The sequence below is a fragment of the Trichoderma aggressivum genome, assembly GCF_033847375.1.
Source record: "Trichoderma aggressivum f. europaeum strain CBS 100526 chromosome Unknown scaffold_034, whole genome shotgun sequence".
NCBI classification, from domain to species: domain Eukaryota; kingdom Fungi; phylum Ascomycota; class Sordariomycetes; order Hypocreales; family Hypocreaceae; genus Trichoderma; species Trichoderma aggressivum.
This window is the reverse complement of record NW_026946400.1, coordinates 38,770-309,769: the sequence shown is the minus strand read 5'-3', so window position 1 is coordinate 309,769 and position 271,000 is coordinate 38,770. Positions and strand designations below refer to the sequence as shown.

At 51.2% G+C, this 271,000-nt stretch overlaps 76 protein-coding genes across 76 annotated transcripts; 37 read left to right on the top strand and 39 right to left on the bottom strand.

Moving 5' to 3' along the window:
- Nucleotides 1-10,053: 10,053 nt before the first annotated feature.
- Triagg1_7639 (uncharacterized protein) lies at nt 10,054-11,064 on the bottom strand (the record flags this gene model as incomplete). The annotated part of the gene is made up of 3 exons (XM_062902397.1): nt 10,054-10,523; nt 10,621-10,740; nt 10,815-11,064. The coding sequence occupies 3 exons, from the start codon at nt 11,062-11,064 to the stop codon at nt 10,054-10,056; spliced, it is 840 nt and encodes a 279-aa protein (XP_062753464.1).
- Nucleotides 11,065-12,689: 1,625 nt separating this feature from the next.
- Nucleotides 12,690-14,378, top strand: Triagg1_7638 (uncharacterized protein; the record flags this gene model as incomplete). Its single annotated transcript, XM_062902396.1, has 2 exons — nt 12,690-12,789; nt 12,856-14,378. The coding sequence occupies 2 exons, from the start codon at nt 12,690-12,692 to the stop codon at nt 14,376-14,378; spliced, it is 1,623 nt and encodes a 540-aa protein (XP_062753463.1).
- A 13,349-nt stretch (nt 14,379-27,727) lies between these two features.
- On the bottom strand, nt 27,728-30,761 carry Triagg1_7637 (uncharacterized protein; the record flags this gene model as incomplete). The annotated part of the gene is made up of 2 exons (XM_062902394.1): nt 27,728-30,672; nt 30,737-30,761. 2 exons carry the CDS (start codon nt 30,759-30,761, stop codon nt 27,728-27,730), a joined length of 2,970 nt encoding a protein of 989 aa, XP_062753462.1.
- A 3,977-nt stretch (nt 30,762-34,738) lies between these two features.
- Nucleotides 34,739-36,204, top strand: Triagg1_7636 (uncharacterized protein; the record flags this gene model as incomplete). Its single annotated transcript, XM_062902393.1, has 6 exons — nt 34,739-34,863; nt 34,926-34,992; nt 35,074-35,173; nt 35,238-35,383; nt 35,441-35,565; nt 35,622-36,204. The coding sequence occupies 6 exons, from the start codon at nt 34,739-34,741 to the stop codon at nt 36,202-36,204; spliced, it is 1,146 nt and encodes a 381-aa protein (XP_062753461.1).
- Nucleotides 36,205-36,743: 539 nt separating this feature from the next.
- Nucleotides 36,744-37,927, bottom strand: Triagg1_7635 (uncharacterized protein; the record flags this gene model as incomplete). Its single annotated transcript, XM_062902392.1, has 3 exons — nt 36,744-37,533; nt 37,600-37,846; nt 37,918-37,927. 3 exons carry the CDS (start codon nt 37,925-37,927, stop codon nt 36,744-36,746), a joined length of 1,047 nt encoding a protein of 348 aa, XP_062753460.1.
- Nucleotides 37,928-38,408: 481 nt separating this feature from the next.
- On the top strand, nt 38,409-39,551 carry Triagg1_7634 (uncharacterized protein; the record flags this gene model as incomplete). Its single annotated transcript, XM_062902391.1, has 4 exons — nt 38,409-38,486; nt 38,573-38,735; nt 38,796-39,003; nt 39,068-39,551. 4 exons carry the CDS (start codon nt 38,409-38,411, stop codon nt 39,549-39,551), a joined length of 933 nt encoding a protein of 310 aa, XP_062753459.1.
- Nucleotides 39,552-40,193: 642 nt separating this feature from the next.
- Triagg1_7633 (uncharacterized protein) lies at nt 40,194-40,859 on the top strand (the record flags this gene model as incomplete). The annotated part of the gene is made up of 2 exons (XM_062902390.1): nt 40,194-40,474; nt 40,580-40,859. 2 exons carry the CDS (start codon nt 40,194-40,196, stop codon nt 40,857-40,859), a joined length of 561 nt encoding a protein of 186 aa, XP_062753458.1.
- A 642-nt stretch (nt 40,860-41,501) lies between these two features.
- On the top strand, nt 41,502-42,928 carry Triagg1_7632 (uncharacterized protein; the record flags this gene model as incomplete). The annotated part of the gene is made up of 3 exons (XM_062902389.1): nt 41,502-41,732; nt 41,857-42,154; nt 42,225-42,928. The coding sequence occupies 3 exons, from the start codon at nt 41,502-41,504 to the stop codon at nt 42,926-42,928; spliced, it is 1,233 nt and encodes a 410-aa protein (XP_062753457.1).
- A 705-nt stretch (nt 42,929-43,633) lies between these two features.
- Nucleotides 43,634-45,120, bottom strand: Triagg1_7631 (uncharacterized protein; the record flags this gene model as incomplete). Its single annotated transcript, XM_062902388.1, has 2 exons — nt 43,634-44,580; nt 44,652-45,120. The coding sequence occupies 2 exons, from the start codon at nt 45,118-45,120 to the stop codon at nt 43,634-43,636; spliced, it is 1,416 nt and encodes a 471-aa protein (XP_062753456.1).
- A 791-nt stretch (nt 45,121-45,911) lies between these two features.
- Triagg1_7630 (uncharacterized protein) lies at nt 45,912-46,791 on the bottom strand (the record flags this gene model as incomplete). Its single annotated transcript, XM_062902387.1, has 2 exons — nt 45,912-46,476; nt 46,619-46,791. The coding sequence occupies 2 exons, from the start codon at nt 46,789-46,791 to the stop codon at nt 45,912-45,914; spliced, it is 738 nt and encodes a 245-aa protein (XP_062753455.1).
- A 625-nt stretch (nt 46,792-47,416) lies between these two features.
- Triagg1_7629 (uncharacterized protein) lies at nt 47,417-48,098 on the top strand (the record flags this gene model as incomplete). The annotated part of the gene is made up of 2 exons (XM_062902386.1): nt 47,417-47,487; nt 47,555-48,098. 2 exons carry the CDS (start codon nt 47,417-47,419, stop codon nt 48,096-48,098), a joined length of 615 nt encoding a protein of 204 aa, XP_062753454.1.
- A 276-nt stretch (nt 48,099-48,374) lies between these two features.
- Triagg1_7628 (uncharacterized protein) lies at nt 48,375-49,463 on the bottom strand (the record flags this gene model as incomplete). Its single annotated transcript, XM_062902385.1, has 1 exon — nt 48,375-49,463. One exon carries the CDS (start codon nt 49,461-49,463, stop codon nt 48,375-48,377), a length of 1,089 nt encoding a protein of 362 aa, XP_062753453.1.
- A 573-nt stretch (nt 49,464-50,036) lies between these two features.
- On the bottom strand, nt 50,037-51,339 carry Triagg1_7627 (uncharacterized protein; the record flags this gene model as incomplete). The annotated part of the gene is made up of 2 exons (XM_062902383.1): nt 50,037-50,681; nt 50,758-51,339. The coding sequence occupies 2 exons, from the start codon at nt 51,337-51,339 to the stop codon at nt 50,037-50,039; spliced, it is 1,227 nt and encodes a 408-aa protein (XP_062753452.1).
- Nucleotides 51,340-52,166: 827 nt separating this feature from the next.
- Triagg1_7626 (uncharacterized protein) lies at nt 52,167-53,435 on the bottom strand (the record flags this gene model as incomplete). The annotated part of the gene is made up of 2 exons (XM_062902382.1): nt 52,167-53,132; nt 53,208-53,435. The coding sequence occupies 2 exons, from the start codon at nt 53,433-53,435 to the stop codon at nt 52,167-52,169; spliced, it is 1,194 nt and encodes a 397-aa protein (XP_062753451.1).
- Nucleotides 53,436-58,352: 4,917 nt separating this feature from the next.
- On the bottom strand, nt 58,353-58,907 carry Triagg1_7625 (uncharacterized protein; the record flags this gene model as incomplete). Its single annotated transcript, XM_062902381.1, has 1 exon — nt 58,353-58,907. The coding sequence occupies one exon, from the start codon at nt 58,905-58,907 to the stop codon at nt 58,353-58,355; it is 555 nt and encodes a 184-aa protein (XP_062753450.1).
- Nucleotides 58,908-69,927: 11,020 nt separating this feature from the next.
- Triagg1_7624 (uncharacterized protein) lies at nt 69,928-72,324 on the top strand (the record flags this gene model as incomplete). The annotated part of the gene is made up of 3 exons (XM_062902380.1): nt 69,928-70,545; nt 70,809-72,146; nt 72,208-72,324. The coding sequence occupies 3 exons, from the start codon at nt 69,928-69,930 to the stop codon at nt 72,322-72,324; spliced, it is 2,073 nt and encodes a 690-aa protein (XP_062753449.1).
- A 1,751-nt stretch (nt 72,325-74,075) lies between these two features.
- Triagg1_7623 (uncharacterized protein) lies at nt 74,076-75,271 on the top strand (the record flags this gene model as incomplete). The annotated part of the gene is made up of 2 exons (XM_062902379.1): nt 74,076-74,840; nt 74,921-75,271. 2 exons carry the CDS (start codon nt 74,076-74,078, stop codon nt 75,269-75,271), a joined length of 1,116 nt encoding a protein of 371 aa, XP_062753448.1.
- Nucleotides 75,272-76,058: 787 nt separating this feature from the next.
- Triagg1_7622 (uncharacterized protein) lies at nt 76,059-76,895 on the bottom strand (the record flags this gene model as incomplete). The annotated part of the gene is made up of 1 exon (XM_062902378.1): nt 76,059-76,895. The coding sequence occupies one exon, from the start codon at nt 76,893-76,895 to the stop codon at nt 76,059-76,061; it is 837 nt and encodes a 278-aa protein (XP_062753447.1).
- Nucleotides 76,896-80,106: 3,211 nt separating this feature from the next.
- On the bottom strand, nt 80,107-82,873 carry Triagg1_7621 (uncharacterized protein; the record flags this gene model as incomplete). The annotated part of the gene is made up of 4 exons (XM_062902377.1): nt 80,107-80,685; nt 80,758-81,186; nt 81,244-81,405; nt 81,518-82,873. 4 exons carry the CDS (start codon nt 82,871-82,873, stop codon nt 80,107-80,109), a joined length of 2,526 nt encoding a protein of 841 aa, XP_062753446.1.
- Nucleotides 82,874-83,385: 512 nt separating this feature from the next.
- On the bottom strand, nt 83,386-85,232 carry Triagg1_7620 (uncharacterized protein; the record flags this gene model as incomplete). Its single annotated transcript, XM_062902376.1, has 5 exons — nt 83,386-83,826; nt 83,895-83,932; nt 83,994-84,833; nt 84,879-85,105; nt 85,168-85,232. The coding sequence occupies 5 exons, from the start codon at nt 85,230-85,232 to the stop codon at nt 83,386-83,388; spliced, it is 1,611 nt and encodes a 536-aa protein (XP_062753445.1).
- A 585-nt stretch (nt 85,233-85,817) lies between these two features.
- Triagg1_7619 (uncharacterized protein) lies at nt 85,818-87,338 on the bottom strand (the record flags this gene model as incomplete). The annotated part of the gene is made up of 2 exons (XM_062902375.1): nt 85,818-86,688; nt 86,752-87,338. 2 exons carry the CDS (start codon nt 87,336-87,338, stop codon nt 85,818-85,820), a joined length of 1,458 nt encoding a protein of 485 aa, XP_062753444.1.
- A 776-nt stretch (nt 87,339-88,114) lies between these two features.
- On the top strand, nt 88,115-89,423 carry Triagg1_7618 (uncharacterized protein; the record flags this gene model as incomplete). The annotated part of the gene is made up of 4 exons (XM_062902374.1): nt 88,115-88,135; nt 88,202-88,351; nt 88,441-88,554; nt 88,623-89,423. The coding sequence occupies 4 exons, from the start codon at nt 88,115-88,117 to the stop codon at nt 89,421-89,423; spliced, it is 1,086 nt and encodes a 361-aa protein (XP_062753443.1).
- Nucleotides 89,424-89,700: 277 nt separating this feature from the next.
- Triagg1_7617 (uncharacterized protein) lies at nt 89,701-91,946 on the bottom strand (the record flags this gene model as incomplete). Its single annotated transcript, XM_062902372.1, has 3 exons — nt 89,701-90,167; nt 90,236-91,238; nt 91,299-91,946. The coding sequence occupies 3 exons, from the start codon at nt 91,944-91,946 to the stop codon at nt 89,701-89,703; spliced, it is 2,118 nt and encodes a 705-aa protein (XP_062753442.1).
- Nucleotides 91,947-95,844: 3,898 nt separating this feature from the next.
- Nucleotides 95,845-97,997, top strand: Triagg1_7616 (uncharacterized protein; the record flags this gene model as incomplete). Its single annotated transcript, XM_062902371.1, has 2 exons — nt 95,845-95,940; nt 96,003-97,997. The coding sequence occupies 2 exons, from the start codon at nt 95,845-95,847 to the stop codon at nt 97,995-97,997; spliced, it is 2,091 nt and encodes a 696-aa protein (XP_062753441.1).
- A 746-nt stretch (nt 97,998-98,743) lies between these two features.
- Nucleotides 98,744-101,472, bottom strand: Triagg1_7615 (transcriptional regulator family: Fungal Specific TF; the record flags this gene model as incomplete). The annotated part of the gene is made up of 4 exons (XM_062902370.1): nt 98,744-100,031; nt 100,166-100,907; nt 100,970-101,357; nt 101,428-101,472. 4 exons carry the CDS (start codon nt 101,470-101,472, stop codon nt 98,744-98,746), a joined length of 2,463 nt encoding a protein of 820 aa, XP_062753440.1.
- Nucleotides 101,473-101,551: 79 nt separating this feature from the next.
- Nucleotides 101,552-102,057, top strand: Triagg1_7614 (uncharacterized protein; the record flags this gene model as incomplete). Its single annotated transcript, XM_062902369.1, has 2 exons — nt 101,552-101,586; nt 101,628-102,057. 2 exons carry the CDS (start codon nt 101,552-101,554, stop codon nt 102,055-102,057), a joined length of 465 nt encoding a protein of 154 aa, XP_062753439.1.
- A 3,040-nt stretch (nt 102,058-105,097) lies between these two features.
- Triagg1_7613 (transcriptional regulator family: Fungal Specific TF) lies at nt 105,098-107,846 on the top strand (the record flags this gene model as incomplete). Its single annotated transcript, XM_062902368.1, has 7 exons — nt 105,098-105,135; nt 105,192-105,553; nt 105,629-105,648; nt 105,742-105,842; nt 105,891-106,115; nt 106,191-106,799; nt 106,874-107,846. 7 exons carry the CDS (start codon nt 105,098-105,100, stop codon nt 107,844-107,846), a joined length of 2,328 nt encoding a protein of 775 aa, XP_062753438.1.
- A 708-nt stretch (nt 107,847-108,554) lies between these two features.
- Nucleotides 108,555-110,798, bottom strand: Triagg1_7612 (uncharacterized protein; the record flags this gene model as incomplete). Its single annotated transcript, XM_062902367.1, has 2 exons — nt 108,555-108,932; nt 109,098-110,798. The coding sequence occupies 2 exons, from the start codon at nt 110,796-110,798 to the stop codon at nt 108,555-108,557; spliced, it is 2,079 nt and encodes a 692-aa protein (XP_062753437.1).
- A 677-nt stretch (nt 110,799-111,475) lies between these two features.
- On the bottom strand, nt 111,476-112,108 carry Triagg1_7611 (uncharacterized protein; the record flags this gene model as incomplete). Its single annotated transcript, XM_062902366.1, has 3 exons — nt 111,476-111,497; nt 111,557-111,665; nt 111,727-112,108. The coding sequence occupies 3 exons, from the start codon at nt 112,106-112,108 to the stop codon at nt 111,476-111,478; spliced, it is 513 nt and encodes a 170-aa protein (XP_062753436.1).
- An 871-nt stretch (nt 112,109-112,979) lies between these two features.
- Nucleotides 112,980-113,519, top strand: Triagg1_7610 (uncharacterized protein; the record flags this gene model as incomplete). Its single annotated transcript, XM_062902365.1, has 1 exon — nt 112,980-113,519. One exon carries the CDS (start codon nt 112,980-112,982, stop codon nt 113,517-113,519), a length of 540 nt encoding a protein of 179 aa, XP_062753435.1.
- Nucleotides 113,520-113,904: 385 nt separating this feature from the next.
- Triagg1_7609 (uncharacterized protein) lies at nt 113,905-121,869 on the bottom strand (the record flags this gene model as incomplete). Its single annotated transcript, XM_062902364.1, has 2 exons — nt 113,905-120,436; nt 120,491-121,869. The coding sequence occupies 2 exons, from the start codon at nt 121,867-121,869 to the stop codon at nt 113,905-113,907; spliced, it is 7,911 nt and encodes a 2,636-aa protein (XP_062753434.1).
- Nucleotides 121,870-122,246: 377 nt separating this feature from the next.
- Triagg1_7608 (uncharacterized protein) lies at nt 122,247-123,933 on the top strand (the record flags this gene model as incomplete). The annotated part of the gene is made up of 2 exons (XM_062902363.1): nt 122,247-122,263; nt 122,325-123,933. 2 exons carry the CDS (start codon nt 122,247-122,249, stop codon nt 123,931-123,933), a joined length of 1,626 nt encoding a protein of 541 aa, XP_062753433.1.
- A 1,474-nt stretch (nt 123,934-125,407) lies between these two features.
- Triagg1_7607 (uncharacterized protein) lies at nt 125,408-127,329 on the bottom strand (the record flags this gene model as incomplete). The annotated part of the gene is made up of 3 exons (XM_062902361.1): nt 125,408-126,906; nt 126,969-127,036; nt 127,091-127,329. The coding sequence occupies 3 exons, from the start codon at nt 127,327-127,329 to the stop codon at nt 125,408-125,410; spliced, it is 1,806 nt and encodes a 601-aa protein (XP_062753432.1).
- A 4,594-nt stretch (nt 127,330-131,923) lies between these two features.
- Nucleotides 131,924-135,093, top strand: Triagg1_7606 (uncharacterized protein; the record flags this gene model as incomplete). Its single annotated transcript, XM_062902360.1, has 2 exons — nt 131,924-132,953; nt 133,007-135,093. 2 exons carry the CDS (start codon nt 131,924-131,926, stop codon nt 135,091-135,093), a joined length of 3,117 nt encoding a protein of 1,038 aa, XP_062753431.1.
- Nucleotides 135,094-135,335: 242 nt separating this feature from the next.
- On the bottom strand, nt 135,336-136,370 carry Triagg1_7605 (uncharacterized protein; the record flags this gene model as incomplete). The annotated part of the gene is made up of 3 exons (XM_062902359.1): nt 135,336-135,986; nt 136,055-136,279; nt 136,368-136,370. The coding sequence occupies 3 exons, from the start codon at nt 136,368-136,370 to the stop codon at nt 135,336-135,338; spliced, it is 879 nt and encodes a 292-aa protein (XP_062753430.1).
- A 2,592-nt stretch (nt 136,371-138,962) lies between these two features.
- Triagg1_7604 (uncharacterized protein) lies at nt 138,963-139,775 on the top strand (the record flags this gene model as incomplete). The annotated part of the gene is made up of 1 exon (XM_062902358.1): nt 138,963-139,775. One exon carries the CDS (start codon nt 138,963-138,965, stop codon nt 139,773-139,775), a length of 813 nt encoding a protein of 270 aa, XP_062753429.1.
- An 891-nt stretch (nt 139,776-140,666) lies between these two features.
- Nucleotides 140,667-142,001, bottom strand: Triagg1_7603 (uncharacterized protein; the record flags this gene model as incomplete). Its single annotated transcript, XM_062902357.1, has 2 exons — nt 140,667-141,731; nt 141,810-142,001. 2 exons carry the CDS (start codon nt 141,999-142,001, stop codon nt 140,667-140,669), a joined length of 1,257 nt encoding a protein of 418 aa, XP_062753428.1.
- Nucleotides 142,002-142,646: 645 nt separating this feature from the next.
- On the top strand, nt 142,647-143,999 carry Triagg1_7602 (uncharacterized protein; the record flags this gene model as incomplete). Its single annotated transcript, XM_062902356.1, has 4 exons — nt 142,647-142,721; nt 142,906-143,051; nt 143,180-143,242; nt 143,327-143,999. 4 exons carry the CDS (start codon nt 142,647-142,649, stop codon nt 143,997-143,999), a joined length of 957 nt encoding a protein of 318 aa, XP_062753427.1.
- A 953-nt stretch (nt 144,000-144,952) lies between these two features.
- Triagg1_7601 (uncharacterized protein) lies at nt 144,953-145,630 on the top strand (the record flags this gene model as incomplete). Its single annotated transcript, XM_062902355.1, has 1 exon — nt 144,953-145,630. The coding sequence occupies one exon, from the start codon at nt 144,953-144,955 to the stop codon at nt 145,628-145,630; it is 678 nt and encodes a 225-aa protein (XP_062753426.1).
- A 1,265-nt stretch (nt 145,631-146,895) lies between these two features.
- Triagg1_7600 (uncharacterized protein) lies at nt 146,896-147,451 on the bottom strand (the record flags this gene model as incomplete). The annotated part of the gene is made up of 2 exons (XM_062902354.1): nt 146,896-147,118; nt 147,261-147,451. 2 exons carry the CDS (start codon nt 147,449-147,451, stop codon nt 146,896-146,898), a joined length of 414 nt encoding a protein of 137 aa, XP_062753425.1.
- A 686-nt stretch (nt 147,452-148,137) lies between these two features.
- Triagg1_7599 (uncharacterized protein) lies at nt 148,138-149,633 on the bottom strand (the record flags this gene model as incomplete). Its single annotated transcript, XM_062902353.1, has 4 exons — nt 148,138-149,250; nt 149,305-149,419; nt 149,482-149,573; nt 149,631-149,633. 4 exons carry the CDS (start codon nt 149,631-149,633, stop codon nt 148,138-148,140), a joined length of 1,323 nt encoding a protein of 440 aa, XP_062753424.1.
- A 493-nt stretch (nt 149,634-150,126) lies between these two features.
- Triagg1_7598 (uncharacterized protein) lies at nt 150,127-152,857 on the top strand (the record flags this gene model as incomplete). The annotated part of the gene is made up of 6 exons (XM_062902352.1): nt 150,127-150,177; nt 150,252-150,303; nt 150,357-151,012; nt 151,073-151,870; nt 152,481-152,593; nt 152,644-152,857. 6 exons carry the CDS (start codon nt 150,127-150,129, stop codon nt 152,855-152,857), a joined length of 1,884 nt encoding a protein of 627 aa, XP_062753423.1.
- A 178-nt stretch (nt 152,858-153,035) lies between these two features.
- On the bottom strand, nt 153,036-153,416 carry Triagg1_7597 (uncharacterized protein; the record flags this gene model as incomplete). Its single annotated transcript, XM_062902349.1, has 3 exons — nt 153,036-153,176; nt 153,252-153,310; nt 153,392-153,416. 3 exons carry the CDS (start codon nt 153,414-153,416, stop codon nt 153,036-153,038), a joined length of 225 nt encoding a protein of 74 aa, XP_062753422.1.
- An 886-nt stretch (nt 153,417-154,302) lies between these two features.
- Nucleotides 154,303-155,527, top strand: Triagg1_7596 (uncharacterized protein; the record flags this gene model as incomplete). Its single annotated transcript, XM_062902348.1, has 4 exons — nt 154,303-154,359; nt 154,443-154,835; nt 154,912-155,179; nt 155,247-155,527. 4 exons carry the CDS (start codon nt 154,303-154,305, stop codon nt 155,525-155,527), a joined length of 999 nt encoding a protein of 332 aa, XP_062753421.1.
- Nucleotides 155,528-155,807: 280 nt separating this feature from the next.
- Nucleotides 155,808-156,392, bottom strand: Triagg1_7595 (uncharacterized protein; the record flags this gene model as incomplete). The annotated part of the gene is made up of 1 exon (XM_062902347.1): nt 155,808-156,392. One exon carries the CDS (start codon nt 156,390-156,392, stop codon nt 155,808-155,810), a length of 585 nt encoding a protein of 194 aa, XP_062753420.1.
- Nucleotides 156,393-157,827: 1,435 nt separating this feature from the next.
- On the top strand, nt 157,828-158,964 carry Triagg1_7594 (uncharacterized protein; the record flags this gene model as incomplete). The annotated part of the gene is made up of 1 exon (XM_062902346.1): nt 157,828-158,964. The coding sequence occupies one exon, from the start codon at nt 157,828-157,830 to the stop codon at nt 158,962-158,964; it is 1,137 nt and encodes a 378-aa protein (XP_062753419.1).
- A 1,011-nt stretch (nt 158,965-159,975) lies between these two features.
- Nucleotides 159,976-161,553, bottom strand: Triagg1_7593 (uncharacterized protein; the record flags this gene model as incomplete). Its single annotated transcript, XM_062902345.1, has 1 exon — nt 159,976-161,553. The coding sequence occupies one exon, from the start codon at nt 161,551-161,553 to the stop codon at nt 159,976-159,978; it is 1,578 nt and encodes a 525-aa protein (XP_062753418.1).
- A 4,577-nt stretch (nt 161,554-166,130) lies between these two features.
- Triagg1_7592 (uncharacterized protein) lies at nt 166,131-169,478 on the top strand (the record flags this gene model as incomplete). The annotated part of the gene is made up of 1 exon (XM_062902344.1): nt 166,131-169,478. One exon carries the CDS (start codon nt 166,131-166,133, stop codon nt 169,476-169,478), a length of 3,348 nt encoding a protein of 1,115 aa, XP_062753417.1.
- A 1,366-nt stretch (nt 169,479-170,844) lies between these two features.
- On the bottom strand, nt 170,845-175,900 carry Triagg1_7591 (uncharacterized protein; the record flags this gene model as incomplete). The annotated part of the gene is made up of 2 exons (XM_062902343.1): nt 170,845-175,430; nt 175,483-175,900. The coding sequence occupies 2 exons, from the start codon at nt 175,898-175,900 to the stop codon at nt 170,845-170,847; spliced, it is 5,004 nt and encodes a 1,667-aa protein (XP_062753416.1).
- Nucleotides 175,901-177,805: 1,905 nt separating this feature from the next.
- Nucleotides 177,806-178,714, top strand: Triagg1_7590 (uncharacterized protein; the record flags this gene model as incomplete). Its single annotated transcript, XM_062902342.1, has 2 exons — nt 177,806-178,010; nt 178,080-178,714. 2 exons carry the CDS (start codon nt 177,806-177,808, stop codon nt 178,712-178,714), a joined length of 840 nt encoding a protein of 279 aa, XP_062753415.1.
- A 1,382-nt stretch (nt 178,715-180,096) lies between these two features.
- Triagg1_7589 (uncharacterized protein) lies at nt 180,097-185,935 on the top strand (the record flags this gene model as incomplete). Its single annotated transcript, XM_062902341.1, has 6 exons — nt 180,097-180,774; nt 180,839-182,293; nt 182,365-183,485; nt 183,545-184,309; nt 184,364-184,611; nt 184,677-185,935. The coding sequence occupies 6 exons, from the start codon at nt 180,097-180,099 to the stop codon at nt 185,933-185,935; spliced, it is 5,526 nt and encodes a 1,841-aa protein (XP_062753414.1).
- Nucleotides 185,936-186,601: 666 nt separating this feature from the next.
- Triagg1_7588 (uncharacterized protein) lies at nt 186,602-187,451 on the bottom strand (the record flags this gene model as incomplete). The annotated part of the gene is made up of 2 exons (XM_062902340.1): nt 186,602-187,132; nt 187,245-187,451. 2 exons carry the CDS (start codon nt 187,449-187,451, stop codon nt 186,602-186,604), a joined length of 738 nt encoding a protein of 245 aa, XP_062753413.1.
- A 1,336-nt stretch (nt 187,452-188,787) lies between these two features.
- Triagg1_7587 (uncharacterized protein) lies at nt 188,788-192,084 on the bottom strand (the record flags this gene model as incomplete). Its single annotated transcript, XM_062902338.1, has 1 exon — nt 188,788-192,084. One exon carries the CDS (start codon nt 192,082-192,084, stop codon nt 188,788-188,790), a length of 3,297 nt encoding a protein of 1,098 aa, XP_062753412.1.
- A 507-nt stretch (nt 192,085-192,591) lies between these two features.
- Triagg1_7586 (uncharacterized protein) lies at nt 192,592-195,490 on the top strand (the record flags this gene model as incomplete). The annotated part of the gene is made up of 5 exons (XM_062902337.1): nt 192,592-192,612; nt 192,762-193,528; nt 193,591-193,768; nt 193,947-195,389; nt 195,452-195,490. 5 exons carry the CDS (start codon nt 192,592-192,594, stop codon nt 195,488-195,490), a joined length of 2,448 nt encoding a protein of 815 aa, XP_062753411.1.
- A 3,288-nt stretch (nt 195,491-198,778) lies between these two features.
- On the bottom strand, nt 198,779-199,114 carry Triagg1_7585 (uncharacterized protein; the record flags this gene model as incomplete). Its single annotated transcript, XM_062902336.1, has 1 exon — nt 198,779-199,114. One exon carries the CDS (start codon nt 199,112-199,114, stop codon nt 198,779-198,781), a length of 336 nt encoding a protein of 111 aa, XP_062753410.1.
- Nucleotides 199,115-200,117: 1,003 nt separating this feature from the next.
- On the top strand, nt 200,118-202,385 carry Triagg1_7584 (uncharacterized protein; the record flags this gene model as incomplete). The annotated part of the gene is made up of 1 exon (XM_062902335.1): nt 200,118-202,385. One exon carries the CDS (start codon nt 200,118-200,120, stop codon nt 202,383-202,385), a length of 2,268 nt encoding a protein of 755 aa, XP_062753409.1.
- A 3,771-nt stretch (nt 202,386-206,156) lies between these two features.
- On the top strand, nt 206,157-208,390 carry Triagg1_7583 (transcriptional regulator family: Helix-loop-helix; the record flags this gene model as incomplete). The annotated part of the gene is made up of 2 exons (XM_062902334.1): nt 206,157-206,699; nt 206,810-208,390. 2 exons carry the CDS (start codon nt 206,157-206,159, stop codon nt 208,388-208,390), a joined length of 2,124 nt encoding a protein of 707 aa, XP_062753408.1.
- A 615-nt stretch (nt 208,391-209,005) lies between these two features.
- On the bottom strand, nt 209,006-209,467 carry Triagg1_7582 (uncharacterized protein; the record flags this gene model as incomplete). The annotated part of the gene is made up of 1 exon (XM_062902333.1): nt 209,006-209,467. One exon carries the CDS (start codon nt 209,465-209,467, stop codon nt 209,006-209,008), a length of 462 nt encoding a protein of 153 aa, XP_062753407.1.
- Nucleotides 209,468-210,870: 1,403 nt separating this feature from the next.
- Nucleotides 210,871-212,930, top strand: Triagg1_7581 (uncharacterized protein; the record flags this gene model as incomplete). The annotated part of the gene is made up of 3 exons (XM_062902332.1): nt 210,871-210,928; nt 211,018-211,326; nt 211,396-212,930. 3 exons carry the CDS (start codon nt 210,871-210,873, stop codon nt 212,928-212,930), a joined length of 1,902 nt encoding a protein of 633 aa, XP_062753406.1.
- Nucleotides 212,931-214,966: 2,036 nt separating this feature from the next.
- On the top strand, nt 214,967-216,760 carry Triagg1_7580 (uncharacterized protein; the record flags this gene model as incomplete). The annotated part of the gene is made up of 1 exon (XM_062902331.1): nt 214,967-216,760. One exon carries the CDS (start codon nt 214,967-214,969, stop codon nt 216,758-216,760), a length of 1,794 nt encoding a protein of 597 aa, XP_062753405.1.
- A 382-nt stretch (nt 216,761-217,142) lies between these two features.
- Nucleotides 217,143-222,074, top strand: Triagg1_7579 (uncharacterized protein; the record flags this gene model as incomplete). Its single annotated transcript, XM_062902330.1, has 4 exons — nt 217,143-217,733; nt 218,072-218,372; nt 218,446-219,073; nt 219,140-222,074. 4 exons carry the CDS (start codon nt 217,143-217,145, stop codon nt 222,072-222,074), a joined length of 4,455 nt encoding a protein of 1,484 aa, XP_062753404.1.
- A 398-nt stretch (nt 222,075-222,472) lies between these two features.
- Triagg1_7578 (uncharacterized protein) lies at nt 222,473-223,015 on the bottom strand (the record flags this gene model as incomplete). Its single annotated transcript, XM_062902329.1, has 1 exon — nt 222,473-223,015. The coding sequence occupies one exon, from the start codon at nt 223,013-223,015 to the stop codon at nt 222,473-222,475; it is 543 nt and encodes a 180-aa protein (XP_062753403.1).
- A 1,354-nt stretch (nt 223,016-224,369) lies between these two features.
- Nucleotides 224,370-226,047, bottom strand: Triagg1_7577 (uncharacterized protein; the record flags this gene model as incomplete). Its single annotated transcript, XM_062902327.1, has 5 exons — nt 224,370-224,701; nt 224,755-225,252; nt 225,300-225,564; nt 225,621-225,736; nt 225,795-226,047. The coding sequence occupies 5 exons, from the start codon at nt 226,045-226,047 to the stop codon at nt 224,370-224,372; spliced, it is 1,464 nt and encodes a 487-aa protein (XP_062753402.1).
- A 1,392-nt stretch (nt 226,048-227,439) lies between these two features.
- On the bottom strand, nt 227,440-229,848 carry Triagg1_7576 (uncharacterized protein; the record flags this gene model as incomplete). Its single annotated transcript, XM_062902326.1, has 13 exons — nt 227,440-227,865; nt 228,168-228,443; nt 228,652-228,658; nt 228,739-228,816; nt 228,868-228,921; nt 228,971-229,016; nt 229,115-229,138; nt 229,188-229,243; nt 229,307-229,356; nt 229,415-229,489; nt 229,551-229,616; nt 229,678-229,744; nt 229,826-229,848. 13 exons carry the CDS (start codon nt 229,846-229,848, stop codon nt 227,440-227,442), a joined length of 1,248 nt encoding a protein of 415 aa, XP_062753401.1.
- A 1,679-nt stretch (nt 229,849-231,527) lies between these two features.
- On the top strand, nt 231,528-233,343 carry Triagg1_7575 (uncharacterized protein; the record flags this gene model as incomplete). The annotated part of the gene is made up of 3 exons (XM_062902325.1): nt 231,528-232,020; nt 232,098-232,136; nt 232,202-233,343. 3 exons carry the CDS (start codon nt 231,528-231,530, stop codon nt 233,341-233,343), a joined length of 1,674 nt encoding a protein of 557 aa, XP_062753400.1.
- An 881-nt stretch (nt 233,344-234,224) lies between these two features.
- Nucleotides 234,225-235,070, top strand: Triagg1_7574 (uncharacterized protein; the record flags this gene model as incomplete). Its single annotated transcript, XM_062902324.1, has 2 exons — nt 234,225-234,255; nt 234,805-235,070. 2 exons carry the CDS (start codon nt 234,225-234,227, stop codon nt 235,068-235,070), a joined length of 297 nt encoding a protein of 98 aa, XP_062753399.1.
- A 1,617-nt stretch (nt 235,071-236,687) lies between these two features.
- On the top strand, nt 236,688-238,031 carry Triagg1_7573 (uncharacterized protein; the record flags this gene model as incomplete). The annotated part of the gene is made up of 1 exon (XM_062902323.1): nt 236,688-238,031. One exon carries the CDS (start codon nt 236,688-236,690, stop codon nt 238,029-238,031), a length of 1,344 nt encoding a protein of 447 aa, XP_062753398.1.
- Nucleotides 238,032-240,012: 1,981 nt separating this feature from the next.
- On the bottom strand, nt 240,013-241,494 carry Triagg1_7572 (uncharacterized protein; the record flags this gene model as incomplete). The annotated part of the gene is made up of 2 exons (XM_062902322.1): nt 240,013-241,427; nt 241,488-241,494. 2 exons carry the CDS (start codon nt 241,492-241,494, stop codon nt 240,013-240,015), a joined length of 1,422 nt encoding a protein of 473 aa, XP_062753397.1.
- Nucleotides 241,495-242,069: 575 nt separating this feature from the next.
- Triagg1_7571 (uncharacterized protein) lies at nt 242,070-242,786 on the bottom strand (the record flags this gene model as incomplete). Its single annotated transcript, XM_062902321.1, has 2 exons — nt 242,070-242,333; nt 242,406-242,786. The coding sequence occupies 2 exons, from the start codon at nt 242,784-242,786 to the stop codon at nt 242,070-242,072; spliced, it is 645 nt and encodes a 214-aa protein (XP_062753396.1).
- Nucleotides 242,787-244,190: 1,404 nt separating this feature from the next.
- Triagg1_7570 (uncharacterized protein) lies at nt 244,191-245,062 on the top strand (the record flags this gene model as incomplete). The annotated part of the gene is made up of 2 exons (XM_062902320.1): nt 244,191-244,436; nt 244,871-245,062. 2 exons carry the CDS (start codon nt 244,191-244,193, stop codon nt 245,060-245,062), a joined length of 438 nt encoding a protein of 145 aa, XP_062753395.1.
- Nucleotides 245,063-249,065: 4,003 nt separating this feature from the next.
- Nucleotides 249,066-250,770, top strand: Triagg1_7569 (uncharacterized protein; the record flags this gene model as incomplete). The annotated part of the gene is made up of 2 exons (XM_062902319.1): nt 249,066-249,589; nt 249,681-250,770. 2 exons carry the CDS (start codon nt 249,066-249,068, stop codon nt 250,768-250,770), a joined length of 1,614 nt encoding a protein of 537 aa, XP_062753394.1.
- Nucleotides 250,771-251,316: 546 nt separating this feature from the next.
- Nucleotides 251,317-252,467, bottom strand: Triagg1_7568 (uncharacterized protein; the record flags this gene model as incomplete). Its single annotated transcript, XM_062902318.1, has 4 exons — nt 251,317-251,454; nt 251,522-252,015; nt 252,095-252,207; nt 252,292-252,467. The coding sequence occupies 4 exons, from the start codon at nt 252,465-252,467 to the stop codon at nt 251,317-251,319; spliced, it is 921 nt and encodes a 306-aa protein (XP_062753393.1).
- Nucleotides 252,468-254,721: 2,254 nt separating this feature from the next.
- Nucleotides 254,722-256,290, bottom strand: Triagg1_7567 (uncharacterized protein; the record flags this gene model as incomplete). The annotated part of the gene is made up of 1 exon (XM_062902316.1): nt 254,722-256,290. The coding sequence occupies one exon, from the start codon at nt 256,288-256,290 to the stop codon at nt 254,722-254,724; it is 1,569 nt and encodes a 522-aa protein (XP_062753392.1).
- A 1,508-nt stretch (nt 256,291-257,798) lies between these two features.
- Nucleotides 257,799-258,756, top strand: Triagg1_7566 (uncharacterized protein; the record flags this gene model as incomplete). The annotated part of the gene is made up of 5 exons (XM_062902315.1): nt 257,799-257,839; nt 257,993-258,016; nt 258,086-258,142; nt 258,228-258,355; nt 258,554-258,756. The coding sequence occupies 5 exons, from the start codon at nt 257,799-257,801 to the stop codon at nt 258,754-258,756; spliced, it is 453 nt and encodes a 150-aa protein (XP_062753391.1).
- A 2,659-nt stretch (nt 258,757-261,415) lies between these two features.
- Nucleotides 261,416-262,831, top strand: Triagg1_7565 (uncharacterized protein; the record flags this gene model as incomplete). The annotated part of the gene is made up of 1 exon (XM_062902314.1): nt 261,416-262,831. The coding sequence occupies one exon, from the start codon at nt 261,416-261,418 to the stop codon at nt 262,829-262,831; it is 1,416 nt and encodes a 471-aa protein (XP_062753390.1).
- Nucleotides 262,832-263,364: 533 nt separating this feature from the next.
- On the bottom strand, nt 263,365-265,095 carry Triagg1_7564 (uncharacterized protein; the record flags this gene model as incomplete). Its single annotated transcript, XM_062902313.1, has 1 exon — nt 263,365-265,095. The coding sequence occupies one exon, from the start codon at nt 265,093-265,095 to the stop codon at nt 263,365-263,367; it is 1,731 nt and encodes a 576-aa protein (XP_062753389.1).
- Between the last annotated feature and the right edge of the window lie 5,905 nt (nt 265,096-271,000).

The window sequence follows — 271,000 nt, the reverse complement described above, 5'->3', positions numbered from 1 at the left end:
AGCTCTCTCTACCCGTTGGATTGAAGGCGGCCAGCCACCCAAAGACAAGGCAAAAAAACAAGGTGCATTTCAACAAGTTGGCCATTCGTCCAACACGGTCGGCTCCCTCAACGGCGTTTGTCCGGAGCTACTTGGGCACAAAGGCCCGAAGTGGGCGGGCCAGTCTCCGTTCCAACCTGTGGAACAAAGGGGAAGAGAGATTCCGGTGTTGGGGGAGCCAGTCAGCCAGCCCGGGTTTGAGCTTTGATTGTGTGATTTTCCATGTGCCTGGGACGTTGAACTGTATCTGGCAAAAAGAAAAATAAATTCCTTAGTCGGTGAAGGAATTCTTTTTTATTTTATTGTATTTTGTTTTTTCGCAAGTCATGTCAAAAAAACAATCAAAATTTTATTCCTCGTTAGCTTCATTACGGAGTCGAGGAAAAATTGCACCATTTTGCACTCCATGCTCTCCACCAGCGCCTTGTTAGCGCGGGGCCCTCTTCGTATACCTATCCTTTCCAGCCAATGCCTTTTTCTCGATACAAAGCCGCGGGTGGGCATCGGGGATCCGCTCCAGCGCGATGGAGAAAGAAGAAGCAAAAAGTGACCTCTGTCAAAGTCACTCAGAAATAACCAAGGTCCAGATGGAGACCCGGATTCGTCCACCGACGAGTGGATGAAGCGAGAGAAAAGGTCTTTGCTTGATATAGCTTGCGGAGCCGGTCCCCCGTTTGTGGGTAATACGAAGGTGCATGTACTCACTCGCACACGTACTGTCTCTATCAAGAGCCGGCGGTGGCAGAAACTTGGCATAATGCGGCAGTTCCCCGAGGTTGGCGATGGGCTCCAAGCCAAGAAACAAGACACCAAGAATTGAGTGAGAAAAGCCAAAATACAGTACAAACCAAAAAAACCACTTTTACCGGTTCTCCATTGTTACCTACTGCTACAGCCCTCCAAGCGATGGGCTCCACGTCCAGTTCGTGAAGCCTCGTCCCGGAATTCCCTCCCGGGCCCCATTTCCCCGTAGCCAGACACATGCGAAATTGTAATTGTCCGTTATGCTGGCTGGGACCCAGTCCCCGTCTCCATTTCAGCCTTTTTTTCTCTTTCTTTGCAGGCTCTTGTTTTACGCATCGTGCCCACATGACGGGGGGCGGTTCATTGGGACGATGGGAAAATACAAGAAAATGCTCTATACATGCAAAGAACGCACAGTGAGGCTATCCACAAGCTGGGCTTCTCCTCTTATTGCGTCGTCGGATCCAGTCGGACTATCGGGATGACACGGGTGGCGGCGTTGACATGCCCCGTGTGGCGCAGAACATGTGGGCTTCAATTTTGCTTCCCCCATCCCAAGAACTCGGACAGAGGACCGGCAGCGCATGAAAAACGAGTCGAGACGGGGGGGGGTGAGCATGCAAACGGTGAGCAGCACGGATACAATACTTGTACATGCAGCAAGTAACAACATATTGGATGTACCTTTCAACCTCCTCTCCGCCAGTTTGACCGTATTTCCCTCCGTCCAGCAACGGCAAAACGTGCCCATGCAATGAATCGCGGCTTCGGTTTTCACTCGGTTGATTGCTCGGGCCTGGTCATTGTCTAGCACCGCAGGGGGGGTCCCCTGCATGTCCATCGAAAAGAACCACAAGGCTTGGATCCAAGGGCCAATAAACGGCGCGCGTGAAGCTCAGTAGCCTCACTCCAACTTGTTGATGCGCTACTCCGGCTGCGGGGCCGAAGAGAAGAAAAAAAATACCCTCAAACGCGAGACCCCTCTCTGTTAGGCAGACACAATTCTTGACACAGTCAAGGGGATCGTCGGCCAACTAGTGCGGGCTTCTAGAAGGAAATTATGCCCAGCTTTGACTTTTTTGATGAAGAGCTGTTTCGAACCTCGAGTCATGGGGTTGCGGCCGAGCTAAGATTGGACGTTCCCAAGAAACCGGCGTGTCATTCGCACGCATATGCGAGTGAGTGAGTGAGTGAATGTACGAGTACTCGTACTAACACACACGCAGGTGCAAGAATGGGAGAAAAAGGCGGTCCGATGCATTCCCCCCCTTGGCCAGGCTGAAGAAACCGCCCTGCATGTTCCATGTTCCAGAAGAACGTTGAAGAAGTTCCTGGCGAACCTCCCCGCTTTTCGCTCAATTCCCTTGAGGCACTTCTGCTTGCGCTTAAGGGCCCTGTTCAAAGCAAGCCACCGGCCGTAAGAATCATGTTTGCAGTAATTCGCCCGCTCGTTCTCATGTCCTTCTGTGTTGCACATGCGAAATGGGCTGGATAGATAGCAGCTCGCCGGTACTGTAGCAAAGACGCAGCGGTGGCTGGACGAAGCGTGCACGGCTGCTGTACAGCTACTTGCCCTCCCCCACCCAGGCTCTGCTAAATGCTCACGATCAACCGATAGTCTGGTGGACGGGCATATCAAAGTCCAGTCCTTTGTCTTTTCGGTCAATACCGGCCAAGCGCTTAGATTGCCCTTTTGGGCAGCTAAACCCCTTCCAAGGAGTTCGCCGCCACGCGCTGCCCCTCCAGGGAGGCCAATTCCGCTAACAAAGAGGAAAAATAATTAATAAATCCATAATAATTGGATATAATGCTGTAGGTTAGTGCCTTAGGTAATACAATCTCGTGTGTCCTCGTACGAGTACACAGACCAAGTACCGTATGGAGTAACGTACCCGCCAAATGGTACCTGCCAGAACTTGACAGCTTCAACCAAGTTGTTGCCTTAGTAAGGCATTCCGCGCATGTCATGTGCCTGCTCCATTCAACCGCAGAATACGGTGCTCGCCTCCTTAGTCAGCCGTCACTTGACTTCATGCCGTGTCCGCGTTCCACTTGGAGCCTTGAGTCATCACCAATCCGCAGCAGAGAAAAGGCTTTCTCCATCAGAACATGACATGTGCCTGAATAAGGCAATCCGGGTCAGAGGAATAGACCTCTAGCCTAGGCGGGCGAAAGAAATCTGGCGTGTCAGGAGCGTGCCTAAATGGAAAATAGGTCTCGTTTGACCCCGCGGGGGCGGCGGTAGTTCGATTGCACGAGATGGGGAATGGGGGATGGCAAAAGCCAGATAGTCTGCTGATTCCGACCTTCGTCTTATCGGATGGCATGTGTCGTTGGCAAAACTATCGTGAGCGCGCCATGCCGGAAACGAGCCTCGGCTCTCCCTCTCTCCTCTCTCCAGGATGACCCCGGCCCGACATCGAGACAGCACTTGATTATGCGAATACGGAGTAACCTGCCATTCTGCTAGATTCAGTGGCAACAAATGACCTTCCTAATGCCCAGCAAGTGAATCAAAGAGCAAGGGATCGTGCTCCATATCGCCACCAGCTTCCCCGCCAATTGATCTGCGATGCTTGAGCCGCAGCTCCAGAACTGGCTGTTTACAGGGCAACGCTGGAGTTCTCGACCGCCGATCAGCTTACGGTTTACCCTGGATTGGCCCAACTGCAACTGCGCTAGACAGGCGTCAAGTGCGGCTTTGATGGACCATTGTCAGCGCTCCTTTTTTTCCGTCTTGGCCAGCGTATAGGTGCGAAATAGTTGTCACGGCGGCTTCACGTGAGTTGTCGATGCATTACTCGGCGGCAACTTCAATGCAGTTGATCAATGGAGGGGACCACGTTCTAGACAATTGATTTTCCGAGAACGGGATATCCACTGCGTCCAGTTGCGGGAGTCATGTGACAGCTAGCTGTTCCAAATACCCAGTGTTATTTGACATCTAAGCCTCGTGATCTTCAGGGACTGGTGCGGTGAAATACAAATACAATACATTGATAAAAAATTGAAATAATAAATCAACCCAATTTAAATAAAAATCATATTTGTCAAGATCTAGAAGTAAAAAGGACCGAGTCTCCAAAAGTCAATGCGCCTTGTCGCCGTAATTGCCTTTTTGATAGTTCGCCGCATGCTATTATCAGTGGACGCTTTCATCAATGCACACGCAAGCACTGCCCCTAACGAAAAGAAACCCCATCAACAAAATGGAAATGATAAATTAAAATAAAATAAATAAATCACTTTTGACAAAGTCAGTGTATTCTCCTTTTCCATCTCCCCCACACATCCTCTCAATTATTGCTCCATGCTGTTTCAATTCCCCTCAAGCCTGTGTCACTTAGCAAGTCATCGCCACCCCTAGGATACATGCATGCGCCCCGCCATACGATCTGGAGGTCGTCTCTCGCTTATCGGCACTCAGGCACTCGATAGGTATCAATCAGGGGTGGCTGGGTTGCCCATCCTGCTTTGCTTCACCACGGAAAAATTACTTTCCATTTCGAATTATGTCGTGACTGTGCTAGAATACATCCGTATATAGCATCATGCCATATCCGTCTTTACACCACGTACGCGTACGCCTTTGGCATGGCTTTTTCAGCTCATCACAAAGGAGCTCCCTGCCAGCGAGGAACACGGGAATAACGCACCCCAGGCTTGGCGATCCGAATGCATTGTTTCCCCCCAGGCACAAGGGCAGGAATGTGCCTAAACAGGAGCGTGGCCTCTCATCGGCCAAATAGCCACTGCGTCAGTGCGCGCGTTGCTTTTTCACCCAAAATCTGAGTCAAATGTCCTCGTTCGGCTGGTTTCTCGAGGGCGGAAGATGTGCCCCAAAGCCATTGACTGCCCTTCAGCCTCATCGCACGTAGCGTGATTAGATGCGGTAGAGACAACGATATCAGATATGACAGGGCATTCAAAAGCAGGTTTTGTGTTTTCCCTAGTATAGAATACTGGGGACGTCAGCGTCCTCTTGTTTGGGGTTGGCTTAATGACTGGTCAATGGCGATCCACCGCCCTCGCATTGTGGTGTAAGTTGGTGGCTGCGACGGACCAACAGCACGATCGCAGCATATGCAGGATCCCAACAACACGACGGTTTGCAATGGGCTATTTTAGGCATTATGCACGCTTTCAGTTGCTATTCGTCGATACGCAGCGGCATCAGCTTTCCTTGGCATCGGGGGAAAGAATCTTGTTTCATGGAGCCCAATCGTTTGGATACATGCAATAGCGCGCATGTAATCCACGTCAGCATCAGCGCTGCAAGCATTTCAAACGTGGTTGGGAGCTGGCGCACTGGAGTCAAGGGAGCAGAATAGCGCCACAAACCACTGAGTCATATTACCAGATAAAATAAAAAACAACAAAACAAAATCATACTTTCAAGTATAGTACAAAGGGATGTCTTGCCCGCCGTGTACAAATTACCTATTTGGTTGTTCAGGTCTAGGGTGTGTCGACCAACACACGCTCGGTTGTGATGCTCCGGCCCGGCAAGCTCTCCGTTCTCCGCCAACACATGCCGGATCGCCATCTAAACCATCCTCCACGTCAAGCCCAACAAGCAAAAGGGGCTCGCTGTAAATCACATGACGCCTGCAAGAATTCAACCAATTGTCTCAGTTGCCATTATACTTTTTTTTTTCTCTTGACGAGAGACCCTGCGGCGATGAGACTGTTTGGTATGAAAATCCCGAGACCAATTCGCTAGCGCAATGCCTGTGCCAGACGGGCTCAGGGCCCGCGGGACTGAGAATCGCAGCCGCGGGACAAAGTGGTAACAAGACGAGACAAAAGCAATATACATCACGGGACCAATCTGTGCAAAACAGATTGAGGCGAAAAAGAGTTTTTTCTTCTTTTTTTTCCCCCAGGAGCTCCGTCCTGCAACCCCCTTTTTTTCTCTTTTCTTTTTCTTGATTTTGCTACGCTGATATGTGATATCGTTTCTGAGATACAAGACTCCCTTGCTTTCGAGGGGGAGCCTGAGAAAAGAAACAAACATACTTCCAAAAGAGGAAAGGCCATCTTCTCTCGAGGAAACAATCAACTTTCTCAACTCATACCTAGCAGTAAGGTGACGAAGCACACATGTGCACTTCGGGCTTGCATATACGGCGTAGAAGCGGCATTGACTAGCCCAATCCTTCGAATATATTGCATGACATGCAACAAGCTCCCTTTGCATCACCGCCTGATTCAGCCTCACGCGCCTAAGCTGTGCCGGGAGATGATTCCGGCGGCCACATGCATTCCCTTTCTTTCCTTCCTTCCTTCTTTTTTTTTTTTTGCTTATTCCCTTATACGCCTTTTGTTTCTGCACACGCAAGGAGGAAACACGCCATCCGCCGGGGCTGTGGTGGTAGTGTGCCCTTGGTAAATTGGGTGTATCATCTCGCCCGCTCTATCATATATGACAGACCCAGGTTGGGCCGCCCGCGATCGTGCCCAGCTCACGGGGGGAATCTGGCGGGTCGCAGTAAAAGTGATTGAGGCTTTCGGCTGATCGGTGCGGACGCCTAGTTTTTAGCATAATTTAGCTGACCGGAGCTGGTGTCAGTTGTTCAGTCAAGGTTCAAGGGGCATGGACCAAACTTGTCTTGGAAGGGCAACCATTCTACGACTTATTATTCATCGCCGCGGATAGCCCTTTGACATGCTTCCAAGTACACGCATGGCACATGAGACGGAGGATTTCCCGCATTACATTGCCGAAAAAACACCAAATTATACGCCGACTTAGAAAACAAAAAAACGGTCCCGAGGAGGATTTCACATGTAAACAGAGCAGCAGAGGGTCCGCAGCCCCGCTCACGGGTTGCCAACATTCATCATGCCTTGCATCAGTATTCTCCATATGCAATATGTGATGGCCGCCTTCATTCGCTCGCATCTGTAAGGAGCTGTGCCTGCTGGTGCACTTGAGCCGTCACCACCACCTCCTCCCATCGCGAAACTAGCCCGCTTGGGGGTTTGCACTTGGCATCGCATCACACTCCTCGGGACTCTTCTCTCTCTCTCTCTCTCACACACACACACACACACACCCAAATTCCTCCTGCTGATTCACATTGATCTCATGGCCCCAACGGGAAGAAGCGCTAGGGCGCGACAGCAGGACCACGCTAGGGGTCTCCGGACCGGCTGCCGGGTTGCGCATTTTCGCAGAGCGTGTGTGGGCACTGGTTTGTTGTCTGCCCCGATTCGGCTGCCCGCCGGAATCAAGCGAATCAGGAGGGTCTCTTGTCACAAGTGAAGCTCAAGGCAGGGGGGTGTGGGGAGGGAACGGCGTCGTTTCCTCTCATGGGCCGAGTGAAGTTGTGTGTGTGCGGAGGTTATTGGTTTGACAGCTGGATCAGAAGAAAGCAGGGCCGCGGTTGGTTGAGTTTTTTTTTTTTTCTTTTTACAACACATGACGCGGGAAAAAGCAGAGTGCCCCCTTTGGAAATGAAGCCGTTTGAATAGACGGGAAAGAAGCCAAAAAAAAAAAAAAATGGCGAGTAAACAATTTCCGCTCAAGTACTATAGGTAGGCGGTGCCTTTGGCTATTAAAACCTGCTGCGGCCGCTTCTACAGCTACTCATTGGCTGCAATATACGAAAGCCCGGAAAGATCGAGCTGGCTTTGGGAATTTTCCCCGAGCTGAAATGGAAATTTGCTTTGTCAGGATTGCCAGAACGGCGGTAATTGGTTGATTTACCAATTCACGATGGGCTGACAAGGCAGGGCCGCCAGTCACGGGAGCTTCAAGTGGCTGAACAAGGGCCTTGCAAGCTCCTCTGCCTTCTGCAAGCCCTACAGTAATATCGCCTCTGGCCTTTGAGACACGCATATCCCGATCCGCTACCGTGGGCGCCGTTTGTTTTGCTAAAAAAGGCTGCGAGTTGTTTGGAGACAAGAATAAACCCCCTTCCCGGATGGCGCCCCTCCCTGCATCGCGCAATATTTGGGATAGAATAGACGACCCAATGGCATCCGTTGCCGTTGCATTTCGCAGCTATAACAAGTACCTAACGAGATAAAAGCGTAGACTAGCAACAAAAGCTGCCAGGTTCTCCGTAACGTCCCGGGCTCCCCGTTGCATATTCTCGAGGCGAGCGTGCGTTATCCCCAGACGCGGGGGAAAGCTGAGGATCAAGGAATCAAAGGAGGAAAAAAGAAGGAAAGAAACGAAATCAATGCCACCGGAGCTGAAACATCGTGCCGCATCAACATGCCATCGTGGCCCCCGGCTTTCCAGTGCCGTGTCTTTGGGCTCGCAGCTGGGCTTGCCGGGGGTCTTTTTCTTGCATGGTTGTTATTATTCATGCGCCGTTTTTACGTACTCGCGGCGTTCAATGCTACTTGGGACAATAGAAAAACGAAGACAAAAAAAAGGAAAAAAAGAAAAAGAAATGAGGCGTCGACTTAAAACAGGTTAATTCAGCTATTGTTTGCGACAAGTCAACTTTTGCGCCTCTTTACAGGTGCAGGTAATTACTTGCCGCTTGAATTTATTTCATCATGTTTTATTTGCCTTGTTTTCATTTACATCCCAGTTATTTCGATCAACCGTTTTGCAGCAGTTTAATTTTCAAGCAAAGGAGAGACAGCATGAACCGTTTTGCCGCCCCCCCCCGCTCCCCACCCCGGGCCACTCCGACGGGGATGAACAACAACTTACCTGGGCGGTCGAATCGAGAGATGGAACACAAGCAATCTTGTCGTTAGGTAATGAACCGGCGATAACAAAAGCTCCAGGTTTCTTCCAAAGCGGGCCTCGAGCTCTGTGAAAGAAATGGAACTGATAGGCACGTTTCCGGCCTTGTCGATAAGGCGGCCTTGACCGTTTCGCTAGACCCCAGACGCCGGACACGTTACATTCAACTCTCTTCTTCATGGGAAATTCTTCCCACGTCGGAAGATAATCTAGCGGCATCCTGCCCCAAATGGCCCTCAGTGACCCCCGTTCAGGGCAATCGTGTCGCCATTGCTCGCTGCCGCTAACAACAAAACGCTTACTGCAATGCCGGCACTCGTTTGGGAACCAGCATTAAACAAGGTTAACGCATCAACGGTCGGGAAAAGCCCGAGCGGTGAGACGTGTAAAACGGGGGGGGGGGAGAGACGCGGCGTTACATCTGGGCGTGTTGTGGCTCTGGCTCTGGCTCAGCTTGCCTGCATTTTCCGCTGACAAGGTCCGCAAGTGTGCAGGAAACGGAGCCTCGCAGGGCCAAAACAGGGAACAAGAGGAAAGGAAGAAGAAGGAAAAAAAAAGAAAAGAAAAAAAGCACGGGCTTCATCGCGCATAATGCAGACGAGGGCTCCGTAGGCGGGGAGGGCGGAGGAAGAAAAGAGAGAGGAAAAGCCGGAGGAAATTTGCTGCTTGATTTGCATTGCCCGCCCCTCCCCCGTGTAAAAGGCAAAGAGATTTGAATTTTTGACAGGCGGCGATTGATTGATTTCTTTTGTTTAATTGCAATATCTCGATCCGGGTTGCCGGTCCTGTCCAATTTCCACACGCCCGGATTCTCGCGACCTTGACCTGAGGAGCTAAATCGTTGCTCGTAGGTCGGGGAGCTTCCGCGGGCCCGAATATTTGGGAGCAATGCTGGTACCGCTAGTTCTCGCAGTTCTAGGCCTTAGCAGGGAAGTCTAGTAATGCTACAGGCAAAATAGCGACCAAGGCATGGGCGCTTTTCAGCCAGGGCTAATTTCCAGCCAATGTTACAAAGCGGCCTAGCATCGTGACTTGAGGGCCGAGAAGCCTCTTTGAATGGTACGAGTGTTACTCTTACTTCTTACTCTCTTGCCACTAATACTCCGCATTCTTGAGAGAGCAAGACCGAAAAAAAGTCTCACTACGAGACCCTACTATAATAACCCCGTGGGGAAAAAAAAAAGGAGAAGAATAATGCTGCTGCCTGCCTGCCTTTGGACTCCTGATGTCCGGTTCAATTGAAGAGGGAACGCTTGGACGTTGTGGCGATGCCATCTTGGGCGGCGTTGATTGGCCTGCGTGGTTTTCGTCCCCTCTGCTCCTCTGCTCTCCCCTTCGTCCATGCACCTACTACGAGACGAGCAGGTACACACGTACAGGCAGTTTTCGTGGCGTAACATCAACATCATAAATAGCACAGAACAAAAGAAAAGAAAGCAAAAGCAAATCATCAGTACGGAGTACGAGCCTGCGACACAGCCAACATGGGCGGTTGCGGCAAGTCATTGGCCACAAAAGCCACAAAGGATGCTGCACCCGTGAGCATTCGTTGGTCTGTTTCATGAATGGGAAGCAGCAAAAACAAAAAAAAGCAATAGCCCGTGGACCAAGGAAAAGTCTTTGAGGTCATGCGGCGGAGAGCTATGCGTTGGCAAGCTCTGGGTGCTTGCAGCTTGTTTCTGCTCTGGACGGGTGTCCTGGTGACCCAATGGGGGCGGGTCGGGAGGACCCTGCAGAGCATTGGCTTTGGCTCTCTCCCTCTCCCACTCCCACTCCCCCCCGAGGGGAGAGGACTGATACGATACCAGTACTCCGTACCAGTGCAATGATCCGGTCCATGTCCATATCAAACCCCCTCCAGAAGGCGAGGGACAGGTGACCCGACTGTCGCAGACACTCGCTGGTGCGCTGGCGCCGAGGGACTGGGCGAGCAAGGCCTCAATGTCACCCCTCCGGGCCTCGAGGTTTGCAGCCTGCGAGGCTCTGCGTCGTCCGGCCGCCTTTACCCCATGATCGTCGAGCAATTGCGCTGGTCAGGCGCAGCAGATGAAGGGCAGCGGCAAGCCTCAGCCGCCGTCAATCAGCACCAAGCGCCTCCATCCGGGCCGTTTCTTATTTTTCCTCACCAAGAGGCGAGGGAAGGGCAGGGAACAGGCAAAGGCCTTGTCTGGCGGCCTGCCCTCGATGTTTGTGATCACCAAAGACAGCAGCGATTCGGTACAGGGCTGGGTCACCTGGCCAGTGTGCTGGACCAGTGTCAGAGCCCCCGGCCCCCCAGTCAGGGCACGTCACATCCACGGCGGCTCAGCAGCTCACTCACTCACTCTCATTTCACGCTGCTCAGTGCCTGCACTACTCGTAGGCTGTACGTACTTGCACTCGTAGCACCTCTTCAATTCGCCGAGCGGCTGCGAAGAGGGGGGGACCCTTTGAATAGCCGTCGGTCCAATTGCGCGACCGTGGATTGGCCCTTGATTGATGCCATCTCCATGGCCTAGCTTGGGGCCCTTCTGAGAGAAGATGCGCACAGCACAAGTAATGGCGGTTAAGCCGTGAATTGAGCTCAGCATTGGACAATCTCGCCTCTGTCCATCTCAATTGTCCGTCACACGCCTGTGCAAGCGAACGTGCCATGACTCTTTGAGCCTGAAGCCGCCCGAATGCCGAATGCGCATCTCGCGGAAGCCAGCCACCAACCCGAAAGCCGCCAGGGCAGAAGAGCAAAAGTGAAATCTGCCCTGTTCAACTGAACTGCAACTGTTCTGTGGTGTTTGTACGGATTCGGCATCCGTCAATTAGGGAGGCCAAACGGAGGCTCTAGAACCGTTTCTCGGGGCCGCATGGCGAACGCAGCGCAGCGCAGCGCTTGGACCGTTTGCGGGGGCGAGAAAAATCGCTGAGAGGCAGCGAGAGGAGGAAAAAAGAAGAAAAGTGCACCGCGTGACGGGAATTGCAATTTCCAGACTCCCTCTTTGGCCGATAGCTACCTGTTGAAGCACAGCGCTGTCGGACCGGGCTTTGTCTAGTATGAAAAGGGGAATATCCAGACGCTTTGGGGCAAAGCATCTTTCCTCTGCTAAAACGGATCTCTCGAAGGGGGACCGTCACATGATTGTCTCCGTCGCGACAGGGCCGAACGTCGTGCTGGGATGGCAGGGCTTCAGAGCTGAGAACGGCGCAGATGGACAGTTCCTGAATTGTACTAGAAGTAAAGGTAAACGCTAATCTTGTCTGGGCACCTTTTAAATACCACTGGGCGCGAGTGATGCCTCTTTGGGGAAAGGCCAGTATGACTGGTCGTGCGCGCTAATCTCTCCGGGGAGGCGGCGGCACCTCTCCGAACCAGCGCACAGGTTTTCCCTCGTCCCCCTTCTGGCATCTCTGGTGCTGAGACCCCTGCCGCCAGCGCTTTTTGCCCTGGAATCAGTCCTTTTCCTCTTCGTCTGGCGAGGGCCCCCACAGCGACGCCCACCCTTAGCGCCAAATTCATCCCAATTGCCCACCTGGCGGCACCTCCGTGCTCCCAACCGGGGTCGCGGTACGTACCTCCGTACCTCCGTACCTGTACTGTACAACGGCCAAGGTACCGTCCCCCTCCCCTCCATTGCTCCTCCCACCCCCCACTTCCACACCCCCGGGGGGGGGGGGGGGGGGGGCGTGGTGCCTGCCCTTGCGTGAAGGCGGTACGTCGTCTTCACTCCCCCCAATCCACCTCTTCTTAAAACCTGTCATGGCCCAAAGCAAAGATACACCCTACTTGTTAATAACTAGATCTTGTTCCCCAGCTTCTCGACGACCTCTTGGTTCTATTCTCCATTCTCCGCATACCCATACAACGACATCAACATACTTCAAGGGCCTCATTCTCTACTCCATCACCTTTCCCTTCTCTCGAGCCCAAATCACCTCTCCGAATCCGACGCCGCTCGACTCACCCGCACCGCCCCCTCATCGACGACCCCATATAATCCATACGCATTCGGCCTTTGCTCTCACCACGGGTCGATTCCTCAACGTCGATTGACTGCACTACACTTCCGGAGACGATTGGATATTTGGTAATTGCCAGAGTCCAGACTTGATCACCGGGCAATTTGACCAGCGACACCTGTTTTGCACCACCCGCAACAACCCAACCTCACCCATCATCGTGGATCCAACGCTCGACACTCTCGAGCATCTTCACCCGGCAGCGATGCCCTACCGCCTAGATACACACGTGTTAACAGTGGATGCCAACGTCATCCACAAGGTCGACACCGGAAACCCTGCCAACCTGTATTCTATGTGGACAGGTAAGGACTTGGCGATCAGAATGGGAAGAGGCAGCCGTGAACCAACACTAACACTCTGTGGTTTAGTCTTCTCTCGCTGCGCAGATTCAGTTGAACAAGGCCGCAGATTGGAGAACCTGAGCTGGAGACTCTGGCAACGGGAACAGCTCATCGACAACGCCCACAGATCATCAACAGTCCAGTCTACCAAGACTGCCCCCAGAGCCATCCCCTCAGAGGCCCGGCTTCCCGAGCTTCCTCAGCTCTCTGGCAGTGTCGACTCCCTCGCGGACGAGGACACTCCCGAATTCACTTCCGTCTCAGCTCCCCTCGAGATCCGCCCCAGGATACGACGACTGGACTCTTCCGCTAGCCGCCGGGATCGCCACATCAGCTCCGACGACTTTGAGAAGATGGTCGTCTCCATTGTCAAGGACAAGGCTCCCCTTTCCGCTCCCACACAAACCTCTCCCCTAAGCAAGCCAGTCGAGTCCATCACCCGATCTGGATCCACCACGACCGAGTCCCGCTTCTCCGAACAGCCCTCTGAGGTCTCACTAGCATCTGCCGAGATGGAATCCTCTTCTCCCAAGGACATCTCCGGCATTCCCGTCTTCCAAGCTCCCCCCATGCCTACCGCCTCCATCGACGACTGCATCCCCGAGCCCAGCTCATCACCAGCCCACAAGCCCGTCCAGTCAAAGAAGCAACCTGCCAGGTTTGCCCTCGGAGCTTCATGCTCCTCAAGTGACGCCGGCCAGAGCGTTGAGACTCGAAAGTCAGTCTTGGCTTCCAAGAAGCCCATGTTCCAGATTGGCGACTCCTCCTCCCAGGAGAGCTCACTCGCCAGTGGTCCTGCGGCCAAGCAGACTTCCTTCAGCACCAACAACATCACTCACCACCTCGATGCCGAGTCTGCCATTGACTCCGACACCGAGGGTGAGTACATTGATGAGAGTGCCATTGATGACGATGACGACTCCTCCGACTGGGAGGACTCCATCGACGAGAGCGGAAAGCCCAGCGTCGATGAGAAGTTCTTCCAGCGTGTCGAGTCCAAGGTCAACCTGACCTCCCGACCATCGCTCATCACCTTGATGCTTGCCCAGAACGACCGCGCCGTGAGCCTTGGCAACCAGGCCTCTCAATCCACCTCTGCTCTCTCCAGGTCGCGGTCTCTCATGAACGGATCGTCACTGGCTGCCTCGCCCAACGACTCCGACGATGGCCCTCTTATGATGAAGGGCATGCGCCAGTCGACAACATTGAAGCCTATCAATGAGATTCCTCGATCCAGCGCCCAGCCCATTGCCGCCACCGCCAACCACGTACATGCCCAAGCTGCTCTCTCTCCACGAACAACCCGCCGCAACATGCTCGCCACTGAGCTCACCGAGTCTCTCCGACGCCACCTTCTCTGGGAGCGACAGCAGAAGTCGTCAACGGCCAATGCTGTCCTCAAGCGTCGACACACATCACACGATGTCGCCAACCTGAAGCAGTACCCAGAGAGGCCGTGCCTGAAGCAGGCCGAGGATGTCAACGCGAGCAGCTGGAACCAGTACTTCACCAAGGAGGCATTCAATGGCTACCACTCCAAGGGCTGGTAGACGAACATGACGACCTTTAGGCAAGGCTTAATCATTTTATATATGCCTTTGGCCGTGTACATCACATTTATATGGCGTTTGGGGTTTCGATTTCACATCATCATGGCAGCAACATGGGCTGCACAGGCGAAACGGAACTACGTCATGACTAAAGCGACATAACCTTACTTTTCCTTTACATTCTTCTTCTCTTGTTACATCTTTGGTCTCATAATGTCTGGTTGAGACACTTCAAAACAAAAACTCATTCGCACTTTACGTGGCGTTGCTTTTCATATGATACCATGGCCTGAGCTTTCGATTTGTTCTCAGTGGCTCTCAAGGGGCTCACGAATTTTTTTTTTTTGCTGTTTCAACCGAGTGTATTCTAGTGGGTCGGGAAGATGCGTTGTCTCCAGGGGCGACCTTGGTCAGGGAAAAATTTTTTTTTTTTACTCTTATTTCCAGCGAAGACATGAAGCGGGGACAAAAAAAGAAGTCCCATGCGCGGGTCTACAGAAGACCGAAAAAAAAGAAGGCAGCAAAAAGATGAAAAAGCTTAGTGGAGGCCAAAAAGAGGAGCTCCCGTGGGTCTTTTTTTCTCTAAAACAATGTGTTGTTTTCTACGAGATATGTCACAAAAGGTTATTACCAAACAAAAGGTGTCTTTTAGACGGACAGCCTGGCTAAAAAACATTAATAAATTCTTGATGAAAATTTTTTCTTGCTCATTTGCCTATGCCGCGTGAAGGATTGTGTGCCAATGACATGCCAATGTGTGATGGAATGGCGGAATAACTGCAGCATGGGGGTTTTTTTCTCCATGTGAAGCTCTGCGATTAATTGATTCTTTGACTAACGATTAAATCTGCAGTACACAGTACTCTGCGGCCGAGCTGAGGATTGCGTCTGGCAGCAAGTACCGAGTACGGCACCTCTGCTCGCATAACATACCCTTGGCCAGCACAGCGGCTTTTTGCTTCTCTACTCGGTGCTACTTACGAAACTAGGTCGATAACATGCAATCCATCTTTTTTCCCGCGACCTGCATGCGCGTAAGATGCTTTGGGGCAATGAGAAAATTTTTGCAAAGTACATACAGTAGGGCCGTTCGTTGGCACTGACCCCATATTGACTCATTCCCGTCTGTTCCCCCCATGGCGGTGAAGGGGGCGGACGGACAAAAGAAGAGAATGACTGATTTTTGAGCCGCCCAAGACGCCGGGCGGCATTTGGGAAAGTCGACTGCGACTCCACAGAAACCGAATGAGCCGGTAGCAAGCAAGAACGTGAGGGGAGGGGGAGGACTAGAGAGAAGGAGATGGAAATGGAAAGGAAATGGGCGGTTATTCCGGATTTTCGCGGCTACGGATCGGTTACGGGGGTTTCGGAATCGGGTGGTTTGATTTCGGGGTGAGATGCGCTTGGGCTCGTTTGAATTGTAGCTGGAGGGGGGAAGCTTTAGCACGAAGCTGTGCTGTTTCTGGAGCTAGAGAGGTTGAGGCTGAGGAACCAAGGGAATCGGCAATTGAGGGATGGCCAATAGGGAGGATTGGGGACATGACGGCAATTAGATTTTGAACAGCAGTTTCGTGTTGGAGGGGGGATCTTGAATCTACGGGCACCAAGTTTGTAGTATTGCGAGATGGTTTTGGAGGGGGAGTTTTCTTTTTGCCGATGGAGTCTACGAGATCCGAGGATCCGTTGGTAAGTGAACAATTGACAGGTTGGTTGTGGTGGGGGAAGAAGCTGCCATTGACATTTATTCTGGGGTGGGTAGACAGAATTGATTTCAAACAAAGAAATAAAGAATTAATTTAAAAAAAAAAAAGAGAGGTAATTTAGTAGTTGTTGTGGCTTTTCTCCCCGATTTTGGGGGTGGATTTTGTTGAACCCCCATCCATCATGTTTGTGGCTTATTGCTTTTGAACTTGTCAATTCGTTTCCGGGCGCGGCAATCGTTTTGACAGCTGTCAACGAAAGGAGCTTGAGTTTCGGCGATTTCTTTTGCCGCGGAAAGAGTTGGTTGGTTGCAATAGTTGCAAGAACAATGGAACGTTCCGATCGGGCCTCGGAATGAGGGCAGAAACAAAAAGATGTTGGGTTGAGCTATTGATTTTCGAGTTGTCTAGTATAAGCCGACGAGAGACGAGGCGGCTTTCGGCAATTCTTTCCGCCTATGAACTTCTGCCGCTTTCCTGCTAAAGAAACGAAATGGTGTTCGGATCGATGCGGAAGGGCGTTTTCTTCTTCTTGTTGGGCCCAAGTATTCATACATGAAATGGGATGCTTGAACTAGGACCAGGCGCGAGCTTTTGGTAGATGCCTGGAATTATGCGGGTTTTTTTTCTTAGGGGGGATGGGGCGGTTGCTCGCATTCAGTACAAGAGGCTAAACGGCTGGAGGGACGGATCTCGCGCGGTTAAGGGTTCAAAAGAGGCGTTCTCGAGGGGTGCTCAGGACGAGTCGGGGACATGATTCAGGTTTGAGTGCTGCCTGGGGGTTTTCTGTTGCGCCATTAGGATGTGCAGCTTATTTAGAGCATCATGTTTATTTCAATCTACAAGGCACTACATGTTGTATAACCGAAATGTGTTCCATAGTACTCGCATGTCAACTTGTCTGGAGGAGGAGGGAAGCCAAATGCGTAAAGATCCTTTCGGAGATCGTGATTCAGGTACGCACGCAGGGCACATGCAGCAATAAGCATGCCAAGCGGCCAGGAAACGCGGCTTGGCTCCATCCCTCCATCAACTTGCACGTTACGAGCACGAGGCAGCAACAAGTGTCAAAGATCAGATGGCTTTGCTTGCTCTTCTTTTGCCCATCCCCCCATAGACAAACCAGGCGCTCCGCTTCCCCGGCAAAAGTACGTTTGGCTAGAAACACACAGCATGGTATTGCGGCTGGATTCAGCTAGCCGCGAACGCCTCTTCACGTTTGCTGGCTACAGAGTTTTGTTGTTTTTTCCCTGCCCTGCTCCGTAATTTCCTCTTCCTTTCCCCGGACGCTAGGGAATCTGGGGGGGGGGGGGGGGGGGGAGCGGCGTTCGGAGCTGAGCTGGAGCTGAGCTGAGCTGGCCATTGGCGGCTTCGTTTTCCCATTTGCTTGCGTTTGCGGATCTGGGGAAAAGAACGCCGGACGGAGAATGTCAGAGTGACAACTTTGTGGTCTGGGTGGGCTATGATGCCCGAAAATACTGCCGATGGGTGATTTTGACCGGGCGAAATTTGGCCGGCCCGTGATTTGCGCCGGTCATGATGCCATGCCCGGCGACGAGAACGAGATGGACGGTCTCGATGGATGATGAAAGTGAAGTCATAGCCTTGGGAGGGGGGAGTGATGAGCATCGAGCCTTGCGAGCATCACGGCAGAGCGATCGATGGGGAATATTGGGGGCCCCCGTGATGCTCACTCCACGCTCATCGACGGGCTCTGGCTTGAGCGATAGACGAGTCCCGACAGACGATCGCCATCACCTGCCCCAGTGATATAGGGCTGCTCCTCCAGCACGAAGACCTACATACACAAGACATACATACATACAACCTTGGTATTGGCTAAATGTGCCCCCGTACACACACCCAGACACACTCACTTATATGGACAAATGGAACACATGGAGCAGCCCAGGTGTAGAACCGACGTGGTGGGAAGCGATTCGCCTCCTGTGTAGGAGGGTGTTGCTCCCGTTGCTCCTCACGGACACTGATCGTCATCGACGAGATCACACACGCTGCTACCCCAGTATTACGCTTTGAGCAAATGAAGATCCCGATTAAGCCATTCCCCAGACCCCATCCGTGCTCAACCAACCCCCCCACACTTACGCTTCTTTTTACACTACTAGGTACCGTATGTACCAGCAAATTAGAATCATGACTTGATAGTTCGGGCAATGGGATGAATCTTATTGCCTGTTTGCTTCCCTCGTTCCCCTACTCTTTCCGTTTCCCGTCTTCCGTTTCCGTTGGCGTCGATTCATAGAAGGGGGAAATCAAATGTCATCACGCGCCAAAAGCGGCCTTTGCTTGGGGACGGAAATTGGAGGGCGGCCAGGGGTTTTTTTTGGGGGTGATTTTCCCTTTCCGAGTGGCCCCCCCATGGGGAAATGATGGGCCTTGAAGCTTTTTGACTTAGCTGGGCGAGCTTTGTTCTTCTCTTGCAGTTTTGGGCGATGTTGCGAGAAGCCGGCTTTTTTTCTGGGGGGGCGTGGGATAGAGGAGTGTTGTTGTCATTGCAATCCTCTCAGCCTTGTCATTTTGTGTATTGTCTGACACCTCCCTCCCTATCCTTCGCCCAGCTGCTCCCCTCCCTATTTTTGTGTGTTCTCGGCTGGGAAGCCTTGTCTTGGCAGCTATGCATGCATGCGTGACGATGCTACTACCATGTACGACAGCTACGGCGAGTCACGAGCGATCAAGTGCTGCAGCGCCCGGCTTACAAGACAAGCCGTGACGGTCCTTACGTCAGGACCGGCGTCTCAACATAGGGGTCCAAATGACTCGGACGACGATCCGTCTAGACGACAGAATACGTTGTAAGCCCACCAATCCAGAGCCAGCCATTCGTTCTTCTTCAGCATTGCATTTACCGTTACAGTAGTTCGTTCTCACCGGAAGCTAAGCACAGCGCCCCCGGAGAAAGAAAAAGAGAGAGGAACTGCACGTCGGCGATGGCGTACCGAGCGCCGATGGAGGATTTCCCAACCTAGAACGTGTTTCCCTGCGACTTTTTGGATTGTTTAGTTTGGCTTCTTTTTTTTTTCGGGGTTTATTTTTCCTCTCCCCCCATTGCGGGTTAAGGGATGTTTTGTTCTTTTCTGGATGGTGCATCGGGGCTTGGGGGTGGTCGGTTTTTCGTGCGCAATAGGCGTGGCGGTGAAGGGCGAGACGATGTTGGCTGCAGAGAGACGTTTCAGATTATTCTATTTTAATTTATTTCATATTATTGATGAGCTAGTTATGCCATGAATTTATTTCTTTGTCGTGGTTTATCTATTTTTGAAGGTGGATGGTCATTGTGCGGTGGAGGATGGGTCAGCCTTGAGTGCGTGATGATTTTGTGAATGGAGGCAGCCTGTGAGGTGCGGTCAGACAGGAACAAAATCACACAGTTTTGATCGATCTCGCTTTCCCCAGATCTCAAACGTTGAAATAATAAAATAGAGAATTAATCAAATAATCAAATAGATGAATTAAACAATTATCATTGTTATTCTTCTTACTCCAATTCAGGTATACGGTATTACCAAGCCAAAAACCGAAAAGGAAAAAATAAGACGTTCGGCATTGAAACCCGGGAATTTTCCTTGTGCTTCTTTGCTGGGCGCACGCCTCCCGAGAGAGAAGAAGAATCCCACGAATAGGGCCGCAACAGAAGAAGGGAAAAGATTGAATGGACGGCTTACCCCCCCTCCAAGTCCGGCTGTACGTAACTGTACTTGAGCGGCTGTAGATGATGTATTTAATGCGCTGCGGGACTAGTTTGGATTTGATGATGATGGGCTTGCGCTTTTGCTTTCACCGAATGGGCTTTTGCGTTACGGTCCGAAGAAAGAAAAAAAGAGGGGCGCCGCGGTGGGAAGGGAAAAGAAATAAAAGAATAAAATAGAATAAAAACTAAAATGAACGGAAAATACCGAAATCAGAGAATGAATGACTGAGTTAGTTTGTGCGCCTCTTCGGGGATGTTAGTCAGTGGTTTTTCTTGAATCGGTCATATTGTTGCGAAAAGGGGGGGGGGAGGAGACAAGCCTCGGGATCTCGATCGCAAATTGAATCACTAGGAGTTTGTGTGGCTACGTCATTGCTTGTTTGATTGACAGGTCTGTATTTCGGTTGTTTGTTCGAGTCTCTTTTTCCTTGTTTGTAAGTATGCGCCTGACAAATGCCCTGCAGAGAGGAAATAAAGCTGAGACAGAAATAAAATGATGAAATGATTAATTGAATATTTCATTTTACCTTTTTTTTTTCTTCTGAAATTGATTTATTCTATTTGACATCTTTCCCGGAAGTGTCTGGAAAACACCTTGAGCGCCTTTTCTGACTGACAAAGCACCTTTGAAGCCTTTTCGCGCACCCGGATTTCCTTGCTCAAACGGGCAATTGGTACCAGTGGCAACAGGAACAACAGCCACAGCTACAATCTGTCAAAGAACACAAGTAGACGCGATATAGTGAACACGCCGAGTATCGCACCAGCCACTGACATCTGGCCTGTCACAGCGGCAGCACTCCCAAGTCCTTTGTGGCGCGTCGGTGACTTCTCGGCCGCGCTTCGTCTTGCCCATCTTGTGCGGTACTCCGCGATTTCTATGGAGATGGATCGGGGTTTATTTCTTTTTTTTTTTCTTTTCTCCCCTTTAGTGAACAAGAGTCGGTGGCTGGATGGGAAGATGACATCTCGCCTCGTGGCATTCATGTGGCAGGCAAAAAAAAAAAAAAGGATTTGTTTGCTTTTTCATTTGTTTGCCATCGTCGGTTGCAAGACCAGCCGAGGGGAAAAAAAATGTGGCTGCAGGTGGCACGGCGGTGATTCGGGCGTCTACCGGACGGGAATGAAGTCTCGTGGCTACCAAGCTTTTGGGATTCATTTCCTATTGACTGCTGATACGAAGCTTGGAGGGGGGCTGTACCGTTAGCAAAAACTGTCACCGCATGAAGCGAGGGAAGAAAACGATGCCGCCTCCCCTTGCCAGGCTCTCAACTTGTCCTCCTCGATATGATATGATACGATACGGGCACATGCGAAAACAAGCAAGCATTTTTTTCCCTTATCTCGCCAGAGGTTACATTTGACAGGGATCCCAGCAAAATGGAGGTTGCGACGTGCCGCAACGTGTCTCAACACAAGAACCGCTCCGATATTAAAGTTGCCTGTTTTGGCTAGTTTGACCCCAAGATGCTTGTTGTTGTGTGTTACATCCCTAAGAGGAAGAAACCTCCTTCTTGGCTTTTGGGGGGAGAGGGACTTTGGAAACGGTGACATGTTCTTTGGGTTGTCTTTTCCTCTTCCGGCGGGCCTTTGGGGCATTTTCATTATTCATTGCTTCTGCCAGCCAACGGCCTAGCATAGTCATGTCCCCTTCCACATGACACATCCCAAGGCGTGCTGGAATGTCGGAGATGGCGTTAAACTCAAACGTGGGAAACCGCAGAAATCACAGAACGAAAAGGAACGACAAAGAGGGTGTCGAGACCCCGCTTTAGCCATTCTTCTAGAATGCTTCTGCGACACGTGGGAAACCCGTCGCCACTGGGGTATTTTGGTCAAATGGGTGTGGAGTGGTTTGTGGACATGCATGTTCAAGTTCAGTTCAGCTATGGGCTTAACCCCGAATACGGGGGCCAAACATTGTCCGTCATTAGCCTAATGGCGGTCCCATCGGAATGTCATTCTCCGGTAGGTACGGTCAGCACTCCGACGGAAAACTCGCTGGGCTTTTTGAAGGGCGGTCTAGAGGGACAGTCGAGGAGAGTTGGCACGTTCCACTCCTTCGGTGGGGGGACTGTGAATATGTATCTCGTTGCCTGAAGCTTGAAGTCTTTTGACTAAGAATGGGGGTGGGTTGTGTAAGTCAGACAGCTGACAAGCTTGTTGTTGACTGAATCAGAAAAGCGGCCCTTGAATTCTATTCTACCTTGATTCACAGCATTGTTTTTTGCTTTAGCTGTTGGATGTTCACGTGAGGCTACTATATTGGCTATACTTGCGGCTGTGCCGCAACTTCAGTTGCATCTGCTGGAGGGAGCCAGCTTCAACCTCTGCGGTGCGGCCTCTTTCACATTGAAACTGTCTTCCAGCAAACGCCGCTACACGTGGCCGCGCACCGCAGCCTTGCCGCATGCCGGTGTCCCCTTGCGGCATTCAAGTAGGTGAAGCTGAACTCGCGCGAAATCCGCAAAACGCCGCGTTTATGTGGCTTCCAGCCAGGTGGCTTTGCGCTTTGGGCGGTTTGCACCACGTTGTGAATCTCGACCATGCGCCTGCAATCTACAGCTGCGCGGGAAGAGCGGATAACGCGCCGTTTGGCACACAATCGCACATAGTTGCCTCGTGGCGCTGTTGTTTAGGAATCGGTAAGACATGTCGAGGGAGGCTTTTCAGCCACGAAGAGGACACGGGGGATGTAATTGGACCTGTTGCGGATGAATTCTTCCAACGTTTGGTCGAACCAGCTCCCCATTCAGTTATCGCCGGGGCGCGGTCGGTTGCATTACTAAAGCCTCTTGGTTCTTCCTTTTGCCCATGTTTCGAGCCTCTTGTTTTGGGCGTTGCTTATGATTAAGCGAGCATGACTACGCCTTGCTTCTTTCTGCGAAAAAGGCAAATATACAGTCTCACCCAAGATGACATCAGTTGCAGGCGATACTCTGTTTGTTTAACACAAGACGTTTACAGATGAATCAAAACCAAGAATTCCAAGATACACCCTCCCTCTATCATCGTGTTTTCTCACCAACCGCCGTCGAAACCATTCCATTAGTCCGATTTGATGACATTCAGAAGCATGCATTGGCTGAAGCGTGGCGCGAATTCACGGCTCCATGTCCGGGTTGCGGATCTGTTTCCCGGTCGCCCTCGGCAAGCAAGATGGAGCCCGGCGCCGGATCTCAACCCGCCTTCGGTTCGCTTGTCTCAGCGAAATCTGGCTTTACACGTGCGCATTCAAATGACTTGTCGCTGACCCCAAAACTTGCTTTGCTGCGGACGCGCGTGACGCAGCTTTTCATATGATGTAAGCTGTGCAAGCTTTGCCCAGTAAGCAGAGTTAATCAATTATATTATTCGACGAGTAGCATCTCCGAAAGCTTGCTGTCATCCAATGCGAATCTCTAAATTGCCCGTTCATCTGTTTAATGTTGTACGCGTGACGCATCCTAAAGACCCCTGGGCCTGGAGAGCTCGCCGCAGCACATGGGGAAGACGCGGGAACAACGCAACGAAAGTAAAGCTTATTGCGAAAGTGAGGCTTTCGAAATCCAGGGCCTAAATGAATTGCTGAGAAAGGCCGTTGCGGCATCTTGTTGCCGAGTTGAAGCGAGATTCTCAGCGGCGTTTGCTGTGGCGCGTATCGAGGCGTCTGATGGGATTAACTAACAAAACATTGATTCCAACAATTCAAGGTGCCTCTTTTTTCTTTCTTTTTTCGCCTCGTCCGGAAGCCACCCGATAGCTACACCGAGGACAAAAGAGGCTGAGGTCTTTTTGCTCGGAGTTGCTACCGAAGCTGGCTCACAAAGAAATTGTGGTGTTGCTTTATCTCCCCGACTCCCTTGGCTTATTCCCGCCAATAAGACCAGCGGAAAAGGTTTCGTAAACCTAACACGATTGTTGTCGGCTGGATTCAGCAATTCGGAACGGCTTCAATTTCTGTTCTGGTCTTTTGCCCATGAGTTGAAAGCACATGAAAAGTAATCCATCTGTTGTCATTTCAGGGGAAGCGGAATAGATGGCAGACCAGACGCGGCATGGCCCTCGGCGCTGTGCATGCATCAGCATGTGCTCATCACTTAATCGGCCCAGTCACAGGCACAGACTCGCATCCCTGTCCCGTAACTTGGTATTTTACTTGTTTCTGCTGGCTGTGTGTACAGTAGGATTCTGCAATGCGCTGGCCCTATCGCGTCGAACCCGCAGTTGATTAACTACCAGCCCTACGAGTTCGCCTGCAGCCGTTCGATGACGGAGTGACATTCGACATCCAAGAACCCATGCTGATTAATCTATTATACATTCATCCCGCTGCGGCCCTTGGGCGCGTGCGCTGTCACTTGATTTACGATGTTTGTTTTTGAATTTGCATTTGCATGGGATGAACGTGTTTTCTTGTCGCTGACACATGTCGATGGGAAAATAGCCTTTTGAACAAGCAGAAGCTTGTGTCGGGATGAATTGCGCAAAGTGGTAAGGCGTCGATCAGCCAGGCGATTTAAATATAAATAAATAAATCGCGGGAATAAAAAATAATACTAATAGCTAAAAGCTGAAAATAAAAACAAAAGAAAAAAAAGAAAAAAAGGGCGACCGAGACCTTTGACGGCTAGCAGCCAAATTAACCACCAATACGCGCCATCCTCCAACCTTGTGGCTAAGACGAATATCCTCCAGTAAGAAGAGCGACGAGTCCTGAAAATCTCTACCCTCTCATGTGATTGTCTTTTTCATCGCCCCCCCAGAGCGGGGGAAGCGCGAACGAAGCGACAACTGGCTGCAAGGGGGACAAGCAGATTCTTTCTTGGTGCGAGGAGGGGGCTCAGCACTTCGTATTACTGCTACCAGTAACCAGCCATCGATACGCTGGGAGATTTCGCCCTCATCATATTCCTTGTGCCTCATCGTTGCTGCTCACCTGACGCGTAGTTTTCGAGGGAAGCAAAACCTTGTTCACCCGCTGCTTCAGCTGCGCTCTACAAGGCTTTCGGTTGGAGCGGTTCTCTTCGGCTAGAGACGATATACAGTAGAGGCCGGCTGCCTGTGCCGCAGTGGCAAACCACATGAACCTGTACCTATTGGCCCTGCCGGCTGGGGGAGGACCAGCACAAATGTCATCAGTTGATGCAGGCCTCAACCACCTTTCGGGCCTATGCGATGGTGCAGAAGCTGTTTCGGGCCAAGAGCAGACAGGAAAAGATGACAATGCATTGTCGATATGCACTTCTCAGGGGGTGGGAGGGCCGTTGACGTGCTTTTTGCCGTTTTGCTGATCCGGGCTGCCTCTGCCATCGTGAACCATGACATCATGGTGTTGTTTCTCGGCTTGTCTGCCCCCCTCCTCCGCAGTAGGTACATGTAAAGCTTCGTTTTGCTTTTGTTTGTGTAAACGGCGGGAACTGTCTCCCCCAGGGCTTTGCCTCAATTGGTAAAATTGAGGGGGGGAGAATGCGGCAATTGAAAATAGTAAAGCAGATCAAATTCCATCCAGAACCAACAGCATCAAATTGCGATGGGATATTCCAGCCACCGCAGTAAGAATAACAACAACAGACAGGCGAGGGGGTGAAAGTTTTGCCTGGCGCGTTGAGAGCCAATTTAGGAGGCTTTCCTATTTAGGCAACCCCCCTCTGATCCTGATGATCGTTTTACCGCAGCCTGACGCCATGGACTCTGTAAATCTACGCGCAACGAGCCAGCTGATCGCTGTTGTATCGAGATTCGTGACGGTTGATGGCTGCAGGGTATTTTTGCCGTAAAAAATCATCTTGTCGCCGGGGAAATGGGGGAAATGGAGGCTGGCGTGCATTCTGTTGTCGTGCCGAGGAGCTTTACCGAAGGACGACGCCCGCTGAGCGACTTGATATCAGATTGCTAGGTCAGGACCTGCATTGGCCCTGACATGAATTACGACGAGATTAAATAACTAGATAAATTCAAAATAATAAATAATAAATATGAATTCAATAATTCTCCTCCGCAAAATGCCAGAGCTGTGCTGCCCAGCCCAAGCCATTGCGCCCCAGTTCTCGTATTCTTACCGTTCCCGCCTCCATATTTATATCTTCACAAACACATCGCAAGCTATTAGGCTACCGAACCACCTCAGCACGGCTCCTCTTCCCGCTTTCCCCAGGGGAGCCATTGAAAGGCTGTTTTTCTTTTGCCGTTGAACATGGCCGCTCAGGACCACTCCCCAGACTCGTAGCATATAAGCGCCAGTTGAGCGTTTTCTTGCAAAGCGTGTTGACTGCGAATCAAGGCACGCGTCGTCGTGGCGCCGCAATCATTAGACTTTTGGCCGAAGCTACTTGGCGGATCGCCGGAGGAGGCTAGAAGGGCACACAATACACTGAATGAGATGGGGGATGCGGAAAACAAAAGCAAGTAGAAACAGGGACCGTTGAAGATTGCGGCTCTGCACTTCATGCAGCCTCGGGGGACTATTGAATGAGATAAATGAAGATGGCGTTCTTGGACGATTCAATCTTGGCGGATCATGGTCTGGCGTTACCATTCAATTGGTACAAACTAGTTGTTTCTTCTAATGTTGACTTTGAAACTAATGGTCGACTTGCATACGCCTTATTCGGCACTTGCGGTGCGAAGGAGTATTACTACCTTTTGTTTTTGTTTTTATAAGTTGCCTTTTCTGTCCTCTTACTGGCCAACTTAGTTCTGGTTCATAGAACTTTGGGCGAGAGTATAATATTCATTCACATGATACTCTACAATGACGAAGACGAAGTACAACACCGAAAACCACCGAGATTGACTTTGCAAAAAAGATGCCGAACATGATTGACCCCGGATAGCACCATTCCGACGATGCCGAAATACCCTTGCCAAGTTTTGCTATCTGCATATGTAACCCTATCCCTTCGGACACTCAATTCCAATCGAGAATGAGCATCTAAATTACAGGCCCGGGAGAGAGACTGAGATGCGAATTTGTTTCACGGTAGCTAAAAGTAGGAGAAGGATTGTTCCGTCAAAGACTTTGGATCGTCCATCACGAGACCTTTGTTTTGAGAGGGAGTTGGCCGGGCTCAGATTTGATTGCCGATGCGAGGGGATCTTTTGGACGTGTCAAGACTAGGAATTGAGATGGGATGCTGCATGATTAATGTATGTCGGAGAAATGGAAAAGAAATAGAAAAAAGAAACAGAAAAAAACAAAAGAAATAGGAAAAGATGATGAATAAAAGATGAATTAAAAATACAGAAATTATATTTCGGAAATTTTTTGGATGCGGAATAAGGAGGATTATTAACCTTTGTATTAACTTTGTTTGCCTGATTAGAAACTGTATGGCAACCATCAAAAGAGAGTATTAAGCTGAAGGAATGCAATCATTGAACACAATCGTTCATCTTAGAATGACAATGCCCTCTATTTGTGCTGTCACTGAATACAATATAAGATCTTATCATCGTGATGATGCGTGATGTATATGATGTAAAATGTAAAGAGCATTTAATACATCCAAGTTTGTAACATAGACATATTAAATGTGTGTAAACTGCCATGGGTCGTCGTTGTACCCCCAATGACACCGTTTAGAACGTCGCTCTGTCTTTCTTTTGCGATGTCCGTCGGGTATTTCATCTATTTATTGATCCCTGGTGAGACGATGCGTTTAACGTATACTTCTAAGCTGTTACTTGTATATTGTTAAAAGCAGAAGAACCGAGAGTATTCCCTAGTTTGTATTTTCGCCATGTTTGTTCGGATGACGAACGGGGCGTCATGCTGGATAAATTCATGGCGACGACACTATCACATTGCAAGACGCACTTCTCGTTCCGGATTCAACCCATAGTTTGTAGTGCATTTGATTTGCCATGTATGTAGATGATTTTAGTCGACTACATAGTTTTTCGTACGGTTATACTAATATAAATCATGTATATACATGCCATCCCCCTCTTCATCATGCTTCCCCGGCAACTGCTAGTCCTTGACGAGCCACCAGAACCGATCTCTGGAAAGTCTTTGTTTCCGACAGCTCTGGCAGTGACATCTCCGCCGTAGCCAAGTTTGGCTTCCGTGCATCTGCGGGATCCTGTTCCGGTTCGGCTGCCAAAGGTCTAAACACCCGTATGAATGCTTCCGTCACCGCCCTTCGATCATCTTTGGTTGAGCGGCACTTCTTAACATGAATGAGAGCTTCGTCGAGCTTGAAGAGAGCATCCTTGTGATCATTCTTCTCTTTGGGATGTACCACAGCTCGCATCGCCGTTGTCTTCATGGCCAGCTTGATGCTCTCTTTACAGGCCCGGCTGCCACGCCACCACTGGACTTCCGACGTGAAGTTGGACAGGATAGACTTCAAGGCATTGTAGCTAGCGGAGCCGGTGTATGCAAAGACCAGGTTGGAAAAGTTGTACTCGCTGTACAATAGCTCTCCGTTACCGTTTTCTCTGGCAGCTACCTCGCACATGGTGGCAGCGCCTCGCAAATCACCATTGGCCGAGAGGATCTGCGCAGCTTTGTTGTACACACTGTCGTGGATGCGAGCGCCGCGACGCAAAGCCTGCTTGATCAAATCGCCGGCGTCATCCCCCTTCTCAAGCCTTGCTAGTAGAAGAGGCGTCAGAGCCTCCGTCACATCGAGGCCTTTCCCGCGAGCTTCGTCAATAAGCGATGCTGCCTCATCAATGCTTCCATCTTGCCTCTTGATGTGCCCTATGACTGCTAGACGAAGGCAGCGGACGGATGGCTTCAACTCGCTTGATTGTAGTCGGTTATACGCTTCACAGACGCGCTCCCATTCATCCTGAGCAGAGAGCCATTCCATGCACTCGAAAGCGTCAGCCTCAGACAACCAGTGACGTGACTCGAGCAAAGGAAGTGACAAGTCACTCGAGCCCTTTCCATCAGCTTTGCTGGGTGAAAAGTTCGAGATAGCCGGCGACAATCCCTGGAGATTTTGATGTAGATCAGTTATAGTTTTGTCGGAGAAGCTCCAGTATTTGCGGCAGCCGGAATAGAATCGCCGCATAAAAGTGTCGTCCATCTGAAATCCGGCATCATGACAGAACTGCAGCCACGAAAACATCGACTCAAGATCATGTCGGCCTGCATGCTGGTCCAAGACGAGGTTGACCCATCTGGACCTGAGGGGTATTCTGTAGCTGCGCACAAATCTCCTAAGTAGAGCCTCAAGCCCTTCCGAGGAGCAAGTCTGCACAAACACATCTGTGATTTTGCTAATCATGTATCGTAAGTCGTCTGGCTTGGTATCGTCAGCACTCTCAAGCGCCTCTATGCCATTGCGGACTGATTCCCAGTGGCCAAGAGCAGCTTCCCGCACAATTAGCCTGCTTTGGAGTTTTATATCGCTTTTGACTGCATCTGGATTCGTTTCGTAAAGGCTCTTCATCTCTTCCTGAGCGAAGGCATCGTCTCCTGCTTTCAGAGCCTTGGATACCATAAGACGACGTATTTTGTATTCGATATTGGGAGGCACAACAATTCCCTGGTACAGTCCAGCACTTTGTAGAAGTCGATACAAGTGTTTGATATCCTTGAAGCTCCCCATGACCTCGTCGAGACCAGAAAGCACCCGATAGAGCGTCATGCCATGCATCCAGAACCGTGCTTGTTTGCGGTCAGAGAGGAGTTGTAGAAGTCGCTCTAAGCCTTTCTTATCCTTCTTCTCCCATAGCCACTTTGTTAGAGGTGACAAGATCTGAATAGGGTCTTTGGACTTTGGGAGTAGGGCTGTAAGAACGGTTTCTGTTTTGGTAGGTTCGGATTCAATCGTAATTTTCAGCAGCCGCAATCCGTTTGATTTGACAAGACTGCTTAATGTAGGGGTTGTAGGCCGTGATTCTGATAAACTTTGTAGCTGGACAAGGGCCAAATCCATCATTTCAGACGTCGAAGCGTGTGTTGACTGGCCCATCTCTAAGTCCTGTAGGATTTGCTCGAGCTCTGCAACTTTACCAATATGGCGCGATTGAGTGGTGCTCTCCTGAGCCGGCATGTTTGACAAAGATAGGCGGGCCGGAGCAGAAGAATCTGGCCGGAGAAGCTCATGAAAAGATGCCGAGCCAATCTTCGAGCCCAGAGAGCGTAGGGTAGTTCTATGCAGAGACACCTTCACCCTCGCATCCACATCCTTGTCCAATTTGTGCGAGTCCTCTTCCCTAGAACGCAGCGGAAGACCTGGTATTGCAGAACCTGCTAAAGATTTGAACGACACATCCAACTGCCGGATATCAGCCAATGGGAGAAGAAGCCTGGCCGTATCTAGTCCGAAGTTGGCTTTCTGTCCCTCTTGGACAGCATTCTGTTCCGTGCCGGGAGCCGCAATCCCACTAGCAGTTTCACGATGATCGGATGGGATTCTGTTGACATCGACGCCTCCACCGCTCGGCAGAGCAATGGAAGAGTTGCTCCGACGTCGTCTTCGATAGGGATTCTTGGGGCGTGAAGCAGACGGCAGCGATAAAACCTCATCCCCGAGATCAGCCAGTCTATCCTCCCAGCTTTCGCTCAGCGCAACGGCGCCCCGGTTGCTTTTGACGATATGCAGCTTGCGCGCATTATCAATGGCGGCGCGAGCAATCTTGAGTCGGCGGCGACGCTCTTCGGCGAGGAAGACGACGGAACATGAAGTCGTCAAGAGGACGCCGCGCAGGGCATTGAGCGCCGCTTTAGAGGGCACGGGAGGAGTGGAAGCCATTTCGACGGCCCATAGCTGCAGCTGAGCTTCTGGGATTGGGCGGATTGGGCGATTCTGGGCGCATCCAAGGTGTTGAAGTGCGGTTTGATCTTGTCCGGAGCTATCGTAAGATTTCTGGACATGGCATGATGGAGCAACTATTTCGGCAATACCTCGTAGTGGGAGAATTTCAATGGTTCTGGCAGCTGTGGGGGTACGTACCTCACCCCGCCAAAGTGTGGTGCAGGCTTGGAGCACATCGGTACGTACCCCCGTCGCTCAATAAGTCCGACATTAGAGGCGAAGGGTGATGATGAGATATGAAGAAGCTTGCCAGAGCATAAATAGTGAGAAAAAAAGATGAAGAAGTGTTTAATTAGATTGGACTGGTGAACTACTGGTTTGGTTCAAAGATGACAACTAAAGCCGATTGTTGAGAATGAGGCTACCATACACACAGCGACTATACCAAATCACTGGATTCACTTACACAACCACACAATCTAAAAAGAAGAAAGGAGATTAAATTTGTAATCCTGCTATAAAATAATTCCACCATGTGTTAATTCTCTGCTGCTGTTTCATAAAAGGTGATCTGATATCACAAACGTAATACCATGCAGAATCGTCCGTTCATCCGCAACGTCCAGAGGCAATGCTGTATCTACTCTACCCGTAGAAGTATTTCTACTCTTTACTCATTCCATTTGAGCACTGTTGCACCTAACAAGCCTAAACAAGTCTTTGCTTGGCTCAAGATAGTCCCTAGATGGCGTCGTTGGGAAGACCACTTCTATCCGCACTGTACCCTTCACCTGCACGAGTGCTGTCATCCAAAAGGAGCCCTGTTGGACGGCTTATGTGAATTTTGTCTATACTTCACCACGGAAGAGACGGCGGCACGTGGTTACTATTGGAATGTGAGCTGGGCTCTCCCTACGTTCAAATAGCTGATGCATAATAGGCATAAAACGATAGGTCTAGCTCTCTTCTATTCCTATAATTCGATGACACCAGGCTGTGACAGTCTATGGAATGGTTCTCCTAAGCCATGTTCCAAATCCAAACCTAGGAAACCAATGGTATTTTGAAGGATTTGATAGTGTTACGTTAAATCTGTTCATCTCAAAGTGTACTGCAAGGTTATATGCTCTAGAACATTTCGTATTCTCAGACATTTCAGATCCTAACCGTTGCAACCAATCATGTTGGAAGGAGCATAGGAATGTCACCTTCGGAGTACCATGAGGATTCCCTGGCACCTGTCTTAAAATACTTCAGCTTGGTGATGGATCTACGTACGATAGTGTGATACTTGAATGTATAAATTGAGCGACGACTTCGCTTGTAATTTAGTGACTGGAGCACCTCAGGAAAATCTTCACCTTTACGAATAGACCCTATCAAGCACTTATACTTGCAATTCATCAATACCTTTCCGAAATGGAGCTTTCCAGGCTTGCTATGATTGTGTCCTTTCTCGCTGGAGCAGTGTCAACCACCCCGACGAGTCCTCCAGTGATCATTAGACTATTCCCTTCAGTCCGTGTCTGTAAAGACGCGAACTTTGGCCCCCCTTGTGACACTGTGCCATCTAACTTTAATGAATGTGGTAAGTTTCTCCTTAATGCGCACAGAGCTAATGCCGTAAATCACTAAACAATGATATGGTTGGCTGATCCATCTCAAAGTCAACGTTCCAGATGGCTACAACGACAAGATATCCTCCCTACAACCGAATAAAGAGGCCGGAAACTGTCGCTTCTTTTTGTAAGTCGCAGTCTCTTGTTAATTCAACGGTAAAGAACAATTACTGATGGATATAGGCATTACAATTGTAATGGCCCATCTTTTGACTCTCTTTATCCTGGATATGATGAACTCACCGCTCAACGTCCCGAGTTCAATGATCAGATTAGTTCCTGGCAATGCTATGGTCGGCTACCTGCTCTTTGGCGGCCCACTCCTGACAATTGAACCCAAATGGGCATTGAACTATGTGCCACTCTCTGCACTGAGTCAAATAGCTTAGCTATAATCATTTGTTATGGGGTTCAGTACCTAGTTACAAGTGATTAGACTGCCCGATGGATCTACATATCCAACAAGGCAGCCGTTGAAATAGAGCCTTTTTCTACCCAATGATATGTAACCGACCCGTGAGGCATAAAGCAGCTACAGACATGGAAACAATGAGTGTGGATGGACAAGGTAAACTTGAGGTTGGCAAACCTTTTTGGGCCAATGGAGCCGAGAGAGCAATAGCATATCAAATATATCAGGTTTCGGCTTCTGCATCTGCTTTGGATATGACAAGCTACGGATATCTACAAAAGGGAAGAGTCTCGATGTAATTCGATCTGCGACGCTGACATCACGGTATGTGCCGGAATCGGCCCTCGCGTTCCAAGCGTTGGAGGATATACCACTCGGCCTGAGAATCGGACCTGCTGGAGTGACAATAGCGAGCCAGCTCTGTAAGCTGCCGACGGGAATAGTACTGTGGAGAAACTTGCGACAAGGATGCGAAGCTGGCTGAAGCTACTTACAGAGAAGATAGTCTGTAGTTCTGGCCCAATGAGATATCGAGGTCTCGCTTCACAAAGCCAGTCTTCAAGCTGGATGAGACTCTAGCAGCATCTCAAAACGCAAAGTTTAGGAAGCCGACTAAACTTAATGCTAGCTATAAGGTACTCCGGGGGACATCAGGCTTAAAGCTGGCAGCCTCAACAATTGCAAAGCAAGACTATATGGCGGTAAGAGTGTCCAAGGGAATATTTAAGTCCTCATACAGATTCACCAAAATGAGGTTGTTCAATAGCGAACGAGCTGGGATGATGATGGCCCTATGGCCAACACTTATCGACGTCCCTAACGACAATCGTATCCAGACGAAAGAGATGGCTTGGATATTATCCGAGTGACATACAAACTAGCGACAGAGGCGCATTTGTTCATTATACCTGAAGTATTGTTTGTAAAACCATGGCTTTTCCGCCGGTTGAGTTGCCAGGCACTGTAGCTTTTCCGTTGACGGAGTTCCTGTTGATTCGTCGCTTCAATTGCTCTGTGTGTGTGGATGGCACGACAGTTAGTTTGCATGCAATATTATCCGTTTTGGGCCAGTTTCGATGGCGATAGGCTGAAGTGAGTCCTTGTGTTGCGATTTCGCAGCCACTTGGTTCCCAAACAGATGCAAGCCTCTTTCTGTTTTCCGGAAATAGTATGTTATGTTGGAGAGTGGTGATGTGCGTCTGTATCTGGGAATAGCGACGGGCGACATTGGCCTCGTACTTCGGCATTGAAAAGGTACCGTGGATAGTCTATAGTCCCGGTTTGGGTTGCAGTAGTTCAAGTAGTGACATATAACACCAACATGTCTGAGGGCTCTTACACGGGATGCAGTCCGTCCTATTAGGCAGATTGTACCCATGATCAGTCGATACATACGCCACGTCTGTTCAGCAGCGGAGTTGATGCATCACCGTGCATTTCAGGGGGACCGGACAAAGACTAAAGCCGGGCAACTCGCCGGTTGTGTTTTGTAATGGCAGCATTTTATGGGATTTGTCGAGACAAACATGAGCTTCCGCCACCAACAACCCCGCTCCTCGAGTCCGAAAATATCACCAAGTCCCGGTGTTTGGCGGCCCGAGGTGCTCCATCCGGACGCGCTTTGAGAAACGTCGCATTTCTAATTCGGACTTTAGGACGGAGCTGAGATGCAACCTCTCGCATGGAATTAAGAGATTGACCGAGGGCTGTGCGGACTTGGGATTTTTGAAGGATCGGGAACCTTTGTCTCGGGGTTTGGTACAGGGCACAAGCCGTTGTACATGCAATAGACGTCTGCTTGCGATTGGTTTGTCTGTTGCATGCAAGGAACATTGAACTCATGTACATGTACTTGTTGCTGCTGCAACTGTTGATTGACACCCACAACAGCTGCCCGCTTGGATCGCCTCAATCTCGTTGCAACTCTCGAGTGCGATTGCCCATCTTGCGTGGCTCAAGTCCGCCATGAGCCATTTTGGCCAGAGCACCGTCTTGCACGGGCTTGGCGAGCAGCAGCTGTTGCATCCTGCGTTTGCAGCATTTGCAGCTATAAAGCACCGCAGCTCCTCGCCACTAATTCAACACTCATCTCCAATCCTCAACCGACCTTCTCCTCTGACAGTAAAGCACATTCCCGCAACCTCATCATATCACGTTACTAGGAGATAAAAAGTTTGAAAAGGAAAGAAAAGGAAAGATACACATCATCTCGTCAACATGAGCTACTTCCCTGGTCCTCCTCCTCCCGTGAGCCCGCTCAACCGCTACCGGTTGCTGTCACCAAATGCCTCCGTGAGAGTCAGCCCGCTATGCTTGGGCTCCATGAACTTTGGTTCAAACTGGTGAGTAGTTGACTTAATGCTAAGTATGCGAAAATATACCCGTTGCTGACCATGTAATATAGGAAGGACTTCATGGGAGACTGCGACAAGGCGGCCTCGGAAGCCATCTTGGACTTTTTCTACGAACAGGTGAGAACACTAAGATTGCCGATTTGATCTTTGTCTCTTGCACAAAACGCTTCTTGCTCGAGTGCTGACATCTCGCTAAAGGGGGGCAATTTCATTGATACCTCAAACAACTACCAGTTCGAGGAGTCCGAAGCCATCATTGGCGACTGGATGAAGAAGAGAGGAAACCGCCATGAGATGGGTATGTCTCATTAGAGACCAAGCTGCTCATCGTCCAACATCAACTCACTAAATATATTTCCTAGTTATTGCAACAAAGTACACTACCTGCTACAAATTAGGACCCGTTCGTCCTCATATCGCGGCCAACTTCACCGGAAACGGAACAAAAAGTCTCAACGTATCTGTTGAAGCCAGTCTGAAGAAGCTGCAGACCGATTACATCGATCTGGTGAGGCAATCTACGCTGTATCATTGGTTTCTGGACCATGATGCTAATCCATCATAGCTTTATGTGCATTGGTGGGACTTTGGTACCTCAATTCCGGAGGTGATGCAGTCGTTGAACAACCTTGTTGCGTCTGGCAAGGTTTTGTATCTGGGCATCAGCGACGCTCCCGCCTGGGTGGTGAGGTAAGAATGCACGGAGTTCGTCTTTGCCATCTATTCTTCTGACGTTTTGATAACAGCAAAGCAAACGAATATGCGCGAAACCACGGGCTGCGTCAATTCTCCGTCTACCAGGGACTCTGGTCAGCAGCCAACCGTGATTTCGAGCGCGACATCATCCCCATGTGCAAGGACGAGGGCATGGCTCTCGCCCCCTGGGGATCACTCGGCTCAGGCAAGTTCAAGACGGAAGAGCAGCGCAAGGCCGAAGTCGGACGCAAAGTACAGGCTACTGAAGTCGACATTCAGGTCAGCAAGGTGCTTGAAAAGATTGCTGCGCGTAAGAACACGGTTCTCACGAGCGTCGCTCTGGCATATGTTACTCAAAAGACCCCTTACGTCTTCCCCATTGTTGGCGGAAGGACGATTGAGCACCTCAAGCACAACATTGAGGCCCTCACCCTGCAGTTGACTGAGGAAGATATTGAAGAGATTGAAAGTGCTTACCCCTTCGATTTCGGATTCCCTCACAACATGATGTGGGGTGGTAAAGCACCTGGTCCATCCCAGCAGAAGATTTGGCTTCTTGAATCTGCTGCTCACTATGAATATGTCTCGGAACCCAAGGTCAGTTTTGCCCCCTTCGACACTATCCAGCAATGATGTTTGAGATCTAACAAGCTGTTTGTTTCTGCAGGCTATTGCACCGACAAAAATAGGAGAGTAGAGCGTCCGCTTTAGGTCGTCGTGCTGGAGATGGTTGCCAGGACGCCAGAACACTCAGCAGATCCATTGTGAGCATGGTATTCATACTGGCACCGGCCCTGGCTGGTGAATGAGAGGAAAAGGCGAAATATTTTTGGCCGTTATCCCAGTATTTGGGTAATGAGAAACGAGGGGGTTAGGGATATGCACCCTTGAACTGGGTATAATTTGCTTGAAGCATTTGAGTTAGTTGCATTAGAATAGTAAACAGTAATCCATCGCTTCATCTTTAAGAGCTAATGTGTGACATGGGCACGACGGTGAGGGAGATGACCCGAGTTGAGATTGGTAACCATCTCATTATATTAATGGGTATCTACATTACCTATTTTGGTTTGTGCATAACAGCTGTCACATGGCTATCATCAAATACAAATATCCTATATCCCACCCCAACGCCGACTCGGACTGGCCTCTTGTTCGCGAATCATGGTCGTTCATTTAGCGCCTTTGCCCTTTGCCTCGTTGTCGCCCAGCTCTCGGATGAAAATTGACGTCTGTCCAGCGCCGCTGTAGTCGTTCTGTCCAGTCTCGAATCCAGGGCACACTCCAACAGCTAGATACTTTCCGTCATTCGAGAACGCCAGGGCGGCAACGTTATTGGGGAACTTCTGATACTGTTTTAACCTCCTCTTGGCCTCTGCATCCCACAAAGCCACTGTGCCGTCACCGCCTCCCGACGCAAACGTTCCGTGGACGGAGTGGAACGCAAGAGCGTTGACGGGATAAACGATGTCTCCATCGCCGTCGGGGGCTGCTTGTCTGTGGCACTTGAATGCATATTTCCTGGCCTGCGACTCGGCGGTATCCTCGAACCACTCGACCGCAACACGGCCCTCAATGCTGCTGGTGGCGTATCCGGCATCGTTGGGCATGCAGGACACTGCACGAGTGAGGTATCTGAGAGACGACTCGCGCTGTTGCCAGGGCTTAAGCTCGGTGCTGCCGGTACGGAAGAGCTCGACGATGGAATTGATGTCGTAGATGTTGATGATGCGGCCCGTCATGGCAACGACAACCTTGCTGGGGCTACCAGCTAGGGCTTGGGGTTTGCCCGGAAGGGTAATGGTAATGGGGGTGCTGGAAGGGTCATTGAGGTTGTGCAGGTTGAGAGTGCTGTCCCAAGACGCAGAGACGAGGATACCGTGAGATCTGCTGTATACAACGCGGCGAACGGGGGCGGTGTGCTTGCTCAGGGGAGTTAATTCTCCGGTCTCGAGATTGAGGCTGTCATTCCATGGTCAGCAGGTAGCTCAACTGTCACCGACTTCGTGATCGGGGGCTGGCAAATACCGGTTGACCGTCCAGTCCATGCCCGCGGTGAAGGCCTCATTGTCGTCAGCACCAAAGCAGACGTCTAGAACTGGAGCACGGTGCTCGTATGCGTTGACGAGGCTTGAAGCCTCTGGGCCGTTTGTAATGTCATAGTAGTACACCTTGTTATCCCAGGATGAGACAAGAAGCTTCGTTCCTGAGTCGGGCGCGAATGCGATGGACGATACCGCGTCGCCGGGGGGCGGTGAGAGCTCGTATTGCGTTGCTAACCCTTTGTCAGTTATCCATTTTGAAAAAAAATCAAGCAGCAATTCCTAGACACCGCCGCGGACGTACCTGGAGCCATTGCCAATGCCCATGCTCTGCTATGACGATTCATCAACTCCTTCCAAGATGGAAGCTTTGGATGTTTACTTTGGAGGTCACGTGCAGATAAGCCCGAAGCATGGCTGTGGCGTGGGCATTGGGCGTTATCGACCGAAGCATGAGCCACAACCACCCCGCCACGAAGGTTTGGCTCAAGCGCAAAATACTATCAAAATTGTGACTCCTCATCCCACTTCGAATCTTTTAGAAACGTAGCGTATACAGAAGCTCTGTCCTTCCTACGAGTCGACGTCGAACGAGCCCCGTGGCCCTGGAAGTCTGTCCGACCGCCGTTTTCGAGTAATTCAGCAAATTTCCGAGCGATCACCTTGAACACACGCGTGAGCAGCTACGAGAGAAAGTTTCGGGTCCTATAAAAAAGCCAGCCCCCACTTCCTATTATCCTCTTCTCGCCAACCGACTCCCATTTCCCCAGAGTATCGTCGAACAACACCGCCAAGATGTCTTTAACAAACTGTCGGTTTTACGAGGAGAAGTATCCGGAGATTGACAGCTTCGTGATGGTCAATGTCAAGCAGGTGGGTTTTCACTCCGGATTCCAGAGAGAGAGAGAGGCGGAAAGAAATGCACGGAAAATCTGACAAAAAATCGAAACAATGGATAGATTGCCGAGATGGGTGCCTACGTCAAGCTACTGGAGTACGACAACATAGACGGCATGATTCTGCTTTCTGAGCTGTCCCGAAGACGTATTCGAAGTATCCAGAAGCTGATCCGAGTCGGACGCAACGAAGTTGTGGTGGTTCTCCGTGTGGACAAGGAGAAGGGTGGGTTATCGCCGGTCCCTAGGTCAGATCATGGAAAACGAGGCTCATATTAAATCACAGGATACATCGATCTGTCAAAACGACGTGTTTCGCCCGAGGATATCGTCAAGTGTGAGGAGCGCTACAACAAGAGCAAGATGGTCCACTCCATCATGCGACACGTTGCCGAAAAGACCCAAACTCCCATCGAGTCTCTATACGAGAGCATAGCCTGGCCTCTGAACCGCAAATACGGCCACGCTATTGACGCCTTCAAGCTGTCCATCACGTACGTGGCCAGAGTCAAGCATTCTACACTTTTCTATATGAGTAGCAGACTAACGTGGATGTAGCAACCCCGAGGTGTGGGAGGAGATTCAGTTCCCCAACCAGGTTGTCGACGACGAGCTGAAGCTGTACATCAGCAAGCGACTCACTCCTCAGCCCACCAAGGTCCGTGCCGACGTCGAAGTCACCTGCTTCGGTTATGAGGGTATCGACGCTGTCAAGACTGCCCTGCGAACCGCCGAGGCCAAGAACACAGAATCGATGCAGGTCAAGGTCCGACTTGTTTCGCCGCCACTTTACGTGCTTACTAGCACATGTACCGACAAGGCACAGGGCATCACCCGTCTGGAGGAGGCCATTGTCGATATCCGAACCAGCATCGAAGCAGCTGGCGGCAATCTCACCGTCAAGATGGAGCCCAAGGCCGTTACCGAGAGCGATGATGCCGAGCTACAGGCACTCATGGAGAAGAGAGAGCGCGAGAACGCCGAAGTCAGCGGTGACGAGAGTGTCAGCGACAGCGACGACAACATTCCCGAGACAATCTAAGCGTCTCACAGCTCTATGCCAACAGCGATGAAACTGCGGTTCTACACTTGGGACCGGGGGAAAGCGGATACCATCTTTTACAAACGAAAAAGAGGAAGGAAAAAAGCCGTCAGCGCTCGTATTAAAATGAGAGGCATGAGCCTAGAATTTGGTTTAGGAAGCTTTTGTGGCGGGTAATGGCGTCGTTTTGCGTGACGGACGGTGGAAAAGCCGTGGAGCTCGGCATTTTTGTAAGGGGTAGATTTTGGCAGACTCCGCGACGTCTGATTTACGTGGAGAATCCAAGTATATGAAAAAGAAAAAAAGTCATAAAAACAATCAACAATGTTAAATTGCGCCATGTATTGTGCCCGTAGACATGATGACTGAGGACTGGGTTTGACTCCGAATACATGTTAATCTGGTGTTTAAATGCACTTGTGAAGAGGTCACTGAGGCTCTACTGTGGGATGAGCTAACCCCACCACTAAGCAACTTTTTTCCCAAATCAGTACTGGCAAAGGGCTTAAGCTATTTCTAAGATTGTCAACGCTCTTTATGGATTGATCTACTGAGCTGCTCACTGCTCTGCGACGGCATTTATATAAGCTGTATTGGTCCTCATATTTCTTCTTCACTGCGGTATCCCTCGGGAGCACCTCCATGGCGCTCAATTCGCTATGGGCACGAATAAGAGGTAGCGCAGCCGGAGGCACTCCAAGCTTCTCCCGGACGACGGCGCTGAACCTCATCGGCTTTGCGACGTGGATACCGGTGATTGCGTGGTTCAACCTGCACGTGGCCGAGCTGACGGTTGTGGACGGGTCATCAATGTATCCGTTTATGAATGCGGATAGGGATTCGTCGCTGCGGAGGGACGTCGTGTTGAACTACAAGTGGTCGCCGCAGGAGGATTTGCAGAGAGGGATGATAGTGACTTTGAGGTGAGTTTGTTGTAATCTGTTTTTCAGTGTGAAGATGAATTACGGCCGCTACGATGTATGATGTTTACGAGACTGGAATGTACTGATGCAATCGTCTTATTGCAGGAGCCCTTTTCATCCCGAGGTGATTGCAGTCAAGAGGGTTGTCGCCCTAGAAGGCGATGTCATCAAGACAAAGAAGCCGTATCCCGTTCCAACGGTCAGGATACCGCAGGGACACGTCTGGGTGGAGGGAGATGGTCCGCCGGGCTCGAGTCTGGACAGCAACACGTATGGACCGATTTCAAAGAGGTTGCTGACAGGGAGAGTGACGCATATCGTGTATCCGTTGAAGAAGTTTGGGCCCGTCCAGTGGTGGGAGCATGACAGGCCTTTGGTGGAGTGATCAAGTGCGGGATACCTCAGGGGAGTGTGTACATGTACGAGTATGATGGGGGCTGCTACACATGCATTTGGGCGGCGTCTTTTGGGCAGATGAATGTATCATTAGTTGGAAACAAATACCACTTGTATCAATCAATTATAGCATCTAATTGAATACTATATATATATATGTACGGCACTCAACGTCATGGCTCGCTGACCGAAGCAAAACCCCGTCAATTCACCGGTCACGCCACAGCGGATCAGCACGTGTGGCGCAGCCCAACCACCAAAACCGCCCTATCAGGAGCCTCAGGGCAAAAAGTTCTCAGCGAGCGTTCGGGAGCCCACGCGATCGCCCAAGGCATCGAGACCCTGGAAAGAGGCTTCGCCGTTGAATTCGACCTTTTCGCCATCGCATTTTCGCTCTCCCGCTTGTTTCATTCTCGTCATAAAACAAGGGGAGACGAGTTTTGCTCCCAGTTGCGACTTTGCGCTGTCGTGCGCCGGACTGTTGTTTTTTCTTTTTTTCCCCGAGGACCCTTTTTTTTTCCTTCTTTACTCTTCTTCTTTTTCTTCTTTTGTCATTTCTTCTCTTTTCGCATAGTACCTAGACAAAGCCGAGAGTTCTCTCAATTGGGCGCTCTTTTCCCTCCTTTCTCAAATGTCCGAAGGCCTCTCCAGCTCCTCGCAATTCCCCCTCGCCGGCTTCAACTCTGCGACCGCAAAGCCCGACGGCGCGACATCCAGCGATTCCACTGCGGCGGCAGGCCGTGACACTGCCCTGGAGCCTCGCCATGCCGGCCATTTCTCGATAGCCTCGTCCGACAGCCAATCTGTTCACGCCATGCAGGGCCAAGATGTCGAGGCTGAGGGCCGGCCGCCATATATTCACGTTGGTGCTCCTTCTTTGTTCCTTTGCTGTTCCGGGCTATGACGTTGTGGTTTATTTTGGGCTCTTGCAATGAGGGGTCCTTTTTATATGTGTGTTTTCAGGACTAATGGTTCGATCTTGCAAGGCAATGATTGCGGGAGGCCTTGGAGGCTCAACCGGTGATATGCTGATGCATTCACTGGATACCGTCAAGACGCGACAGCAGGGAGATCCTCATTTCCCTCCGAAATACTCTTCCTTGGGGCGGTCCTACCACACCATCTGGCGGCAGGAGGGCATTGCGAGGGGCTTGTACGGAGGCTGGCTCCCAGCGCTGAGCGGTTCATTTCCAGGCACGCTCATGTTTTTTGGCACATACGAATGGAGCAAGCGGTTCTTGATAGATCACGGCCTTAATCACCATCTCGCTTATCTCTCGGCGGGTGAGTCACAATTGGAACAAACCTGCGGTTCCTCGTTGTTCATGCGAAACTAACCTTGCCCCTTCTCCAGGATTCCTGGGAGACCTGGCGGCTTCCATTGTCTATGTGCCATCCGAAGTCCTCAAAACCCGACTGCAACTGCAGGGACGCTACAACAACCCCCATTTCGTCTCCGGCTACAACTACCGCGGCACCCTCGACGCCGCACGCACAATCATCCGAACAGAGGGTACCTCTGCGCTCTTCCACGGCTACAAGGCCACCTTGTATCGAGACCTACCCTTCTCCGCGCTACAGTTTATGTTCTGGGAGCAGTTCCAGGCTTGGTCAAGAGTGTACAAGCAGAGCCGCGACATCGGCGTGCCCCTGGAGCTCTTAACCGGCGCCGCTGCGGGCGGTCTCGCCGGCGTCATCACATGTCCCCTCGACGTCGTCAAGACTCGCCTGCAGACGCAGGTCAACATACCTTCCGAGCCCGAACATTCACATCGGCCCAAGGACCCCAACCCTCAGAAGCGACTGATATCCACGTCGTCCCCAAGCACGCATAGGCCCAGGCCCGGCGCCATCGCGCTCAAGACGTCATCCGTCTTCACCGGACTGAGAGTCATCTACCATACCGAGGGTATGAGCGGCTGGTTCCGCGGCGTCGGGCCCCGTGGCGTGTGGACTTTTATCCAGAGCGGCTGCATGCTCTTCTTGTACCAGCGGCTGCTTCACAAGCTGGAGGTTTGGATGCCTCTGGAAAATCCCGAGAATGAAGCAGCACTGTAAAAAAAAGAAGAGATATTCCTGCTTGCTCGTTTTCTTTCTTCATTTGCTATTTTTAATTTTCTTTTCATGTACATTGACAGTGAGCATTATGATGCGAAGACATACACCCAGCATTGCGGAGAGGAGAAGCGAATATCGAGAGGCGATATCACCATGTATAAATTCACTAGATGGGAGGAGAAAGGGGGCGATGGAAATAAGAAGAAGACTACTCAAGTTTTACAAAAAAGAACGGCGGAGGACTGATTGGAAGGATTTGGAGCGGACCCGGTCACTTTGTGTGAGGCGTTTTAAGGGGGTTTAGAACTGGGATGATAAGATGGCATTCTTTTGATATATGATATAGATAGAGGGCATGGGAAGGACATACGTGCCAAATCTCCAACATGTTTTATTACTACCATCCGCTCGCCATTCAGTTTGTATTTTGTTGCTTTGTCAAGCATCACTGTATTAGAGGTAGGTTGATGCATTAGAAAGGGGAGCTTTATTTATACATACCACTATCTAACACGGGGGAAACAACATCAACCAAAAGGTATCTCATCTCAAACCAGACCAGACAAAAAAAAAGCAGCAAGATGCAAACAGACGTCGTATCAAAAAAAGATCAATGCCACACGCAGAAATCCCAGGCAGCTACAGCAACAGTATCCTCAACAACCTTCTCTTCTCATGCCTCTACCCCTTTAAAGAAAAGAAAAATCAAGCATCCGGATCACTCTCTTCGACAACTCCCTCCTCCTCAAAGTCCCCCATCCTCTTCATCATGTCGTCTCTCGCAAGACACGTCGCAATCGCCACCGTCAAGGCATTCCACACGCCCAGTCTGCATTCTTGGAAATTCAGGTCTACGTGGTAGTTGATATTCATGTCGGCGTCTTCCTTTGAAGCGTCGGCGGTGAGTAAAATGACAGAGGTAGCAACGATAAAGAAGCCGAACACGACGGGCGGCGGACGAGTGTATGATGTTGGAGGAGCCGACGAGTGGAGCGTTGTTGTCGAAGCCATGGGAATGTCTGCCATTGTGATGTCGTCGTCTGAATCGTCAAACTGTTCCCGTTTGATTGCGATTTCTGCTTCTTCCTCTCGCTTCACGTATACTCTGCCCCTTGCGTGGTCGTTGCCTCGTCTCGTCTTTGGCTCGTCATCTCCGCTGTCAATGACGGATGTTTCTCCGTGGGATTCTGGCTTTATGACGGGCCGCCGCAGTAGTTGGAACAGTTTGTTCATCATCCGTGCGCCAAACGTCCTCCAAGACTTGCTTCTGCCGCCGCCGGGCTGCTGCTCGACGGAGGCTTCTGCTTCAGTCTTGATTTGCGTCTCGACCTCCATGTCTACATCCATGTCAGTTGAATAGCTCCCCTGCTCCGTCTTGATGGCGAGCAAGTCTCGGTGTGCCCGTGCCAACTCTCTCATGCGTGTCTCGACAAAGTCCGCCAACATACGACCTTGGCCGTTCCTATCGACGATCTCGACCGCGACATTGGGGGTGTACTTCAGATGGCTGTAGCCTCCGTCTTCAGCCGCCCAGCTGAGGTACTTATCCAAGGCTGTCTTGATCATTTCGGGCACCTTTCGACGCAGACCCGACTGGCAGTTTGTGCGGACGTTGGCAGTGAGGTCAATGAGTCGTGATAGCGCCCAAGTTGCTACCTCCCGCGTCAGTTTAAAAGCTTCGTCTAGGCAAATAAAGGAGAGGGAACAGAAATTTCTTACTTACCTCGAAATCCGCCTATAGGTCCAGTCGTGTGCGCATACACAATCGGCTTCACCCCCCTCCTGTAACAGAACAAATCCCCCGAAACGGGAACGCCTCGAAAATCAACCTCCCAGTGCAGCGGCAAGAGCGGGATCTCCTGTCGCAGGAACAGAATCTCAAACAGCCGCTCTTCCAGCCCGTTCCACCGCTGGCTGCCCAGATATCGCCTCTTCTCCGTCTCCATGCTGTCCAGGATCGCGCCGTGGACGAGCCGCTCGCCGTCGTCCTCGCCTCCCCATGGCCTCATCGGCGACTGGTGGACTTTCCGGGGCGACTTTGAGCAGCGGTAGGGAGAGCTTCTGGGGGTGGGAGTGCGTTTCTTGGGCGAGGTTTTGTGGTATCGACGGGCTTTTCTGCGTCGAAGGGGGGTGCTGCTGCTGCTACGGCTCTTTTGAGGTGAGGCCGAGATGGTTTGTGTTTTCGTCTCCATGATTGGGTATTTGGGTGTATGATAGAGTCAGAGAGTTCTCGGTACTGCGCATGCTGCTCGAGGACGGTGTTGACGACTGAGTTTGACGTCCCTTTTCAAAGGGTGGACGAAGTGCGTTTGCGGATGGATGACTTGGGGGGGGAGATTCGGTAACTTGGCTAGATGAATGCAATTATAGGGCGTCGTGGGCACTATGAATGTGCTGTGGGAGGTAATTTGGCAGTGCTGGGCAGCTGCGTCGATGCAGTGAGGATGCCAGCAGTCAATTTGCAGCTGTAGGGAGCCGAGCCCTCCAAACAGGCGGAATATATGTAGGTTGCATGAGACTAGAAGCATTTGAACAGCTTCTATCGGAGGTGGATCGATCAATGGCTCTTTCAACCTGAACGATTGCTTTCATGTCGTCGATTTGTTGGTTTCAGTGTATAAAGAGAGAGTCGATTCGGACAAAGGGGGAGCCGGCCGTGCATCTCTCTCTTTGACATCCGTAACAAGACTCGACAAAGTCCTTTCTGAACAAACAACACTGTTTAGCTGTGACTGCACAGCTCGCCATTTTTCATTCATTAACGTTGACAGCTCTAATAATGGCCCGCGGCAGGATGGCAACATGCAGCCAGGGGTCAATGATTGCAGTGAGTCGAGCAGCCATGGAATTGCGTTTGCAGGAAATCAGATTCATAGGTATTCTGCAGAGACCTGAGACTCAATTTATCCATTGCCAAGATTTGCATCGCACTGCCCAGTCAACTCGTCTTCACCCATCGAGTGAATCCATCTACAAAGAGCACTCAGTCCTTCTTCTCCATGTACGGCAAACACGCCTCATAAATGTCCTTGAAGCCAGGGCACTCCACGCTCCTCTGGAACACTCCCTCGTCAATCACCTTGACAGATTGAAGAGATCCCGCAATGAAGAAGTCGCTGTAGCTCGGTCGAGCTCCGAGTATAAACGGCCCAAGCGCCTTGTTTGTCCGCATCAGCTCTCCAACAGCACGCCGATCGGCATCGACCGCCTGCCAGCGCTCCTCTTCGCCCGCGAGCAATTCTTCCAGCGTTTTTCCAAACCGACCCTCGCGAGAGCGTCGGAAGTACTCTTGCGCTCGTGGTGACAAGATGTGAACCTCGCGAGGCATTGCCGACCTGTAAAAGGTTGGGGCTACCAATGAGCGTATCTTGGTCTCGATTTCGGTACCCAGTTCCGAAGTGAGGGCCACCGAAGGCTCTGGGTATGTCGACTCTAGGAATTCCGAAATGGGCTTCGAGTCCATTATGTATTTGTTGGTCGGCAAATGGTGGATGGTGGGCACCGTGTAGTTGAAATTCCCAGAGGCAGGGTCATGGGGAGGCAAGCCGCTGTGTTCCCATGTTATCTGGAGTGCTCAAGTTGCATATTTGTATATTGAGAGTGTAGTAAAAGGGCCAAAAGGGGGCTAAGCAAGAGTCGGTCACAGCATAAAACTTGGTATTCATTGAGAAAGAGACGATGAAGACTTACAGCCCCTTGAGCGTGGGCTCGATATCCGGCATCTCGAGGAAGACTGTCTTGTAGGGAATTTGCTTATAATTGAGCAACAGTCTAATGCGCCAGACGACTGGAGAAAAACAGACGTCTTTGGTGCAAGCTAAATCGTACAAGATAATCTGAGGTCCGGGGTTTGAGACTGCCATGTTGAATGCGATATAGTAAAGACTCAAATTGAAGAGACAAGGTACGAGTGTAGAATCTAGCTCCTGGCTGGTGATTGTGAACAGAGGGAGAACAATTTAAGCCACAGGTTTGGAATGATAGATGTAAGAAATAATGTCCATATGATTTGCGCTTCTATTATACGCAACAATTACACACAACAAAAGTCCCGACAGAAATGAGAGGTTATTTGGCTACATGTCACTTGAATCCTTCGTAGGACGTGGCGATCATGAACGGCTGCTATTGGTGAGGATGGAGGGATATATTGAGCCAACTTTGTGAGCTTTTATTGGCTCATAATATCAACGGCTATATGGCGACGACTAGGACCCTTGTTTAGGAAACGTCCAATCCAATTATCCATCATGCATGCGCTTTGCATGGTTGAGATCCAATGGCAATACACAGCTACAAACAGTACATGGCGGGACGATGGCGATACAGTGTTGATAACACAGTGTCCCATATCGCAACACTGTATCGGCCAATCCTGACCCCACATGGGCAAAACTTTGGACATCGAACTCCGATCTGCAAACTGACTTGATATTGAGATGCCTGTATAGCATCATCTCGACCAGATCCCAATTCAACGCTGCAGCCATGGCCGAGGCAGTGAAAGCCGCCGCGCGCCAATTCCCCGCCTTCAAGCTGGGCCAGAAGCAAGTTTTCTTGTGCGCCAAACCTCCGCAGCCCGTGAAATCCCCTTGCGCAATAACTCACCACCCAGTTCCCCCACAGGCCAAACCATGTCATCACAATGCTCCGAAAAGAACACCTCCCGCCCAACGAGGCCTGCTTCAAGGTGCCCCTGCGATTCACAAAGTTTGACCTGCGAGACTACCTGTGGAACCTCTACGGCGTCGAGGTCGCCGCCGTCCGGTCCTACGTCAAGCAGCAGCCGCTCACCCAGCGCAGCACCAGCTCGCGCTCCTGGTACCGGCCGCAGCCGCAGAAGATGATGACGGTCGAGCTGGCCAGGCCCTTCCAGTGGCCCGAGGTGCCGGCGGACCTGGAGCCCTGGAGCAACGAGCTGTGGAAGATGCGCGAGGACACGATTGAGAAGCGCAACGAGGAGCAGCTCGTGCGGCAGCGGTTCCAGATCCCGCTCAAGAGCCAGGAGCCCGTGCCCAAGGAGCGGGCGGAGCTGGGCAACTTGGCCAAGAAGATGCTGGCGGGAGAGGTCAAGTGGGAGAACAATGTTGTGTTGGATCCTAGGTGGGATCAGATTCTGGGCAAGGACAAGGCTGTGAAATCAGCGGAGAAGACGACGACTACTTCATGAAATGGAATAAAATTGAGAAAAAAAAAGGGAATAATGGAAAACGGAATACCAAATAGAGGGAGCGAGCACTGGGGGTTTTCTTCTTCTATTGGGAACATACAGGAAAAGAGGGGATGATGGCAACTCGGTAGCCAGTGTACGACTTGGACGCATAGCATGTGCATGTATGTATGTATGTACCTTATGTATATTACTCTTGAACTTGAACAAAACAGCCTCAAGGTCAATTCTTTCTACTTTGGACAACGATCTCACGGCATTAACATTACATCAACGTCAAGATTGAACCCAATGCTCCGCTGCTTGAAACCGCAACACTTGATCCCCCCAGCTCCACCACCCACAAGTCAGATTCCGTGCAAACACTTCCAAAGCAGCGTAATCCCTCCCAAGAACATCCTCAAACAAGAACCGAAGGCTCGGCTTCCGCGAGTGTACGTCGGGCACCGCCACAATGACTCGAGGCTTAAGCCTGCTCGGAGCTTTTGCGCCGATCCGCTTTGCTATGAGGAGCGTCTCCCACGGTTTCCTCCATGTCGACTCCATATCGAACATGGGCTCGCCAGATGAAGTGATCTTGAGCCACGTCCATTGTGTTACCAGCTCTAGACCCCAGGACGCAAAGAGCCCTCTGGGAGAGGTGACGAGGTCGAAAACACTAGACTTGTTCGTGATCCAGACAGCTACTAAGCCGTCGGGGGCAAGATGTAAGGGAACAGGGATGCTGAGGAGAAGCTGCTGGATATCCGTGAGATTATAGGCAGTGTTGTAACTACCCGTCTTCTTCCTGCGAACAGATCGATTGGGCCACGGAGGATCAAGTACAACGAGGTTGAACTGCGGTGCCGTGTCGATGAATGTCTGCCGCAAGTCTTGGATCGTTCCGTGGAGATATTCAGCTCCAACCGGAATCCCGATGCGACAAGCCTCAGCCGATTCACCACCGGTAGCATCAGCACCGGCATCAACAGCAGACACCCCTTCTTCCCCTGCAGAATGACAAACCCGGTCCAGCAAAAACGGCCCCGAATACCGACCCCGAAGCTCATCCAACGCGCCCCGAGCAGCCGCCGCAGCCATCAATTCAGCAATTTGAGCTCCCGCAGACGGCGAATGGCTCGCCGACGCCCCATTGCGCGGCTCCGGGGTAGCAAGAGGCTCCAGCGGGGGAGGCCCGGAGACGATGCGAGCCGCGGGCCGGTGGCCGGGGGGAACTTGGGCTTCTTCTAGGGAGCGAGGAATGTCGAGCAGGACGAAGGCAGGAGAGTCATTGTTGTTGTTGTTGTTGTTGTTGCTCGATTGGAAGAGGATTGACGATGGTGGTGAGCTGGGAGGTGCTGTCTCATATGTGCTGCCAGAGGCCATGTCGGCGCATGAGATTATACAAACATTATGCTGTAATCAATGACAAGCATATATTGCGTATCACAAATAAAGAGACAAAGCCATTCGAAAAGTCACTGCAGACATATATGGCAAGCAAAGGCAGATGCTTTTGGTCATGGAAAGTGAACAAAAGATTACACTTACCAGCGTTTTAGCGCTAGTACTGTGTATAAAGGGCCAATAGGATTACATCAATCACACTCGTTAACACAATTGGCTAAAAATGACAATACCGACTCTTTCATTTTCTTTTTCTTTATTATCTTACTTTTACTCGTCCTTTCACTCTTCTCTTCTACCCCTTGTTAGAAAAGAGGAGTGAATGGAAAGAAAAAAAACCAAAACGCCGTCGCTCCAAAACGAAACAAGGAAAAATGTATACGTGCTGATTGTGTTGTACATTCTCTCCCAAACCACCAAATAGCCCTAGCTGTGCCATGGCAAATGCCTCGCGCCTTTGGGGCATCTTTGTTCATCCTTTCCAACCCCTTGATACCACTCACGATTTCCCATCCTTTTTAACCTTGCCAAAAGGACCAACAGGGTTTTGGCTTATATGGACGCTGGGGCAGCGTCTTTCCTCCATCCCTTGCTCCGCATGTTCATCTCAATAGACTTCCAAATATACTCCACAACCTCCTTATCTCTAAACCGCGAGGCAACGTCGTCTTCGCCTCGCCAGCGGTCTACACTGGTGCTCATGACACGATGGCCCCAGCCGCGGATATTATCCGGCGGCAGGTCGCCTCTCCATCCGACGAACACGCCCATGGTGTGCTTGAACAGCTCGTTGGGGCTGCTCCACTTGTAATTCTTGAACTGCCACGTCTGGCCTGTTGTAAACACCGCAACGATGCGGTTCCAGTATTCGGGCTTGAACTGCTCCGACCCCTCGACAAGGATGAAGCGCATAGGTCGGTTGGGGTCGATGCCGGGAATGATGCGCTGGACGTGAAGCATCGAGGCGGTGGACGCTCCGGCATCAGGAGGCACAAACTTGCCGTCCTCGAGGAAGGATCGGGCATTGGACATGCGCAGTAGAGACGAGGCGGATGGAGAAAGCAGGATGATGGGGTCAGGGCGTCGGGAAGGGCCCTTTTGGTTGATGGAGAGCGACTGCGTTGAGCCAATAGCGGAAGAGGACTGTGACTTCTTTTGAATAAAGGGAATGGCGAGTTTTCGGACGTGAGAAAAATCCTAAAGGCAGCGTCAGCCAAGTTCCCACCAGTACACGGCGTACAAGCAGCTCCAAGTAAGGCATCGATTCACTTACCGTGGGTTTGATGCCCCTCAGGACCGTGTTCCGGTCGCCCATCCGGCGCTCGCCATCGTACACGCTCGCCAGCCGCGGGTCAATTGTCCCCTTGCCGGACCTCGCCTGCGCAGCCAAGGCCGCAGCACCAGTCTTTGAGGACGGAGCCGCTCCAGCAGCCGCCGCGCTCGCATCACCGGCCAAGGGCTTGATGTACTCGCTTTCTTCACTGGCACCTTCCAGCCAAGTAATCAGATCTAGCCTCTCGATGAAGCCCAGATTCTGCACCTTGCCGCTCGACCCGTTGGCGGCGAGGTCGTCGTTGAGTGTTGTCGCCGAGGCATTGTATTCCGGAATGGCAAGCTCACGGTTGAGCCAGGCAAAGTAGATACTGCGCAGGTCGACGGGCTTGTCGCTCGAGATGAAGCGCGTGGGCGAGTCTATCGGCAAGGGGAGGGAGAGCCCTGTGAACTGCAGGTGCGTGGCCTTGGAGAGAGGGACTTCGGGCGCCGCTGCATCGGCAGACGCGGTCGGGATGAAGGGCTGGCTGCTCGAGATGGACTGCCGAAGGACAAGGAGGGGATCGTGGTCGGTGGGCGCCATGATGGACGCGAGAGGCGCGAGGGCGGGAAAAGGACTTCAAGCTTTGTAGGAGAGGCGGTCGACTGGGGGAGATGGAAGAGGGCGGTGCTGTCAATGATTGATTGTGGGAGGCCAATTGATGCGCCGCGTAATCGAGAGAAGAGGCCCGCTGGTGATGAGGCTGTAGGGGGACGATACTGTAGTTGGGAGATGTAAGTTGGTGAAGAGAGGTTGTAGCGCAGCAAGGCTGAGGGAGGCTAAAAAGCTGCAGCGCCGTGTCGGCCAATGAGATTGCAGCTTGACCTCTCAGCCAGGATAAGTGAGATGGTGCCCATTGGAGGGACGTTTAAACGCTGCTTTAATGGTGAAACTCGGTGAAATTGAATAAAGGGATTGCTAAAGTTCTATATTTGTTGTATGCATATATAGTGAGTACTATCAACTATTTGCCAGTGCATCATACATATTAGATATGAGCAGCTCAGTTTGGAACGTGAGGCGCCTGGTTCAGCACCACCTCACTTCACACATACCCGATTAGTAAAATGAATGACCACCCAACAAATCACGGCACGGCAGAATGCATTGAATGCAACTCTATTGCATTCTACGAAAACGCTCTGAGCTGTTTTACATGTAACCAATCCCACCATGTCCCGCACTCTAACCGGGCTCAACCTCAACTCCGTCCTTTCGAGGTACCCTTGGAGGCTCAATGATACAAAAAGAGAGCAACAAAGAAGACAAAAAAAAAAAAACAGAAATCTTTACACGTAATGCTTTACAACCCAAAAGACAGAAAAAATTCGCCAACGCCAGTACAGCCGTGCCTTCGTTTTCCTCTTTCTTTATATACCAAAAACAAGCTTCATGCGTTCGTAGGTGTAGAAGCTCACCGCCGCCAAGGGAATCACCTTGACATACCCAATCGTGAGGCCGACGAAGAAGCCACGGAAGCCGCGCTCTCGGAGGATCATAGCCGCCGTCTCGCCGACTCGTAGCCTTCGGCCATCGCCAACAGCGCCGCCAACCTGCATGCGTCGTCGGACAACCTCCAGAGGGTAAGAGCTCGTTTGAGAAATCATGCCGGCTACGCCTCCGGCCGTGAGTTCGGCCCAGGACCGAAGCGGTGCCGCCTTGCCTTCTGGGTGGTTCTTCTTTTTCGGCAGAGTTGTGTGCTCGGCGATGGAAGGATGGCGAAGAAGGTCGGACATGGTGTCGTGAGTGAGGAAGGACACGCCAGCATACGGCAGCATGCCGAGCATGGTGGGAGCAAATCCCCGGTAGAAATTCACAAGGCCGACTCGCGGTGCAACGGATTCGACGACAGAGGCGGCTGAGTCCACGGCGGCAGCGATTCCAGGTGAATTCGGCAGTTTTGGTGTTCGGGTTTTTTCAACGGGGTGTTCATTATAGATTTGGCGACAAATGGATGTCAGGGATGACCGGCCATCTCTCCTGGTCTCAAAGGCGAGACGGACCCGAACAACTTCCAAGGGGTATGTGAAAAAGACAGAGGTCACGCCGGCAAGACTACCACTGATTAGTCGTCGAAATGGCGTCTCGTGGTTTTTGTCGGGAATAATCATGGAGCGAATCTGCTCGTAGGCGAGGAATTTAATGCCGGCATAGGGGAAAATTCTGAGGAGGGTGGCTGAGTGGCCCCTGAAGAGCCCTCTGCCGCCTTCTTGGAGGTATATGTCTTTCATCGCGGAAGCGACTCCAAACGAGGAGCCGGTGTATTTTGCAAATTGCGGATTGCTGGTCTGGAAGAGAATTTTGACGCGATCGAGAGGCGCCACTGTCGTTTTGGCCTGTCCATGAAGCGGTTAGCAAAGACAATTCCTGCACATTTCGACTGATTCAGTCTCCCAGGCAAGAAAACTCACAGCGCATCCTGCGATACCCCCGGCGACACCGGACCTCCAGATATAGTCCCACGAGCGAGTCTTTGCGCGCGAGGCCACGGCGTCGTCGTTTGCAGCGGAAACGGCAGCCTCTTTTCTTCTCGGCACAGGAGCCGAAGCCGCAGTGCCAACCACAGTCGCGCCATGCTGTCGAGCTTTGTCGCGTGCTATGTCGGCCATGGAGCCCGCATCCGCATAGGCGGACGGCATTGCGGCGCAGTGGCGGATAGTTTTGCGATGACCAGACGAGTCTATGGAAACGACATGCCCGCAGAAGTCGTTTCAGATTCTTTGAAGCAAAAGAAGGAGGGCAACAAAAGGAGGATGCGAAGACAAAAGGGAAAATCGCAGCAACGGTTCAACGGTTTAGCGAGGCCAAATGCTAAGGCTAAGGGGCAAATGATTGTAAGGATCAAGGAAAACAAAAAGCTGGTCAAGAATGGATAGCGGATCGAAACTCCGGCTCCGAGAGACGTCATGCGCCTGTGCGCACTTTGGCGATACCTGTGCGGTACCTGCGTCAACGCACGCTGCCTGCCCATGTGACCAAGTCACTCAGGGGTTACTCTGAGGGGAGCTTTCCAGGGCGTGGGGTTCTCCGGACCGCTGGAGAAAAAGCTGGAGTGCTGCCGAGCCGAGAAATACCGAGTCAAGAGCCGTTGTGCCGTGGACAGCCATTGGGGCGAGTGCTGCGACAACGGCTCTTTTGTCACCGGTTACAAATACGGTGACACCCATTAATCACTTTAGAATTGAAGAGGCGAGGCAGATTTGGGATACGGGGTTTAAAGAGTGAATTGGGCAGTAGATGGATTGCCTAATTAGTCGGTAGGTGGACAATCAATAACTTGAACTCAATCACATGCAAAAGACCTCACCATCCATTGCATATTCCTCAGTGATGGACGGACCAGTTTCACCCATTGTCAGAAAGTTTTCTTGCTCCAGGAATTAAAAATCCCCCAAAAAAGAAGAAGAAAGAAATACACTCAACAGCTGCTCGTATGGCTTGTGCCTCGGTCACGTTGCGACCTGGTCGTACGATTAAGCTGGGGTCTAATCACCAGCTAACAACGTGGGCAGATTTCCCGCAAGCACTCGGCCCACTTCCCCAGTCTCCTCCGCAGAGTTAAAGATGCGTGGATCGTCCAGGTTTTGTGCCGAAACAAGCGTCCAGCATGCTGAATGGCATATGTTGAGCTCGCACACTGTGGTAAAGCAGTACCGAGTTCGCCAAAGTCCTTCAAAACGGCATCACTGGGTGGATTCGGCTATATGGCAAAGTGTCGGATAAAGGAGAATACAAGTCAGAATCATGGGTGTTTCTTGCAATTGGGATGTCTCAGATATGTCATCACTCGCAGCAGCAATAATCTCTCACTGCTCTCGCCAATGATCACCAGGGTCCCCAACTTGACCTAGGGCTCTTCTGCCAATATTTCACTAAAACGGAATCACATACGTCAACGCTGGAGAAGTGGCCATCAACTCCCTTTCTCTGAGTTAATGAACCGAATGCTCGAATTAATCTCAATGGGCTTTGTTTAATTCGGCAGTCGAGATCGTCAACGCAACAATAGCCCGCTCCCTTGCACTTCGGCATCCAAATCTATTAAAAATATTGACCTATTACTTTGTGGTAGATCTTCATTGTAAAGCCGCCGGAAGGAAATCAAAGTTCTTCTCAGATTCATTACCCAACATGGCAACATAAAGTGTCAATCTTTTCATCTAACATCCTTCTTTGGCCATCTCAACTACTACGTCTTCTCCTTAACAGCAGCCTATTATTAGTAGCATTGCCCTGTGGAGGCCGCCCCCAGACTTAATAATAAAAATAATGAAAGCCATACTATATAGAGGACGTTGGTTCTTATCAAGGATGCCTTTCCGTTGACACAGTCGGAGGCAGAGATTTGACAGGACTGCCGAAATTCCACAATTTATGGCGAGCTATGCATCCAAGGGCGCACGCAAAGCCCGCAAATACCTCAGTTCAGGCTCGAATATATCTCCTAACCCCAAATGTAGTGATGTTTGCCATGGGGAGTACACCTCTTCTTTTTGGTTGTGGTAGCTGGACGGAGGATGTTGCGTACAGAAAAGGGGTGTTTCACTTCAATTGGAGACTAACATCGACTTCTATATGCATAAATAGGGGGGAGCTCTCTATTCATAAGGCGCCCCCGATACTTCCAAAAACTGGACTCGCTTTGTTCACCTGTAGATGGTCCGCTAGGCAGAATGTTGAAGTCCGCCAAAACCATCTACATCTCTCCCCATACCCTTTAAGAGCACCTCGTACAGTAGCAGAGGTTGGAGATAACCTTGCTGCAGCCGGTCAGCTCTAAATGGCAGTTTAGAGACTCAACAATGCCAAGAGGCATCTACCAGCGACAAGTTCGTCTCGGGGTCATCTTCCAGTAGGAACGAGACAATGACGTCTTGGAAAGTCAAAGAACCAAACAAGATGTAACCGGCGAGATCTTTCAAGTCCCAGTCGCTTATGAATTTTTGAAGCTCCCGAGATGAGACGACTTCGGTCTCAAGCGGTTTTTAACACATGTTGAAGGCAAGTTGAGAAGCGCACATGGAATAATTGCCGCACATACTACTATCTCGACTCTATACGACATCATAGAACAGTTGGTTTCGGTCTGCTTTATGATTGGGCTCCTAAATATTGACAGTGAAACAAGTAACTAGGTATGATATGGGTTTGACATCAAAAAGAAGCCAATGTCGGATGTCGGACGTGTTCTAAGCAGCAGATGGCGATGAACTTCTCCCTAGATATCCAGGCATGTCATGAAGCTTCAAGCGCCTACGACCCTCGGCTGGTAATCAGACATCCATAAAATACAATAACCCCTTTTAATTGATGAAACTCGTGTCTCGCTCTTTAATTCAGTTGTCAGACATTCTTCTCGCTTCCCAGTGTCATTTACTGATAAACCGCCACGCACGACAGAACCTCTGCAATCCTTCAACACAATCAATCTCAGGGGTCTCCAAAAGATCAGGGTGACTTTTCGAAACATCGTCCACGACGCCATCGATCCGCACAGAGATGAAACTCGAAAACCTCTTCATAGCCTGGACACTCTTTCGCCGTCATCTCTGGGATACACTCATCTGCCGCTACCCAGTAGATTAAACATCCACCTCTCTGACGGAAATCTTTCCAAGAGCGATCAACGTTACATAAATGCCATCGTTGATCCCCACTCTAGTAGCGCTTAATCGCCGATTGAGAGGTTAGATAGACTAATAATGCATATAATCAGTCGTGGCTTCTTCATCAGTTCGAATCTGCTTAGAATCTTCAGAGAAGAACATTTCTTTGTCGGCTCCTCTACACAGAGTACCTTAGCTTTGCCAATATTCTTCAAAGAGGCTTTCTGGATGATTCCATTATTGAGAATGAGTAGGCAGTAGAGTTGAATCTAATCCCAAGCCAAGAGTATACTTAAAATTTCATCGCAACACATAATCCGCCTCTAGATCTGTATATAGGATGTATTCTGTTATATATGGAGAAGCTTCATCTCTACTTCATAGCTATACTCTCGTGTAGCTCAACACACTAACCCTGCAAATGCCATATCGAAAGAAATCGCCGCACTCTATTTGAACAACAACCGCAGTCGTCATCATGCAATCAGATGCTCTCCCTTCCACGACGATCCCCATCTTCTAAACTGGTTAAAGTTTGATACAAGCCAAACCGGACAAGCCATCCTTCACAAAGAAACAAAGCCCGCGCTCCTAGACAAATTATTGCTAAAACGCCATGTTCCTAGCCAATGATCCTGACTCGATAAACGGATCCTGTCACGATGCCTATCTTCCGTCCGGCTTGGGACGACCAGGATATCGGACCCATCATGAATCATGCGACCAGATCCTTGATCGCGTTTCATGACGGACCCGCGATTCTCTACGGTATCGCCTTCGGTGTAGCTTCAAGGAGGTCCTTACAAGATACGTAGGCAGTCGTCGATAAACTAACTGTAGTTTTACCAAAGCTATATCCCTCTTACTTCATGTTGTATTCACGAGGATCCCCCGCACAACGCTAACCTGGCAAGGAGCACAAAGAACAAACTCTACATTGTATCCTCATTGGGTAGCTCGCTAGTCCGTGATGAGGTCGTTGTTCGCAAAAGGCCGCCCTTCTCGGTAATTGATGCCTCGTGGCCAGGGCTCTACCGACGGGCTCCTCCTCCTCAATTATCCCTGATTAGGGAAACACGGCACAAACACACCTCTGCAACGAATCGTGCGCATAGGGTATGATCACATAGTGGCTCCGTCGTCTACCGTACGTGTCTCGACCGGAGATGATTCCAGAGAGAGAAAGGCTTCCGGCGTGCCGTGCAAAGTACACAATACCAAGTAATGGATAACGACCGCGGGCGGCAGCGAGTGTCATTGCACAAATCTCGGCCGATGGAGGCTTTACTGCCGATTCCACTGGCGTGCCCAGCCGAACGAGGTGGTATCGCTCCATAGGAAGCCCGCAGACAGACAGGTACGCGTGTCACTCTGTGTATGTTGGTGTATGCTGTGATGCCCTTGTCCATGGGAATCGAAACCGGGATCGTGCAGCAGGAATGCGAGCAAATGCATCTGTCCGTCTTGTAAACGGAAAAGTCTCCTCAATCTCGATAAGCCCGGTCCCGCCCTCTTGTGCGTGCACAGGCAGTCCAGACCGAGGGGGGCATATAAGATGAGATGACCATACGGAGCCTTGCCGTTGCACGTCGTATTGATGCGGCTTACATGTATGTACGAGTATGAGTCTGCTATCAAGGGCTTCGATCGTGCCTGGGCAGACCCCTGTCCGGAATCACAATGAATTCTAGAAGAGAGAATCGACAAGAGGCGAGGTTGATGAGTTAATGACCTACCTATTGCAGGCCACGCACGCACGCACGCACGTTCATGTAGTGATTGTTGCCTGCTCAAAACGTCGTTGACTAGGGGTCTTGGGTTAGGCTTAGGCTACATGTATGTCGACCCTTGCATATGACATGCCATGTAGGTACGGAGAAGAGCGCAAGCTCAATGCGTGCGGCCTCGGCAGATCTGCGTCAGACAGCAGGCCTCGGTCTGAAACATTACCTACTTACCCATAATATAGAGGAGATGCTCGATTGCGAATATGCATAGCGCGCGCGCATGTAAGCCAAACGTCGCAAACGCTTCCTCTGGGGGACGGCCAAGGCCGACTTTCGAAGCAAAAGAGCCGCGGCCTAGCAAAGGCGCAGAGCAGAGAAGCCCAAGCCACGACGTCCGGCCGGCTATCGAGGAGAGCTTGTCGGCGGCAGTCGAACCAGCCACGCAGCGGAGTGGCTTGAAAGATTTCGCCGTTGGAAAGACTGGAGGAATCCTTTGTAGGAACGAAGGCGTTTGAGCCGCGGACCGCTCTGGTTCCTCTGCAATGCCCAAAGCAGAAGCACCCATACCAAGCTCCATGTCTGCATTGGGACAGGCAGATGGCCTCGGAGAATTTTCAACGGCGTGTCCGGCCAAGGTGAAGGACAGCATTTCGGGGGTGTCCGAATAGGCAACACAGATGCTCTGACGGTCTGTTGACGGCGATGCGCCGATATTTCGAGGGCTGTCGGTGTCGGTTATAGAAGCACACGGATCAATGTGTACTCCGTAGGTAGGCATTGCTTTGCGCGCTGAGGAAACGTTGCAGCAAGTGCTCGTACCATGATAGCCCCCGAGTTCCAGGGTGACGACAGGCATCTATATCGCTTGTTTTCTCTCTCTTTCATGCAGGACATTTCAGCAATGCTTGCGCTCGGCCAAGCAACGGCGAATATGGGTGCGGCATGTCCTTGTTCTGGCAAGTGGAAACCTGCATCACAATGGCAGAGCCGCCATGGAGTTGAGCAACATGCATCAGTCCCATATGACGAGATTGGCAACTCCGGCATCACAGCGCCTTGGCCGTCCGGGGATCTGTGTATGAATATGCAGGCTCTGCTGCAGACGCGGCGAACCGGCATGCCTGTACCGAATGCTACCGTACAGTACTCTTGATGCCCAGAGAGCGACATCGACAGTTTCATAGGCGAGAAGATGGCGGGAAGTGGGCGGAGTGTTTTGAGGGGGCTTGAAGTTCGGCGAAGTCCTGACGATCACATCATTTTCCAGCCGGAAAAAAAATAACAGGGAGCCCGAGCCAAGTTTCGAGTTGCTGATATTGAACCAAGGACTGGCGGCAGCTCTGCACGTATGATGCCTACTCCGACGCACCAGCTAGATAGGCAGGCCGGTAGTAGCGTGTGGCGAGTGATGGCGCCGATGTGATGTCTACGAGTACTGTATGTCAACTGGAAATCATACTCGTACCTAGCTGTATTCCGTCTGCGGCAACAGATGCATAACTGCAACTGTGCATGCAGGGCAGGCAAGATTCTGTGTGTACTGATATCGTGACGCCCCCACGTGTGCCATCTCATGAATCTCGCATGGCTGAAAGTTGGGGGCCATGGAAAGACTAGATTCAAGACAAAACCCACATGGCAGCCCCGGGAGGGAAAAAAAAAAAAGAAAGAGGAAAAAAGCTGAGAATTCTCCTAGCGGGCTGGGATCAGGCCCGGTACGTACTCGTACTTGATAGTATCAAATCAAAAGCTGAGGTGCTACTGTAGACCAGTTTGCTGATTGCTTTTGACTCGTGCGGTGGGGGGGCGATGGAGGTTTGTTTGCAAAGATGGAGAGATCACGTTGGACAAAAGGTGGACTTTGGGGGCGGTCTGCACCGTCCGTCCTGTCATGACAAGCCCGTAGCAGGTACTGCGACAAGCGTGTGGAGATGGCGGAGCTTGCTAGTAACTCGTACATGTGCTGGAGTATCCATTGCCTGGCGGTAAAGGTTGAGCTAAGACTCGAGTTGAAGTGAATCAATGGTTACGGAGTACGGAATATAGTATAGGCAATTTGTAGTGCCGTTTGTGAGAATATGGAGCCGGGGAATGGAGCCTTATACAGAGTACTAACGGAGCACGGAGTACGGAGTACAGGCAGCAGAATTGCTTCCAAACTGCCGAACCAAAAGTGCACAGTCGCAGCAACGGCACCGGTGATGCGACCTGCAAACGCCGGCCTCACGGATCAAACTATACCTTAGTACTGACCACTAGGTGGTTCCTCGTACCATATCTGTGGAACTACTGTTTCCTTCATTTGTTGGATGCGGCAGCCATAGACTGACACATGCGTCACGCCCCAACCGCAGCATTGCACCGACGCACTCTTGCTATCGTCGCCTCCCGAAAGCAGCCAATGAGAGGCTTCTGGGTGCCGCAATAGGGAAGTGAGTTGCTTCTTCTCCTAACGGCTCCTGGACACGGGCAGGGTCTTTGGAAATAACAACATGCTAGCCTTCAACTGATTCTGGGCGCGTGCTCTGTTGCGACTGGCTCAGAGAATTGCGAATACTCGGACGCGCTGAAAACTAAGGCACTCTCAACTCCTCACTAGCAGTGCTCCCCCAACCACTTGTTTTGCTTGTGCTCTATTGTACTCGTACGGAGCACTGGGCTGAGTCGAGAGCCGAACAGGGTTCTGCCGTGCGTGAGAAGCCAAGTGCGAGTACTTGTCCCATACGCCTACTGCACAGGCAAGGCAAGGTATCCGACAGGGGGGGCGGGGGTGTACATGTATCGTAAGAGAGAGAGCAGCAGCTTGCAGATCCAATAACGTGTGCTCGGTACTGGGCCAAGCCAAGCTCGTTTCCTGCCCTTTCTTTCTTGGCTCAATCTCCTATTTCTGCTTCTCTCGCGGCAGAATTTTGGCTCTCCACCCTCTTTGGATGCGGAATCTGTCGGCTCCTGGCACGGGAAGCCCTTTAGAAGGCATTAGAATGGCAAAAAGAAGGCCGAGTGGTTCGTTGCGGGGGGGCGTGCGTGTGTCTGCGAGACAGGGTTGCCAGGGGTTGGTTGGCTCTTCTGCGATTTGGGGAGTTGGTGGGCGTGCATGCGCAACACATGGCAAAGTATTCGCGACCTGGGCTGCACACGAGCGGATCTTGGTCTGCCCTCGAACTGCCATTTGGGCGGCTGGACGAAGCTAGCAGCCCATTACTAAGTGCTAACGAGTCTCGTGTGCTGGGGGACATGGATATGGCTGGAATAAGGCGGCTTTGGGAGCAGAGCCGGATACGATTTGGCCCTCAAGTGCTGGCATCGCCGTTTCAGATGAGATGCGTCAGATGGATCCTGATACATGAGCGCACCATAAATAGAACCATTGGCAATCTTTGGTCCCGAATCCATCGAGCTGCTAACGGGCGACTACTGCTCGCAAGCGCCTCGTCGACACTTACACAGCTCACCGCCGAAATGCGCCAGGGCATGGATGGGACGTAGGGATGGGCTCAAGACTGTCATGCCGTACCAGCGCAGTTAGCGCTTGTGTGTAGAATCGAATCCAGTGAATTGCAACTGATGCGGTGTGCTACCGGAACCAATAATTGAAACCATCGGATGCTCCGGACGGCCTCAACGCCTAGACAAACGCGTGTCGATGCCATCGATGTTGCATTGATTATTTCCTCGCAGCCGGCAGTTCGAGTGAAACCCGACTCGTGGATTGCCCTCTTCCTGTTTTTTTCGTTTGCAAACCCGATCCACCGAGCAGAAACTCGGCCATCACGAACATCAGGCCACTCTTTTATTACCGACCGTTGCAACTGATTCACGATCCATGGACAGTTGGAGTTGGGGGAAAAAAAAGCAAAAAACTGGCCCGTGGCCCACAATAAGCCCAAAAGTCTATTTATCGACACGCCATTTCGCCCGCGTGCAAGGCGAAAAGCATTGGATGTCACATTTGCGGATTACTGCGAATTGGGAACGCTGTAGAGATATTCCTGTAACCGGCACTGTCGACGGGCGGTGGTTAATATATGGTGCATGCCGTAGGATTTGACAAGTGACCGTCAGCGACGTGATGGAATCATGCTAGCGGTATCAGGCATTTGTGTGCTCTGTGCTCTGGATAGACAAGCAGGTACTTTGTACATGTAGCTGGCGATTTGTGCCACTCCTACGTCCATGCATTCTTTGTGTCTTGTATCACGGCCGGTAGCCTGTACATACTGTACTTGTTGGATGGCGCACATAATCCACATCGCACGGCTGTTGGATGTACGTGCGACGAAGATCGCACGTGTCACGGCAAATGCCATGTGGCCATCTTCGGATAATAACGAGAGGGAGCGAAGGCGAGATTCGGCCGGCATACCTGAGCCACGAACAGCTCGTATGTCGGGAACAGGATAGCCCGGCCACTACTAAGATTAAAGATGCGAAAGAAAAAAAAAACATGGTGCACTCCGTACGCTTGCATGAAGAGTTGCAAGGTACCGCTGCCAATCTGCCAGTAAGGTTAATAAACTTGTGACTAACAAGAACGATTTCCAAGTGTTTCTAAGTCGTTGTGCTCACAAATCCTTTTATTGGGCTGAGGAGAGAGGGAGAAAGAGAAAGAGAAAGAGAGCGACAGAGCGCCTTTCAACGATGCCACCCTGACTCCGTCCATTCAGGCAGTTTCTGGCAATCGACTACCCAACTGCAAGCAAGCAAGCATTCCATTGTCAAGGGACAAGCCGAAGCCCGGCAGTTCAGGAGCAGCCTACTTACAAGCTTTGCAGAAGCGAGCAACCCTCCTTTTCATGCCGTGCAACCACCTCGCGTGTCTATTGGCGCTGCGGCTGCCCTTTTTCGGCTGTGTGAGCCCTTTTGCTCGCCTCGGCAGGCAAATCGTCAAGTCGACTTGTTGAGATAAACGTCATGAGCCGATGCAACTGCGGCATCTTAGTACAGAGCACACGTACGAGTACGAAGACGCGATATGGGTAATACTACCCCCATCCTTCCACCCGAGGCGCAAACAACTGCACACGTACGAGCTACAGCGAAGGGCTGAGATCCAATCGAAGCTCCCTGGCATCCCGTCTCGCACACGCCCCTCCTTCTCCTCTTTTCCCTAGTCCGACAGGGAATACCTCGCTTTTGGGGCTGGCTCGCTTTGCCGGACACCCCGTCATGGCGCCTCGTGGTGCATCTTCACAAAACACGTGGCAAAATGCGATATCCACCAGTTCAAGGTGCCTCCTTTTTCTTTCGTTCTGCCGGCCTCCACCGCCCGTTGGCGGGTCGGACACAGATACCTATTCTCTTACATGCATAGCGGGGCCCGAAGGAGACGAGATGACTGGCTGCAACCACGGCAAACCCTGTCGAGCACAGCCCCCGTTACTGAGTTTCTCCCCTTTGGCACAAAGCAGGTACTTGCCAAGCACCCGCCGTTGACGATTTTTGTCGGGGTTGGCAGCAGCAGATGTTAGCGCCCTTCTTTCCCGCCACGGCCTTGCGTCATGGGATGACATATCCCGCCTAGGTTCAGGCTCGTCAGTGGCATCGACAACTGGAAGCTCCCAATCGAGACACTGTTGATTTGGCTTTTACTTTCCATGGCTTTTCCGTTTCTGAGCGGAGGTTGTAAGATGTTTTCGCCTCTCTACCTATTTCGTATTTTGTTTTTTCGCCATTGCTGTTTGCGAAAGGTGGCGTTCAATAGCTGAGCGAGCAAGCTCTTTACCGATGACGGTTTTTATCGCAGCGCAGAGCAGGGTGGCCCTGGAATTCCAACACCCATCGCGAGAAGAATCTGATTCATTCGCAGCCCACAGCAGCTTACAGCTTGGACCACCGGCCGCCCTGCTCCTCTTTTTGCTTGCTGCAGATGATAACAAATTGAAAATGGCCGTCGTGGAACCACAAACGCCTGTACCCAGGGGAGGTACGAGTACACGCGCTGTCGCGCCTCGGAATTCCAGAATCGAGGCTATCGTTCAAGGTTCTACGGAAAGTGGCAGGATTGTTAGATCTGCCACGTGGAATGCACACATGAAGCCAGGTTTTGCATCTAACGGGAACCCGTGGAAGCCCTTGCAAGGTGCAGAATCATTGTGGCGCCCGTCCACAGCCCACAACAGGCGCATCTTGGAGCCATTGAGAGTCGGTGAGGAGTGTCCATCACGCCCAAACCTTGGCCCGCGCCAGAGCCATTGTCTCAGCGTCAGGATTTCTAGCTCTGCGCCGCCCTCGCCTTTGCCTAGAGCCTCGGTTCGGCTGCCGGGGCATGGCTTTCTTCAATGACAGCGCCCAACGAATCCTACTTGGGCTGGTCGCGAAAGACGGAGAGAATAAGCTCATGGTCAGCTGCTTGGCATATGGCTAAGCAAGCAGTTGGCCATGGATGGATGGCGGCTTACTGCATATTCAACTACCAGCTACTTGTAATGAGAGCGGAGGTCGAGCCAAGGAAATCCATCCATATCCACCGCTGTGCTCGGCCGCAAACGGGCTTTTGGCACGTCACAGCATCGGCCGCTCACTCATACGGCCGATACCCGCCCGGACCCGGCGGAGGCAGGGGTTACACTCGACGCATGACTTCTCGTTCTGGCGATTGAAATCATGCCAGATACCAGCATGCAGGTGTGTGCATACGGGCTTACAAAAGTATTGGGGGATGGCACAGTCACTCTGTGGGGAAACACTGCCGGGGGCGGAGGATTCGCATGCGGAGTTCAGGCCCGAGACACGTTTTTGTTGGCGGCTTCGCTGCCTCGCCTCCTCTCCCGAGATGAGCCAAAAGACGCAAAGAGCTCGCGTGGCAGCAGTACAGTAGCACGGCTGGCCAACCTGTTGGCCGCTCTCCCCGCAGTCATATCACACCAGTACCGTCGACAAGCTTTGCCTTGCTTACATATCCGTCGATTGACAGACGACCGATAGGATGATGGCACTCTTCTCCACTGATGCGACATGCCGCATCCATCTTTTCGATTCCCGAGAGGGTTGGTTGACAACGAAAAGGGTTCCCAGTGGCAAGCGAATTGTGACAAGATGGGATAACGCCCGCTCGGGTATGCTCTCCAAGGTGGCAGAATGGTTTCGTTTACTAGCTACGCCAAGTGGCAAGTCGCGAGCCAAAGTTGGGTTTCGAAGCTTGTTCCTGTTGACAATAGCCTCGGCCTCGACATCCGCATTCCTGTGCAAAACGCCCAGCCGTCGGATAAGAACGAATGGCGAATTGATCCATTGCATCCGATTGCCTGCCTCTGGTATCAGTCACACGATGCGTGATTCACCAAGGTGGCAATGTTGTATGCAGCTTCGTCTTCACAAAGCACATTAGGTAAAAGTGACCTACCCTACAACTCTTGCGTTTCCGAGAGAAATCCGACTCCGACTGCGATGTGGTTGATGCGCCGTGCACCCCGAGAAATGCATACATGTATGTAACCAATTCATTACATGCCTTTACCTGACTCTAGCGCGGAAAGAATATCGGGGAGAATCCAAGCCCGACTCTACCAGCCTTGGCATTAGTACTAGCTACCGCATGCCTGTCGCATTTCAACACCCAAATACGAGCTCGGAGCCGCAGGGTCTTTTCAGCCCGTCAATGGGACAATAGGGCGCGAGCTGCAACACGCCATGGCTTCGACGCGAGGACAGAATTGTGCCCATGGGCCAGGCTAGCCCGCGGCATGGGATGCAAACAAGCTGCGCAGGCAGGCTTACCACGCCGTCTGCAACTGAGTCGTACGAACTGGGCAATTATCAGATCCGGGAGGTAGAGTGCTCCGTACTCTGTACACGCGGCAGCAGGAGATGAGCTTAAGATCTTGCGCTCCGGGTTCTTGGCAGATCGGCAAAAAAGAAACGATCTGATACTTAAGGCTTAGCTAGCCTCTGCCTGGCGCGCAACGTGGTAATAAGCCCGCGTCTTCCAAGTAAGCGCAATCTGACATGCCCGAACATACTTTACTGTTATAGTAGAGTGGCAGACAGGCTCCCAACGTGCGCCTCGGATGGCGGTGCTCAATCGCAGTCCGAGCATCCTCCTGAAACATCGCCAAGTACGGGTACTGGCCAAAAGGAGCAATTGCGACTAATAAACTGCGGGAACAGATAGGGCTGGGCTCGTCACACCGCTGCAAGATGATCATCTCATCTATTTAGCAGTAGCACACGCACTCGAGATGGCACGCGTTGATCGTGCTATAGGTATTCTCTGTTGATTAGCAAGTGATTGCCCAGGTGCATGGTGTATAAGTGATCCCGGGGCGCCCCTCTTGTGACATCTTCAGGGGAAAATATGAAGCTGTCCCTGGGTGAACAAGGAACACGGGCAATGATGCCGCTTGCTCCGCGCCTCTCCTGATTTTCTTTCTTCAGTATTCCGGGTGGCCCCCTTTGACTGTCCAAACGACTCCAACAGTTGCCGGGCCCTGTTTCGTTTCAGCTGCCGCTCGCTCCGAAAATCCCTAAATAGCCTCCCTGAGCAGCTGTGATTTTAGGGTTCCGAGTATTTTCTTTCATGAACCAAGCTTGACGCCTTCGGTCATCGCCTCTGCCCTCTACTTGCGCACGTCCACCAAGAAACGGCAACGAATATACGCGAGCTAGTTTCAATTGAAGCTTTTCATTTCATCTTCATTCGCCTTTTTAAAAACCATCCTTGTCTTGCTTACCACCTATTTCGTCCTTGCCGAAAAATAGGGAACAAGAAGAGGAGGAGGAGGAAAAAATAACCTGCCTCTGGTATTTGCTTGAGCCGGAGATATACCGGATTCCGACGACGACATACGGATTACTCGTGGGCTTATGCTGCTATCGATTTTCTGCAGGGAGACGCAGAGAGTGAGACTTATTCCCGGAAAAGGCATACCCCAGATTATCGCAGAAAGCCAAGGCAACGGCTCCCAGCCAACCACGAGAGAGCGTGCATGGTCATAAAGGTGAATAATGTGATTCCCTCTTTGTCCGTTCTTCCTATCATATCACATCACACCCCGGCATATATCATATCGCCATGATCCTCCTTGCCCCTAACAGCGCAAACTTGCGTCCGCTTCTAGAAGAGCCATGGACGGCAGCTGCACACCCTCCTCATTGGCCCGTCCAGATGAAGAATGGGGCGTCTCCCTGTGGCCACATGACAATGTGAAACCCATCCAACTAGCTTCATGGGGCGTCTCTGGCTAATGCGAATATGGCTGATAAGAGGCAAGACCCAGACAATAAACTCTCCAGGCTTGTACAGGAATGTCCCAGCCCATCACGCATAGACAAACCGACGACGACGCCCTCTAGCAAGTCTCAATTGGCAAGTCCAAAACCCGCGGCGAGCTGAAACAAAAAAGGTCAAAGGCCAGGGACAAAGCCGGATAATCATTCGGACATCGCGAAGCTGGTCCAAGTTTGCTTCATCACGGCGTCACCGATTTTGCACCGCTTCTTTTTACCCCGGCTCCCCCTCTCAGCTACCACCACTTGCGCGGTACGAGTACTAGGTAGCTTCGGTAGGTGGCAAATGTTTCTACTCGTACTTGGTCTCTCTCCTCTCTTTTCTTCTTAGTCCGGCGCACCCTCCTCCAGCCCTCTACCCGTTTTTGGAATACCTTGAGAAAAAGGAAGAAAAAGGCTGTGTGATGGGGTGGTCCCCTTGTGGGCACTATCTCCAGTCACTAGCTGGCCCTTTTTTTTTTTTTTTTATGTTTTTTTTCTCCGTTGGCGGTGAAGTCGCCATGACGGGTCGAAACACATATCAAATCACATTTGTCACATTAGGGAAACCTGCTGCTAATTGCTGCTACCCTGGAAAGACGTGCATGAACCTTCAATTTACTAGGAGCACGCCGTTTACTCAATGGCGGAATACGGAGTCGTTCTATGCCCGCCAGAAGAGTAAAGAGTAAAAATCTCCTGCGCCATAGGGCTCAGATGACGACGGTGGTTCGGATAGTCACCGAACGCCTCTTGCGAAAGAGAGAAGAAAGAAGGCAATTGGAAGCATTGCGACAAGGGGGTTTGGGGGGCGGAAGAGGGCAAGAAAAGCTCGTCCCAGGGAAGACCTGGTTAGTGCCTTGGTCGATCATTGGGATCCAGACGCAGTTTTCCCCCTTCTTCGTTCGTCCTGTTCCCTCGCTGGTATGACACAAGTGCAACATGCTAGCCTCTGTGCTCGGGACATTTGTCTCTTTGAAAAGCGCAAGCCCGGCTCTCCACGCCAGGACGTGTACTCGTGCTAGCAGCGTTCTTACCGCTACTGCGCAAGTACCAGGGTCAGCTGGCCCCACGGCAGAGCTGGGCAATGCAAAATGGATGATGCTGGTCGTTGTTCTCGAAAGCAGCCAGCACGCACAGCGGCCCGGCGCTTGGGAAGCCAAGAGTCGCTCCATGGCACGCAAGTGGCGTGTGCTAGTACTGTACGAGTGCCTCATAAGGGTCTTGGGGACGGCATTGGGGGGGCATGAAGTGAAGCATGCGTTTCTCTGATGCTGATGCTGATGCTGATGCTGCTGATACAGTAGAGCTGATAGTGATGATCACGGTGACGATGACGATGCTATCCCGTCAAAGCAAAGCCCTTTGCCGCTTGGAGAAGTTGCTCCTTGCTTGCTGCTCTTGTCACCGGCATTAGCACCGCATCCGGTTCCTCTACTGGTGCTACCTCTGTACAGTACTTGTACGAGTATGAACCGATTGCTGCCTCTCTTCGCCCTTGTCCCCGTACCCTTTACCCTTTACCCTGTACCCTGCAACCCTGCACCCTGCACAAGTATCTGTATGTATGTGCGTGCGTGCCACGAGCACAGCGCCAAAACCAGACACTGGCCTTGCTTTCTTCCCACAAAAACGTGGTTCTTGTGGGACTTGCAGAAGTGCGACGACTCGTCAGTTGTCGCCTCACAGCAAATGTAATAAACGGGTCGTTTTGTGGACCTGTTCCTGCTGGCGCCGCCCCGCTGCATCAATTGCTTGTGTCTGTCCATGTCCATGGGGGGGTTGATGTTCTTTTTTTTTTTTTCTTCACAGTTTCAAGCTCGGTTTAGTGCATACCCACATCCCGCCCTCTTCCCAAGTCCAAGTCCAAGTCCCAAGTCCAAGTCCAAGAGCCAGTTTTGGCGACAAAATCGATACATGTACGCCATTGCCTGCGGCCTTGTACATGTAACTCGTACTTGGATCCTGCATTGCATTGCATTGTCTGTCTGTCTGTCAGTCTTGTCTGTCCACAGAAACGCAGACTCGCACACACATACTCGTACTTGGCAGGAGTTTCCGCGGTCGAAACACAGCCCGTCAGTCCGAGTTCGTTCCTCTCTCTGTCTCCCTCATCTCGCCTGCGCCGTCCCACTGCCTCCTTCTCCTCTCGCCATCTGATCAATCCCAATATCCTCCAAAAGATGAAAGAGACGCATTGAAGCCAAAGCAACGCAGCCTTGACATGACGCTCGGCTTCTCCCGGGCCTTGTTCTCCTTGTCGAAGCTCCCTCAATCTCCCCCATCAGCCCATTTGGTCGCTGCACGGGCTCTCGGAGGGGCCAGCGAAGTACCTGGTACGCCAGCCCGCGCTAGAGACCCCAGGCTCATGCGCTGGAGCCACCCCCCCTCCAGCATAACCCCCCGTTCCACAGCGCGCGAGGGTGCAGCGTCCGTCCCCCTGCACTGCAAAGTACCCTCTACCCGTCCATGTACCTTCTTCTGCCAGGCCTGTTTTCAGCGTACACACCCCCAAAGGAGTTCTAAGGTCACCATTGATCTTTTTTTATTCAAATCTCCCCAAACTTTCTAACTCTTTTCTCTTGTTCCCACAGATGGCCGCCTTTTTGTCGCAACCTCTAAACACAATCGTCGAGCCTCTGCCTCCTTCATCGAGACAGCAACCCGACCGAACTCAGTCTCTCACGAGCGTCTCGCGAGCCCCAGCACCATCACCGTCTCCAGCACCAGCAGAGCGTCGCTTCGAGGCCACCAAATCTCCACCTCCAGTCTCACAGTCACGCCGCCACGCCAGCTCCGTCTCGATAGGCTCATCATCACTGCCACGCCACCAGCGGACCACGAGCAGCATCCTCTCACGTGCGGCTGCCGCCTTGGATAGAACGCAGAGCGTCATTGCCAGCATCTCAGAGCCCGTCATCCGGAACCGCCAGTCCAACCCGACGCTTGCTCGCCTCTCGCTCACTGCGCCCTCGCATCAATTGAGGGACGAGCCCGCAAGCCCTGACCGGCCAACCGCCTTCAACTACCCGAGCAGCCAGTCTTTGCTGTCCAACCCGGGAGACGGCAAGCAGTCGTCCTTTTCATCCGCCCAGCACTCTCCCACCCTGCCTTCTACTGGCCTGTCCTCTGAATCCTCATCTCCAAACAAAATGCATCAGACATCCTCGCGCTTGTTGCGCATGACCGACGATGACCGGCCTTTCACAAGAGTATGTTTCATCTCACTTGACGCTCATCTCACTTACTCTTACCCTCACCCTCACCCTCCCCTCCCCTTCTCTCCCCTGTAGCTACCACTGCTGCTACTACAACTACTACTACTCATTTCAAGACAAGCCGTTTTGCACGCATCACTTTGTAGACAGACTGGGCCGTTGGCGATCTTCTGTCGTCAATATCCCCCCATGTCTTTCCCCTTCATCAATCCTTTTTTCGCAACTCCGTGCTTTTATGCCTCTAACACGAGATACAGGATTTCAAGGATCTCTTCTCCACACTGATTGTCAGCCTTCTGCCTCTTGGTTCCCACAGAGTGCGGTTGACCAAGGTGGACTACACTTTTCTGTCCGAGGATGCTATTAACAACCTGGGATCGCTCAAGTTCTCCCAGTCCAACCGCATGCCTGACCCCAAGGATCCCTCAAGAATCGTCACCACCACAACCACGACCACCTTTTCCATGGCCAAGGACATGGCTCGCTCAATCTGCCAAAGATTTGTCGAGGCCCGCTTCATTGAGTCTGCTGACGGAAAGATGCAGCCAGTCTACAACATGAAGGGCTCAGTGTGGCAGCTAACGGCCAAGGGCGTTGCAATTCTGGATCGATTTTGCTCTAGGAACGGCATTCAGCAGAAGCAAGTCGCCGAGCTAGTCAGCCTCCACTGCTGCTCTCTCGTCATTCTGGAGAGGGAGCAGCACAGCGACAAGATCCTCAGCGACCGAGGCACTGTCGAAGTCATCTTTCGCCGATTTGTCGGTTCCGAGGCCCGCAATGTCAAGCCCAACGTGGCTGCAGCCGACTCGGACTCCCTGCACGATTATGAGGATGGCCTCACGGGTGTCAAGATGGCCAATGAGCGTCGGGTAAACGGAAAGGTGCACAAGGATACCTTTACCGGCAAGGCCACCTCGGATTGGCTGGTGGACTGCTGCACCATTGTGGACAAGCGAGAGGCCATTGAGATTGCGTCCCTCTTCGTCGAGTTTGAGTTGATAGATACTGTGGTCCAGGACAGATCGTTCATGCTGCAGAACCCCGGCTGTCATCTGTTCCAACCGACCAAGTATGCTGTCTACCAAATCTCGCAACGAGGAAAGGACGTGATCAACGGCACCAGCTCGCGCGGCCGCCCATCCGAGAGCGAGGCTGGCACTGGCTCACAGCGCAACGGCGTCGTTCGCGACTCCAACACGCAGCGTCTCGAGAAGATCCTCAACGACCCCGCCCTCCGCCTCCTGTTCCGCGAGAACCTGAGGGAAACGCACTGCGAGGAGAACCTTTCCTTCTACAAGGACGTCAACGACTTTGTCACAAACTGTAAGACGGCCATCCGACAAGCCGAGGCCAACCCCTCCAACAATTCCATGGATATCATCAAGGAGATTATGGCCCAAGCCTACGGCATCTACAACGCCTTCCTGGCTCCGGGCTCGCCTTGCGAACTCAACATTGACCACCAGCTGCGAAATAACTTGGCGACGAGAATGACCAAGGCCGTTGGCCAGGAGAATGGCATGATTGAGACGTTGCAAGAGGTCACTTCGCTATTTGAAAACGCGCAAAACGCCGTCTTCAAGTTGATGGCTAGTGTGAGTACTCCCTGCCTGCAAAATTTTCACCCCTCTTTATTTGCTAACAATGCCATCACAGGACTCCGTACCCAAGTTTCTGCGCAACGCCAAGTATGAGCAGCAGCTGCAAAACTTTAACCTTGACGGCTCTTCACGAGGTGTCGAGCGGAGCCTGAGTCGCTCCAACCGAAAGTAATGGGCCTTCCAAGGCGCATGCTCACGACGGATGATAGGCGTGTTAACCAACACGGCCTTTCACGATTGCGACGATTCACCGGCATATGACTCGATATTTTTTCCGCATATTTTTTTTTCCTCTTGTTAATTTCCCTATTTGTTCCAGGGTTGACTATATTTTGCTTTGTCAAAGGGCGGCACGACTTGATACCTACTAGATTTCTGCTCTCATATCTGCATCGAACCGGTGTTCATAGTGTCATTTGCCACTTTTTTTTTCTGTTTTTGTTTTGCTCTCATTTGTTTTTCCTCCCCTCTTTCCCGCTCTCAACATGTTCGTACACATCTTGTACGTACGACATGCCGCATTTTGTCTCAGCTTTGATTTCACCGCCAGGATGGATTCTTAATGGTTGCTACGACCGGTTGAGTTTTTTTTCTTGATTTTTATTTTTGATTTGGACAAAAGAGAAAAAAAGAAGCAAGAGTGGAAGGCGTTTAAGGAAACCTGGTATAGAAGAGAGGTCGCATGGCAACGAATACGGCACAACATGGCGGCTTGTTTAGTGTGTACTCGTTTTGATCTATTTTGCAGTTGACTTTGCATTTCTGACAAAGGGGTGTATTGGTCGGAATTTGGGGGAGGGTGATTTGCGGCCGTGATGAAAGGATGGCTTCGGGCTGGTCTGCGCGAATCGGTATCGACGCGCTCTACATTACCGAGGCAGGGAGATAATCGTGTCGCCTGTACGGGCCTGTGGTGGAATTCGAGACACTGCGACGGCAACGGCAATGGGCGTCAACGATGGACAATTGCGAGAGCCTGCCGGCACAATGTATGTTTGAGTACCATGTATGTATGCTACACTACGGTCCCCAAGGACTGCGATGAAACGAGAAATAAAGGCAATAAGCCCGAGTCAAAATTCCCATGACTAGGAAATAAAAATGCATCAAACCCGCACGCGTCAAGAGTTCCAAGGATTGCGCCATAGCGTGAAAGTGAATGTTTTTCTTCGTCGTTTGTTTGCCTTGGGAATGTAGGAAAATGAGAGGCTGGGGCGGGCGGTTGCGGCAACTGAGGCAACGTGATGGAAGAACTGGCATGATGGGTAATTTGCTTTCGGCGGGCAGAGGAATGCGGGAAGGAGGACGATCGTCGCATTTGCTGGAGTTGAAGCATTCGCGAGGGGGCTGGACAGCCGACGAAGACGATGGGAAGGGAGAGAAATGTCTGAGGCGCAGAAATGGCGAGTGTTTGTCTGCAGTATGTGGGATATGCCATCTCTTAAGTTGGTTCTTCTTCGTTTGACATGCTGCGAGTACTATTTTTGTTTTTTTTTTTCCCTCTCTGCTTTTGGATTGTTGGCTAGCATGTCTTGGACGCAGACGGGCGAATTTTTTTTGCCTCACATTTCGAGAGAGCTTTGGAATATGTTTTTTGTTTTGTTTCGTTTCTGTTTCTGATGCGGGCACTTTTTTGCGCGTGATGATTCTATGGCTTCGTCCCCTCGCCTCGAGCATTATATAAACCCCCCGTTGAGATGGCTTCGAGTCCTTTCTTTTCTCTCTCTCTCTCTCCATCATTCGCATCAGCTTCACATTCGCTTTTCTCGTTTTCCCTTGAAACATTCGTTTTTTTCTCTCTCTCTCTTCACTCTTTTTGAGACCGAGATTTTTATACCTACTACAACCTTTTTTATTCTTGTAGTGTCACTCGCTTCTCGGCATACAGTTTGAAAAAACAAAAAACCACACAGAAGAATCAAGATGCGTAGCGCCCAGGCTGTCCTCGTGTCCCTTGTGGGCTTTGCCGCCGCAGGCAACATCTACTACCCGTCTGTTTCTGAGAACAGGCCGGCGTACCCTGACCCGAGCCCGTCGTACTATGCTATTGACCCTTCGCACAAGGAGTGGGAGCACAAGGACTACGAGGGCGAGAAGAAGGATGGCGGCGAGAAGAAGGAGTATGACGCCAAGGAGTGGGAGAACAAGGACAAGGACAAGGAGGAGCACAAGGAGTATGACCCCAACGCCAACAAGGAGTGGGAGAACAAGGACGGCGAGAAGAAGGAGTACGATCCCAAGGAGTGGGAGAACAAGGGCAAGGAGAACAAGGAGTATGACCCCAAGGAGAAGGACGGCGAGCACAAGGAGTGGGAGAACAAGGACAAGGACGGCGAGCACAAGGAGTGGGAGAACAAGGACAAGGACGGCGAGCACAAGGAGTGGGAGAACAAGGAGAAGGACGGCGAGCACAAGGAGTGGGAGAACAAGGACAAGGACGGCGAGAAGAAGGAGTGGGACAACAAGGACGGCGACAACAACGACAAGTATGATGGCCACTGGGACGGCCACGAGCAGTGGGAGAACAAGTGGAACAAGACCAAGTCTGCCTACACCACCACCAAGATTGTCTCCCAGTACACCACCTACTGCCCGGAGCCTACCACTCTCACCGTCAACAAGAAGACGTACACTGTCACAAAGGCCACCACCCTCACCATCACCGACTGCCCCTGCACCGTCATTGAGGTAAACTCTTCTCCCCCCCACCCCTTATACAGCTACTACAAACACCATGCTAACTCTCACGTCTTTTTTTTTTTTCACAGCCTTGCCCTACCGAGACCGTCAAGCCCCCTACCAAGTGGGACGGCAACAAGGACTGGGACAACAAGGAATGGGACCCCAAGAAGCCCGAAGACCCCAAGAAGGGCGAGTGGGACAACAAGAAGCCCGAGGACCCCAAGCCCACCGAGGACTCCAAGAAGCCCGAGGACCCCAAGAAGCCCGAGTGGGACGGCAAGAAGCCCGAAGACCCCAAGAAGCCCGAGGACCCCAAGAAGCCCGAGGACCCCAAGCCTCACCCTCCCCCGGTCACCGTCAGCGGCGCGTCCACGAGCTTCGTGCACGTCGGGGCCGCTGTTTTCGGCGCGCTCCTCGTCGGCGTCATGGCATTGTAAACAGATTCCTTCTCAGCATGTTTTTTTTGTGGCAACGAGTGGAGGGAAGGACATGTGGAGGATGATGATGAGCATGAAGAGGATGACACTTTGGGTGGGAGTAACACACACGAGATATTGGGAGGTTTAGAGGACGGGGTGGTTGGGGTCATAAGATAAAATACGGGTGCCCTTCTGCTATTTTTTATTTTTCACTTTTTGGACAGGTGTGTTCTTTTAGGATTCGTTCGTTCTTCTCTGGGGATAGAAATTTTTCTTTTCAACTTGTGAGCTCCTTTTCTTCTTCTTATCAGGGGGTGATTACTTCTTCTTCTTCTTCCTCTTTTTTTAATTCAGCATAGAAGGGCATCGACGTGTAGTGTTGCTTTTGCCGAGTGAAGAGTCTTTTGTTTGTATGTTTCAAATGCAAAATCATTGTTCTTTTTACTCATTTGCTTTGTGTAAATGTGATTCGCAGTGATTGACTTGTTCTCCAAATGCCGACTTCCCTCCTATCCTATATGTGAGATGAGAGAGAGAGAGCTTCTCAACGCTAATAAGCCCTGTTTGAAATATATAAACATTCTCCCTTTTACCGCCAACGCCACGCATTCAACCCAAGGTGAATTCCTAGTTAAAAAAAAGAAAAAAGGAATTGCTGTCGCTTTCTATTGCTTCCGGACCCATCACGTTATCCAGCACATGACATGAGACTCGGGGAACCATGTCCTCACGAATTATTACATCCAACTTCCCAAAAAATCCAAACCAAGACAAATTTGTCAAACCGGGGATGAGCACCAGCCATTTACAGCAGCTCCGGGACGTAGGCATGCGGAGGCGTTCTCATCGAGCGGGGAGCCAATGGCTCTGGCGGGTATGCATAGTCGACGCCTGAAGTATCCAGCTCCTGGTCGCGATACTGAAACGCCTCGGTCGACAGCGATGCCATGGGCGGCGTCGGCGGCGCTTGCCACGAGGTTGGCCGCGGAGGCAGTGGCTTTCTCAGTTCTTCGAGCCTCAGCGACCTGAGCTGCTGCCCCTGCGCGGTTTGTGCGCTTTGGGGATACGGCGTCTGCTTCCGGTACTGCATCTGGGCCTGCGACTCTGCTACTGGCGGAGCACCTGACGAGGCAGCCTTGACAGACAGCGCCTCAATCAGGGTGCCGTGGGCCTTTTTGATCGTCTTCTTGATGAAGCTCGCCATCATGACGTTGCAGGTGATGACGACATCCTCCCGGATGTACAGGCCGGACCGCGGCGCTCCCAGGCCCAGCTCCATGGGTTCCGGGTCTTCCCCCGGCTCGGAGCCCCCCACCGTCCACTTCTCGCGCAGGTCGACGCCCATGGGGGCGTGGCAGTGCGTCTGCAGGCCCAGGGGCAGGTCGTGGAAGGCGGCGGTATATGAGATGGCGCCGGTGACGAGGCTGCCGGGGAGGTACGAGATCTTGTCGGTGATGGAGTACCAGGTGCAGACGTGCTCTTCGGGCAGGGCGTGGGGAGGAGGCGGGATGACGTGGCGGTCGGTGACCAGGGGATTCAAGTCGATCATGTCGCGGTGGTTGTGGAGGAAGTCGATGGCGGTTTGGCGGGAGATGCCGGGGGGGAGGGGAGTGATGGAGGTGAAGACTGTTCGTTTCGACATGTTGGGCTTGCGTGTAAGCTGTGCTGTGTCTGTGTCGTCTTGTACTGTAGCTGATCGACTGAAACCTCCTCTGCGACTTTGTGCTATGTAGCAGCAGATTCGATGGTGGGAAAAACAAGCCAAGAGAAGGAACAGAATAAAAAAAAAAAAGAGGCGCAGGGCGGATGGATTTATTTGTTTCGGCCTTTGTCCAAAGGAGCGGGTGATACAATGGCCTTGTGTCTGATATCACGAGCCCCCCAAGCAAAGGCGCGGGGCGGTTTTTGGTGGCGGGATGGGATGCTACTGTAAGCGGCGTTTCAGAGCTGAAGCAAGGGACACCAACAGACTGACGCTAAAACCAGCGTCAAGCGAACGGAGCCTGTGCTGTGCTGTGCTGTGCTGATCGGGGGGACGAAATAAAGAAGAAGAAGAAGAAGACGAGAAAGAGAAAGAGAGGAAGAAGAAGGGGAGAGAGAGAAGATGAATAGAGTTTAGTACGAGGTTGGTCGATATTGATCCCCAGTCAAACTTGGACTGCTTTGCTTTTGTAATGCGGCCTGTTAATAGCAGCGCTAGTATAACCGCGATTAAATGGGAGAAATCCCGTAAGACTGGGATAGCCGCCGGAAATTGCTGCCCCGAAAAAAAAGAAGATACGAACGAAGAAAGCGCTGGCAATGGCCCTTTTTTTGGTTTCTTGGGCGGGCGAGAAAAAGGCTGGAGCGGCGCTTGTGCTGACAGGCGTCAGCCCGGGGGTGGCTCTGGCTGGGTCCCTGGCGGATGAATGCGGCCAGGGTATCCAATATCTGCGCAGTATTGATCTGTAATAATGGCGTTGTTGTTGGTTGATGCTCGTGTGTAGTTGGTATGTTGGTTGGGCCGCAAGTCGGAAAGTAAGTGGCTTGACTGAATCAACGGCTGTTGGCTGGCAATTGGCACGTTCTGCTCTGGTCCTTGTCGGCTATTCAAAGGACACACAGACAGACTGGGTACCGGTTCCGCAACGCTGCCGAATCGACGAGACGACGCAGATACGCCCCGGGGGGATGATTTGATACGCTGCGGCTGTGACGAAACGGAGATGCAGCTTTCAAACTGATTGATTGGTGGAGAGTGATTGCGGTTTGGCTGCTTCAGGACGGACGACGACGGAGCTCGGGCAATGTGGGGACTGGTCGCACGTGAATCGAATCGAATCCGGCTCGTTGCTTACAAGAACAATTCGATTGAATTAATCAACATTGATTAAACCAACATCAACATATTCTTTGAATATAATTGAATGGTACTGGTTAATACTCGCTACTTGCTCCCTCTCTGACCGCCTGTTTACTCGTCAACTTTGCCTCCCATGTTCAAAGCCAAACAGATAAATCCCCTGGTTTCGCTTTCCGCCCGTCAAACACCTTAGTCATCCGTTTATTCTTAGAATCCTCTGGCGTAAGTGACTTCCGGCCCCGCTTTTATTTTCTCTCGTTGGGGGCTTGGCCCAACCAGACTACACCAGACTAAACCAGAACCAACAAGCTCACAGGGCTGAGCCAAAAAGAGGCTTCCCGAGTTTCTTTTCTTCTTGCTCGTAAAAAAATAGCAGAAAAAAAAAAACCCCTCCACTTACTTACCATTTCGCTATGGAGAAGCTGCATGCAATACTGTACAATCATCATGATTGACATTTGCGGATGTTGCGGTTGCTGCGGTACGGAAGATTTCATGTCATCGATAATTCCACATGCTACATCTTCTTTGCTGCAACACTACAGTGGCATCGTGGGAATTGATGATGTGCCGCTCTAGGCAAATGCTACTCGAACTTCCCGCTAGCTTCAAGGGCTGCCGTGTATACGAAATGCCCCTTCTGGAAGTTCGAGATTGGGCTGCGCCGAGTAAGAGTTCGGGTGGGATATCCGAGGCTGATGGGATGCATTAGCAGCCTTTTCCGATGTGACTGACTGACACCTGCTTTTGCCCGTCTTCTTCTCTCTCTGATTCACCTTCTTTTCAACGTAGTACTCGCAGTATTTACCTACCTAGTATCTAATCATTGTTGACATGTCATTCCCCGGTTACCTGCAGTTCGGTATCTGCAGATACGCAAGGCAAGGCAGAATCGGCGTCTGATTCATCCCGGCCGCCTCACCCCACGGTCTCTTCACCAACAATACATCTCCATCCTACCATCACCAACAGCTGCAAAAGAAGAATAACAATAACACAAAAAAAAAAAGACAAAATAAAGAACAACGCCGGCATCTAAACAATTTGAATCCCCGAATAATAATCACATCTCCCATTCCTCAGCAAAATACACGTATTACTTATCCCCCCCCGGCAAAACTAGCCCGGCTATCGCCCAAACCACAATTCGCACAAGCAACCCAAAAATTCCCATTTGATTTACCCCGACGGCCGCATTAACCAACCCGCGCCTCTCCATACCTTGATTCCGCCCCCAGAAAAACTACTCCACTGATAAACACCAATATGCAAAGGCCGCTCGTATATTCGGCATATTGGCCTCTTGAGTCCAACTGAAATGAACAACTTCTTTCTTGATCCACTTTCTGGCCCCTCCTTCTTTTCGAATAGGCGCCGTTGCGACAAAGTAATCAGATGCTTAATACAACCTTAAAAAGACATGGGAGAGCAGAGGTCGAGATGTCGGTTCTCTTGACCGGCCTATGGACGCATCAATTTGTCCGGCACGGAGCAAATCTTTCAATGGAGACTGCTCTCTCTTCAAGGGAACGAGGAAAAGGAGGAATTCTTGTGAGCTTTTCGGAAATGCCCTATGCTTGGGCCGCGGCAAAAAAAATCAAAATTGACAATCTCTTGTTTGCTCAAAAGATTTGGCATGTGGCATCAAGGGTCTTTTCTTTAGACTATATCACTCGGCCGAGATCAGCAAAGATGATCCGGGCCATTTTGCATCAAATGCTCTGCCGCCACGGCTTCATCAACAACAAGTTACCATAATTAATGTATTTAGTATCGTTTCTTGGAGTCATTGTTCCAGGAACGGCCCGTTCCCTCGTACCCCTTTTGGCTGTCTATCATGTGTATGTCTTATCCTGTTCCGTACATGCTTATGCGTTTCCTCCCTAGTCAGATAGTAAAGAGGAAGAAAGAAAACAATAAAACAATAAACAAACAAATTCCCTTTGGTCATGCCCAGGCCCGCGTGTAAGAAGCAGTCAAGGAAACGGAATCAGGACAAACAATCGTGAAATCATATCTCCTTGCACCACTTGGCCAAAACAGTGCTCAACTTCGTAGCTACCGGAATCTCCTCCAGCGCCACGTCCACTCTCCACATCTTTGCTTCCAGGCCACCATGTCCCTGGCTTCGGCTGCCTGCTCCCACGCCCGCCGGCACCAGCAATCCCAGCGTCACGAGTCGCTCCCATGCCACGGCCGCCACGCCCCGGCTCCAGACCCTCGCGTTGCCGCCCTGCGCGAGCATGCCTGCCGTAGCCGACTGTACGCGCTGCCGCCCTGCCAGCGTGCTGTACTCGTCGTATGCCATGGCAAAGTTGACCGTGTCCGTGTCGGCCACAATGTCGAGCCGGGCGGCGGCAATCAATAGCCCGAGATCCAGCTCCGACAGTGTCGACAACAGGTGCAGCCGCGAATCTGGCGGCGCCAGCGACGTCAACTCTGAGCCGACGGCGGGAATGTTGAGGTTGGGATTGCCCGCCGTCAGCCACGAGAGCGGCAAGATCCATTCGTTGAAGAATGCCGACGGCGACTTGGTTGTGTAGTAGTGGTACTGTAGCAAGTCCTGAAATGCTCGCTGTTTGTAGAGATCCTGCACGCCAAGCCGTCATTAGCACAAGAAGCCGTACGGAAGAGTTTCCGAGCGCGGAGAAACTTTACTGACCTCAATCCTGTGATCCCAATACGCCTGGAATTCGCTGAATCCTTCGACGCTCCGGTCCAGCCCTTCTTCCTCCGGTTCGACATCCCCGAGCATGAGCCCCTGTCGGCACACTTGCCAGAAAGCCGCTAGATTCTTGGGTAAAGACAAATAAATATATCGGTGGCTGAACCGGCTCTTGACTCTCTTCTCCAACATCTCCACCACGTCGAGGCGCGTTGTGCAGCCCAAGACCGCAATGGGCGCCTTTCGGGATTGTGCAATGTCGAACAAGTTGTACAAAAGCGTCTGCCTGGGATGAGTCGCAAACAGATCGAACTCGTCAATGATGAATATCACGGATTGCGACGTGACTCCCTCATCTAACCCCAGGATTTCCGAAGGGTGGGACAGCAGTGCCAACAAGGATGCCATGGTGTCCGCATAGTTGGACTGTGAATAGTTAGCAAGGGATTGGTCGTTGGCGGAGGACATGATGTTGTTACTCACTCGGTTCAGCAAGTCGTCGTCAACCTGCATCTCTTTTCCAAGCTGTCTCCAGATTTCCTTCAGCGCTAGCTTGTCATCTGTATGGATGAATCCGTTGAGCCTAACAATATGGAAATCCTGTCGATGTTCCCGTGACATGTCCTTGACAATGTTGTTGATCATCTGGATGAACCGTTAGCATCAGCTCTGTTAGCAAGCAGCTCCATGTACATGCCGTTGTTTTACCACACCCCCTCGGACCAATGAGGAGCATAGAGTTTCCTTCGCCCGCCACGACAGTCTGCTCAATGAGCTGATGCGCCTTCTCGTATTGATCTTGCTGGCCGAACATGCGAATCGTCCTCCGGCCGTTGCACCGATCCAGGAGAACTCTCTGCAGGGTGCGCAAGTGATGGTCTAGGTTGGGAATCTCCGGCACCTCGACAACAGGGGCCGTCACCCGGTTGGCAGCCGTTTCAGAAGCCTCCTCAGTCGGTTTCTTGGTCAGTCCCAAGACGTCTTCCTGCGCGCACGACTTGCATAGCCAATCGCCCTCTGGAATCTCTCGTACTCCGTAGCACATTTGATGGACAGCAAAGTCGCAGTTATCGCATAGGATAATCTCGTTGGGTGCTTGCGAGTCTGGCCTAGAGCACACGCCGCATACAATCTCATCCGTGGCAGCAACAACAGGCTGAGCCTGCTTGGGCTTTCGACCAGGCTTCTTTTTGGCGCTGGGCCCCTTGGGCAAGTCCTCAAAAAAGACCTCAGTGGTGGCTTCGGCATCGATGCTCTTGTTGAAAGAAACGTTCTTTTGCGGCCGAGGTCCCTCTTTCTTGGTCGGAGATAGGATGCTCTTTGGCGTCGACGCGGCACTCGTTGACTCAGCCAGTCTCTGGTTTAGATTGAGGCTTCTGCTCTTCAGAGGACTGACGGTAGGGAACTCATTCGTCGAAAGCTCGTCCGCTGTAGTGTCAAGCATGCCATTGGAAAGCGGCATCAAGTCGAGACGCCTGATCGAGCGCACCGTTGAAGGCGATTCGTGAGGCACGGCCACGGCTTCTGGTTTGGCCTCGTTTGCAACGGCATCGATGCTGTCCTCCGCCTCGTCCTCTTTCCTGGCCGTGTCTCTGGCTCCGCCTCGTCCTCTCCCTCCTCTGCTGCCTCTCCCGCCTCTGCTACCTCTCCCCCTTCCCCTTCCCCTGCCTCTACCTGAAGGCGCTGCCGATTCTGTTGCTGAGATAGCATCCGGCACGGGGGCCGCTTTCCGCCTCCCTCCTCTCCCCCTTTTCGCCGCCGACGGCTTGATCAAGTCTCCAGTATCCCATTTCGTCCCAATCAGAGCCGCTAGCTTGATAGCTGGCTTACTCCTATTCGGTGATGTTGTAGATAGCGGCAGCAGTGGCTTTGGCAAGAAGACGCCATTCGCCGCGGCATCGGTCGGTGTCTGCGTTTCGGCAGCCTTTTTGCCGTATCCAAAAACGCCCGAGATGGCCGAGGCGATGGTGCTCAAGGCGCCTGGCGTCGTAGAGCCTGCGTTTTCTCCATCAATCCTGCGCTTCTTCGAGGCTGCTGTGGGCGTTGCAGCTGTGTCGGGATCGTGTTCGTCAAGACTTCGTTTTTGGCCTGCAGAAGCTGCATCGAGTTCCATTGTTCGGCCTGTGGCGGAGAAAAACACCAGAGAAATGCACAGCCTCAACAGCAGTGCGTTTATTAAAATGCCTAATGGTGCATTACGTGGTTTGAAGGCGGAAGGGGTCGCGATGTTTTGCCTGCCCTTCGAGAATGGAGGTTGGCGATGGTTAACCTAGACCTAGACCTGTCAATTAATTTGAACGCGTGCAGCGCGTTTTCCAGTTGGTGCACGCGTTAATTTAGCGCCACAGTTCCCCCAATGCCCAATTAGGCAATTGCTGTGGCCACTGTATCAGCCAAGTTGTCACTTTCAACGACTCACAATATATTCATGTGATCTTCACTGGCTCGGAGACAAGAGGCAATGATACACTGAATTTCAGATTCTATGGACGAAATTTGTGCTTTTTATTCTATGCTAATAAAGACAAACATCTAGGTATCGTAGGGGAAATGGTCTCTATCAAGGGGCGTTGGAGCTGAAAAGGCTCGAGTAACAACTGCGTGCCTCTGTGTAAGGTACATGTATCAACCAATATCCGCTGACGAGTGTTCTGGTGCTTCTGCTCTGCTCATTTCCTCTCTCAGGACAGACCTCGTCTTTCTCCGTCCGTGATACACACACACGCCCGTGCCGCCGCTCTTGTGGCGCTTGTTGGCAGGGCACATTGGGCTTGACGGCAAATGCTCTGGGACGTCGAATTCGAATCTGCTGGCTGAAGTGCGAATAGTAACAGGTATGTCGCGGCGAGATCCACGTTGAGGTGCCTGCTCCCACCACTCGCGAGGCTGCGATGCTATGCTGCCACCGTGGATACTGAAACGTTTCACAGAGCGATTCGATGGCGAAGCCGTCTTGGAGTTGGTCTCACCGTCTTGTGTGGGAGGTGTCAATGACGTGAAAAAAGCCCGCGGCCTGCCGTCGGCTGTATCTTCATCCAAGGGAGGTGTGCTGACTCGAATGGCCTCCTACTCGGCGATAAGTTGATGTAACTCACAACACAAAGCATAGAAGCCGAGGAGAGAGATATACTCACCCCTCCGGGAAATGTGCTGTGAGATAGATTGTAGCGACCTGTCAGATCGGAATTAGTTTATACATATGTTTATACTTGACATAAAGTGTGTTGGCGTACTCGTCTGGCTCAACCCGAAAGTGGCAGGACTCGCAGGAGGTGTCTTGCCCTTAAGCACTGCTCTGATGGAGCTGGATACGCTGGTGAACGAGTCCCCAGATTCCTTTCGATGCCATGGGGCTCTTCCAAATAGTTTGCGGCCTATTTTGGAAGTATGAAACTCGTCTTTAAACCATGTTCCCGTCTTGCTGATGTTCTGAGAGGCGAGGAATTTTCTGGCACCTTCAACCGTTGACCGCGTCCGGCAATCCTCATCGTGGGCTAGATGCTTAGCTTCTAACCCGATATCTGTCTGATTGCCGGCATCTGATGTACAATGGATATACGAGTCCTCATGCTGTTTTTGCTTGAGCTTGGATTCGATTTCTTTCTTGGCTTTGAGATACAAGACTCTTGGAGAGAGTAAGGGCGTTGGTAACCCGGCTTTCATGGTTGTTTGAGTATGGCTCTCGGGCGAGGTGATTTTCGGGGTGTCGACTAAGCGGCGGCTCTTTAAACCGGGAGAGACTACAATGCTTTCGCTCGACTGCTGTGACTTTGAAGGCGTCATTGCAGCAGCAGAAGGTGAGAGAGGCTCTGCAGTGGGATGTTGTAGTGAGAACACATGATCAGACTCGGATAGATATGGAGTCCACACTTGATGAATGGCCGGCGGATCAGGTTTTGGGAGGTCGGGTTTCGATTTTGGTCCTGTCGCAGAGGTCACTCGAGAGGCACAACGCCCATTGAGTAGTGCATCTGCCTCACTCGCAGATTTGGCCGACCGTGAACGCCATTTCCAGAAGCGCGCATTTGAACTGGCGTTGCTCTTTCGGGGAGAGGCTGGCGTGACCTGTCTCTCTGCCCAATATCCCTCAGGGAACCAGACCTACTCGTATCCCTCACGAGGTGGCCGTGGCGGATCGACGCCGAATTTTGGGGCAGAAGTGGATAAAGACTCGGCTCTCTTTCTGTCCGGTGAACCTGCCGGAGAGGTTGAGTTTGTAAAAGCACCATCTTGCATAGCCCTCTCCCAAGGAGTCAATCGAGGCGGCTCATGAGAGGGCGGCGCAAGGGTGAGGAGAAGGAACGGCGGCGGGACAGGTAAAGAGCGGACTGTGAGATCAAAGTAACTGTGGAGATATGATTAGCACTATCAAGGTGACTTACAAACACAGAATAGCTGAGGGTGTACCTGTCATCATGAGAATCTGAAGTACTGCTTGCTGTTACTTCTGCTGTGTGTTCGTTATCGGACATGGTGAACAGTTATCGTCACCCGCTGGAAAGCAATGAAGCGGAGGCGACAGCGCTTCAACTGGTCCCTGGCGAATCGGCAAACAGCTGCGAGACGAAATGAAATAGAGCAACAAATAAATAGTTAGAAAAGAAGAGAAAAAGAGAAGAGGAGGAAAGTCGCGACACTCCTCTTAGGATGTAGGTGCTGGACGATGGTAGGATTAAAAGTACTCGAGGTTTGTTTATAGGAAATTGTTTGATGTAAATGGAGAGTTTTGGGAGAGGCGCGCGTATGAGCCAAGACAGGATAAGACAGTAATACCTTAGGTACAGTATAGGTACTATAGGTAGGGGTTGATGGAAGGTCCCATCGGGGGCGTCCATACTATTTCACTCCGTCTCGCTCAACTTTAAGAATTAATCATGACACAAGAGTATACTTTTTTATTCATTTGACTTGAAAAGAAAAGAAAACTGGTATTGTCGCACTTGACATGTCTCATGAGACCTGATCCGTCTGTCCTCATTACTCAAACATCCATTTTAGTGGCTTCCCAATCCAAATACGCCGAAACGCCATACATGTTCCCATCAGTCGCTATGCAATTATGCATCCATTTCCATCGTGTCGTCACCATCCAAAGCCATCCCCTGAGGCTCCAGGGGGATTCCACGGCCTCGTCCGGCCAGCAGCTCTCGCCTGACTTCAGGGCCAATGGCAGAGTGACCGTGCGTTAGCAGAAGATCCAGCAGTGCCTCACGCTGGTCCTCGGTGATGTCGCCCTTGTATCTCTGCGCAAACGCCAGGAGACTCTGGTGCCAGATAACGGGCAGCTTAGCCCTGTAGTCGGATCCGCTCATGACAACGGTCATGTTATCGCCAGCCCTGGCGGTGGCGGGGTCTTCGGCGCGGAATCTCAAGAAGTGGAAGACTAGAGCATCAATAGCCTGGTAAGGGAGAGCGTATTTTTTCTCCAGAAGAGTCTTGATGAAGATGTTGGTCGCTCCACCTCCCTCACTGCCCTGAGAAGCCTCTTGAGCGGCAATGTCGCAAAGACCCTTGATGGCCGCGGCAGAGTGAAGGACTGGGATGGAAACTCGCGCCAAGACAGCTGAAATGATGTGTGCTTCTCGCAGAGTGCAGGTGCCACTGCCGATCAGAGGGAACAAAAAGCCCTTGAAAAAGGCGGCAGGTTTGTAAAGGGCCTTCTTGAGGGAGTTGAACAGGTGGACGTTGAGCTTTTTCGTGTCGTAGATATCTTCGCGGACCTTTTCCAACACCACCATCTCCAGGAACCGTTGGACCACTCCAGGCTTGGCGGAGACGAATATCCTGGTCGCTTGATAGGTGGCATTGGGGGTCCAGTTTTCGGGCTTGGAGACATCGATAATGTCCTCCCAGTGGGGGATAGTTGGGAGAATCTTGAAGGGCTTGGGAAGAGGCCCGGACTTGTAGCGGGAAAGAATTTCGCCAATCCTGGTGGTGCTGTTAGCTCCGGGCCCATAACTACATGCATTTTCGAGAGATGGCATTACTTACTTGGTGTACACTTCCACAACCTTGGGTGGAAGCTCATAGTCGTCGTCGGGGGCTCGGACATTGCCTCCGCTAGCCTGAGCTGCCTCATGCGCAGCAATCTTCTCCAGAATCAGGTCGGCCAAGTTGATGGACTCGCCCTGGGGTTCTGCGGAACCCTTGAGATCCCAGCCGTGCTTCAGCAGATCGTCATCCTCTTCGTCTCCCATGAATTTCCTGTAAGTATCGAGGTCTTCAGGGTCGACCTCGACCTCCTCCACCATGTCATCGTCGTCTCCCCAGGCCTCGTCCCCGTCATAGCCCTTGTGATCTTCCTCTTCCTCGCCGAATCTCGAATCGTACCCAAAGTTGTCCACCGTGGGCTTTGTTACTGGGTTCTCGGCATTCTCCTCCTCCATCAGCTCGCGGCCTATCCGCAGAATGTTCTTGGAGGCCTTGGAATCCACAAACGCATCCTCGGACTCTTCCACGTCCTTGGACTTTCTTTTGGTAGGCTTGTTTCGCAGAATGCCCGTCGCCAAAACGTCATCTTCCAGGGGATTGTGGCGCCGGCCGGGGCGCGCCGCGGTAGGAGTCGTTGCCTTGGGCATCTTGAATTCCAATGCTGTATGTAATCTGTGGTGGATTGATTTCTGTAGACGCAACTGTTGGATATCAGAGTGCGATTTGGGTTCTACTGGGGCCGGACAAACTTGGTGGGCAGAAAATCAAAAATTTGTGTCTTATCGATCTGCCACCCCTCTCAACGGATGAGGCTTAGCGCGCCGCACCAAAAACCCATCTTACAGCTCACCGCCTTTGCATGGCAAAGTACCCATGTCTCTCTCTTTACACCTTGAGCAATGGAATTGATGAAGCGCCTCGTCTTGATGCTTGAGATAGAAGCTATTGATGATACACAGAGTGTATAGTAATCTGATATGGATCAAATATCTTTAAATTTTTGAATAGTACGCCGCTTACCTCAGTTTTAGTTGTGTTGTAGTGCACCACAATTGGTCACCAAGCTTGGCTCTCGATTCTTCTGAATAAAGGATAGATCTGATAATCATCTCTTAAATCAACCATCTATTTACACAACTCCCACCCGACTTCATCTTATTTTACTTATAAGATCATCACGTGCTATCTTGACTTTGCAGAATCTCGAGTCTTCCATCTCTTTCACAATGCTGCCTAAAATGGTTAGTACCGGCCTATGACGCCTCGCATTTTTTCACCCCACTATCATCAAAATCCAAAAAAAGCTGCCCCTCCAAAATATTTCATGCAATAAGACGGTCATTCTCTATACACTCTGCGACACCTTTTATAAACCAGGGATTTTGCTTCAACTCATTTATTCTCATATAGATTACAAGACGTCATGCCTACGGAGCTGGAAGAAGTATGTCTTATATATACTTGGAAATCACATACCCAGACAAAATACAGATGCTAACCTATAACATAGCTCGTGGGCTTCATCGCCCATCCAAACCCCCAGATCAGGGCCGTCGCAATAGAGAACCTGGTCCCCTTTTCAGAAACTGAGCCGTCCATTTTCAAAACCGAGCAGCTTAAGCCAGTGAAGCATCTGAAATTCCTTGTTCGAGACATTGCTGTAAGCGTCCCGTGGAGTAACTTTCATGGCCTCCGCGGGAGAAGCCAAGTTCAATATCAGGACAAAGGTCTGATCCTTTTCATGTATAGAAAATCGCCGAGCATGCCTTGACTATTCTGATCAACTTGACGGGAGACCAGGAGATCCTGGAATTTGTGGCAACAGATGAGAAATTCCTGGAAATGGTATTCTCACATATCGTCGTAAGTCTCACCACCCACCTCACCTCCAAAAAACTCACCCAAAATAACACAAATCATCTCCGCAACAGCACCCAGAAGAGCCAAACGCAGACCTACTAGCCATGCTCCTCGCCAATCTCTCCAAATTCGAAGGCTCAAAGGCCTTCTTCCACAGAAAACAAGAGGCCCCCTCACAGCTCGGCTCCGACGACCGCGTCATCAACCAGCTCATGGACCTCTTCGTCAAGGGCCAAGACGGCGCCTACAACAAAAAGGCAGACTTTGACTACCTCGCCTACGTCTTCGCCGACCTCGCCAAGCACACCGAGATCCGCCAGTACTTCCTCGCCGAGCAGACCTACGACAACGTCATCCCCCTGACCAAGCTCAAGGTCTTCACCGAGCACAAGTCCGACATTCGCAGGAAAGGCGTCGCAAACACCATCAAGAACGCTGCGTTCGAGATCCCCGCCCATCCTTCGTTCTTGTCTGAGTCGGAAATTGATATTCTTCCTTATATTCTTTTGCCCATTACTGGTAATGAAGAGTACGATGACGATGACTCGATGGACATGTTGCCTGACTTGCAACTCCTCCCGCCGGATAAGAAGCGTGACTCGGACACGGCCAATATCCAGACTCACGTCGAGACGTTGACATTGTTGACGAGCACACTGGAAGGCCGTGAGCTGATGAGAAAGGTCAAGGTATACCCAATCATCCGGGAAACACACATGAGAGTCAACGATGAGGGCGTCCAAGAAGCATGCGATAGACTAGTGCAGGTTCTCATGCGAGATGAGGCAGGGGCAGAGACAGAGGGGCGTGTGGAAGAAGAGCGCGTAAAGGAGATTGAAGCAGACGAAGATGATGAGCTTGTCGAAGTCTAAAAAAAGCTGTTCATTTATCGACTTTCTCCTTGGATTTTCTCTGCGTCATGGATCTGGGACGTTTTTAGATTAGGATGCACAATGTACACAGTGGCTTAGCATTGCGCAAAACTGCAGCATATGTCATATTGATAAAATGATGGGTATACAGTCATATATAACAAGATTGGAGCTCGAGATTCATCGTCATCATTACAAAAGAATTATTCGAACAAAAATTGACCACTCGCCACCCAACGCCGATTCTGAGGCCGTCCTACCATTCAGCCTCACCGTACTAATCTTCATGATGTTCCTGGAACACACTTTTTCGAGTAGTCGGGCTATTTGAAGATGACTTCTTTACCGTCAAATAGTCATCCCCGGGGTTCTCCTCCGCCGTTGGAGGAGAAACTACAAACTCGTGGCCCTCTGAAGTCCTGGCCGACTCATCCGATGGCTGTTTGTCCTCTCCTGCAGGGGTGGCTACCGGTTCAGGGGTGGGCAACAACGATTTTTCATCATTTTCACTGGATCCGGGTACTGGAGGAGAAGGAGAGTCGCCCAGCCCAGCAGGTTGTGATATGACGCTGTTTCTGTCCTTTATCGGAGAAATCGTATTCCGCAGAGAAGTGCTCCGAAGAGAGCTTCTCGTTGGGCTGGGCAAGCCATCGTCGGACCTGCCTTGGAACCAGTGAGAATACCGCGCACGGATGTCCATCGGTGATAGCCCTGTATCTTGAAGTTCAACTCGGGTCGTATCATCTGTAACAGAAATCATCTAATTAGTCTATGTATATCTCATGTAGCAGATTGAAAGGGGGGTTACGTACCGAGTTCCACCAATTGCGTATCGGCCACTTCGTGAATCTGAGGAGGAACAGATGCCGAGTTCGACGGCGTAAAACTGCCATGGAAATACTCCCGCATGTCTGGACTCCCTGGCGTGCCCTCGGTAGTCGTTTCCGTCGGGGCCTTGTGGGTGGGAGGTTGTCCTCGGATCCACGAGAGGATCCTCCGACCGGCTTCCTCGCTGGTGTTGGTGCTCGAGCGGTTCTTAAGGTTCTTTCGCCGCCGCCAGAGACAAAACAAGACAATGATGCAGGTGAGGGCAATGAGACCCAGAATGACACCCAGCACTGGCCCTACCCACGATGGCAATCCTCCGGATTTAGACGGTGGTGTTGGCGGCTGTGGCGATTCTGCTGGAGGGTTGGCCGTCTGAGCTGCTGGGTATGGCCAGTAAGTTGAGATTTTCTTTTGGTCATAGGTCGTAGCGAATGCTTTGCCAAGATCCGGTGTTGCCCAGCCAGAGACAACCGGCTGGGTAGCAGTTGCACCGCCGGATGCTTTGCCTCCAATCACAGCTTGAACTTTGTCAGGGACGCCATACTCGCCATATACGGTAGGATCATAAGAGTCCATCCATTTTCCACTGGTCAAGTTGAACATGACAACAGGCCCATCCTCCAAACATGTTATTGATGAGCCTGCGGCGGTTGTCTCTCCACCAATGATCATCATTTGATCCGGGTACGGAGTGAAGCACTGATGCCCTGCTCGCGCGTGGGAATCCTTGCCGTCGTTGATCTGAGTCCACGTGAAAGATGGGAGAGAGAGAACCCAGACGTCATCGTAAAATGGACTTGCAGCGTCAAGGCCTTCGGTACCACCATAGTAATAGATGTTGTAGCTGGAGCTGTCGGATGCTGTGGCCACGACAGCGCATCCACGAGCTCGGGCGCTGGGCCCATTTGTAGTTGGTTGCGTATACCACTTGCCGCTGGCGACGTCATAAACATCAATAACACGCATAAATGCCGGGCTTTGAGATTCCTATACATCCGTTATTAGATCCCTGTATCAGAGGGGGCCAAATCCAACAAGGCGTCTTACACTAGCTGTGGCATTGGTAGTCCTTTGGCTTGCATTGTCATAGTATGGAAAGGTGACACCCCCAAGAGCGACGAGCATGCCTTTCGCGCCAACAGGAACCCAAACCAGCGCAGGATTTGCGCGGCCCTTGGCTGTAGTAGTCTTGTTGCTCCACGTCTCGTCTCCTTGTGTGGTCATATCAACCGTTATCAGGGAGTTTGTAATCCTTGATGGTCTCGTGGTAGCATTGTAATTTTGAAAGATTGACTTGCCAGACGGGGAGGTCTGGCCAGAGAAGTACCAAGCGAGGTTCTCGGATGGAGCATTGGCTGCACCCCCGTAGGTGACAAACTGGCTCACACTGTTGGGCAAGTTGTCCAATCTATGAAGTCCTGCGTCGAAAAGAGGTTTCTTAGCTCCGTACTGGTAGGCCTGATAGACATAGAGGCCATGTGCGGTTGGATCTGCATATTGTATGGTATTTCGAAGCGGTAAGCCGCCATAGAAGAAGAATTCATTGTCATTAGCCAGGAGGGCACCGTCGACGTAGTCTGGTGTTTCGCCGTTGACTCCTTGCCCTCCCAATGCTTTGGATATGTTTTGTTGCAGCAGAAGACCTGTGACGTTGGTGTCTGGGGTAAATGCATAACTCAGATTGTACGTGAGCATATATCCCGGAACGTTTGCTGTGAATAATGAGTAAGTAACTGATTTTCTTTTCTTTTCTTTTCTTTTCTTTTCTTTTGTTTTTTAAAAAAAGAGGAAACTCTGCACACCTTCCAATACTGGGCCTCCGGCTGATCCATCCTTCAAGCCCGGTCGCCATATGATATTGCCTCCATCTATGAAGATTTTATTTCGGATGAGAGCCGCTAGAATTTGCTGTCAGCGGTGGTCTGAGGTGCCACTAGAACGGAGATTATTATGTTACCTCTCGGCTCTCCCCAGGTACATAATGTTGTGTTGATTTGATTATCAGCCCAACCACTGAATTGAGCTTGAGTGGGACGTAGTAAAAGCGCCAGGAGAGCGGCTCTCATGGCATGGTTAGGTGCCATGATTTCCTGGCCAGCGGCGGGAGCCGGTGAGGAGCGAGGTCGAGATCAGCAGTTGTAGTGAATTAACCAGCGAGCATGATATAGTGATGAGTGAATGGAGATGTTCTTCAAGACGAAAATATAGGTATCAGAATTCTACTAAGCCATAGGGGGGGAAAGGAACAAGGTGAGGTGATCTTGAGACGGTGATTTGAGAAGGTGACGAGGTGAGAAATCTGAATTGTCTGGGACTGCAGCCTTGTCTAGGGAGGTTGAAGAGGCGGGCAGCTAATACAATGACAACGCCGGCAGATAGATCGGCTGGGCTGGGGCGTGTGTATAGGGCGATGTTCGAGGCACAGCTACACACAACCTGAGGCTGGTTTAGATACGGTGGCTCCCCGATTCTGTACGATTAACGAGGTGATCGTGGACGAGGGGCACATCAATGCAGGCTTCAGGAAGCTAGAGCGCGAACGACCGGCCAAAGCGTGGTTAAGAGGCCCGGAGACGTGGTACGCAGGGCGGGTCACTAGCTGGAACCCGGCTACAGATGGTTTGAGGCACAGAAGCATCTCATCTCACGTTGGGATGGCAGGCAGCCTGTGGGCCACAGAGGTCGCACATGACGGGAAGAGAAAGCCAGCAGCGTCCCGGGATTCCCAGTGGCAATGCGAATAGTAGCATCTGCTCGTCCTAGCCGTGCCCCAGTCCCGACGGGTCAACAGGCTAAAGACAGGCTCACTGCGCCGACTGGTAGCATTGGCAGGCTTGGCCGGGAGTATCTGTAATCGGGCATAGTCACAAGCAATGGGCATGTATTCTTCTTCAGCATGGTGACAGATACTGTACAGTACTCGTTCGTACTCGTACGGTCGAAGGTCGCCCAGAGCCCCTAGGCTGGGATCAGTAAGGGCATGTTGCGTGATGCTTCCTGATTTGCCTATTATTGTCCAACCCAGCAGACGGGCCTGGCGAAAGAGTCAGTCAGTCTCGTCGGTGACAAATGACGGTGTGGGTAAGATGAGCATAGCACTAGCAGTCCCCGAGAATCTAGCTGCTGACGAGGACCTTTGTTGCTGGCAGGACGGACCTGAGGGAACGAGGTGGGATGCCTCGTTCTCCCAACGGACGAGTAAGCTCGTTGACAAGTCATCGGCAATATGGCTCTTTTTGGAGTGTGGGCGGCCTTGGACGAAGGACGAAAAGCATACATGGACGTGCATAAGGCAGGCCCCGCTCCGGTGGATTTCGAAGGATCGTCTATGTATAGTAGCACCACTCCCGCTTGGCGCTCCATGATAGTGCCCATGGTGTTGGTGTTGTGTGTGGGATGTGGTGATGCCCAAGTACCGGCCAATCGAGGGGTTTCGCCGCGCAGCCTCGTCGGAGGTATAGGCGACAGGCAAAGGAGAGGCACTCGCAAAATAATGACAAGCAGAAGGTATTGTATTGTGTGGCAAACGGAATTGAGGCACAAGTTGCGGCTGATGCTGATGGTGTTGTTGGTTGGGTCAAGTCAGGTTGTCAAAAGGTGCTGGACCTGGGCTCATTCAAGAGCTAAGAAGCTCCAACCGCAACTAGAACAGGGGTCTGTTGAATTCCTTCGGAGCCTTAGCGGGCCTCTCTAGCGCTTCCTTAGCGGGCGAGAACACCTGAGAGCCCCTGGACCAATCGCCGGGCTGCAAAATAGATTGCTGAGGGGTTTGGTGCGCAAAAGCCAGCCGACGTAGCTGCCGGTTCGGGGCAGGCACAGCTCACTAATCGTCGGTACGTATCCTGTTAGCACCAGACTTCACCACTAAGCCTACTATAGGTACTAAAGTTGTTCGAAGCTCTCGCCAGAACCTCCAACCTCTCAATTGCTGACATGCCACGACTCAAAATAACAACAGCTGCCGCAGAGCCTCCATCAGCAGAGTTTTCTCTCTCCAGCGCCCGCAGCTCTCCCATAGCCCAAAGACAGGGCCTTAGCCCGCCCCGCATCCGCCTTCTGGGTGCTCAACTCGGTGTTCAGCGTGGAAGAAGCAGTTGAGCTCTTTCGCCAGACCGTTACACTCGACGCGACTCTCTTCCTATCTCTCGGGCCTTGCCGCCCTACCCGTTTCGAGTACAACTCGATGCAATGCAACGGCGGGGTGGCACAAACTCGGGCAGCTTCCCTCGTGTTGCCGTAGAGCGAGGGCGTTTGCGTTTGCCGGGCTTGAGATCGAAGGATTACTCGCCAGATACCTACAGGCCCCGTCAACGTGGAGAGCCCGGAGAACCCAGCTCCATCTACTTCTGCACCAGTCTGGACCCTTCTTTTGCCCATTGCTTGATGGTGTCCAACTTCAGCTTTTGGCGCTTCCTCGCTCGCCTACCAACCGTTGCTCGTATGTCGTATTATGCCGACCCTCAGTCTGGAAACTCGTCCGCGTAAGGTCGGCCATTGATTCTCCCGGACACAAGGACCTATGCGCAACCCCTGCCAGTGGTGACATCCAGAAAATATCTGGTTCCCCTCCATTCGTTCTCCCAAGGCTTGGAGGCTACATCGCCACTACCTTTGTGTGTCATTGCATCTGCTCCAGCCACTCCAACACTCGAGATCCCTGTCACTCGCATATGCTCTCTGTTTACGGCTAGTGGCAACCAGGGTTTCTCGAGGAGGAAATTTTCTATCAATCAACCATTAGCATGACAGCTTTGTGGGTGGCCGGAGACAGCTCGGGGAGGGGTTCGCGGATTCCTCCAGGCACTTGGTGTTCGGCTTGCCTATCACCGGCTGGATCCCTGCCAGAGTGCGCCACGCAAATCAGCCCAGTTGGGTCTTGCTTCCCGGCCCTTGGCCTTGCGAGGCTTGCCTTACAGAAGAGGACACTGGAGATGCTGTGGCTGCTGATGATCCCTTTGTTGTTGTTCTCGCCCTCACTTATCCGATCTTTCGGCCGGACATGATCCGTCTGCCGGGGGTCGTCCAACTCGGCCTGCATGTGTTGTCGCCTTCCCTGCCAATTGGCCCATGATGAGAAGATGGAAATTGGCTGACTTTTCCGTGGACGAGGCCTATTGGCTTTTCCTTCCCGGGGGTTCGACACATCTGATTAGTCCCCCACGGCGCCAAATCAGCCTTGCTCTCCACGGAGCACAAGCGGTCAAATTTGATCCTAGGTGAGGTGAGGTGAGTCTTACACGCGCACGCCACGCAATGGCCTAGCTTGACTAGTATCCCGTTGACCAGGGGGGATTGCACCAGCTTCGGCTGCATAGCAGGCTGCGGTACAGGTTGTACTAGCAGTATACGCCATATCTTTTCCGTGCCTCCATAAAGAGCCGCCAGTCAGGAACGAGGCTCGTCTTCTTTCTTCATTATCACATCTGTTGTCCCGTCTTTGTGTGTGTTTTCGGCCATTCTTTCGCTCTCCCTCTGTCCTGGCCCATCTGCTGGCCTCGGCTCATCTCCAGCCTTCTGGCTACCTTCCATCGTTTTAACATAACCAAGGGACGCACTCGTTTCCTCTTGTTGTGTTGGAATAAAGCAGCCCAGCATGCGTTTGCTTACGTCCATATCGATTGGAGCCTTTGCGGGCGCAGCCGTTGCTGCAGCCCAGTCCAGCCTCCAAACAGTGTATACCAAAGAAGCGGTTCGTAATATCTAGTTGATAGTTCGGTGTGTCTACATCAAGCTGATAGTAGAGTTGCATAGGCTGAGCACAATGAGAATGCACCAACGCCGACTGCTGCCTTGGAACTGAGGAATGCGGATGCGGCGGTCACAACAATCGTTTCTCCTCCTACGTTCCAAGTCACTCTCTGTCCACAACCAACCGGATTGCCTGCGGCGAGGTTTAAGACAGCGCCCGGCAGCCTGTATGGATGCCATCCTGGATATGTTTGCAACCTCCCCAAGCCAGAGGGATGCAACTTCTGGCCAGGACCTCCCCCAAGCGACTTTATATGCCCGCCTGAGTTTTGTATGGTGGCTCCTCCTTTCAAAGTTCCGGAGTGGAATGGCAAGCCGGGCTACTATCCGCCCCAGTTTGGTTATTTCAACCTGAACCCAGAAGATTTTGGACTGTCCTACGACATCTTCGAGTACAGCGTTGTTCGAAAAGCATCGAGTGGGCGCACATCGACTTACACGACTGGCAACTGGGAGTCCCAATCCACCTTGACAGACGGACCAGTGCAAACGCCCCCGCCCTCATACAGGAGACGTTATAGCCCGACCAAGCCCCAAGATCACCGGAGGGCCATCAACCACTCAAAGCGCGCTGATACCCTACCGTCAGCATGCTTTGCACTGTGCGATAAGCCATATAAGATCGTTCAGGAGGACGGCATGATCCCGGCACTGTGCGATCCCGGATCTGACTTTGAGACTGCGTTAGAGGGCTGTCGTGTGTGCGTTTCCACTGGGTTGGGTATCCCGAAGGATCAAGTGGCACCGCTCCTAAACCAGACGTTACAAGACACCATCGCCTTCTGCGATGGACAGGGAACGACGCCTACGCAGTCGACAACATCGGGGCCCGAGTCACAAGTGACGACGACGCCTACGCTGGGAACTAGCTCGCAAGTCTCTGCAAGCGACACGTCCTTTATTGAATCAACAACTTCGAGCTCCGTGCAATCGACTACTAAGCAGTCCACTACCGCACCTCCTTCTCCTCCTACAAGCTCAAGCAGCCCTCCTCCAACCAGCTCAAGCAGCCCTCCCCCAACCAGCTCGTCTCAGCCACCAAGCTCTACGCCTCCGACATCGTCCTCATCGCCGCCGCCGCCGCCAACTTCTTCGACGTCCAGCTCCTCCACGCCGCCTCCTGCATCTTCTACACCACCTCCTGCATCTTCTACGCCGCCACCTGCATCCTCTACTCCCTCTTCATCGCCGCCATCATCGCCTCCTCCTTCAAGCTCAGCTTCGTCTGCCAGCAGCGCCTCTGGTTCAGCATCATCAAGCGCACCCACATCGGGATCTGCCTCTTCTGAAACAGGTACGGCATCCAATAGTGCTAGCAGTGAAACGGGGTCAACGTCGGCGTCCGCATCGTCATCGGCGTCGGCCTCGAATGGTGCTTCTGCCACCGGTCCATCAGCCTCCTCACCCACCACGGGGGAGACTGGAGCCGGATCCTCCTCGACAGGTACTAATTCCCCAACCGGCGCCGGTTCTTCGACTGGCGTCGGCTCCCCAACTGGTACCGGTTCCCCATCCGGCACCGGCTCCCCCTCGGGAACTGCTGCCGGAACAGGCACCACTGTCGGGACTGGTGCTGGTGGCTCGACTGCTGAGGCTGGTACCGGCTCCCCAACCGGAGGCGCTACCGGGACAGAGCCTCCTTCAGTGACAGGATCTGCTACCGAAACGGGCACTAACGGCTCAACAGGCTCCTCGTCCCCCCCGACGGGATTCTCTTCTCCCGGGCAACTGGAAAGGGCAAGCTCAACCGCTGCTGGAAACAACGGCGGTGGTGCTGGCGGTGCTGGACCAACTGGATCGCCCGGCGGCGGAGGCAACCCCGGCGGCAATCCTGGTGGCAACCCCGGCGGCAGCGGCGGTGGTTCTGGCGGAGCCACGGGAACAGGCCCTATCACTTCACCCACGAGTGGGCTGCCGCCGATCCCGAACGACCTCTCGCGGGCAAGTGAGAACTTTGGTCTCCTAATTGCGGCTCTTATGGGCCTGTTGTTGGTGTAAATGCGAGGTTGTTTTTTTCCCTCGTGTGTGGGCGCGCGCGCATGTGTGTTGGAATGATATGAGAGCATGTGCTTTTGGTTACTTTATGAAACTCTCCTTCACGAATATTTATACCCCTCCTTTTTTTTTCGCTGGTTTTATAGGGTCAATCTTCTTTTCATCAGATTGCATGAAGAAAATTATTTTAGTAATGTATAATCCAGGAAAGCGCTCTATGCAGCCATTTTCCCCCTGGAATTATTACATTGGTTATCAACGGTTGGGTCGGGTTTTTATATTGGAGGGCATGGACATGGGCATGGATGGACATGAAGTCATGAAACGGAGGGGAATTAATTAATGGAATATACCCTGGTCACTCTTTTAACCCAGTTGTTTTGCTCAGACTCTGGAAAAGTAGATATTTAGAAGCATTGTAGGAGAATGGGAGCCCATCAGAAAGAAGTCGAACTGTATCCTATCCTATCCTATCCTTATTTCCATCGTGCGGACCCTCCCCTTTGGATATCCGAAATCTCTCAACATTACTACTCAGCATACATGGTTGGTCAACATGAAACGCAGTACTCCATTGCCAGAAATCCGTCTAAGTAGTTCGTATCCAATTGGTTCCCATAAATGATAGCAATGGCAATGATGGTGCAACGGGGAGAAGCCAAAAAAAAAAAAACAAATAAAAGGGGGGACCAAGTGAGAAAGGAGAGAGAGAGAAAATAAAGAGGTAAAGGAAAGGAAACAAGTCATCTTCAGTACCACCCCCTCCCATTCATCGGGTTGTCCTGCAGGTACGCATCCATGGCACTTACGCCGTCCTTCTCCAAGTCCTCCATGAGCTCCATCTGCTGCGATTGAGACAGGCTGCCTTGCCTGCCGGGCGAATAGCCAAACTGCATGCCACCCGCTTCGAGCTGCGCAGTGATGTTGTGAAGTCCCAATCCAGGTCCTGGGGACCCTCCAAATCCGCTCATGCCCGCCATGGCCTCGTTGAAATAGCCACCGCCCGAGGTGACAAAGTTGTACGGCGACATGAATTGCGACTGAGGGGCGAACCAGTCCGATGCGGATGTCGGTGCAGGCGGCAGCGGTCGCTGGTGATGAACTGGCTGTGCCATGCGTGCGGCGGCGTATGTAGGCTGGGGTTGGGACTGCGGCACCTGTTGTGCCATGATGGGTTTTTGAGGCGGTGACATGTTGCTCTGCGCTGAGAGAGGCGATGGCGTAAGTGGTGCGACGCTTGATGTCTGCTTTATCGCCATTGCCGATGGCGAAAGCCCTGGTCTAGAGGTCGGTATGTTGGCTTGAATGAATGAATCGGGTGGTGACTGCAGTTGATGGGCTATGTGGTCTGGTATAGGGATCCCGTGAGAAGGATCCTCCAGGCCGCCTGATTCTCCCATATGAGTGGCATCAGGGGGAAAGTAAGAGAATCGTCGGTTGCCGTTGTCGGTAGCCGGGTTGCAGAAGATTGAGTTTGAGCGGAAAGTGGGTTGCGGAGGAGGGTAGTTGGGGTTGAATACGTAATTGTTCATAGACTCGGGGGACGAGTCAAAAACGTACCCAAACGTCGGAGGGTTGAGGTAGGGGAGAGGCCGGGGAGTGGTGGCGTTTGACTGGGCGTAGCCTTCGGGAGAGGACTGAGACTCGCTTGATGCCGGGGGGCTGCTAAAAGAAAAGGGCTCTCTTTCAAGTTTCACCTGTGCGTCGTAGCTTTGCAGGCATGCTTTGGAAAATATGGTGTAGAGCTGTGAAGTGGCTGTGGTCCCGGGCCAACGCTCTGCACATCGGTCCAGGCACTCCAATGCCGTGTTGATCAACTCCTCAACCTCTTCCCGAGGGTGATTACGTCGAACTTCGGGATAGGATATCGTCCATAAGAGTGTACTGAGAGCCAGGTTTACCGTCAGAAGGAACACCCAAGTGATGTCCACAGTATCGCTGCCTAGTTGCTTCTGAGCAAGATCGATCGTGGCGGCAGAAGATTCATAGCAGATTTGCGCTGCACGAGGCGACGGCTGCGGGATTTGAGGAGATGGCCTGTATAGCATAGCCCTCATCTGGTGATAAAATCCAGAAATCCTATCGTTCGAGTTAGGAGGCCGGGCTTATAAATTACAAATCACATCAAAAAGGCAAGTATGAACAGGAGGATTAAACAAAAGTCGGCTTACCAAGGCTTGGCCCATGGAGGTTCTTCAGGTGCCGCATCCAACCAATCCCTCAGCGTCTTTTCCATGCTATGGAACCACGGGTGATCATCATTTCTAGGCTCTGGCCTCTTTCTTTCATATAGAGTTCTCTTGATTTCAGCCTGCGGGTTTGTCATTTTGTAGAAATGTATGGTTGCAAGCTTCCGTGCGTTAGGCGGACCAGGCACGATTCCCTGAGGCGTAATGTTTGCATCGTCGACGACAGAAAAGAATTCGACATCCAAGCGGTCGCTGTTGAGGGCAAATGCACTGGGACGGCCCATGTAATAGGAAAGCCCAAACTCCATGGTGGTGATTATCCATGCAAGTCTCCGGCGCATATCGATGATCTGAGGGTCCAAGTTGTAACCCGAGGTGATGGTCTTTTCATCCATCAGTCCCTCTTGCTGGCAAATTCTGGTGGCCAGTCCAATAACATAATAGACGGGCGTTCGTGTCGGGGTGAGCAGCGAGTATTGCCCGATGAGAATGAGACACTGCAGCGTTTTGAGGTCTTTGGGACGAATAATATCTTCAACGTATTTCATTGCCGCCATGTAGTATCCGTCGGCCAACCCAGCATATTGCGTGTCCAGTTTCTGCAAGCTGACGGCGATAACCATGCGAACAGTAAAGTTTTTGTACACGTCTGTATCGCGATTATAGACGGCATCAAAGTCTGCTTGGAATAGCTTCTCGTGAAGCACAGGCCAGTGGATTTGAGCTAGGAAAATCAGTATTGGGCATAAACGACGCGTTGGAAGGGGGTAAATGCTACTTGCATACCCTTTTTGAAGTAAATTTCTACCAGCTTATCGGCCACCGCCCGCGTAGGAAGACCCTCGGCCGGGCATTCGCTAACCATGGGATAGCTCTTCTTCCTACTGCTCCCCGATCCCGTCATATGGATGGATTGCATGCGAGCCTGGCTCCTGGCCCGAACCTCAGGGATGAGGTCAGAAATCTTGTTAGAATCGGTAAACCGCTTGGCCTCGGCCATGAGCAGTCGTGTCATGGCGATACCGCTGGTTGGCCCTAGATAACGAGGTGTCTCGTCGTTGCCGCCTAGACGAATCATGCCGCCCGGACGGACTAGTTCTTCACTTGTTGGAGGATGGTCGCCATCTTCATCGGTGTACTGGCCCAGTTCCGCCTCGAGGGCTCTGACCTTATCCTGGAGCGTAATCACATAGCGGCGATTGATCTTGCGGCCTTTTGCGGTGTCGAGATATTCACACACAGACCCCGACCTCTCGCAGGGCAGGCAGCGAGGCAGCGTAGGGTCGCATCTTGTTTTCCGCTGCCGTGTGATGTTAGTATTCACGCAGTTATTCTCGTTGGCATGTGCAGACAGCCCGCGCAGAACGGATGGAGCAAGCAAAGCTCTCAGCTCAGGGGGCGGGGTAGTTGTTGTATCGTACCTGGCGACAACGACAGCATGCAGTCAGCGTGTGAGCAACACGGTGGCTCGAGGTATCGCCGTCAAAGAAGTCATCGGGACTCTGGACCAAGCTCCGTGGCTGGCCATAGCCGTGGTTCGGACGGGGAGCAACGGCCAGACCCTGCCGGAAAATGTGCGCGGCATCCATGGGATCTACAATCCCCGGCACAGCGCAGCCAAGCTCCGACGCAGTTTAGACGACGAGATTGAAAGACTTGGGCGCTCTGCGAGAACCGACGGCACCCCTACAGCCCGGCACTCTGTATGTTGTGTCGTTGCGACGTTGGATTCGCGCTCTACGACCCCGGAACGGAGGCAGGCCGGGAGTGTGTCGGCACAGACCGCTGGAGACGAGGGCAAGGACGCGATGCTAACCAATTGGCAGCGGCGCAGACTTCATGACGGTGAAGGGCGAAACAAAGACGAAGACTAAGACGAAGACACACAATGAGTGAGCACCCTGTTCCGCCACTATGTTTGGTTTGGTTTGGCCCTGCTTGGCCCTGATCGCGGGGCAGAGGAAGAGCAAGGCCGGGGGTTGTAATAATACATGTAGGTTATGGGTTCTACTTACAGCAGGCAGGACGTCTGAGGTTCGACGGCTTGTCTCAGCGGTTTGAGGTTGAGGCTGGCGCAGGACAGATGCAGATGCGAGATCTGAAACACACGGTCAACTTGTTACGGGACGAAGGGCAGCTTGCGACAGGAAGCGAATGGCGGAGCGCTAGTACCGTTGCAGCGACTCGGGGAGTATCATCAACTCCCGTCACGTTTTAAGCTTTGGGGTGGTTTTGGGGGGATGACGGGGTGACTAAGCATCGACGTGAGAATATGTGAGAATGCGAAAAAGGGATCAAGAGATCGAGGGACTGATTGGATTGGGGTTTGGGGATGGATTTGGGTCAACTTCCCGCCCGCCGGATCGTGACGGGACTGAACCTACATGTACTGACCAAGCAGAGCAGCAGGTGTCTACCTGTATTCCACTGTAGGTACTGCTACAGCCACTGCTACAGCCACTGCTACAGCACTGCTACAAGCACTGCATCGAGTACACGTGAGCCCCGCAAAGTCCCTGCCGGGCCGGCGGAGCTGCTTCCCTGCGGATAACGCTGAGGGAATCAGGAAAGTGGGGGATTTTCTGACCTGACCGGGCTGGGCTGTGACTAATTCCGAGCTCAGCTTTTCAAAGGTAGCCGGCCGAGTACCTTGGCAGTCAGTACCTACAGCGGCCTAGCAAGTGCCTTGGCGGTTACCCGTGCTTCATAGCCGTTCTACCGTCTGAATTGGTGCCGAATGAATCGTGCTAAAGTGTGGCTACTTGGTACTGCAGGTACATGTACTGTACTTGATGGTGGCGGTGGTGGTCAGGTACTCTAGGTAGAGTTGTAACGGATGGATGTTGGCACTCAATGGCAGTTACTGCAAAGCCGGACCCCGAGGGATGGAGACGGAGGCTGTAGCGACAAGTGGGGGGCTTACGGAGCAAGGGTCTCGATTGGTATAGCCCTTTTGGAGTCGGTCTGCGTAGAGCTCTAACTGCCTGGATGCCGCAAGAGGCGGGCTTTGTGCGGTTGCGTCGGTATATCGGCAGATAGCGGGTGACTTGCCGCCCAGCTGCCCAGCCGCGGAACAGAAGCCTCAGCAATCCGTCACTACGACCTTCCTTTGCATGCCAATGTGCATATATGGATCATGTATGGAGTACTCGTATGTATTGTATGCACTGTTAGGATGTTTCAGGTGTCGCGGATAGGTACCTATCCAAGTAGTACTCAAGTAGTATCCAAGTAGTATCCAAATACGGGTTCTGCTCTTGCGGTGTGATATGATGCAGGCACCGGCACGGGAAATCTGATGGCTCGACAATCACACGAAAAAAAAAAAAAGTTGGGGGCCACGGGGCAGCCGGTTCGCGGATGACGTTTGGACTAGCTTTTCTGGAGCTTGCCGGAAATCTAGGCCACGGTAACGGAATACAAAATAATACTTGACTCCTCCAGAGGTCGGGTGGTTTGGTGTCAGCAATCTGTATGATGTATATCACGGCAGCTGGGTAGGCACATGCAGTAGGTGGCTTGGACGGAGCCAAATGCAGTAATTAGATTGTTCCCTCAGTGTCGTCTCGGGTTGGACTTGACATTGAAAGAACAACACGAAAGCATCAAGGGAATAGGTGAGCCATTGACAACTTGCCTGTAGGCATCAATCCATTGTCGGAGTATGCTCCGTATGATCCATGCAATTGGCAGTAGTGGTTGGCACATCAAGGTGCGACGGCTAATTTGTCGTCCAAGGTCGGCTAACGGCATGAGCAAAGCCAGGCGTTGGAACCGGCGGCCCAATGAAGCAATGATGCTCCATCATCCAGCCCGTTTCGTAGATGCATGGTTCTGTCAATTGCCAAGATTGGAGCGCAACATGTGCGCTACCAGGCCTTTGCATGTGAGCTGTCTGCTCGAGTCTCGTACAGTTTGAACGTTGGAACGCCAGAGTAAGCGCAAGGCAGCCAATCACCGCTCAACGAGGTGAGAGTTTGCGAGCATCAGGAGGCATTTCTATGGAGCGCGGTTATGTGGCCATGTCAGCTGGATAAATTAACTTAATTACATGCAGTTGTCGGTATGCAGTCATGCAACAGTTTCTGACGAGGTGCTTGCTGCCTGTGATGTGATGAGAGAGAGAGAGGAACGCGAAATAGACCTCGATTGGGAACTGACGGAGTACGTGTACTTGACTTTGAGATACGAAGGTACCCGGGCATTGGGCGAGAGAAATACCGGGGTCAAAGTCAATTACAAACACATTGATCAGATAAGGCATCAAAGCGGTAGGCCTAGAATCAATGGCCACAGAAATGCGGAAATACAATGCAGCCATTCTTCGTTTCAGCTGTGCTGGTATCAGATTGATTATGTTTGTATCCAGTGTCGATAAGCCTAAAGCCTAATACCGATCGTGCAACGGCACTGATCGATTCGGAATGTAGGGGTCCAGTCTCGTCCCATGTCCGTCCCGTCTTCATTCCTCGCGGGTCCTAGCGCAGCATTAATCCCAAACAGCAGCAGAAGCGTACAGTACAGGTATCTACAGTAGCTCTCACTCTGATCCATGGATACGTGATTGCCTCCAGGTCGGGTCGGAAAGACCCGCAGCAAGGATTTATCAGCATCAATCATCACCTGCTGTACGAGTACCTACTAACTTGCTCGAGTCCCTTGATTGTGCCCAGCTGTTGGTACTCCGTACTAGAGCCAACAACAGTCCGGCCTCGCAAGGCTGCCCGTCTATCGCATTGATCCATCGTATCCTGCCACATGTCAGCGGCTGGCTATCCGGGTCAATGCAATCAATTGATGGATGTTTGACTTGGCCAATAATATACTGAGGCATGTCGGATTAGTGATTCAGCCTAGACACAGTCCATCCATGCAATCAAACTCCTCCACTGTCACGCCCATAGTAGGTACATTATGCAAGCACTGACTCTCTCTCTCTCTCTCTCCGGACGGTTCGAGGTAGCATCGACTTCTCGCCAAAGGATCAACTGTGCTCGTACTTGTACAGGCCCTTTTCCAACGCTGTTCCAGGCGCTGTCACTGCCAGGCCGATAGTGGCTCCTCCACTAAGCGACGCTAAGCCGCCCTCCAAGGCCTGTCGTGTCCCGCCTCCCGCGATTCCCACTCAACTACACCATGCACCTCTTGTCTTGAATCCCTTCGGCCTCGTCAGCCTTCCCGTCGCCAAACCGCCGCCTGTGCCCTCACAAATCCCACGATATCCCGCACCTCGTCCGCGATTCTCTCCAGCTTCGCGGTCTCCGTCTCAACGCTCGCGGCTTGCCAGATCCGCCCTAGCAATGCCCCGCAGTAGCTTCTCACATACCCCCCTCCTGAGAGTCTCGAGGCCGGTCTCAGCCTGTTCAAGATGTGAGTGACGATCCCGCGATGAGGATGACGGATTTGCCGGTTGAGCCCATGCTGATGCTTGTGTCTTGTGCCCAGGTCGAGCTGCCAAAGTCAAGGTGAGTGCGGCCATGACCCCGTGTGGCGGCGCCTTCATCACCGCGGCACGCCTTGTCCTTGACGTCTAACCCTTCTCAATTTCGTCAATCTAGTGCGATGGCAAGCTGCCCGCTTGTACGGCCTGTGAAAAGGCTGGTCGTGAGAATGCCTGTTCGGCGGCAAACGACCAGTTTGCGCGAGGCAAGGAGCGGAGGTGCGTCGTCGCAAGCCGTCCCGGCCCCAGTTGCTGACCGTAACACAGCTATGTCGCCGCTCTGGAGCTTCGCATCGAAAAGCTGGAAAGACGCATAACATACGCAAAGTCCCGCAAGGCTTCTGTGGCTCTGCATGATTCCGAGTCGCTGGCCACGGCCCAAGTTGACCGGCGAGACTCTCTCGCCTCAATCCGGGCAGCTATTCACCGAAAGGCCGCCAGGACTCGTGAGAACTCGGATGTCAACTCCTTGATATCCGATTTTGGTTTTTTGTACGAAGAGGCATCTTTTCCTCTCCCTGCATTCGTAAGCGGAACTCTGTGTATCTGACAACCTCTGCTCATTAGATCAGTCAATGCGACGACTCGGGACTTTGAGCCGTCCATTATCAACATGACTTTTGCGCGACTGGTCCTGGCCGCAGCAACCAAGGATCCTATCCCGGGCATGCCTGAATCCCCATTGCCACAAAAGTCATACGCTACTGAAATCTTTCATCACTTTATGAAGAACATATATCCGCTCTTCCCGTGCTTTTCAGAAACGGCCGCCCTCAACATCCTGAATGACATCTATCACCAGCAAAGTGAGCGTGCCATCAGCGCATCCGATCACTGGCTGCTGTACATGATACTCGCCATTGGATCAACCATGCAGAGCCAAAAGGTCAACGATGACTACTACAATCTCGGTGTCAGCTTTGTTTCTAGGGCGTTGGACTACGCCGACATCGCCTTGGCCCCTGGATACGCCACCCAGATCCAATCGCTCCTCCTCCTTACCCAGTACGCCATTTTGGATCCAAACCATTTTGACAGCTGGCTTCTCATAGGCTTCACAGCTCGTGCTGCCATTGATCTTGGGTTCCACCAAGATCCCCCCATGTCTACAGTTGTCGATCGTGCCGCCTTGGATATGCGTCGGAAGATCTTTTATTGCACATATGCTCTTGATCGGTGGGCTATTTCCATCCTCTTATGCCCCCTTTTTTTTGGCCAATGGCTTTTCTTCTTCTAACTCTTAATCCTAGATCCATCAGTATGGTCCACGCTCGGACATTCTCATTCACCGACGATGCAGTCCACGTTGCGTTCCCAAACGCAGCCGATCTCGATCGCAAAGGCAAAGATGGCGATTCTGGTCCGATTTCGGGTCCGCAGTCCGTCGACCCTGGATTGCTCCTCTTTCAGCTTAGAAGAGCGCAATCATACTGGTACCAGGAACTATACCAGTCCTACGCGACGCCTTTGCAGGACCCAGCGTCGTTTGTTTGGCAGATGTGTCTCGATATGCGAGAATGGGGCGAGTCGCTACCAACCTCTCTTCCCCCTGGAATAAGGCAAATGTTCGAGCAGGAATTGAGGTACAGCTATGTTTACTGCATTGCTCCTTCTGCTAGGGCTCCAGAAATCAACGATTATCATCGCACTCTGATATTCGAGTACTCTCTCGTCTATCTCCTCACCATGCAGGAAATTGCCCATGCGGGGCTCAACGGCGCATTCTACACGTACCACGATGCGTTGAAGGTATACTTTATGGCGAACCAATTTCTCGCAGTGCTGAGAGACTCGGAGGACATGCTCTTGTCTGGCGCACACATACAAATACCGATAGCCCGTCCCGGTGCTCCGCCTGCGCCCCCGATTCCGCGACCCCAATTACGAAACGGGAGAGCCGGCGAAGACAACATCAGAAGGAGTCTGCGCTGCCTCGAGAGCGTCCCTCAGACCTTGGAAGTGTATGGGCGACGGTGGGAAGACGCGGTCATGCTAAAGCAGAGCTTTGAGCAGCTTTCGGCGGACACCGTGGAGCGACTGAGGGAGCGCAGGAAGATTCAAACCATGAAAATGGAGCAGTCCGCCTATCCCGGCAGCTCTCCATCGGCTCCCTCGCCTCGGGTTCCGGCCATCACGCGTAGCCCGCAACAACCGCGAGAGATTCGCTGGGTCGGAGTCGATGTTTCTCAGATGATGCACGGCGGCCGCGGCCATCCGCAGTAGGAGGCCGCCGAGGAACTGTGGGACATGTGTATCATGCGTTGATGGCGCTTATTTGGAAAGCAAAATGGTGGTTAATGTACGGGCATTACCATGGAATGACGGACGTGAACAGGGCAGTGAACATATCTCTGTATCATTATACCCGCCCAAAGGCAAGATTTCTATTTGGACACCAATGATGAGGGTTTTGCTTGGGCATCAATCAATGGCTTAGTGAGATGGATAGACGGGTTTTCGTAAGGCGGCAATTGGATATCTTGGGGGTTTCTCAAAGATGCCATGTCATGCATGTAAATCAATCTTTTTGGACAATGTAGTAACCGAGACTACAATCTACTAAACACCTTCTTCTTCTTATTCATGTCTCTCAACATTCATCATGAAATATCAATAGTTTACATTTCAGAAAAGAGGCATCAAGTCAATTCCTAGTCTTAGCTGAACACGTTGCCTCCTCCATAGAGAAAAAAAAAAGAACATGGCAATAACAAGAAACCCTTGGGGGAAAACCCCCTCCTTTTCCATCTCCCACATTATGTCCGTGACGCCCAAAGAGTCTTGAAAATTAAGATGGTGTAAAAGATTTAAAGAAACAAGAGAAAAAAACCGAAACTCAAGAGGGGAAGAAAGGCACGAGAATTCGACTATCAGTCGTCCTTTTTTTTAGTTCTTTTTATTGCTCTGAGCCATTACAAACCCCCCTCCTCCCTATGCAGCCTGTCCTCGCAAGTTCACTTCCCAGGCATTCCTTGCACGCAGCTTCATCCTCCTTTCGACACCCTGATCAAACCAAGGTCCGAAAGCCAAAGACGGTGTGAGCCGCGGGCACACGGGCAACGCAGGCTGGCCTGCCAAAGGCTGCTGCCGCCAGCGTTGTCGACGAGTATGTCGAGGGGTAGTAGCAGTAGTAGTAGTAGTAATAGTAGCGTGAGTGTCGGAGACGACAAGTTCTCGTTCTTGTTGCTTTTGTTCTTCCTTCTCCTGCGAGGATGGATGCCGAGACACCACTGGGCGTTTGTCTTTCCTTTGTCCTTTTCCTTTGCCTTGCTCGTCTTCCTCATCGTGACGGGGCTCATCAGTGGGTTCCTAGACCGCTCGAATGTCTTGCAGGTGCAGATTTTTGGTCTGGCGAGGTAGCCTGCGATCTCGTTCGTAAAAGTAGCCGCAGTTGGCGCATAGGGACTGTTGCGACACCACGTTAGCCACCACATTAAACACGCAAACAACCAATTACATAGAATATAAACTCACCTTGGGCCCAGCAGGACCGTCTCGAACCGCCCAGACGCTCGTACCCCACGTACGGCAGTGTGAGCAGCGCCACGTCATTCGCTCCATGTCCGTCAAGGCTCCTACTCCTCCGCCGTAACCGCCGACATCTGGCGTGAGTCGTCCAAGAGGAGTTCCGCCACGGGCCAGAGGGCTCAGACTTCGGAAACGCCGCTTCTTCTTGGAACGTTCACCCCTGCCCATCCTCTCTTCCTCAGCATCGACAGCCACGCCCAGGCCAAACGGAGTGCCACCCAGCATGCCAGTCGTCGAGCTGAATCGCGCTGTTTCACGCCGCAGCCGGCGGATCTGTCGCTCACGGTCTCCTTCTCGCTTCTCTATTTCTTCCTTGCTGAGAAACTCGACCTTGGGTTCCCAATCATCGGCCAAGTGGTCAGGGTCATATCTCCAACCAGCTTCCTGGCCATGTGCGGCATCGTTTGGCAGCTCCTGCTGAGCTCCGCCCCAACCTCCAACAAGGCCGCCAGCCTCACAGGCTTCCTTCTTTAGACGAAGGACTGCCTCATAGATGGCGTGTGTCATTGCCGGAACCCATTCGCCCGCCAATCCTAAATCGGCACATGTCGCCTTTGCGAAAGCTTCAGCTGTGCCTGGAGGGTGGAGAAGTGACCACTCGAATTTGTCCGTGTATAGCATGGATGAAAGGTTTAGACTCAGGTTGATAATGCATCGATAGGTATCGTCAGGGTTGTATTCGTCAGAATCAGGCAGGATGGGGGTCGCTTCGGCGGTGACCTCGGGTGCCTGCGATGCCGGGGGCTGCGGTGTTGGCGTCGCCTGGCCTCCCGTCTGCACAGGAGTTTCGGGTCGGGACACGCCTCTCGCAAACGAAGCTGGAGAGTCGTCTCGAGATTTGAATATGCCAGGTCTCGGGGTTCCGGCTGCTGTGATGACACTTCCCCCAGCAACGGTTACCGCCCCTCCTTGAATGGGCGGCGGTGGCGCTGCAGCAGACGGCTCAGAGTGGAAGAGCGGGTGAAGAGCAACGCCGGCATATTCTTCCAATTGCGTCCGAATCTGCTTGCTAATTTCTGCAATGACAGCAGGCCTATTGGGCAGGTCAAGATCCTGAGCCAAGTTCTGCGCAAACTGATCCGTTGTGATGAGCGTCTCGTGTAGGTTCCAGCAGAAAATGTCCCGCAACTTGTAAGGAACAGTCATCTCCTGTGGTCGGTATTGGGGGAGGGAGATGTCGACCGAGTTGGGATTCGGAGCCGGGAACGGCGCAGGCGGGATGAAGGACGGGATGTCCAGGTCGATTCGTATGGGTATCAAGGTCAATGGGAGGTTTGCTTGGGCGGCATTCTGCTGGTCGCTCCTGACAGACCGGCTCTTCCCCATCCAATCCCGCCATATGCCCTGGACGTCGACGGGTTCCTTGATATCCTTTCCCACCTTGTCGGCCATGTCCAGCCTGGTAGCGGAATCTTCCTTGCGCAAGCTTCGCAAGCCCGTCGGCCGGCGTCTGGGATCGTCGCTATCATCATCCAAGTCATCATAACCGTCCTCGGCGTAGTTGATAATGGTAGTTCCTCGCTTTGTTGTTCGCGAAACAGGCCCCGTGGGCGCACTCGGTAGGACGGGAGTCAAGAGAGAGTTGTTGTAGGTGCGCAATCGCGGCGCATACGACGACAGGAAGGCCTGGGGTTTTGATCGTTCCATTGTGAAGGTTCTGGGGATGTTTTCTGGTTATCTCATGGCGCAAGGGAGGAAACGCGAGCGCAAGCCGGTCAAGTCCCCGCGCTTGGTGCAAAAAGTTGCAGCTGACAGAGCTTGCAGCCAGTGCGGCAACCACACGAAGAGGCGAGAGTCTCTCAGGCAATGGCAAAGAGAGAGACAGACAGAGATGGAACGGGTTGATGAGATAAGACGAGGAATAAGAAAAGAAATTCTCAGCAGTGAGGCAGCGCAGGGTTTGGCGGTCACAGCGTTGGCGATTGTCGCGACTCGTGGTTGATTGGTTTTCTCAATCGCGTCGTTTGTCTTGCCCCAAATTTTGGCTGGGCCTTGCAGAGATCGAGGAACTCTGCTGACATAAGGCGGTGGGCCCCTGGCATGCAGCCGGGTAGGTGCGCATCAGCCACTACAAACAAGCCACCTGGTGCTACCCTGTAATAATTTGGAGATGCAAAAAAACAACTTGCACTTCACGTACATGTTAAAGCTATTCCATCACTCAAAGCAAGGAGAGAATTGTCAATTACCAAGGTACTAAACTGGCCTAATCATGCTAATGTCAACTACCAACCCCATTAAAGGGCGCAACACAGCCGTCTCGTCTAAGAAATATGAGACTCTCCACCATCCATCCATCCACGCGTGTCCTCGATAGCTGCCATCTAAAAAGGTCGCTGTCCAACTCTGAAGCGGCACAGATCAGCAGTCCATCCCCAAAGAAGAACCAATAGCTAGCTACTCACATGTTTCCCTCCGGAAAGAAGCGGCACACGTCGTACGTCTTGTACGGCTCCGAGATGCTGTAGGCTCGAGCACAGCCTATCTGTGTCGTGGTCGACCACATACACTGTGCTGCAAAGTCAAGTCAATATCGACTCTTGAATCTTACACAGCATCATCGATAGGTACATACACCAGTGCAGCCAGGGCTCATGTCCGTCCGTGATGGGCATTCCGTTGTAGAGCGAGGCCTGCGCAAGCCAAGTATGGGCGGCTGTCTGCAGAGGGTTGTCGTAGGCGGCATCGCATTGGGTGGACTGGTATTCGAATAGCGTCTCCCCTTGTTGAGGCCGATAAGTACCCTGGGCGTGCGAAAAGGGCTGCTGACCAGCGGCCATTATGTTTGCCCAGTATTGAGCGTAAGAGGCCAAGTTTGCATTCCAGACAAGAGGCTGAATTCCTTGAGCCTGACGAGCTTGGTTGATCAAGGAGAGAGCAAGGGCCCGGTCATCAGCCTGGGCGAGGCAGAGGCCGATGAAGGGAATGAGCCATTGGATGATGAGGAAGAGATGCATTTTCTCTGGCAGTGGTGTCTTACAAGATGGTTGGAGATGAGCAGGACTGAGAATGGCTGTATGTTGGCAATTACAATCAGATAGGAAAAGCAGAATGGAGAGTCTGCGGGAAGAGTTGGCAGTCCAGGGAGTTGTGCGTGACAGAACGAAGGGAACCAAGGAGACACACAGAAGAGAAATGGAGTAGAGAAGAAGCGAAGTAGATGAAAGATCGTGAGATGCAAATTATATATAGTCAGGCAAAATCAGCATATATAAAGCTGGAAAGTACAAGAGACTGCAGATAGCTGATGGTGAAGTTTACGGTAAGCACTGTCCTTCACATTAGGAAGGCGATGCTACAGAACTTGATGAATTGACTTGCTTCAGATATGATCACAGACCTAATGTTTCTATGAAAGCCACAGATGCTCCTGTGTCTTTGTAGGCTATCCCCCCCTCCCCTTATTCACATCGAGGAGCACTCGTTCGTAGTCTGCTGGATAACAGCACGAGCGTCTCTGTCTGGCATCATTGGTGGTGCATTCATAAGACGTCACTTGTTGAGTTTCCCAATCATCTATGGCTAAAGACTTGAATAAGATCAACTGTATCTCTCCAATATTTGTGAATACTTGAAGAGAAAAAATGATAGCCATCAATCATGTCATATCATTCAACAACCATAACCTCGATATTACTCCATTAGGAAATCGCATCCCTCCATCGTTCCCCATGCGCACGGACCACCTTCAAGGCACCGCGGTACGTACCCGCCATACAATGACGTCTAGCGCATTCCACCAACTTTTCCATCGCAAAGTTCCATCAACACCATCACCAATCATCTTTTCTTCACCACCACCCAAACAGAAACATCACACTCTCAGCCATGGCTTCAAAATCAGCACCTCTAACAGCGCCTCTCCTGCGTCTCGCTTTCTCCCCACGAAACGCCCTCCGCCCGTTCTCTCTCCGCAACAGCTCGCATCCCGCCCCATCATCATCGCTCCGTTTCGCCCACGCCATCCCCCGGCCTCCTCGCAAGCTCCCGCAAAAGGAACCCGCCACCACAGATTCTCCCGCAAGCGAAAGCGGCCGACCCGAGCTCAAGGGCCCGGCATTCTACCAGCTCTCCTTCACTTGCGTGCCGTGCGGCCATCGCTCGCACCACAACGTCTCGAAACAGGGATACCATCATGGCTCTACGCTGATTACGTGCCCGAGCTGTCGTAATAGGCATGTGATAAGCGACCACTTGAATATCTTTGGCGATCGGAAAATCACCGTTGAGGACTTGATGAGGGAAAAGGGCCAGCTGGTCAAGAGAGGTTCCTTGGGCGAGGACGGAGATATTGAGTTCTGGCCTGAGGAAGTGGTATTGGAGGACTTGGCTGAGGATGCGAGCAAAAACACAAAGGGATCGGCATAAAAAGGCTGGAATATTGAGCGTGCATATACCAACCATGGTGGTGTTAGAGTGAAGCCACCTTGATCGGATCTTCAAGTCATCTATGAGGCAGGACATTGTATGAGTATGTAAAAGTCATATACACGGCGTTGGGGGCCATTGGCAGGAAAACTCCTACATTTTTCAAAAAGAAGCGACGGCATCAAAGGGGAAGTCTAAAGGAATCTATTTTTGATCCCTACATTTATTTCTAGCAGCATATATACCTATGTATCTATATATTGATTAAGAACCACAAGGTAGTTTTTTCAAAACACGCCCGAAAATGCCCAGTAAACCATACTTAAAAACGCCGCTCGCCATATTTTTCTTCCACATGATAGCATATACCGTGCCATGTACATTTTCACCACGTCTTGTAAGCCTGCCTCATCACCTTCTGCTCCTTTGACCTCGTCTTCTTGCGCTCCTTGTTCTTCTCAAACTTCTTCCTCTTGTCCTTGTTGTACTTCTCAGGCTGCGCTACCGCCTCAATCTTCCTCTTGCTTGATCGCTGCAGTCGGCGCGCCTTGACCTCCTCACGAATGGACATGAGCTGCTTGCTGTACTCGGCGGTGCCAAACTTCTTCTGCAGAGAATCCATCATAATCTGTGCCCTTGTCTTGAGACCTTCGTGCTTCGTCTTGAACACCTCATCCATGCTGAAAGGTGCCGGGATGGAAGGGTCAGTGAGATTATGCAGCGGCGTCAGGATGGTTTTAAGCGAAGGTTGGAGTCGCTCTAGGGAAGAGCGGCGGCAGATTGTCTCCAGCACCTCCATGGCGACAACCTTGGGAATGATGGCAATAGAGTTGGGACGAATCTCCTTGCGCAGAATGTGTGATAGGCGCCAGAACAAGTACTGTAAATCTTTGGGCTTTGCACTAGGCTCCTCCTTGTCTTCAGCATCCAGCTCATCTGCCTCTGATTCGGCATTCGAGGAATCGGGTGAGTCTCCAATAGGGAGACGGGGGCCGAGGAATATGAGGACCTGCCCAAGCTCGTTTGCCAAGCCCTCATTAACCTCAGTACCATTCAAGGCCCTGAGTGCGAGGCGCACGAGCTCCTCCACATTACCAGTCCGGAGCGTAAGGCCATGGGATCCCTCGACATCTTCGCCTGCAGAAGTGCCGGCGCCCCGCTGAGCGAAATCAGCGAGATACAGGCTGATCACCTGAATAGCAGCCAACTTGACTGAGGTCTCGCTGTGCCCAAGACAGTGTGGTAGTTTGGCCCACAGTTCTTCCCTATTGGCAGCCAAGGTCTTATCAGGGAAACTGGTGACGAATATGCGTACAACACCAATAGCTGCACCAACAAGTCCTCCGTCAACATCACGAACATCTTCGGATCCAAGAATTGCCATGACTTTATCGAAGATGAGCTTGAAGTCAGTCTGGTTCTTGACGGCGTCCTCATGACATTCAAAGTAATAGCCAAAGAGTTGCACGGCAAGCTTGACGACCGTGGCATTTCCATCTTTGCCAAGCCATGACCGAAGCAGGTTAAGGAATGAGATAACTCGCTCCTTGTCAGCCTTGCGGAAAATTTCCTTGATCAGCGCTTCAGCCGCGAGGCGACACTTCTCACTGTCATCGTTCGCCAGAACCAAGAAGAGTGGCAGGAAACATGTGGCCGCAATTTCTTGGATGAAGTCGCTGGATGACTTCATGAGTAGCAAGTGTATCACTTCCATGACTGAAATGCGGCCACCTTCGCGATTATACTTGAGGTTAGCGACCACGAAGTTGAGTTGCTTTGTCCAACGAGATCTCATCTGAGGGTAGTCCCGGATAAACTGGAAGAATGCGCCTCGTGCCAGATCGCGTGTGTCCTTGTCATCGTTGGTAATCATGACTGTGCCGACCTGATCCAGAGTGTCGTAGACTGTCGCAGTCTCAATGCGGCGGTCGAGCACAGATCGCAAGAAGTTGAAAGTGATGTGTCGATACAGGGGCTCTGTGAAGTCGTCCTTTAGCTTCCCCAATAGCATATCGATAGCAGCATCTTTGACCTCAATATCTCGTCGATCTCTCAGCACGACAGCAAGCATCTTCAAAGCCGCTTGCGCCAAGTCAGTCGTGGTCGAAGTTGACATTGAGATGCACCTAGTGGCCTCCTTGACGGCAATCTTGTAGATATTTGCCCCATCAGCAGTTCCAAAGGGAACTTTAACGATGACGGCCAAAAGTCGGAACGCTGAGATCTTGACCTCGTCTTCGCCCTCCAGAATGGCATCACCAACGATGGGAATGAAACCAGAGATGTTCTCAGGAATTCGAATGCTATCGTACTTCTTCAATATCGATCTCAGCATCTCAAATGCGAAGCGAGTCAGCTTGTACGTATGCTTGCTGGTCTGGCCTCGGTCGCCACTCTTTTTGGCTCCTCTCTGGACTAGATATCTTCGAGTTTTCCAGTCCAGTTTCGGTTCAGCCACTGGGTTTCGTGCGTTATACACTTCCTGGATAACCTCGTAACAAAATACCAAAGTATCACGGCTTTCAGTGGCTGGATTCTGTAAAAGACCTGCAGTGATACGGGCCAGCAGGGCGTCAATCTTGCGGACAATCTTCAAATCGACTTTCTGCAGCAAAAGGGCTTGTAGCGGCCGTACAAGCTCAATGAGGCGACTTATGGATGCGTTCTTGGCAATTAGCTCCATCGAGTCTTGACTCTTGCTGCTCTTAACTTCCTTCATCTGACTAACATAGCCCTCAGCATCCTTCTCTTGGCCAACAACACCAAATATGTCGTCCATGACAACAGTGACAATGGATGACAGGCAAGGATTAAGGTCACCAGGTGCGAAGTGAGGCACGGTGGCAACCAAGATGGAGTGCACAGTGTATGAGAGGACGTGCAGTTGGTAGCCTTTAGTGAGGGCTCCTCGAAGCTCCTTCAGAATAAATCCGAAAAACGAAGGGCCCAAAAGGACAGCAATTTTGACAAGAGTATCTCGAGTCATCTCCCTTGCCTCCCAAGCTTTGCTGCGCAAGATATGACAAATATCGGTCAAAACACCAGCTAGCTTCTGATCCATTTGCGGGCCAGGCAACAGTTTCAAGAGCTTGACAATGGTGATACCAACGGGAACACGGTAGCTGACCTCGGATTCATCTTTTTGATGCAAATGTTTGGCGAGTGGTGGTATGAAGTAATCCATGATCTGGGTAGCCAATTCAGTGGGCTTTGGAGCCATGAGACGCAACCGTCGTACCGCAGAAGATGAACTTTCTTCTTGGTCTACCTCCATCGTTTCGGCATCCGGGCTTTCAGGCAACGACAGCAAGAGAGCATCAGTAAATTTACCCAAAAGGCGGATGGTATGCTTCTGCTGCTCCTGTCTCGATTCAATGTAACCAATGTACCGATGGAAAGTTGTGCGGAAGTGGTTCCAGTTCAAGGACATGGCCAAGTTGCTGATTGTGCTTGCAGCTTGCGCACCAAGTCCATGATCATCACCGCCGTCAGCCCTTCCAAAAACGAAGTGTTCCAGCAACGGGATGAAGAATTGTGTCAGATTTTGGCTGCCCATTTCTTTGCTTGCATTTGCGGCTTCCAATGTTCGCAGGGCATCCATTTGTTTTGAAGTTGCCGGACTGAGGATGTCAAAGAAGAATGAAGGTTCCGTAGATTCTTCTTGACGCTCATTCAGGAGACCGCTCAAGTCAGCCACTGGAGTCCATTCAGGCATTGTGGTAAGAATAAACCCTAGCACGCGTAGATACTCTCGCCGAACAGTTTCTGACTCTTCTCGAGCACCGCCGTAAATCGATGGCATGAGAATTTGCTTAAAATATTCGTCAAAGACGGCTTTCGTTTCTTGTGATTGGCAGTCCGACGCTTCTTGCACCAGCCGTCGAATGCCATCAGCAGCATTGGATGAGAGCACACCGAATTCTTCGTCCATGCGAATGAAGAAAATCAGGTTGTGAAGAACAGGAAGCCACTGTCTAGGAGACCATGGCTCATCATGACTGCTCGAGATGGAGCTAAATGCGGCAAGGCGTCTGTCATAGTCCGGCTCGTCAATGCGGCCCTCCTTGAACAAGTTCAACTCGTTGCAAAGGTTGGCAACATTGGAAACCTCGGCGTCTTGTTTCGAGATGGCCAAAAGAACCCGACACAGCGAAGAGCGGTTTTCTCGATCCTTAAAGTAGCTGAAAAGGGATGAAACTGTCTTGTAAACCTCTTGGAGCAGTGCCTCATCCTGCGCTGCGTCAGGCAATGAGGCAAAGTTCTCAATCACCAAGAGAATTCGGCCCTTGAGCTTGGGGTTGACTCGGCGTGCGGGTTGTTGCAACAAGAAGCTCGAAATTCGAATGACTGCTTGAACGTTTTCCAGAGTTTGAAAGACTGGAGCCAGGGACAGAATGGTTTCGATACCAGTTTCCAAAAGAGCATTGCTAATATCACCAATCCTCAAGACAGTAGTGATGTTATCCAAAATCGCAGTTGAGTTCGGGTCAAGAAGCTCAGCTTTTATGACCTCATTGAATTCAGATTCACCAGCAGAAGCCAAGGCCAGCCTTGCCAAGCTGCGAAGCATTTCAAGAACATATATCTTGACCGATTCTTTCGACTTTTCAAAGGCGATGCAAGAAATAATCTTTGGCAAGGCACCGTCCGGTAGCGCATTACCGTGAGGGGCAAGGAAGAGCGCGGCCTTGGGCAAATTGGACCATGTCGACAACAACTGCAGCATACCAGATACTCCTTGTGCAGTCTCAGCTGGCAGATTTTCGTGCCTGGGAGCCACCAATTCTTCAATGATGATATCCTGATAAGGCTCCCATTGGAAATCCTGGGCATTCTGGAACAGAGCAATCAAACACTTGATACCCGTTGACCTTGTGGACTTGAGCAGTGAATGGGTGCTAGCCTTTTCCTCTTCTTCAGGGGCATCGGGGTCCACTTCTGTATCTACACCACCCAGTCGCCTGCAGGAGAAGATGAGGCAGTACAAAATCGTGTTGACGAGTGTTTCCATGTAAGGAGACACATTAGTGCCCAACTCCGAAATGAGAGATAGGGCCATGTTGAGGAAACCAAATTGTTTTCGAACCGAAATGATTTCCTCGTCAAAGCGCTTCTTCCGATTGACTGCAGGACCAACCACTCGCACATCTTTGAGCTTTCCTACGGCAATGTCGAGAAAGCCACCGAGGTCCTCGATGGATAGATTTCGGATAATGGCAAGTCGAGTCGTTTGCTGGCCGTGACGACCGCCAACTCCTCCCTTTCTTGAAATCGCACGACCATAAAGGAGGTGAAGGAGAACAGGCATCAAATCGGTTCGATGCTCGGATTTGATGACGCTGTCTCCCTGGAGGAAGACAGTTATTTCGTTCTTAAAGCGAGCTTCATCGAGAAGATACTCCAAATTCTCCTGGTAAGCTTTCACGCCGTCTTGCTTCCATGCTAGAATAGCTTTCAGAGCAAGCTTTTGAACGTCCAAATCACCATTTCCTAACAGCTGTAGCATGATATCGTAAACTTGCTCATGTTGGAACAAGACTCTTGGGTTGATGAATTGCGCAAAGACGCCAACAAGCCCCTTTCTGTCAGCTAGCGACCAGAAGACTGTTTGTAATTGGGCGTCCTCTTCGGCATGAGCATCTTCCTCCTCGCGAGCCCAAGCAAAGAGATGGGGTACCAGTTGACGGGACCTTCTCTCAGCAATAGAAGGCAGAGCTTTGAATACTTTCAGGGCCTGAGCCTTGGCGTTTGTAGAGAAAGGCTCAACCAGTCGCTGGCTGTCGTCAAATGTACGCAACATCACATTCTTCGAATCGCCTGATGTTTCTTGAACATTCTTTCCGGACGCTTGAAGAGCGTTCAATGTAGTGCATTCGAAGTCGGAATAGAAAGCGCGGGAGGAGCCACTTTCGGATTGTGGTGGTGTCCATCGCGGTGATGATACATCCAGCCATCGGAACGCGGTGAGAGAAATAGCATCCTCGCCTTGTTTATTCTCGGCAACCTGCTTCATCGCTTCTATTGAGTCGTCCCATACTGGAGACAGGTTGACTGTCAGCATGCCAAACATGAAATTTGGTATACCTTGTTTCAGCCAAGTTGTATCTGTCAAGGAGCCGTATTCTTGCCCGAGCTTACGCAGATACATAGCGATTGATCTAGTGTGCTCTAGATTCAATGGAGATTGCTCAATCTGAAGCATGATCTCAACACATTGGGATTGCTCAGGCGTGTTGCTCATCTTGTTGAGCAATTCCAAAGACGCCAATCGAATGTCATGAGATGGAGAACTCAAATTTTCGACCAAAGACTGGATCACAGGATCATCCTCGGAGATTGAGGTATCGCCACCAGACGCTTCGTGCTTATCAACTTCGTGTCCATGTGGGAAGGTTTGTTCGTAGGCAAGATAGGTCCGGAGGAAACCCACGGATCGTGCAAATCGCGGCACCGCTGCGCGAAGCAGAGGCGCAAGTTGGGGATCAGTGGAGCCTGCAGTCTTGCTCATCCCTAAATAGGCATGAAATCCTTGGCTGACAATAAAATTAACCTCATCAGACGCAAGTGAGGACGAGGGTCGAAGAGCAAGCTTGAGTTTGCGTAGCAGAAGCTCTGCAATGCGTGCGTTGGTTGAAGGATGGACCGCCGTCAATTCCAAGATTCGGAGAAGGGCAGCATATTTAGGCAGACACCTGTCTCTCCAGACTTGGGGGTCTTTGTTGTATGGTCCTCTTTCAGGGAAAGGAGAAATCTCTAAGCTCTCAAACTTGGAGACAATCTGGTCCTGCCATGCCTGGGGGAGTTTGCAGCAATCCTTCTCGCCAGCAGACGGGAACCCTCGGTTCTCGATGATCTGCGGCAACAAGACACACAACATGTCTTCGTTCTGTCCCTGAGACCAATGGGTTGCGATAAATCTAGACGAAGTCAGTACAGGGCTGGTATCGTAAGAGAAAGCCCATTCAACTTACTTCTGAAAATCACTGCGGAATAGGCTTCCGAATCGACGTGGATCAAGCTCGCTAAAATACGAGCAAAAGGGAATAAATAATCTCATAAACGGCTCTCTCGTCAGTGATTGGAGAAGACGGGAGATGTGAGGGATGAGCGAGTCCATAGGCGCGTGATGACAGGTGATTGCCACATTAACAACGACTAATGCCCATAAAAGCTCGTTTTGCTCAACCGTTTCATCGATCGGTCGTGTCGCTGTTGAAAGGAAAACAGTAAGCTGTTGGACGAGGCGTGTCCAGTCGGTGATTCGATTTCCTTTCCGGACACCTGCGAGAACGCCAAGAACTCTGATGTATGGTACCATCCACCACTGAGAGTCATCTCCATGGGCCTCCTTCAACTTAGCATCGAAGCTATCGAAAATTGCTTCTTCGAATTCTCTGAAAGTTTGTACTTCGGTATGATGTATCACACTGGTTAAGACGCCACAAACCAAGTCGGTCCATGTTGTAATTTCAGCCAGTGTACACTCCTCCTTTGGAATCGCATTCATAAGCTCAATGAATATGGCAGATCCCGTCGAGTGGATGGTTCGATCTGTTCCCTTGATCGCCTCGGCAAACATAGTCATGATACCATCTTTATACAGCATAAACTGTCGATCGTCCACCAGTTTGCATATATCGTCCCGCACGTAGTCCACGAATGACACGAGGGCTGTCTCGCGGAGTGATGGAGCTGCAGCTTTCCTAACAAGAAAGCTCATAGCCTCGGCGCCGAATCGCGCGATGAACGGAGGATGCTTGGACTTTCCAAGGAGTGGTGCCATGACGGCATAGGTCGGTCGAAGATCCGGGACTATGAGTTTGGACAGGTACTTGAACAAAAACGCAAGAGCACCAAAGGTCCACTCAATGACTTCAACGGGCTGAGACCTTCCTGCGATTGCCAGAATGAGGTCCAGACTCTGTGAGAAGTATTTCTCGAATCGAATTCCCAAGTCGTGGGCAAAAGCTGTCAGGAGATCGAGCAGCGGCTCCAGTCCTTCCTTGTCCTGTGTCGAGATGTATTTGGCCAACGAAGCCATTATTCGTTCCTCAAAGTGCAAAATCTGCGGTAAGCTGTCGCACAATGGGAGCACCTCCCTCTTGAAAGAGGAAAAGGGCTGTGAAATGTTGAGCTCCCCCCATTTTTGCAGTCCATTCTGCAGATAGGACGTCGTCGATGACAAGTCTTCCGTTTCGAGGTCATGTCGTCGAACTTTGCGCAGCGGCTGGAGCGAGTTGAACTTTGCGATCTTGGTCGAAAACGACTCCCATCGGTGGTTCCTCTGATGGGGCGTCGAATTCTTATTCTTCCGCACCTTCTCGATGCGTCCGGACGATCGGGCTGGCATCTTGGCAGCGGTGCTGATGAAGCTGTATAAAAGGTTTTCGGCCGCGATATTGAAGCGTCCAAAGTCTGGAGCTGTTCCTCCCCACTAACAAAGTTCCCAAATTTTTTTGGTCGGCAGAGTCTCGGCCAAACCGATAAGAACTAGCGGGGCTCCACTCAGAGCAGAATTGGCCAATCATGTGCGAGGCGCAATTCCTTATCGCAGCACCGAGCTTTTGACGTCGCGTGCGTGTTCGCGCATCTCACTTGCACTGAGCTGCATCTTACATACTTGAGGCCTTGTTGAGAGTCCGGCAACTCAAGTTTCCATCTCTCTTTACACAACACACACACACAGCACACCGAGTCTGTACAAAGATCTTAGTCAGGCCAGACAAAATGGCTGCACCCAAGATGTATGTTGCCGAATATCCTTCAAAGCATTGGCTGTAGCTCATGATCTTGACCTTTTGCTAGCATCGTCCTGGGTAGCCTGAATGGCCAACTTGAGTCAGCAGTCAAGAAGTTGGCGACACTTCATGCCAAGAACCAATTCTCTCTTGCCATTCTTACAGGAGACGTATTCACCACCGATGCCGATGACGAGACGATATCCGCCCTATTGGGGGGGTCCATCGAGTTTCCATTGCCCACCTACTTCACCGTCGGCATGCATCCTCTGCCGCCTCGAATCGCTGCCAAGGTGGAAGCCGACGAAGAAATATGCCCCAATTTTCACTACCTGGGAAAGCGCAGTGTAACAAAGACATCGGAAGGCATCAGAATCGTAACGCTAGGCGGCGTCCTCGACACAAACCTAGTAGCGGGTCAATCACAGGAACAGCACTTGCCCTTTCACACAGCGGGAGATGCAAAAGCTTTACGTGGCGCCAATAGCACCGACATTTTGCTAACCTCCATGTGGCCGGCGAAAGTTTGGACCGGTTCCAAAGTGGTCCTTGAACCTTCCCATCAGGCTGCTCTGAGCAGCTCGGACGAAATTGCGGATCTATGCGCGGCCCTGAAGCCTCGATACCATATCTCAGCCTCACCAGAAGCATTCTTCTACGAACGAGAACCTTTTGTTCAGCAGTCTGATAAAGATCCCAATACCATTATCGCGACTCGCTTCATCTCCATGGCTCCCTATGGAAATGAGAAGAAGTCAAAGGCCATGTATGCCTTCACACTTAATACAACGGACACGGCCGTGCCTCCAGGCGCCACAGCCTCACCATTCGCTAAAACGACCGCCAAGCGCGGAAGACAGGACGAAGGGTACAGCCGCTTTGGTCATCACGATGATGGCCGCCACGGCCGACACAAGCGTCGCCGTGCCTCGCCGCCGCCGGGTCCCGACAGGTGTTACTTTTGTCTGTCAAACCCCAATATTTCTGCACACATGTGCTGCAGCATTGGCGACGAAGCATACATCACGACCGCAAAGGGACCCTTGCCAACATCCTCAACATTTGCAGAACAGGGGCTGAATTTTCCTGGCCACTTCATCATCATACCTTTGCCCCATTCTCCCACTATTGCGAGCATGGGCAGTACGGCAGACCCTTCCAGCGAGGCGGTGAAGGCATATAAAGAAATGTCGCGATTCAAGGAATCTATACAGGCCATGATTGCTTCCAAAAGCTCGCATAAGCTCGGTGTCGTCACATGGGAGATTAGCCGCGACCGCAACGTCCACTTGATCTGGCAACTCGTTGCCGTGCCGGCCGACATCATCCAAAAGGGCCTCGCGGAGGCAGCCTTCCGCGTGGAAGCAGAAAACCTGAAATACCCCGGCTTCTCCACCAAAGACCTGCCCCTCGAGGACCTGGCCTCGTCGGGCGACTTCTTCCGCGTCTGGCTGTGGGCGGATAACGGAGAGGACAAGATTAAGGGAAAGTCCCTCGTCATGCCGCTCGCCTCAGACGCGCGCTTCGATCTCCAATTTGGACGCAGGGTCCTGGCCAAGCTCATGGACCTGGAGAACAGGGTCAGCTGGCAGAATTGCGAGCAGTCCGTGGAGGAGGAGACAAAGGACGTCGAAGCCTTCCGGGAGGCGTTCAAAGAGTGGGATTTTACTCTGTAAATGAGGAAGGAGAGAAGAGAAGAAGAAAAAGGCGTTGCTGTGCTTTTGCATATTGCTTCGGCGTTTTGGGCTACAAGATCATGAGCATGATCTGCTGGGTGCTTACAAGGCATATATCATTTGGAGGGCAGGAGAGCTTAATTTCAAGACATAAAATGTAGGCCATGTTAATAGAGAGCATGCCTTACCTTTACGCCAAGTTCCAAAACTACGTATACTGATTGCTATACTCTTACACTTGTACTAACATACCTGCGCTGTATCCTCCGTTCAGCAAAAGCTGTTCAACTCTGTGCCTCGGGATTTCAACAATAATCAGCGTCAAGTATTAAGCCAAATATGTAAACGGCTCAACTTCCAGACTTTACCTTGCGCCTTCAACCTATAAGAGCTTGCAATGGAAAATATGAAGCATCAATAGATTGTGCTGTCTTGCCCGGCGGATAACGGCGAGAAGCAGGAAGAGGAGCAGTCACGAAAGCCCTGCCACACTTAGAGGAAAGGCTCAATCATTCTGCATGGCAGAGGAATGAACCCAGCACCTTCTGTTAGCATTGCGCAAAGGGCTCGCAGCATCAAATGGCAAGAACATTTCGATCTCTCTACACAGCTCTAGAGAACACACCACCATTATTTGAAATGCGTATATAAGCTAGCTGAGGCATCTATGTTCTTTCATAGCACAATGTACAGCCAAAACTTCCGAGACGACATCTCTCACTGTCCAGCTAAGTTTTACAACATCAAAACAACAAGCGCCTTCCGCGCTGCCGCGCTCTATGCCTCATTACAATGAGCAGAGGGAATCGTTAACCCTCTTGTAGTGAAAGTATGAACAGGAAAAAACAAAGAAAACAGAGCATTCATCCTTGGGGGTATAAACGCAAAATGTGCGCGCGGGGGGTATTCGTCTCTGACAAAAGGATACAGGAAAGACAGGAAAATAGCACGAGCAAGTATCCTGCCATAGCCATGCTCGGTGCTCGATGTGGTTCCTCCATCGGCAGAGATCGTGGCATCGGGGACGGCAACTCTGCAAGTGTGGTATGAGAGCAAACCCCTTGCGACGATCGAGATGTCCCCGAAAGACACATGCAAGGCTTCCAAGATCTTGTCTGCCAGTACGATCATCTGACAAAACATTATCTTTAAAATGGTGGGAAAGAGAGGTAAAATAAAATGAGACTGCGGTCCATAAGCAGCCAAACAAGAATAATGAAAATAAGCAATACCGCCTGAGGCCTTCAGGAGAGCTCAAGGTATGGTGGCTCCAATCATGGAACCCTTGTTAATTTCAGCATTCAAGTTTAATTCATCGCCAGCAGCAAACGTTAACTTTTTATCGTGAAAACATCAAATCCACAGTGGAAGAATCGGCCAGCTATTGTAAGGCAAGTGAGCCGACACAAGCCGCAGGCTTAAGCTGAGCACAAATCGTAGGGCTGACGCCAGTGAACGTTTGTTATGGTATAGCCTAGTAAGATGCCATGCGGCGAGCTGGTGTTCGATCACCGATTATGGGAGAATCCGTCGTAGAAACAGCGGGACTAGAAAGAGCAGGAGGAGATGCATTAAGATCCCGAGACTGAGGGCGGGGAGGGCCAGTGGGAGAGTCGTGAAGACTTGTGTTCCGCTGACCAAATGCAAAGGTCTGCGCACGGCCAAAAGGCTTCCGGGACTTCAAACGGCCCATTTCTCTTTCGCAGGTGCGCTGATGCTTCTCATCCGACATCTCGACATACTCTGGGGGAAAGCACCTTGCTCGGTGCTCAGCAAAGAAGCCGCTGTAGCCACCATCCAGGATATAAATCTCCGGATAGGTCAAGCGGGGGTAGTGCTCAGCGTTGATGGTGCGGTCTTGTGAGCGAATATGACGCGCCATGAGGGGAGCTCTGTGAGCCGAATATTCGCAGTGGAAGATTAGTAAACTCAGGCCCTCTATTGGGGTCTGAAAGAGCTGGTCGGCCAACAGTTCTTTGTTGTTGTGGTTGACAGCGCTATCGATGTGGCCGCCTTCGTACTCATACTCAAATCGGCAGTCAATGACCATTCGCTGAACAAATTTGTCACTGTACTTGCCGTCCAAGATGGCGAGCATCGTCTCTCTTGTGATTCGGGGAATTGTATCTGTAGGGTCGTCGGGGAGGAAGTGGGGGATGATGGGCTCGTGAGCCTCTTCGATTTCAGTCACCGAGACCTTAAGTATCGGGGCAGCGGCAAGCTCTTTCTCAGGCTTCGGCTTCATGACATCTGCAGGGCTCTCGAACATACTCAAAGAGCGACGGAATTGCTTTCGAGTTCTCAGGAAAGGATTTGACTGTCGTCTAGAGTGAAAGTTGCCTGGCGAGCCGTGGCGATTGATGCCTCCGATACTTGCGAGTTGGGATCTTGAACGAAGACCTATAGGGATAGCTGGGCAAGGGCTGTTGGACGACGTAGGCGTGTTGCGGTCCTGTTCAGGGGAATCTGACTCGAAACACTCGTCGAGCGATAGGGTTGACGTAGTGGCTCCAAACTGCAATGATGAGGGTTGAGAGCCAGAGACACCAGTGCCGGCAATGCTCTTGGCTCGGCCAGAGAGTGTCCGCCGGGGAGTTGCCATCCTACGGCTAACCACGCCGTCAGCGTGTCCTCGAATACGTTTGACGAGCGAATTGACCGACTCGGCAACAATGGGCTTCGCTGGCTCCAATGATGCGTGGCGAGAGCGAGACCTTAATGTGTCCAGAGATGACTGGCGAGACATGAGGACTGGAGAGTCTTGCATGACGGCATCCTTGGCTAGACAAGAAATTGGAGTAGGTGAGGCAAGACAAGAGATTGAAGCGGGTGAGGTAAGACAAGAGATTGGAGTGGGTGATGCAATCTCCACTACCTCGCTGAAGGTTACCTTGAGTGGGAGAGGAGACGACTCCAGGATCTCGGTACGCTGACTAGGCGAGGAGGGTGGTAGAGGAGGGGTTGTCACAAAGTCTGCAGCGTGTCAGTCAAACCAAGCCCGCGTCCCGGTGGAGAGTCGCGAGACTCTTTCTTACCTCTGCTGCTGACGCCGCCCACGACATTTGCGGTAAAAAGTGCACGTCGAGGCGTTGTAAACTTGGGACTACGTGTTTTGTTAGCATCAAGACTTACACACGGGGGACAGGACGGCACGAACCTCGCCTCGTTATCAAGCCGGAAGTTCTGGGAAAGATCAGCAGCCAAGCTCCCAGCAGGAGAAGAGCCCCGGACTTTGCCGTCGAGGTATTCCCCTGTGCCCTTGGCAAGCTGCTCCCGAAGACTGAGAGATCCCGAAGCTGAGTTGCCGGCGTAGTGGGAGCGAAATATGTCTCTGCCTCCCCATGTAGGAGCAGGGATTGGGCGGTGGATTGCCGCCAGAGGAGACGATGCTGTCATATTAGCGAGGTACCGGCGAGGAGGACTAGCCGACTGCTAAGCTCTCAGGTCGACAGCTCAAGACAGCAGCGTTGCTACTTGAATATATAGTAGCCCGAGACGCGTAGGAAAGAGTAATGGACTAGAGTAGAGTAACTAAAGGCTTCCACGTTCTAGCTCGGCCCAGAAATGGCTCCTCACTATCACCGCACAAGCCCAAGCAATCTTGCTCCCTTTCTCGCGTTTTTTCTTCTTCTTCTTCCTCTTCCTCTTCTTTGTTCAAAGGCTGCGTATGCAGGAGACTGTTTCGGCAATTGGAATTGGACTTCTTTTCGGTTTTCTTTGTTTGTTCTTGTCCACCTCGTTGCTACTCAGAGGCATGAAGCGAGACTTGCTGTGGGGCGGAAGGGCTTTTTTCGTAAATTGGATTTCGTGATGGTCGTGTATCGTACTAACACCAACGCATGCAAAAGGAACAAAGATTTTTCTCGTAACGTCGTTGCGTCAATGGCGGATTCTTTGTCCTTGAACCAGGTCCGTTTTCGTATCGGACAGCTCGAGGATCAAACAAGGGAATGGCCGTCGTTGGCTGTGCGAGCATCCAGCAACGGGTGCAGTGCAGCTCGAGCCCTGCAACAACCGGAGTCGCTGGTTTAAGCTCCAGAGCTAGCGAGGACGTCGTTTCGCTTGTCCGCGTGCTGGATTCGCGAACGAGGAGCCCTTTTGTCCGGTTGTCGGTACTTTGTGGGTGTGAGGGCAAGAGGAGCGAGGAATGGATGAGGAGACAAGGCCTTTTGAATGGTCGTTGTACCAACGAGCCGGGTTGGGATGGAGGTGGACGTTGTTAGGGGTGATTGGGGGTTTTGGGTCTGCTGTGGTGTACCTCGTCCAGCGCGGAGGTACCTGCTACACCAGCGCCCAGCGCACCAGTTGCAGCGTCAGCACCGCTGCTCAGCTGCCCTGAGCTACGCCGTTGCAGTTAGCCTGCGGTTTAGGGGAGCACGCCCTGGTAACAGTCCGCCGATTCAGCGCCCTTTGTCGCGAGTGGTTGCTCAGTGAGCGGTGGGGCGCTGCGTGCTCAGTGAGCGCTTAGCAGCCTGGAGCTCCATGTAACCGCGGGTACCTGCTACTTGCACCTCCGCTGAGAGCAAGGGCCGGGCGTTTTACCTGGTTCCGTCTGGCAATGCAAGATGTTGATTTGATTTGATTTGATTTGATTCGATACGGTTTGACACGATACAGTATTCGGTGGTACCCAGAACCCTGCTTGTGCTCCAAAGGCATGAGCTACTAAGTATTTACGGTACAGGTACGTCCCGTCCTCTGTGTAAGTCCAAGCGGCGGTGAGGTGCCGTTACGGAGCACCCAACGTGAGCCTCATTAGACCGGACTCCAGGTCATTTTAACAGCCTGCAGGGCTCCCGGATCATTTCAGGTCTTTCGAGCGAGCGAGCTATGGCGGAGGTCCATCCAGGGATAGTCGAATTGTTTTTTGGGCCGTGAGGATTGAGACACGCAGGGCAGAGACGCGAGATTGAACACTGGGCTTCATGTTGCCTGAACCGGCCACCGAGCTGTGCAATTGCGCTGACAGCAGCACCGCGTCGTACAGTACAGCACTCGTAGCAATACTAGGTAGCAGCAGGCATGCAGAAAGGGCAGCTCTGGATAGGAAATGTCATGTGGTTTCGACATTTCCACGGATCCATCATTGTCTCTACTGGGGCCCTGTACAGATGTTTGCTGTCAGAGGTACAGGTACAGGTACATTCATGTATGCTCCGCATCGCTGGTACAACACCAGGCACTCTCGCAGGCAGCCTTGCACAATTTACGGAGAAAACAGGCATTTTGATGGAGCCCAGCTGCAGAACATCAAGCTACCTACCGTATCGTCAAGCTACAGTACAAATCGGTATGGCCTAGACACCGAGATGCAAATGCGCAAGCTGCTCCTTGGCTCTCGTGTTCAGCATCCAATTTCGTGGATCGTCAATGTCTCAGTGTTTTCTTCAATACCGTTCACTCAACAGACGCGGCGCGAACATACCGGCCCTTGCGGCTTTCGGCCAACAGCGCCGACTTCCATACTACTCGGGTACTTTCCATTGGACTGCCATTGGGACATTTGATGCCTTTGTGCTTTTTGTAAGTAGGTGCCTCTACTTTACGTGCCAATGGCCTGTGCGTGTGCTTGCGAGATCAATTGACTTTTACTTGGGCTTTGTTCGTACCATGGCCAACGACAGAATACAGTACAAAGGATTGGCTCAACTGCGGGCGTCGGACGCGATGTGCTGACTGGCTCTCACACATGTCAGAGCCCGAATGTACCGATCCGGCCTTTTCTTTCACGCCGCAAACATCATATCCTAGAAAGGAGAGACATTGGCCCGCCACCGCCCTACAGGTACATTTGCGAGCACAGGGCACGACTGTTTGCACTCGGCCGCTGATCCTGTCTCGCTCTGGTTGAGTCAAGTAATACGCATCGGGTGTTCAGTCTCCCTGGCAATGTACTCTTACTTGCGGGCCAACCCGCTCGTGCGGTGCCTCTTGTGAAGATCGATCCCTGCTTTCCATGCTCATCTGCCTTGACGAGAGACATGCAGATTCTATACGAGGAACGGAGCGTTTCGGGCTAACATGAGCTAGCGAGTCACCCTGAAGAGCCGGGAGTAACCAAGTACGCGATTCTTTCAAGGTTCACCGACCAAGTTTTAGCCCCGGCTTTGTTTTTGCTTCTTCTTTTCAAGCCGACTGACCCATCGAATGAAGTTGAAAGGACAAAGAACTGATGCAATGACCACCCTAGAAGCTGGGTCCTCGCAGGGGCACCCTCATCGGCGATGGCAGGCAGCATGGTGGTTACTTTGTTCGGAGCCCAGTGAGAGCCATTTTATGCCCTCCAAGTTAAGATCTACATGAAATACGACGGCACGACCTCGAAGCTTCATCGTCAATTACGAACCATTCCAGCATCGTCGATTTAGCCGACACCGTCGATTTCGTCACTGAAGCTATCGCCAGCACATAAAATGGCAAACGTCATAGTTTATATCCATAGACGACACTTTGCCTATCAGTTAGCCTGCTGCGGCGATGATTTACAGGCACAAAACACCAAGCTCTTCCTGTGCACAAAAAGTGACAGGGCTCATCTCTCCGCTTAATCCTAGCGTACTGTAGTACAAGTAGCTCAGTGTCTTAGGTAACAGCTTGGCGGCGAGAGCACAAAAGTCATAAACTCGGCTGAGCAGACGCACGCGATCAATGTGCCGCGCAACAACTGGCAAAGGCGGTTCTTCATCAACGTCCCATATAACAACCTTCTTTTCTTCCCATCAGATAACTTAAAACCGCAGCCACAGTGAGCGATGTATACGAGTATGTACGTAAAAGAGAGAGATTGAAAAAGGCAAAAGCTGCATGACAACTGCCCCACTGCCGGCTGTACCGGGGTAGAAGCCCTTGTTTACTTGTAATTTTGCCCTGTCCATGGCGTTTCTGATGACGAGCATCATCGAGTCGTAAGCATTGCCGTCAGTTGCCATTGGAAGCTCCATTGCCCTGCCCAACCATGTCTTTGCCGACGCCTAGAATCTCGCTCTCAGCTGACGGCTATGCTCGCAAATCCCTCGACGATTCCCGAAGAGGGCAAGACCGAGAGACTATGCCTCCGCCTTGCAAGGGAAGAAAAGAGCTATTCGATCCTTGTGAGAGCTTGTCGTCCTGTCGTCTGGTGAAGGAGCATGATGGCGTAGCAGTGGATGCGACGTGATGTTACTTTATGCAAGAAAACTGTTTCAGAATCCGCATTGGCCCGAGGACGACGCCCAAGGCTCCATCACGAAGAGGGGAAGCTGCCAAGGCACATGCAATTGGAGCATGAGAAAAAAACACACGACGTCAGTGCACGCCCGAAAGTAAACAAAGCCAGCGCGTCGGTTGCTCTACCCCGCAATCTGCCCGGCAACCAGGGTGTCTGAGCCGCGAAGTCACGTGTGCACCTTGCTGCTACTATTTCGTGTGTATCCTAGGTTAGGTAAAGGGTTCTCTATAAGTAAAAGCTGTTTGGTTGTTGCTCTCACAATACCAAGCTGTACAGTATGGCAAGTTATTGGTATTGAGTATTTGTATGATGGGTGTCGGTACACGATGTCATGCTTCAACGGGCAGTGTATCCAGCTGCTGCACAATGTATTATTAGGCGCGTCAGATACTATACTACAGTACTACGGCACTAGGTCACTAGCAAAACTCCAAGGAGTAGATTGGGTACGTATACATTGTTCGATACTGGTGATGAGATTCTTTCCGACTCTTTAGCCAACTACCAACTCTCAATTTTCACAATTCTCTTCGCAACGCGACTTCGTTTACATGCAGACATGGATATTTCAAAGTCTGTGAAGCTCGCTCCCAGAATAGGTAGTAACATGTGAATGTGTAATGCGGAGAAAGATGGGGCTAGCCATGTGGGGCGATTGGAGCGGTGAAAAGAGGCAGAATCTTTTTATCGTGGAATTTTCTAATCTACTATGAAGATAATGGTAGCAGTCGCATATAGAACGACCTATTAACATTGTACCTTTTCACTTTATTCTAATTCATCATGGGCAGCAAAAGAAAGCGCGGAGCCAAGGAGGCTCCCATTGCGACCCCAAATGCACAAAAAAAGGCCAAGAATGTCGCCTCCCCCATCGTTCCTGTTGTCGCAGCCGCAAAGCCACCATTGGAAAAAGCTCCCTTTGTCGAAACTCCCACAATCGAAGAAAGGAAACGCGAGGGCCTACTATACGAACACCTTGGCAGCGAGGATGATAACGACCGGATCGAGGCCGCTGATTGTATCATATCCGGCCTTCTTGATGGCGAGGGCGTTGCCGAAGCAGTGCTGCAAAGACACCTCGACCGACGGCTCTTCCGCGGACTTGCCAGTGGCCGCAATGCTTCGCGCATTGGCTTCAGTCTGGTCATTACCGAGATCCTCAGTCAGCTGTTTGGAGATAAGGAGCCGAGCCTGGCAGAGAAATATAGCGGATTGACATTTGATAAGGTGCTGGGTTTCCTGCTGGAAAAGGCCCAGATTGTCGGTAACATTCCCGGCCAGGAAGAACGCGACATCTTCTTCGGCCAATTATTCGGTATCGAATGCTTTGTCAAGTCTCGTACCTTATTTTCGGACCCTTCGAGATGGAACACAATACTGGAGGAGCTGTTGAAGCTGAGCAACAAGAAAGTCTGGCTCAAGTCGCAATGTGGATGGGTTCTCGTCCAGGCATTACAGCAAATGAACCAAGCGCAGGCCAAAGCTACACTTGAGAAACTCTCAAATGCCGGAGTGGCCAAGACTCCCGAAGGAGTTGCCGTCTGGCTGGTTGCGCTCAACCAGTTCCCGGATCTCAAAGTCAAACCTTGGCAGCATCCTCTCTCAAGGAAGACCCTCGGTGACTTGACTGCTATCTTGAAGGAAAGCTTCAATGACTCCAGCAAAGATCCTTCCAGTAACTCTCGAAACAACCAACAAGCCTCTTGGACAGCTCAACTGCATTTTGTTTGGGATCTCATCCTCAACCACTATCTCAAGGCCGGAGACTCTGAAGTGGAAGATTTTGCTCATTTCTGGGGCCGAGTTGTCGACGGTAAGAGGGTACTTACACACGATTTATACACGCGGATGCTAATTAACTGTTAGATGGGTTATTCTCCAAGCAGGCTACTGACGGTCAAAAATTCAAGGGCTTCACTGTTTTCCAAAAATTCCTCGAGGGTTGCGTGGTGCATCACTCGCTACTACAAATTCTCTTCAGCAAGAACCTCATGACCTCACTTATGAACCAAGCCGCAAAGGAAGATCGGTATCTGCATCGGGCAGCTATAAAAACATTAAAGGCCATCGAGGGTGCAGTGTCCTCCTACCCCAGTGCCCTGGTTCCCGTTCTCGAGAGTCTCTTGAGCAGGAATGGAGCGTATAACTTTGATCAACGAACCAGCACAAAAACGGTCGACAAGTTACTGCAGAGTTTTAGCCTGGAAAACGACAAGGGAACTCTGAAGATTATACAAGCTCCCATCGCCAGTCTCTCACAGCAGGAAGTCTTGGAGGCCCAGACCATTCTAAGAGTTCACATCGATTACTTGTCCAAAGTCCTCGGCGCCTGTGCTTCGCTCAACACGAAGGAATCTCAGACCAATAAGCTGGAGGGCACCTCACTTAGTGTTACACTGCAACAGCTATCACGCCTTGCTTATTCTCAGCCAGACGACATTCCAAAGGATGCCTTGACAGAGCAGATCCAAGAGCTTGCTCGGACTCGATTGGAGTCGGCGCTTGCGAAGCTGACCCGCCAGACGTCTGACTTTGTCACCTTCTGTCAAGCAGTCGCATCTATCGACTCAAGCGCAGTGACTATGTCTGAGGAAATCAAGGCAGCCATCGAAGGCGCACTGTCAAGAATGCAGAAGCTCCTAAAGCAGAAGACAAAGACCGACAACGACAAGACGTTGACTCAAGGATTGGCAATGCTTCATGCTATTTCAATTTTCCAGCTGTATAACCAAGATCCTGATGCAATGGAAGTACTGGACGATCTGGCACAGTTCCACGAGAGGCTTCAAGAGGGCAAACTCGGCGACGACGACACCGGTAGCTCAGAGTTTCTGGTGGAGATATTACTGTCCATGGTGGCTCGCCCTTCCTCATTAATGCGACAGGTATCCCAGCAAGTTTTTGAGGCTTTTACTTCACAGATTTCGGCTGGTGGTCTGGAGCTGTTGACTGGACCCCTGGGAACCAACGAGAGCACCAGGGGCCAAAAGGAGCTCTTCAACACGGAAGATGAGGGCATGGACGTCGACGGAGAGGATTCCGACGACGACGAAGATGATGACGTGGAGGAAATCTCAAACGTTGACATTGACTCTGACGTTGAGTTCATTGGTCTCGCCGACGGTGAAGAAGCCGACGGCGACGCAGAAGAAGATGGCGAAGAAGATGAAGAAGAGGACGACGAAGATTCCGACAATGACGATGAGGAAGACGAAGACGACGACGAGGAAGCTGACGAGAAAGAAGGTCCCATAGACCTCGACGAGCTCATGGGCAAGATCCTTAAAAGCCACCGCCTCGACAAGGACGCCGACGCCGAGTCCTCCGAGGACGAGGGCGACATGTCCGACTCGCAAATGTTCGCCCTCGAGGACAAGCTCGCCGAGGTCTTCAAGCAGCGCGCAAAGGCCCGCCCGGACAGCAAGAAGCAGAAAAAGGACGCCAAGCAGTCCGTCGTCAACTTCAAGCACCGCATCCTCGACTTCCTCGACATCTACGTCCGCAACGAGGTCCTCAGCCCCCTCGCCTTTGCCGTCCTCATCCCGCTGCTTGGCCTCATGCGCACCACTTCTACTAAGACGCTTGCGAATCGCGCGTGCGAAATCATCCTGAATTACCAGCGGGGCATGAAGAAGGCAAGGAGCGCGGCGGCGGCGGCGGAGGCTACGACGGCACCAACCTACGATGCCGAGGAGCTGCTCTCCGTGTTAGTCGAGGTCCACGAAGAAGCAGGCAAGGACAACGCGCACGCATACGCAAAGGCCGCCAGCGCCGCCAGTCTGATTGTGGCCTCGGCCATGTTCGCCTCGGACAAAGAGCTGGTGAAGCGGGCGGCGGCCGTGTATGCAAAGACGCAGTCGGACTGGGTTCTGGGCCAGGCCAAGCTGCAAAACTCCTTCTTTGCGGATTGGAACAACTGGTGCCAGAACCACGCGTCTCAGGGGCGGAATTGATACCCATGTAAATTAGACTTGAACCGGGAAAAAAATTTGGGATAGAGCTGCGCATTACGATTGGTTAAAGAGCAAAAATAAAAAGAAATAAAAGAAAGCAAGGCACGTGTGAGTGAGAGAGAGACGATGATTTTGTGTCTCGTTTCGGATATCTCATCCAGAGGAAGCATTACTCTATGAGCCCTCTTGTCGTGAATAATACATTGTGACCCGGACACCCAAAAGAATTAAAACTCCTTTATTTAGTCTTCCATCTTGTCATCATCCTTCTTTTCTTCCTCTTCCTCGTCGTCAGACTCGTCCTCGGCCCGCGCTAACCTCTCTGCCTCCTCTCTCAACTCCTTGGGAACCTCGACATGCCGTCCCTTAGTAGGGCCGTCGACTGTGCTGATCCAGGTCATCTCCAGCTCAAACTCCTTGTCCTTGTTGTCCTTGTGGGCAATGTAGATGATCCTCGCGGCCTGCTTGACGGCCTCGAGCAGGGTAATGTTTCCGGCCGGCAGATCCAGCTTCTCCAGCTCGGCCTTGGCAGCTTGCCTGCCCTTGCCCGTCGCCGCTCCGTAGTATCCCCAGTACAGGCCGCTGGGCTCGATCATGTAGAGGAAAGGACCGCCGTGCTTGCCGGGCACCTTGCCACCGGCACCGACCGCAGGCCCTGAACCGACCTCGCCGTCTACGGGAGTCTCTTCTGAGGTGTCGACGCCGCCAACGATGGCCGTAATGCCGAACGGACGCACGGAGCCGTACATGGTGTATGCCTGGAGGTAGCCGCCCATGCGGGAGGCAAGGTCGGCTGTGGGGATGGGGGTCTTGAAGTTCTGGCGCCAGCTCTGAGCTTCGTCTCGAGCACGGTCGACGAAGTGGCGGCCATCGGGGATCATGCCTGAGTATACCTGGGACTCTTGTGAGCATTGCGGCATCATAGATTGGAACAAGGGGGCCAATCGCGGGGTGTACGTACTGCGCCGACATGGCTGTCAATGCTGGCAATTCGCTTGTTTGCACCCGGCTTCTGCAGCTTCGATGCGACAATCTTCTCCACTGCCAGGACAACGCCGTCCTTGCACCGGATGCCGATTGAGGTGCCGCCGTTTTCTACCGCCTTGACGGCATATTCGACCTGGAAGTTTCGTCCATCGGGAGAGAAGATGGAGTTGAGGAGATCGTAACCCGTGCCGATCGACGTCTATTCAAAAGTGGCATGTCCCCCGTTAGCTTCTCAGAGCTGCAAGTTGCATAGCGCCGCAGCAATGCCCAGCGGTTGGAGACTTTACCATGATTGCCCCGAAGCTCTGCTATACGATGTTGGCCACAAAAAAAAAGATGGAGGATGTCGTCGAGATTCGGAATGGTGGAGGGGTTCAGAGTCGAGATGGTCGGTTTGGCGGGCTTTGGCTTGGAGCTCCAGCCAGGCAGCCTGAGAGCTGCGTAGTTGCAATCGCCCGCACAAGGCTGGACGCGCTGGTGCCTGAGGCGCAAAGAAGCTGAACAAGGCTGAGCCACAGGGGGGGGGAGAGAGAGAGAAAGAGAGTCAAGCCACACCAGATGCTCAAGCCACAGGACGACTGTTTTGCGGTAGCTCGACGTCGGGGTTAGCTTTGCTTAGCTAAGGTGAGCTCGTGGCTATGACGGGAGTGGCTTGATCTCATCCCGCAAATGACACCGCCACACCTGACGTTCCCACCTGGCTGGGACGATCCCTGCATATTGGTATCGATGAGATCAGTTAGTGGTGACCGTGGATGACGCTACCTACAATACCTATTATCAGAGGACGATTCGCAAAGAATGTGTTGATGGGAAAGAGATACTTGATAGAGAAAAGGAAAATAAATCTAGTAGAGAGAAGCAGATATACTAGGTACTATACACATAGATCTATAGTAGTAGATATACGGACAAGTAGATGGAGGAATACTACTAGGGAAATATCCGTTCTTTGCCTACCTGTCCGGTTACGAAGAGGTAATTTGGGACCCGCTTCTTTTTGTCTCCCATTTAGCTCGGAACTTATGCTTTCGATTCTGTGATTACGACGGACGGATGACTTAGTACCTACGTAGTGACGAGCATCAAGAGACTAAACATACAGTGTCAACTTTGTAAAATCCAAGAGATTACGCTCCGGTAATCTCGTCGTCTGGAGTCCAGATTCATGTCCAGCCGGTCGTTTGTCATGGCTCGTATTTTGCATCTCGCAAAGCGCGGGATGAACGTGGGAGCTGACACATGGGGGGACACACTCTGGGGTTGGGAGTGTTGGATGCATGCAACCTTGTTCAACGACGCACATTTGGCTATATCTCTAGTTGGAACCCACGCTGCCCGTCAGGCGAGGTGAGGTGATGAGCGATAAAAGGGGGGTGTTTTGTTTTGCTCCGGCTTTTGCCACCGGTTTTGCATGGTCATTAAACGGGCATTCATCTTACCTTAGTGTTGATATAGCACTCCCTTATTGCTCATAAACTGGCTGGAATTTAGCACGGATGAAACATCAATAAGCCACCGGCGCCAGCACCAGCACCAGCACCAGCGCCAGTGCTCGTCTGTCTATGTACCTGATGGTGATCGCCAACAATACCATCCCGCCCGGTACCCAATACTCGCCTCCCGCAGCGCATGATTGCATTTATTGGGCTCCTGGCAGGTCCTTCCACCTGCCACTCTGGTACCTGGAAGCTCCAGGCCAATGTCCCTCGGCTGGCCAATGCCTAAACGAGGCCCAAAGCGCCTGCGTCACAGCCACTGAACGTGCCCGTCTGGACCTTCCTCATGACCCGGGCCCCTCTCTCCTTCCCGTTGAACGGCGCTATCCACAATCCACACATTTCATCACACAACCTGAAATCAAATCAGTGACACATGGTGACCTTAACCCCAACATTTCATTTCTCACCCGACATACTCGTACATCATGGACATGCCTTCTCCATGCCTCAGGCTGAGTATTTATACTTGACAAACACCAGACGGGCTTCTTCTTGTTCTTCTCTCTTGCATCTTTCAACTCTTCTCTTTGCTGAGCTGCTGCTTCACACTGGCTGCATCTTGTTGTATACCTATCTTCCATCTTGCTTGCTTCTACCCCGCCGGTTCCAGCATCTTCTCGTGCTTCTCGCTTCGGCCTCTTCCTGCACCGGCTTCTGCACCGGCTCGGCTGGCCTCCACTCCTCCAATTTGAAACAATCACCGCCGTTCGCTCGCATCCCGCCGATAGTTTCCGCTAGAGGCGCTGAGTTGTCTCTGACCCGTCGCCTGTTCTTGCGACCCTGCAGCCCAATATCCTGCTAGCACGCTGTAGTATCCGCTTCTAGGCACGAACGAACCTGCAGCCGCCCGGCCAGGAATTGCAAAAAAAAGGAGTCCAAGGAACCTTTCTTGTTCCTCACTTCCTCCTGACCTTTCGCCTTGCTACTTTTAAAAACCCTTTGCGACTTGACACCTCGCCTTGACATTATCCTAGTGTAGTGCAATAGAACAAGCCAAGTTTCTTCCTCTTGCAGCCTCTTGCTTGCCGTCACACCCCGAGCGTGTGTTCGTTCTTGTCTCTTTGATACCCAACCTAAAGCCATCGCTCCCCAATCGGAGGGATTTTACACAACCCGGAGCAATATAACGCTGCAGCATCTCGTTGGACAGTTTAACTGGAACACCAGCAGGTATCTCCAAGTCGCTTTCTTTGTACTGCATCTTTCATTGAAGCATCGTCGAGACAGTCACCAGGTACTCACCCAGTACCAAGTATTGCTGTACTACTATACCTTAGCCGTCACTATCGTGTACTTGAATGCATGCACATACCTACATCCACCCACATACACCCTCTCATCTTCCGGGACCCTGACGCTAACTCTTTCTCTTGCAGCACAATGGTATCACTGCAGGCCAACATGCAGGTCCATGATGACCTTGCAGCGCTCTTCTCACGGAACATGACCTTTAACCCGGAGGCGGTTCCCAAGGAGATGCCCCAGGAAATGGTCGTTTCTGAACAGATGAACCGGCCGATTGTCTATGCTATATCACAGCACTACAACCACTCCGCTCACATCGCCAAACCCCAACTCCAAACCCAAGACTCGCAGAGGCACTCATCGGAGCCACCACAGAGCAACGTCGTTTCATCCGAGACGATATTACGAACTCATGGCGTTGATCCAGTCACGCTGACGCCCTCGCAACTGCAGCTCTTCCGCATAGCCGATGCTGCTCAACGGAGAAGGCTAGTTGAGCTATGGAGCATCTGCCCTCCGAGCAGCGGCGGAGATATACCAGCTCTTGCTTGGAGCAGCACGACGATGGAGCAGGAGGAGCACCTGGCTGAGCTGCGTTATCAGCAACAACAGCACAACCATGTCATGAGCCTGGATGGCACAACCGTCCAGACCTCAAACAGTACGTGGGTTCACCAGGCTAGCCAGGAGAGCGAGCCGTACATGATGTCTGGATATGAGGAGATTATGCGACGAGAGCGGGAGCGTGAGGAGGCCAACTCTCGTCCAAAGGATGCTTATAGCCACTTTGGCACGTCTGTCGGCGGCCCAAGCTATAACCCTTCTACGGACCCCGTCTATCTTGGCGCTGACTATGCTCGACACCAACTACAGATGGCTTTGGCAGAGCAGTATGGCTCTTTTGAACAACACCGGGGGAATCAGGCTGTGGACGTTATGGACATGTAATGTATAACAACATACAATATAGCAAAAACGCCGTCACGGCCCAGCCCGTGGTAACAGGCGCGGTTAGATAGCAGCGCAGGCTAGCTCTGGAGGATTCTTATCGTTTGTCGGATTGGTATGGATGGCTGAGTTTAGGCTTTTAACAAGTTTTGTTCTTTTGTATGAACAAGGGGAGGAGATGTACTTTGGAAGGGCGGCCGGTCTTGGGGTACTTTTCGAGTTTATGTTTCAAACTCTTTCTCTCCTGTTTCCCCCCCAAAACTCTTCTTTGTTTCAACTTCTCTTACCCACTAACCCCCCCTTAATCCCCCCTATATACCCCTTTTCTTGTGATGATCGCAGTGAGGGCTAACGGCTTTTTCTACAGAGGGTCATGGTGAATGTTGTGGCGTGAATCGAGGTATGTATCCTTCCCCCTTATTCCCTCTACTCCCATGTGTAGAAGTCTGGGAACCCAATGATGGCTATGCAAGTCGGACGTAGAACAACCATTCAAGCATATACTGTCAATATACCAATTTTCTAATTTCATGAACTTTTTAATTTTAAAATTGTGAATGTGATTTTTTTTTGTGTAGCACTTCATGGGTACTAGATACCTACGATGGGGCTTGTAATGGGTGTAGAGGACAGATCAAGGGAACTTTCATCTTTGATGGATTACTTTACATATGTATGAGACATGAAAACTACCGAGTTCTAAAAGGGTATCGATTTTTTCATTGAGTAGTGGATAGAGGAAGACGGGTGTGGAAGAGTGGGAAGAGCGGGAGTGTATGTGTGTATGTGTGTAAGTGTAGTGTGTGTGTATGTGAAATGTCTAACAAAACCAACTCGTGAAAAAAAGAAGCAGGAAAAAAAAGAGAGGGGGAGAGGGGAGGAATTTCAACGTTAGAGCTGAGTGTTTTCCAACTTCTTTGCGAGGTCGTCCACATCATCGTCCTGGCGCTGGGCTATGGGCTGCTTCTGGGCCTCCTCGGCGTCCTTGATGAACTTCTCGGCCTTTTCCTTGACTTGCTCCTCCTCCTCCTCCTCTTCGCTTTCCTCCTCCAAGTCAGAGTCCTCCTCGAGGTCGCTCAGGCTGTCAACACCCCACTCATCCTCAATGATGATGTCGCCGGCATATTGCTCCTTCCGCTCCTCTAAGAGCTCCTGCAAGATGGTAATGGCATCCTCGTCTTCGGTGAACTTATTGCCGTTGAGCTCGATTCGTTTCAGAGCCGGGAGCGCAGCCTTGGTAGCGTTGGCCAAAGCCCTGACACCATCAGCCTTGATCTCGTTGTACTGCAGACGCAGAGTCTCCAGCTTCTTGTTCTTGCTCTTTAACAAGGACTCAGCAAGCAGCCGAGCGCCCTCGTCACTCAGCAAAGAGTCGCCAACTCCAAGCTCTCGGATATCCTCCCAGTTCGAAACGACTTTGGCGAGGGCCTCAGCTCCCGTGATGGTGAAAGTGTTGTCCTGCAGGTCCAGGATTCGGAGCTGGCTGGCGGTGTTGAGACCTTCGCTGAGCAGACGGGAGATGCCCTCCTGTCGGATTCCGTTCTGCACCATCTTGATCTCCTGGATCTTGTTATGAAGGCTATAGGCCTTGGCCCAGGCCGCCATGCTGCCGCTTTCGAGTCGATTCCGGCCGCAGATGACAGTCTCGAGGTCGGGCACCTGCTTGCCCTCCTTGCGAGCCGCCTCCTTCTTGGCGTGGAGTTCTGAGAGCGCATCGGCGACAAGGATACCGGCGTGAGGGCCGAGGCCGTTGTTGTTGAGGTAGAGGTGCTGCAGGGGCACGTGGGCGGAGAGGAAAGCAACGAGCGGGGCCTGGGTGTTGAGACCGAAGGCGTTGTCGTTGAGGTTGACGGTGGTGAGGTGGGGATGGTTCAGGATAGCGGTGAGAATGGCAGAGATGCCGGCGGGAATCTCGTTGAGCAATCGGCCGGTGAAGAGGTCGGCGAAGTTTGCGGACTGTGGTTTGTTGCCGTGTTAGCAACTGCCGTCGTTTTTCTCCTGTTCCAAGGAGGGGCATCTCGGGACGCTGCATACCTTGAGGCTCTTCTTGGTGGCCAGGACCTCACCAAGGCGCTCGCACGCACCGACGCCCAGCGTGTTCCCCAGGAATCGGACCTCCTCGACGTCCTCGAGCGCAACCAGCGCAGCAATGTGAGGCTCGATGTCCTGGGCGGTGTCGAGCTTGAGCCCCTTGCCCTCAAGGGAGAAGATCTTGGACGAGGCCATTTTGCAGGCGAGCGGAAATGCGGAAAGCTAATGCGTATGATGATGATGTCTAGCAGATAAAAAAGAAGAGAAACGGCGGGAGGCGCGCGAAGCAAATCAGGAGCGGCTTTGTGGGGAGGCTGCGAGCCCTGTGGGAGATTTTTTTGGGTGAGGGTGAGGCTTCGCTTTTGGGGAAGTGAAATGATTGATGGAACGAATTGTTTTGACTATGGTGGGGGCGGGGCAACGGGCGGTGCCTGGCTTCTGGTTTGCCTGGGCAACCTGCAGCGGACGAGGCTGTGGCTTCTGCGACAGTTGCGGCGGCGGCATGAGGAAATTTCAGAGGTGGTGTTACAGGGGGCTTTAGCGATCTGTGCCAGCTGCGAGACGGCTGTGAGACAGCTGGCCAGAATCTCAGTCCAGTGGGTGGCCAATCACTAACCAAGCAGTTCCAAGCAGCCCGGCGTCCCAGCTTGGGCTCCCCACCTTTTCCGAGCAACATCCCATGCGCACGTGACTTGAACCAATCAGCGTCGGCCCATTTCGGAACGATGGATTTTCTCTATCAACTTCTCCCGCTGAGCCCTTTTGGAACCCGAGATCGAGACCATCGCCCTCACTCTTTGATTGCGGCTCCCCCTGCGGCTTCGCTACAGCTTGCCAATTATGTTGGCAAGGTCGTCTCTGCGCCCGGCGCGCCTCCTCAATGGGCTTCGAAATGGCGCCGTCAACGTCTCCAAGGTGGGTGAAGATGCCACAAGCTCCCCCGAAAAGCCGTTGCCTCGAGGCATTGCCGAGGGCTGAGCAGCTGCCCTGCAACGCAAACCCTGCAGCCATTGCCGCCCGCGACGCTTCAATCGCACCGGCAGCGTGCCCAACCTGTCCGTGGAAGACCTGGAGCTGACCTTTTTTCGTCTCTTTGTAGCGTGCCGCCTCGACGAGCTCGGAAGCTCCCACCGCGCGCATGAACCTCGCCGCTATTGCTTCCACCACCCTCGCCGCCGGCTCCATGGCCTGGTACTACCATCTCTACGGACCCGTCGCTTTTGCTTCGTCCCCTGCTGAGGAGGGGTATGTGATTTTTCCCGCTGCCGAGTGCTTCGCATCAGACGCTGGCCACAAGTGCCTGATGCGGCATAAAAATGCTTCCTCTACCGATTACTGTTCAGGCGGCCAATTGCTAACGGATTTGGCTGTAGTCTCCACGCTACTCAGTACCCTTGGGTTCACCAGCAGTTCTTCAAGACTTTTGACCACCAGGCGTAAGTGAGACCCTTTTTCTTTCCCCACTGGAGAGATGGTAGCTTGAAGGGGAGCTCTACCGCTTACACCCGGGGTTTATACAGTCTCCGACGTGGTTTCCAGGTCTACCGTGAAGTCTGCGCCAGCTGCCACTCCCTGTCCCGAGTCCCCTACCGAACTCTCGTCGGTACCGTCCTGACCGTCGACGAGGCCAAGGCCCTGGCTGAGGAGAACGAATACCCCGATGAGCCCGATGAGCAGGGTGAGATCCCCATGCGACCCGGAAAGCTGGCCGACTACATTCCTCCTCCTTACAAGAACGACGAGGCTGCTCGATTTGCCAACAACGGTGCTCTTCCCCCGGATCTGAGCTTGATCGTCAAGGCCCGCCACGGTGGCTGCGACTACATCTTCAGCTTGTTGACTGGTTACCCCGAGGAGCCCCCGGCTGGTGTCCAGGTCGCCCCCGGCATGAACTTCAACCCTTACTTCCCCGGCACTGGTATTGGTATGGCTCGTGTCCTGTACGACGGCCTCGTCGAGTACGAGGATGGCACTCCCGCCAGCACCTCACAGATGGCCAAGGACGTTGTCGAGTTCCTCAACTGGGCCGCCGAGCCCGAGATGGACGACCGCAAGAAGATGGGCATGAAGGTCTTGGTTGCCACCACCGCTCTGTGGGCCATCAGCGTCTACGTGAAGCGATACAAGTGGGCTTGGCTCAAGTCCAGGAAGATTACCTACGACCCCCCTGCGGAGACCAAGATCCGCCGATAAGGGAGGTGAATTATTCCCTGTGTGTATGTGTATACTACTAGTCTCCTCCTTAGAAAAAAAAGCTCTTTTGTTGGTGGAGGCGGGTAAAACGGATGGGTTGTTTCAGACACGATGTGATGCATGTATGTTGGTGACGGGCGGTGTTGGAGCTTTGAAAGAAGAAAAAAATCAGACGCCGTTTTAATGCTACTTGTCTCTTCTCTGGTGTCTGTGGTGAAAATTGTGGTTGTTGTGAGTTTATTGCAGTATGAATAGGTATGGATATATGCTAGAATTGTGAAGGGAAACCTGACTGTAGGTTAATGAGACTTGTAGAGTAAATGGCTGGACATCTAGTAGATGAATTTATTGTGGAAGGAAGAACACCTCGTTCACTCAGACTAATTCTTTCTAACAAGACCAATACACCATAGAAATAAAGCTCCTCTGAATAATACATCTCACCTCATATGCATATTACGAATATCCATAATACTCCTCAAAATCCTACCCTTGGCTGACTAGAGATGTACTGATATTACCACCCATACCTACTAAGGTACTAAGGTAGCCAAGCGCCAGGGCCGCCGCGCGAACCTCCAATAGAATCGCCCCAACTCGTCACAACGCAGCTGAATCGTAATTCACCCGGTGATTAAGCCGGATCATCAGCTCCATGCCATCCAAAAAAACAGCCCGGGAAAAAATCGCACCTTGTTTCACAACATTCCTTTTCTTCCACCTCGGTTGTCTTTCGTCTTTTCTTCTCCCTTGTCCTCTTCGGCGAGACGGCGATAAATTCGTCACTCTCAATCGTCCAGTCCTTCGTTTTTTCTCTTCGCTTCGCGCTGCTTGCTTCCTTCTCCCACACGTCGAGCTCTGCATCCTTCGTCTCTCATTGCCTAAGCCATCTTTCGCTCCCTTGCGCCCTTGCAAGCCCATCGCCAGCAACAACGCTCAATTCGCATCCGACCATGCCCTATGTCGGCGACGATGTTCATCGTGCGACGAAGCGCAAGTGGGATCACGACGGAACCGAAACCTTTCGATTATCGCATTCTGCCATCCACGTATTGAACCAGCACGCGGTTCCAGAAGGTGCCGATGCCATCTCAACACGCAAGACGCTGCCCCCAACCAAACGATTTAGACCGATCCACGACGATGACAGTGCGCACACTTTCTCTTCGCATCGACGAACCGCTTCACGTGAGCTGGCGCAGGGCGTTCACGGCAAAGCACCTGTCAGGATTAACGGCTTGGTTCTGATGCCGTGCCATGTTTGCCACCGCAGGCCCACCAAGAAATCCGACCTCGATTCTTTTGCCAAGTGCCAATCGTGTCAAGAACAGACGTGCTTTGTCTGCATGCGCGAGTGCTACGGCCGGAAGTTTAATAAAGAGCTAGTTTTGGAAGATGAGGATGTTCTTTCGCGATCCCTTCACATGGACGATATCGACGACGAGATGACACCTCCAATACCAGAAACCAACGCGCGGAAGGATTATATGGATGGCGACTTCAACGGACGACAGGGCGTACCGGACAGCAGCACTCATCATGCCATGATTTGCAGTCGCTGCTGCGTTGAGAAGGGTGCCCATGGCGAAGTTGTCTGCCTAGGATGTCTATCCGACACATACACCGCGTAATGTCTCTATCGAAGAGCAGCAAGCAAGACCATATAAGAGCAAAAACAAGAGGCGGGCATCTTCCGTTTATGACTGATGACGATTTCGATTACTACATAGCGCACTGTTTCTTTGCAATCGGGAGTAGGGAATGGGAAGGTAACTACCTAGTTACCAGGGTATATCTGTATGGACAGGGAAGGCATCACATGGGCTGGGCTTTCATAATTAATTCTTCTCCTTCTTCTTTTTTCTTTTATATAATGAGCATTTGCTTTTATTTTATACCATTTTTGGCCGTGGATGGGTCATCAAGTACGCGATTGCGTATAGGACTGTCATTGAAGAATGGCGAGATGGGGCATGGACTTTGTTGAAATTCTCTACTAAGAAATAAATACAAGAGGATGAATTAGGTGCTACTAGATTGATTGGATAATATTTATATGCATAGCGTTCTTCAGGGACTCCTACCGAGATTTCTCATCACTACATGGATTCTTACATCCGCTTCTGCTTTCCCTCTCAATACGAGACTGCCAAGAGGGGGACAGAAAAACCGAGACCGAGAAGATTTCAAACACTCGTACGATAAATTAAATACTACCTAGTTCCAAAGGCTGGGGCGTAGCCTTCCTCTGACCTAGCTGTTGCAGCTTTACTGAACCTCTTGATAATAAATATAACCTCCTCCATACTACCTAGTTCTTCAAGTATCTACTATTGTATTTATTTTTCTCTAGTAACTACTACTATAATTATATATTTATAAAAACTGTTACTATAGTTACCCATTTAAATTGCTGGCTGAACAGGTACTCCCTTATAAAAGCACCACCGAATGAGCTGACTGAGTGTTGATATCGCTGAATATGCCTATGCACTTATTCATGTTGCGGTCTCGCTTTTTCTGACCTTCTCTTGGCTGCATACATTTCATGGTTACTTGACACATCTATGACCTCGTCTTACTTCCATACATAAATCTTAACATAATAGACATCCTAATCGAAGTCTTCTTTAGTCCAATACTCAGCATCGTTATCTTCACCGGTAGTCCTGGAATCATACAAGTCATCCTCTCGAGACTGCGAAAGGTAGCTCCTCCTTGGATTCACCTCAGTCCACGAATCAAGTATCCTATGTTCCTCCGCAGTCCAAGGGCTCGCTCCCTACTCAGGCTGCACCCCCATCCCCTGCGATTCAACAATCCGCTTCTGTGACGCCTCAAACACGAAGTTCCGCCGTCGACTCCTTTTAGAGGCGTATTTCTTGTACATGGCAGGTTAATATGCCACATCGCCAGCACAGTACCGCAGTATCTCGGCTGGTAACGGTCTCTTGTTGAAAGCGCTGTGCGAACCGCCCTTGTCCAGGTTCCATACACGGTCTCCTTGGTTCTTGCAAAGAGTCCATTCGGCTTTCTGCGTGTTGGTCAGGGGGATGAACTGCATGCCCTTGGCCAACCCGGAAAGCTTCCTCCGTTGCTCTGTTCTCGGCCGAGCAGCGCTGTCCATGAGTTGCAAGTCCCAGACACCGCGGAGACTCACCCCTTAATGAGCGAACAGTGCCTCCGAATCCCTCCTGACATCAAAGAAAGACCTTTGATATCTCTAGTGCTTCGAGTAAATTCTTTAGGCTCTTGCCGCACTCCCTGATGGCGCCAAAAGCGGCGCCGCCCAGTGTATAAATGTCGATGACGAAGATACGCTCAAGGCCTTCGCCGGGATAGACGAGCACTTTCATGAGAGAGACGCTCCCGTTTCGACCAAGCCGTTCTCCTCCGAGGTCGATGTAAACCAGGGGCTCAAAGTCTCTTATATCGACCCTTGATCCGGCCATGCAGAGGACAGGAAAACCGAGACTGAGAAGATAACGAACACTGACATTATACGCCTCTGCTTTTAAATATTTGATACTGTATCTATATTCTCTAGTAATTACTACTCTAGTTATATTTCTTTAGTAATTGCTAATACAGCCATATAGTAAAATTCATGTACTAACTAAGCAGGCGGTTCCCTACACAAGTACTACCTTATTTAATAAATACAAAAGGTGCCTAAATTGCTAAATATAATTGTATATTTTGCAATCTCGCTGCTTCTGACCTCTGCTTGCCAGCTTGCATTAGGAATGTCACTGGCAGCTAATGGAATGGTCCTACGCCACTCGATATATACAGGTACCAATGCTACCCCGTGGATTGGCTAGAGTTTCTAGATGGATCGATTTCCACTTTGAGCTTCATATAGAGGCACCTTAGTAGCTCTAGGTACTCCCGTACTCACACTCGTACATCCAGCCATGTGTAAAATACGACATAAATGCAGCTAAAATCATCACTCTTGGCACTTGATTACGAGGAAATCAATGCACGGTAAGATTTATATCATCTTATTTTGTAGAGTCGACATGCCAACTGCTCGTAAACGCCAATTTCTATTCCCCTTGGGGCGCATGATATTTGGGGACGTCCCCTGATATGCCCATATTTATTCATACACCAATAACATTAAGAAGCCTATTTAGTTGTATTGCATATACGTCGCTGTTGAGTTGAACTTGAGATTGCCCTTGATGACCTTGTCCACGGCGTCCAAGAAGTCCTTCTCCGAGGCAACCTTTCTCCGGGCTCGGATGGCAAACATGCCGGCTTCGGTGCACACACTCCTCAACTCGGCACCAGTAGCGTTGGGGCAGAGACGGGAAATGAGCTCCCATCGAATGTCTCGCTCAACTGACATGCTCTTGGCGTGGATTCGGAGGATGTTGGCGCGGCCCTCGAGATCGGGCAGCGAGAATTCAATCTTGCGGTCGATACGTCCGGGTCGCATCAGGGCGGGATCTAATGTGGATGGTCTGTTGGTGGCGAACATGACCTTGATATTTCCTCGGGCGTTGAAGCCATCCAGCTGAGTAATGAGCTCCAGCATGGTTCGCTGGACCTCGTTGTCACCACCGGCACCGTCGTCGAACCGAGCACCGCCGACGGCATCGATTTCGTCAAAGAAGATAATGCAGGCCTTCTTTGTCCGGGCCATCTCGAATAGCTCTCGAACCATTCTAGCACCCTCGCCGACGTACTTTTGAACAAGCTCGCTACCAATGACTCGGATAAAGGTGGCGTCTGTTCTGTTTGCAACAGCTCTGGCACAAAGCGTCTTTCCGGTTCCGGGAGGGCCGTAGAGCAATGCGCCCTTGGGAGGGTCGATACCGAGGTTTGAGAACCTCTCTGGGGAGAGCAGGGGCATCTCGACAACTTCTCGGAGCTTCTCAACCTGCTCTTTGCAGCCACCAACATCACCATACGTAACGTCTGGCTTCTCCTCGACCGTCATCATGGTCACGCTGGCATCGATCTTGGGCGGCAGCGGCAGCATGATCTGGTACTTGTTGCGGTCAACACCGACTCGCATGCCCTCCTCGATATCTGTAGGGCTGACTCGGTCGCCAAGCTGGACGACAAACTTGGCAATCTGCTTGACGTTGATAACGTACTTGCTCTTCGACTCGTCGCCCTTTTCGTCAGCAATAATCTTTGTGCAACGGGCCACCTGGAAGGGTTGCTCTTCAGACATTCGCTGTCGGTCGGCGGCCACATCCCATAGATGCGGCGGTGCGAGACCAGTATCGGACTCCTGTTTCAGCACATTAGACGGATGTAGATGCATTGCAGTTGCGCCGACTCATACCTTGATGCCAATCTTCTCATCTACGCTCTGTTGCTTTTCTTTGATTTGCTTCTCGAGCTTTGAGATGGTCGATGCATATGGGGCAGCGCCGTATGTCTTGAGAACTTGAATATCCCTGGCTTCGGGTTAGCATCCCCAACAGCTTCGAAACGGCACTTCGAACGAGGCGGCCCGTACTCATCGGTGAGGGGTGTGATCTTCTTCTCCTCTATTTCATCGTCGGCGAATTTCTTGGTGTACTTCTCCCAGTTTTGACCGGTCGCAGAAGGCTATGCATGACAGTTAGTAATGGCCAGTATTTATCTGGCCCAGACAAGTTGCCTTACCATGATGGGCTCTGCAGACTGGACGCAACGTCCGTAGAATGAGGGGATTTATGGCGTATAAAAGAATGAGTTTGAGGAATTGCGGGCTCGCTCAGAGTAGTTGCTTGGTCCGTTCGAGGAGGGAAGAATCGCTGGTCGTGATGCGCGTCTGCTATGATATGCTGGTGATGAAGGTCATGGAAGCATTCCGTAATCTGGAGTTGCCTTGAGCTTGCCGCATGGAGCCTGTCGCTCGGACCCTGCTGAGCTAATGCCAGCCAATTGAAGCAGGCGGGCAGGGGGAGCAGATGGAGGTACTAGTACCGCCGGAGCATGGATTATCTCTCGCGCCGACTCCAAAATTTCCGTTACCAATATGGCGGAGTAGGGCAGCCAAGGTGGGATGTCAACCAGGCTCCAGGAACCCGCGAACTTGCTTCTCAACAAAGCTCGCCGTGAACGTGGCTTTTCGGAGATTGGCTCTGCATCCCCCGAGACATAAACACAAGCCTCCAGAATGTCTGCACCGGCCGTTTCGGGCGGCGAGTCCAAGAATGTCGCCTTCAAGGTAAGGAGGAAAAAAAACCCAAAGCTAACACGCCTCTCGAGCTCCTGAGCTGCCCCGCTAACCCATGGACACAGGACAAGGAGAAGCCCATGGCGGTGCGCTCGTCCAACATTGTCGCTGCCAGAGGTGCGTATCCTCATTCGAAACACGGTGGTTCGATCTGCTAATACAAAATGTAGCCGTCGCCGATGCCATCCGAACGTCTCTCGGCCCTCGAGGCATGGACAAGATGATCCGCAGTGGAAAGGGGGAGACGATTATTACAAATGACGGAAACACCATGCTCAAGAGCATGTCTGTCATGCACCCGACGGCAAAGATGCTGGTCAACCTGTCAGGAGCCCAGGATGTCGAGGCTGGTGATGGCACAACCTCCGTTGTTGTCATCTGCGGCAGCCTTCTCGGCGCCGCTGACCGACTGCTGTCCAAAGGCATCCACCCCTCCGTCATTTCAGAGTCCTTCCAGAGAGCGTCCGCCGCGGCCGTCGAAGTCCTACACGACATGTCCCAGCCCATCTCCCTGACCGACAACGCCTCCCTCCTCCAGGCTGCCAACACCTCTCTATCCTCCAAGATTGTGTCTCAGTACTCGAACCTTCTCGGCCCCATGGCTGTCAATGCCATCACCAAGACCATCGATGTTAAGACTGCGGAGAACGTGGACCTCAACAACATCCGCATGATTAAGAGAGTGGGAGGAACAATTGAGGACAGCGAGCTGGTGGATGGCCTCGTTCTTACACAACCCGTGCTGAAGAATGCTGGTGGTCCCATCAGGATGGAGAAGGCCCGTATTGGTCTTATCCAGTTCCAGCTCAGTCCTCCCAAGCCTGACGTAAGTCTGGGTGCCAGTCAACAGCTTCAAATTGTATACCTGTGCTAACTTGCCGCAAAGATGGAAAACACGATCCAGGTCAACGATTACCGCCAGATGGACAAGATTGTCAAGGAGGAGCGATTATATCTTTTGAACATGGCCAAGAAGATCAAGAAGGCTAAGTGCAATGTGCTATTGATCCAAAAGTCCATCCTTCGCGACGCCGTCAACGACCTTTCCCTACACTTCCTGGCCAAGCTCGGCATCATGGCTATCAAAGACATCGAGCGAGACGAAGTCGAGTTCATCTGCAAGTCCACTGGCTGCAAGCCCGTTGCGGACATTGACTCGTTCACCGAGGATAAGCTGGGCTCGGCCGATCTTGTGGAGGAGGTTCAGTCATCGGGATCACGCATGGTCAAGGTTACCGGAGCCAAGGCCACCGGCAAGACTGTGACCGTTGTTGTTCGCGGTGCCAACTCTCTCATCCTGGAGGAAGCCGAGCGAAGTTTGCACGACGCCCTCTGCGTTCTCCGATGTCTGGTGAAGAAGAAGGCCCTGATTGCCGGTGGTGGTGCCCCCGAAATCGAGATTGCCGCTCAGCTGTCCAAGCAGGCGCGCAGCCTGACAGGCACAGAGGCCATCTGCTGGAAGGCCTTTGCGGATGCCATGGAGGTCATCCCCACAACCCTTGCCGAGAACGCTGGTCTGAACAGCATCAAGGTTGTTACCGACCTGAGGCACCGACACGAGATGGGAGAGAAGAACGCCGGTGTCAGCATCAAATCTGGAGGAGTCAACACCAACATCTCCAAGGAGAACGTCCTGCAGCCCCTTTTGGTCAGCACAAGCGCCATTGAGCTGGCGGCCGAGACGGTGAAGATGATTTTGAGAATAGACGACATTGCTTTGTCAAGGTAGATAAAATTTCAGCCTTCTAGTGGGATTGCTGTATGATGTAATATCTAAAATTTAAAAGAAGCAAAACTTGATCTTGGCTCGCCTCTTGTGTTTGTTTGTTTGTTTGTTTGTTTGTTTGTTTGTTTGTTTTAAAGATAAAAAGGTACCTTGTCTCTACTACCTGATTCCACGTACCTCTCGGATGCCTCAAGGTTGATGCCTGGGGCCGAATGCGCTTCCAAGGTTGGCTCCTTCCCAAGGTTTCGACTGTGCGCTTTTCTCTTGTTTCACCAAAAGTTACATCTCTTCCTCATTTCACCAAGAATTACATTTCGTCCTCGGTTAATGCAGTGTCTCTCCATCCCTCGCCTCATTGATAAACATATTTCACGAAAAGGATTCTCATGCTCTCCAAAAGGGGCAGTTGACAATCATGGCCAGAAGAACAAGTACTCGGTCCCGCTCCAACGATTCTTCCGATCCGGGAGACGCTGCGTTGGAAGTGCACCAACAGATCTACAAGGCCTGTCTATCTAGACACCCTCTCTCTTTCAGGCTAAGAAGAGTAAAGGCTGACACAAAGCAGCTCAAGAAGGAACGAGATGAGAGCAGCAGAGCTGTGAGCGAAAAATACGGTGTTGCCTTGGTAGAGATTCAAGCAAGGGCTGGTGCCTGGCTTGAGGACTTACAGCGTCGACGGTAATGAATTACTTGACCCTTTTTGCAAGCATAGACTGATGATTGTATAGAACGGAAAGAATGTTGCAATGTCTCACGGAAATTATCGATTTGACCGAGCGCAGGGAGGCGATTGAAGTCAAGATGGCCGACGTAGTGGCCAAAGCAGATGTAAAGGTGGAAGAACTGGAGGGTATGATGATGGCAGGGTATGCAGGAAGAGAGAAAGATGCAGCTGCAGCCCTGGAAAAGGTGGCATGTCACCAGCGTGGGAGTCAAGTCTAGCTCATGTCCAACCAACTATCCAAAGTTGCGTCACCATACGGTTCATGATTGGCCCTCGCGTCATCAGAGGATGGAATCGTTCATGTAGAATGGAGAATAATGGAGCGCCGTACTTTTCCGAGTAGTCTATATGGTGATAATGTACACAGGCATAGCGCCGGGATGAAGTTGTTTTGATTTAAACCGTGAATCCAAAGCCCTGCATGCAGCTCTTGTATTGGTCAACGAGCGATCTGCAGTCGGCGGCGGGATCCTTGGCCGTTGAGAAGAGCATGCACTCATCGCGCTTCGACTTTTCATCTTTGCATACGCAGCACGGCTGTTTCACGGTCAGTACAAGCAAAAGCACAAGCACAAACACAGGGGCGTCTCGTATGTTTTGCGACAAACTGACCTTGGGCTTGGAAGCGCTCACGGAGGCTGCGGGAGAAGCAACTGGCGCAGCGGCCATGGCTATGATACATATATCAGACGACGATTAGCTTCTGCGCAAGATGCGGCCCTGCAGAGAAATTGGGGGGGCAATTGACATACAGAAAGTGGCAGGCTTGGCGTCCATGTTGCTTGATCTTGTAGCGCAATGGATTGTGTATTTGGCGAATGGGTTGGTTTAGAGATGTATGCGTTGAATCATGCTTCTGTTATATGTTTTTTTTTTGTACGATGGCGATGCTATTGAGAATAGTCACGCCAGTTTCGCTGGTGCATTTCTAAGCAGCGGATCTGGCCAATCATGGTGCAGGAGTCTCACGTGCGGGCGTGGGAACTTTGTGATTTTGAGCACATTTCCGCTGACGTCATCAAGGTAGCTCAGTATTTCTACTGGTATGAGATATCGAGCATATCGTTTATCTCGTATATCTCGTCCAGGGTCAGGGATACTTATACAGTAAATACCCTTCTCATGCTTTCTAAACCATGACACACATTAAAACTTGATCAAATACAGCAACTGAGGCTACCTGACCAGTTGCAGCACAGCCCGTTAACTCCGGTACGCTGGCCGGGAGATTCCGGTCCCCACCCCGGCGCTGAACCCCTGCATCGATGCACCGTCGTTCGGGCCCGAATTCTCGCTCGGGCTTCACTCGTTTGGGGACAATGGCCGACTTTTACGGAGGTGAGAGCCGAGATTGGCCCTGAGAGTGCGAGGTTTCGTGCCTGGTTTGGGGGCCTGGCTTGAGATATTTTCTTATGTCTGTGCCGTCCAGTTACATTGCCGTCTTATCATCCCGTATTAGCCGTCTTGTCTTCCCCCCTAGTTGGGAATTCGGCATTGGACCTGGCATTCGCAATCAGTTTTCCACGAATGAGAAGCTGGGGCTGGGAGCTGAGAGGAGACAAAGTCATCATATAACTGCTGCTGTAGCTGCTCGGTGTTGCCAGTTGTCCTCAGCATCAGACCTTTTCAGTAGTCAAATATAGACTCTACATACCCAGACAAGATGCTTACGATTGAAGAGATTCGCGCTCTCAGCGATGTTAGTCCTGAGTTTGAGCCGGTAAGCTGTCACTCTCACCCCCCTTTAAATGGTGATATCCATGTGATTCGATAAGAAAATAATATGAAACATCATCACGTCAGATCCTCAACTCAGGGTCCCCCATTTTAGCCGCTTGGGATGAAAACACCAACATCCCTCAAGTTCGGGCAATGATCCAATCCATGAAAGATGCAGCTCCCAAAGTCGACCCGACCACACTTCCATACCTCCAAGAGGACATTCAGATCCCAGTGCGAGACAACCGCACCACCGAGATCCGCGTTTACAAGCCGCGAGAGGAGTCGACTGAGGGACGGCCGGGACTCGTTGTCTTCCACGGCGGAGGATATGCGGTTGGAGATCTAGACACGGAGACTTGGCTCTGTGCGCTGTTTGCGAAGCTTGGTGGTGTTGCGGTGAATGTCAATTATAGGCATGCTCCTGAGAATGTCTTTCCTTCTGCTATAGAAGATGCCTATGACGCTACTAAATGGGTGAGGAAGGCCATTTAATCTGCAATGATGGCAGTGGGCAGTTTGCTAACGATGTTTTCCTTTTTCCATCCATCAGACGGCGCAGAATTTGGAGTCGTTGGGTATCCATCCTGAAAAGGGGTTTCTGGTAGGAGGAGAAAGCTCAGGTGGCGATATGGCGTTGATCGTGGCTCATCTCTGCTTGAACGACAAGTTGAGTCCTTCACTAACTGGCATCTACGCGGCAATACCAGGTGGTGTAAATCACGAAACGGTACCGGAGAAGTACAAGGATCGATTCATCAGCTTTGAGCAAAACGCCAGTGCGCCAGTGCTTTCTCTTGAGTCGTTGAAGTTCATCTGGAGTAAGTTCCTACGGAGGGAAGGCGTCATGTCAAGAAACTGACTAGCTGATGAATTCTTGTGTTGCAGAGAATAATCAGGCTGATTTACGCAGCCCGCTTGTATTCCCAGTGGCATTCCCTACCCACAGGGGCCTTCCCAAGACGTATTTCCAGGTGTGCGGGCTGGATCCCGTGCGAGACTGCGCGTTGGTGATGGAGCAGGTATTCAAGGATGATGGAGTTGTTACTAAGACGGACATGTATCCTGGCGTGCCTCATGGGTTTTGGGGATTCTTCCCGGATCTGAAGATGAGTGCAAAGCAGCAACGAGATGCGGAAGAGGGACTCAAGTGGCTATTGAGTAAATGATGTGCCGATGAGCGTTTGTTGCGGACCATCTCCATTCAGTCATTAGCGTTTTATGATTAACGGGTATTACACCATTGTTTGTAAGGGGAGTAGCTATTCAGCAGCGTTGGGTTTGAGCATCAAGACCAGATGTAAAAGAAAACTGTTGATTTACTGCTACAAGTATTTACATGAATAAATACTACATCATACCTAAACACCTAGTTTCAGCATCCACCATCACTGTTACTTTCATTTTTAAAGATACTGATGTAGATACCAAGGGCATAATGTCTTGAGTCTACAACTCATTCACCATCAATCCAAGCAAAGCCATCGACAGTTCGCTATGCGCCTCCACAAGCGCGCAGAACTTGTCGCTCTTCCATAACTTGTCAATCTTACAAGCCGCGTACAGAGTGACGAGATTTCTCAATGGTTCCGGAGCCAGATTCTCATAGCAGTATTCCACCAGCGTGACTACATCATCGACCCTCTCTTGATGCACCGTAAAATTCTCCAGCGTCCAATGCAGCCCGTTGAGAGAGTGCGTCATTAGCGCTGCAATACCATAGCACTCTGCAAAAATAAACAGTCGCACGTGTGAGAGAAAGGTATTTGTATAATCTTCATTCGCGAGATTGTTTTCGGCGCCAGTGGGACGGACGAAGCCAGCAGAAACAGGGGCAGAGGAGCGTTGTTTCAGAAACGCAACCCACAGAGCCTTGCGTTTTAGCTCTTCTGGTGTCGGAATCCTGGGAGGGCGCCGAGAATCGAACAAGGCCGGAATCGGTGGTTGTATTGGTGGTGGTGGCGGTTCAGGAATGGCTTCGGACTTTGACTCGATTTCGACGATGAGAGGGGGAGCAGCGGTGTAGCTCCCCATGTAGGTGTATTGCCAGAATCTGATGAAGGTATCTTCGTCCACAGATGTCCATTTGACACATTTCTCAGTGGCCTCGGCGAAGCTTCCGTTTGCCAATCTCTCGAGGACGGGAGACTGGTACGTAAAGAGGGCAGAATGTATGGTGAATTCTCGCTCATTGGGCCCAACAAGGAATCGGAACGGAACAGAAGAGGCAATGCTGGGGGGTCATCTTTAGCACATCTTGTTCAGTTGATGGATTGCTTCAACTTGCACGTCTGGTGGGATGGAGTTCATCGTCTGTATATATGGTGTATGATGGTGAATATAGCCTCAACCACATTCTATGATCTAGTCCCGACGGAGGCGCTCTCTGCTAATCTTTCTCCATGGACGTCGACTGCATGCTGACTGAAATGTTACCCCGCAACTTGAATAACAGCATCTGGTCTTGATATTTTTTTTTTTGTTGGCGGCAAAAACAAAATTCCGGAAGCACTTCCATTTGATGGAATTGTAACACAGACCTGAGTTTCTTACATGTGTCATGTATGCAGGGGTTGTACTACAGCTCAGCTGGCTACTAACACTGCACGCTGCAGTATGTCAACTACCAGATCGGGCACTACAAGTAATAAGAAACGTCTTTAGTGTTATTGAAAGTTAAATGTCCCGGTCCGGTCTTGGGTAGCAATCGATGCCGTGCTGTAAGCAAAAGCTGCCAAGATTCTAATAAGCTCCAGCATCTCTCTGCAACACTTGCCACCCATGATTTGTATTAGCGTAACCACTGTCCCAACTTCACATGTCAAAACCTGTCATTCAATTCAATCTACACTTCAACATGATGTCAAGAAATCAATCTCTTCCATCTCCCTTTGTTTCTTTCAGGCACCAGCTCAGCCGCACGTTCCCAATCGGCATCTCCAACCGCCGACCCCCGGAAGCCTCGCCCGTCAAAATCGCCGCCCAATTTCGCCACGCACACCGAACGCGTGTCAGTGTCCACGCCTGACGATCCAGTTCCTCGTCACACCATCTTTTTTTGCCTTGTTTCCCCAAAACCTTCACAGAGCTATTGCTTACCTGGGTACTAGTAGCTATTGTTGGGGGTTTGAATTAGTTAGTTTTCAATTGCTTTGCCTTGTAAATTGTCAAGGTTTCGCACTGTTTGCGCACGCACACACGTAGACTTGATTCGCCGCTTCGTCGAGTGTCGATGCGGTTCGATGAGTTGGCTGAACGACTGCCTAGAGCAAGTTGACATGTGAAATGCAATCAAGGTTACGCGTACGTTGGCCTATGATGTGATTATAAAGAGGCGTGATCATGACACACTTTCTCCCTTTATTCTTCTTCTTCATCAACGACAAATATCCCTTCACTGTTACAACTCTACCACATACCTAGGTAGTATACTTGACAACCTGAGAACAAGACATCCATCACCACCATCATGCCTCCCCACCACAATCCCTTCTGGGACTTTATGCAGTCCCTCAACACCCCCAACCCAAACAACCGCCGCGATCCCGGCCACGGCGTCGATCACAACACTTCACCCCCCTTCCCCGGCTTCCCCGGCTTCCCCTTCGGAGCTCCTCCTCCACACGGCGGACACCCGCCTCACCACCCGCATCCGCCTCCGCCTCCACCTCCCGGAGCCGGCCCCCCCTGGTGGGATCAAGCTCCCCCGGCCTGGGCTTACTGGTTCAACAGCTTCAACGGCCCGCCTCGCTACGACGAGCATCCGTTCTCCCACGATGCCGGCGTGAATGCCCCCCGAGACGCCGGTGAAGCCCCTCGTGAAAAGACCAACGAAGCATCTTCCCCCGAGACCATGCAAGACGGCGAGCAATTCCCCGACCCGGCCGAAGTCACCCCCTCGGGAAGTGACGACGACGACGACGACCGTCGTGACGCCGTCCCTCCCCCTTCCTATCCCGCCGAGGGCGGCCGAGGCGGACGACACGGACGAGGTCGTGGAGGCCGCGGCCGCGGCCGCTGCGGAGGCCGTCGCGCATGGCGCAGAGCCGGAGGCATCCCCTTTGAACCTCCCAACGCCGGCCCTCCCTTTGACTTCCCCGGCATGATGCGCGGCTTCATGGGCCACCCATTCTTCCGCACCATCCGCGACCAAGCCGAGCGCTACGCCCAGCCCGCCAACGCCAACGCCAACGCCAACGCCGACGACGAAAACACCTTCTCCCCTCCCATCGACATCTTCAACACCCCCGACGCATTCATCCTGCACACCGCCCTACCCGGCGCGAACAAGGACGACGTCAGCGTGTCCTGGAACCCGCAGACGCGCTCGCTCCGCATCGCGGGCGTTGTGCACCGCCCTGGCGACGAGGCGTTTCTGCAGACGCTGACGGCCGTGCGGGAGCGTAGAGTCGGTGTTTTTGAGAGGGAGGTGAGATTGCCTCCCGAGGGCGAGACTGAGAAGAAGGGTCATGGCGAGGAGGCGGATCTGGAAGTCGATGTTGATGGATTTGGCATCACGGCGAGGATGGACGAGGGTATCTTGATTGTGACGGTGCCCAAGGTGGAAAAGGAGTGGATGGAGGTGAGAAAGGTGGATATTGCTTAGCCGGTGAATGGCATTCAGGAGTTCTGTATGAGTATAGCATCATCGTTTTGGTTTTTGGTTAATATTGGGTTATAATACTGAGTAAAGTAAATCAATGGGGAAAAAAAAAAGTCAACTCCTTCTTCATCTACAATCACATTTAAGTCACACACAAGCACGCACCGTGATAGCCAATCTATTCATCTTCTCTCTTAGTAGCTACCTCCTATCCGTCCACCTCCGTATCGAAAATATCCATTCTGCGCCTGCGCCTGCGCTCGCGCCACGGGGGGGTATATATGTTGACATATAGTTGAGTAGGCGCGTCGCACCACTTGTTCAATTTCCATCCCACTGTACAGCATTCTGTTGTTCTTGTTGCTCTTATTGTTGTTGTTGTTGTTGTTGTTGTTGTTGTTGTTGTTGTTGTTTTCCTCCCCCGACCCAAGACCAAATAGTAAAGAAAAAAAAGGTGTAGTTGACTGATAATTCACAGAGAAGGGAAGACGTCTGTTTGGGTCAAGTAAAAAAGACAAAAGTGTAGTGATAAGACAAGAGGAGTGAAAAGGGGGGGATATAATAGGGAATTAAGGTTAGGATGAAAAGAGAAAAGGAAAATGTTCCTGTTTGTAATGTAGCGTCAATCTTTGTCTCAGTAAGAGAGAAAACCGGTCCCCTCTTCGCCTCGATGTATTTTGCGTGTGTATTCCTGAAAGAATCAATATCAATCCAAAAAAAAAAAAAAAGAGAAATAGTAAAAGAAAGGGGCCTGAAAAATGTAGAGCCAAAAAAGGAGATGGCCGTGTCCTTCGAAAGAAGATATTAAAAAGAAACAGAAAAAGAAGAACTCCAGCCAAAATGTCTTTTTTATGGCAGCGTGAATTCGTCATGGAGCGAAAAGGCCATCTTTCTGCTGTAGTAACATATGTGTATGAGTAGATGCACGTATTAAAACAGGTATTAAAACAGTAATAGAAGTGTGGGGAAAAAAATCAGGAACAGAAGTAGACAAAAAGCAAGTACTAAGGGTTCTTAGACCAACTCGTTTGTGATTTCTTCCCTCACATGGGCACACCACTTGAGGATGGCCGCTTCGAAATCTAGCCAGACTTGGGGGCCGTTGTTGTAGACGATGCCCAGGGGGTCGATGGAAATCATGCACTCAAAGCGCAGCTCAGCGGCCTTGGCCCAGTAACGGAGGTTGTCGGCGCTTCGGTACGGCTTCTGTGTGTCGACGTGGAAGGTCGGGATCGCTCCGAATCGCCGCCTGGATTTCTTGACTGCGGCGTTGTGCAGCCTCACAAGTAGAAGGCCGTTCTGCATGGCATCCAAAAAGGGCGTCGGCAGATCGGCGTCGTTGGATGCTGGCGTCCATTCGGGAAGCGGCTCGTCGTCCGGAACCATGGACATGAGAAACTGTCGCTCGCGCTCCAACTCCTTGCCTTTCCAGTCGCCCCTCATCCACGCCCAGCTCTGTCGCTCGGCCTGCTCTGATGCCTCGATGTTGGCTTCCTTCTTGAGGATGTCAAAGACGCTTTCGATCCAGGTCGTCATGGTGGCAATCTCTTCATCGCGCATGCCCCCCTTGAAGTTCCTCGTGGCCATCTGCTTCAGCACCTCCATGACGCTCAAAAGGTCTGTCCGGATCTGCCTTTCCGACTTGATGGCATCCAGCCGGTCAGGCAGCTCGTGGGCGGTGTAGTAGTTTTTGGCGGCGCGGATGGCCAGCGTCACAAAGTCGAGGATGTTCATGCCCTGCAGCTCGTACCAGCTTTGGGTGTTTTCGTCGGGCATGTTGGGGTACCGAGGCGCATCGCTGGATGCCTTGTATGATCCCTCCTTCCGCTCCTTGGCTTCCTTGAGGACCTTGAGGGCATCTTGCAGGGCGCTCTCCAGCTCCGTCTTCAGCTCCGCAACCGTGGGAGGCTTGGGAATGACTTTCTCTCGGTGGTTGTAGGTGCTAGCCGTGGGTGGGAGCATGTCCGGGTCCTCCTCGGGGAAGCCATCGTAGAAGTCGTCCATGTCGTCCATGCCGGTGGGAGACTCGACGGTGTTATCCGTGATAAACCCATGTCCTGACAGATCTGGGCTGCTGCCCATGGAGACAAACGAGGGGTCCATGTCGAAGCCAGCAGTCGTGGGCGTGGGCACCATCATGGGCGCTGTGCCCTCTAGGGCTGCCAAGTCCAACGTCGCCCGCGGCTGCTTCTTACGAGCCAGCTGCCCGCCCTTGCCATCGAGAAGGCCTGTCCGGGCAAAGTAGTATTGAAGATGCGCGATGCTGCCCAAGCTCATGACGCTCTCGCGGGATTTGGCGCTGGCCGCAAAGTCGGTGCCATGGGGACGCATGTAGCCTCGGCGCCGAGTCCTGGAAGATGACCTTCCAGAGAGGCTGGACTGGTACGACGCCGTGGACATGCGGGACGATGCAGAGGACATGCGAGACGACAGCTCGCTGCCCAGCGAGTCTCGTGAGGTGGCATCGTTGCTGGAGCTTTGGGAGATGGTGGAAGTCGTCGAGAGCGTTCGGGAGGGTTGGGTCTTTGCACCAATGGCTTGCGACGGAGCGGCATCGGGCGAGTGCGGGCGGTTCTCGACTTCGGCAGACATGGCGAATGAGGCAGAGAGGTAAAAGAGCAACACAGAGAAGCAGAGTTTTCTTGCGAGGGCTCAAGCAGAGAATCTCGTCTGGGGATTTCCTCGTGTGCTCTCTCTCAAGAGGGGGAGCGAATCCTGTCTCTTTGCGGTTGTCGTGGGAAGGAGAGTCGGTTCACTGGATCCCAGGGCCAGCTCAGCTATTCAGCTCGGCCAAGTCGAGTCGCGTGCACCACGGACGAGGGGGGGGGATATAACAACAAGTTGAGTGGCAGCAGAGTCGCTAGCTGCCGGCCACCATGAACAAGCAGTCGGGAATGGCGTGGTGGATACTTGGGACTGACAGGACAAGCACAATTACAAGCAAGTATGGAAGAGACAAGAAAATCACGGAACCAGACGGTAGGGCTGCTCTGGGTTGGTGCTGGAGATCCGAGGCGCACGCGGACTCAGGGGTTCTGGCAGCCTGAGGGCGCCAAACATAGTTGGCGGGAGGCGTGGAGATGGGAAATTGCGTTGCGTGTTTTGGTGTTGTCCGGGGGGCAACGACTTGAAACGAACCTTTTTTTTTTCTGGTGTCGGGTGCGCTTTTTGGCGTGCATTGGTTCACGCATGCTGTCAACCGATGATCAAGGCTTATTTGTACATTAATTAGTGCATTGGAAGGTAGCATTAGGTGCTCCGTCCATCTCCGCCGAGAGTGCTTGGACCCCAACTGCTGGTCTCGTCGAGTCCGAAGGGCCACCTGGCGATGTTTGCCTCTTGCTGCTGACTGACTGACTGACTGACTGGAGTGCTTGGAATAGCCTCACCCACTGGTGGTGCCGCAGTCCGCCTGTGCGGCCTTTGGTGCTCCATCCATTGTCACGGCGGCAAATGCAAATGCAAATGCAAATACAGCAGGTATGATATCACTCGACGTCTTCGTACTCGCAGCCGTCGATTCGACCACGGTCCCTCATGGGAGCTGCCAGGTCCCCTTCCCTGCTAGCCCGCATGCATGCAGAGGCTGTCGGGGCCAATTCGACCAGGCAAGCCCATGCACAAGGTGACGAATCATTTCTGTCGCTGTCATCGCGATTCCCAAGGGTCCTTGCTGCTTGGTGTCATATCCCAGGGCAACCAGAGGCGCGCAATTTCCTGTCCGCAGAGCCAGAGCCTGCTGGAATACTGTGCAAAGGAACACGAGCAGCGCACAGAGCAGTGCACGGAGTACGGAGCAGGAGGGAGCGGTTGCTCTCGATACAGGCAAAGCTGTGATTGTTCTGGATAGATTGCATGGATGGATGTGGTTGTGCAGAGCCCAGAGCTGTGTTGGGGCAAGGTTTCAGACTGTACGCCACGTTCCGTGTCGGTCATGATTGATTGCTGATGCCCGACAGCTGACTGCACAGTACAGTCCCTTGGCCATCTGCAAATTGCATGGATGGATCACCCCAAGTATGAGAGATTGCAAAGTACCTGCTAACCCATGGCAAGGTACTGTACCTGCTCGTATGTACTCCGTACAGCCAGGTAATACCTAATTGCTTCGTATCAATACAAGGGAATGCGATAATTGCATCATAAGGCAAGGGTAACAGGTCCGTACGGCTGCGTGCTATAATAAGATTGAAGCCCTCCATCTTGTGCAAGTACTCGTACAACACGGTAGCTCTGAATGACGGATATGTCAAGACTGATTGGGCATCTGCCCTCCTTCAGTTACCTGTACTACCAGAGGTACCAGACATGTACATGCGGAGTGGCCATAGATGAATACAGTAGCTCCTGTTCGTAGCGCGGGCCGTCGCGTCGCATCGTTCGTCGTAGCTCTTGTCGACGCCCAATCTTTGGTCAGTCACTCGAATGGACCCAGGTGGCACGGCTAGGCAAATTGCCTCTATCAATACCTCGAGACTAGCGGAAGCTACCAATAACTGCTAGTACGAGTACTTCTGCTTGGTTGGAGCTCGGTAAAGAAACACGACGGACGGCTAAAAGGTACCCGACCAGTACGAATGCAGCACTGACATCAAAGAGCACAAGTACCGAGGAGGAACCCTGAACCCCATCTAGGCCAGCATCCCGCTAGCTTGGCCGAATCCCAACACTCCAGGTCCAGTCTTGCTGCACGTAATGTACCAGCACGGACATACCCATGGAGGCCTTTTCCACGCTACTCGCACAAGCCCTCGTGACCAGACAGGGGAGAAAGACAGAGAAAATGGCAGAAAATCGCTGACGGCACAGGCATCGGACGGGTAACTAATGTTGCCAGGTTGGTGATGCAGAAAATGGCTGCAGGACGCCCTGGTGGAGGCGGGCCGAGCAAGCATGGAGCCCGTGGAGATTTCGCAGCGTTTCACCTTGTTTGAAGCTGCCAGAAGCGGGATGCCTGTGGAAGCGCTGTGGAAGCTCCCGTGTCAGCGGTGGGGATGCGCTAATTAGCCCGACATGGCTCTAATGCTAGCGCGCTCGACGCTGCATGTGCTGAAGCTCCAGCTCCTTGGGGGGTTGCGGCAGTGGTGGCATTAGTGCGCTGAGCTCCCCAAAACGAACAATGGCCCCGAACAATATGCTATCGAGTCGACAGCAGGGCATCTGGCCTGTTCCCCATTTGATCAATCCCGTCACCAAATCAAGTCGAGCCGAGTCGAGTCAAGTGCAGGTGTTGTCACATTTGATCCGGTCAATGCCCTGTGCTGTGTGCTGTGCCGCGCTGTGCTGTGCTACTAATTTGATGTTACAGTAGCCGCGCTCATCAAGGGCACATCAGCGTTGGACCTGCTGCATTCCGGCACATGTCAAAACGTGTCATCCACCGAGTACTACATCTATCTGCGAATTCGGATCCGAGTCAGGCACACGTGTAAATCAGACTTGCATGCCAACCACTCGATGTAACAACCTCCCTCTAGTAAACATCTCCGTCCGCAGGAATTTGATCTTTACCACCAATGGAAGCTACAGGCTCCTACTAAGGTAGCTGCTCCAAAGTCAATTCTCAAATACCAGACACTTTGATGAGCTTGGGTACTAATTTGTGGCCAGGGACAGGTACCCGTCCCAACATCACTTGTACATGTACCTTGGACATGGATGCTCTGGGCCCGTCCACTCGTAAGGCGTACAGTGAGCATCTTTCGCCAGGATCCAATCTATCGAGCCCACGAATTCCCGTCTTTCTCTATTTCATCTTTCCTTTTTTTTATCCCATTTTGATAGCCGCCTCCCCTTGTCTAGTCGTTTATCCATCGACAAATGCGCAAGCTCGGCCGGCGGATCGAGACCAAAAAAAGCCCAAACGTCCAGAATATAGTACGCGTAGGGAGTACGAGTACCTGCAAAGGGAGATGAGGTACCTGCGCCGTAGCCATTCGACTCCCTCTTAGCTCAGGAACGAGCAGCTCCCGTTAATTAACTTGGGCTGCGATCCCACGCTTCTGCGCTTCCTCCTCTTGCACCCCTCCTGACCAGTCTGTCCCTTTCCTGCAACCCCCTTTTTTTTTCTCTCTCGATTCACCACGTCAAGTCAATCAAGCAATCAGTTCATGCATCGTTTGGCCAATCCCCCATTCTGGGCTTCGTGTTCACCGTAGCCGCTTCTCTCTTATCACCAGTTTTCTAGCAGTCTCGTCTTTGCTTGCGCTCTGCATCTTCCACCTTGCCCAGCCTGGGAGACTCGCACAACCCCGGCACACGGGCCTTACTTGATTCAGCCAGCTGATGCCCAAGGCCCATCACGAGCATTCTCCCAGGAGTTCAAGTTCACCATCAGAAAGTATCGATACTCGAACGCCAGGCACCAAGGTTCGGTTCTGTTCCTGGTTCGGCGCGCAGGCAGACACCAAACTAAGGCGACGGCCCAGCTTTATCCAGGCTTCGCTGCAGTCGAGAGGCGTCTCCTGCAAGCTCCTGCAGCTTCTTTGCAGGGCCGCAAGGGCGCTCTCCACCAGCACCGCATCGTCTACGCATAGAATCCCCTCTCTCGCCCAGTCACCAGACGCCTAACCCGGTCGACGCCGCCAAAAAGCTGGGTCTTGGAGCAGCACACCGGAGCAGGCATCCAGCGAACCGAACCCTACTGCGCATCCCGCCCACACCCGCCCACTCGCCGAGAACGAGGTCCTGTACGAGTGCTCGTACCTGTATTCGGACAGGTAGCAGCAAAGCGGCACCGTCGGGATTTTTTTTCTAAAGCGGCGAGTCGTTGTTGATTGGACCGTCGCGAGGGAGAGAAAAAAAATTCCAGGCCAGAGTCGGACGGCAACACGACAGGACAACAACGGCAGCGTATCAGCACTCGACGCTTCGCGGTGGCGGCCTCGGCATCCAATCTGCCGCCGTCGTCCACCCCTACAAACCACCGACAGTGCTCAACATTTGAGTGTCATCAACAATCTTCAGCCATCAGCACCGACCTTGCAGGCTCTCTCCACCCACTGCGCCGCTGCACTGCCGGCAGGGCCTTTCAGGGCCTTCGTCCACTGGAAAGACGCCTGGCGCGCTCCACTAGCGCGTCGTGAGCAACGCCGCTCTGAACACCTACCGACTCCTCCAACCTTCTCTGGGGCGGGCTTGTCTGCAGCCCCAGCAATCACCTGCGGCATATGACCACCAGCCATTCTGCTGCCGTGGACGCCAGCGGCAACCCACAGCCGGCCTCGCAGCCAGACCGCGACTCAGATTCAGCCAACGAAAGCTCCAGAGAATCCGACGTGGGTGTGGACCCGAAGCGCGACCCTGAGCAGCATACCAACGGCCATGATGCAAGCCTCGAGCATGTAAACTTTGGAAAAACAACCGACGACGCCGCCCAGTCGCCCGCCACCCCCTACGCAGCTCCCGCTTGGGCTTCCACTCCCGCCTCAGCTCCAGTTTCTGCTCCGGTTCCTGCTTCGGCTGCGGCCACTCCAACCGCTGCGTCTGTCGCGGCCACGCCCGCAGACGCCAGAGGAATTGCGAACCTGTCGACACCGCGGACGAGTGGCAGCACCAACGACATCAGCAACACCCCAGGCTACAGCCAACACAACGGCAACAACATCGGCAACATTTTCAACAACGCGATTTCTCAAGACGCTCCCGACTTGACGCTGAGTCCAACCTACGGCAGGCAACGCAGCAGCAGCACCCTTCTAGACCCCGATCCATCGCATGAGCTCCTGGTCGCTGCTTTTCGAAAGACATCGCCAGGTCTTGCTGCTCGCTTAAAGGCTCTCGGCCTTGGAGCAGCAGCCAAGAGGGCTGCCCCCAGCTTCCAGCCCGTTGACATCGGCCGACTTGACGAAGAACAGCTCCGCCAGCTTGACGAGAAACACCAAGCGGGATCGATCAAGCAAATTATTTCTCGGCGCGGCCGCCCTTGGAAAGGCATAGGCGCCCCCCCTCCTCATTATAGATCGTCCAGCCTGTCAGACGTCTCCATGTCTCCCATCGCCGCCGATTCCTACCAACTGCCGGAGATTGAAGTTGCGGAAACAATCAACATGGACTTGGATACGCAAAAGTATCGGTTGCCCGACCACATAAATGGCAATGGTACCAAGGTCACTCTGGATACTCGACGCGAACACCTCGAGCGAATTACGCGTCCGCCATCTCCCAAGGAGTATCCGCCTCTACCCTCCTCGCCTCCCGTTGCTCCTCCTTCTCACTCGCCTTCGCATTCGCTTTCCTATTCTCCCTCATATTCCCCGTCCCCGCCAACCCCTCCACCAAAGGAATCGCCAATTGTGGAGACGACACCGCCTGAAGTAATCACCTTCAATCATTTCGAACCGGAAATGAGCTCTTATTTTTCTCAGGGTCACAATCGACCCGGATCAGTATATACGCTCTCCCGAGTGTCTTTCACCAACCAGCTTGCTCAACTGGCTCTGCTTGGCATTCCCGATGCCGAGGCGCTCTCCAGCAAGGTGTCGGCTATCCCAACAGCCCCGGTGGCTTCCAAGGCCTTGATCAATGCCGCTGAGCAGATCCGGAGCTGGATATCAAAGGCCCTCGAGGTTGTCAGTGGGCTGGACAGCGAGGATGACGTTGAGTGGGCCGCCGCTGGTGGCCGTGAAGGTCTAGAAGAGGTTGAGAACGCCATCGATCGATTCGAGCATCTCATCAACGCCTATGTGAATGCTATTGATGAGCTGCAAAATCGACATGATATCGCAACTGTCTCGACAGATGATCTCAGGCGGGCCGTTACTCAGATGGAGGCTATAGCTGACGAATGGGGCCGAATAAAGGAAACCCTACAGAGTGTGCGGAACCAGGTCGAACTTGCCATGGAGTGGGAGGAGCTGTGGAACAGCGTTCTGGGCGACATACAGAGCGAGATGGAAGAACTTACGCGGCTTGTCTTTGAGATGGAGGAGCGTCGTCACAAGAGCCTTGCCGTAGTTGCGAGCGGCGATAACGTCGATATTGGAGATCTCGAGACCATTATTGAAGATAACCCCATTTCGGCCGCGCGGTTGGCGCCCTCGAATCGCTTTAGCCTTGCGCTGCCGATGAGCCCCAATTCGCAAGGAACCTCGACGCTGTCCCAGGATGATTCCAGTCTGCTTGCTCTATTCGCCAGGATGCAGCCCTTGAGGGCTTCTCTGGACTTTTTGCCCATGCGACTATCTGTCTTTGAGACGCGGGCGAAGCATGCATTCCCAACCGCATGTGAAGAGCTGGAAATGCGCCACAATGGCCTGGATGGAAGCTACAAGAAGCTAGAGAAGGATGCCGAGTCCCTACGCAAGGAGCTTGGCGAGGATAGATGGGTCATTGTCTTCCGAGGCGCTGGACGGCAGGCTCAAAAGATGCACGAATCCGTCGAGCGGTCTCTGATGAAGCTGAGGGAGGCGATCGATTCTGGCATGCATTTGACGAACCAGCCTTCCATTGCCAAAAAGATTGAGAGCTATGAGGCAAAGAAAACGCACTACGGCCCCGCCATCGAACGTGTCATTGCCATTATTGACAAGGGCGTCAAGGATCGCTTGACCGTCAATGGCGAGATCTTGCGTCTCCACACGGAAATGCAAACGCGATGGACGACGCTGAAGCTCGACGTTGCAGAGATGGATTCTGTCCTTGAGGACATGTATGCGGAACGAAAGAGCCAGCAGCTGCGAGATTCCATCTCCAGCATGCTCTCCAACGACAGGTCGACCAACGGCAGCGGCATGGAGACTCCGGGAAGCTCTCCGCCTTCGTCGGTGATTATGAACTCACTCGGTCTCGATCCGCAGACGCCTGCGCGCAAGTATACCGGTAACCAACTTCGATCGCCCAATGCGAGCGGCTCTAGCCTCCGGTCGACCTCAACCAACCGGAGAGACTCATCGCTGCCGGCCCCCGTCTCAAAAAGCACCAAGAAGCCTGGGCCCAGGCACTCTACTTATTACCCGCCTTCTGCCTCTTCCTCAACCCTTCGACCTTCGACCACTATGGCACACCGACCCCGATGGAACGCCTCTTCCAACAACCTAGAGAGCGAAGCTCGCAGCCCATACAGAACGCCTGCACCACAAAGGTCAACGTCGGCCATCACGCCTATATCTACCTCCAAGCTTCCCACCCCTCGGAGTTCTCTAACACGCGCCGGCTCCGATTCCCCCATGTCGGAATCATTCCCCAGACCGTTTTCCAGGGGGACCTCTCGGTTGTCCTTCCGTGAACGCCTCACCTCCCCTGGACCTTACTCTCAAAGCAGTCTAGCAAAACAACAGCCCGCTCGTCGCTCTAACGTGGGGCCATCTTCTTCGACCCTGAATCTGGATAGCCTAAACAACCGTCCCAGCAGCTCCTTGGCTTCAACCCGCCGAAGCAGTTTGTTGCCGACGTCAAGGGGCAGGCCAGATTCAGTCCGTGGATCGAGCCCTCTTCCCATCTTCAGCCGGTTCAGCTCTCGCAAATACAGCGACAACTCACCCGAGCCAAAGGATCTCAAGCCCAGGTGGCGATTTTGAATCAGCGATATTTGATGGCACGGGTCATAAAGCTTCATGGTATCAAATGTTTTGGGGGGAATTGGAATCGGATTGTGTTTATTTTGCTTTTTTTGCTTCTGCTGTAACATCTCGAGTCGATGAAGCCCGCTCATTACAAAATATCCTCCTTGCTTCTCTTTTCAGCTCACATCACATTGGCATGGCCCCCCGTGCTTTAAAGTAATCTTGTTATCTGTGTTTTTCCATAGCGTGGCGTAAACGGTTTTTTTTTTTTTTTTCACATCAAAGAAGAAGCGAAGCGAGCTTTAGCTGGCGGGCTGTTGGGGAGTTTTATATGGAAATAACGCGACACCAAAAGACGATTTTGATTGGCATGTGTCGACACATCTTTTTTTTTTTTTTCGCCTTTCCAACTTTATCTTTTCTTCTCAATATTGTTTTAACTAATTCCGATCCTTTCTTCTCTCTCCCTAGTTAGTCTTGAGTGCGCTCTTTTCTTCTTTTGAAGCTCTTTCTTTGTCATTTTTTTTTGGTTTGCTTTTTGAGTTTTTTCCTGTCATAGCTGAGATTCCCGGAGCTTTGTTTTACAATTAGCTAGCTCTACATTTGTAATTGTACTAGAAAAAGCAAATGTGCAATTTATTCTTTCAGATTGGGTTTCGTTTTTTTTTTCTGGTATTTGATGGCAGAATGGAGCTGAGGGCGGGATCTTGCGTATGAGGACCCCATTGGATCGTATCTCTCACAGCGTTTTTCATAGCCGTGTCACCACATTATAACTAGTTGATGATGAGCATTAGCAGAAAAAGCAGGACAGGTTCAAATCATGGCTGATATTTCTCGACGAACAACTATAATTCATCATGTTAGACCAGCTCTCAAACGGCCATAGAAAGTATAGAACGAGAAGCTTAGATTCAAGTTTGGGGGTATCAAGTTCATGTGAAACATGGTCAACATTTGTATTCATGGCCTCGCCATTCCGCTTCTTCCAAGTCTCGCTCAAAAAAAAAGTGCTGCATTGCTGGCATCATCATGAAAGCAGGCTACTCTGGTGTATGTATGGGTATATGCACATGCAAACATTCCATGACATCTAGCTACATCGCCTCTGCCCCCAAAAACTCCATCTCCCATCTGCCCTCTTTGCTTCTGTTCTTTCTAATTCGCTTCGAAAAGGGGGTAATGTAAATGCCGAAACACCAACGCCAAAGCTCGTGAATGTGTAGACCTCCGCCTTCCAACACCATGACATAAAAACAGGGACTGAAGAGGAGTGTGTCTTCATTACGTCTCATGTCTCGTTCCAAACCAAAAGCAAAAGCAAACGCACCGGCCCAAAAACACGGGGAATCGCAGGCCACGCATCAATGATCAATTCACATCATAGAGGCATCAACCCGATACCTCCTCCACTCTTCTTGACGATTCTGCCGTCACGCTTGAATCCGCCGCTGTTGCTGCTGCCTGCACCACCAGATCGAGACGATGAGCCGGCAGCACTTGAGGAACCGCCACCTCTCCTGCTTGAACCACCACCCCGACGCTGAGATCCTCCACCGGAACCGCCTCTCTTGGACCATCTTTTACCAGAGAATTTCCTGTTACCTCCTCCTCGACTGTAGGAAGATGAAGATCTACCTCTCGATTGACTCGGTTGGTCATTCAGACTTTGCAGCCTGGCATTGAAAGCTTGAACATCGGCTGATGGCTCGGAAGCAAAGTAATGAGAACTCGCTCCGTGTCCCATAGCCTCCTCTTCATCCTCATCGATATCGAGGTCTGAACTGATCAAGTCCACTATTTCTTGATCCAAATTGGACGTTGATGCAGAAGCATCACCCGCCCCCGTCCCGGCAATCTCACGATACGATTTATGATACACATTGAGCATTTGTATCAGCTTTGGGCCAACTTCCTTGACTCTGTCGACGTCAATTCCAGGAATGCGGCTCATCCTCTCGATGGAGGTTGTCCAGTTAATGGCCATCTCTTGCAGGTGTGTGTCTGTAAACATTGGTCGTCTAAGGCCAAGTCCGTTCCGAATTCGCTCTTCCAACTGGCGTGCCGCTTGAACAAAGGCGTCTACCACATCTTGGTGGATGTCCGGCAAATCTTGAAGCCTACGTTTGCTCGGGATAGGTTCTGGCCGCAGTGTCTTGTTAGAACTAGGTTTCGAAGTGGTAGGTTTCGCTGGTCGGTGGTGAGGGAGCGGTTCGAAAGCCTCTTCGTCTTCGTCCATGTCTTCTTCGGCTTCGTCTTCGAACTCTTCATCCGACACGACAAACCCATCATTCACATAGCCGTTTGATGTGGTTGGCAAGTTTGAGTCGTCGTCGCTATCAAGAACGGCTGCCCGTTTTCTGCGTGTATTGATAGGTGACGAGACATAGGTGGATTGCACGTTATTGGCCGGCTCTTTCTGCTTTTTGTTGGCTCTCGGTTTCTTGATCTTCGTCTGATTTGAATCACCACTTTCTGAAACCTGCACCGTCAGCATGAGCTTCCGTCTCCCTGACAAGAATTGGTTGGCGGCAGGTCCAATTTGGAGATATTGAATGGCGACTCCATGATTTCCAACGATATTTTCTTCATGGAAGCCCTTCTCGGCTGACAGGCGGTCAATAACGCGCACCATCTCGTGTTTCTTCATCCCCTTGGCCATGCCGTGATACTCATACGAGTTTTCTTCTTGGTTGTCTGGGTACTTTCTGCCAATCAAAATATCCGCGCACTGGTTTGCCGTTAATCTCTGCTGCTGCTGCACAATTCGTATGGCGGCAATGGCGTATTCAGAGAAGTCCTGCTGCTCAAAAACAAGCCCCGCTTGGCAATTGTCGCAAGTCTTTTGGCATTGTGACGGAGTAAAATCTTCCCCAAAATAGCGGAGGACCTCGGTTCGTCGACAATCAGCTTTGTTGTCGCAAAAAGCTGTCACGCGGTTCAGCATTGCCATCTGTCTCTCTTTTTGGTCTTTGCTGCCCTCTCCGTCAATGATCAGTTTTTTGAGGACTCTTATGTCCGCTTTGCCATAAAACAGAATACAATCGGAGGGTTTCCCATCTCGGCCTGCACGTCCAGTTTCCTGGTAGTAACCTTCCAAGCTCTTCGGGATGCCATGATGCATAACAAATCTCACGTCCGGCTTATCGATTCCCATGCCAAAAGCAATAGTGGCCACTACAACTTTGACCTGCCCCTTCTGCCACGCTGTTTGTACTTCCACCTTTTCCGCGGGTGTAATTGCAGCATGGTAATGGCGAGCCGCGATACCATTATCAGAAAGCTTCTGGGCAACGTCTTCAGCTTGCTTCCGTGAGATTGTGTAAACAATTCCGGTAACGTTCGGATACTTGGAGTTGATTAGAGCGGCGATTTGCTGGGTCGCAACCGGATTGGAAGATTTAGGCCGGACCTCGTAATACAGGTTTGGACGGTTGAAGCTTTGTGAAAAGACTTGGCAATTGTTCATCCCGAGATTGTGTTTGATATCGACAATGACGTTCTGAGTAGCAGTAGCGGTCAAGGCCATGACGGGAACCTGGGGAAATTTGGATCGCAGCTGTCCCAGGGTCTTGTAGTCGGGTCGGAAATCATGCCCCCACTGGCTAACGCAGTGAGCCTCGTCAATGACGATACGGGCAAATTTTCTACTCCGGTACAAGCTTTGTAAAGCATTCATAAACTGGGGGCTTTTGCTAGCCATTTCAGGCGTGACGTAGAGGAGCTCGATGAAGTGCTCCGGATTGCGTTCGTTAAAGGCAGACATGACTTGCCGCTTGTATTCTGGAGAACACTCACTGTTGAATGCAACGGCCTGTATCCCCAGGGCTTTCATATGATCTACCTGATCCTGCATCAAGCTCAGTAAGGGGGATACAACGATGGTGACACCTCTTGTCTTGCCGGATTTGACGACAGCTGGAAGTTGGTAGCAGAGAGATTTTCCACCGCCTGTCGGCATCAGGACAAAGGCATCATCGCCAGCGAGCGTGGCGTTAATGGCCTCTAGTTGGTTCTGTCGGAACCCTTTCATCCGAAACCGATCTTTCAATGTCTTCTGTACGTCTGCAGACCAAGAATGCCTCATGAGCTCAGCCGGTATCCTTGTCTGAGATGGATCAGGAGGCGGCTGTCTTTTCGAAGTCTGCTTCTGCTTTGGTGCGGGCCCAGCGTTTCCAGACGTTTCGGAAAACGCCCGTCGAGGGTCTAGAGACGGTTCGTCAACAGTTTGGCGTACCTCATAGTCTTGAGCAAACGCAAGCATATCAGCGTCGTCACTGAAATCGCTAAATTCATTTCCTACTCGCTGAGTGCGATTCCTCTGAGGTGTTTTGCGCGTGTCGAATTGAGTAGTCTTTTTATCCGATTTAGGCAGCAGTTGCATCTCCATATCATCGATATCAGAAAAGAAATCTTCCTCGGCGCCAAGGTCACGATTCATTGGAGGGCGTGGTTCAGGAAGTTGGGTTTGATGAACAACTTGGGTGCCTCCCATGGGCAATGGGACGTCTCTTGAACTCCGTGACATGTTGACCATGCCCCCATGGCCAGCCTGAGTTCCAAGCACAACGATATGGTCATCTCTTCTATTTGGAGCCGGGACTTCCAGGGGCCCCAAAAGACTTTTCTCATCAAGGCCTGCTGTACCCATCATTTGGAAAAGCTCTCCTTCTGTTGCCTCGATGCGCTCAGTAAGCTCATCTAGTCGGGCTTCATCTTCATCTGTGTCTTGGCCATTGGAATATGATCGGGCCACCCGTTGAGCAACTGCTTCTCGTTGCTCACTTAGAGTTCTGTAGCGCTCAACCAATCCGCTGAGCTCCTGAGTCGCCTTTTGCTGTTGGATAAATCGTTCTTTCTCTGCTTTAATCTCATTCCTCTTGTCTTTGGGCAATCTATCATTGATAGCTTGCATAAAACTCCGCTCATTCTTCTGAATTTGACTGTTCAAGTATCCACACCTTTTAGTTAGAAGCTGCGGATTCCCCAAAATGAGAGATAAAAGTTTTGGCATCTGGCTGGATGGCGTAACCGACTGCTGTGGGTTGTTGATTTCGCTGACATTGTCGGCAGTAGCTGAACTCTGGGTTTCAGGCAAGCTGGGGTAAGCAGGTTCGAGATCTTTGGCTTGTACACGCTGAGAAGGCGGCGGTGACCGTTTTCGTCTTGGCTGAGGAGATACATGCAAATCCTCAACATCCATAAGGAAAGCGTCCTCGTCCTGTGGATCGATAAAAGGTTCCGTTGGCTGCTTCTTTGAAGCAATTGTACGCGACGGTGGTGTAACGAATTCATCGTCTGAATCGGGAATGAAAAATTCCTCGGCTTGGTTTTGCTCCGGTTGTTGGATGTCCTCGTCGAAATTTCGAGAATCCGGGGACGCAGAGCGATGTCCGGCGACTTTAACCTTCTTTCGTCTTTCAGAACTACTGAGGACATAGTCTCTTTCTGGGGTCTGTTTGATAGAAGATGGTGCCCTTCGACTAGCGACTCTTCCTAAAGGAGATGAAGACCCTGGCAGAGACACCTTGGAAGACGCATTCTGTGCAGTCTTGGGTTGGTTAGTAACGATAGGTGCTTCTGCATGCTGTGGGTTTGCCAATTCGGGAGGACTAACTTTCTTTGCGGAACGACCAGGGGTCGGGACTGGAGGGTTAGTTCCCAGGAGCTGATAAACATCGGGAAACTGGCTATCAGCAGCGGTGTCATCGCTACTCTTCCTCTTTTTGGAAATAGGCAACGGTGCCTCCCAAGACGCATCCTTTTCCGTCCAAACTTTTACATCTTCACCAAACTCGTCAGATTCATCGGATGTGCCAGTGGTTCTGGTTAGATCCATGTACTCCAAATCGTCATCGTCGAAATCTGCGAAATCGGCAGCAAGTCCTGGAGATGGATTATGCCGTGATGGGTCTGGTTTTCCTGATGATGGGCCATTTTGCGTTTGTTTCTCAGATTTTGGGATTGCTGCCATAACGTTAGGTTCCAGAATATCAGTAAACAATCTTGATCTACACACCATCCGTCTTGAGAAACTCATTCAAAACTTGTTTAGATCGGCCGTCTGCTGAAGAAGGAGCTGCTCTCTGGACATTTTGCGAGATGAGCACAGGTTTTCTCGATTTGGTAGATAGGCTCAGACGGCCCATGCTGTCGTCCTCTAAATCCACCACTTCTGTGTTTTGTAAAGCTTCCTCTCTCTTTGGCGGGCCATTTGAACTCCAAGTTCCCTGAGCCTGGTTTATCCGTCGGTCTGATCCAGCTGACACGGCAGTTCCTTGACTTAAATCTGCCGTGCGACCGTTTGTAGACTGCGATTGTGTGAACCGAAACGATGCTGAATCGCTTGTCTGTGGAAACTGAGGGGCGGTAGGTTTTGATAACGCAGCGTTCTTCAGCAACCAGGCGATGTTGTCTGGAAGGTTATTTCGAGTCATGAAGCCGGCTTATGGATGCCAGACCGGTCCGCATTGGCGATTCTGGCGAGCATTGAAGCCGGTCCCTTGTATTTTGATATTTTGATGCCTGCCAAACATCGGCTGCTCCAAGCGGCGTGAAACAATAGTGGGAAAGTCGCGTAACGCGTTGGTTAGTCAGCAGATGCGACAGCACGTGACTCTCATTAAAAGGCAAGAACGCGCCCATGAGGTCGGAAAAACTGCGGCTGTTGTTGCTGTTGGGTGTGTTACGTAATGCCACGAAATCTCATGCTGGGCCAGTAGGTAAAACGAGTGGGAATTGCAAATAATCTAGGGTACTAAGAGGATGCATCTTTAATTCTATATCCTCCGTACATCCGATCTACGTATATTTCGTTTATGAATGGCTGTGTATATGAGTGGTCGACTCGGCAGTTATTCTGTATCAACTGCTGTGAAAGAGAAACTGGCTTTCCCTTGTCAAGTTTGTTATCAATCTTGCTATGCAATTACAGGGCTAACAGAAATGGATACCTAATTACCGTTAGAACATTCCATCAGTACACCGGCTCGCACCCGCAAACATACAAACAGATCAAATGAACGCGTTATTATGCAATAGCATAGGTAGAAAGAGGCCGTATGAGAATTCCGAGGTGCATCCGTATCCACCTTTCCATTCTGAGTTGCATCATTATCAAAGGTAAAAATACAAGAAATCTGACTTGAGTTCTGAAGGTGTAAGCAGGTCACTTAGAATCATCTAAGAAGTACTTTTGAGGTCACTTCAGCCTTATACCTAGTAAACACAGAAGCCAGGACATGTGGCGGATTTATATCCACGGCTAACCGATCAAGATCTATATTCCCCGAGTTATCCAATTACATATTTCTCCACGGATTGTGATATATGCCTATTATAAGTCTATTTTTTACCCTATTGTAACCTCTGATTGAGGCAGCTCTCCCTTCCAAATCGCAGCATTGCACTCGCGGCTGTCGGCGGCATCGGTGGAGTTGCGATCAGATCTTCTTCCGGCCCGCACGGCTGGCTGACCGGCAGCCGGCCGGGGCCCACTCCGGATGCGGAGCATCAGCATTTGGCTATTGGCTGCAAGGAAACGGCTTTCGCCGCCACGCCGCTTTAAGCCGTGCATCTATTTTTTTCGCAAAATTTTACAGTACTCGCAAGGAAGTAAAGTACGTAAATATTATCTAAGAGTCATCGTTAGAGCCGGTGAGGTGAGCTGGCTACCAAGTTGTATATGTTGAGCTCGGAATTCGGCCCCTACAATAGTGAGTGGGCATAGGAGAAGGGAGCAAGGATTGGTCGCTGTGTTAAAAGGAGAATACCGTTGAACATTGGAATGTCTATGATAAGAACGCCTGGATCAATCACATGTTCTCCTCTTCAGTGCCGCTATGCCGCGAAGTTGCAATCTGCAACAAATCATGACGTGGACAATTGGTGTGAAGCAAGGGTTACATCTCGATCTTGGCCAATTCTTCTTAGTCGCGCCAAGGTAATCTTTTCGCCTTGTGGAGATACGGCTGATACACCGCTTGATCTGATAGGTAATTTGCTCCCTAAAAGCAGCGATGACAGTCGTGTATGCGCTTCTCGCAGGATGGCTGACCGGGAGAGTTCTGTTATCAGCTTCCCCTGAAAGCAGTGGCCATGAGTCCATGCTTCGGCGTGGGGCCGGCGGTTATCCAGTTTTTTTAACCGTGCCTCAGACGGATGTCGGTTCCGACGTTTGTATTAAACAAGACGAAGTTCCTTTGCTCCAACCTGTCAAACCCATTTTTTTAGTGCTTCCTTGCCTCCAAAACACAAATGCCTTGTCTAAATTGGCTGTGATCTAAAATTAATATTTCCCCTAGCTCTCTGGTTAGAGAATTGCAATCACAACTGCAGATCCGATGGCCGATACACAGGAAAAGCTCGCCACGACCCCTCAAGGCACTAGCCGAGAGGGGTCTATCTATCCCGAACAACAAACTCCACAGGCAGCTGAGAAGTCTCACCCAAACAATGAGTTTGTCGACTACTTCACACAGGAGGTTCGCACGACACTATTCGTTGAGCTACAACTACTGCTCATAACATTCTGTACAGGTATCCAAGGTAAATAGATACCCTCCCCATTCCAGCATCGTATCTTTATATCTAGATGCTAAAACAACTTCATTGAAGATGCAACTACGTTTCCAGACTATCACTGCTTTGCCTCGAACCAGACTGGCAACACCATCTTTCTTTGCCTGGCATTGATAATACCAAAACTGAACGGCGATATGTTCTACACTTCAAGTATTGGCACAGGATTGGGAGTCTTCCTGGGTGCAGGATGGTTGACTGGCCAACTGGGCCACATCGTTGGACCTCGGAAGCGATGGTGGCTTATTCTATGCAACTTGATTCAAACTTGTCTCGTCTTTGCTGCCACCGCAGTTCAATATCGATATGGAGTTGAAGACCACGGTCCGAAAGCCCTTATTGTTGTAGCCCTGCTGGCATTCGCCGCTGGTAGCCAGGTAGTCCAATCCCGAAGCCTAGCTGCAACTGAAATCAGTACTGCAATGGCGACTGCAGCCTGGGTAGACTTGATGATCGACCGGAGACTCTTTGTCGTGGACAACCGACCCCGGACGAGACGGGTTGCTTTCCTTTTAGCACTTGTCGTGGGAGGTTTGATCGGTGCCTTGCTCTATCGGACTGCCGGGTCAGCAGCGGCCCTGGCTGTGTCTGGAGCTGGCAAAGCACTCGCCAGTTTGCTGTACATTTTCTCAGGGGGTGAAAAGAAGAAAGTCGACGCATCGGAAGTTTGAGGTTAACGCAATCATGGAATTTTGTTTTCGGCTTTTTTTTGGTTTGGGGTAATGATTGGGTTGTTAAAAAGCGAGCGGTGGCATTTGCAATGAGCATACAGGTTTTAGATAGCGAGTTTTATTTTTCATGGCATTAGATAAAAAGCGGCATAGATGCACATGCTTGATTTAGAGAATTTTTACTTACTCATATTTTATTCAACATCTCCCACGATTCGTGCTCACGTTTGGTGATATTTGCTCCGAATTTTTCTGCGTGTTCATCATTTTGACTGCCTGCCGGTTAAGCCATGTGCAAGTACTTGGCGAACCCATCAAATAGACGGATTCAAGAGGCTGGTAGTGGCATGACATGAAATTGTGTTCTTCTAAGGAAATGTCTAGAAAATTGGAGAAGAGTGAGATGGAAGCTATCGGCATATGCTCAATAGAGAACGAGTCGATGATACCATTGCGCAAGTTGAGAATACGCAGCTGCGTATCCGTGGATCCTGTTTAGCCGATTTGAAGCGGTCAAAGACAGCCCCTGTGATCAATTGCAACAATCCTGCTCCCAATACCAAAGATGTGTGAGTGTACATGCAGATTCACAATCTTGTATGCTTTCTGCCCCTATCAATGAGCTTTTCAGGTGTTGTTTCGAGCTTTGCATTATCTCATCAGAGAGGAGTTGGTGTTGTACTGCACATTAGCGAATCAGCCCCCTGTCCCACCAGACCCACCGCTTTTCTGCCGTCTGCCTGTTCTGGCAATTCAAGCTGTCCGGAACTGAGAATTCTCCGCTCCGATCAGGCTGCCATAGTGGGGCCGGCCGCTCAATTGAGATCCAAGCCAAGCTTCAACCAGGCATCAGCGGGCCTTGACTGGAGATGGCTTCGTTTGTCTCTTGATCCTGGCGCCGGTCACGAGTTTTCGCGATGCATCATCCCAGCTGCTTTAGGCAGCACACCAGGATCAACGCGTTTCGCGTCGGGCTCCGTCCTCTTTCAGCTCCAAACGCCACGTTTGACCGCCAAGATGCTACTGTCGGAGAGCGTTAGCGGCAGTTCCACGGCCTTAGTGGTACGAAGCGTCGAACCCGTCTTCGTGATGACATGGGAATAGTTGCTGTGCTTGCTCTAGCTCCCGACGGTCGAGACATGTATAAAGCACGCAGATGCTCCCGGTCGTTCTCGAGGCCTAACTCCAAGGCAGTTCACACAATCACGAATCTCTTCTTCTCCTCTCAATCGAACCCAATTCGTCGTGCTGTGCCTCGTTGTTCTCCTTTTTTTCTATCGTCTGCTCTTCATCTTCGAAACATTCAATTGCCTCACCGTGCAATATTTCTTTCTGCTTCCTACTCTACGAAGCCTTCAATCGAGTCGGACTCACCAGCAAGAATGGCTCTCGGAGACTTCCCCAAACTACCTGCGTCCCAGGTGGACCTGGTGAAATACATTGCCCAGAACCCAGATAAGCCCATGGTGGAAATCATGGAGCCGTATCGCAAGTTTGAAGCTCACTTGCGCTCTGTTTTCGCGCAAGACCGACAAAACCCCATCCTCGATGACCATTACCTCAATGTTGTGCCTCTCTTTACTGATGATACCAAGGACATCACTGTCCGTGCCCGAGACCTGGCCGCTGAGTCGGAGGAGGAAAAGTCCAAGTACATCATGGCTTTGCCGGATGACAAGCGTCGTCCCCACGGATCACCAGCAACTGTTGCCGACTTGAGCGAGTTTCAAAAGAACTTTAACATATTCTCAGAGTCTTCTCTCGCTGAACTCGATTGGAACAACGTTGTGGCAGCTGGCTCCTCTGTAGTCAACACGCTGCTGCCAGTTCCCAAAGAGTTTAATGTGAACAAGAGGAAGCTTCGAGAGTATTATCATGAGAAATTTTGCCCCGCGTCCGATGTTGACCTCTTCTTATACGGTCTCACCCACGAAGAAGCCATCGAAAAGATTAAGCAGATTGAGCAGTCCATTCGTGATTCCATCTTGAGCGAAGTCACTGTTGTTCGCACGAAGTACGCCATCACCATTGCCAGCCAATATCCCGTTCGGCATGTGCAGGTAAGCGTAACCCCTCTCTACATGCAGATCTAGTCAGCATTCTCATTCACCTGGCTTCCCACAGGTTGTTCTCCGTGTCTACAAGTCGATCAGCGAAATCTTGACCGGTTTCGATATCGATGCCGCTGGCGCCGCATACAATGGCAAGCAGGTTTACGTGGCTCCCAGAACTCTCGGCAGCATTATTACTCAGATCAACCACGTGGATCTCACCAGACGCAGTCCTTCTTATGAGAACCGTTTGTCCAAGTATTCTCACCGGGATTTCGAAGTCTACTGGCCTGAGCTTGACAGATCACGCGTGGACCCGACAATCTTTGAGAGAAGCTTCCAGCGGACATTGGGACTTGCCCGTCTGCTCGTCTTAGAACGGCTTCCAACCACGCATGCTCGTGATGCCTATCTCAACAAGAGGCGTCAAGAGCGTGGCAGGCCCGCGCTACAACGCAATCACTTCCACCTCCAAGGAAACCTCAAGTCCTACCACGAAGACGAGGTTGCCGATTGGCTCTCGGAGGAAGACATTAGCAACTACCACACCTTTACCGTTCCCTATGGCGAGAAATTCAACGCAAAGCGAATTGAGAAGCTGTGCTACACTAGAGATTTACTTCTCAACGCTGAATGGAATCAGCCAAAAGAGCGTGAAGTGTACCTGCATCGCCACCCTGCATTCTTTGGACGGGTGGAGGATGTGATTGAAGATTGCTGTGGTAGCTGCCCTAAACCGGTGACTCCAGAAGAAATCGAAGCCGCCGAGAAGGAGGCAGAGATTTACATCTCTGGCAAGGTCACGTTCCTCATTGACGATCCCGGCAGGCAGCAGATCGGATCGTTTAATCCTCTAACGGAGCAAGACTGGACGGACATGGCTTACATCGGCAACACCGCTAGACTGTTCCAATCGATTGCTGAAAATGATGCCGATGACGTCTTGAATTGGCTCTCTCAAGAAGGCGCAGATCCAAACCAGAGGGACTATACCGGACGTGCCCCGCTTCATCTTGCGGCCATGATTTCTTCTCCAGAAGTTGTCCGCCATCTAGTTGATCGTGGCGCTCGCCTAACAGCTCGTCTTGCGGACGGCAAAACAGCTCTGCATCTTGCTGCCGCCAGAGGTCATGCTGAGATTATCAAAATTTTGATGGACAAGAGTGACGAGAACGAAGAAGCTGAAGAAGACAGGAAAGACAGGAAACGCAAAGCCACCAGAGCCCAAGGGTCTGAGAACAAAGAAGACGCTCAGAAGTCATCTGAGGACGCCGAGAATGCAGAGGAGGACTCAGATGTTGAGCTTGTGGATAACGCCGAAACAGAGACCGAGGTGCACTCTATCGTCACTGGATCTTTTGTCAAGGTGGAAAAGAGCGCGGAGGACAAAGAGGAGTCCGCGCTCGAAGAACCCGAGGAGGGACCAGACTTCTACCAGATTAACGTCCTTGCATGGGACATCCCATGCTCTCCGCTCCATCTCGCTATTGCTGGAGGACATGAAGACGCTGTAAAGGCTCTTTGCGATGTGAGTATCATGAGAACTTTTCTATATCCTTTTCATCATGTTTTGCTTTTATTGTTTCTAATGCGAAGTAGTACGGTGCCGACTCTATCCTTCCAGTCAAATTCCTATCTACCAACATACACTCAAATATAGCTGGCGCTATTCTAACCATGACACTTGCATTGTCACTACCATCAGAGAAGGCCAGGTCTATGGCCCAGTTGCTTCTCAAGCTGGGTGCCACATGTTCCCAGGCAGATGCCGATGGATGCACCGTCTTCCATCGCTATGTGGACAGCGGGAAGGTAGACATGGTTGAAACACTCATCGACAACGACCCAAGGGGTGTTCAAGCGGCCATCAACCATTTGTTCTTTTCTGGCTACATGTGGAGACCTGACATCATATCACCACTTCAGTCTGCTCTCGAAAAAGGCGATCCTATTCTCGTCCTCAAGGTCCTGAATGCCGGAGCCTCGGTCGAGATCGACTTTGATGCTTGGCTAAAGTCAGCAAAGGTGGCTCCCTCGCAGACCAGCAATCTCGGAAACCTAGAACAAACAAAGAAGAGATACGAGGAATCTATAGAGCAGCCATTGATCGCTGCGATTCGGTCAGGTAACACCGCCTTGGTGATCCAGCTCTTAGAAAAGGGGGCAAATCCCAACTCGGTCACGCGTGAGACCCAGTACGCATTAGCGAATGAGTCTCAGCGCAACTGGACTACAGGAGCCACCGCATTGGACATGGTCAAGCGTCTTATAACGAAATTGCGCGAATACACTGGAGAAAAGCATGCGGCTAGAGAGCCTGAGAAGCAGCCAGGTATCGATTCTTACTTGGAAAAATTTGAGCCTGGTACCTATCAACATTGGCTAGTTGCTTTCAAGGTCAAAGCGGCTCAAGACAGGTACCAAACCGAAAAAGACAATTACGAGAAAGAGGTGCGGAGAGTGGCTGAGCGCAGAGGAAACGCTGAAAAGGTAAAGGCCATCAAGGAAACCATTTCTGACCTCGTTGAGCTTGAGAGCATCCTTGTTGCCAAAGGCGCGCTGGTATTCAGTGAACTCTATCCAGACATCAAGATGGATAACCGCCACAACTACAGCTACATCCCTCCTGAACCCCCAAAGGTTACAGAGTTTGAGTATAAATTCGTGTTCAATGGAGACAGCGACATGACCGAGGGGAAGAAGGATGGATATCTTCAATTGTACGCCCACGAGTTCGCTTATTCTGTACTTTTGACGTAAAACTAACACTTGAGCTTAGGATGCAGGCAGCCTGGACTGGAGATATCGGGACAATCAAATCCCTAACGCTCCAAGCTTGGGGCCCCAATAATGAACAAGCACCACTTAATATGGCTATTTTTGATGACAGCCGTAACTCCCCATTCTCCGTTGCCTTCCTTCGTGGCCACTACCAGACGGCCAAGGCCATGCTGGAGATTATCAGGGCCCAGTGGTCGGCACCCGAGAAGGAAAAAGTCCGCTACAAGATGCAGTCACGAGACGAGGATGAAGAGGATGAAGAGGATGGAGATGATGAGGGAGAATCGGACAATGAGCTTCGAATTGTCTCAGAGACGATTGACCAAGCCTTCACTATTGATGATATTGGCAAAGTCTCTATGCAGGTCAAATCTCACACCAGGCCCATTGATGTCATCCGAGCCAATGCACCAGGTATTGTGAAGAAGAAAGACGGGTCGATTCAATTTGGTGCCACCCTAAGTCTCTTTGTACATGCCATCAACGACGAGGACACGGCTGGCCTGAAATTCCTTCTAGGGCTAGTGAGTGAGTACGAGCAGACGGAGACGACTGGTGACGAAGACGAGTCTGTTAAGAGATTCAACCTGGAATCCAATGACTTCCTTTCAGCAGTGCAAAGCGGGAACACGGAAGCTCTCAGCCTTCTTATCAAGCGAACCGGTGCAGGGATTCCCTTGGACCATCTCGTCAAGAAGAGCGGTGCCGAGTTGAAGCAAAAGCCCCGCTTCTACCAAGGATTGACGGTTTATGGAAAGAAGAGGTATGAAGATTCCATCCAGGATTGATGAGCGTGTTGTAACTGACATTCTTATAGAAAGGATTGGGCACAGGCCGGGCGAAACATGGTCGTCAGGACCACCGGCCTTCAAACGCCGCCTCTTCTTCATGCAGCACTCGGTGGTCGCATTGAAGCAGTCGAATTCTTCTTGAGCGACAAGCCTCATCGTCTATATAGCGAGTTTGCCAAGTCCAAGGCCGCCGCCGAGGATCCCCGGCTCAAGCATCTCATCCAAAGCCCAGTCGGCTTTGACCGGGTCATATCCAAGTGGCTTGGCGCAGACAGTAAGTGTTCTTCATCGTATAAGAGAATGAGAGACGGAGTGTATGCTAACAGAAGGGTTCACTAGATGATTTCGTGCTGCATACGGCCATCTTGGCAGGACCATCCAAGAACTCCATCGAGCTGGTCAAGTATTTGATTGAGTCCTACCCGGAGTCGATTGAGAGGAAGACATCTAACGGCGATACGCCTCTGTTCATTGCCTGTCGTCTCGGCTACGTCCATTTTGCGAAGCTGTTAATCGGCGCAAACGCCGACCAAGCTACCCGCAACCATATGGGAGAGAACATCTTGCATGCGGCCGTGGCTGGCAATCCAAAGGCGGCTAGCCTTCGTCGCCTTCTCGACATCATCGACCCCGGTCTTCGAAGTCACTTGTTCACGGAGCGCAAAAGCCTGCAGGCGAATGGTCTGACGCCGCTACATGCTTGGATCTCCCAAGCTTCCGGTGTGGTTAACGATGATTACGCCGTAACATCGAGGCGCAGGAGATACCACTACCATCACCAGCCGTCGTCGCCTTATTCTAGGACGGAGGACGTTGTGGATATGCTGAAACTCATGTTGGAATATTCCAAGGGTGAGGAACTGGACATGCTCAACGGCGCCGGTGACACTTGTCTCCATACTGCCATTATGCAAAGGATGATTTCCATCGTCAAGATCCTCATCGACTTCAAGCCTCAGCTCCTGTACAGAGAGAACGCCGTCGGCCGCACGCCTGCCGAGGTGGCACATGACAAGGTCACGGCCGACCAATTCCTCCAACAGAACAAACTGCAAAGTACGCGAACCGACAAGCTCGACACCTGGCCCACCCAGGCCGCCAGCACCTTTATCAAGTGCTCGACCATCGAGGGCCTGAGCGACGATCAGCTTCGAGAGAAGGTCGTCGAGCTCGGTCTCAGCGACCAGTACAAGCCCGCCCAGGTCGCCGCCATCATCGGCCTAGTCGGACTCGCGCCGAGCCAGGAGACACTCTTTGATGCGGCTCGCAACTCCGTCATCTGGGATCTCTGCAAGACTTGCATGGACAAGAACCCCGGCAAGCGCCGCCTCGTCAGCCTCAACGAGGCCAATGACGTCGCCAAAAGACTCGGAGAGAAGCACACCGCCTCGCGATACTTCTCCATTCATGCCCGCGCAGAAGACGATGATGAGGAGCCCAAGGACGATGAGGAAGAGAAGGACACGAGGGATTTCGCAGCCCAGCAGCTGTCTTCGAAACTGGGTTGGGCTTGGAGATTCGACAGCTTTGTCGGCAAAGATTTTGGTCTTGAAAAGTGCGGCGAGTGCAAGTCGTATCATGATGGGCTATGCAGATGAATGTGGGTATGCCAAGCGGAGGGCAAGTATCTGCTACAGTAGTTGTATTCCCTATAGTATTTACTACTATATCTATATTTGTTCAATAACTGCTACTATATCTATATTCTCTTGCTACTATTTATATAGGACAATTCGGGTGCTGGCTAAATAGGCGTTCACTTGTAGAAGCACTTCATACTTCATGTAATAATTACCTAGGTGCTTATACCTCTGAATGTATGCTCACTTGTAGAAGCACTTCATACTTCATTTGATGATTAGATGCTTATATCTCTGAATGTATGCACCCATTTATTTGCAGTCTTGCTTTTTCTGATCTCCGCCTGCCTGCTCTTCACAGTAGAAATTGTGCTGCCTGCTCTTCACAGTAGAAATTTAGCTATATATAAGTAGAAAGAAACAACGGTGAACATGAATGATTACACAATAGGATTTGAAAGACATAAACTACTATGTATTGATATTGAGATATTTGAACAATGTGACTTCTTTTCGTTTTCGCATAACAAACTTGATGAGAGAGTGGTGAAACCAACCTCGCTCTCCACGCAAGGAATACTTTCCAACATGTTACATATTTTCCAATTCAACCCACCAACAAAGCCGGCCAATCGGATCCGCAGCCCAAATCATCTTACAAGGTTACACGAGCCAGCTCACGACCTAATAGTAACGCACAGTTCGGGGAGCACCATCACCCCAAAGTCCAACCACAGACAGCACAAAGGCGGCAGCGGCAAAGCCGGTCTTGACGAGATATGCCCTCGCAGCACCCTCAACATTGGCTCTGACTTCCTCGCCATTGACATCCTCCAGCTCAGACTCGCTGGGCAGGTCTCCCTCACTGTGCGAGTCGCCCAAGACCTCATAGCTCGCTTCCATCCGGGCTCTGGATGAGGTGGCCTTGCGTGCGCCAGTAGGCTTCGAAGCTGTTGCAGCCGGCTGTGGAAGGTATCCGGGCACTACAACAGACAGCACGGCCAGAACGGACGTATAGAAGAGGTACGGGTGGCGAGCGTATCGCGGGGAGCAGATGAACGACAGGAAGAGCGGGGCGGCGGCCAGGGACGAGAGAGCGAGAACGGGGAGACGCAACGAAGATTGCAGCGAGGTTAGGGCGTGTGCGGCGGAAGACGACGAAGGGAGCTGGAGGAGAGTTGGGAGAGTGACGGCGGAGACGGTATACGAGACGCCCTGCGATGCCGGAGAAAGTCAGCAAACGAATTCCTTTTGCACGACACAGCAAAAGCTACGAGTGATCCATGGCAAAATGCGATTGTTGCCCCGCCCGCTGCCATTCCCCAACCTCCAATTCCGCAGAGCTGAAGCTGTCGCTTTGAGCTGGCGGGGAGGCTGAAAGCGATGCAGCCGAACATGCGACTCGAGGAGGGGGAGGGGCAGCCGGGCTTTTTTCGTCGTCTTTGCTGCAGAAGGAAATAACGGAGAAACTTGCCGTCAACAGCCCGAGGGACACGGTGCCCACGAATTTGAGGACCGAGATCCCCTTTGCCATGGTGATTGAATTGTCTGCTGTGTTGGTTTATGTGCTGTTGCGATCAAAGCTGCCTTTGTGAGGAAGCAAAAAGCGGGAGCTATTCAGAGTTTCGGAAGAGAAATTGAGTTAAGAGAGGCGCCCAGAAAGAGAGGCTCCGGTAGTCGCAAAAAGATAACGCCGTGCCTGCCTTATTGAACAAGCTGGGTGCAGATAAGGCAGTGACACTGGTTGGACGTCACGTCATGCTCTTTAGGAAGCAACGACGGGGAGCTATTTAGTAGTTTGTTAGCAAATAGGCCTAGCAGTTGAACGTTAGGCAGTAGCTGCTGCGACTCGCTGCTTCCCCGTCTGGCCTCGGTTGACATAGAGAAATTATGGAGCACGTTCTTCCGGCAGTGAATGGGGACAAGTTGAAAGTCACTTTAGTGGGGCGCTAACAGCAGCTCTGAGGTCTCCACTTAATGCGGGTGATTCACGTGCCTGGGCAAACAGCTTTGCGGTGCCACAGCCGCAATTTTTCTTTTTCTCTTAAAAACTCTCTCTTGCATATATCAAGCTCAAATTTGCATTCGAGGTTTGTCTATGGCAGCCTTTCTGATGGCTTGATTCGCTCTTTTCTTTCTCTATTTTTCTTTTCTTTTCTTTTCTTTTTTTTGCCCTTTCTTCTTCCTTCTTTCCATATAACAAACAGCCAGTCTCATAGCTGTATAAATAAACCGTACGTTATTTTCACTTCTCCAACGGCAACTCCTCGCGCGCCGACATCACGCACACAAAACACACAATCTCCTTCTCCTCGCTTTACATGATGAACAACCTTGCACCCAATTCACTTTTAGGAAGAGCCGTCTGAGACTGCCTCCGATTGGCCGGTGCGAGCTTCCCCCCTGGGAGGCTTGCGTCTGTCGGTCCTCTGGTCGCTTCCAGCAGGGCCGCCGTGGGATTCCGCGCCCAGTTTGCATCGTCATATGCGCAACTGGGCGTTCCGCGGCGGTCGTGCTGGCGGCGGTGGGGGTCGTAGTGCTTATAACTGGGTTTCTGAAACAAAGAGTTGAAGACTTGTTGTGATTTTCTACATCCGCTTTGCAATACATGTTTTACTCGAACGAGTGCTAACTCACTCTTGATAGTTGAATCACACAGGTCGGCGACGACAAACTAATCTTCGAGAGGATATTGCCGTCCGATATTCATATTTGGTCATCAATTCGTCATATCTTTGTAGTTTCCTCCACGCAAATAGCTCCCGTAATATGTATATGATACAATACAATACCATACTCCCGTCTCAGAATAATTCTTCCTTTTTATCGCTAGCCGTTACTTGACGCCCGTGACCCACTTGTAGCTAACATTAAACATCACTATCGTCACTGTCCAGCAACGCCGGTCTTACGCGTCGCCTCCTCTTAGTTGGTGCCGCCTCTTCAGACGCTTCTTTCGCTCGTCCTTGCATCCTAGACGGGCCAGCAAGCGCATTCAATTCTGGAACTCCATCGCTTTCTTGGGTTGCCGTGAACTGAGTTGGCACAAAATAGGGTTTGCTTGTCCCTGCTCGCGGCGTCCGTTCATTGGGCTTAATAGGAGACGTCGCTTGGGAATCAAGCATGCTGGATGTTGCTTGGTCGTCCCCAACGACAAAGTCCACCAAGTCAGCTCCGTCATCTGAGTCGCTCTCGTCAAGCAGATCGCTATCCCTTTCGCAATCATCTCCAATCTCATCACTGCCAATGGCAGCTTTCCGTGAATATTTTCCTTTTGACTTGGCATTCAGCCTTTTCTGTCTTTTAGCTTCGCTAAGTCGGGGAGGCAGCCCAGGCTCCTCCTCTTCAATGTCCATGTCAAGATCAGAGTCAAACAAATCTTCGTCTTCCGGCTCCAATACACGCCGAGCAGCAGGCTGTGAGATCTTTTTGGGTTGAGTCTTTTTCGGCTGAGTCTTCATGGTCGAGACCTTTCTCCTCTTCGGCTGCTGGACCTCGAATACCAAGGAGTCATCATCTGATTCGACTTCAATGGCTTGTCGCTTTTTGCCGTCTGCTACAGCTTGATCATCGCTCGCATCTGTCTCGCCATTATCAGAATACACAAATGGCTTTACTGGAATTTCAAGATAATCGCTCGTGTCCACGTCTCGGCAGGGTCTCACAAGGCTATCAGCCTTCCCCAGCTTTTGCAGCAGCTTGACACAGCCTTTTGTATAACTCCCGTGAGGGACGAAGGCTGTCGGGCGTAGCTGTCGCTGCAGCGTTGGATGAGCTTCCATACTCGGCAAATCACTTTCGTCCAACATGCTACGGTTGAATGGTAGATTCCGGTACGTTCGCTCGAGCTCGTAAAGCTCATCCGAGCCAAGAACAACACGTTCCAATTCAGGAATCGCTATCACATCATCTAGTTCAGGGTTTCGCTTTGGCTTTGAACTCGACTTGGACGCACGCTCTCCCGGGTTTGTCGAGACCTTCATAAAATCACTGACTTTTAGAAACCCAGTCTGGACTCCATCCGGCATATGGAATTTCTTGGGTGGTTTCTTTTTACCCTTGGGAACCTGTCGTTTCTTGGGTTCTGGTAACGACTTATCTTGAGTATTCTCAACCGGAATCTCAACATGCCGCATGTCCACTTCGGGCCGTATGTCTCGGGGCACAATGCGCGTGGAGAGATCAAACCGAAAATTGAACCGGCTTCCTTCGCAAATGAGCTTTTGCATCTTTTCGTAGTTATCCTTCGACTTGGCAAATTGGTCCTCCTCTTTGCCCCTCATCAGGAGCAGCGCAATGTTACCTGCTCGTTTTCTTCCCGTTCTGCCCATGCGCTGTAGCATGCGAATTGGAGAAGCTGAAGAGTCATAGCAGACAATAAGATCAACCTGGCCAATGTCCAAGCCTTCTTCTCCAATGGACGTGGCAACGAGGACGTTGAAGGCGCCGGTCTTGAACTTTTCAATCGTGTCTATTTGCTGCTTCTGCTTCATACCCTCGCCGCGCTTGCCATCTGCCTGCCCAACAAAGACGGTAGCTTTGATGAGTGGTCGATGGGTGTTGAACATGCGCACGATTTCTTCAGCGGAATCACGATACTCGCTGAATACTATCACTCGAGTCCCCTCCCCGTTATCCATGAAATGATTCAAGACACAATCAGCCAAGGCTGTGAGCTTTGGGTGTCCCACAAAGCCGTCCAGCTTGAGCCACCCAGCAATTTTATCCATCATTTCTTGAAAACTGGCACTATCGATGATTTGGCGTCTGTACTTGGACCCCTTCTCGCCTTTGTCTTCTTGTTCGCTGCGGAAGTCGACCATGTTATCGTAGAAAGGTTTGATGCCATGAAACTGCAATAGTTTGATCGAATGAGCAAGACTCGTCAGCACGCTGAATATTGCCCGCATCATGAACTGGACGCCTTGGTTCGCGCGATTCCCACGCGTAGCAAACCACTCCTTCTGTGCCTGAATCAAGCCATATGTTGTCAGAGCCATCGGGTTCCGCCCATACCATATATTTTGGGAGCTAAGTTTCTCCGTCAACGGCTTGAGAGCTTCAGTGAAGAGCTCACTGATGAGGTTCATCTCGTCTGAAGGGTCGAGGACTATCTGGTCGATATTCCGCTGGTGCACATACTGCCGAATGTCAAGGGACTCCTCGGTTCGGATTTCGCAGTGAGAAATCCCCAGATTGTCAATGACCTCTTGCACCGTCTCAACTTTCGAGCCTGGCGTAGCCGTCAGAGCCAGGACCCGAAAACTGTTGGAAAATCGGCGAATGAGCTTAGTAGCTTTAGCATACGCATATTCGCCCACAGCGCGATGCGCTTCGTCAATGACCATGAGACCAATACTCTTTGGGTCTGCATACCCATGAGAGAGATCATTCAGGAGCGTTTGTGGTGTCATGAAGAAGACTCGTCTCTTTTCCCACTCGTCACTCCGCAGAGCAGGAGCAATGTCACCGGTAAGGAGTGTGGTCTCTGATCGAGGTATTCCCGCAATGTTGTAACAAGCATCTATCTGCTGCGTTACAAGCGGCTTTGTCGGCGCCACAAAAACGATTTTGGCTGTCTTCGTCCAGCGGTAAAAGTTGAGCATCACCGTAGCAGCGATAAACGTCTTCCCCAGACCAGTCGGCAACGCTACCAGTGTATTATTGAACAGGCTGTTTCTAACAATACTGAACTGATAGTCTCGAGTTGGCCCCAGATTTGTTGGATACACCCAAGTCTTCAATGCCTCTCTATCGAGCTGATGAGGGCTAGGAGGTTCAGGGGGCAGATCAGCGCGATAGACCCTGGTAGTCGTGGTCTGAGATGGGCGAGGGGCATCTTCCGTCGCCGCTTGGCCACCCCATAACGTGGTTTGTCGCAAAGTTCCAGAATTCGTGCGGCTGAAGCCAGTGCGAGCCGCCACCACAGGCTTTGTTGGACCCCTGGCAGTCTGTCTCACAGGCTCTGGTGAAGAGAAGGCATCTGAGGGCAAATCATTCAGCTCCTGTGCTGCCCACTGCTGCTTATTCGGGTTACCGGTGTTGTTCTTAGAGCCATTCGAAGATGATGTAGACACAAGCTTCCCTCCATTAGATGAAGACACTTGATCAAAGGCAGCGAGAATGTCCTCATCGGCGATATCGTCATCAAACTCGTCGGAATCCATGGCGACCAGAAACCATGTAGTACCATGCAATATGGTCGCTGGGATGCTAAAAAGTCTCCAGTTTCATGTCTCCGAAGTATTCTTCAGGCTATTAGAAGGTAGTGAGTAACTGATGTAATTTCCTTGCGATGGCGATGCTGGCCTCGTAAATACTATGATGCTCATCCTGTAGTATTTCAGGCAGCATGTCGCCAATGTGACGCGCCAAACGACCGCCAGGACGCGAAAACGGTACCATATCACGTGATTTAAATGGACTGTCATTTGCAAAGCGCAACGACCGGAATATCTTGGTTGAGAGGTAGCTCCGTACATCTGTGCCTCTGGCATGGGCAAAGTTCCTTTAAGAAGCGCTCGGATTTAGCAACAAAAGAAATAGAAGAGAGCTTGTGTACATGTTTCATTCACTCAAAGAGACTTTTCAAAGCTCGTTTGCGTTTTCTCAAAGATGAACAACAATCACTGCAGAATTTATTTATAGTTTCTTGATCTACCTTTCACTTGCCCATGTCCCCTATGCAAACAAAGGTACACGCCCGTTCCTGTGAGATCCAAAGGCATTCGGAACAAATCCAGGCAGCCACTAGGCTTTATTAGGCAATGGTGCACGCCTGGAGAAAATCCGGCTGACTGCCTGCCTAGTACCGCAGGCTTAGCAGCTTAACTGACTTTCTCAGCGGGTCCCGAAACAAACATCAAATCCTCTACATACACCAGTCCAAGCCTTGTTTTCTTCTTCTACAACCATTTTCCAGGGCGAGGCTGCACGACAACGCCGCCTGAGCATCTCTGGAGTGTTCTCGTACGACTCCCTATATAACAGGACTCGAGTCCTCTCTCAGCGACCAGAATTTTCGCCTTCTTTCAGCACATCCCGCGCTTTCTGGGAGAATCAGCCGCCGCGACAGAGTTTCAAGAGGCCACCGCGGCTTCGCCTGATCTTCCCGAGTCTCCTGCGCTCCTTTGCCAGGCGAACGCAACTCTTCACTGAAATAAAACAACAAAAACAACATCTCGCGCCTCTCAGAACATTTAGCGAAACCAGCGTCACAGCTGCTAGCAAGGAAGGTCAAGTCCCAACCATCGGGGCCGACCCGACGAAGGAACCATCAGCAGCGCCGCGCGGGCTCAACATCCCTCTTCCGCAGCCGACTCTCACATCCCACCGTTCAGACTACAAAGTTTTCGTGGACCATTTGCGACCATGGCTCCTCGCGGGAGAGGTCAGTCGACTCGAGAGGCTCGAAATCCCCTGGGCGCAAAATCAAGCTCCAGGGGCGGCATTCAGAAGCGAAGAGGCCCGACGAGAGTCGACACCGATGGAGATCTCGACATGGACGGCCCATCAAAGCGGCCAAACAGAGGTCCTGCGACCGAAACAAGCGGTGGCAGAGGCAGACCCTCGGGAAGAGGAGGTCCACAGCCATCTAGGGGGGCTGCCAAGGTTGCTCAGATAGTAATGAAGCAACTTGGAGGCGGTTCGGACTTGGCTTCCCGAGTTTCAAGGCCAACAAGAGGTCGAGGCGGCCAAATCGAAGGGCTTACTTGGCTAAGGGTTCGTGGCCTCAAACAAAGCAAGGCTGCGTCCAATTCAGATGGGGGCCTCTCTGACCTGCTGGGCTTCTTGGAAAGGAAAGCCTCTTCCCTCGGAACTGGACGGAAACGACACATTACGATTCGAAAGGTAAGCCAATCATTGACGAAAATAGCAGGGGTGCCAACTTGAACCGACGTCTCAGCTGCTTCTTTGGCGACATGGAAGTCACACATCTTCGGGGAGATCCTTGACGTCGAATTTTATTTCGCCCCAGCGCTTGAGGTTGAATATTCTTTACTTTTTCTTGGTTGCTAACCCGACATAGTCACAGAGAGCTGGGGAATACGTTTTTGTGGGGGCCAACAAGGAGGACGCGGAGGAAATTCTCAAGCTCAACAGGTTTACATTTGCCGGCGTTCAGCTGGAGGTGGTAGAGTCTAACGCTGACTTTGAGCCGTCAAGCAAGGCGACAGAGTCACCGGAGACGGCAGAGCTACGCGCAAAACTTCAGTCGATTCTCAGTCAACGCTATATTGGCGAAAACAAACTACTCAAGCTCGACGCTCTGGCCTCTGACCCCGAGCTAGTCACTCTTGGCATGTTTGAAACCCGAGAGAGGGCGCTCAAGACCTTCAAGGGCCTCATGGCAATCTGCGATGGTCTCTTCAAAACGGCTCAGGAAAAGAAGGACGCGATTCACAGCATCAGCCTCGCTAATAACAGCATCGACAATGTTACCCAGGTGGAGTCCGTAGCAGCGTCGTTCCCACAGCTAAAGAACCTGGACATGAGTAGCAACCAAGTCAGCAACATGGACGGACTCCAGCGATGGAAGGGGAGGTTTCAAGAGCTCGAGACCATTTACATGGCCGGGAACCCGATCGAGGGGACAGATGCCAATTATAAGGCTACTCTCCTCGAGTGGTTCCCCAAGCTCCAAAATATCAACGGGGTTGAACTTCGCACTGCGCAGCAAATTGCCGAGCAAGAGGCCGCCCGACAGCCAAAACCGATCCCTCAGAGTGGACCTGACTTCCGGGATGTCAACGGCATTGGCGAACAATTCCTACTCGATTTTTTTGCAGCATACGACACCAATCGCGAAGGACTTATATCCAGGCTATACGACGCTGGCAGTCAATTTTCCTTGGCCGTGGACGCTGTTTCGGTCAGGGACCCAAACGCACCGCCTCCACTACCTTGGGCTGCCTATATCAAATCATCGCGCAACTTGATAAAAATCAGCACCCACCACGCCAGATCACAACGACTATTCAAGGGGCAGTCGATCATCAACGACCTGTGGAAGGAACTCCCTATGACCAAGCACCCCAACATGAAGGAGGAGCTGAGCAAATATATCATGGATTGTCATCCGCTGCCAGGTCTGGCCGACCCCACAGGTCAAAGCCAGCTGGGTGTCGATGGCTTAATCCTTGCTGTTCACGGCGAGTTCGAAGAGTACGACCAGAAGTCGGGAACCACTGGCAAGCGTAGCTTCTCTCGCACTTTTGTGCTCGGGCCAGGCCTATCCGGAACCGCTCCGATCCGAGTCGTCAGCGACATGCTGTCTCTGCGAGCGTACAGCCCCCTTCCAAACGTATTTGTCGCACCTGCACCGGCCCCCGTGGATGCGGCAAACCAGCATCAAGCAATGATTGCCGAGCTGTCAAAACAAACGGGCATGGTGCCTCAGTACTCAGAAATGTGCCTGTCACAAGTCGAATGGGACTTTGGCAGAGCCTTGGTCATCTTCAACGAGAAGAAGGTATGTTTACATTATTCACTTTGTTTTTCTTCGGGGCTAGCAGCTCACGCGTTTCATTATAGACACAACTACCACCGGAAGCATTCGCAGCAGCCGTCTAGCAGGCGGGCTGTTTTGTGCAATGCTCCCATTGCAATCAGCCTACCCACATTGGGCTATTAGATAGGAAGGATTGACAGGAGAAATGGGGCAATCCTTGTATGGAACTTTGTGTCGCTATAATACATTGTCGGTTATTTATAGAGATCGGTATCTGGGAAGTAGGGGTTCCGTGTTCGTGTATTACATGCGTGGCAAGGGGGGAGGAGAGATGAGGAAAATAGAAGCAAGAAATTGCAGACAAAAAAAAAGAGCGCTGCATTGAGCTGGATGATGGGAGGATATGTGAATTTTGAAATACCAATTGAAGCTGTGCGTGTGTTACCATTCTGTGATACTCAATCGCCTTGTCGTAATCAGCTGCTCTGAAGGCATCTGTCTCAGTATTACTGACGATAGTCCACCTGAAGTGCAGCCAACCACGTGCCACTCTCGATGTCTACAATGCAGGAAATTCTGCACCCACTGCGGATCAGCCAATGAAGAAGGAATGATTTGTCCTCGCGAGACCTCCTATCCACGCGTCAGATTGAGGCCCAGAGGGAGTGACGCAAGACAGATGGATACAACGGCTCAGTGCCAAGACCACGTGCAAGATCACCAACAGGGGCTGTCGCAGGTGCTGCAGATTTTGATATGATTCTGCCTGTGCGGCGCTTCAGTGTGTGGTCGTGCATATACATAGGTATGAAGATGTTTTATGTTTATGAGCGGATCATTGTAGAGGATGGATGGATGTTTAGCAGTGGGAGATTGGAATATGGACATGTGAGAACTGCCCGTTGTGTGATGGCCCTGTCTGTCTGTACACAGCGGATCAAGACGCAATATGGGGACCAATACGAAGTAGCATAGCCCATATGCCAAGAACAGAATTAATTCCGCATCTAATGAGCAAGTTCCGTGGTAAGACAGCGGAATATACGGAGTACTGAAGCGTTGGTGTCGAATACTTTGGTGGCAACCGAGCATTACAAGTGCCTACCCTATATGCCAAAACAAAAAAATAAAAATTTACGCGTTTATTGCCGATGCAAGCGAATAACTTCCAGGTCAGGAAATCAGTCAACTGAGAGAATGGGCAAAGGAGCTGAAGCAAATCAGGATTGGTCTCGTCGTTTCGTGGCTGGGAGTTGTCTGTAGATGTATCCCAACCTCTCTTGAAGGGAGTTGCTTCGACATTATGAACTCGCCCTCGCTTTGATACCAATGCAAGGAAACACTGCCACGGATCTAACTAAATATCCGGTGGGCTCAGACTCCGTGCTCTCCACTAGACTCTTCCAGTAAGGTAGCCAAGGGATCATTTGCACCAAACCCTCTCATCGCCACAAGAAGCTTATACTATCCCTCCCTATTCCTTGATGCAGTGCACCCAAACTGATCGTAGATGCTTCAATTCATTAGATTCGGCCGACGCTACCTTATTTCTTGATTGACCGCCGACCGGCCCTGCAATATTCCGGACTCTGCTTGTAAGCACTGCTGGTAATAGTAGTACGACTCCATTCTCGTACATTTCTTGCACTTGATTCGCCCCTCTCCACTCGGGTTGTCAGTTCTTTTCCTCGACAAGACGTGATTGACGCGGAGAGAGACGAGCCCATGACCGGGTTCGATGCAGATGGAGTGATGACCGTAGATGGCCGGGTCCTGTTAGGGGCTTTGGACAATGCAGTTGCAGGGAGAGCCCCTGGTAGTGCGTTTCACGTTGAGTTGAGCCAGTGGGGATCATGCACCATGGAGCTTCAGTAAAGGGACGAGAAGGACTGCAAGCGATCACCGTGTGCCAAAGGGTCCCCCCGGCCAGGAACCGATGCCATGCCCATGGGCGCTGTCGACAGAGATGGATCCGAACCAAGAATGATGACGCCAGAAGGCAACACTGCAATCTCTGCTGCGTGTCTAGGCTGGCGAAGCTCAGTTCCGTACAGGTACAGGTACGGGTACAGCAAAGAGAGAGAGAGAGAGAGCTTCACGGCGCGGAGATTTTTTGTTTGGAGCATGTTTTGTTTTGGCCTCGAATCTGGTCGGTGCGGTCTGTGCGGCCTTCGGAAGCTTTTCTTTGCGATTCATCCAGGTGGTGGTGGTGCAGTAGCTTGAATGAGCCTAAACTGAGGTTGACACTATTCGTACTCCGTACATTAGTAGATGGTCCCTTTGCTGCGAGCCATGGATTAGTTTGAATGCGACGCTGCGCAAGGGCTGGTAATTGCACCAGGCGCTGGAATTCACCCGCCTCAATGCACTCGTACGAGTTCATGCCAGCATCTGCGTCTCTGGTAAAGTGCGGGTAGGCCGTCGCGAGGTCTGGGCGAGCCGACATGCGCCAACGGTATTACGAAATTCGTTGACACCCCGGGCAGTACTCTTTCAAGTACGAAGTGATCCATTAGTTCTCGTAGCATTAAGTACGAGTATTAGCACAAGTGCTGGCATAGCATAGGGAGCGAAAGCCCCAACACGGCGAGCAGTGGTATGCAGGTGAATCGGGGCCGGGCGAGACCAGACGAAAGCTGCTGTTGATGTCATTTCGCGTGCTGCCCGAGTCGTACCATTGCGATGCCGATACGACATGGGAGGGACGACAGCGACCCTTTGAAAGCACTGCTGCACTCCGTACAGTACATGTACTACTTACTTGGTCGAGGACGGGAGGATGCAATTGATGAAATGCGATCCAATTGCTTATTAGCACAGCTCCTTCACCGAGCGAGACTTCTTCAGTCAACACCCCCGGCTTTCGCATGATATGGATGGAGATTCGGACAGGCTACCGCACAGGTGCTAGTGGACGAAACGGTCACATTATTAGACACCAGCTTGACAGATCCAAAACGTCGGCCACGGGGGCGCGCAGGACGCTATACTGGTGCGAATGCAGCACTGTACTCGTACTAACATGACACGGTATGTACGACACGGCACGACACGAATGAAATCGCACATCCACGGGGATGCCTGTACGAGTAGAGGTCTAGTAGTAATGCCAATGCCAAAAGACTCAGGCACCGTGCTACAACATGTACAAGTACGAGCAGCGTATTATATTACTCGATGGAGTCCCAAGGTGGTGGTCTGCAGGCGCCAAGGCGCTTCAAGCACCGCAGCAAGTGGCTTGATTGGCGGCTACCCCTTTTCCACTAAAAAAGGTGTCACCTTCAGGAACGAGCCTTGGCGCAAGACCGGGGGTCGGGTCTCCTCCAGGTATCTTAGGGCCGCCCAATACCTCTGATTAATGCCTCGCGCGGCGGCGGCCCAGGTACCATGACGTCCGCTGAAACCTGGGGCTACCCGGCGCTGCGCGAATGGAACGCCGCCTGCGGCCCCTGATTGGACGACGCGAGGATGATCCCTGCACCAGCACAGGCATAGACTGCCCAAAACACAACCACACGCAGACGCAGGTGCGATGCGCCTCCCCCGGTTCGCACCGTCCACAGCGCCTCCTGCCCATCCTCGTGTCTCGAAGCTGGTTCCGTCTGGGTAGCACGCAGGGAAGGTGCTGAGGGCCCAGCAGGGGGGGGAAGGCTCGTTCGTCCGTCCCAATATGCGAGTGAGCCGGCCGGGTACCTGTGCCTCCAGCGCTGCGCCAGCCAGGCCCGGGGATCCAGGTACCGATACATGCACGATGAAATGCTGCTACGGGCGACCAGGGGCTGGTTGTCGCAGCCCAGAGAATCTTTGCACCCGTTTCTAGTCCTTCTCCTCCGCCTCCTCGTTTTCGCCTCTCCGTCTTCCCTCTACCTGTGGCTTGGTGGCTTTTTTTCCTTCTTTTCGTGTTTGCCTTTGCCTTCACCTTCTCCTTCACCTGCCTTGCAGACGCCGTAGCAGCAGCATCAACCGTCCGTCGATTCCCTTGTTCTTGTTGTTGGCTGGCTGCGCCTTCTCCCTTTCTTGCGTCCTTGCTTGCGTTTGTAAAGTCGAGTCTTTCCGCAGCTCTTTTTTCTTCCCTTCCGGCTACCGATTCCGCCATCGTCGTCGTTGACACGTCTGGAACGAGGCATTGCCCTTTCGCCGTTGAATTCACCTTGCTGTTCCGTTCTTCTTTGATACACGGCCTTGATCATCCCGCAACTCCTCGTTGACCGGCTGGAACGAATACCGCGCCATTCCCGACGACCTCTTCAAGATTCACAGCCCTGCCACGATTTGCGCTATTAGAACCATTAGATCGAAACTGTCACCGCTTGTCACCATTCACTCTTTGAAACAACAACCAAAAAACACCGCCGCACGCTTGCTTATTAGATACATTCGCTATTGTCTTGTCGTATTGTAATACGTCCTTGTCGCTACTATTGTAACGGCAGCCATTCATTTTTAGTTACTTGCCCGCCGATTGACACTCATCTCGAATCACGGGCTCTAGCTATTCAACAACCCACACACACACACACACACGCACGCACGCACTCATACAACTTTCCTGCAACGACTTGGCTGTGCCCTCGTTGCTAAACTAACTTTCAACCTCTCGAAAAGAAAATTAGAGAATAATTTCGTTGAAACCGCCAATCATCGCCATGCAACCTTAGGAAACGAGACCTACATCGAATAATAAAGAATCCTGATATCGTCTCGAACTCGTCCTTGAAATCTCGTCGGATTCGTCTGTCAAACTCGGCAATGTCGTTACCGAAACCCCCCTCGTCTTTGGACAACTCGTGCTCTGTCATTCATGGCAACACGCTTTATTCCTACTCACCTCAAGGATTTCTGTCTCTGCCTTTGGAAGACGGCGCAGAATGGACAAAGCTTGATGTGGGAGTCAAAGTGACTGGAGGAACCTGCGTTGGAACAACCCCCGTAAATGCAGCCGATGCTGCGCTCTTCATTGTTGGAGGATCATCGGATGCACCTGATTATACTGGGCTCCAAAAGTATACTTTCTCAACAGGCAACTGGACCACCGTAACGCCATCGGTTCCCGTCACGCAAAATCGCTTGCACCATGGATCCACGTACATCCAGGCCGACGACGTTATCTTGGTATACGCCGGCAGCCAAGATGGCAGCGCTGGTCCCTCTACGCAAACGTTTACTATCCAGACTTCTGAGCCGTACCAAGCTCTTTCGTACCAATCGAATTCCGCCGCACCAGCTGTTTCTCCCCTTCTCATGAGCTGGTCCAACGCCGATGCTGCCATGATAAGCGGCGACGGCGTGGACGGCAAGATTTATTGGTTTAATCCGACGGCTGGATGGAGAGATTCTGGTGCGGGCACTGCGCCGCCGATCAACACGGCCGGAGGTGCGGTGAATGTGGCACTGGTGTCCGGGACTGATGGATCCAAAAACCTCTATACTTTTGATCTATCCAAATCACCCAACGGTGTCAGTCGTACCATTGTACAGGATGCTACTGGCCACCCTCTCGCTAACTCCGCCCCCATCGCTGCACGAGGCCTTGACGAGGTCTCTGGAAGCACCGAGAAGCGTGACCTGACGCTGAGCAACTGGCCCGACTATAACTCAACGTTGGCCCCGAAGGATACTCGGACAAACTACGCAATTGCCCAATCTGACGATGGCACTGTAGTCTTCTCCGGCGGCAACGCTCAGGTCCCTCTAGCTATCTTCAACGCCGACAAAAACGGCTGGGTCGACGCGGCTGCCCTATTGGGTGACGATCAGCAGCGTATCCAAGACGTTTCGTCAACGACGACCCAGTCCAAGACGAAGACGACTTCTAGCTCACGATCCAAGTCAACCACGCACTCCACTTCTACTACACATTCCGGCTCGACAACGCTCCCGTTTTCCACTACCGCTACTGCTACGCAGACCTCTGATTTCGTCCCGACTGATTTGTCTATTCCTGCCCTCCCAACTGGTACTGGCAGTTCGAGCGATGATTCTGGCCCTAGCTCCAACGCTATCCTTGGCATCACACTTGGCGCCATTGGTGGATTCCTCGCTCTGCTTGGTCTTATCCTTCTGCTTCTGCGTTGCCGCAGAAGACAGCTGCTTCATCCAGAGGCAGGAAAGCCCAAGACCCCCGCCGGTGATGAGAAGAGCGCTCCCGCTTTTGCTGCCCAGAACACGTTTGCGAAGAACACGCTCCCTCCACACGTGCAGAAGCAGCTCCGAGGCCACCAGAAAACCGCATCTTCAGAATCAACCTCATCGATGGCAATCTTGATGGGCAGAGTGGGCCAGCATAAGCCAAGAAAGCTCAGCAATGAATTCAAGAGCACTATTAGCAAGCCAATTCTCCAGCCCCAGCAAGCCCCGATTCTCCAGATCCAGGACGAAAAGGGCGACACTTTGGAGGGCTCGCCGACCGAGCTTCGACCACAAGATGGGCTCGCAGACGATGGCACCCGAAGGAGCTCGGGCTGGAACAAATACTGGTCAGGAGGAAGCGCCCTGGGAATTCTAGGATATGGATCTGCACAGGCACAGGGACAGGCACCTGTAACGGCGCTTGCACCGGCTCCTGCAAACAGAGACACCCTGGCATCCGACCGAAGCTCTCACTACTCCCAGACAACAACTACTCGCAATGTTAGGCAAACACAAGATTCAGCTACTGTTCCGCCCCTCAACTTTGAGGCCCCGCCTGGAATGAGCAGAGTTAACACTGGAAGTCCCGTAGTGTCATCCTACCCCAATATCCCTTGGAAGGAAGGCATGTCAGGAACAATCGAGCGACCAGTCTCAGCTGTTTCGGCGTTGTCAGCAACATCGTCGGGCTATTCCAGCGGAATCCCCGAGAGCATTCAAGAGACATGGGACCCAACGCATGCCGGAAAGGCCTGGGGTGCTGATCGGGCCCCAAGCAGTGCGTACGCTCCCAGCACATCCGGCGTGAGCAGACAGCCTCAGCTCGCCACGGCGTCAACATCAAATGACATGAGCTGGCTCAACCTTGGTGATAACTCACGGGTATGAGTCAAATGACATGATCATGGCGCAAAGTCTTTTGAGCGAATTTTTTTTTGATGAATTGGTCCGGCTTATATCCTCGAATTTGTTTTGGGTGCGGTATTTTCAGCGGCATGCCGCCTTTAATTGTCTCTCACTCTCACTATCCTCACTATTTTTTTCTTTCTATATTCCTCGCGGCCTGGAAAAGGGCAAGTTCGCGTCTTTGTAACGAACACTGCACCGACGGAGGCGTAAGGTTCCTTTTACAAAAGCACTACGCATCGCAATCTCGCCTTTAGTTATCCCGGACACTTAGCTTCAAGATTTGTGTCCGTTACCTAAACCTCACCGCGTGACTCAGCGTCGATATCTCTGATTGGACATATTGGACTCATACTCTTTTGTTTTTTTCTTCTCTCTACTTATTTTATGTACATTCTAGAAGCTGGCCCGGGCTTGGCCGTTTTCCTTGTTAGTGTGTCGCGATTGATAATACCATCTCCCTGCAAGTAATTCGCTGGATGGAAGTTGAGCAGGCAAATGGTAGACGTAGATGGGGTGGGATGGGGCGGGACTGGACGGAGGATGAGGAGTATTGATTGATAGATAGAATTACCTAGGGAGTAGCGGTGATGGGGGAGTGAGCAGTGGTGCGAGGTGAAGAGAATGAGTAGAAGAAAACATGATAATCTCAGTGGTGCCTCAGTGATGCTCGGCTCATGTGAAGTGACGTTGGTTTTGATGCTGCAACGTACTGTAGTATCTATCGATAAGGGCATGCACGATGGACGTGCGCTTGGCCTGGTCCTGTCAAATTCCGAATGGAAGCCTTCGAATCAAGCCACATGCAGCATTTCAGCCGGAATGCGGCGAGTCTGGACCCCTACAAATAGCCTTGGCCAATGGGATGGGCGAGATGGAAATAAACTTGCAGCATCAGCATTATAGCTTGGGTCGAGTTTTGCCTATCAGCTTATCGGCACCGAATTTGGGTGCAACCGAATCGGCGTGGGAGGGGTGGGAACGGGGAGAGGTGATTGGCCGGCGAGTCTTGCATGACAAGATGCGGGAATCACATGAAATTTGATGGGCAGGTTGTTTCTACATAGCTCCCTCATGACCTTGCCTGGACGCAGTTTGAAGTCGTAGTGACGGGCTAAGTGTGATCAAGGGAGGTATTGTATAGTAGGGGTCCGGGACTGGACGTGTTGAGTTCGTATGAGATGCGGTTTCGAGCCGTGGGCGCCCACTTGCGGATATTTCTCTCGCGTGCTTTTTCATTGAGCTAAGATGTAGATATGCAGACATGCATCGGGTCTTTTGCTCGCCCTTCGTGCCACGGATGTTTAGCGTGGGATGCTAGTAGGTGTCTGAGCACTGCCGAGACCGAAGAATGCAAGGAACGTTGATTTTAAGTTTTCCCTTGGTGCTCTTATTGCATTGATTGGCCTTTCAATTTTGAGATATTTCCTTTTTTCCTTTTTTATTAGCCTTTGGGCGTTGCAGACTTGCGAAGGATTGCTTGGGGTGGGGGCGCCAGTGGAGTAGATGGGCGGTTACTCGCGCCGAAAGGAGAGAAAGGAGGCAGTATAGAAGGATTCCCTGGAAGAGTTATTTGGATTGGAATGGACGTTTGCTGTGTGCTATTCTGGGTTTGACGGCTATTGGTGGCTGTCTGAGCATTGGGTTCTTCTCGGAGGTTTGGGTTTCAAGGATGCTTGTGACAATCCATTTGGACTTCATGTAATAGAGCCGTGTTCCCATATTTTCCTCTATCCGCCGCTATACGACACGTATAATTAGCGCTGGAGCTCCGGCGGGGAATCAATAGCAGGAGAGCTGGGCTCCACGGGGAATTACAGTAAGAGTTGAGCGCCAAAATAACAAAAATTCATGGGACCGTAGCCCCGTGCCGTTTTCTGTGCTCGACTCAACTGCATATTCTGCTCTCCCCACTGCCGGACCCCTAGCTCGACAGGAAAAAAAAAAAGGCCTCGGTTAGGTTAGCCGGCCGCTGGTCCATTCTGAACTAGACGAGAGGTCAGTAACGATGGGCCTGCGATGCGGCTGGGCGAGATGGAGGGAGGGCGGATGGACGGCTGATGGTGACGGTCCGGCTGAATGTCTATCTGGTGATCGCGGTCAAGCCACCACCAGCCGGGTCTGGATCGGAAAAGGCAGATGCGAGCCAAGGCTGGGCTTTTGGACTGGCCTGACAAGGGGCCGCAATTGCATCTGGACCCTTGCCAGGAAGTTGGGCGGTTGTGAGGAAGAGTCCCGTCGAGTTTGCCCGTTAGCAGCCAGCGCTAGCCGGTACGCCGCCGTGGGAAAGGAAAATGATGGTAGTAATGCAGAGGAATAGGAGCGTTTGGTCCATCAACTTATGATCTGACTCGAGGAGGCCTGTCGACTCCCCACAGTCTAGACGGTACCTGACCAGCGGCTGCTTCTATGCAGTGAGGCCAAGTACCCTGATGGAGCAGAGTGAGATTTGAGGCTAATGTAACATGCACGTGGGCAGTTCGTTCTGACGCCCGTCTGAGAGGCAAATGGGATGAAAGAATTGATGGTTGAATGAGGAGAAAAAATTGAAACAAGAGAGGATCTGGAAGGAGAAGAGAGAAAAGGACAGAAACCGTTAGGACCAGTGCTGGGTTGTATGCAGCTGCCAAGGCCTGCACTGCATCGTAAATGCACATTCGGGCAATCCTCTCGGTCAGCTTGAACGCAGCCGGTTCCTGTTTGGGATTGATGGACAGCCGCCGCGAGTCTAGAACTCGAGGTTCAGCTGGGAAAAAGAACATGAGATGAGAGACGGACACGGACACAGTCAAGAAAAGCCAGATAAAGTAATCTGAACAAATTGAACAGATAAGAGCTCACACGGTATTTTTTCTTTTCTTTTCTTTTTAGTACTAGGTAGCAAAACTACAAGTACTTGCCAGACACCAGCCCGAGGCGAGCCAAGTTTACCGCCTGGCTGATACCTACCTAGCAGCGCCGACTTGGCCGCAATTTTCGCTCCCTGGGCCGCTTTAGCACCGTGCACCGCTGTGGCTAGCGCCTCTTTGGGGCCTTTTAGCAGTCGCCCACGCGAGATCCGCCGCTGCGATCCCCCACCTGCCACCGCTAACGAACACCACCGCATAACCAAAAACCTGTGCCGCCGGCCCAAGTTGCCTGGCGGTGGCCTGCCCCAGCAGCCTCTTTTTTTTCCCTCTCCGCCCCGGAGATTGACCCCATCCGGGCCTTTTTCTTCGCTCTTTTCGTCGCTCGCCCTCTTTTCTTCTTTCGCCTGTTGCTTTTGAGCATCTCGTCCCATCTCGTTGCGCCGCATCGCCGGGTCTTGCTTATCGTCCAGGAGATATTTAGACGACGGCACTTTTTTTCTTTTCAATCCTTTCTTTTTTTCTGCTGACGATACTCTTGCCGTTGCGTCACTATTCGCCAATTGCTGAGCCTGTGCGTACATGTACAGAACGGCTCCGTCCCGGGTTACTGCCGCTACTCCCCGACCGAAACGCCCTTCGTTACCCCGACATTCGTCGACGACGACGGCATCGCCTTTTCGCTTTTCGCTTCTCTGTTGATCTCATCTCCTGCTCTCTCTCAAGACGAGCCTCGGAAAGCGGTGTCCGAGAGCGCTGCTCACACTGTGGGCACACTACAGTGCAGGAAAAGACGGTTCTGGGCATACGAAACTCGACACCGTTGGATATTGCTTGACTTGGGCCACATCTCGCAGCGAACAACCATCTTGCGCGGAGACGCCCGGCGCATCTCCTACACATCGCCATGATGAGCTCTGCAACGTGGAACCCGCAGGACCAGGCCATGGCCGCAGCGTCGGAAGATGACTTCCAGCAGTTTCTCGACATCAGCGGCATGGCCAACATGGGCGACGGCATGCAGTTTGACTTCCAGGGCTTCCAGGATGACGGCTCGCATTCCATCATGGCCCAGGCTCGCCAGACCGCCGATGCCATCATGAGCGACTCGGATCCCTCCAACATGATTCCTCGAAGCGACGGCCTCCTTCAGAACCACACGCCCGCCATGGCGCCCATGCCCTCTCACATGATGGCGCAGTCGGCGTCCCGCGAGGCCATTTCCAACATCGACGCCCAGATTCAGTATCTGCAGCAGCAAAAGTTTCAGCAGCAGCAGCGACAGCTGCAAGAGCAGCAGGCCACATTCTTCCATGGCCACTCGGTACCCCCGACGCCGCAGAGTCTGGAGATGACTCCCGGTAGCGCTCAGTTTTATTCCCAAGCCGAGCAGATGCCATCAAGAGGCGCCTACGATAGAAGTTACCATCAAAGAATGGCCGAGCAGGATGTAAGTCTTTTCTGCCCCGACCCTTTCCCATCCTCTCAGCTGTGATATACGTTTGTAGACGTCTTTGAACTATTGTTGAGCCATTTCTAATGACGAAATTCCACCTCTAGATGGCCTTTACACCCCTCGTATCACCAGCTGTCACCCCGCTGGATCCTCATTTCAACATGGATACTGCCTTTACCGTACCTGGAGCTTACTTTAGTCCCCTGACATCGCCGGCTCTCCATGCACAGAATGATTCATCATCAAACTATGACCACACCACTCACTCGAATAACTCACCGGTAGAGATGGACCTCGAACAGTCTGCTGTTCCCGCTGTCAACCTGGACCTCTCTAAGAAGACAAGAAAGACTCAGGCTTCCAAGACAAGGAGCAAGCCAAGTGTTAAGAGTTCACCCATTTCTAAGCCGCTCAGGCGAAAGACTGGTCCTAGCCCGGCCATGGTATCACAGGTGCTGAGCGAGGTGGAAGAGAGGAATCTACAGATGGGCGACCACGGGCTGCTCCCCCTACCGGCTGCTTCTACCGATGGATCTGATGAGAATGCGTCCGTTTCGCCGGAGAACCTGTCGGAAATGCCCCCTCCCCCGATTCCTGCTAGGCGCTCAATGAGCAAATCGCCTTATATACGCCCGCAAACGAATATGCAGCCGAGCCTTGCAACCGGTCTGCTCGATGAGCAACACCCTCCTCATCCCGCCACGCCTGCTTCTCTGATGAAATTGCCGGCCTCTAAGACGAAGAAGATCATCACAAGCCACCAAGAGGCTCCGCTCTCCGACAACATCGAGTCACTTGAGCTCCCTGAATCAATATCTAACCCGTCGCTCGCTGGTGGTCTTGCCGACGACCAGCTTGGTATACAGACCCCTCGGGCCGAGCCGAGCTTGGTGTCCAAGGGGGTCACGTTCCAGTCCATGCCTTCACCAATCGTGAGAGCGGCAGGAACGTCATCGGCAAACCAGAGTCCCCTCTTACTACCTGGAGCCTCCGGCTCTAGCCAGCGAAAGACACCCCAACTTTCAGCCAGGAATAGTCGCAAGAGGTCAACGGGATCTATCCACGCATCTCCGGCTCTACTACCCAGGATATCCCCCAATATTAAGCCTCTACTCCCCGGCGCTCCTGGCATGTCTGTTGAGGACCAGGCATCGCGACTTTTGATGTCCAAATCGAACTATCAGAACATCTTGGAGGGCAACCAAGTCCCTGGTGTGTCTTACCCCAGCGAACTGTCCACAAATCTCACCTCCAAGAGGACATCACACAAGATTGCCGAGCAAGGTCGCCGAAACCGCATCAACTCTGCTTTACAAACCATGGCCAGTCTCCTCCCGGATGGCAAAAATAAGATCATTTCGGGCGACGATGATGACAAGAAGGATGGCAAGCAATCAAATGCTTCAAATAGCAAGGCCAGTGTTGTGGAGAATGCCATCGTCCACATGAAGAATCTCGAGAAGGAGAATGTGGATCTTAAACAGGAGTTGCAAGCATTGAGGGACCAGCTGGAGAAGTTGAAGGGTTCGGACGGCACCCCCGAAGTGAGCGACGCAACCCATGACAACGACAAGAAATTGCCCAGGATAAGCGAAGAACAGGGTGGCGGTGCCCAGGACGCCCAAGGAGACGTTAATATGTCGACGGCCACAGCGAGTGTAGGCGAGCCCGAAGAAAGCAGCTGACATTAATGTTGATGAGCACACCTGCTATGCAGAATGCTATGAACCGAGGGATAACGGTGTTTTAACGGGATACGATCAATGTACATGATATTACGTCGTGTTGGGGTTTCCGGCCGGCACGGAGTAGAACGCAGATTTTTCTTGGAATTTGTTGTGGTGGGCGAATTTTCGGGGATGGTTCATGGCATTTTTATTTGGGCGGTCTTATCCGATTTTTTCCAATTTTCTTTGCGACTCTTCTTGATCTTTCCTGTTGTTTCTTTTTTTTTGTTCGGTATGCATTGATGTCAAATGGGTGGGCATGTTGTCATCTTGTTCTATCCCCTGTCTTTTTCCTCGCTTCTTGTTCCCTGTTTGTTCATCCCACCATACTTTATATTTGATAGTGTAATCTAGACTCTGTGAGAGGAAGCATCTGAATACCATTACGCGACTGATGGTGTATCATTATCATATAATGCAGTTCTGACTTGGTGTATGTTGGTGTAGTCGTTTTGATTAAAATGCTGGGTAACCTCTACTACAATATGTCGAAACATTGCGCATACGTGTAGGTGTATTATGGAAGTTATATTTCACATCGAGGCAGCAAGAGGGCGCCGTGGGGATATATATTCACGGAGACTTTATTGGATTTGCCTTTTCTGCAGCTAATACGTCGACGTCCAACTGCTCCATGACTTCCAAGACCAGCTTGAGGCCTTCCATGAAGGAGTTGACGGCGACTCGCAGCATGCGGTTGGTCGTGGCCTGGTATTCTACTAGCAGCACCTCGGCATGGTCGCCGGAGCTGGGGCTGGTGGATGAGGACGAGGACGAGACGACGGAGACATGTCTTTGGACGAGGGGCGAGAGTTCGGGGTCGACTTGGAGGGCCTTGAGGGCCGTGGAGGCGAGGCGGGGCGTAGGGAAGGGGATGCGCAGCTGTCTGTTGAGGGGTCGCGATGTTTGTGTTAGCCATGGAGAGATAATGCAATGATGGAGATGGAGGTGGATGGCAGTTGATTGGCAGGGTAACGGGAGGAGTGAGGGGAAATTAACTTGCATGCTGCATGGGAACTTGGGATCGGAACTCATTGCGTGGGGAGAGTTCTCCGGTGAGACAACGAGTCTCGGGATGTTTTTTCTTGTCTTTCTTTTTCGTTTCGAGGTTGAAGAATGGAGGGGTCTTGCTTGTGTGGCCCGATGATGAATGGCGCTGGTGATGCTTCTCTCGTTTGTTGTTTCTTGCTCTGCTTCTTTTTCTGGATTTGTTGTGGTAGGGCTTAACGAGTGGCTGGCTGTATGCGCGCTGCAGCAGGTGATTAAAGAGCCGGGATAGGGTGGATCTTGTGCGTGTTGATGATGGAATTCCTCGAGCTTGCTTCTAGATACCTAGGTAGATGCAGATGCAAAACTTCAGGTTGACGGGCTGGAATGGGGCATGTGGGTATTACCAGCCACAGAACGTGGCGCACCGCAATGCCGTCGAGCCACCTGTTGGGTGACCTTGTAGACGCTAAACCGTGAGCAGCCGTTCAGCAGCGTTCTAGCACGTCAGACCCCGGGCACAGCTGCCCAGTGCTTGTTATGACGTTGCCCTGGCGACAGGTCCGCGACCCGCAACAACAGCGCTGCGCTGGCCTTGGAGCGCTGGCGCCGGGGGAACAGGGGGGCAACGCAGCTGTAGCGCTCCATTAGGGGGAGCTCAGGCCTGCAAGAATAACATCTGCAGCGCCAAACTCCCCCCTGTTACAAAAACACCCGCGCCGGCCCAGATCACCAGCTCGAAACATCACCGGCTGACTTTTCCCTCTCTCTCTTTAATCCTCACGCTTCCCCTCTCGGCCTGACTCTTTTCCTCCTTGCCTCCCAATCTCCTCTTATTTACCTCCGGTACGAAAAGGTCTGCCTTTTGGCTAGTCTTTGTTCTTTTTTCCCTTCTCATCTTTGCTGGAGCTTTTGAGTCGCATTGCTGTGACGCTTAGCATTGTGAGGGAAGAGACCGCCGCTGGAGAGCGTGAGTGAGCCGTGATAGAGAGAGAGACAAGGTGCACCCGTGCAATTCGCCGCCCACACCCCCGAACACCCGTTATCCTCCCCAACGTATTTTATTTCCTCCACTCGCAGCGAATTTCGAACCAAAAGACATTGGTGATTGTCGACGGTCAAAATTATTCCTGTCCGCCTCGATTGAGCTGTCTGCTGTTTGGGTTACTTGATTTTGTCTTGTCTCGCTAAATCCCGCCCAGCCCCCTTTATTCTTTTTGCGTTGTTGCCGCTTTCTTGTTTACATCACTTGCATCACACGACCCTTTTTTGGGGAGCTTCACCGCAGCTTAGCTTTCGCCATTTTTTTTCTTTTCTTTTTTTGCGCATTCGCGTTTGCGCAATTCCAAACAGCTTTTTGGCATCATATTTTACATTTAGATTCTGTTATTACTACGGACGTGGACGAGTGATTCGCTGTTGCGGATTGGAAGCATAGCGAGCCTGGAAGAATGGCTCCTTCTACGAGACACTCCCAGAATCTGGGCCATGTCGTTGAATACATTCCAGGTAGGACAGCTTTCTTTCCACTCCTCATTGAGCAGTGCAGCTTCTCTATAAATTTCCGAACTTGGCGCTGACAATTTCTCAATCTGCAGACCGACTCTATCTGGGCGCCTATGTGCACCCTCCGACTCCCGATACGCCGCTCCCCGGCACCGAATCCCCAAGGAAGCGAGCGTCGCGATATGCGGACGGAGCTGCCCCGGCACCTCTGGTAACCAACCGAAACCCTCCCTGCTACTTCACAGTCGACGACACTCTTCTGTACAACGCCTTTCACCACGACTTTGGTCCTCTGCACATTGGCCATCTCTACCGCTTTGCCATCAAGTTCCACGATATCCTGGGCGCCAAGGAGAACCGAGACCGACCCATTGTCTTTTACAGTGCTGCTGATCCGAGGAGTGAGTCTTGACCGCCTTTAAACATGGAATTGAAAGAGTTGATTTACTAACATTGTTGGCTGTTTCTAGGTCGCGCAAATGCTGCCTGTATGCTGGCTTGCTATATGGTTCTGATTCAGAACTGGCCGCCTCACTTGGCCCTGGCCCCGATTGCTCAGATTGACCCTCCGTTGATGCCCTTCCGAGATGCCGGCTACAGCCAGGCAGACTACGGCATCAGCGTCCAGGATGTGGTATATGGTGTCTGGAAGGCCAAGGAAGAAAAGTGCTGCGACCTGGATAACTTTGACTTGGACCAGTATGAGATGTATGAGCGAGTCGAGCATGGCGACTTCAACTGGGTCACGCCCAACTTTCTTGCCTTTGCCTCCCCTCAACACACGCCAGTGGCCAAGATTACTGAGGACTCCGACCTGTATCCTCTGCTTCCCAGGGACGTGGCCGCGGTCGAGGATCACCCGCTTCTTCCCCAGCCCTTCAAGAATGTGCTCTCGCACTTTACTGAGCGTAACATTGGCTTGGTCGTCCGATTGAACTCGCCCCTCTACTCCCCATCCTACTTTGAGGCGCTGGGAATCCAGCATGTTGACATGATTTTCGATGATGGAACCTGCCCTCCGCTTTCCATGGTTCGCAAGTTCATTCGCATGGCTCACGAGACCATCACTGTCAAGAAGAGAGGCGTGGCTGTTCACTGCAAGGCTGGCCTTGGCCGAACCGGCTGCCTCATTGGCGCCTACCTGATCTACCGCCACGGCTTCACTGCCAACGAAGTCATCTCTTTCATGCGCTTCATGAGACCTGGTATGGTTGTTGGACCTCAGCAGCACTGGCTGCACCTCAACCAGGGAACATTCCGAGAGTGGTGGATCGAGGAGCGTATTGAGCGAAAGCTCAGGAGAGAGCTTGCTGCTGCTGCCGCCGCCGCCGGTCATCCGGCACCCCAGACGCCCATGCGAGCCGTCAAGTCTGCGCGTAACGGCCAGACAGTGACACCCTCTAACCGGAGCCCATCCGGCCGCACTCCCCTTAGTGAGGTGGACCAAGATCGCGGCAATGTCGGAGTTCACGAAGATTATTTACCGGCGCCAACGCCAGGTCAGCCGCGAAAGGCGGCGCGCGATCGGCGCAATCATCATCACAGATCGGACGCTTTTCACGCGGCAGCGGAGGAGCAACTCTTCGAACAGCAGCAACATAAACAGGAGGAAGTAACAGCACCACCATCGCCACAGCGCCGTTCACAGCCCCCAGACTCGGACGAGGAGCAGCACTTGCGGATGCGAAAGCAGCGCAAAGCGACCCAATCATCTAATCGGAGCGAGAAAGCTCAAGTGGCAAGCCAGAACACGAGCCCCTATGTCATTGACAATGACGCTTCATTCGATGCTGAGAATATTGGTTCCGTAAAACCCAAATCTGCCGAGAGGGTCCCCAGCCAGCCTGGCACACTCGCCAAAGTCCGGAATCGGCGGCAAGCTGCGGATTCACCCTTGAGATCCAAGGAATCTGCTGGTGTTCGCAAGACGAGTGGCCGTGTCGGTAGTGCTGGTGTGGGCGCGGCGGTATCTTCCACTGGCCGCAGAGTCTCGGGCACGACGTAGGCAAGCGTGACCAGACGACGGGCTGGGACGGCCATTCACAAGGAAATGGCTAAACACCTTGTAAACTTTACATCTTAACGATCATGACTTCACGTTTTATTCTATTACGAGCGATTAATGCGTATGCATATACACGGGCGTTTTAGTCTTCCAAGGCGCGACGGGAGAGGCAGCATGACTTTTTTTATACCACTTTTCACCACCATTACCACTACTACAACGCTGAATGTTCCCTGCGATTTTGAGATTACATGAATTCTTTTTTATGATCCTCATTACGCCAAAGAAACGTCATTTTTTGGACACGCTTCAAGCGAGAAAGTGAGAGAAAATGATATGATGAGGTGAGAGCGGGGGAAAAAGCCGGCAGACCTCAAGAAGAAGAAGAAGAGACAAGGAGGGGAGGATTTATTGCGGCGATGGCGCAACGGACGGAAATGGAAAGGGGATTTGGGTACTATGGTGTTTTTTTTTCACTCTATTTCGGCATTGTACTGGCTACTGTTGTTCCTTTTGTTTTTTTGTGTTCCTTTTTTTCGCTTCTTCTCTGGTTCTTTTCTTCTCTTCTTGCTCTTCCTTGTGCGTATTCTTTTTTATTTACTCTTTGCTGCGACTGGTCTATTGGGCATAGGGGTAGGCATTTGGGTATTGCACGGTACGATGTCGGTTGCTAGTTCAACTTTCTTTTGAGATGGTGGAGGTTGTGGTGAAGGGGATGGTGTGCTATATATCAATTTTGATGCATGATATTTCAATAACTCTTTTTAATACTTTGCAAGTCAAGTTTGAAACTCTTTTCTTTTGCTTGCTGCGTATGGTGATACGTCTTTATCCTTGTCTGTGGGTGTGTTTCACAGAGTGACTGTTATGCATCCCAACTTGGTCATCCAGCGCCAAGGTGTACAGGGATTGAGATACTTGCTGATGCCAAGAAGCCGTCTCTATGCGTAATACAGAGTACATAGAGCGTATGTGCTATATAGAGATATTACATCTACTACATCTATAACAACAGTTATTGAAGTGAAGTACTAGCTATGTAATCTTTGCTGAGAACTACATCCAAGCTCTGGCGGTGCTATTTCTATTTGGAAAAGTAAAATAAATGACACTTCGTCAGATGATAATCCTGGGAAGGTTGTAAAATGGGCCGGATGCTTGAGTACGAGGAGCTGTCAGTGATAGACTAGCAAGTCTTGGAACCATGTGGCTGTATCTACTCGTATAGTCGACGGAGTCCAACACGACTCAGTTTGACGTCTTATTTAGTCCAACTGTCTTTTATCCTGCTCAAGTTCTAGCGTTGACAGCCGATTTTCACGTGTCGCTCCATTTTTCTCCTCGGCGATACTACTGTATAACCTCAATCCCGGCCCCGTCACACCTTGACTCTCGAGAACTTCTCGCCCCTGCAACGCTCGTATCTCTCCACGGATGTGGCGACTCGGCCTGTCAAAAATGAAAAAAGCTCTCACTGGGGCACCTGGTAACCATGAATAACATGATTGGGTTCAATCTGGACTTCTGAAGTCCCCGCCGCCCCGTATTTCGGCCTTTTTGCTCAGGTGGATGGAGTCGCCGATCGGCACCGGTTCCAAGAAATACTGTGCCGGAATTGCGCATTGTGGATTCGATATAGATTAAAAAAGCTCAAATCTCTTCCGATCTAACCGTTGACAACGGCATGCGTAATGCCCTTATTAGGAGATGAGAGTCCGTATGACCTCATGGATTCGTTTGTTCGCGGAGAAATGGAATGGCTTGTGGCTCATTGTTTTGCTTCTATAACTTTATGTTGTCTTCACCCTATCTCCTTATCCTATAGCTGGCCATCGTAGGAGGTCATATTTACTATTGTTTGAGGCGCGAATAGCCCAGCCAAACTGTCATTTCTTGTTTCAATATTGCCTCACAAAGTTTTGTTTGAATCGTTCCAAAGCAAACGTTTTGACTGATAGAGCCATTGAAATCTCGGCAAAACGACCAAGTTGCTCACCCCCAATTTCGATTATCGCGATCCAATCCCACCAAACAACATGGAAGGCTCGTCTAATTCAGCCCGCAATGCCTCAAATAATGATGCCGGTAACATCACCTCACCAACCGAGCAGGTCACAAACGAGTCCATGACTTCCTCAAGACGAGCTCTTAACGAGAATCGCGATGATCAAGAACGTTCAAGCCTCCGTCGACGGAGTAGAGCCTCGAGGAGGTCTACCTTTCGCAGCGTGGCACCTATAACCACAGCTGGCCAAGGAACTCAATTCAACCTTGCTGGTACTGCCGACAATCCTCAATTGCGCACCGCACATGAACCTTTTGTTCACCCAGGTTATAGCGACCTCAATCCTTCGTATGAGCAGCCAAATAATGCCAAGCCAATATGGAGTTTAGCCAAACCTCTGCCGCGTGTTGTCCGTCCGGGGATGGTACCAACAAAGAATGAGCTGCTGGAGAACTGCGTCAACGCCGAGCTGCCCGCTGAAAACTCGCAAAATCTAGGGCTGGATGTCGACCCAAATGAGATTGAAAAGGGGCGCATTGAGAAGTCGGCCGACTTGCGTAAAATGGGAGCGCAAGTCACCGATGCCCGACAACAGCGAGAGAATAACTTTATAAAAACGATCCTGGCCGCAGATGCTGAGGCGGCATCAGATGGACTCCCACAGCTTGTAAAAACGAGGTCAAGCCAGAGACGAGCTACCATCACGCGTCCATCAATTCAGAGTCCTTTGTATACTGTCCAAGAAGGCCTATCTGAACATACTTCAGAACGACACAAAGACAGCCACGAGTCCCAACGGTCAGGACAGGAACAGGGAGAATTTGATCCAGGCCCAGACGAGCTGATAGAGGGCAATACTTCTCTTGAGACACTACGGCTTGACCAAGATGCATACCCAGAGGACCTCCACCCCTTGGTCCAGGAGTTGGTAGAGGACGAAATTCACAACAACCACACCATCTGGTCTGTTATCCGCACTCACCATCGTGAAGCCTTGGCCGAATCTCTGGCTGTTTTCGTTCAACTGACCATTGGATTCTGCGCCGATCTTTCTGTCACAGTGGCTAAAGCCGGAAACCCAAACACGACCGACTGGGCTTGGGGATTTGCTACCATGATAGGGATATACATCTCTGGTGGCGTTTCTGGTGCCCATCTTAATCCTACAATTACTATAATGCTCTGGTTCTTTCGTGGGTTTCCTAAGCGCAAGATGCCCGAGTACTTTTTGGCACAGTTTCTTGGAGCTTTTTGCGCGTGTTTTGCCGCATACGGAGTGTACTACGTGTCTATCAAACACTATCTCCTTACCGGAGTAGACGATGATATCATAAACTGCTTCGTCACAAGCCAACGCAGCTCATACATTAACGCACCTACAGCCCTATTCAACGAATTTATAGGTACAATGTGTCTGACTATTGTTGTACTGGCTCTTGGTGACGATCAAAATGCCCCTCCTGGAGCGGGCATGAACTCGCTCATCATCGGCCTCATCATTACATGCCTCAGCATGAGCTTCGCTAACCAAACAGGCGCTGCTCTCAACCCGAGTCGAGATTTTGGTCCTCGCTTGGCGCTTTTGGCCTTGGGTTACACTTCTGAGCTCTTCACCAACCCCTACTGGTTCTACGGTCCCTGGGCGGGTACATTGCTGGGCTCATTCATGGGGGCGTTCCTCTACGATTTTATGATATTCACTGGAGGCGAATCGCCCATCAACTATCCATTAGAGCGGACACAGCGTGCTTTTCACAAGAGTGGCATGAAGTGGCGTCGTCGGCTGCGGATGACGCCTAAACAAGAAGAAGAGAGAATTGTCTGAATATTCGGCGTATTATCATCTATAGTCGAGTAGAATGCCATTGGCGTACTATTGTAAAATTCTATGCACCTCGGTGCTTCACAATCGCTGAGTTTCAATGTTCATTTATCCCAAGAAAAATATGGCTCTCCGGCTGTCCAATAAGAGTATCCGATGTCTTATGCAGCTGATACCTTCATTATTCCATCGGCATGGGAAATTTGATGTAACCTCAAATGCTGTCCAATGACGATTGCAGCTGGGGTTGCTATAGATTCTTTCGCGAGGCTGAGCAGGCACCTGAACCTAGACACCGTCAGGCAGCCAAGGCTTCCGACAGCCCTCATTGTGTGTACATGCTTTTTACACGCGGTTAAAGAAATCATTCTTCTCGGATACGATAATGGGGTTCAGACGCTGGCTCCAGAAACAAAGACAGAAGCACTCTTCTTCTTCATCTGCAAACGAAACCGTCGCAGTCAATTCTGACGATGCACGCCAAGGCCAAGGGCGTCAAGACGTGACGAACGCAATCGAATCGCGCAATAACATTGACTCAACAGACGATCGAACCTGCCGAATTGAAACAACTGAAAGATCAAAGACCTCTAAAGTCGATTATGCGCCATCCACGTTAGACAATACTCCGATTCAAGAGCTGTGGAATGTGGCATACGAAAGGCTGCGAGAGAAGAATAGCGCATTGGTTGCCGAATATGAATCAACCCTCAAAGGAGTTGTCGCCGCTGGTGTGGCACAAACCCTAAGCTTCAAGGCAAATATCAGGGAGCAGATGTGGACGATCCTTCAAAAACGTATGGAGGAGGTGAACGATAATACAAAGCTCAAATTAGGCGATCATGAGGTTCAAATGAAAAATATCTCACAGCTTATTTTGAACGTTATAAACTCTGCAAACAACTACGTTAGTCAGGCCGTCAGTGCGAACCCGTTCGCCTCGATAGCCTGGACAGGAATCAGCTTTTTACTTCCAGTAAGTTGAGATATTTCATAACGGTATACTATTATATAAGAAGACCACTTTACTAATTTGCTTTACTAGTTATTTATGAACGCATCATCTGAAAGCGCCTCTTTAGCTAAAGGACTCGAATATATTTCTTCCCTTATTACCCAAAGTAAAATGAGAGAAGAACTTTATATAGAGGCACGCAGTCACGAAACTCGAGTGCGCGATCACGCAAAGTTCCAGCATTCCCACCGCGAGTATAAGGCCGCCTTGGAGAGGCTTTACAGGCAAATATTAAAATTCGAAGTTAAAAGTTGTTGTTACTACTCAACTAAATTCCGCCTCGGCTAGATGCTGTCCAGTGGAATGACTGGGAGCAACTCATAAGCGATGTCCGGGAAAAGGAGCAGAGTTTTGCCGCAGTTGAGCAGATCTGGCGTGACATTCGGCATGCTGAGGAACAGTTGGCAAACGAGAGTGCAGCTGCTCAAAAAGAACACAGAGAGTTCCTGAACTGGCTGAGCGATGTTGATCCCTCTTCAACATACAATGATGCACTCGTTAGGTATGAGAATGGCACTAATGAATGGCTTCTCAAAGGTAGTGAGGAATTCAAAGCCTGGGAAACAAATGCTAATTCACTGATATGGCTTCATGGCAAGGGTAAGTCTTGATCCTTCGTCAATGTGCGAGGCCTACCGCCGGCCTACTGAAACATGAGACTGACTGCCTATAGCTGGCTCCGGGAAATCAGTTTTAACATCGTCAGTCATCAACTACTTGAAAGATCGACATACTTTAAAGCCTTCTACTGCTCTGGCGTATTTTTATTTTAGCTTCAGTGATATAAAGAAGCAGCAAGTTAACGAAATGCTTGCGTCACTTATCAAGCAAATCTGTTCTAACAGGTTTGATGTATCGCAATTAGATGCTATTAAACGCCTTAACGACTACAAAATGAAAGGCCAGCGCCCGGACACGCAAACACTTGAGACGGCGCTCTTATCCTCTACGTCGGGATGCTCTGCTGTATATATTATCATCGATGGCTTGGATGAGTGCCCTTTACTTGGGGGGCAGAGGGAACAGCTCCTGAAAAGCTTGCGCCGTATTTTAGCAGCTGCATCTGATAATTTTCATATATTCTTAACGAGCCGCAAGAAGCCAGACATTAATCTTAGAATACGCCCTCTTTTATCTTCACCAGCGAAAATCGAGATCGATCTATTAAGCCATCAGCAAGCTATCGATGACGATATCCGGCAGTGTATAAATGTGACTCTGGCAACCGACGACTTCGATACATGGCCGGAGGAAGTAAAAGAAGAAGCAAGACAGTTACTTGCTCAAAAAGCAGACTGCATGTAAGTTATCAGAACTTTCAAATTAAGATAAAGATTGCCTGTTTTAATATGCCATCTTCTATTTAGGTTCCAATATGTTCGATTTCAGCTAGAGGCACTTCGAATGCCGTCGTCTATAGCAGAAATTCGCAAAGCTCTCCAAGACCTTCCTGCTGGACTTGACGCAACATATGACCGAATACTCCAGAATATTGATACTAGGTTCCAAAGCCAGGTTATAAATACCCTAAAATGGCTTGCGTTTTCGAAGACGATCCTGACTCATAAAGAACTCTCTGATATCTTCATAATTCACCCAGACAATGATGTTGTCTTTGATGAGACGGAGCGGCTCTTTACTTCTACCGATGTATTGAAATATTTCTCTGGCCTTATCATTACCCTACCGGTTCATCGCATGGGCTCAGCCGGTGAATCTGCCTACAAGGAGACTTATTTTGAAGTCGGTTTGGCTCATTTTTCTATAAAAGAGTATTTGACGTCTCGCCGAATAGCAGGAAACCCTACGTCTGCTTTCTCATTCACAGAAGCCGACGCTCACTTATATATTGCAAAATCATGCCTCGCCTACCTTAACCATGTCACAACCATGAATAAAATAAGTCGGAGAAAATATTTTGAGAGTATGGATAGCTTTCCCTTGCTAGGATATGTCACTGTGTACTGGGCACTTCATCTGGAAGAGGTCCCACGTACATCATGGCCAGCCAACCTTGCAGAAGATGCGGCACTCGCGCTCGCTTTTCACAGCCGAAATCTACAGCTTCGGTTCAATCAGGAAGCGAATACTTCGACGAATCCACATATGCTACATGCATCTTTGAAACCACATTGTTACACTGCCCAGCGTGGTTTACATCAGCTGACTGAGCTCCTGATCTCTCAAGAATTTGGGGCAAATAAGTATTTGACGCAAGAGGATCTGGATTTTGGTCTTTATTTTGCAGCCCATGAGGCGCATTTAGACCTTGTACGGCTTTTTCTCAAAGCAGGCGCCAACATTAACACCCGTTGCGACGGCTGGGGTTCAGCTCTTGATGCCGCAACGGAGGGCCAACACTTTGATGTTCTAAAGTTCCTCGTAGATGGCAACCGTTCCCAGAATTCACTTAGTTATTCATTATGTCGGGACGCCCGAAGTGTGAAGATTCTCCTTGATGGTGGCGCAGACATCGATAAACAAATCGGATCCTTGGGGACAGCGCTCTGCCTTGCGGTAAAGACCTATGACTCTGCACTCTTCGACCTACTGCTAGAGAGAGGTGCCAATGTCAATGCCTCAGGGGGAGACTATTGTACGCCGCTCCAGGCAGCTTTTAGTTTGAACGGAAAGCCAGAGCTCATGCTTGAACGGATTCAGAAGTTATTAGACTGTGGCGCAGACCCCGGCATTCAAGGCGGGCGATATGGAACAGCACTACAGGCTGCATGTTGCTTCTCTTTATATTATTCACGCGATATCGGAGTAAAAATGAAAGCTGTACGGCTTCTTATTGAGCATGGCGCCAGTGTGAACGCCCAAGGGGGACGTTACGGATCACCACTCCATGCGGCAGCATCGTCGTCACATCCTCAGGCAACGCAGGTGATCAAGCTACTCCTGGACAACGGCGCCGAAATCGATCAACCGGGTAACGATGATTGGAAAACTGCACTGCAAGTTGCTTGTTATGAAGGGACAATAGAAGTTGTGCGCTTTTTGCTCGGCTGTGGAGCTGATGTGAACGCAGAAGGGGGTCGTTACGGTACGCCTTTACAAGCTGCGGCAGCTCGGCGCCTCAACGAGTTATCAGTTCGTGAAAGTCTACAGACTAAACTCTTGATCCTCACATTGCTCATAAACGAGGGCGTCGGTGTAAACGAACACTGCGGAGCCGCGCTATGGGCCGCCGCTTTGGAATCGCCTCATGAGGAAATCTTCGACTTGCTCCTTGCACATGGTGCGGATGTCAACGCATGCGCCCAAGACGGCGAAACGGCACTGATAGCCGCCTGCAGGAGTCTCAAGAATGACACGGCATGTGTGCAGCTTCTGTTGAACCATGGTGCTGATGTAAATGCGCACTCGGATCATTATGGAACAGCCCTTATAAGCACCTGTCAAGCGAAGCGTGGTTACCATACACTCCATGATGACGAATCTGTGGTGCATGTGGCACGATGGCTGCTCGACCGTGGTGCTGATGTAAATGAGCAACACGGGGAATATGGAACAGCACTCGAAGCTGCCTGTGCTTGGAACTTTGAGTTGGTTCAGTTATTGCTTGAACACGGCGCAGATGTTCAGCTCCAAGATGGTGCCGCCTGGTACGCAGCAGCTCGTTCTGCTGACATTCCCAGTCTTCAGCTTCTGCTTGAACATGGAATTGATGTGAATCATGTTTCTCAAAAACATGGGACTGCCCTGCATGCCGCAATGACATGGAGTCAACGGGACCCGCTCGGATATTCCCCAGATGAATACCAACTACCATCGCCTAATCTGATCGGCTTTTTACTTGAAAGCGGAATTGACCCCAATGTCACAAGTGAGAATTTGGGTTCTGCGTTGCAAATCGCATGTGGAAAGGAAACCTCATTCAGCAATGGAGTTTTGGAAAATGATATCTTTGAAATCCCCCCCAGAGCACAATGGCTCCTCGAACATTGTCCTAATATTAATGTAAATGCACGAGGCGGTTTCTTCGGCTCGGCTTTGCAGGCAGCTGCTTACACGGGTCGGACTCTTTTAGTAAGGATATTGCTAGAGAAAGGAGCCAATATTAACGCACGCGGCGGAAACTATCAAAGTGCGTTGAATGCGGCTGTTGTCCGTGGATGCTGGGATATCGTTGAGATTCTCCTGAAAGCTGGTGCAACACCTGACTGTCAATTACAACTGCAGCCTGATGAGGAGTGGCTTCGGAGTGTATCAGAAAAGGATGGCCGAGGTGCTGTTGAGAGGTATAGGAAGTTCTGGGAGGTGGAAATGAAAGAGAGAGAAAGGAGCTGCTCAGGTTAGATGGGACATCATCCAGACTGTTCACAGTACATAAGTACTTGATATTCGAGTGGATTTTAATTACTAAACATATCACTATTCAAGGGCTGAAAAGTAAAACGACTAGCTTGCTATATCATCTGGTGGTGGCCCCAAATATGCAATTGATATGATCTAGTGTAGCGTTGTAAATACAGCATGATTCATTGGAGACGTATCTGCAACCACTTCTGCACCGTTTATTCAGGGCTTTATCAACTCGACATACTCTGACTCCCTTCTCGCCGTACCACATGCTTTCCACAGTCCTCACCCAACTCAAGAAACTCATTGACGACTCCCTCACTAACCACAACAAGATTTGATCATGCAGCAATGCCCCTCAATATGTTATTTCACAATGCCGCGAAAGGTGTTGATTATACGCTGTAGGCGGCTATGGCAGTGGTGAAGGTAGCCGTCATCTGGGCCTTGATCGCTAGACCACCGGCCTTCAAAAGCTGAGGCTCAGCTGCGATGACGGCATCAAGAAACCCGATCACGGCGGCGTCTGCTGATCGGAGCTGGGATAAAATCAAAGCCTTCCCATCTGGTATGGCGATCCAAGAAGACACTTGGGTCCCCAACTTCACTATCGCGGCTACAAAGGTAGGCACGAGCTGCTGAACATCGGCGAGGATAGCTGTGCCAGAGACGACGCCAAATGAGACAGTATTTTTAATATCAGCAGTTGTGGCATTCAAAGCAGCAATCGCATTAGTGAAATCCAGTCGGATTGTAACTGCTCCTGATACGCCGCTGTCCGGGAAAGCATTGATATCGGTATGGAGGGTAGCCCAGGTTGGGCTAATCTTTTGCGCAATATCGTTCTGAACGGTAACAACATCGCGCTGAACGATGGCTGCAGCAGTGGCAGCAGTGGCAGTCAAAGCCAGCCAAAGGAATTTCGTAAACGCCACCATTTTTGCGAATTTGGTTTTGATAGTAAAATAAGCGAGAAATCTGGAGCAACTAGAGAGCTGATAGAAGTATGTAAAGAGAATCGGCTGTGAGGTTGATTGGGAGAGAGAAAAGAAGGAGAGCCTCAGAGACTTTATATACATTTGCCCTACTCTGGCCGGATATTAGGTGTGTATTGGTCGTCAAGTTACGACTGTGTGTACTACAATCGCCATATTGAGTGTCACTGCAGCGATATTGAGTCTCACCGCCGCGATCACGAGTCTCCTAGTGGCAATCTCTATTGTCTTAGTTGCCATCCCGATTATCAGTTACAAATCATGCGTGTCTCATGACGACGAGATCAAGTGCTCGGCTTTGACAGCAACAATGCGGAGTACACTATAGACTAGAGAAAAGATATTTGTCAATATTGTAGAGCCGCCGATCAGGAAACCCCGGTGTTGCGTTACTCAGACAAGAGGCAATAGTCCTATATTGTTGAAAGAATGCTAGCGCAACTATTTATTTGTGCAATCTGCCACAAACTGGGCCCTGTCTGTCAGTGTAAGATATCCATTCCGAAGAGACAAATCTCTGGGTTCTAGACTGTGTTGGCGGAACTGTCAGGGTTGTTACGGGCGATGCAGTACTACATGCCTTGTGGAGTTATAACTAGTTCCAGTCTGCTTGCTTTTTATTGACAAGTTATTTAAGATATATAACAAACGTAGAGAAGTGAGCTCATATATACCGAGTTAGCTGGGCTGAGTTACCTTAATCTCTGGACGACCTCATGCCGGGCTTCATAGGCTAAGAATCTGGTCTTGGGCAATCTCTCGTAAGATCGCTACAGTATCCCTGTAAGAGGAATAAAACCTCTAATATTGTCTCATTCTCCACGATCTCCAAAAAATTATTGAGATCAAGTCACACATACTCTGCTCTCATACAATAGTCTTGATTAGTGCGTGGCGGTCAGGATTATTGGTTATTGTCCTACCCACCTCTTAGTCCATGAATGACACCTAGATCATTATATCGATGGTATTAATATAATGCACTTCAATAGCTGCTATTATAGCAATATTCTTCTAGTGTCTGCTACTATAGCCATGTTCTTCTAGTATCCGCTACGATAGCAATATTTTTCTAGTATCTATTATTATAGAGATATTCCTCTAGTCTGCACTACTTCTTTTACATCTGATTATCAATATAAAGTTATTTGATTTCTCTTTTCTTATTATAATGCATATTAAAATAGAGATACTTAGAGAATTTGCACCACCTACAATTGAACTCTCCCAGCGAATACCGCATAAACCTGCCTCAAGCCTCCTGATGTGACGACTATAATGAATAGGCCAAATATTCTCAAGTAGACTTTAAAGGCGTCTTCATCATGGTCTGTTTAAACACCTGTAGCGCCAGCTCAGGTTGAAAAGCCGGGGTTGCATGGCCCGCCGCATACACCCTCAACCAGCTCAACGCACCGACGGTTTTGAACTCTCCTCCCTTGACACCGTTTACCGTATATCCGGTTACCGCCTTCTGGTTGAAGGCTGTTTGGCTTTGGTACTGGATGGCATTCGCAGCTGCAAATCCTCCGAACCAATCACAGACGGCGTCGGCATCGCCTGCCCAAATGACTGTAGTCACGCCGGATTGAACGACTTTGGAGAGAGCGGGCAGATACGAGCGTAATCCTGAATAATGTTAGATGGAACAGTAAAATAGGGATGTAATAGGAAAGAATTACCGTCGTCAAGGTTGTCGATATTGTTCGCCACGTCGCTGGAACAGTCCGAATAGGCCACATTCACACCAATTTTCTTCTGGATTGCCGGATCATTCAAGTAAGCGATGTAAGTTGCGGGTGGGAAGTTCCCAGGAGCGGGCTGTCTGATATCATGGGTAGAGTAGTTGGTGAGAAAGAACTGGCTAAACTTGTTGTCGACCGCCGCGCAAGGTGTCTCTGCTGCTACGCAGTCGTCGAAGTGGCCATCTTCAAAGGGCGAACAATTTAACACGCCAGGCAGACACTGGGATTCAATTTCCGAGATGTACTCTAGCGCAATACTGTTGTTGATCAATGGGTAGTAGCTGTTGTTGGCGCTGAACCTGACGAAATTCGTTTCCGATATCGCCATGTCGTAATAGCCATTGTTGATTCCCAGAGCGACCAGGTTAATCTTTTGACCCTGGATCTTGCCGCTGGCGATGTCGGTGTTTTGAGATTGGATATATTCAGCAAATCCTAGACGAGTCAGTCAAACATCCCAAACACGATGGATGTAGTCTTACTAGGTCCAAAGTGCCCGCCATATGACTCTGTGAAGATACCAAAGTCACGAGATTCGTACTGTGGGAAGTTGGTGAAGAAGGCTTGTAAGAACGTCCAGACAGGAGCGGCAGTAGCAAAAGTCGTGTTGACAGTTTCGCTTCCAAACGAGAATCCAGTGCCAATAGGCTGATCAACATATAGCATGTTGGCGTACTCGTTCCAGCTGTGTGGATTCAGCACTGGCGTGTTTCCATTGACGTTGTTGAAAGTACAAGGGCCGTTTTCCTGCCAAGTCCCTCATCAGTCTTGAAATATACAAAGAGATGGATTACATTCCGTACCGTGAACAATCCAATCATGGATGAACATCCCGGTCCTCCATTCACCCACAAAGCCAGCGGCGCTGTGGCAGGGCTGTTTCGCGATTCAAAAAACCAGAAGAACATGCTCATGTTTGCTGCATCACTCGTTAACTAACGTAACTTTAACACAAGTCAGCCCAACAGATTACATACTGCCCACAGACAAATAGCCAGAGTACTGGTTTACACCAGGAGTTGTCTCGCAGACACCCGAGTTTGTCACATAGTCAATCTTTGCTCTAGTCGCCCGGTGCTCAAACACGGTATGCGTAACGCCGTCTCGTACTTCTATCGAACGCTTTCCCCTAAGGTCATGTTGCGATGGTACGGATCGAGGAGTGCTGAGGCCATTTGCTGCCGCTATGAACGACAAGCACGCCGCAGTCTGGCTCAATCGAAAGTGCATTTTGGATAGATTACTCTTGGAAGATCTGAATGTAATTGAAGCTGATTGAACTACTTGAAGGCGAATACAAGGCACCTTATATCAATGTTTATAACTTCCATCCCCGCAAAAAAAGCCGGCGAGGTCTAAAAGGGGGCGAGAGTTGTTTGCGAAATGCCAACAGCCGGATCAGCGGTGTATGTCAGAATCAGCGGTGTATATCGGAATTAGAGCTATCTCATTGAAGGTGCTTGAGGATGAAGATTCATGGTATTGGGAGGTTGCTTACGCCATTGTATCTGGAAGTTGTATTTGGAAGCCATTGCCCATGTCAGTATGCATGCCCTTGTATGCCTTGGTACCTGTAAGAAGATAGTCACGGAACAGTCAACCGAAATAAATGTTTAACTTTTTACAAGGTACATAGAGACTTTCCCTTGCCCTTGCTATTACTATAGGTAGTGCTAGCAAAAGCACAAAAGAGGCAATCGTCAACTTCCGCAAATAGCTAGCCCACAAGGCGGTATGGCCAGGAAGCAAGGTCACCCCTGGATTATTTATAAACAAGCTGTAATAATCGTATCTTTATAAACCATAATAAGTTTCTATAATCTCATCGAGGCAAATGGACAAGGACACCAATTGCCCGAAGAAGGAAGAGTCAGGGGAAGTGGCTGGTTTCCTTCATCAGTCCAACGAGGCCGGGGTACTGAGTCTGGTGTAAGACCACAACGGAATCGGGAATGGGGCCCGTGCAGCCTTCAATCGTCGTGTAATACAATTACTTCGTTAGATCTTATTGGCCTCTGATGGGATGTTTTCAAGGCTGAGATGGCTTGGTCACTTGTACTGGATGACTTCTGGGCGCCGATACAAGCAAACATGTAAACAGTTATAAGAGCGAATGTAGAGAGTTAGCTGAAGTTGCAGTGTAAAGCTAGCGGCCTATTACATAGCAAATCGTGTTTGCTGTGCTCATGGAACCAATTTCAATAACATCAATGCTTTGCAAATGCGTCAAGTGTTTACCAGATAAAGAGGCCCCAACGCCGCTTCACCGCAGATGCTAAAGTAGGCAAATTAATATTATTCTATCGTGCATTCTTTTTCGTCGTGCCGCGTTTTCCCCTGCATTTGTTGCCCTCCTAACTCAGCTACGTAGGTAGTCAATATTCGTCATTGAACAGCTCTTCCGTCCTTAATTACCCACATAGGTAGCGATGTAGCCAAATACGGCCCATCTGTACGAGTGAGAGCTTGTTCGCTTTCCACATCACTTTTCGATTTGGAAGTGACTGTAACCGAGTCTTACAAAGGACTGATTTCATTTTTGTTCTTCGTTTGCCTAGAAGGGGGTTTTCCAACTATACCAGCAAGGCAGCTATCCAGCCCCTCCAATACCATGTCTGCAAATTAGGACTGGCTAAGAGGTGCGCCGTCCTTTCGCTTCTGCTCGCCGTACTTCTTGAGGCGCATAGCCTGGATGGCAATGAAACCAGAGGTATCCATCGGGGAAAAGCCCTCGAGAGAGTCCATAGAAGCATCCTCCTGGGAGTACAAGTTGGATGACTGGCTGGAACGGCCCAAGATAGTCACGTTGCCCTTGTAGGCAGACAGTCGCACAATTCCAGAAACATTACGCTGAGAGAACTCAATAGAGTTGTCGATGAACTCGCGTTCAGGGCTGAAGTACATGCCGTTATAAAGCTGGCGTGCCCAGTTCAGACTGACGAATTGATCCCGGAGTTCTCGCACTCGGGAGTCCATGACGAGACCCTCGAGGTCCAAATGGGCCGCCAGGGCCAGCGTGAGGCCTGGCGATTCATAGCAACCTCGGGACTGGATTGAAAGTTAGCAATCAAGTTTTTCTCGGGCGTAAATGTGGAAAAAGAGGAGAGGAAAGAGCATGAACAGCGGGAACCGAAGAGTTGAAATAGTGGGACCAAAATGAGGCACTCCAAGGGTTTTTAAGGGACACATGTGCCTAATCCACTGAAGGCCAACTCGGGCAACCTAATTCAACGCGATCAAGGGTTGAGAGTTGCCAAATGAGGTACCACAAGTGAGACACTTCGACATTTGGATCTCGGGGTAGGTAACCAAAACGTCGCGGATCGAAACAAGTCTCTTGAAAGTCTCACCTTTAGTCCAATAAAACGGTTCTCAACGATGTCAATGCGTCCGACACCAGCATCGCCTCCAATCTTGTTGAGGGCTTTGAAGGACTCAACGGAGTCGGTAATCTCCTCCTGGCCGATGACAACCTTAGAGATGACACCTTTTTCGAAGTGAATGCTGAATTCGACGGGCTCATCAGCCGCATCCCTGGGGTCCTTAGTACGAAGCCAAAGCTCCTTCGGGGGAGTCGTCTCGGGGTCTTCCAGAATTCCCGCTTCGTAGGAGATGTGAACAATGTTCTAATCGTTGATGTCAGTGTGCTTCAGGCCAATCCATGTAGCGTATCAAGGGAGTTCTGAGTTGAGGCGAGCCCAAACCACGACATAGAAGCTTCAGGGGGCGAAGCTTCAGGGGGTGAAGCTTCAGTCGGAGGCCCATCCCTCAAGATTCAGGTGACTTTGCAAAGCTCCAAACATAGGGAAGAGAGAGAAATCACGGTGTACGAACCTCATCCCTATGGAAATATTAGTAAAGCAATCCCGATACAATGGGTAAATGGGCTGTTGGAAAAAAGGAGATGGAAGAAATACTTACATTGACCAGGGGGCCTTGGGCGTAGAGCTAACGGGGATTCCGTTCTCAGCGGCGAACTTAAGCAGGTCATTGCGACCCCTTGAAAAGATTAGCTGGCCAGTCTTAAAGTGGAAGATAGATTGAACTAACTTGAAACGCTCGACGAAAGCGGGAAGTCGCCATGGGGCAATAACCTCAATGTTACTTTGCAAGTTAGTCAACGTGTCGAGGTGTCGAGATCCAAAGCACTTACGGGTTGAGCGCATGGAAAGCCAGCTCAAAGCGAATTTGGTCGTTTCCTTTTGTCAAAATGTCAGCATCTGTTTGTTATCATGAAGGAAAGAAGAAGAAAAGTATATGAAGAGTGGGAGGTGAGCGCTGGAATTGTCGGGCCTACCTTTTCCAGTGCAGCCATGCGATACTGATACGTCGTTAGCTTCACTCGACATCAAAATTGGTAGGATTCTTACAGTATTGGCAACCGTGTTTTTCTGCGACTCGAACTTGGCTGCGGGCGATCACAGGGCTGCAAAATTGTGAGATGAAGTCCAAGAGGCAGGACGCTGAGTTTGACTGAAACGAAACTCACCGAGCAAGTGCTGTGCCCAAAAGGTACCGAGACTCAAAGACGGCATTGCACTAATAAAGAGCAGTAGGTCAGCATAGTCCGATATTCAATAGTTACGGAGATTAATACCTGGATAGCTCGCTTTACGACTTCGTCCACGAGCTCACGCTGGAGGTTTTCGCAAACGAAGGCTTTGGCGCCGAGCTGGAAACGATTAGACTTTTTCTTCATAAAATCTCGAAGCATTCCCAATGGCAATCAATACCTGAAGAGCCTTCTTCTCGACGGCAGCAAAGTCCTCGATTTGACCCACATCGGCCAAAAAAGCAATCTAGGAGAGGTACGTTAACTGTAACGTCTCACATCATGAAGCTCTAGAAGAACAAACATACCACCTCGTATCCCTCCTGGATCAGCCAGACAAGAATCGTAGACGTGTCAAGTCCACCGGAATAGGCGCTGTGACTCCATTAGTTACTGATGAAAGCCAATTTGAAGGAGTTGATCGGGCAATTTGAAGGTTGAAGGAGAAGGACGTACAGACAAACACGACCCTTGGACATGATGGCTAGCGGTTGGATTGGAAAAGAAAAGTTGATGGGTTTGGTAACAACAGTGAGAGCAGGTGCAATTCGTACCTTGGCTCGAAATATATGAGTTCGGCCAAGAAGAAATGTCTCACGTTAGGATGACTGTTCCAAGCTCAATGTGTCGTCACAAGCATGGATGATGCCGATGCAATTTATTTCCTTGTGGGTGACTCGGAGCTGGTGGGGCATCACGTGATGCACCCGATCTCGGACCCCTGATAACAGTCACCTTTGTTGTTGGTTTGTTTAAATCGTTTAAGCTTCAATGCCCAACAAACTACCTAGTAGCGTACGGGACCCTTGGGCAGCAAAAGCTTGCTATAAGTAGCCCATATAGAGAACGCTGTGCAGTCGCAGGTCTTCGTGTTGGCATTAAAACCCGCCCATAGCATACATGTAGAGAGCATCGCCAATTGGGGTGATGGGACTAAGCCTACTACCTAAACAGAGTCTCACTTTCTCGATGAAAAAGAAGATCTGCTCAGTCTCTCAGGTGGCCATGCATTGAAGGGAATGCTGAACGATACTTGGAAAAACACTGGTATCAGATATGCGGCTTTCCTGTCTGTTGTTATTTCCAATGTACCCGCCAGCTCCGGAGATGGAGCATAGCACCTGGGTGTCCGGAGACAGGTATCTTATTAAGAAAGGACTGGTTGGTAATAACAGCAGATGCCTAAAGAGCTAGGTGTTCGCTATTTACTAGACAAGTAAATAGTAAAAAGAGAAAGAAAAAGGCTTCTATTTCCTTCACCTTTTGTCCTGACGCTTACACCTCACGCAGTCGCTGGGGTCGCTAGTATCTGCGTTATAAGTTGATTGAGTCGTAGACCAAGCACATACGACCATAGGTAGAGGAGAATTCGGGGTCCCGTCTGCTCCCCCAGAGACAAGCCTCTAACCGGCAGATTAGTAGTTGAGTGGGTGACCATCAGCGAACACCGGCTGTTGTATGTTTTTGTTTTGTTGCCTCTTTTTTTCTTTCCGCGTCTTTCTTTTGTCTTGTCGTCGTTTCTGGCTGTTGAAGTGATGTGTGAGCGAAAGAGCAGATGCTTACATTTTGAGCCTGTAAAATACCTAATGCAAGGTAGGGTAACATCGCGTCAATGTTTGCACGTGATACGGCATTTCTCTACTTTCTCCATGATTGATTCACCTCCTCCAATAAACAGAAGAGGGGCATTCACAAATCAACGCAGAGCCTGTAACAAGCGCTGTTGTGTTTGGAGGTCTGCCTGTGGCTTTCAGTAAGCGATTACCATTCATTTCCAATTACCAGGCGAGAGGGCGAATTCAGTGCCGCCACTTTTGGTATTTGGAAAAGAAGAAAAAAAGCGGAATCAGCGGTCAGGGATCGTGTTGCTTATGTGATGGATATAAAGCTCACTGCAGGGAAGAAAATCAATGAGGCGGAGCAGAGTCGCACATAGTAGACGCTTGTATTTACGTAGCGGACCCTTGGTTTCATTCAATTTTTTTCTTCTTCTTTATTTTGCCTTGAATTTTTGTTTTTCTCTATTTCAACTTCCTTTCTTGTCTGCTTATAAACACCACGTCTCATTAGCCTAGGGCGATCGCCAAGGCCAAGTGGTCTTTCTTTCTCAGCCCAGAAATCTTTAATCCCCACGTTTTCTACCATCTAATCCCAGGCCATGGCGGAGGTTCTTGGCACCGCCATTGGCGTCATTGGCTTCGTCGGCCAGCTATTCGACGGCTGCGTCAAGGCCTATGGATACTTCACCACGGCAAGCAACCTGGACTCGGACAGCCAGCGGATGATGTGCAAAGTGCGCATTGAGGAGATGCGGCTGGTGGTCTGGGGCAGGGAATGGGGAGTCGCAGAGGGCAAGTTTGACGAGCACCTGAGCGAGCGGAATCCGCAACTCAAGGTCTTGGCGACACAGATTCTGGAGCAGCTTCATGGCACCGTCACGGACTTTAAGAAGCTGCAGGATCGCTATGGGCTGGTGGATGAGGCGGCGAGCAAGGGCGGTAAGGAGGCGGATGTCTCACCACCGCGGAAAGGATCCAAGGATGAGGGCAAGAAGACGAATGGCTTCAAGGCGTCATCGAGTACGCTTTCGCTTTCAAATGAGAGGAGCTGGAGAAAAGAGATTGGGCTGAGGACGAAATGGGTAATAGGAGGTGAGATTTGGTCGTGTCGGTGCAAGTGAGAGAGTTCTGGCGGTGATGCTTACAAATGCTTCCCTGCCCCTGAACAGACAAGGACAAGTTTTCCAACCTGTTGAAGGATCTCAAAGGTGCGTACGGTCACTTACACACGCTTCTTTCTCCAACAACGTCGAACAGCTAACAAAGAACCCAGACTTCAATGATGGCCTTGAGGCCCTCTTCCCCCCTTCCCAGGTCCAATCCTTTCAGCGTGCCTGGACGCATCAGCTCCTCGACCGCGCCCAACGAGACCTCGCTGAGCTCTCTCTGCTTGAAAATGCATCGTCTGGCATCTATCCCAAGCTCACAAACTCAGCCAACCTCAAGAAACTTCGCATCAACCTTGACAGCAAGCCCCAGGAATCCTTTAAACCTACCTTTGCCCTGAAAATCGGGCGCACCTCGCTCAACATCCAGGACCTAGAATCGCCTCGCCGGGTTCAGGCGCACCACGTCACTGCAGGTGATGTACTCATCGAATGGGTCGACTATGACCGCGAAGAGATTGAGGAGCGTGTTGTCCATGTCCGAAGAATGGACGACTTGGCTCGCATGATGCACTCAGCCTCAGAGTGCCATCCAGATCTTCACAGCATTGATTGTCTGGGATACACAGACGACGCCGCCAACAACCGCTATGGCCTTGTCTATAAAGCGCCAGCATCATCCCACTCAACACTTAAGACGCTCATCTCTAGCCCCGACCTCAAAACGCCGGATCTCGACGACCGCATTCGCCTTGCGCAAACCCTCGCCGTTGCCGTTTGGTCCCTGCACTCGCTCGACTGGCTGCACAAATCCATCTGCTCCTCTAACATTGTCTTTTTCCCCTCTGCATTTTCAACATCCGGCCTCTCGCCCACCGCCTCTGCCGCCCTCGTCCCAGACATCTCCTTGCCGTATCTCAGCGGCTTCGGCGCCTCCCGCCCGGAGCTCGACACGGCATTGTCCGTTGTCCCGCGCAACCCGTCTATTGAGGACCTTCACCGCCATCCTGCCTCTCTTCGTGGCAGGCCGCATATCAAGTCGTTTGACATTTACAGCTTCGGCCTAGTCCTGTTGGAGATTGGCCTCTGGAAGGTCCTACAGACATACTACAAGGGACACTACACTGCTGAGCGCTGGCGTGATAAGGTCGTCCTCGCCGTGCTAGTCCCGGGGTTAGGGAGCAAAGTCGGCAAGAGGTACAGGGAAGTAGTAGAGATGTGTCTGCGAGTGGATGAGGAAATGTCGAGCAGTGAAGCGGGTGAATTGATGGAGGAGGTTGTGAATAAGCTGGAGAGCATCCGGGTGTGATGTGAGCAGTGACAGGACACGATTTGACGACGATAATGATGATTACATGTGTAGTGATGATGAAAACATGGCGGGTTATTGCATATAGAAGGAAATAGTAAGGAATGCTGCAGGGAAATAGGAGTGGCCGCCCGACACTCCGACTTGGTCATTCAGAACACCGAGTTTATGTTAGTAGACACGATACATATTTCTAGATACTAATAGAATGTAGCGATAGTAGCAGGAATTGTGTCCAAATCTATATACTATCACTAGTAGCAGGAAGTAGACCTCAATTCTTTTTATCCGGCTACTAGGTAGTATATATAAACTCCTGGACGGTTGCTAGAGAAAGAGTCTTTCCTCGGTATCAGGTCCAGATCGACAGTCCGCTCGTGGGCCTCGTCAATGACGACGCATGCGTACGCCGATAAGGTTTTGTCTATGCTCAGCTGGCGAAGGAGAATGCCTCCAGTCATATAGGCCAGCCGAGTCTTTTTCTGTTTGTCTTGGCTGATCATGTTGTCGTCACGGATCTAGTAGCCAACTTCCTCGCCAAGGACAACCCCCATCTCGTCGGCAACTCAACTGTCAAGCTCAGTTACAGCCAGTCGGCGCGGCTGGGTGCAGGCAATCTGGAGCCCACTTTGATATTCATCATAGACAAGAAGCTGGGGGACCTGGGCTGACTTGCCAGAGCCAGTTTCGCTCGACAAAATCATTACCTGGGACTTGTGGTAATTGTCCAGAATCTCTTGGTATCGTCCATAGACCGGTAATTGGCGGCGGCCTTGAAGAATGTTTTTGGTGATCTTGGGGCCACGATTTTCCGGTCAGCGGGTTTTGAGCTGCTATCCTTAAGACGCTGGATTTGGGCGGCGGTGGCCTGGTTGCGTGCAATGGACTCCATTTTGGCTGGTTTGCTTGGTTGTATGTATCTTTAAAGAAGATTTGCGAGTACATTATGCTGAGAGTTGAGATTGTCCTGTTGAGAGTGTTGCTGATACTTGAAAGTGGAAACAAAAGGTAGCCAGAGCAGTTGATACAAGAAATATAGCAATAGTAGTAGATACTAGAACATAATATCGACAGTAGCAGATACTAGAACATAGTATCAAGAGTAGCAGATACTAGAATATAATATTAGGAGTAGCAGATACTAGAATAAAATATTTATAGTAAAAGAAATTAGTAATAATAGTAAATACTTAAAAAGTAGGGTAATTAAAGTTATTTTATTAAATACTTATAATTAAAATATAAATATAAGGCTTTTTTATATATTTTATTTTAATACTTAAGCCTTATATAGTTAATAAAAGTCTAAGTAAAAAATAAGAGAGCTAAGCTTAATATACTTATAAATAAATTGGGGGGGAGTTGCTGGGCTGTGCCTTCCACACAGGGCTCTAGCTGCCTCAGGCAGGCTGTGTGTATTTTGTTAGGAGAAGGTGCATTGGTCTTAGTTCGCCGCTCCAGCGTTGACAGGAATCCTGGATCCTCTTATTCGACAAATCGTCGATGAACAACTCGCCGCCGCTGGGTTTGGCGACTCTGTTGCTCTTATTCGACAGACCGTCGATGAACAACTCGCTGCCGCTGGATTTGTCGCGCCTGATGGCGACTCTGTTGCGGATGGCTCCCAAGAGGAAATTGAGAATCAAATCGTCCACGACGACAACAACGATTTTGATGTCGACGACGAAGACAACGATTTCGATGTCAACCCTCTTCAATATACTTAAGGTGGTCTTCGTCATGGACCTGGGTCTCCTCTTCTTCTTCTTCCTTATGCATCCTTACTCAATTCAATGATACTGTCTTTGGCACCCCTCTGCCGTTGTGACCGTGCCCTAGCCTCCAATCTGGTGACCGAGACAGGGGACAGGGAAGGTTCGCAGCTTCTCGGCCCTTCCTGGCTTAATAGCCATCTTCCCTCCAACTCGGTGAGTCCATCCGACAGCGACGATTTCGGACATTCCCACTTCCACCTTGTTGAAGCTTAGCTTCAAGAGGGCCCAGAGCAAACGGGGCAGCAAGTGGTCTTTTATCAGAGTCCATTCGGCGTCAAAGCTCGTGCTGGTGCCAAAGATATCATCAATGTAGGACCCCAAAGGGTTCAGCTCGCCTGGGCTGTCTTAAATATTTAATTAAATTATTATAATAGGTACATATATTTATTTTTAAAATATAAAAGGTTTTTAAGTATTATTAATATTTATTAAAGACTATAATAAAGATAAAGGCGCTTAATAAAAAGATAAAGAAGTAAGCCTGCTCCTGAACCCTATATGGGATTATTAATAAATCTGCAGGGGGCAGTGTTCGCTAAAAAAAAAGGCTGTTTAAGTAAAGAAAGGTGACCCTTTAGACAACGAAACGTCAGGACAAGCTTCAGATGTGCACCAGTTCAGTGGCTGCCATGTCCATGCTGAATATTCCAGAATATTTCCAGGAAGGCTTTTATATAAAGTTAAACCACTCGACACATGACGTCAAGCTTCAGACAGATATCCAGGCCTGGAGAGCGCACGCAATCTGGTTCTTGCCGCTGTTCTGGTAGCCCTTCAGGGAGATGCACCATTTATCTTACACATGTCACCAGTCAAGGCAGTGAGCAAAGATTAAATTCTTGCCATTGCCGACAATACCAATGACAGCAATCAATTAGTTTCGACCGGCCTGCAGGTTGAGTTGGGAACGACAATTTGAACTTATATCTCTATTATCAAGATTAGTTTGAAGCACTGGTGCCATACGACACAGGTCATGATCGCTCCCTGGTGTTAGTACGTGGGGGGTTCTAGTTCACATCACGAATGACTTGGATGCGGATAGCTACATGGATTTGACCTCGCCAGAATTTTCGTGTTTTATCTCTCTCTTGTCTTTTGTATGTTACTCTATATCCAACAAGTATCTCCGAAGCCGTCGATTCGATCTGACCAACATCCACAAGATGTCCAGCGCGATTCCACTTCAGGCTCGGATTTCTCTAGCCTCCGTACCTATTTTTGGCACTCCAAAGCCCGAGCGAGTCCGAAAAGCCAGCAGCAAAGACAATGTCCAAAATCGGAATGGCTATACAAGCGCTGACTCGCGCCAGCCAGAATCTTGACGCTGAACAAAAAGAGAGAGCATGGGGATGGTCATTAGTCGAAGCTCTAGTGTAAGGCTGTTTCAAGCTTATGTACGGAGGATGAGCCGCAGCACATCCCCCTGTAATACGGAGTAAGGCTGACGGGAGTTTAATGCATCCCGGCCTCGACCCCAGAGTTTCTGAATAAATATCTTGACAACCCTCAGACAGCATTTGGATCTGCCTCAACTCTTCTCCTCCTCTTCCCGTCACTTCACCAACCATGGCCACAATGGCTTCCTCATTTCCGTTGATGTCGTTTCCCGAGGAGATCATCGAAAACATATGCCGACAACTGGCCGACTACCCTCGATTACGATATACCCCAAAGTCTCTGTCCGACCTCTGCCAAGCATCAAAAGCCCTCAATCGCATCGGCACACCTGTGCTTTATTCTTGCTTCGACGCCAGCGAACGCTTAAAGAAGCTTGCTGATTTCCTCCGAACCATCACCCTGCGACCCGAACTTGGTGCCTTGGTGCAAGATTTGTATCTCAACGCGTTTTACTGGACCGAGTTCGACAAGAGTCATACCGAAGCCTTTGAGCGTGCGGCAACAAGGCTGGGCGTAAGTCTGGATGGCTGGATGGAAGACAACCCGTGGGAGGCCATATCGCAGCTCGTCATCGCCTACACGCCGAATGTAAGGTCCATGGAAGTCACTGCGCACGAAGTCTACTGTGATGATGGCGTTGGAGCCTTCACACTGCTTGAGAAAATGGCTGCTCAGGTTCCAAGGCAAGTCTCGCTGCCGCACCTGCGTAGACTCTGCGTGGGCCATGACGACTGTCGGCAGATATCTCTGGGATACTTTGGGGGAATTCTTGAACTTGCACCCAGTATAAGGGAGATTAAGTGCGACCCAATCTACGGCTTCCATGGTAGCGAGAAGCTTATGAATGATCGTATGATTCTCGACAATGTAACCCGTTTATATCTCAAGGGTGGTCACATATCCAGGAGACAATTAAATGAGATAGTCTCGCGCTGCCAAGCCCTGGAGTACTTCAAGTATACATATCACTCTATTTACGCTGGCCTCGAGGAAGAATGTGTGACTCCAAGAGAGGTCATCGATGTGCTGAGAGACCATCATCACAACGACACTCTCCGCTCAGTCTACATTGATCTAAGATGGCGGGAAAGACGGTCAACCGATGAATTGTCCTTTTCCGGTCTATGCACGGATGGTGACCAGATCCTGTCCCTCAAAGATTTCTCGCGACTCGAGAGTTTCCACGTCGACGGCAGCTCAGTCCTATTTCCAGCCGTCCAAACGCCAGGTTACCGCACCGACATTGTGACCAACATGTTGCCCGGCTCTATACGTCGCTTTCAACTTACCAATGCGCAAGGAGAATCTGTCGCAAATGTGATGACTCTGGCAACGTCACTTACTGAATTCCCGTTCCTGGAAGAGGTGGTTTTGACGGGGAATGGCACAAACGGGCCGCTGGGCGATGTGGAAGAGGAATTGGATGGATCGGAGATGGGCCTGCTGCGCAAAGTGTTAGATGAGAGTGGGATACGACTCGAAGATACGTGGAGCGACGATGAGTATGATTGACGAAGTATGAGATGTCGACTTGTGAGGCAGTGGAGTTTCTCAGTAATTCTGGGTAGAAGACACGTAGAAATAGGGCACATCTAATAGTTATGAGGTAGTTTATGAAATGAATGCATTCCATGTATCGGGGTTATATCTAATCCGCCAGTTTCTTGTTACGAGGGATAGCTTCTTCTACTGCGTATCCTGTAGTTTCCAGCATATGAAAAACAAAGTCAAATGTGTTTTCAAGTCTCGCTTCATAAGGACATGGATAATCTCGTATCACTAGGTCATCAAGGTGTTGCGCGAGCAGAACCTTCTTGTCCAAGGTTGAACTGGTGCACATCTTTAACTTGTCCTGACGTCTCATTGTCGGAAGGGTCACCTTTCTTTGCTCGAGCAGCCTTGGCGAACACTGCCCCTGCAGATTTGTCGACAATCTCATGCAGGGTTCGGGTTCGGGCTCAGGGGCGAGGGCGAGGGCAAGTTCACTCTTCGTCTTCTTATTAAGCGTCTCTATCTTGGTTGCAGATTCCAGTAAATAGCAGCAACGTCTAAGAACCTTCTACATCTTAGAGATACTTATCACAACGGTTTAGCTAAATATGTTAACTTTGCCTTTGCCCTATCTACAGGTACATTAAGCCTAGCTCTCTCATCCTTAACCTTAACCTTTACCGACTGCGTAAGGTCTAAGTGTTAGAATAAGATGCGAAAGAAAGACTTAGATTTATATTTTTATTGCAGGTATTTAGTAAAATTACTTTAATTGCCCTGCCCTTTGAGTATTACACAACTAGCTGCTTTCTGCACTATATGAGAGTCTAATTGAGAGAAAATCTTGTTCCTCGCCAAACTCTGATGCATCGCACTTCTACCGGGGCCAAGTTTGCTGCGTATTGTGTCAAGCATAAGTGTTGTAGGCGTCTGTCATGAATTGCGGTAGTAATTCCCCATCGTGGCTGCATATAACTGAGAGCTCGTGGTGCGAACCATCTAGGCGAGGAATCTTGACGAGTCCTCTGACGATTTGCTTTGCCAACTTTGATCTCAACAGATATTGTTCTGGCCTGATTGGGGATAAGGTCATCAAGTACTTTACATGAGGGGGCTGTGTTTCTTTTAGTACAGACCTGAGATGGTCGAATGTCACCGACAAGCCTCCTCTCCCGTGTTGGTCCTCACTTACCTACACATATAAAATGTGTACATATAGGATTGAAGGGATCACATGGGCAGACACTAGCCGCAAAACAAGGTAGCTAAACAAGATATGAGGTATGCTTACCGAGCAGGCTTTTGATTGTCATGCTTCTTGAGACATCAGGTCCCGGGTCCCATTTCGGCTTTCTTATCACAATAAACTGTGTGGATAGCCAATAAGCTAATGGATGATGCGGCTGCTGATAAATACTCGGGCGGTTTTCACGGCCAGCTTCAAGTGTTTCCTTCATTCGAATCATCTCTGGATCAAGGTCAGTGGCCTCCAAGGCAGCAGTGGACGGCCTCCATTGGAGACGTAAACAGGCGATAACTTCAAGTGGCGAAGACGCCCGTTGAGGACAACCTGTACCCTACCTGGGCCATCAGGCCTATACCTACACGATTTGCCCAAGCGCACACCGCCGCTTTTGCAAAACCAAGAGCCAAATACTGCCGCACTTCTACCACCAAAATAGATCGCTGTGGGAATCGAACCCACCCCCAAGGGGAACCAGTGCGACCTTTAAAAGGTTTTTCAACCATGAAGAAATTGGGTTTCCACCCATGAAGGAATGGGGGTTTTCACCCATGAAGAAATTGGGTTTTCACCCATGAAGAAGTAAGGAGAGAGTGGACTTTCGCCCAGAAGAAATAAGGAAAGAGTGGACTTTCGCCCGACCAGGTTTTCACCCACCAAGAAATTAATACCGTACTATTCATCTATGTAGGAGGGTACTCCTCGTCGCTTTGAACTTCGTTATCGTCATCTTCATCTTCATCCTCCTCTTCCACCCCCCTATCCTCGATCTTCGATCTTCGATCTCTCCTGTTGCTCTGCGGAGCGAACAACATCTTCCACTGCTTTGTGGACTCGGCGGGCTGCCTCTTCAATCTCTTCATCCGTCATTTTGAGTGGCGTTTCAAATCCGTGGTCCGAAATCCAAGAATCGATTACTTGTATGTCAGCAGTCTCGAAATGAGTTGCAAGTGCCATTAACATGCTTTGCCGCATATAATTTCCTGGCGATGGGAAAGGACGCTGATCATAGTACTCAGCCCATGTTATCTCCCATCCGTAACACTTTTCATGTCTAACACGGATAAGCGACATGATAAAATGAAAGTAGAGAAAACGCGAGACGGGACGTTTCTCGTTGAGAAATGTTAATTCCTTTCGGTGGATGTCTGCACCTTTTAAAGGAGCGTGAAATATCTCTTTGAGTGTACTCTTGTCGATAATGTCTGATCGCCATCGTGTGATGGGGACTTCTTTAGCATCGACGGGTACAATCACCATCAAATATTTGTCGAACCACCCCTCAAGTTTATCGTGCAAAAGGAGTGAATTTCCCGCTTTTGAAAGAGATTCCGCTCGGTTACCGAATAGAAGCTCGCCGAGGCTCCCGACATCCAGAAAAAAAGGCACAATATGCGCAGCTGTAATATGTTTCGTTGAATGATACATTGCAGATATATGGCACCAAACGTCCTTTGTCGGAGGGAGTGAGCTCGTCCTGCCCTTCTTTTTGCGGTTGCCTTTCACTCTGGGCTCGACGTCATCCTGGGGTTTGGGGGCAGCTGCGCTCTCAGCGTCGTCTTTGGCCAGCCCGTCATAATACAACACGACATCTCTGCGCCAGTTGTTCGGGCGACTTTTCCTCTTGGTGAGCCCATCATGGTCTGCGTAAAGCGACAAGACCCCTTCAGAAAACGTGTTGGGGCGAGGGTCCAACGCCCGCACCACACCAGTCCCGGTTAAATTCGCCTTTTTCCTATACCTCCATAGATCCTCTCCATTGGAGAAATGTCGCTGATTATTACTTTGCGAGCGCCTCTTGGCTTCCTCGTGTAGTATCAAGCCAAGCGCCTCCTCTAACTCGAAGACTTGTCGCTCCAATTGGATCGTTTTCTTTTTCCTGAGAGCTTTCTCGATTCCGAGATTCGCCAACTCCAGGGTGGCCACGAGGTCTGGCTCTGGCTTTTGCTGGTCTGGCTCCAGGTCTGGTTCCACTTTGTGCTTTAGGGACGTGTACTCCCTCTGCAGCTGCATCGAAAGTCGTCGCGCTTTTCTAAACGCAACCCTCACGGCGACTAACTCGGGTGGTGCGACATTTGGGGAGCCTCGTGTGTGTGGCGAGACTCCCGACCCCGGAGTGAGAGTGGATCGAGGAGGAGGAGGAGGAGCCGGGGTAGTTGCCGGCTCTGGAGATGCTGCATACGGTTAGAATAATTAAAACCATCCTGAAGATTATGGTATGATGTATATTATACCTTCCATTGTATGATTGTTCTAGACAAAGAGGCTGAAGAACTTGAGGCGTTTGGTGCGTGTAATGGTAGGTAGTGTTGTGAAATGTGAATGTTGGGCCAGACTTGCGTTGCAGTTGTTGTTGTTCCAAGAGAAGCTGGGAAGGTGCAAGTGTACTCGTACTATCTCGTACTGTAGGTAGTCGCTGCCTGGGAAACGAGATCCAGCCAAGCCGAATATAGTTTAGCATAGAACTTTCAAATTAGGCCAGGCTGTAGATGGACTAATCAGCTCACTTTGCTTTATGTACGGATCCAATCACCAGGATTGAATCCCGTCTGTGAGTTGTTCAGTGATCCTAGATTGAGATGGGTAGAAATAGGGCACGTCTAATGATTAAGAGGTCCATAGTTTATGAAATGAATGCATTCCATGTATTGGGGCTATAGACTTGACTCTGCTACCTAAGGTAACCCTTAACCGCAACTCATAATCACACCTTTCGTTCGTCGCCTTGGCTCCAGGTAGCCCGTACACCAGAGATGGAGAGTTGAGGTTTCCCCCGTCCACCGATTGAGCACAATGATGATGCCGGCTGCACCAAATCACTCTTTATCGTCCGAGGTCTTGGGACTGGCTGGGACATCGCCCGCGGGGGCCTCCTGCTCTTGATTGTCTCGCTGCTTGAGTAGCTCGTCCAGCGAGAGAGGCTCTGCATGGTTGCCTAATTGTTCTCGTGTAAAAGGCATGTGCAGAGTCTCAACAGAATTGCCCGACTCGTCAACAACATCAATCGGCGCCAATGGATCCCTCTCCACAGGTCGGTTGTCACGCTCGTTCTTGTAGAAGTCGAGAGGGGCTCGAGGGTACTACACCTCCCAGCCTTGGGCCTCCCGACCAGCAACCTCTTCCTCGGGAACGGTGACATAGTCTACTCCTACTCGTTCTCCGTCTTCAATGACCCAGCAGGTTGATTCATCGTGCTGACCGGGACGGCTTTTTCTCTTCAAGGTGATATACGCGGTATCGAGCCTGTCTCCGGTGATTTTGGCAGCTTCCGGATTGACATATTGGGTGGGCATTATCTTGGTTTTGTCGGGAGAAAGTCGTATGCATGGCACACCAAGCGATTGCCAATACGCCGATCGTCTCTCAATGTCAGCGAGCACCTTGGCTCGGTGGGCTTCAGGATTTTCATAATCATCCCTCCACTCCTCTGGCCATGCAGCATCCACCAGAATCGGTTTCTCGGAATCAGGTGGGACTGTAGCCTTAGTCTTGTCGGAAGACATGCTGATTTCCGGAACGTTAGCTTCCAACATGGAATCACTGAGTTTGAGTCTCAGCTGGCTTTGGGATGGAACGTACGTGGACAGTCTCGACGTCTTTTGTGGTTCGTTCAATGTTGGGCGTGTGTGAGCGTTTGCGTTTGCGATGATGTAGTGTGCAAGTTTGCAAATCTGAGCTACGGGGTGTGGACGACGTTAAATACCTGCGCATGTTGGGCACACACATTGCCCCGCCTCTCATCTCACTTTCAGTTCACTTATTGTTTACTTGAAAGAGCCGTTTGTCGGTTTCTTTCCTTTTATTTTCAAGGGGGTCTATGGGTTTGGTCGAGCTCCAGAGTGTGCGACATCCCGTGCCTTAATCGAGGAGAAATGAAGCGAGACTTGGATAGACATGTATGTACTTAGTCTTCTTATGTCATGTGCCAGAAACTACAGAACACGCAGTAGAAGAAGCTATCCCTCGTAACAAGAACCTGGCAGATTAGATATAGGGAGTGATGATGGCGAGGAAGATAGTGATGAGTCTCGCATATGGATATATCTTTACGCAGTGACTATGGTCATTTACTACTATATAATAATATTATCAGTCAAGTCACTTCATGACTACATGGATAAAAAGGGGGGATTGTTCAACAGAACCATCACATTGAACTTGCAACAGTCAAGCATCTCTTCGTATCGTTCGTAGATTAGCGACTGATGACGAACCACCATCTGGTTCATCAAGCGTTTGGACAACCAGTTTTGAGTACCTATTAAGGTACCACCTTAGTACCTAGAGGTACCTTAGTACATCACCTCCTGCCAAGACGACCGATCCTAAGCCACGCTGTCCATCGACAAACGCCCTGCCCGTCAACACATTGAATCAACGTTTGACTAAGCTGGAGCAGGCCGTGGAGCAGGGTCGTGGCGATATGATCTTTCGCATGGGCCTGGTCAACGAACGAATCACTCTTGTTCTTGACCAAATCACTAACCTATGTAATGAACTCGACGATTATAATGATGATATCGAAACGAAGCTTGTTCCTCCGGTCCACATCATGGTAAACAGGGTCAATAAGCTGATTCAGACGACTCATCGAACCTTGGGCCTTCCGACGGAAGAACCAGCTGATCAATCAATGACTAATTGACTCATGATTGTTGCCACCTGTTGTGTCTATCTGGGGTTGCTTTTTCTTAGGTTGATGGAAGTTTGGGGGTGTGTTGGAGGAAACTACCATCGATGTTGCTACGTTAACATGACGTAAGCATGGCACATATATATATATATCTATAACAGTAGATTTAAGCTAACCTAGAAGGTAGTTTAATAACAATAGGTAGGTACATGTAATCAGATACGGCTCACTTTCAGCTCACTTCTAGCTCACCGGTGCCAGAAACTGCAGAACCTGGCAGCGAGAGCCTGGCACTGCCAACCATATGGCTGAGGCAAAAGTGAACTGGCAACCAAACAGAATCTTCTCTGTGATCGCTTGGCAAATTCACCTGACAGCTGCCCTTTTCCAAATTCCCACTCTCCCAAATTTCGAGCAAAACTCTTTCACAAAACAACATCACTCTGCCCAACAAACCGCAACCGCAAACGTCAACAAGTCTGGCATCACCGCTACAAACCTCTTTCAAAAGCAAACTCAAGTCGAACCACGCTGTCAAACCGACAATAAAGTAAGCATCACAGAGTTCTTTGCCTTGTCCCTCCCTCCCTGAGTTGGACATCTCAGCATTTACTAACCAATCCGCTAGAATGGCACCCCGCGACGCGCAATTCGAGGCCATCATCGAGCCATACAGGAGGCAGCGACCCTTGTCGCCAAAAACATTTATTTTTTTGGCAACCCGAGCTGAGTTCGAGACCGTTGTCCGGACTAAGCTCACCATGGGCGATTCCGTCAGCTTCGTCTAGCCTCGTTGGGATCACAAGAATTTCAGACGCAACACGAAGCGTCACCGGGGCTACACGTTTATCGTGTTTAACACCAGAGAAGACTCCGACCATTCAATTTCTGCGGTCGTCGAGTCAAGATTGAAATCGCGTACAAGGAAGCCGTCAGTCTACAGATCTACTCCTCCCATTTCTAACACTTCTAACGCAATCATAGTTTGCCTCGGCTTCTGGATACGCCCAAGAAGCAGCAGCTGCTGCTGCCGCCGCCGCCGCCGCCATTGCCCCTACTTCTGCTACCGCTCCTCCTCCTCCTCCTCCTCCCGCTCCTGCTGCTGCCACTCCTCCAGCCGCTACGAACCGCAACCCCTCTGACTCTACCGAAGAGCCTCGCACGTCCTGGCGGTAACGGCGAGGACCATGACATGGGAGATAGCACAAACGGATGATGGAATAAGAGGAAGAGGAAGAGAAGGAGAAACAAGGGGGGGAGACCCCCGCGGTCTTGAAGAGGAAGAGGAAGAAGAAGAAGAAGAAGAAGAAGAAGAAAAGAAAAGAAAGGAGAAAGAAGAAGAGAAGAAAAGAAGAAGAAAAGAGGAGGAGTCGGGTGGGCGAAAGTCCAATTTTTCACCGGCAGATGGGCGAAAGCCTAGTCTCACCTTTAGGAAGATGGGAGAAATCCCATTCTGACTTTTTCCATAATGGCTTCTAGCCTTGTTCCTTAATGGTTGGAAATCCTTGGGCTTCGGCCCTAAAGGTCGCTCTGGTACTCCTTTGGGGTGTGGGTTCGATTTCCACGGCGATTCGGTACATTTCCATACCTTGGCGGTTGCAAAGCTGCATTCATTTCTCCATGATCGAAACTACTTGGTTTCTGCCTTACGGTATCGTATTTTGACATTTGGTCATATTCACCATCTACTTATCCCATCTCTGCGGAATGGGAGTAGTAGCGACGGCTTTGGGATGTTCACTTCTCAAGACAGCCCAGCTCTTCCATAGCAAGGCGATGCTCAAGGTAAGCTGATCACACGGCATCATTATACTGACATGGCCCCTAGGGTTCTGTCCGAACGAGTACCGTCTTACAATGCACCACGGGCTTCCAGATGGAGCATTACATTAGTGTGCCGTGATTTGGCTCACGTCTTTTTGATCTCAACACCGCACCTCTTCATTTGCATGGGTTGAGATGAACGACGAAGGGCAAAATACAGGCAAGCTAATCATCGAGATTCTACTCAAGTATTTATGCGTCAACTTACTACATGTAACTTGATTTCATTCTTCCAGCGTGCTGAGATTACTTTTGTCAGTAATGGCCTAGGAGAATTCGTCCTCGACACACTAAGACCAACCATGACTCCGTCGCACCCTAACACAGGATGGCAGCTTCGGTCGCTGACAAACATCACATCAAGTCTCCTTTGGAACACATTTCAAGCCTTTTAAAGACACTAGTTTTGTTCGCTGCTGGCAAGACGAGTTGGCAAGGTACAGTGCGATTGGATAGACATGAACACATCCCTAAGCAATGCCAAGTGTGTGCCACAATCCTGAACGACCGTGAAGTCCGAAAACAGCTCATCAGCAAAAATTTCTCCAGTACGGCCTAGTAAAGCATTGATTGACACCGCTACAACTGCAACAACATCAAGTTCAGGTTGTATGGACTCGAAGGTGCACATTTGACTAACTACAAGGAACGTGATGTGATATAGGAGCTACCAACAGCAGCCACATGATACTTACCTAGACACCTATAACGAGACTCTGCTGACCCAGATGCTCGGCGAGTTTCAGAAACGGCTGGAGATTGTCAAAGAGAAAATCGAGTTCCGGGTATGGGGGCAAAATCTCCAAGATACTGCCAAAGCCGCTGAAGAACAGGAAAGTTAGCAGTGCCGCGAATGCGAAAGAGTCACAAAAACTACCAAAGGGTATTCAGAGGTAAGCAGTCTTTTCTGATATCTGTTACTTCCGCTATTCTCTTCTACTATTGCTACTCTCCTCTACTATTGCTACTCTCTCCTACTGTCGCTCATTTCTTCTAGATTCCTTTCGATCATGTCTGCTATATTTGTGACATGAGACTCTGATAGCCAAAATGGAGTACTGGTAAGCAAATCCTTCAATAATCCCTTCGCCGCGATGGATTCTAATTCTGACAGATCCTAGCGCTACTATTCACGTCTCCAATGCACACCGACTTTGGCCCGGAGGAACGCCAAGGGTTGTGATATGGACGCCGCCCTCTTCAAGAAGCGCTCGAGGAGCCGCCAGATGCAAGCAAGATCCTCTTCGAGCTGGGCAAGCCCACTGTTTCGACCACCGCCACGAGAAGCTGGAGTTATTGAACTCGAATGCTCTCACAAAGTCTGGTAAAGTCTAGACTACTGCGAGCTTCGGAGGGAAAGGGGGTGGGCGGCTGTGTCCATGTCAATGCCCCATACTTCAAAAAGCGGACGGCATTCCATTCCGCAAGCCCGGACAAAATACCACATTCGTTTCAGTCCGTTTTTTCAGTTAGAATAGATGCATAAGCAAATGTTACTAGCCATTGTACACCGTTCAATATAGGCTATTTGCTAGATGACGCCAACATACATGGTCATCTTCCTCCACGATTGCGACACCACCGTGACTTGATGGCCTGAAGACCGGCGGTGCATTTTCAGCTATGTCTTTGTTGGCTGCATCGACCTCGAACAGAAGAGGTGGCTATAGCATTGGGAGTTGCAAAATAGGAGAAATTGGATTGCAACTAGTTTTTAAGGGAATATTACTCCGTAGAAAGGTATATACATAGGTAGGTAAACTAGATAAATACATGTTATCAAAGCAGGTAGCTCAGCAACTACAAGAGCGTACCTAAACATGAGAACAAGAGTGTACCTAGACATGAGACTTTACCACTTATGCCAAAATACTCCGAAAAAAACAAAGATCAAGCGTAGACTTTTTCCTTGCAACGTCACATAGAGGTCAAAGACGCCAAAAAGTTAAAAAAAAAAAAAAAATTTACAAGAGCCGGTGGTCGCCCGAGTGTTGATCGAGCTCGGGTTGTGAGAGTTCCCGAATGTTGAGTCGAGAGAGAGAGAGAGGTGTAAGCTCCAGGCCGTATATCCCCTGTCAGGATGTCCCAAAAACAGGGGACACAACCGCTGACAGCTATCCACACTTTCGAACCTTGATTAACAAGCAAGTTTAAAGCTGTATTAAATATAGGAAGTGGATTAAAACATGCGTTTGGGGAACAGTGGTGTATGGGGTTAACTGACATTTGAAATCCAGTCTGATATGAAAGATCTTCAACAACAACCACACTCGAATTTTACTCTTGGACTAGTTCACTGCTCTGTCAAGATCTCGTCAGCTTAGAAATTTATTAGAAAGACACAGTGCAGTGCTCTACATAAAGTAATTGATCCATTGCGTTCATAACTACGTCTGCTTGAATAGGCCGATGTCCGCCAGATTCGTCATCAGATGCGCCCCTATCGATCGTATATTAATTTGTCGCTCCCGCATTGTTATTGATTTCAGCGTTTCACCCTGAAGCTGAGGTAGGTATTATTCCGAATCAAGATCTTTGTTTCAGCGCTCAGATCAAATCATCACACGTGTACGGGGTATCTACTGCATCTATGCCCCTGGATCTGTCTCCAATTAATAACGAGTCAAAGATTCCACGGTGTCCCTGGGCTTCCGAGTCATGGTCCAACGCCTCGGGAGAAACTTCCGGTTCGCTGCGATCAGGTCCCATAGCCACGCCCCTGCTAAACTCCGCGAGAAATCACTTATCGCTTACGGGCTGTCAAAACACAATTACTATATCATAAATACTACGATAGGCAAGCAAACTTATGCGCTGAAGTAACCCAATTCCTTGCTTGGGTTGCATCAACGTAATCCTCCCTGAGCCTGGATAGAGGGGTCATTTGCGCCAAAGTGGGAAAAAGTCCGCCGCGGATGCACCTCAGCACGGGATTCCGGACGGCGATGCTCCCCGTGTATCCTTCACACCACTCTCATCTTCTGCCAATAATCGAACAGGTTTTTTTTTTTTTTTTTTTTAAAGGGGAGGCAAGGTTGTAACATACGGATGAAACCTCGCGTATTCTTTCTGGCCAGAACAAGGGAAGTTGTTGAGACCCGGCCTCGACCCTTGCGGAGTTGCTTTACTTTTCAAATGTTCAGCTGGGGAGGGCTTGTTGAGATGATGCAACATTCACGAGATGGAAACGGTGGGGTTGTGGGTTTATGCTCTGCCTGATTCTTGCCAGGGCACCAAGGAGAATACTCCTATAAGGCACATAACACCCTGCCTAGATCGGATAGATATAAATACCATCCGTCGTCCCCTTCTCCTCACAACGTGTCCAAACAACCCAAGGGAAAACATTCTCAACATGTCAAACTTTGTCATAGCCCAGGGCATCATCGTCCTGATCGGCGTCCTTGTTTATTCCCTCTTCTTTCGCGGGAAACGTGCCCTCCTGCCTTTACCCCCCGGCCCAAAACCACTTCCCATTCTCGGCAATATCAGAGATGGCCCGCCTAAAGGAATGCCGGACTTCCTTCACTGGCTCACATTCAAAGACAAATACGGCCCCATCAGCTCCATCACCGTGCTAGGCCAGACAATAGTTCTCATTCACGACAAAGACGCTGCCATTGAGCTTTTGGAAAAGAAAGAGTCGTTGAAGACTTCTGGACGCCCGAGCTATACGTTTGCACAGATGTGCGGCTATGATCGGTATCTGCCCCAGGTACAATACAACGACGACTTTCGCCTAAAGCGCAAACTTCTTCACCAGCAAATCGGGACCAAGGTTCTCGCATCTCAGTATACCGATACCCAAGATGTCGAAGTGAAGCGATTTCTTTTGAGACTCTTGAACGAACCCGGTGATTTGTTTAATCACGTTAGAGCGTACGACAAACCCTCCGCTACCAATCCCACAATACACCAATCCAACATTGGCCTTGTTTATGAATAATCCCCCGCTAATAAAAACGTATAGAGAGGCAGCCGCTATTATATTAAACGTCACCTATGGCTACTCAATCGAGTCACACAAGCCAGATGCTCTGGTAAAGCTTATCGAAGAAGTCACAGACCATAGTTCGGAGGCTTCGGTTCCTCTCAAACAGATCGTTGATCTTATCCCTCCTCTCCGGCTCCTACCCGACTGGTTTCCAGGCACAGGTTTCAAGCGGATAGCTCGTGACGCGAGAGCGAAACTTGACGCCTCCGCTGATGTCCCTTTCGACTTTGTCAAGCAGCAGATGGCAACGGGCACTTTCCAGGAATCCTTCAGCTCCAAGCTTCTCAAAACCCTTCGCAACGACGCCAACGAGATTGGACCAGACATTGAGGATGCGATCAAGTGGACTGCGGCAATCATGTTTGCCGGTGGCTCGGATACCACAGTTGCCACCATCATAGCGTTCGTATTAGCCATGATCATGAATCCCGATGTCCAACGAAAAGCCCAAGAGGAGATTGACAACGTCGTCGGCCCCGATCGCCTGCCCAGCCGAGCTGACCAAGAAAACCTCCCATACGTCAACGCAATAGTCAAGGAATCCCTTCGTTATTTCCCCGTCGCGCCCATGGGGGTGCCGCACATGGCTACCGAAGAAGTCTTCTTCCGCGGCTATCGCATTCCAAGCGGCTCATACATACTCCCCGCTGCGTGGTGGTTCCTACACGATCCGGAAACATACGCGAACCCTGCGGAATTCGATCCCGAGCGCTTCCTGGAGCCTCGAAACGAACCAGATCCCGATGCCGTATTTGGCCATGGTCGTCGAGTGTGCCCTGGCAGGTTCATCGCCCAAGAAAGCTTATACCTGACCATCTCGCAGACATTGGCTGCCTTCAACATTGGCAAGGCAATGGAAGGAGGGAAGCCAGTAGAGGTTGAATGCAAACATACATTGGGCATAGTGGACCATCCCGCGAAATTCCAATATAGCATCGTTCCGAGAAGCGAAAAGTATGCGGAACTGATTCGGAGAGTAGAGGTAGACCATCCATGGCAAAGCAGCGGAGAGGCCCTTCAAGGGAGTGCCATCCTTGACAACTTTAAGGCAGAACACAAGGCTTGATGAGGAAACTTGGCGGAACGGTTGTTATAAACTATATTGTATTCAGTTACTTGGCCTCGATAAATGACCAATGCAATATTCGATTCAGTGTTGTAATGATTCAATATGTTGTTTATACAAATGGAATGCAGCTTCAGCTACCTAACCAATATGTAAGTGGAGCTGTGTCGCGTCACAATTCCAAGCACACAATCAAAATTGGTGTGCAAAGAGTTAATTGAGGGTTCGTGCTTTTTTTTTGTTCTCTCTTTCGTATCCTAGCATCCTTCTCCCCTCCGTGACTCCTGAGATAGATAAATTTTTTTCCTCTCTCTATGTAAAATGTGCAAAACTTGCAACATCTCGTAAAGACCATACTTTGTCATGTAAACTCATACCCAGCAAATCCACTTCCCGTTGTTCCCTGTCGACCAAAAAAAATGGCAGAAAAAAATAACTCCAAGAGGTTGTGGCAAAGTTCCAGATCTTGGAGCCACAGTGCTCACATGCCAGCGAATCCAAACATGCGGGTTTGTCCGTGATGTATTTTTACTCGGGGTTTTTTGTTTAGTAAACCTTCTTCTTCTCGTCGATGCTGAACTGGCCGGGGCCGCTGTTGACCAGGAGCAGCAGACCACCGACAATGGACAGAATCTGGAAGAAATCGTACTTGGCAAAGTCCTTGTGCGGGTGGTGCTCGTGAAGCTGCGTAAAGAGTTTGGTTAGTCAAAAGGCAAAAGGACCCGGAGAAATAGGTAGCAAAGGCACTTACAGTCCAGAAGTTGTTCACCAGCAGGTTGAAACCGCTCAGGATGACGACAAGCAGCGTAGCGCTGTACTTGGCCTTGAAGCCAACAACAACCATGACACAGGCGCCAGCGCCAAGGATGCAGACGATGACGCGCCAGAAGGACCACTGGCCGCTGAAGACGAAGCCAATGAAGAGGAAGATCAAGAGCACACGACCAGCCAACTGGAAGTACATCTTCTTGTCCTTCTCATCCAGGGTGGGGAGACCGGCAAAAGCCTTGGTCTTGCGAACCCATGAGTCGGACAGGACCATGAGCAGACCACCAATGACGGACAGGTTTCGCAGGAAAAAGTTGAGGTCGAAGATCAGACCATAGCCGAAAGCCTGGATGACCACCACGGACATGAGACCGGCAACGGCGTAGTCAGAGTACTTCCTGGCAATGACGAGAGTGGAGCAGGAAACCATGGCGATGACGTTGAAGAGGAGGAAGATGTGGTTGAGTCCGGTGGGAACTGGTCAAGATGTTAGCTCACAATGCCCAGCAAGAAAAAGACGCTGCAAGGCAGGCATTGCGCCGAGATGATTGCTTACTATGGCGGTAGTCGTGGAGATAGAGCAGCTGGTCGCTCCATTGGGTCATGATACGGAGCGCATCCTCGAGGAACGTGACGACGATCAAGAATCGTCCAATGGCGGGAAGGTATCTGAACGATGCGCCGCGAATGTTAGCTAGCAATTCTAGATTTACACGGTTCCAGCAAGCCCGGAGCTCGCTGCGTGTCACTTACGGCTTGACGGGCTCGCTGATGGAGTCCAGAGCATCCTCGACCTTGCTGGTGTATGGCCGGAGCTGGTCAAGGACGCTGCCTCCGTTGGACTCGTCAGAAACTCCAACTCCGACGCTGCCACCAGCATACGGACTGGGGCCGCCAATGCCGTAACCTGAAGGACCGCGATGCGACATTTCGAGCTGTTGTGCTGAATCTCCTTGGTCTTTTCCTGCTCCGATTCCTATTCGCGTCTCCGCCCTGGGCTGTCGTCGGTGCTTCTCGAAGCTCCTTGGTGAGGCGACTCGGACGACGGAGCCTTTCCGACCTGATGGATTGCGATGCGATGCGATGCGCTACGAGACGATGAGCTGCAATGTCAAGATGCAAGTGGCCAGCAAAGGACAGCGACGGCGCCCAGTCTCACAGGCAGGGTCTGACAAGGTCGAATTGAGTGGGAGAAGCGCAATTGTGCGACGAGATTGACGGCGGGAGGAGGGGCGAGGGAGGAAGATCAAAGGTTCGTGACCTCAAAAGCTCGGATTCTTACATACCACTGTGTCCTTTCCAAATCCCGTGATGGTGCAGGCTCCGAGGTGTCCACTTTTTACTTTGTGCAAGCCAGTGGAGCCGGGCTTCGAGTTTGATCATGATCCCCAGCTTTGCTTTGCGCAGGTACCTGCCGCTTCCCCTCCAGCGACTTTGGCGGGCGGTGCAAAGGCCAGCGACGGGGCGTGTAGCTTTGCCCAAGGATGCAGGTAGCGAGGCAAAAGGCAAGCCCCCTTCTGGCGCCAACTCTGTGACAATGGCTGGTGGACTGGCGCGACAGAGCACAAGTACACTGCTGGTACAGGCACTGCGTGACGGCGAGTGTTGGAGTACCCGCTCGGTACGGCTTAAGCCCGATGAGCCTGTCCGTGATTGCATCTGATCCATCCATTTCTAACACAGTACTCATACTCACACTCCGTACAGCCCGCCCTTACATGTGGCTCCGACTGCACCGACAAGGTAGGTCGGTAACTCGAGCGCATACCTTAGCTGCTTAGTAGGAGGGAATAGCAGCTAGAACCTCCCTAATTAGGGCCCGTGGCGAGGCTTGAAAAGGGCCCCAGTAAGCCCATAGCCGCAGAGCTCGAACAAGCATCCATGGATGATGATTGAGTGGAAAAAGCTACGCACGCCATTACGGGCTGCCACGGCAAGCGGGGTGGGAAGCAGCGCCAAAAATAAACTAATTCAAGGTTACTAGCCATGGCGGCAGAGCATTTCTTGGCAGTTGAGTGCTTGCAGCGGCCCTTTTGCCGTTTTGCTTTGCTTATGTCCCATGTTGCTTGATCGATGTGATGAAATGCCGTCCATCAGTCAAAATACTACCCATGTGCTATTAGTGGGGGTAGAGCGAGGTATGAGGTGTGAGGTGTGAGGTATGGATGAGATATGAGGTACTTTGGGTGCGATGAATGTGAATATGAATGCCCCAACGGCAGACAATCAAATCAACAATCATCCATTGAATCCATTCTTATTGAGGCGCTATTGACTTAGTACCACCTTGGGTACATGTAGGTTTTTGCAGGGCAGAACAGCCCTACCAACTCACCGCATGCTTTGCGCCTCTCAACACGGACCAGATCCGATCCGGAAGATTAAGGGAACAAAAACAAAAGCCCCCAACGGCATCTCCCCTTCCGACATCTGACTGGACCTGTTACTAAATAGACTCTGGCTGGTTCTGATACTATCTTCTAGCCTCTTCCAGACCATCGCCAGCATCGGATAGTTCAGGTCAGAGGTACCTCGTCGTCACAAGTGCTCACCTGCCTAAACAATCGCCCCTCGTGCGATGGACCGTCCAGTCCCCTCTTTTACAAAGATTTCAGAGGCCGTCTCGCCCTGCATGACGATGATGCTAGTAACGGAGCATTGGAACTTTTATTCGGTGGCCTGAACTGAGCAGGTCGTAAAGCTCTTGGTACAGGACACCTATCGTCAAAGTACGAGTACCTTGAACTAGGCGCCACTGTGGTCCGAGACATGTGCATGCTTAAAACACCATAAATGGTGGGCCAAGCATACGGTACTAGGTATGTATTGTTTGTACTACTATCGATTGACGTTATGGGGTACCTAGGTAGGTAAGCGTAAACCATCTGCCAAAGTCATCTTGCACTATTTCGTAGAGTCAGAAAATGCGTGACGGCTGATTACGTGGGATTTGACCTTTTGTGGCTGTGATGGATGATGGCGATGCAATTGCTTTATTTATCCGAGCTATTTCGCATTGCTTGCAATATTTGGCATCTATTCTAACACGAACATGACCGCGTAAAGAGGCACAAGATCACATACCACGTGTCTACATACTTATCCAAGCGCTTAGCATCTCATCTCATGCCATCTCTCCCAGATTACAGCATTCAGTCTACCGTCAGATTCCTCCCGCTCTCCTCATACGGTCAAGATTCTCAATGCCCCCGTGTCATCATACTCAACCCTCCCTTCGTTGACAGCCCTTCGCATCTCCTCCCTCAATACCGTGCGTTCGCCGGTTGTCGGGTCCCATTCCCAGCCTTCGCGCATCCACATCCACCGCAAGCAGGCTCGCAGCTCCTTGTCGGCCGGTTTCACCCTCATCCACTCAGGTTGAAATTCGCCTTGACGGCCTTTTCCGTTCCAATCTTCAGCGCGGCCCAGCAATTCATCACGACAAAATATGCGCCAGCTATCGATGGCATACTTGCCCTGAGTCATGTGGCCGATTTCCCACGCCTCAAGATCCTGATCACTGTTGGCCGATAGCGAATGCGACATTTCTGAATCCTGCGAATCTCCGCTGCTGAGATCTCTTGGTGTAGGGCTCATGTCCCGTTTATCATAGTTTTTCACTCGATATCGGACACCAGACTTTGGTGGCTGGTGTACAAAGGCTGTGGCATACCTCAGGATATATGCAAGCCGCACATTGGATAGTCCTAGGTGACGTATCATGTCAAGGAGTTCTTCCTTGATTGATGGATCTAATAGCTGTAATGGCGTAGGAAATCGTTCTTTTACCCGACGCAATGCAGGTAAAGCCACCTGCCCGCTCGTCTTTATGAGAAACGTAATGGCAATAAGCAGCCAAAACGGATCATGAGCCAGTTCCTCTTGAATGATGCCAAACGAGTGCGAGTCGAGGGGAGGAAACGGGATGCAAGAAATTGTCCCTGGTGGCGGCCGCTTCTTCTTCGGAGACTCCTCCTTTGGTGATGGTTTCTGCAAAAAGTAGGGAGATTTTGTTGAGCGTTTGCTATGCAGCGTCTCCTTTTCGTTTTCCAGTTTACAAAAGGCACTGCATGGCCTCGGGTTGTTGAGGCGGGAGCCGTCGAGCGAGGATAATACGTCCAAAGGCTGCGCATCTGAAGTCGATGTAATAGCAAGGAGAGCGGCACGAGTGCCTTGCTGGATGGCCTGGTCATATAACCGTATGTGACTGCCTCGAAGATAGCCAGAGACAGACACGGAGGGATTGTCTTGCCTGTTGTTGGTTTTCCTCGTCTGGTCCAGAGGCTTGTCAGGCCAGTAGTGAGACGTGGTTCCTGGGTGTTGTTTCTTGACGCGTGATTGAGCCCGTGAGGATGCGCTTTTCCGAGCCGATTGCGTCGTGGGCAGCGAGGGCGGCAAAATCTCAACATCTCTTTCTAGATCTTTGGCGAGCGCAATCAAACGATCAGTTTCTCCCCAGGGTTCGATAGATGGCGATGCACCGTCGTATCCATCAAATATTTCCCAGACGAAGCTAAGAATATCGCCGCCATCCAGGCTTTCGGGATGGCGATTCTGAACGCATCGAATTGACCGAGCACAGTCGATCAGATAATGCCAGTCCTCAGCTCCGCCAGTGAGGCTCTGGTCGAAGAGACATTGCACTTCATCGATTGGCGCATCCCCGGATTCCAAGACTTCAGAAAGAAACGATGACGAGTCTTCCCAAACATCGAATACGGATAAGATGCTCTGGCCGAAAGAGGTTGGCATGGTGTCGAAATTCACGGGGCGCCGTCGGGCACAAACGGCTTCGATGTCTCGGTGTCTAGCAAAAAGCTTGGCAGTCGTGAATGAAGAATCGTTCCATGATGAGGTCGGACGGGCTGATTAAAATAGATGAAGAGAGAGAGAGAAGAACGGCTTCCAAAAATGTTTCGGAGCGCCCAGCAGGTAAGTATGCTGAAAAAACAGTTGCTTAGTGTGTTGTTTTCGAAACGATCGTTAACGTCTTAACCACCGCCGCACTTGGATTAAAAGCAACACACGACTTTGAGGAGGAAGAGAAACCCAGGCCATCAATGAATCGATATGACTCTTTCCTCTCTATTCTCTTTTCGTCGTCGTCTTTTCGTTCTCTTTTTCTCTTCTTTTTCTTTCGATTTCTGTTTTAGTTGTGATCTATTACTAGCGTATCCTATTATCTGCCGTCAACCTTGAAGATCCATACTAGGTACTCATTCACCTCTACAAACGAGAAACAGCAGAACCAATTGCAGCTCCGCAGAATCCCCGATAAGCCGCGGATACTATTATCCAAGTACCTTGTGCTGCCAGCGTCTGGCCGGCGGTGAAAGCCGAGACGTTCGTGCGGTGCATGGCCAGACCGGCCCCTGAATGGCTGTCGCCTGACTCATCAAAAGCCCCCCCACCGTGAATCACTGCAGCCAAGGTGGCGCGTGATGCAATTCTGCGTTGCTGGTTGCGCGTGTTTTTCCGATGGGACCGTGTTGGCGGTTGGCAGTTGACATGGTCTGATGTATCAATTCACTGCAGAATTCCATCAAATGTTGTCTTCCCGGGTACAGTACCTCTGGACCTACAGTAGACTGCCGAGCATTAGAGGTACTCGCGCGTATTGCTTTGTGTGGTGCTGGAGCTCACGTGAGCGGTGGCCGAAATGGAACATTTCCACGTTGATCGAGTTACAAAGTCTCTTAATAAGACTCTTATCAAAGGTGCAGGTACTTGACAGCTAACCAGTGTATACAAAACTTCTCTCTCCAATCCCTCTCTCGGCCTCATTAGTGCTAGTATTGCCCGTGTCAAAACCTCAAATTGCAAACCCCAACATTCCGGTCCTTGTGATACATCAAACTGCTGCATTAGCACACCTCAAAGCTGCTCGTTATACTCACCGAAGCACAACCGACCAGGGAACGTGTCTCGACGGAAGCGCCAACTGCAAGCAGAAAAAATAAAGTGGAGGAGCTCCAGAGGCAACGCTAGCAGCCACTTACCCTTACCGCACCACACACGAAAAAAGGTACGTACCCGGCGCCGGATGTCCAATTGCCAGCTTTCAGGCGAAAAACGCGAGTCACGTGGGCGTGGCCTATCAGACCCACCGCAATCGCCCATTCTCTCTGGCCGTCTTGCGTCTTGTGCCTCCACCCCGGAACCTCTTGTTTCCAATCCATCTTTCGCATTCCCTCTCCGGCGCCACGTCCGACCCTTCTCGAGTCTGAAGCATCACCACCACAACCTCAATCATCCAAGAGATGAGTAGTCGCGGCGGGAAACTTGCCCCCGAAGTCAATCGGTGAGTTTTTTCGGCTTTTCTGCGAGTCTTGGCGTCGCCGCGAGGCTGCAAAGGCGTGCCGTCTCGTTTCTCCGACCACTCGGCCGGCACGTCTCGCTGGATGCTCGGTTGAAAAAGTGTCAAAAAGAGTCTTTGCTAACTCGTTCCTCACAGCGCTCTGTTCGTAAAGAACCTGAGGTACGCCTCCGTCGATGAGCAAACGCCGAATCCAGACGAGAAATACATTTGACGCTGACTTGTCGGTAGCTACAACGTTACTCCTGAGGAGCTCTTTGACCTCTTTGGAAAGTTCGGACCTATTCGGTATGTCCAAATCCACGCGCGGCTGATAATACTGGCCTGCCGCCGTTATTCTCCTCCATGTACGCTGTTTTTAACACCTCTGTAGCCAGGTTCGACAAGGCATTGCCGGCAACACCAAGGGTACAGCTTTTGTGGTCTACGAAGATGTCATGGATGCGAAGCAAGCCTGCGACAAACTGAACGGTTTCAACTTTCAGAACCGCTATCTCGTTGGTACGTGACGACGTGTCAACCTTCTTTTTTTTTTCCTCTTCTCCCCGCCAACAAACGCCCTGCTGACACGCGATGTAGTATTATATCATCAGCCCGATAAGATGGTAAAATCTAAAGAGGACCTCGACGCCCGCCGGGAATCTTTAGCGCAGCTCAAGAAGCAGCACGGCATCGATTGACAATCCGACCGGTCTGTAGGCACCCTGCAGAAGAAGACGCCTTCTTCGTCTGCGGGCCGGTCTTCCTCATCCTCATCGTCCTCGTCGACTTCGTCAGAGATTAAGACAATCCTGCGAAAAGAGAGGTCGCCAGCCAAGGCCACTCTAAGCAGTGGGCACTCTCCCACCCGAGCCGTCCGATTTGCAGAAGGACTACGCGCAGCTCTACCGTCGTTTGCCTAACAACAGAGCATCGGACGCCGTGCCCACAGAGTGCATTATTATTCTTAACTATTAGCTCTTTTCTTCTTTCTTCATGCCTTGGCTGGCACATTAGCTTCTTTGTTACCTTAATGTCAGTATTTACCGGATCAGTCACCCCTCAGGAAAGAAACAAATCACGAATGCGAGTCTTTTATGAACGGAAAGGGAGGGAGAGGGTACCGATTGGGGGAGCTGGGAAAATCAAGGGGTGTTTATTCGGCAAGTGACGACATGGCAAGTCACAATTGAACTGCTTTATTCGGAATTTGGGCGGAGCCAACTTTGCGGCCATGTTTACTAGCGAACATCTCCTGCCTCCCGAGGCCTTAACCAGAGAAATCAACAGCATGTCTCAACAACACAAACGCATCTGCACCTTTGGTCAAATCAACTGAAGCAAGGCGTGGGGGTTTTGTTTTTTTTTTCATTCGAGTGAGCCCGTCTCTGTATTTTACGCGATTTGCTGCAGCATTTTCTTTGTCTGGCAGCTGAAAAGGACGACTGTCGTTGTGGTGGAGGTTTATGGCTTTTCGCCGTGGCGCGTTGCACTGCGGTTGAATGACGTACGATACCTACATGCGTAGAACCGAAGGAATCAACTTTGGCGTCGCAACAGTTGCTTCAACAAGGGATGTGCCTGCTAGTAGACTTGTATTTTGAGCCTCCAACGCGTTAGCACCTGTCTGTGAAACCACAACGAATGACCAAGGACGTTTGCCTGCCTCGGGCCAAGCATCCACTCTCATGATAATACCAAGCAACCCAGCATGTGACGATTGTACTCTTCCGCTACTTGGTGAAGCAGGCAGACATTGACGGAGCCTTCACACTAGTTCCAACGGATCATCCAGAGTTTACCTGCCTACCAGCTGACATGATTGTAGGACATGGGGCGTTGATAGCGTTTACCAACATGTGGGCGTGATGTGATCCAGTGAACAGTCTTTCCTCCGAGCGAGTACATACATACACCGCACGATGAAAAAAACGCCTTGCAAGTTCGCCAGCAAGTCGCGAGACCATTCCAACGTTCGATTCTACAAATTCCTTGGATTCCAAGTGTCAGTAGGCCGCAGACTTGGTCTCCCTGCGAGGGCGGTGTTTTTCTGGAATCGCAGCTTGTGTGGACTGTCCATGGGCTCGACGAGCAGCCAAGATGGAGACCCGGGCCGCAGAAACGGCCGGACCTGGTGGGAATCGCAGCGGCGGTGCAGCGGTGCGAGAGCGCTGTAACTGTAATTTTTACTGCCGTCGAGACCTGGAGTGCGGTGCCGGGGGGTTCTGAAGCAACCTGGGCAATAGACGGTTTAGCGCTAGAGCAGTGCTGCAACCGAGACGGACTGGAACTGATGGAGGGTTTTTTTTCCCCGTGGCGCAGCACCTTTTTGCGGTCGCCTTTTGCGGTCGCCTTTTGCGGTCGCCTTTTGCGGTCGCCTTTTGCGGTCGCCTTTTGCGGCCGGCCGGGTGGAGTCGCGCTTATCCCCCATATTCGTGAACTTGCGACCAACAACGGCCGACGCTTTTGCACCTTTTTCTTAACCCCGTTGCGAGAAGCCGCGCAGAAGCGGTCGACCTCTAAGAAATAACGCCTTTTCAGGCCTCCCTTTGCGGTCGAGTGTATCGAGATATAGAAACAGCAGGGCTTTTTCGATTACGATTACCGGCGCCAAGGGGTCGGTGGCCCGGCCTGGCCGTGCTTCTGCTTCTAGGAATAGCACTCAGATCTGCACAATGGGCCTGGGAACAAGGCTGAGAGTGAGTTTATCGTGAGAAGGGAGCCTGACCTTGTACAGACTAAAGGCAGGAGATGGCGTCATGCTGGCAGACAAGACGCTTGATGGCCCATGCTGATTGGCGATTTGCTTAGGTCTCTTTGTCTAAGCGGTATGGAGATTGAGGACAACTCGTGCATAGAAGCCGGTCATGGGCAGCCCAGGAGTGGCTTGTTGTTCAGCTTGCAGAATATCAACGATCCAATGAGCATCCTCAGCCTATCATCTACATCCCAGTCGTTAATATGCCATGCCCAGGCATGCCACGACACGTTCGTCCTATAAACGGCGTCACACGCCGTCCTCCGGCCCGGACCCACATCGCCGGCTGAGACCCCCGACCCTCTTCCGGAAATCTTGGAGACCAGTCAGAGGCCGTTCCATCGCGCTGGGATTAGGCTTCACTGGCGTTGATGCGTTCACAGCCCCTCCGCAAGGTGACTTGATGTCCTCCCTGGCCGTCAGCCGACCGGATTGGTCCTTGGATGAGGCTCGATATGGGCTCTCTCGCGAGCAGCCATTTCCCCCCGGGTGTTCAGCCTCTCGTCCAGTGACATAACTTATGAGGACACGGGTACTTTTGCTCCTGGGGAACTCCTTCCTTGACTCAGTGTATTTGTGACTCTTTCTATATTAGTCTACACGTACCAGAGAGAGGGAGAGGCTCGGTCAGTCATTCCCCCTTGATGTTGGTTTGCGTTGTTGGTTGGGACTTGGGTTCGACGTTCCCCTTGACATGATATGTTTGTGGTTATCTATAAAGCTGCTTCAACTTCCACTTCCAATTTATGGTTTCATGACACCCAAGTCATAGATGCAAAAAAACTCAAACAACGATACTTCTAGTCACTACGTGGTCAAGTCCAATGTCAGTGCCAGTCGCTCCATTCAGCAGACTGACCCTCGACGAGATGTCTCCCACCAGCCAATCAGGTCTTCACGCTGCCCTACAAAGAGACTTTTATGAGCCAACCGTGGAAGACTCGAGCTCTGACCTCGAATCTTATTCAGATTCTGAGGGCGACGACGACGAGCTTTCCATGGTCATCCAGTCTCCTACTAAACTCGCCTACAACATTAATCATCTCCCAGAAAAGGCGCAGGATGCCGTGCGCGACGTCTTTGGCGAGCCTCCCGCGATTGCGCTGCAGCAGTGTCGTCTCATTGATGATACATATGCTTTTCAGATGACGGAGCTCGTCACACAATCTATTCGCATTCGCGCCAATGGCAATGGATCGTCCCAGCTCACGTGTTCGTGTGGGCGCGCAGACGAAGCAGAGCCATGCTCACATTTGCTATGGCTCTTGGATCGGCTCACGAAGCAAATGCTCTACGACTACGATCCCAAAACTCCTCTTAGCATGACCCAAGACGGTTTCGCCGAAGAGCTCGGTGATCCCTTCACAGCCATCTCAGAGCATCACCTCGATGTTCTTTCCGACGGTCTCCACTGCCAAGTCATTGACCCGGAAGCCCTCTCCGAAGACGACCTTGCTTCATACCGCGTCCAGGAGTCGCGCGAGCTCTTAGCTGCCGTCTATGGAAAGACTCCAGAGGACTTCCGTCCGGATCTCTTTGCGCGGCCGGTGCTAGGGAAGAAGGTGCTCAAGCGCAACGACCTCGACTGCACCGTCTTCCGCATGCTGCTCGACAACCACCACTTCTTCAACTACTTCCAGTCCGTGTCTCGGCCCAAAGACCCCATCAACGATCCCTTCAGGAAGCTCGCGCAAAGAGTTGACCGCGTGCTCCGCCGCTTCGACGCATACGCCTCGGATCTCTCACCCGTGCGATCCTCCGCAGAGACGCTCCCCAACGTCGCCTGGGCGGCGAAGCATCTCCTCGGATGCGTCAAGCTCATCAAGTCCACCATCTACACGCGTGACCGGCCCCTCCAGCCCTCGGAAGCAGCCTCTGCCGTCCGCACGCTGGTGCGCATTCTTTCCGCCGTCGTCTCCCGCAACCGCGACGTCGCCTCGTCCGGCTCTCCCGCAGAGGCACCGCGGACAGAGCGGAATCTGTACTTGCGCCTCATTGGGGACAGGGACAGGGACTTTGTGCTGGCGGAGCTGAATCTGCTTCCCGAGGCGGCGAGTCAGCATTTGCATACCCTGGAGGCTGTTTTGGAGGACATTGGGATGCGCGGCGCCCCGGTGACGTTTTCCGATAAGTTCAAGGCGCTGTTGACGAGATTGAGGGCGCCAAAGAGGAGTTCTGGTTTGAAGAGGCAAGGTGATGAAGAAGGTGATTCTTCTCGAGGTTACAAGAGGATGAAGTAAAGGGAGGGATGCCTGGACATGTGTTGGACTTTTATTTTCATTTCTTGTCCCCCTTTTTTATTTACCTTCTTATATCGCACTCTGTCGATATACATTTCACGCCGGTCGTGGTATCGTTGTTTTACTATTCCTTCTTCTCCGTCTCTCTTCTTTCTGTTCCCCCCCTTTTCAATTCTCCCGTCCTCCCTTGTTTTACGTTGGGGATCTAGTGTATATGTACAGAGCACGCAATATGGCATTCATTGTATACCAGGTAGATGAGCATTCACGCGATTTTATCCGCGTTTTTTTCTAGATGAGTTTCACAAGGCAATGAACAAAAAGATGAACAACTCATTTTAAAACCAAATACACAGCTAGTAAAGTCATTTCCTCGTATACATCTCCTCCAACGTTGCATGCCAAACTCAAGGCTCAAAATGACCTTTGCTCACGAAGAAAAGGGAAAAGCCCTCCTGACTCAAAACCCCCACAAGCGCAGACCACCCCTCGGATCACATGTAGAGCTAGGCGTCCCTGTCGGAGTGGCAAAACTAACAGAAATGGTTCTCCTCGAGAAATTTGGTCAGCTCCTCGCGGACCTCACGCAGGCTAGGTCGGTCATAGTAGTTCTCGTTCCAGTCGCCCCTCTTCATGCCCTCTGCGCGCTCCATGAGCCACGCCTCCGAGTCGGCGATTTCCTTTGCCCACCAGTCGCGCGCCGTCTTCTGGACCTCTTTCGCCGTGGACTCGCCCGTGTTTTCAAGATCTCGCAACACCAGCTTGTCTCTGCGGCGGACGATGAGCCTGCTAAGCCCAGCCTGCCGGCCGCGAGTGCAGCGATCGATGAGATCTCGCATGGCGGGTGGCGTGCGAGTGTATCCGGGAAACTCAACCAGGGGCTCCCATCGGTACGAAAGCCACACCGCCGCTCGCTGGGGGGCGCTTTCGGATTCAAAGATGCACCAGAGGACTCGCCCGAGCATGTACACCTCGCAGGCCTCCTGCTCTTTGGGGGTCAGGCAGGCCCACGGCACGTTGTACCCCTTGGATGGCCAGACGTAATCTTCGCCCTGGCCCATCTCCTCCCACCCGGGAAGCATGCTCGTCAGCATCGCGGCATACTTGTCTACAATGCGCGAGGGGATCTCGTCGTCGACGGCCAACAGTCGGACGTACTCGATGGCGTTGACTTCTGGGGCGGCAAACTCGCACCAGACGCCACGCTGCTCAAAGTCAACCATGACAACGTCCCCAGATTCCGTCAGGACAATGTTGTCAAGCCGGAGGTCCGGATAGAAAATGCTGGACGTCTCACGCAGATGCACCAAGGCAGACGCAAGTTGGACAGACCATTTGGCCTTGTCGGCTAGCGACACTCGGTCATGCACCTGCAAAAAAGGGATCAAGTCACGCAGGCTGCCATGGACGTGAAACTCGAGCGTGAATCCGAGGACGGCCGTCTTGCTGCCAAAGCTGCACTTCTTTGTGATGAGGTGGACCGGTCGTGCCACAATGTTGGGGTGAGCCTTGATGGAGAGGAGCTGTCGTAGTTCATGGTACAAGTACTTGGTGTAGCTGGTCAGGGCCTTGAAGATCCATGTTTTGCCCTCATATTCAATGAGACAGACACTGTCGTGCAACTGTGACAGATACACGACGTCGTGAACGTCGACCGTCGGGGGGAGGTCCAGGTGCGACCCCCAGAAGCTTTCAAATGATGCCACGGACAGCATCTGACGCTCAAGGTAATACGTCGGAGCGATGCATACCTGGACTTGGCTGACATCCCTGGGAAGGTTGTTGAAGACGATCCTCGAGCCAAAGGGGATGTTTTGATATATCTGAGGCGGATCATCCAACGTCGACGTCCAGTACTGGAGCAGCCGGAGCACATGCTGGGTAACGCCAAGCTGTGAGATGCGGGATGCGTCTCTTGTGTAGAAGGCCACGTCCATGTCGAGGACGCTGCGCAGCTCGCGCGAGAGGGTCGCTGGCTCGGGTATGAAGACATCAATGCGGAACGGGGGAATCGAGTCCATGAAGAGAGGCACGGCATAAAACTGAGTTCCAAATGCAGTACAGCCATCAATACGCCACAAGGGCCGCGCCGGAGGCTCCAGACTGTCGATGCGATTCTTGGGGTTCAGTGGAGACTCATCCCACGAAGTCTCTCTCGCAGCCTCGACAGCGGCATTAGCGGCCGACTGCTCCCAGATGCTCTCATCCGAGAAGGCTGCGGTTGGATGGATGACATCGTGAATCGACTGTTGGCTGAGCTCCATGTTGTGTTGTGCAGATGCAAATGCTATATGTCTCTCAACGGACAGGTGCAGCCTCTACCGTTACTAGAGAGGGCAGTGTCTTTATCAGTCATTTGGCACACGCGAGAGAAGAGACTGAGACTGAGACTGAGAGAGCGGCGGCCACCGACCTAGTACCTCTTCGACTTCCTCTTCCACGTGCGGGCTCTTTGTGCTTGATCAAGCCCGGGTGAGAGGAGGCATTCGACGTGCCAGCTCTGGGCCCAGGCAGCTGCTGTTTGCCGTCACAGGCGGCCCGTTGCAAAGGCTAGCGATGGGATTCAGCTTCTTCGACCCCTCCCAGCTGGAGAGACTGGCCGGGCTTCCGATTTGCACAGGACCGACAACGTCGATTGTGTCACGTCTTTTTGCGACTCGAGCTGCCCAAGTTGTCATGCATGAACTGGGGGGTTCGTGGCCAGCAGCCCGCTGCATCTGGCTTGATTTGGCTGCGCATTACCTTATGCCTGATCACATGATGCGGCCTCGAAGTACCAAAGTACATTTGCATTGCATTCCATCTCGTCTGATGTCGATATCAGACGTGGCATTGGCCATCGTCTTGGAAATGCTGAGTTGTGCCCTGGTTTGCAAAGGCAAAAAGCCGATACAGGACGGCACTTGTGCTAGGCTGGAGTTTTTGGCAGCTGGGGTTAGGGGTCATGTTTGTTGCCCAAGCTCCGCAAACACACACACAACGCCTTTGAGCCATCAGTCGCGCAGTGCAATTGCTACGTCGGACAGGGACATGCACTTCGGCAATGGGTGGCTGTTAGGAGCACGGCATGCTGGGAGGCTGGCAACGGGCTGGGATCCATTTCGTCATTGTCTTGATCGAAAGACGCTTGATCCGTCCGCCTGCCCTTGTGCTGAGAGGGCAATGCCGCTCCTATATTTACGAATGTCCAAAGCTCACGCACATCAGCAGCAGCAAGCTAAATCCGGGGAAACGAATGGCCTGGACGAATCGACCAAGCAGGTTTCCATCGGTTATCCTTGGTACTGTACAATTCGCCGCTACTGGTGCCCGCGAAAAGAGCACACGCGAAAGAGTACGAGTACAGGCAAGCTTTTGCGGCTGCACATCCCGTCAGCCAGCCTCTCTCTTTTTCCGTTCCCCGTTCCCGTTCCCGTTCTCGTACTGGGCCTTGTTAATCTTGCTGCCTTGGACATTAATATCGGCGTCATACATGGCCGCCGCCACCGGCGCTTCGTACACACGCGAAGAGGGTGGCCCTTTTCCCCTTCTCCTATTTTGCAGCAAGTCCTTTGTTTGCTCAAGCCGAGCCGAAGTGTAGGATTGAGTGGAGCAGGGAACATAACTTGGCCCCCAATGCCATGGCCATCTGTCTCTCTTTTTTTTCCTCCGGCCGATGGGGGCAGAAAACAGTGGTATTCAAGGGTAACGGATGCATGTCTTGCTCAAGTGTCAAAGCAAACCTTGACGGCTTCAGCCTATGGAACACTCATTCATACGATATTTTGTGGCGTTGAGAATGACTCGGGGGGCCCATGCTATGCGTACTCGGTCATCTTCAGCCGCAACAAGCGACAATAGCCGTGTTCTGGAGTACGGGAGGCAAGATATCGGAGGCAAGATATTCGGACAGGCCCGTATGCGACCCATGGTGCTATTCTTGAGCCGGAGGAAAGCTTGACGAAATTAGCCAAAGCTACGCCATAGAGACGCAGCACAAAAGAGGCGGAGCTCAATGCATTGTCATTACGCTGCATGGCATGGTCTCTCACGTACGACTATAGCAGCTTGTCAGTGAACAACGAATCTCTCAAGCCCACTGATTTAGATGAAAATTATGTAGCATCAGGCGGCTTGGACTATACAGCAGAACATCCGATGCTACTCTCTGCCCACTTACATGTCTTTGGCACGCACTCAGCGCGATGCGAATGGGAGCAAGGCAGGTGATTATCCAGATCTGAACTGATCGCCGATTTCATGGAGAATAATGCATATCCATCAAGACTTGCATTGACTGATGTCATAACATGTGTCAGACGCATGTTGTCATTAGTTGTGAACGAACCTGCTGGGGTAAGAGGCCGTGCTGTTAGCAAAATGCTCTTACACACCCATCCCACAGGCACCACTTGCAAATAGCTCATCCGAAGTTACCAACCGGTCTCTCCATGGGCTGTCGGGAAAGAAGATGCAAGTCACTAAGCTGAATCAAAAGTATCGTCCTCCTCGCCGTGACTTGTCTGAAGGGGCCCATGGTACCTTGCAGCCTAGTCATGATCTGGATAGCATAAGCCACGGCTCTCTCCATCTCTGCTGCTCCAAAGCCCAAGTTGGCACCACTGCATCTCCCTTAGCCCCAGACTCACATATGCTAGTGGTTTGGTGGCGTCCATGCTAAATGCTCACCGGTCGGCGAGGGTTGTTAAAGAATGGAAAGCAGAAGCCCAGGGTCTCTGCATATCGCGAGGAGGCCATTTGATGCGGCCAGCCATATATAGGCAGCTTAGCGGGCTTGGGAAAGTAACATGTAACACATGGTTACTCAGTTTCTGGTGGTATGAACCGTAGTCCCTTTTTGTGCAACGACCATGGCACCAGCACCACGGCTGCTTCGAATCAAGGCCCTAGCCTCTCATATGGCCCCAACTTCCCTCTGGCCTCGGAGTGGACCACGAGAATGTCGAGTCTGGCTGCATATGCACGATGCACCAAAGGACGGAGACAGTCCGTAGACAGCCCGCGCGGCCTTTTGGTACTACTACTAGGTACCCAGTAAAAGACGGACTGATGCTATGTCGTGTAGCTTCGCGAGAACAGCCCGTGTAAGCTGGGTGATGAGGTCAGCGTCAAGCCCTATTGGTGATAAGAAAAGAAACCACCGACCAGTCCAAACAGCGGTGTTGATAACGCGCGTATACGAGCAGCAACACGAGTGGTTTTGACAGATGCATTTTCGTAATATGCAGCTCGCCGAGACAAATTCGAAGCCACAGCAGACGAAAGACTAAGGCATGGAGTTACAAGGTTAGGGTAGACGATGATGGACTTGGAGGCCATGACGTTGCCTTGCATTGGCCCTGAGCAACTCCACTAGCCCGAACAGTTGCAGCAGCAGCGGGGGAAAGCAGAAGCAGGAGATGAAGTGCGAATCGGCGCAAAGAAACGGAGCGTTGAAGCATCTCCGCAGCAGCAGCTCGTCAGAGGCTTCTTAGAGGCTCTTTGGAGGCTGATTGCAGGTTCATTGCAGGTTCATCACAGGCAGAGGCAACTTGATGCCTTATATTGACCCAGACCAATTGGATTTGATCCCGGCGACGATGATTGGCCAGCTAAGCAAAAGAAGGCTCGTCCATGCCTTGGCTAGCACGGGGCAACTCGTCCTGGCTTCCTTCCTAACTAAGACACAGGCAGGTCCATCCGACTCCAGGCGGAGAAATAACGGAGCAAGGGATTTCAGCTAGGGCCGTAGCAGGGCCGCAGTGGAGGGCCTTAGCAGTGGGAACCTGAACGGTCATCTACGATACTTGCTAGTCTAGCCCCCGCGGGCGAACCACCGCCATTCCGCACCTTAAGTCAACATCTGACCATCGACATCTGCTTCACATGGCACGGCATGCTCGCCCTCGGGACGCCCAGTGGAGGCGCTGCTCCGTTCGCCGGAGATTTTCGAGCAATGATTCATGAACCGCGCAGCACGAATCAGCCACAGTCCGTGTGTGCAATTTCATTTCAACTCAGAGTCCAATTTCGTTGCGAGGGTGGCACAAGAGCCGCCGAGGCGTGGGGGAGATGCAACGAATGTCTTGTGTGACGAAACGAGACAGCCACGCGAAAACACAATGAACAGCCGCCCACCCTCGACTCGACCTCTCTTCCGATGGGCCGTGTCGCGAGGAAATCCGCACCGGGCCTGGAATTCGACCAAGTTGCTTGACCTATCTGGTACCGCTGCGAGTTTGTCGTCGTCCGTGGCCTTGCCAGGCCCGAGAGGTTTTCAAGATGCTCACCCCCCCTGGCGCAGAACCGCGGCTACCGAGCCGGGATAGATCAAGATCCCCTGTGGTTGCGTGGATGCATCTGCTTCGTAACTGGGCTTCCAAGGCCGTGTGGGTGCAGTTTAATACAGGCCTCGCTCACCGGTTCCCCACTCCTAAGCGGTTCATTCACGAGAGCTTCCTCGTGTGGTAGCACGCACAGCTTTTAGCTCGATGATTAGTAGGTTCGAGCCCAGCACCAGTCCAATGCACCACATGTGCCTCGTCTGATCTCGGCTCTGGCTTTAGCATCGTGGATGGGCAACTCTACACTGTGACAAGTTTGCCATCCCAACTCCCCAGCTCCTCAATCATCAAGCAGCCCAAGTATATCCAGCCTGAAAAGACAAAACAGACAATAACCGGCTTCTGCGGTTATTCCAAAACAGACGGACGGACGGCCTGTGGTTGAATCACCCTGCGGCTGCGTTTTCCCAGGTGCAGGTCGCAGTGCATGTGACCCGCCCGCGTCGAAATGAAAGAGGCGTATAAGCTGCAGTTGACAAAGCTCTTTGTGGTACCATAATAGCCTTGGAAGATAAGACGACTTTTCATTGGACTGGGTCGCAGTCGGACTCCAACCTTGCTCTGCCAGAATCCCTTCCTCGATCGCACACTGGCCGTCAGCCCCGTTGGGCGCTACGGCTGACTCTTCTCCCGGCCTGAAGACGAGGGCATTCTTTGATGCCCATGTTGTTTACCGCGCCATATACACCTGGTCCCTTCGTTCTCGTTGGCCAACTTTGTCACGATGGCTCCGGCGCGATGCATCTTGCTGGAGTTTTACACACCGTCAGGGCCGTAACTGCGCAATGACATCTCAGCCCATTCATCTCTCGATAGCATGTGCCCGCTATTTCTCAGCAGCTGTATGGAATGCCGGCCCGATCGGAGAAGCCCAGGCTCAATCTTTGCTTCAATGATACCACCCGGAGTTCATTGGGCACTGCATCCCAACTACTCCCCCCCCTGGCCGCAGCCGTAATACCCCTCAATTCCCATTAAATACACACAACCTGTTTAGCACCGGGATCCATGACTTCTGCTCTCTCACCGAGTCGCTTCTCTCTCTTGGAATAAAAAAAACAGCTATCGTCGTCTAGCTTTGAATCCAGCCACTTAGACCACAGGCCAGCGGCCTATGCACACTTCGGCAACACGCCCCAGATTCTAGCCCGCGCTACCCCGTCACCCCCTGCTTTACGACGGAGGATAACCCCGGGCATCGAGGATACAGCCGGCAGCGCAGCAACAGCAACACCAGTGTCCCCAGAGCACATTCATCATCGGTCACCAGAGTGGCGGCAGCACGAGACCTCTTGGACAAGTGTAGCCAGGCGGGTGCGCTTCGCAGCTCGGCACCATCATTGGACTGGGCTTGCTTGGCCGCCGGCCCAACGCTAGTCGGACTCCTTACTTACATGCCACCTCTGTCTCTGTCTCTCTTACTCTCCGGCCATACTGGTTCATACACCAGTAAACGAACCCTCGTCTTGGATATTTGCGGCTCACTGTGTTCCCGCTCCTGCTCCTCCTCGACCGCACAGCGTCCCGCTCCACCTATCGTTTTACACAGCGGAAGCCAAACTCTGGCCCCAGGAATGGTTCCGGTGGCACCATAGCCATCCACCCCCTCCCCGGCGTCGCTCAACCTCACCCGCTGTCTTGGTGCACAGCTTTGGTGTACCTTGTTGATATTGCTTTGTCTCTCGAGTCTAGCTGATACTTGGCTTCCCACGTGCCGGTACATTGGATCCTGCTCCTGTTACCACGCCGCATCTGTCCAACACACCCCATCTATCTAGGAGCATCATGGTAAGCCGACTTCCTCACCCCACGGCGGTAGCCTGCATGGTTATATCTGTGGCCGCTT